The 288,358-nt window shown below is 38.5% G+C and overlaps 4 protein-coding genes, 2 non-coding genes and 2 pseudogenes across 11 annotated transcripts; 3 read left to right on the top strand and 5 right to left on the bottom strand.

Moving 5' to 3' along the window:
* Positions 1-205: 205 nt before the first annotated feature.
* On the bottom strand, positions 206-21,183 carry LOC113187327 (sodium-dependent glucose transporter 1-like). The gene is made up of 4 exons (XM_026395070.1): positions 21,166-21,183; positions 4,180-4,348; positions 2,636-2,752; positions 206-1,200 (listed from the first exon to the last, which is right to left on the bottom strand). The coding sequence occupies exons 2-4, from the start codon at positions 4,226-4,228 to the stop codon at positions 206-208; spliced, it is 1,161 nt and encodes a 386-aa protein (XP_026250855.1). The 5' UTR covers positions 4,229-4,348; positions 21,166-21,183.
* On the top strand, positions 9,399-10,882 carry LOC113187313 (integrator complex subunit 7-like; annotated as a pseudogene).
* Positions 13,774-14,632, top strand: LOC113187314 (la-related protein 1B pseudogene; annotated as a pseudogene).
* A 13,465-nt stretch (positions 21,184-34,648) lies between the features above and the next one.
* Slc16a10 (solute carrier family 16 member 10) lies at positions 34,649-150,551 on the bottom strand. 2 transcript variants are annotated; one of them, XM_026395071.2, is made up of 6 exons: positions 149,999-150,551; positions 78,407-78,551; positions 74,076-74,529; positions 52,897-53,040; positions 45,903-46,131; positions 34,649-44,102 (listed from the first exon to the last, which is right to left on the bottom strand). In XM_026395071.2, exons 1-6 carry the CDS (start codon positions 150,306-150,308, stop codon positions 43,870-43,872), a joined length of 1,515 nt encoding a protein of 504 aa, XP_026250856.2. In that variant the 5' UTR covers positions 150,309-150,551; the 3' UTR covers positions 34,649-43,869. The 2 variants fall into 2 exon arrangements, with proteins under 2 accessions (XP_026250856.2, XP_077658192.1); XM_077802066.1 differs by lacking the exon at positions 149,999-150,551 and adding an exon at positions 97,244-97,310.
* LOC113187342 (small nucleolar RNA SNORA73 family) lies at positions 93,730-93,904 on the top strand. The gene has a single exon (XR_003301408.1). It is a non-coding gene; the product is annotated as a small nucleolar RNA SNORA73 family (small nucleolar RNA).
* A 71,487-nt stretch (positions 150,552-222,038) lies between the features above and the next one.
* On the bottom strand, positions 222,039-251,520 carry Rpf2 (ribosome production factor 2 homolog). 4 transcript variants are annotated; one of them, XM_026389627.2, is made up of 11 exons: positions 251,439-251,515; positions 251,196-251,308; positions 247,302-247,434; positions 244,409-244,446; positions 243,787-243,826; positions 241,569-241,650; positions 240,238-240,314; positions 234,639-234,738; positions 228,236-228,338; positions 223,208-223,352; positions 222,039-222,250 (listed from the first exon to the last, which is right to left on the bottom strand). In XM_026389627.2, exons 3-11 carry the CDS (start codon positions 247,356-247,358, stop codon positions 222,071-222,073), a joined length of 822 nt encoding a protein of 273 aa, XP_026245412.1. In that variant the 5' UTR covers positions 247,359-247,434; positions 251,196-251,308; positions 251,439-251,515; the 3' UTR covers positions 222,039-222,070. The 4 variants fall into 4 exon arrangements, with proteins under 4 accessions (XP_026245412.1, XP_026245413.1, XP_026245410.1 ...); XM_026389628.2 differs by lacking the exon at positions 251,196-251,308 and adding an exon at positions 250,962-250,988 and having other exon boundaries at positions 251,439-251,475; XM_026389625.2 differs by lacking the exon at positions 251,196-251,308 and having other exon boundaries at positions 251,439-251,520.
* Trnaa-ugc (transfer RNA alanine (anticodon UGC)) lies at positions 247,705-247,782 on the bottom strand. Its single transcript has one exon. It is a non-coding gene; the product is annotated as a tRNA-Ala (tRNA).
* An 8,419-nt stretch (positions 251,521-259,939) lies between the features above and the next one.
* On the bottom strand, positions 259,940-267,773 carry Gtf3c6 (general transcription factor IIIC subunit 6). Of its 2 annotated transcripts, none has more exons than XM_026389630.2 (6): positions 267,588-267,773; positions 267,142-267,222; positions 266,521-266,584; positions 266,138-266,182; positions 263,208-263,321; positions 259,940-260,351 (listed from the first exon to the last, which is right to left on the bottom strand). In XM_026389630.2, the coding sequence occupies exons 1-6, from the start codon at positions 267,642-267,644 to the stop codon at positions 260,053-260,055; spliced, it is 660 nt and encodes a 219-aa protein (XP_026245415.1). In that variant the 5' UTR covers positions 267,645-267,773; the 3' UTR covers positions 259,940-260,052. The 2 variants fall into 2 exon arrangements, with proteins under 2 accessions (XP_026245415.1, XP_026245414.1); XM_026389629.2 differs by having other exon boundaries at positions 267,142-267,225.
* Between the last annotated feature and the right edge of the window lie 20,585 nt (positions 267,774-288,358).

Here is a 288,358-nt window from a genome sequence, read left to right on the forward strand (position 1 = left end):
TTCATAGAGGAATCACCAGTATTAATTGCAGAAGATGCAAAGGTTAGCACATCTGAAGAGATTGAAAGAGATTGGAGACTGACTGCGGGCTGTAACAAAATATTTCCACATCTCTTTTAAAGGATGACTCATTGTGTCATTCATTCCAAAACACTTCAAAATCCATTTCATTCCATTTTTATGCATCCCCCTCTTCATTCTATTTTTATAGCCTAGAACTAGAGGGCACAGCTTTCTTGTCCTCACTCTTTCTGTTAGCTTTTCGCTGGCGATCCAGAGGCAAGGTGGCTAATTTATACAGCACAGGAAATATAACAGCAGTGAATATGGCTGACCCTAAACAGGAATACAGAACAATAGGCAAGTCTGGATATTGTCCTTCAACAACTCCAATTATTGCAGGAATAGCCATGTCTCCCAGGGCTGCACCAATTACCAAAAAGGCTGCTGATTTCCCACTTATGGTCGTGTACTGCTCAATCCAGGAAATACCGCTGGGAAACGTGGTTGCCATTGAGGCCCCATACACTGAAGTGGCAATCCAGAGACAGAGTGGATTCTTGTTGAAAAGCACCAGAAATAAAGATGAAGCCAGGCTACCAATGTTGCTCAACACAATCATGGTGCCTGGCTGTAGGCATGTAGCAAAGAATATCGCCAGGCCCCTGCAGGCTGCAAAGGTCCCCCAGAAGATGGAGTTCAACCCAGCTGCTTCACTTTCTTCCATGCCAGCATAGGTGGTGGCAAAGGAGAAAATATAGGAGCCATAAGTTATCTCTGCTCCCACATAAAAAAAGAAGAACACGAAAAGGAGGCAGAGAAGGGTCTTGTGATATTCAGCTCTTCGATATGCCTGAGCAGATACTTTTGCTCTTTCCTGCCTTGAGCTTTTCTTAAAAAACAGAGCAAACAGGAAGAGAGACACTATGAAAATATAAGCACCGATAAAAGCATAAGCCCAGAATAGATTCATGTCATCAGGCAATCCAAACAGAGGGGCTGAGTCAGCTTCAGATGATCCATTGGTGGCTGGAGGCTGAAAGGCAGGCTCTGTGTGGTTTTCAGCAGACACTGAGGTACCCAGTGCCAATTTAGCCAGAAGTGGAGCCAGAAAAGCACCCAAGGCGAAACCAAAGTGTAATGACTGCATGTGTGGGGCTCCTTTGTCCCCCCAAAGAGCCAAAATGAGGATGTTACCACCTGCCAACGAAAGATGGGGAAATGATTTATGTTAAACACAGTAATGCTGAAAAAGGTAATTAAGAAGGCTGAGTCTGTATCATGTGGCTTGCACATTGCAATATTCAGAGTTATCGAACATGACACCTGACCCAGTTCTCTGATTGAGGAATTCTAACCCAGTACCACCAGAGAGCTAAACATATGACATCTCATGCATGCTGGAATTCTATAAGCTGATAAACCACTACCTCCAAGCACAGTAGCCAAAGCTTTTCATAAAACAGTGCTAACACTGTATTGGGAAACAATGCTTATTCACCTATTTGTTTCTAAATAATTAAAATATATATGTATTTACTAGACAAATATGACCATCAGATAGTAGCCAATTACTAAAGCTTTCTTTTTCTTGGAACTGGTAGTCACTTCAAGAACATCATTTACCTATGTATAAACCAGATGCAAAATACACTTTGAAGAACCCGAATACTGTAGGATTCTAGTAAGCCCGTTACAGGGAAAAAGAACACCTTTTAGCATCTGCATTCACCCTGTCTGGACACCTGCAAAGTGAAAGACTGGAAGCATCAATTGTTTGACTTCCTTTTTAAAAGATCAGATATTTTCTGATAAATGTATAATTCTACCCTGTAGTTTAACATCCAAATTAAGCCTGACATATAAAATATTTCCTTGCTGTATCTGATAATATTAGAATGGGAAGGTGGATCTTCAAAGCTGTATTTGGCCCTCAATAAACATCACCTGTGTCACTGGATGACCCATGGATTAACTGGACTGCAGCGGGCGGGAAACTTTGAGAGGGAAAAGAAAGGAAACCAAGGTAGCATACAATATGGGTTTCTCTCAGCTCAAAAACAATTAAATTGAATGGCTGCTTCTCTTCTTTCACCACCAAATAAGGGTTCCAAACTTGTTTTATCCTAGTGAACCATCAATCCCTTATACTACAATAACAAAAATCTACACAAAATGAAAGCTTGCTTCTCTGTACTGGAATTAGCCACAGGAAGGTGTCCTTCCCTGCTTAGATAATATAAATCAACAATCTCCCACAGAACAAAATCCTTTATGTTCACTTTACATTTGGCCGCTCAAAAATTGATACCCTAACTGGCAAGAATAATTGATAGAAGAGTGATTCTGAATGACCCATTCAGAAAGCCCATGTCATTTCAAGAGCATTGCAAGTGACAGTTTTTTTAAATTTATTGGTTCATTATAACTATACATACTAGGTGGATTCTTTATGCCATATACTTTCATGCACATAATATAATTTAATCAATCTCATTCCCCAGTACCTTTACTTTCCTTCCCTTCCTCCCTCCCCCTGATTCACTTGCTGTACTCTACTGATCTCCCTTCTATTAGCAAATGATAGTTTAATACCATCTGCTCTCCCAGAGGTGACACTGAAGAATTCACTTACCTGTATCCAGAATACCTATTGAAGTGCCAAGGACAGACATCATGACTATCAGTAATACTGCTCTCTTGCACAAAGGAATAATGTAAAGACCAACTGTAGTAGCTAACATTGATATCCCTGAGAAGAAAAGGTAAAAAGCAACTATTTAGAAACAGTGTGAAGCCAGGCACTGTGGCACATGCCTATAATCCCTGCAACTCAGGAGGCTGAAGCAGGAAGATCACAAGTTCAAAGTCAATCTCAGCAACTTAGCAAGTCCTGTCTCAAACCACAAAATAAAAAGGGCTGGGGATGTGGCTCAGTGGTAAAGTGCACCTGGGTTCCATATCTGGAACAAAAAAAAAAAAAAGAAAGAAAAGAAAAAGAAAAAAAAGAGTATGCATTATGATCATCACTTCCAGCACAAAATAAGATCAAATTAAAGGTGTGTAATCGTGGGTTGGGGTTGTAGCTCAGTGGTAGAGTGCTTGCCTCACATGTGTGAGGCACTGGGTTCAATCCTTAGCACTACATAAAAATAAAGATATTGTGTCCATCTACAGCTAAAAAAATATTTTTTAAAAAAGTGTGTAATCAGGAATTTACCTATGGGAACCCATGAATCATGGGTTGCAGAAGCTCTTACAAGACATTATTTCATTTAAACCTTATCTAGTTTGTAGACTACAAAATGTAAATTTCTATGACATGAATATAATTCAGCACTAATAGTAACAAGACTATAAATTATACTACAAAGTTTTATAGCAAAAGAGAAAGGCCAAAAATTATTTACTTAAATATTTCACATATAAAAAACTAAAGAATTTTTAAGTAGAAGTTAACAGTTTAATAAGTCAAAATGCAATCAATATAGTAGGAATGTACTAATAATTTTGAGAAATATGGGCAGAAATACATTTTTTCAACCTGCTTTGGAATTAAAAGAGCTTCTTTATGTATGCATCAGCAATAAATGATTCTCCTTGCTTCCAGAGGAATTTTATCACATTAATCTGGATTTTTAAAAAATGTATCAATTCATCCAAAAAGGAGTGTGATAAAAGCTTTGGCATCTATTTACATTTTGGGGCCATCACTGACATGAGGCAGAAGGGACAAAAATGTAGCCTTCCTCAGTTCACTTACCATCCCTTTTCTCTCATTTTCAATCTGGAGTCCATAGAGCCTGGGCAGGTTCCAGGAGCTCTTTCTAATGTCTGTGGCCCTAGGAGATCTGCCCTACACCCTGATGAGCAGAGCCTTTTGGACAACCAGTGAATGATCCTAAATGACAGTGAAGTGGTACCTAAGTTACAGTGAAGATCTAGAAGGCTAAGGATTGCTAACACACACACCTGAGGGCTGATCTGAGTTTCCACAGGGCCCAGCACAGACTCCCCTGAACTGTCAAGGTGAGAGCAGGACCATGGAAACCCAGTTCCATAGAGGACACCAAAATCCCACCCATCTCACTCTGCTCTGCAGGCTACTGTTTTCATATGTAGAGCCATGTTGTAAATGCAATGATAGTAACAAAGAAGCAGAAATCAGCGTTTACTTACCCATGAGTAAAAAATTATTCATACAGTCAAAAAGAACTCCACCAATCATAGAGCCACACAGAAATCCAGAGGCACGGCCCACAAAAATTAGTGAAAGACTGCTGATATTTCTGTTTACATTCCGTGCCAAATCTTGAAAGGTGGGTCCCAGTATAGCGACACCCAGTCCCTAAAATTTAAAAAGACAAAAAAGCTTTTTTTTTTTTTTTTTTCACTTACGATCATTAAAATTATGTCCATCTAAGTGGTGGCTTTTTCCAGTTTAAAAAAAAAAAAAAGTGGGAGGGGGGATGTTACTCAGCTTTTTATAGCTGTGACAAAATACCTGACAGAAATCAATGGAAGAAAAGATTCATTTTGGCTTATAGTTTCAGAGGTTTCTGCCCAGAGTCACTGGTTTCATGCATTTAGGCCTGTGGCCAGACAGAATATTATGCAGAAAGCACATGGTGGAGCAGAGCTGCTCACCTCATGATGGCCCGGAAGCCAAGAGAAAGGAAGGCTCTGCTGACACATCATTCAGAGGCTCCAACTAGGCCCCACCTCCTAAGCTTGCATCCCCTCCCAGTAGCATCACAGGTTGGCAACCAAGCCTTTAGCACGTGGCCTTTGGGGGACACTTCACATCCAAACCATAACAAGGGATTAAAGTATCATGGAAGAGATTATTTTCAGAACCAAAATCAATAAAAATATACAATGACAATACTGTTAGGATTAGAGCTATAGATTCCCATGGTTTTTCTTGTATTGGCAAGTCTCAATTTTTAAAAATGATTGAGCTCTTCTGGCTTTTCTTTTCTTTCTTTTTTAATTTTTTTTGCACTTTCTAATAAAAAAAACATAGAAGACCTCTGTATTAAAAGTTAATTAAACAATAACATTAAAACTTTTCTTGAAATAGACTTGCATGTTTTCAAATATAACTACATGAACATGAGAATTCAGATGTCAGAAATTTAAATTATCAACATATTATTTTCATACTTGATTTTACTAAAACAGCAGTTTTGCTGGTACAATGGGGGTCCACCCTCTGAACTACACATATATGATATTCAGGAGATTAGACTATATAAAATTTTCTAAATCCACATTTTTCTTCAAAGAAATTCCAAAGATACCAGGAGCACAGTCTGTGTAGCTTCCTTAGAAAGAAACATAATACATATATACCAGGTGGTTGGGCAAATGTTGAGATGAAAAAATGTTAAAGTCTGGTTTTGTTTAGATGTTGATGTAGATCTTTACAAATGATATATGTGTGACATTTTCTATTATAATACTTTAATTGCAAATTAAATCATAAAATGCTCCACTTAATTGGCTTTAAGAAAAATAAACTCTAATACAAATGAAGTATTCCTTTGAAAAATAAGAACTAACCCATATTCTTTTCAATTTTATATGACTTGAGTAGTCTTTGATTCCTAAGAATATGGTGGGAATCTTTAGGGTTTTCAGCATTTGATATGATACAGATACACAACTTTTCCAACTTAGGTTTACAAGTAAAATGAGTTACATGATCTCTATAGTACAAAATTTGTCTGCCAAAAAATAACATGATGGTTAGCTATTTGATGTCTCATCTTTACAAGCAATTCAAACATAATTGTTCATAATAAATGAGTTAAAATAGATGTACAAAATACTCTCATGTAAAAGATGTTCTTTCTATCATAATGCTTTGGATTTTTGTTTTGTTTTGTTTTCCTTCAAATCAAGAATGAACAGTTGGGGGCTGGGGATGTAGCTCAGTTCTAGTGCATTTCCCTACCATGGGAGAGGTGCCCCGTTCCCTCCCCAGCACCCTTCCTTCTAGGAAACTCCTCCAACAAAAAACAATAATAGAAAGTTGAGGTGAAAGAAATCCATACAAACAAGAATTTCATTCTCAGGGTGATTTAAAACAAATAAAGCTAAGGGAATTGTGTTAAGTTTTTGCACCCTCTACAGTTTCTTTGACACAAAGACTAAAGATATTGGAACTATTATTAACAGGTTCTGTGCCACCAGGACACATTACACTATGAGACAGCACATGATTCTGGAAGTTACAGTTTATAAACTTGCCATTGTGCAATTGCTGGAGTGGAGTTCACAATGGTATGTGTTATGGTTTGGATGTGCGGTGTCCTCCAAAAGCTCACATGTGAGACAATGCAAGAAGGTTTGGAGGAGAAATGATTGGGTTATAGCTTTAACCTAATCAGCGCATTAATCCCTTATGGAATTAACTGAGTGGTGACTGGAAGCAGAGGTTCGTTGAGAGCACGGCTATGGGTGTATGTGTAATACCTGCAGAGTGGAGTCTCCCTCTCTGCTTCCTGATCATCATGTGAGCTGCTTCCTTCTGCCAATCACTGCGCCATGATGTTCAGCCTCAGCTCAATCCCCAAGGAATGAAGCCTGCTGTCCATGGACTGAGACCTCTGAAAATGTGAGCCCACAACTAAACTTTTCTTCCTCTAAAGTTGTTCTGGTCGGGTCTTTAAGTTACAGCAGCAGAAAAATCTGACTAAAACAGATTGCTTCCAAGTGTTCAGTAGATATGCAGGAATGTAAAGTCCAATTGACATAAGAAACTGAAGTTAATAGAATGAGTAAGAACATTGTAGAAGGTTTGTGGAAGATGAATCGTGTGAAAGAAATTCTACGTGTGTGTGAGCAAGCTAAGATTAGAAAAAAGGAATTATTTCGAAGTTTTTATAAAAATCGAATATTAATATCTAAGTTACAATGCAAAATTAGAATCTGGTCCTTACTATCAAAACAACAAGGTTTTAGCCACGTGCAATGAAACATGCCTATGGCGACTTAGAAGACAGAGGCAGAAGGATCACAAATTCAAGGCCACAAGGCCAGCCACAGCCACTTAGCTGTGTCAATTTTTTTTTTTTTCAAAAAGGGAGTCTGAGACTGTAGTTCAGTGTTAAAGTGACCCTGGGTTCAAACCTTAATATCAAAAATGAAAACAAAACAAAAAAAGTATTGAGTATTGATCAGCAATTTATGTATGTATGTATGTATGTATGTATGTACTGGGGAGTGAGCCCAGGGGTACTTTACCTCTGTGCTACATCTCCAGGCCTTTTTAATATTTTGAGATACGGTCTTGCTAAGTTGCTGAGGTCTCACTAAGTTGCAGAGGCTTCCCTTGAACTTGAAGTCTTCCTGCCTCAAATTAGCATGGTCAACTCTTAATTGAAAATTGTGAAGGACTGTTACTCACATTTAAGGTAATTGGCCTAAAAGGCAAAGAATCCATGTTTCACCAAGATAATCTTGTACATCATGTTATTTTCTTGTGCTTCTTTATTAGGTTTCTGATCATTAAAAAACAGAGTTCTCTTTGTTAAAAGAGCTAAGGTTTTGCAATAACTGTAATTTTCTGCATTTGTCTTTGAAGTGTTAATATCATTTTGGTTAAATGACATACTACTCTTTATGTGATGATCTCTTATCTTATTTTGACCAAGTGTTTTAACCTTTGATTTTTAAAATTTTTTTAATGTTTATTTTTCAGTTGTAGTTGGACACAATACCTTTATTTTATTTATTTTTATGTGGTGCTGAGGACTGAACCCAGGGCCTCACACATGCTGGGCAAGTTCTCTACCACAACCCAGCCCTCCTTAGATATTTTTGAAGAACTTCACAAAATCAAATTTTGAATTAAGTCTTCTTCTTGGCCTGAAATTAAATATTTTGGAATTTTCAGATATGCCCTTGCATATCTCAAAAGGATCTCTCTCTTTATAAAAAGAAATATTAAACTAATTTGGCTTACTCAATATATTGAATTATATAGGAAGCAGTGTCAAATAATAAGTAATGCTAAAATTTCATTGAGTTATGTTTGTATGGATATTTTATTGATATGTGTTTCCAAAACTATATGAAATTCCTAGAAATCTATAGAAATTCTTAGATTTCGTATCTATCTAAAATAGATGCATGGACATTGGGGACACCAGTGTCCCCAATCTTGTATTACATCATCAGTCATAGTTCTTTTTTAAATTTTTTTTAATTATAGGTGGACACAATACTTTTATTTTACTTATTTATATGTTTTGCTGAGGATCGAACCTAGGGCTTCACATGTGCTAGGCGAATGCTCTACCGTTGAGCCACAATCCCAGCCCCATCAGTCATAGTTCTAATTATTATTGTAAATGTTGCATGTAAGAGACTGGCACAGGTATGTGCCCGGAGTCCCAGCCACTCTAAAGGCTGAGGCAGGAGATCACTGGAGCCCAGGAGTTTGGGACGGCATGGGCAACTTAACAAGGACCCATTCTTATTAAACACACACACACACACACATACACATGAGGGAGATGTAGAAGGGCATAGCCAGCCAGGGAAAGGTGGTGAGGGAGGAAGTCAGGGGCAGATCCAGACCAAAGAAGTATGGAGAGTGCCTTCCAATGAGGTCAACTTCCCGGTTGATGGAAATGCTTGTGCACACAAGCAGGGGACCCAATTAGATGAACACTTCCACATTAGTGCCCCTAAGCAGGGGATCCAATAGGAACACTAAAATAGCTGCATGGACATTGGGGACACCAATGAACAACAGTGTGAAGAGTGTGGAGAAGGGAGGAGATAAGAAAAGGAGGAAATTCCAGGGACTAAAAAGAGAACAATCCAAAACTTCCCCACTGGACTTCTGGCTCAGGAGCCCCTTCTCTTTGGAGAAGTCTGTTACTGATAACTTTTGCTCTTTCAATAAATCTGTTACTTGGTTGTTATCTTTGTGTCCTGTTCTTCAATTCTTTACTGAGTGGAGACAACAAACCCGATACCCCTAGATGGTAACACACACACACACACACACACACACACACACACACACACAGAAACTGTTGCATGCAACAGAAATAATCATATTTTCTTGTCAATGGCATCAGTATGGTTAATAAAGTTCTGTATGATTTTCAAACATATCCATTTTAAGTCCAGTTATTCCCAGAGTTAATTGTTCTATCTGCTGCTTTCCTTAGCCACTATCAGTTTGGTGTTCAATGATATTCTTGCATTCTGTCAAGTGCAGATGCATGATAACTTTCAGATGATTCCAGGATGTGTGTGAAACCTGGTTTGACTGGACGCAGAGGGAAAATCTGCAAGAAGGCAGTGGAAGAAGACGGAGGTGCTGGGGCAGAGTTTGCCACTTTACTGACCCAGCTAGTGGAGTCACTATTCAGGTCATGGTGCCAAACTCAACTCAGTCTTCCATGGCAGATGATGCCAGCTATAGCAGACAGGAACTGGACACTAACCCTGCTCTTAATGAAACTGGACAAAGTTCTAACACATGTCAAAAATAGTAGACAGAGTGAAGCAGGACTTGCTTTCTCAGGACTTCTCGGAGTCCTCTATTCTCTATTCTCATCCATTCTGCATTCCTAAATTTATCTGATGTTTTCAGAGTTGGAAGCAATTTCCAGAGGCTCTGTGTTCTTAAAGTTACACAACAAAGCGAGAACCATATGGAGAAGATTCTAAATTAATTTGTGAAGAGAATGTTCTCTGTGATGCGTAGTAATGATCCTGTGGCAAGCGCCATAACACTCCTGTTGTTGGGAAGTCTGGCATCAATAATTCCTGAGGGGAAGAATGCTCAGCCCTGTATTCCTCAGAGTTTGGATTCACATGATAATGTAGACGTTTAAGCTGCTGTTTTCTGCTGCCAACTTCTCTTGCTATAGGAATTTATAACAAAAATCTGGGAAAAGACTCAAGGTTTACACACAGTAGACTTGAAGCTGAAGTTGATCTCCATCCTCCAGCATATGCAGCATGAAACACTTCTGACCTCCAGGGCTCCTTGGCTTTTACTATAGCTGGTCCTGTCCTATCCTTCCACAGAAATGGTGACTGTTCCCTTGCACAATTTTTACTCTGCTTACATCTTCACCCTTGGTTGACACACTTGAGCAAATTCAGATTCTGATGCAGTATTGAAGAATGATCCCAGGAAAGCAATAAAGAGACCTGCTATTTAAAGACTTGAAATTCCTTGCCAATAAAACACTGTATACTTAAAGTAGGGAGAACATCCACTCTGTGATTGTGCCCTCTGGACATATGATGACTTAAAGCTAGGGATATTTCCTGTGCTTTGCTCACTATCAGGGAGCATCACCAGCAGACATTGCTCAGCATAGCTCCAGGAAATGTGGCTTCTTCCTCCAGATTTTCTGACTCAGTCAAATTAGCCCAAGAATGCTATACCCTATAATAACAGGGGCATTGCTGCTCATGGAGTGAGAATCCTAATGGATATGACTGTCCAAGAGAAAGAGCTTTGGGCACTGGAGCAAGATTCTGACTTTGGCCTGGAATCCCTTCTGGTGCTTTGTAGACAGGATGATAGTTCAAATGGTCAACCACTTTAAAGATTGCTCTAAATAGTATGGTGAAGTTGGCCAAGGACAGGCCCCATCCTAGCCAGTCAGTGTTTGAGACCTTGTGACCCAGCTGAACATTGTTCAGGATTCTGCCTGGATCCTGGGATATGCTGTTGCTGGGCAATTGAATGCTTGGGGACCTCATGGAACTCTATAAGGTGATAAGCCGATCAGACACAGAGAAGCAATGGGAGCTTCTAGTAAGTTTGGCTACTGAGTTTTGTAGTCAGCAGAAAGCATTATCTGCTTAAGTAAAGGCTGGGGTTGTGGCTCAGCGGTAGAGCACTCGCCTAGCATGTGTGAGGCCCTGGGTTCAATCCTCAGCACCACATAGAGATAAATAAAATAAAGGTATTGTGTCCAACTACAACTGAAAAATAAATATTAAAAAAATTTTAAAAGATCACTCAGGCACAGTGGCACATACCTATAATCCTAGTGAATTGGGAGGTGGAGGAGGAGGATCACAAGTTCGGGGGCAGCACTTGCAATTTAGTGAGAACCTAAGCAACATAACAAGACCCTGTCTCAAATTTAAAAATTTAAAAATATGGGATATAGCTCCGTAGTAAAACACCCCTGAGTTCAATCCCCAGGACCAAAAGAAAAAGAAGGAAGAAAGAAAATTAGGAAGGAAGGAAAGTGATTCCTTTGGTTATCAGAATTTTAACAAAGAAACTGACCGGCTAATAAACATGAAGCTGATGTTTAACCCAAAATCAAGCCCAATAAGGAAATGTCTTGGTATATTTTTCTGCTAATTCAACCAGTATTAAAATTGTGAAGTTATGCAATTTGAATGAACTCCAATAAGAGTGACACAAGTCTTATTACCCATCATAACCTATTTAATAAACAGTGCTATGCACCTGGACTGTAGAAACAAAATTGGCACTTAAGAGGATATAAATCCATTGCTAAGTGTGTACTCATGAAGCACCTGGATGGCTGTCTTGTCCTTGCTGAGTCTTCACAGCTGCCATGATTAAAATCCCTGTACTCCAAGATTCATCATGGAAGAGATGAAATGATCCAAATTAATACCAAACATCAGTAGGGTAACGATTCTAAAATTGTCCAACTGGCTTATAACCCATTTTGGGTTTATCCAGTTTATAGTTCTGGTAAGAAATAAAAGCCATAAGAAATACATGCTGGAAATGATAGATTTCATTCACTTGTCACCTTCAGTGCACATTTTCTGGTTATATAGAAACTTTCCCATGGAGACAGGCTGATGCTGTAACAGTAGCTACAGTTACGAGAAAATGTGTTTTCTGTACAAGGCATTCCTGGAGCAATCTCCAGTGAGAGAAGAACAGATTGCTCTGCACAAGATGTCAGAGAGCTTTAAAAAAAAATGCTACAGACACAATGACATTAGGCAAAACTTCAATGAATAGACTGGATTGCCAGTTGATGGCAATTGGATTCATTTCTACTAGAAAACATAGACTGACCCCTTGAGAAGCAGATGCTGAGGCCCATCCCACAGTGATAGAACCTCACATACCTCCCACTCCATAAACTCTCACATGACTCCACAGAGCAAGGTCTTAATGCATTATTGTGAAAGCCTGTTTTTCTTCATGTCCCACCACATGATGACAACCAGAACTTCCATGATTAAGAACCTGGAGAGTGAGTGTTCGGAAATGACAACAATATTTTGGAAATGACTGTTAGAAGAAACTATGCCATGCTCCTCTCTGCAACAGAACTTCAAGGCCTTGAGTCTTGAAATCTACATCTCTCAACTCAGTGGCATCCCTCCAGACTCCTGACACTGACACCTGTTGGGGACCTTAAGGTAAAGCTGACCAAGGAGGTTTCTCCCCAGCGGCAGAGGGCATCCTAGATGTGGACAGCTTTCCCAAGATCTAGGATCAAAACTTCTCCACCATCCTGAAAGGCTTATTTTTTTCTTCCCTTTCCCTCTAATTACCTGCTGGACTAATCCCTTCCCTTTGCTTACAGGAAAATACGCCAGACCATAATGTAAATGACTTTAGCAAAGGCTAATGCTCTATCAAAAACTCAGAGCAATTATTGGGTTTGCAGGCTAATGCTCCCAAATCAGGGAACAATTCCATTATTCCAGTGCTGCCCCGTGTTCCCAGTGACTCACCTTGAAACCACAAAGGAAGAGGGGAACCAGTCCTTGATATTCTGGACATCTCTACTCCTTGCTTTCTATAATTGTTTGAAATACTACCCTGATATTTCCAGTTCATGACATATCTCTACCAAAATAGAAAACTTATTGGGGTGATGTCTGCAAAATATGTTTTGTGTACATAACACCTAGGGATTACCTATACAGGCACAAGACATTGCATGTATGATGTCACTGCATTAAATCCAGTAATGTCTCTTTACACTAAATGACATCATGCACACTTACATGGTGGCATAAAGGGAACTCAAAAAATTTCCCACTGGACCTGTTTATAGCTTTGCAGATTTAGCAAGTTAATAAATTTAGCCAGAAGCCATTAGCCGGCCCACTTTTCCAGTCTCTAAGGACTCTGTGGAGAATTTGTCTGCTCTGTTTGGACTCCTCACTGGACTTGGATCTTGCTATTCACCTGGCTCTCTCCTACCTCCTCAAGAGCTTCCCCATACCTCCCATAATCAGAGGCCAAAGCAGTCAACATCCAAAACTATATTTTGGAAATGACTGTTGAAGAAACTATGCCATGCTCCTCTCTACAACAGAACTTCAAGGCCTTGAGTTAATCTCTAAATAAAAGTTGCTAATAGGGTCCTGGATGTTCATTCTTGGCAGTAGTGGGGTATGGATTGTTTGAAATTTGAAGCTACCACGTAAGTTGCTAGAAATTTTGGATCTTGAAGCCAATGAGACCTCACAGGTTGAGAAGGGTTCAAGCCAGTCTTTGCAAGGTGAATGATAACATGTTCAACAAAAAACACTTAGTGGAACAAATCTTAGTTTTAGATCACCTTTCACTGATGTGGGGGGCTTGTTTGTGGTGCTGAACAAAACTAAATGCTGAGCTTAAATTTCCCTTGATTTTAGTTGGCTACAATATAGACATTTAAGAGGTGGCTAAGGGGCTGGGACTGTGGCTCAGCAGTAGAACAGTCGAGTAGCATGTGTGAAGCCCTGGGTTCAATCCTCAACACCACATAAAAAATAAATAAATAAAATATGGCTAAGGTAGCTGGCAAGGTGGCAGCCTCACTTATTTCTCCCCAAATTATAAAAACAGGAAAACTCAACACAAAGAAATCCAACAAGGTCAGTAAGGCCAGTGATTTCAGGGATAAGCAAATTGGCCAACACCAGGAGAATTAGTGAACACTGGACTAATTGTAATTAGTACAAGTGGGTACCACTCCACTTAGATGATGTAAGACCAGACCCTCAAGAAAGACCTGGGTCAAGATGTCAACCCACAGCAAATCAGTCACCTCATAATAATAGGGGAAATGAAACATAATGAACTTTGATTAGTCATATGGTTACTGAGAACATGGTGCAAGGATGGACCAGCCATTTCAAACAGAACTTTACATCAGAATGATGTGTTACAATGACGACGGCACGAGTGTACAGGAGTAGCCTGTGCAAGCAGCATTGCTTAAAAAGCATGTTAAGCATTGAATTGAGTATAGCTTCAGTATAGAAAACTTGGAATGTGATTTCTTTCTTTGGAAATTTTGAACAAGGTTTCTTACCTATTTCCCTCACTGCTGAATTTTACCATGTTCAGACTCTCACCACAAAACCTTAATATGAATTTAGAGGCACTGAAGGACAACACAGAAGTAGAAGTTGTGGATGAGAAAATGAGGAAACAGAACTAGAGAAATGACCAATCCCAGGCCCTCCTCCAAGAAACATGCCACAAGCAGGTTTCTGTCAACTGATCAATTGTCCAGAGTTCGTACCAAGCCACACATTGTGCTCACATACACAATATGCCCCAGATTCTCCAAGAATTGGAAGTCCATGGAGCTCAAAGAAAAGTATTGAAACAAGTAATCTTCAAGCAAGGTTTGCCTAAAGGTTTGTCTATCAGTTTACCTGACATGGACTCAAAGCCTTGGATAGAAGTAAGAGAGAGGCATCACACTGCTTCTGTGTAGCCACATCCTGAGCTGCTTTGCTCAGCCATGGCCTCCTGCCATAATGTTCTGCATCACCTCCACCCCAGAGCTATAGAGTCAGTTGACCATGGACTGAACCTCTGTGATCCTCTAAAGAAGCTCACTGTTTAGTCTCTCAGCATGAAAGTTACCAAGCAATCTCCCATCTTCCAACTAGACAACCTCTCTCTCCAAATATGGCTCCAGGTTCACATGTAAACCACTATGGAAACCCTGGTACTTCAAAACAGAACCCTTCCAGTACTCCACAGCATTTAATTCCAGGCTCAAACTTGAAGAGTGAACCCTGAATTCAAAACATTAAAGCAGGCTACAAATTGAAGCAAAATGATGAAGAACAAGAGCTTCCAATGGATCCCACAGACCATGGAAAGCAATGTATCAGTTCAGTGATGCCCTTTAATTCCTAAAACAAAACAATGGGAAACCTAAAGGCCTATAAAACAAAATCATTTCTACTATGTGATTTTTCACTTCTGTTGTAAAGATCAAGTGTATCAGTTGTAAAGGGAGAGGGTATTTTGTGGTTCTGGGGAGCAAACTCAGGACTTTGTGCACACTAGTCAAGCTACATTGAGAAATATTTAAGAAAAACTTTAATGAAGAAATGTACCCATGTACATATGCAAATTTTTTCATATGATATTATCAAAGCAGACTTTTGGTTATGATATAGTTGAGCCAAAAACAGATTATCTTTGCATTTAAAGCCAACTGATGTATATTTCACATTTTATTCAGGCTAATTTTTTTCCACAAGTAGACAAACAGAAGAAAATGGTATAGGTTTTATGTTGCACATAGCATAGCCACAGTAAGAACAGTTATTCAGCAGGAAATTTTTTATGCACTAATATATTCTTGTTAGCCCAACAGGTGTTTTGTTCTATCACCCCTCAGTTCATGTTCTTCAGGAATTAAGCCTAGAATAGTTACGTAAAAGAGAGGAAACTGGATGTCAAACATTAGGGAACGTGTAGAGAATCACCTCCCTACTCAAGGGCTGATGTGTTTTGGCATGTTAACTTTTAGCTGAGGCCTGATGGAATCTGAGATAAGCTTCAAAGACAATAAAACATATATATGAGTTATTCTTTACTTTAGTTCTTGAAATTATGGAATGAATGATGTATGTTATATTTTTGAACTTTACTTGTTCAAATAATACTAGTACTCTTTATCTATAGTCAGTAATGGCTAAATTTTTTTTTTCAGAACTCAGGTTGGTGAAGATGATTTAAATGGCAGATTCTGAAAAAGAACTAACTCTAAAAGGAATCTGTAATCCATATTTAAAATTTTTTCAATAGTTTAATGATCTTATTTGGATAGACTTTTTCAGAATTACTACATAAGGAATTTTAACAGATTTTCACTAATGCACAGCTAAATAGATTACAGTGAGGTCTGCAGCGGCTTGGATAAAATAGCTTAAAAGTTTGTAATAAAAATGAACCTTGGCGATTACTTAATTTTAGTTAAGAACCCATCAACCTACTGATTCACAATGTGGGGTGGGGCAAGTGAAGAATGGAGACACTTTGGATTGGGCAGAGGGGAGTGAGGAGAGGGGAAGGGATGTGGGGGTGGGAATGGTGGTGGAATGAGATGGACATTATTAACCTATATACATGTAGGATTGCATGAATGATTTGACTCTGCATGGTGTATAACCAGAGAAATGAAGAGTTATGCTCCATTTGTGTACAATGAGTCCAAACGCATGCTGCTGTCATGTGTAACTAATTGGAGCAAATGAAAATAAAAAAGAAACCATCAACCTCATATTTGCTAGATTTACAAAATTGTTTTTTAAATGCATTTTGTCTTCTTTGACATTATTCAGTTGAATGTGGTAGAAAACCCTTATTTCTGATTCAGAACATTTTTAAATATTATCTCTGTCCCCCAAAATAGAAAGCTTTCATTATACTAGATATAAGTTTGTTAACCCTGTTTTTCAAAAGGGCTACCATTAATTGCACATAAACATGAAATATCAGGCTAGGGATGTAGCTCAGTGATAGGGTGCTTGGCTAGTGTGCACAAAGTCCTGATTTTGCTCCCCAGAACCACAAAATACCCTCTCCCTGCAGTGTTTCCTGTCACATGTGAAATACCCTCCCCCTGTACTGTTTTCTGTCAAAATTCAAACTTATCAAAGTAAAAAAAATAAATTGTTCACTGTGGAGTTTAAAAATTTCTTAGCTTTCAGTTTGAAAATATTTATTGACCAGGAAAATATGCAATAATTTGCTAAAATTGTTTTTCTACCATATCAAAGTACATAGTTCATGCCTTTGCTATCTGCAGGCCTATAATGAGTTCATAGAATTTTTAAAAGGGAGTTAAAGGAAAGTTAAGTAGATCCTTTAGGAGATAAACTTGAAAATGTTCCTCTTTAATATTGTAAAATCTTTACAAATGAATATCATAAAATTATCTGTTTCTTTGTCATAAAAATAATTTTTGTTTAAATGGTAACTGTTACTTGCATAGCTAAATTTCTTTGATTGACAACCTAGACATTTTATAAACTAAGAAATCTTAGACAAATTAATAATATTTCTGAGTGTATTAACATTTTAGTTCTATAACATACTATATGGATGTCTTAAAATTCTGACATTCTATAGTTTGTATTAGACATGCTGTTTTTATAATCTTTTACTTATGGGATTTTTAAAGGGTTTATATATATATAGAGAGAGAGAATTTTTTAATATTTATTTATTTATTTATTTTAGTTTTTTCCGGCGGACACAACATCTTTGTTTGTATGTGGTGCTGAGGATTGAACCCGGGCCGCACTCATGCCAGGCGAGTGCACTACCGCTTGAGCCACATCCCCAGCCCCATACTTATGGGGTTTTTAAATGTATTTTGGTCCTGAATTGTTAATTTGATGAAAACTCTGCTTTTAAAATCATCACTTACTAGGTTCTAATAAATAAATAGTTAAGCTTGAAAAAGGAAAAAGAAGGAAAAAAAAAGAGTCATCGCCCACCCTCAGGGAAGTTAAAGAACTAGAGATCAAACCCAGGGCTCACACATGGCAGGCAAGTATTCTACCATTAAGCTACATCCCAACACCTTATCTTTTATTTCTGAACATGATTTTAAAATATCTTAATTTAACTCTTTTATTTTGGACTAATTTAAATTTGAATAATATTTGTTTTCATAAAGCAGAAATATAAATTTTAAAGTTAAAAGAAAAAAGGTGGCTAAGGGCTGTGGCTGTAGCTCAGTGCTTAGAGGTATGTGCTTAGCATATATGAGGCTGGATTCAAACCCCAGCATGGGAAAAAAAAAAAAAAAAACTATGGCCAACGATACTGCTGCTGTTTCTCTAGACACTGCCCACAGGATATTTTAAGGAAACTTCTCAATAGAAAGGAACATATGATGTGACCTTGAAAGCAGCTGTTCGAAGCCATCCTGAATGGTCCTTGGCCAGCCTGGCTGTCCCACGTTTGTCTTTCTGTTTAGAAATATGGATACCTATTTAAGTCAGGCCATTTTGCAATCAACTATGCTCCTTAATTGCCATGATGCTTTGAACAAAGACTGTGACCAGCTGGACACAAACACCTTTGAATTCCCTTTATTATGTGAATTTTGGATTGTTTGATTTTGATCAGTTTGGTCTTTGGTCCTTGGGTACACCTGTTACACCTGTTAAGGAGAGTACTTTGAAATTTCTTCCTATTATCCTCCCGAGAGAGTCATCATCACAGTCACCCTGAGGAGCTGTATGCCCTCAAGAATTACAACTATTTCTATGTTTCCATTCCATGTACATCAAACAGTAAACCAAAACATGAAGAAAACATAAAGAATCATCCAACTAATTTGTCCTTTTTTTTTCTTCCCCATTTTTAAGATCAAGGGTGGGGTTGTGGCTCAGTGGTAGAGTGCTTGCCTAGTATGTTCGAGGCCCTGGGTTCAATCCTCAGCACCACATAAAAATAAATAAATAAAATAAAGGTATTGTATCCAAGTACAACTAAAAAGTTTTTAAAAATAAATAAATCATATAAAAAAAAAGATCAAAACCCAAGGACATTCAACCTCTGAACTACATCCCCAGCCCTTTTTATTTTTTATTTTGAGACAGAATCTGACAAAGTTACCACAGCTGGCTTCTAATTTGCAGTTCTTCTGCCTCAGGCTCACAAGTTTGGGATGACTGGAATGTGCCACCACACCCAGCTGGTAATATGTCCTTTAAAACTGAGAATTCCAATTTAAAACCATTTAGACCAAATTGGTTAATTAGGATGGTAACAGAAAGTGTCTGTATTCAAGGTTTCAGTCAAATCTCTCAAAATTAAGAGGCTGACTGAAAGGGAAGAATTCTAAAATTAAATTTGGCCTAAAGCTGTCTCTGGGTGTAAGGAATGATAACATTCCTCAATATGTCCACACTGGAACTTGAGAGTATATTCTTGGAACAAGTTGCCGAGCAGCAAGCATTCAGCCTGACACATGCTGCAAACTGTTCAGAAATGTGCACCCAGGGCGGTTGAATGAACTGTAACCATTCAAGCTATCTTCATATCATTTCCTTATTGTGTCTGTAGATACTGCCTGCCCACCTTCTTAGGTGGATCTTTTTGAACCTTTACTGATTTAGGTAGTGCCTGCTTCCTGAATCATTCCTTTCTGCAAAGAAACTGCCAAAATGGACTTGTCTAACATTTTCTTTTTAATAGGTTTTCACAAGAACTAAAGATTATAGTTGGCTTTCAGGAGAAATTCCTTAGTGCCTTTAAGAAAAAAACTATATTTCTGATTCATTTACATTTCAAGAATAATTCTCCCTGCAATACTCTGCTGCAAACTCACAGTGTGCCTCCAGCCCAAGCAGGAATAGTCCTCCAATGAGGACCTGGTTGTGTACAGAGGCACCGTGTCCTACCCAAGCAGGACTGAGGATCAGGGTGTGCACAGGCCCAAAGAAAGTAGAATAAATGAAGCCTGACTTTTGGCTGTAATCAAACTACTTCATGTGCACCTGCAGTGATTTCTTTCTCACCCCTCCCTCTCTCGGCTTTAAAACATTTCATAAAACAACTGTGGCTCAGAGTCTTTGTGATGCCAAGTGACCAGAAGTGACTCCTCACAGGACTCCCCTCTCCAGCTCCCCAGTGTCAGTGATCAAGGGATGAAAGTGTCCACAAATAGTGAATTGAGGGGCTGCCCAGGAATTTGACCAAAGGTGCCTCCAGCCTTGCACTTTGCTCCAAGAAAAACTTTTGAGGATCTGAAGGCTTGATTTCTATAGGATTGTGGGCAGAGTAAGACACATGTTCCTGGCTCTACCATTGAACTAGCTGTGTGATCTGGAAAGGACTTTCCTCTGTGGTCTATTTACTTCTCTGCACAATTAAGCAACTGATTAAATTTGGTCAGGCCACCAGGAACAGGAAATCCCAGAATAATTTGGGGTGTGAAGGGCAGTGGCTAAAGACCTGGGCAACCCCTTTTGTCTTCCAGTGCTCTGGGGAGACCCAGCAAGGCTTGCTGCAGTTGGCAAACATGTTAGGTAATCAATTTCGCATTTGAAAGTAACCCTCCACGATTAGAAACGTGCCCGTCTTTTAGATAATTAAACGGAGGCTCGGACAGACTAATAAAAAGTGCCCAAGGTCACACAGTGCGCAGGTGGCAAAGCTGAGACTCCACTGGGAAGGCCACATTCTCTGCAGGGCGCCTGCTCGCGCGGTGCCTGGGAGGGTCGCAGCCCCAGCTCTCACCAGCCCCAGGAAGGTGGCAAACACGATCACGGTGGCGAACCAGCGCAGCACGTTCGCGGCCCGGCTGCTCCGCTCCGGAACCCCCACCATCTTCGGCTCTGTCTTCGCCGGGGCCCCGGCCCCATGGATCTCCAGTTCCATCTCCAGCTTGGCGGCTCCGGAGAAGCGGTCTTGCTGCCGCCGAGCTTTCAGGTGCACCCTGGAGCTCTGAGCTCCAGTCCCTCCAGGCCCCTAGGTCCCTCCGGGTGCACCTCCCTCCGGGGTTCGTCTTGGGTCAGGTCCTGGCAAGTAGGACTTTGGACAGCAAGCCTGGTGTGGGCAGGGAAAGCCAGCGACCCATCCCGTACCGTTCCGGGGCAGGTCACAGAGCTGAAAGGCAGCTTTTTGCAAGCCAGGATCCAGCTTCAAACCCCACATGGCTCTGGTTGCCTAGGAGACCGGAGGACTCAGGCGCAGCATTACACCTAGGTGCCTCCTAGCCTAGAGAGCCCGAGCTCCAGTTTCCCAAAAGGTGAATCAAGAGGAAAGATGTGGCCTCATCCTTTAGAGCAGGTACCTTCCAAAGAATTGCAAGGTGGACCCTCATGTCCTGGGGAACGGAGAGACCCCCCAATGAGCTTTCCCCTTTTTTTTTTTTTCCAAAATCCCTGCCCTTGTGCTTTCTTTACCTGAGGTTGTTCGATCTGTTGTTCATTTTGCACTCCACAAATATTTGTTGAACCTCTCCGAATTTCAGAATTTCACGTTAGCCAGATTTACAGATCGGAGGATTAAGGCACAGAGTAAGTAACAACTTGTTCCTGGCCAGTCAGCGCAACAGTGTCATTTATGGTGGTGTACGAGTTGCTCAAGAAACAAATCCCTGTCCAAAGCTGCAGTTTCAAGCCCACACCTGCCCTAGTTCCTGCAGATAATTCTGGTGTGGTAGGGAAGTGGAACAGGGCATTGATTTGCTGTGATTGCTGGCTGAGTAAAGTTACGCCTGCTGAGAAGGAAAGGCTTTCTCTTTTTTATCCAATACCAGGTTTGTTTTCTTTTACTCTTTAACCAACCTGACCACAACCTCAAAATATGAAGTAAATATTTGCCTTTATCATCTCAAATACCCTACTCTACCTGATTTCTTCTTCTTCCTGCCCCCATCCACTGAAGCTCCCATACTATAAACCCTAGTCTTAGCAACCCAGAACCCAACTCTCCAGCTTCATCCTTTGGGTCATTAAATCCTTCCCAGTTGACCTCAGAAATGTCTTTTCAATCTGCTTTTAATTCTCCCTTTCCACTACCTTAATTCTCAACCTTCTCATTTCTTGCTTGCAAAAAGTTTCTGGTTGATTTCCAAATTGTGCGTCTGGAAATTTTCTGTGGGGGTTCTCTGGAATATCAAGGTGATGATAGATAACAAGAGTTTAAAAAGTAGAGTCAGGCAATCAGGGTAGAGGTAATAGTTGGAGATTTTATTTTAGGTGAAGCAATACTTGTGAAAAAAAATTATTTTTTCAGACTGGGAACCAACTCTGGTTTTCACACATGCTAGGTAAATGGTCTGTGTAAGTTAATTATTGACTACGGGATTTGTGCTAAGACAGAAATGAAAACAATAGGCACAAAGGGCTATGGGAAAATGTGGCAGGGAAGAATTAATTCCACTTGGGAGAGTCGCACAATGTTCCACTTAGAAGTTGACATTTCATCTGGGTCTTTGAAGGGTAAGTAGAAATCGCTACAAAGTATTTTGAGTGATAAGCAACTCTTAGTACAAATGTACAGAGAAATTCAAGGGCATGGAGTGTTTATAAAGCAGACTCTGATAAATGCTTGGAAAATGTGCACACAGAAGAGACAGTTTCTATCTTTATCAATTCATAGACTAGTAGGGTAGACTAGAATTAAACTGTTACACAAAAGTTATGTGGCTTAATAAGTATAGTAATAATATGAAGGAAAATATAGTAGAGGCTGTTATTTAAGATACCTTATTTTAGTTTGGGGTGCTTGGGAAGATGTCTTTGAGCACAGTTTGGTGTCGTTGACAAAAAGTGTGTCTAAAAAAAGAATGGAAGAAAACATGGGACACATAGGTTAGGTCCACACTGTAAAGAACTTTAAATGCCATAACTCACTTGAGCAACTCACTTCTGTTGGCATGATGAGATTGGATACAACCAAAAACGTTTTCTCAGAATATCAAGCTTCATGAAAATTCATCTTTGTCTCCTAAAACTGAGATCGTGTTACCATCGTCCATAAACCTGCCCCACGTCTGTGGTATTCCCTGCAGCCACCACCAGGCACCTGGTCATCTCAGTGAGGAGTCTGAGATCCTGCCTTGATGCTTCCTTCTTTCTGTCTCCTCCATTAATCACCAAGTCTTGCCAATTTTACTCTGGAGATATTTCTAGAATCTAGCCTCCTCTTCATCAAAAAAAAAAAAAAAGCTGAATTACAATGAATTCAGTTTAAAGAATAAAATGGCCTTTATTAGCAACTGTAGAATTAGGATGGTCATTAGCAACTGTAGAATTGGGATGGTCATAGCAGAGCTGGGACGTGGCTCATTTATAGAGTGCCTGCCCAGCAGTCAGTGAGCCCTTAGTTCTATACCCATCACTGGAAAAAGAAAAGTCATTGCAGCATTTATTTTTTAATTAAAAAAAAATCTGAAATAATGCAAATGCTTAAAATAAAAAAATAAGATGGTGATTATTCTACAAACATTGTAAAATACTTAATGCCCCCTTAAAATACTAAATTTTATATTGTGTATATTTTAGCACATAAAAATAAAAATTTTCAAATGAAAGTAAAAATTTAGGTTCAGGGTATATACCTCAATGGCAAAGTGCTTGCCTACTTTCAAAAACCCTGGGTTGGTTTGATTTTTGGCACTGCAAAATAAGTAAATACATAAACAAACAAGTAAATAATTGAGTGATTTTTTAAGGTCTTTTCAGTAAGATTTTTACAGACTAAATATTATCAATAAATAATACAGTGAATTGAAAAAAATACTTGATACTTCTTTAAGTTGCCTATAAACCTATGTTGTCAATGAGTACAGATGTCGTTTCATATTACAGAACAGTGATACATTGAAGCAGATACATTTTTTCCTACAATAATTTTTGAGTTTCAATTACTCTATCCATTGTTAGTATTTTTGAAAATAATTTTTCCTTTATAATTTTTTATTCATTATTAATGTCACAAATTTTTATTTGTTTTATTGTGCAGAATGCTATTATAATGAAATTCACTTGACTACAAATTATTACATGGTGTTATGGGTTGCATAGGAGGTGTCCCCAAAAAGCTCTTGTGTGAGACAATGCAGGAATGTTCCAAGGTGAAATAATTAGATTAGGAGCGTTGTGACCTATTCAGTGGATTAGTCCATTTGGTGGATTAATAATTTGAATGAATTAGTGGGTGGTAACTAAGACAGGTAAGGCATGGCTAGAGGAAGTAGGAAGCAGGTCAGTTGGGGGTAGGTCCCTGGGGATTATATTATCCCTGACTTCTTGCCCTCAAACTCTCTCTGTTTTCTGGATGTTTTGAACAGAGAAACTTTCTGTAGCCAATTCCTTCCACCATGTGTTCTGCCTCATCTCACACCCTAAGTATGGAGTCAATCAGCCATGTGCCAAATCTCTAAAAACATGAGACCAAATAATTTTATCCTCCTCTAAGTTGTTCTTATCAGGTCTCTTGATTATAGTAACAAAAAGTTAACACGTATGGCCAATCGACCAACATCTTTCTTGCCATCTCTGTTCTTCTTAAAACACTAACATTGCTCATTAAAAGGGTAAAAATTATTTCAATTTGATTTCTGTTCATCTTCATACAAATGACCTTTTACACTGGTGGCAAGAGTAATTTTTCTCTAACACTGGATGGCTTACCACGTTTTGCAACTGTTTGTGTTATGCTGAATGAAACAAATCACCTTTCTGATAAGGGAAAAAAAAAGTGTTAAACATTCCAAATGCAGTTTTCAAACTTTTCAGAATGCTATATCTCAGACATATCCTCTATCTCTGCCAGTTTAACACCATGTTTCTTTGTAAAGTGGCCACTTAATCTTGATTGTTTCATTGTTTCATTGCTTCATTAGAGAAAAACAGGTTAACAAAATAGGCATATTGTTAGCTATTAATTTGAGGACAAAGATATAAAATATTGATACTTAATATTGATATATTTTATTTGTAATAGATGAAATATGGACTAAATAGGTGTATTTTTTAGATGGATCAAATCACTATCACTGTGAATGGAACATCATAAATACAAAGTTGTCTCATATGAGTCACTGACTACTCTAACACCATGAGATTGCCTTTGATGATTTTCCAAAATGGGTAACCATTCTTAGTAAAGTTTTAACTAAAAGAAAAGTCAACATTCTCTTGCATTACACTTTTACTTCCTTGGGAGTTTTGGCCTTTATTGAAGCTATGCAAAAATATCTCGTGTTTGTGTATAAAAGAGAGAGAGTCTGGGCTCAGATCATTAAAAACAAACTTTTCTACTCATATGAATATTTGGCAGAGCATTCAGAAGTTGGAGAGCATGTGGGATGATCCCACACATTGTAGCTGCCCAGCATCTCTGGTTCTGCCCACTAAATGCTCATAGCAACCCTCAGTTACCATGGCACCTTCCCATTTTTCTGTGTCTTCTGAGGGCAACAGGACTGATATAACCACTGGTATAAAGCATCTGCTTGAAGCTCTACAAATAGTATTTTCTCAAAAGATGGGTGCCACAAAAGAGCGTGGTATTGCAGTTGTGTGCACTAAGATAAAATTCTTCTAAGTTGCTTCTTGGTAAAAGTTCAGATATAATAGGAAATTCAGAAATACTCTCTTTGTTCTTAAACTCCAGAGCCCATTTTTTTTTAAAGAGAGAGAGAGAGAGAGAGAGAGAGAATTTTTTTTAATATTTATTTTTAGTTTTCGGTGGACACAACATCTTTGTTTGTATGTGGTGCTGAGGATCGAACCTGGGCCGCACGCATGCCAGGCGAGCGCACTATCGCTTGAGCCACATCCCCAGCCCCTCCAAAGCCCTTTTAAATTCATAGACATGGGATGTATAATGGTGACAGATGGCAATTGTTAGGTGTCAGAGCCTCACTTACCAAAAACTGTGTTTGCTCTCCTATCTGAAAACTAGTCTTTGTGTAGAAAACCCTGTGCTAACTAGTATTCAGTCTTCTTTAAATGTTTGGTAGAACTCATCAATTAAACTCTCTGGTCCTGAGATTTTCTTTAATAGGTGTTTCAGTCAACTTTTCCTCTCTGTGACAAAACACCTGGGAGAAAACAATTTAAAGAAGGATAGATTCATTTGGCTCAGAAGTTTTAGTCAGAGGTTTTAGTCCACGGTCACCAGGCTCCATTGCTGTGGGTCAGAGGTGAGGCAGAACATCATGGCAGAAATATGGCAAAGGAAGTCTGCTCATCTCATGGCAGCAGGAAGTAGTGGTGGGGGGTAGAATGGGGATAAGATATGCCTTGGGTGATCCACTTCCTCTAACTAAACCCTACCTTCTGCAGTATTCACCACCTCCCAATAACATCATCAGAATTTGAATCCATCAATGAATTAATTCATTGATGGGATCAGAGCCCTCATGATCCAATCACCTCCCCAAAGTCCCATCTCTGAATATTGTTGCATTGGAGACCAAGTCTTCAACACCTGAGCCTCTGGGGTCGCTTCATATCCAAACCATACTGGGAGGCTTCTTTATTACTGATGCCATCTCACTGGTTGTTATTGATGTTGGGTTTTCTGTTTCTTCATTGTTCAGTCTTGGTAAGGGGTATGTGTCTAGGAATCTGTCCATTTCTTCTAGATTATCAAATTTATTGGCATATAATTGCTCATAATAATTTTTAATGGTCTTCTGTGTTTCTGTGGAGTTGGTTGTAATGTCTTCCTATTCATATTTGATTTTATTAATTAATTTATCTACTTTAATTGATTTATTAATTTATTTAACTTTATTTATTTATTTCTCCTTTTCTTAGTCTAGCTAAGGATTTCTGTATTTTGTTTCTCTTTTCAAAAAACCAGCTCTTTGTTTCATTGATCTTTTGTATTTTTTAAAAATTCTCCATTTATTTCTGCTCTGACCTTCATCATTTCTTTCCTTCCACTAATTTTGGGCTCAGTTTGTTCTTGCTTTTTTTAGTTCCTTGAGATGCAGTAATTGGTTGTTTGAGATATTTCTACCTTTTTGATATGAACATTGATTGCTATATACTTACCTTTTAGTACTGCTTTTGCTATATCTGGCAGGTTGTGGTATGTTTTGTCTACATTTTTATTTGTTTCAGGAAATTTTTATTTTTCATTTCTTTCTTGATTTCTTCCTTGATCTATTGGTTAATCAAAAGTAAGTTATTGATTTCCCATGCATATGTATATTTTCCAGAGTTTTTCTTTCTTTATTTATTTCTTTCTTTAGTTTCTAGCTTTCTTACATTATAGTCAGAAAATATATTCATATGATTTCCATTTTTAAAATTTTGCTGAGACTTGTTATATGGCCTATCCTACAATCTATCCTGAAGAATGTTCTATGTGATGTTGAGAAAAATGTGTATTTGTCGTTGAATGAAAATTTCTGTAGATGTCTGTTCAGTCCATTTGGTCTAGGAAATTTGGTCAGTGCAATTTAACTCTGCTAGATTCTTTGTGGATTTTCTATTTGGATGATCTTCTCATTGCTGAAAGTGGTGTATTAAAGTCCCTGATGCTTATCATATTGGAGTCTATCTCTCCCTTTAGGTCTTCTAGTATTTGCTTTGTACATTTGGGTACTCCCATATTGGATGCATATATATTTATAATTGTTATTTTCTCTTTCTGAATTGCCCACTTTATCATTATATACTGACCTTCCTTGTCTCTTTTTACTGCTTTTGATTTAAAGTCCACTTTATCTTGGTGGGCATAGTGTTATAATCCCAGTGATGTGGGAGGCTGAGACAGAAGGATCACAAGCTCAAGATAAGCCTTTGCAACTTAGGGAGACTCTATCTCAAAATAAAAATAAAAAGGGCTGGGAGTATAGCTTAGTGGTAGAGCACCCCTGAGTTCAATCCCTAATACCACACAACATGTCTATTTTATCTTATATACATATGGCTACTCTTGCTTTCTTTTGGATTCCATTTGCATGAAATACCTATCCATGAAAAAGCTACACTTGAAAAAAAAAACCCATTCAATCAAAAACAAAACAAAAATCACCCTCTAATAACAAGCCTCCCACAATCAAGATAAATTTAATTGTAATTTCTCTGAATTTTTTTTATACCAGTGATTGAACTCAGGGGCACCTTACCACTGAGATACATCCCCGGTCCTTTTCATTTGTTTATTTTATTTTGAGACAGGGTCTCATGAAGATCTTAGGGCCTTGATAAATTGCTGAGCTGGCCTCCAACTTATAAACCTCCTGTCTCAGACTTCTAAACAGTTGGGATTACAAGTGTGCACCACTGCACCCAGCTCCCTGGGATATCTTATTTCATCCTAATACTTTTGGTATATGTGTTTCCATAGTGGTAAAATGAGTCTGTTGTAACCAAGAATACAGGTCTTGTTTTTCTTTAATCCATTTAGTCACTATTTAATTGGAAAATTTAATCCATTTACCCTCAAGTTAATTATTGATAGGTAAGGTATTCCTGTACCATTGTGTAACTTATTTTCTTGTTTGGTTGTTACTTTCTTTCCTTTTCTTCCTCTCTTATAGCCTCTCTTTGTGGTTAAAGGATTACTCTAGTTATGTGTTTTGGTTCCTTGTTTTTTTTTTTTTTTTTTTTTAAAGAGAGGGGAGAGAGACAGAGAGAGAGAATTTTTAATATTTATTTTTTAGTTCTCGGCGGACACAACATCTTTGTTGGTATGTGGTGCTGAGGATCGAACCCGGGCCGCACGCATGCCAGGCGAGCGCGCTACCGCCTGAGCCACATCCCCAGCCCCCTTGTTTTTTTTTTAATATTTATTTTTTAGCTGTAGTTGGACACAATATCTTTATTTTACTTATTTATTTTTATGTGGTGCTGAGGATCGAACCCAGGGCCTTACACATGCTAGGCGAGTGCTCCACCGCTGAGCCACAATCCTAGCCCCTGTTCCCTGCTTTTTATTTTTGGTTCACCCATTATAGGTTTTGTTTTATGTTACTATAAGGCTTACAAAAACATTTTGTGATTATGCCAAGCAATTTTGAAATGACAGCATATCAATATGATTGTAAAGATTAGGAGAGAAAGAACAAGTGAAAATATACTAGGAAAATTCTCCTTTGGCACTCCATTCTTCCCCACATTTTGAATTTTTGATATCCCCTTTGACATATTTCTGTATTACCTATCACTTAACATGTTATTTTAGTTGTTAGTATATATTAAACTGATTTTTTGTCTTCATACTTAAAATATGAATGTAAGCAGACCATGCTTAGAATACTAGAGCATTCTGTATTGTATCTTACCAACAAAATTCAGGTCTTATTATGATTTCTTCTTACTTATTAATGTCTTATTCTTTCCTTTTGCAGAACTTCCTTTAGCATTTCTTTCAGAACAAGTCTGGTGGAGATACTTTCAGCTGTTGTTTGTCTGGGAATGTCTTTACCCCTCCTTCATTTCTAAAAGATACCTTTGCTGGATATGGTATTCTTAGTTGACTTTTTTTTTTTTTCAGTACTGAGAAAATTTCATGCTACTCTCCCTAGGCTTGTTAAGTTTCAGCTGCAAAGTCTGCTGTCAGGTGAATCAGAACACCCTTATATGCTGTTTCTTTTCTTTTGAAGTCTTGGGATCTTTATCTTTCACCTGTGAGTATTGGTCATTAGATGTTTTGGGGTAAACTTGGTGGAGTTCAATTTGACTGGTGACTTTTGACATTCCAGTAGCTGGACATTTGTATCCTTCTCTAGGTTTGGGAAATTTTCTATTATGACTTCTCTGAAAGAGCATTCTACCCCTTTGACATTTTCAAGTCCTTCTTATACCCCAATAACACAAACATTTGCTCTTTTTATACTATCCCAAAGTTCATGTGAGCTTTCTTCATTCCTCTTTATTCTTTTTTTCCCCATACTGTATATTTGAAAATTGCCTGTCTTTGAGCTAATTCTTTCTTCTGTTTGATCCATCCTGCTATTGATGCCTTCCATCACATTGTAAATTTCACTGAGTATATTTTTGTTCTCAAATTTTGTTTTATTTCAAAAAATTGATCCCAAAAACAAAGAAATAAAGTGAATTCCAAATCTTGGTTAAGTTTCTCTGTTGGAGTTTTGAAATGTGTCTCTGTTTTCTTCAAGCTCACTGAGTTTCCTTGAGATAGCTATTTTAAGTTGTCTTTCTAGGAATCCACTCATACTGATTGCTCCCTGGTCAGTTTCTGGCACTTTATTGAGAGTACTAGGTGGGGTCATGGTTTCCTGAAAGCTCTTGATACTTACTGGCATGCATTGTCCTCTGGGCATTGAGAGATTAGGTATTTGTTCAAGTCTTTCTAATCAGGTTTTGCTTGTGCCTATCTTTGAAGAGAGTCTAAACTGGCAGCTTATTTTCTAAGCCTGTAGTCACTTCCACTACTTCAGCACTGGATGGCGCCCAAGTCCAGATATGCCGGGAGTCTGCTATTGGTATGTCATCACTGTTTTGTATTAGAGGATGATCTTGACCGAGGTTTGTCCTAAATAGGCTGTTGGTATAATGTTCAGAAAGAAGAGCATCAGCTGATGGTGATGAAGACTAAAACATGAGTCCATCCCTTTGGGGCACAGGTTATTCCTGATGCCAGGGCAGGTCTAGAGTCCCATCTGTGAACACTGGCCTGGTGATAGCTGTGCTGCCTGAGGTTAGTGGAGATAGTCCCTTGGCCACAACGGTGGCACTAAGCTGGCTCACACCTTAGTCTCACAACCACAGGACCCATATAGCTTTGGGAGAAGGGTAAGTGTGCCCCAGATCCACTCCAAGGCCAGAAATGATGCAGCCAAAGCTTGGGACTGTCCCTCAATGCACAGGTCTCCATCAGACTCCAGAGCCAGTGGAGATGCTCCACCTGGAGGCTCAGGCCTTCTCGTGGGACATTGACTTTCTACTAGATGCTGGGTTTCATTGCAGTAGGCCTGACCCTGGCACTGGGTTCCAACATAAAGCCTTACCCTCATGGAACTTATGTCCAGTGAGGAAGACAAATACAACAGTGACAACTAGTAAGGAAGAAAAAATTAAGTTGGGAAGGAATGTAAGTATCAGGGGGAAGGAATTAAATTGTAGCTGGCCAAGGAAGGCTTCACGGTAAAGGAGACTGAATAAGGACCAGAAGGAGGGGAGGGAGCAGCTGAGTGGCTACCTGGGGGATGAGTCCCCCACACAGGGGGCAGAAGTTGAAAAATCCCAGAGTGAAGCCAGAGAGAGAATAGGAGATAAGGTCAAGGAAGTAGCAGGAGCTGGAATATGTGGAGCTATGCAGGCTATGGCAAGAATTCCAGCTTTTGCAAGAGAGATAGGGAGCCACAGGATGATTTTGAGCAGAGAGCAAGGGCTCATCTGACATGTTTTGACAAGTTCAGGCTGGTTGCAAACAGAAAATAGACTCAGGGGAAGCAGAAAAACAAAAGAAAAATGTGATTGCGTGGATCAGAGTGGTGCAGGTGGGGTAGTGAGAAGTGGAGCCATTAAGGTTTGTTGGCACATCTGAAGTGGGTGTGAGAGAAAGGGTGACGAAGGATGACTCCAAGCGATTTTTAGTGAGGCAATACTGGCAGATACAAGGCTTTGAATTCAAGGGAGAGGTATGGGTTTCACCAGCATCTAGGTAGTAAGTCAAGCTAGAGAGTGAGCATAAAGGCAGAGTTCAGAAACTAAGCCTAATGGTCTCCTAATACTTAGAGGTTAGAAGATGAATAGGGTCCAGCAAAGGAGTGGCTAGACAAATAGGAGAACCAGATAAGTATTGTATTCTGGAAGCCTGATTCGGAGATTAGGACTTGATTCACAATACCAAATGCTCCTCAATTTAGATAAAATAAGGACTGGAAAATGACTATTGGGGCTGGGGATGTAGCTCTAAGAAACCAGCCTCTACCTCAGAGCAAAGCCTGTCCAAGGAAGGGGGCATGACCCTTGTCCTTGGAAAGACCCACAGAGCACTCCTAGGCAGATAACCACCCTTCTGAGTTGTTTATCTACAAATAACAGGAGATATCTGTGGAGTCAGGTGTCCCAGACTCAGTCAGGCTAGGTGAGGACCCATAGCAATCCCCTAGCAACCACCAATCAGCATGAGACAGGGAAAATACCTGGGATGCTAGATGAACCCCCCCCCCCAGTAGTTCATGGTGGTTGATAACATGTTGGGAAACCATGTAGTTCAGTAAGTACTCCCCTCGTGGCTTAAACCAATCAGTTCAAACCAATCCCCCTCTTCTACTAGCCAATCACCCCTACCCAACTTGTTCCCGCCAGTGACTGTGCTAATCATGTTTTAGAGTTGTTTTATGATTTTCCCGTGGTGTGTGATGATTTGCTAAGAGATGCTATGATGTATCTGAAGTCCCTGCCTTCTCCAAAGAGTGTAAAAAACTGCTGCAAACCCTGGACTCGGGGCCTCTCAGCGTCACCAGTTGCTGTGTGTGTTCGGAGGACCGAGCTAGCTCACAATAAACACCTCTTTGCTGCTTACATCGATCTTGGTCTCTGGTGGTCTTTTGGGGGTCCCTAATTTGAGCATAACAGCTTAGTGGTATAGTGCTTGGAGAGAGAGAGAGAGAGAGAGAGAGAGAGAGAGAGAGAGAGAGAGAGAGAGAGAGACTTTGGATTTAGAGATTGTGGAGGTCAGTGGTAACCTAATGATAAAAAGGGTGTGGTAGGATCAAAATCCTGATGGAGTGGGTTCAAAAGAGAATAGGAAGATAAAATTGGAGAGAGTGAATACACATTTTTTCAAGGAAAACAATGTGACTGTCTTTTGTAAATAGAAAGCAATGAGGCAGCACTGCGGGAGATAGCTCAGTAGCAAGGCCATGAAAGAGGCAGGCCCTGAGGACGGAAGTGGAGGAGGGAGGCCAGAGCTCAGGTGGCCTGTGTTGTTTGTATTTTGTTTTGTGGTGCTGGGGATTGAACTCAGGGGTACTGTACCATTCGGCTCCATCTCCAGCTCATTCTCTTTTTTGAGACAGGGTCTCACTAAATTGCTGAGACTAGTCTTGAACTTGCAATACTCTTGCCTCAGCCTCCTGAGTAGCTAGGATTACAGGTGTGAGCCATCATGCCCAGCAGCATGTGGAGTTTTGTTTGTTTTTGTTGCTGTTGTTGTTGTTTTGATTTAGGTCAGGATGAAAGACATAATAGCATGTGCTTGTGATGATGGAAATGATTCAATTGAGGGGGGAAATTGACAATATAATAGAGAAGAAATGGTTGAAGACAGTAGATGTTTTTAACTTGGAAAAGAAAAGATGCAGAGGCACCTACTAAGTGGAACCCTGAGAGAACTGAACTGGCTTTTCAGATCCCAAGTGAAAGGTTAGGGAGGAAACTGACTGAGGAAAGACTAAAGGCGGGGCCAGGTTATATAGCTCAGCCTCAGTGGTAGAGCGCTTGCCTGGCACCTGTGAGGTACTGGGCTCGATCCTCAGCACCATATAAAAATAAATTAATTTAAAAAAATTTTTTAAAGACTGAAGGAGCTATAGACTGGGAATAGAGATGGAGAGAAAATGAGGAAATCCATGGAGGATGAGATCAAAGTAAAAGAGCAGGTACAATGGAAACCAGGAAGAGGAAATTAAGGGCATGCCACCTTGTGATAAGAGGAAGTTTGTTATTTAAGATTTCAAAGATAAAGACATTTCCAGAGATGACAAGGTTTCAAAGTATCCCAGTTAAGTCAGTTCCACATGAATATTGAAACTTGGACCAAAACCTACTGGCTGGAATAACTGATGGATGTCCAGGGATGACCAGGGATGACTGTGACAAGGACAGATAAAGGGTGGTAAAGCTGCATGAATTAAGCATGGGAGGCAGAGGTCCCATTTGTGGAGAGGAGCCCCTGGGGAGGTGCTGAGCTTCTCATCTCTAGAAGGATTCAAGAAGACACTGGTGATTCTAAATTTAGGGCTAAAAAAAAAAAAAAAGAAAGAAAAGAGAATTTGGAATTCTAAGTCTGATAACTATGATAATTGAGTTAGGCCTCTCAAATTACTTTTGTTGCTTGTTTGTTTAAAGTAAAATTCTATTTTTATAATAAAAATTATTTTCTCGGGTGAGAATTTTATGCTGCTTAGGATCAATAACAGTTTGTCATTTCTATTCTCTCCCCCTGCAATTTGCTCAAAGACAAATTGCCTGCATGATTCCAACATTTAAATATTTACTGGATTAAATGACATCACAGATTATAAATTCTTAAATTTAATGTACTAAATCTCTTTAGGATCATTAAACATAAATGATGACTTTCTCTAGGACCTATATACAGAATATATAAAGAACTCCAAAAATTTACACACACATCAATCCAATCGATAAACACTTCTCAAAATACAAATGGCCAACAAATATATGAAAAAAAAATGTTCAACATCCTTAGCAATCAGGGAAATGCAAATCAAAATAGCACAGAGATTTGATTGCATTCTAGCTAGAAAGGCAATCATCACTACAAATAACAAGCCTGACAAATTGGTGCACACTGGTAATCCCAACCACTCAAGAAACTGAGGCAGAAGGATTGCAAATTCAAGGCCAGCCTCAACAAATTAGTGAGGCCCTAAGCAATTTAAGAGAGATCGTCTCAAAAATAAAAGATTAAAAGATCTAGGGATGTGGCTCAGTGGTAAAGCATCTGAGTTCAATCCCAGTACCAATAAATAAATATAATTTTTAAAAGGGATGAAAAGGGGGATCAAACATAAATAGTTTTGGAGCTGGGCATGTGGCTTAGTTGTAGAGCACTTGGCTAGCCTGGGCTACATTTGATCCCTGGCACCACAAAAAGATGAAAAAAGAAAGAAAGAAAGTATCCAGGGCTTTTGGATCATTTCTCTCCATTCCCTTCTCTTGAGAAACAATATTCAACACACTTGGAATACATATATGCAGTTTTAAAAGCACCAATTTATTTCCCTTTTATTCATTACAGGCTGTTTCCTTCATTTCAGTAATCCCCCCACCCAGGGAATTCCATAAATATAAAGTCTTAAAAGAATTTGCTAAATTTTTTATTGCATTTACTGAGAATATCACTTTTTCCACAGTCAAATTATCTTATTCTCCAAATGATTACAAAGCTCTTTTCATTTAAAACATTTTGGTTATGTGTACTAAATAGCATATTATTTAAAATTCAGTTATAAATTATACTCTTTAAAGAGAAACAAATGTTTTTTTTTAAGTCAAGTACTAAAATGCCACATACTGGTCTAATCCAGCATGATCATTTCACATGGCAATCTATATTTCAACAAATACTGTGCCAGAAATGGCACCCTATGTAGGAAGGAAAGCAGCAGAGCCACATTTCAGAGTGCAGCATGCACTTGGAATATTTGGTTTTGATGTCTAACTTCCAAAATATATAAAATATTTTTAAAAAATTTTTGGATAAACATTGAGTCAAAATGAAAAGTGTCAGATTATTCTAAGAGATACTTAAGTCATAGAAGCTCTCACTTAATAATACTGCAGGGTTCAGTTTGCTGTAGCTCTAAGTTTTAGGCTAAAATAAACTGGTGGGAGAACAAACAGATAAGACAAATTTCCCAAGCATTGTGCAATGCCTTTAAAATCTTCTATTTCTCCACCAAAATATATTCATAGTTATGTCAGAAGTTATAATGTTCTAACTTCTTATAATAAACCCCCATTCTACCCTCCACACTTAGCTCATGTCAATAGTTGAAAGGAGCAACCATTAGTTAACAGTGAGCTCAGTACATTCTATTGTGAATGTCTTTCTAATTAGGAAAATGATAATGAGCATTGTTTTCCTAATTGGTTTTATCAAATCCTCATACAATACAGTTAAGGCAAAGACCCTAAGGAGAAAAGAAATATAAGAAAACCTGTGATCCCCAATTTACCTGAACCCTACTTACAGAACATTAGGATTCAGAGATCTACATGTAATTTCAGGTGGAATTTCAGGTACTACACAATTATCCATAGTCATGGTGCTGAGAGCCCTTGATAAGTCAAGGATCTGAGATCTGCTGACACTGACCCAGCTGCAACAGTTACTAGTTTAAATCTCTGTATTATGTCTGAAAGATGAACAATGACACTTCTAGTGAGAAATTAGGACAATATAAAAATAAAACTGAGCAAATAACTAATTCTTTAAGACTGTTAACTCTCCAAACTGATTTTAGCCTGAAAATGTTAGTTTCAAATGTTCAAATATTTACTTATGTAAGCAAAATAGAAAGCCATATGTCTGTCTGTATGTATATCACTTTTTTTCATAGTCCCTCAGAGACATTTTGTGTGTGTGTGTGTGTGTGTGTGTGTGCGCGCGCGCTAGAAACATGAACAAGGGACTGTGTCATTTAAGTTGTTACCTTGGAGGCCATGTTCATGAGAAACTTTTCATTTGGGGAAGATTTTGTGTTTCATAATTTAAATATTTAAATGCTAACAAAAATTATGTAATTGAACTTGGTAATCGCTTTATAGATGAAGTTTTTCTTTCCCTTAGATGTGTACAAATGCAACATATAACAATATTGGCTCTACATAGTTCCAATTGGTATATATATTTAAAAAGAAAAATTAATGTTGAAAGGAATATGAAGTTTAGCACCCATCTTCGCCTCATCTCTCTTTGGTAGGGAAAAAAAGGCACAAATTACATAATCCATTCATAGTGAAGGGTTAAAATATAACACTATAAAAAACAAATCCTCAGTCCCTGAAATAATAATATTTCAGTACGGCCTGAATTATGAAAGAAACTTTGACCCATTAGAGAAGATCAAAGTAGAAAGGTTTATGTATTTACCCACACATAAAATATTTAATAAATTGACTCTTCTAGTATCAGACAGATACTGAACAATGTTATCAAGAATAAGTCATATATCACAGGCTTCAAAATGGAATTGATTTCTAAGTGTTATATTCTTAGTTCCTATCACATACATGCTTAGTAACATTCAACCCCAAAATACTCCAAAATCCCTATGCCCAGGGACTTGAATCCAAGGGTGGTTTTGAGTCAGGGTCTCAGTGAATTGCCTAGGCTGGACTTGAACTTGTGATCCCCAGCCTCAGCCTCCCTGGTCACCGGGATTATAGGTGGGCACCACCACATTGGCATAGCACTCACATTGAAAGGCCAAGAAATATCTTTAATTATATTGATTTTTTTTCCTTTGGTGGTCTAGGGATTGAACCCAAGGCCTTGTGCATGTGAGGCAACACTCACATCAGCTGAGCTATATCCCCAGCCCCTAGATTGGAAATTTGTAGGCTAACTTCTACACTCTCGGTGAACTCAATGAGAGCATTTTGAAAGGCTCCAGTGAGACAAAGCTTCATTGCCGTGGTCCTTGTTCCACTCGGAAAGGAGCACCTCTACTAGGGGTTTAACACGGAAGTTGTAAGGCTCAGGCCTTACAGGATCTATCATCAGTGATCATCTGTCCTCCTGCCAATGAAGACAGACCTTTTCATTTCCAATGTTAATTTGAAAAGCCACTTGTGAAGCAGTTTAGCGAATATTCATTATTATCTTGATTATAAGTTTCTTCAGTTTTTTCCTTTGTCAGATCCACAGGCCACATTCATTGTTATTCCTTGTTTGTATCATTTACACTCAATTATGGGGGAAAAGCACTGAAGAAATCTTACTGACATTTTAACCCCATTAATGGCTTGCTTTCCCTTGCCTTTTAATCCAGAAACACCATTAACTCCATTCTGATGAAGCAGATTGATGCAGCTAGGCTGAAAGCTGAGGTAGTGAACTCATGATCAAGTGAAGGTTGCCATCAAATGCTTAGTTAGAAAGGGTCCATTTCATTCCCGGTATCTTTCCAACTTACTAGTAAAAATACTGAAATCTTCTGCTTTGGAAATGAGGTAGCCTCCTATACTAGTTGATGTTTATCAAGATTTTTTCTGCTCCCAGAAAGCAAGATTGTACATATTTAGTGTGGCACATTGAACTTTACATTCTCAAATGTGAAGAGGTCAAGGTGATTGAAATTTACTATTTAAAATCTGATAAAAGGGACAAGCTCAGTAAACTACTATGTCCTAACTCAGTGTTTCTCTGAGAGATTCCAAGATCTGACAATGAATTTTATCATGGGTCTTTACTTTTGCAAAAGTCATCTGTTAAGTCTACATTGATGGGGGTTCAATAATCATGGTTCTATCATGCATGCAGTTTCACATTTAGCTATGGGCAATTGTACCCTATCATTCTATACACTAAATGGGAAGGAAGCATGGAACAGGGACAAATTCCATATTATTATTATTTGTGGTGCTGGAGATTATTTATAACACAAAGTATTATTCTTTGCCAATAAATAATAAACGTGGCTGTGACTATGAAATTATAATGGGCCAGGAATATCTGTCCACCTTGTTTTTATTTGCCCCTGGAACATTCTCAAACTCAGCTCCAGGTACTCTTTTTATCTCAACAATCAGCAAAAATCAGTGAATATCATAAAGCGAACCAATAAGTCAGTAAAGTAGCAGGTTTTTCCTCAATGGTGTGTGTACTGGGGACTGAACCCACAGGTGCTTTACCACTTAGCTATAACCCCAACCTTTTTTATTTTTATTTTGGGTCTTGCTAAGTGCAGAGGCTGGCCTTGAACTTGTAATTCTCCTGCCTCAGGCTCCTGAGTTGTTGGGATCACAGGTGTGCACCACTGCACCCAGCTCTGTAATGTGTTCTTATCCCATGCTACCACACTACTAGTATGACTGAAAAATTGTTCTTTTGTTTTACAAGTGACAAAAAGTTTGTCTTTTGAAGAGTTAAATTTTTTGAAATGCTTCCCCCCACCCCTATTTGCAAAGGTAGTACTTATTTTTCAAATAAGAAAAGGAAAATAGATGTAAAAACAAAGTAATAACATTTTACTTCCTCCTTTGAAGGCAACACACTGGAAAAGCAACAATCTTTGACCTAATACAAAAATTGTTCCTTAATGTTTTGCCAGGAATGTTTTGCCAGTTTTCAGTATTAGAAATTTCCTGAAGCGTTTTAAGTACTTGTTTACATATTTTAAAATTGAAGCTAATGAGTTCATGCATTTCCATTTGTATCTGTAAAATCTGGGATTTTTCTTTGAGACCAGTCAGCATAAAATGTAATTAATCCGACCTTAGGCAGGTTCCTTAGGCAGGTTCTGGAGGCTCACTACATTCCAAGTCATCCGCCATAGTGTGCTTTCAAGACTAAGATTCAATAAAACCTTAATGGAATATGAAAACCAAATTAAGCAATTATGCTCTCGAAATATTTATGCTAAAAACTAGCAATTTTTTTCTTCAAAGCATTTACCTTCAATGTTTAAAGCTTTAGAAGTTAGCTCAAAAGTTGACAATTACATGAAACAGCAGTACCCTTAAATATTTAAATCGTGTAATTTAAAAAATCATTGTAGACCATTAAAATTATAAGCTCAACACTATGAACAAGCCATTCTTCAATTTATACAAAACTGGGCTGGGATCCATTTTGTGAACTACAGGGCAATAAGTAGTGCAGCTAAGCAACTAAATGAGGACATTTGTAGGCTCCTCAGGAGGTTTTTGAAGGATGGTGGGAAGTAAAGAAAAGAGAAAGAATGATGAGGAAAACAGTAAGAAATAAGGTACAGATGAACAGGTTCACTGGTAGGAACTCCTCAGGGCCACCCATGTTATAGACTGCCTACCCTTAACCTTATATCACACTTTCTATGCAGTTTTATTGACTAAACATTAAACTCCACCTGGACATAAGACAGTATACAATAACACTCTATAAAAGAAAACAAATGCAGTTAAAAGGATAACAGTTATCAAAAGAAAACACACTTACTTTTTATAACAAAGTTGTACATTTACTTTGAAAGTGTGGAAAGTTGAAGCTAATAGCATAAAAAATTTCTGTATACTTGGGCAAGCCATCTGCAATCATGGATATGGATACACTGATGACTTATGGATCATGAAATGTAAATGAAGCCTAATTTTTATTTATAAATAGAATTTGAAGCTTACCACAAGCACTATGCAATTTTCAGTGGAAATCACAGATTTTGTAACAGGGTTATAGAGTAAACATTGAGACAATGATCAAAGAGATCTACAAATTTCAAATGAAGTATCAATAATCTGGGTGATGTATTATTAAACTTCCACTACAGTAAAATTTAACCAAAACCTTTCTGGGAGCTCCTTAAGCATCTGTTACAATAGTCTGACTCAAAATTTCTATAAAGAAAAATGACTGTTCCCTTTCTCATTTTACTCTTGACTTTGAGAATATGCTAAGTGTTATCAGAATGAATTCTGACACTGTACTCTCTTCCTCTCAGAGAAGTATCTGGGAATGAACAAGAAGACCTCACCAGGTCACATGATACAACAGTGACCTTAGGTGGGTTCCTTAGGCAGGTTCTGAAATTAGATTTACTTTGACTAACGAAGTATTTTTTTTTAAATCTAAAACACCAATCTTTATTTTTCATCTTTCTTGGTTTGTATATTTTAGACTTTTAGAAATTTCTTACCAAATAACACATTCCAAAATGTTTATTTAGTGGAATTTAGCATCTTACCCTTTATTCTGACTTCAGGGTATTCTCCATGAAATTCTATTACAAGTGAACCCTTTCAGTGTTACAGATAGTTTGATTCATTTCATTAAACTGAAAACTATTTATATACTATTCTTATATGTATTATCATACACAAACACAATATGCCGAGATCTAAGTTTTTATTTAAATACTTAAGTCACTAACCAAGCAAGACCAAGTCTTCAGATTTCATATTATCTTTTTCCATCTCAAAAATTAGCCAGATTTTGAAAGAAAAAGCAATTTTGAGGTCTTTATAGGTCTTTTCCATTTTAGAATTAAGTCTTTCTGTAAAATGTGTGTGTGTGTGTGTGTGTGTGTGTGTGTGTGTGTGTGTGTGTAGAGGGGTGTTCTTTTGAAATCTCTGCGAAGGAAGGAAGGAAGGAAGGAAGGAAGGAAGGAAGGAAGGAAGGAAGGAAGGAAGGAAGAAAGGAAGGAAAGAAGGAAGGAAGGAAGATTTTTATAATGGCAAATTTGATGACTGGTTTTAATTGTATGTTTTTACTGAACTTTTCAAAAATGTGATAATGTTGTGGAATGAAAGTAATATCTTGGATAACTGGGAGTGAATAAATGAAGGATTTAATATACTATACTATCATGAAACACAAACATGAAAGGGCAGTGTAATCAAAATGTAGTTTTAAAATTCCTGCCACAGAATCTTTTGCAAACAAATTATCAAAGACCACTGAATATGAAACTATTAGAAGTAGTAAGTTGCAGCCGGGCATGGTGGCACATACCTATAATCCCAGCTACTCAGGTATTTTGTTTCAAAATAAAACAAAAAGGGCTAGGAATGTAGCTCAGTGGTAGAGTGTCTTGGGTTCCATTCCTAGTACAGGGGTTGGGGTAGGGGGTAGTAGTAAATTGCAACTATTTGTGTGGGCTGGTAAGTTGCTGAATATCTTCACAATCAAAATTATTTAAGATCCTATTAAAAATAAATTTCATATTTAGCATTTACACTATGAACTTTCAAAGTGGCAAGTGAGAAAGCTTATACTGAAAAGTCAATGGATTTTCCAGCTGTTCAATTAACAGCCTCACATCCTTCAAGCCCCCCTCCCAAGCCAACAACTACAAATCCAAATGCTCTCCAGATAGTTCCATTCTTAGCTGAAGTAAGAGTAGGACTTTGCCTTTTAAAGATAATAGAAGATGAAAAGAAAAATAGTGAGCTAATAAAATTTTCTTACCTTACAGATAATTTAGAAATAGATGAATAAAGATCTAATATTCATCTATACTTAAGATTGAAATATACTTTGCATATTATAGATTTTTAAAAGTCTAAAGTATTGAAGTATAATTTTAAAATATAAGGAAGTGTTCCAGTTTTTATAAGTGGATAATGTGTCACAACATAGCTGGTTTTTTAATTTGGGGTACTCAAAACTAATAGTTTTCTTATAACAATATTTATAAATAAAAAAGTAACAGAAATATTAATGGAGATCATACGAGGATAAACACAGCACCACATTAACAACTTTTTGGTTAATGCTGGGCTATATATATAATGATGGTCCCATAAGATTATATTGCTTAGTAAAATTGTAACTATCTTGGTGTAAGTTCAATCTGTGTTTGCCCAATGAAACTGTCTACAGATGCATTTCTTGAAATTGGGTCTCACTAAGTTGCTGAGTCTGGCTTCAAACTTATGATCCTTTTCCCTCAATCTCACAAGTTGCTGGGATTACAGGCATGTGCCACTACAACCAGCTAATGATGCATTTCTTAAAATTTGTCCCAGGTCATTAAGTTATGTATGACTCATACATGAATGTAAATTTTTACGAGAAAATTTTGGAAATGTAGGAATTCTCTGTTATTAATACTTTAACTTTTTAAGGCCTATTGACCTCTTTTTTTTTAAGAGAGAGAGAATTTTAATATTTATTTGTTTATTTATTTATTTTAGTTTTCAGCGGACACAACATCTTTGTTTGTATGTGGTGCTTTGTTTGTATGTGGTGCATGCTAGGCGAGTGAGCTACTGCTTGAGCCACATCCTCAGCTCCCCCATTGACCTCTTAAGTCCCAAGTTTTCAATTCTGCAAAGAATTTAATGAAATTGACACAGGTACATTAAAGTGGGTTGAGGGGCTGGGGATGTGGCTCAAGCGGTAGTGCGCTCGCCTGGCATGCGTGCGGCCCAGGTTCGATTCCAAGCACCACATACAAACAAAGATGTTGTATCCACTGAAAACTAAAAAAAAAAAATAAATATTAAAATTCTCTCTCTCTCTCTCTCTCTCTCTAAAAAAAAGTGGGTTAAAAATCATAACCTAGAGCTTATATATTATTAATATATTATGTATAACTAATATAATAATATATAATTAACATAACATATCATTTAAATAGGTTATTATTTCCAGCCTATTTTAATACACCTGTGTCAATGTTGTTGAAATAGTCACATAATTAAAAACTTGGGACTTAATGGGTTAATGGATCTTATATGTTATATACTTATACTATAAGTAATACACTATATTTAATTTTTATAAGTGTTCTATTGGGGGCAATGGGATAAAATAGGTTAATTTCATTAAACCTATTTAAGCAATTGTTTCTATCAGAAAGATATTTTCTTCATGAATATAAAGGATTTTGTCCTTCCCTGTTGTGCGGGTAACTCCAACTTGATAACCTGCTCAGTAAGAATTGGTTTAAATACCAGTGCTAAAGAATCCAAAAGTCAGAAAAATCCATAAATCTAAGGTAAAAATATTCTATTTTACTTTATTGTCAAAACAAATCAGAAATCTGGGATGCTTCTGGCTACTTGAATAAAACTCACTGCAAACCCAAAGGGGACAAAGGTAATGAGAAGAAATGCCTTAGTCCTGAACTGCTCTGCCTTCTGAAGCAGATGCTTTTCATCTCACATATCAATACTGAATACATTGTTAGCATCTGCTTCCAGAAGGTCCCTCAATGCAGGAGCAAGTCAGTATGTTCTGATCACACAGCTACCTCTCAGGCAAGCAACTTTAACGTAGACTTGAGGTTTAGGTAGATCTGGTATTATCTAAAAGACAGGCTTAAATTTTGCAAAAAGTTTCCAAAGAGCAGAAGAAATTAAAACAGAGTACCAGAACTGAAGACACCATGTGAGACAACAGACAAAATATTTCCAGACCTAACAAAACCACAACCTTTCAGTATAGCCTGAGGTATTTTAAAATAATTGTACAAGCTAATAGCATTCACAGTTTCCAAAGTTGCTTTGGACTGAGATAACTTCAAAGGTTCACAATATTTAACTTTTAGACATATTTTCCTGCAACTGAGTCTTTCCTCAGACTCCTGGAAATATCAGACAGCTATCCAGTGGCAGAAAATGGTCCTTGTAGTAATACGGTTTCTATTTCCCAATTATTGTGCTATTCTGATGATATGATTAAAAAAATAAGAAATTTGCAATTCATATAAAAGGAAACCTTGCTTAAAATTCAAAAGCAAGTCCAGTCTGGTGGAGGTATATAAGACATTAAATAATAGAGTCAGATTCTTTTTTGAAGATTCCAGATGAGCTTGACAGCAGAGAGTTCTGGTTGTCCAACATCTTCTCCATCTTTTCTCCTCCAGTAGTTTTGCTGATCTCTCTTTGCTTCTTACTATGGATCCATGGGATAAAACAAAGCACAGTACCTCCAATAAGAGGAGGAATTCCAGCCAGGTAGAATGCCACATCATAGGAGTCCAGTTTGTCACGAAGTAACCCTGTGAAGGGAAAAAACTGTCATCAAGAAAGAACAAGTGTGGCTCTTAGTAGTCCTCAGATCACTCAAAATGATGACCTAGCCCCAGCCTCATAACTTCACCTCAGTAGGACTGACTCAAACATCAGATATCAGACATTTTTAAAAAACAGATCTGAGATATAAACCTTTTCTGATATGAAGAAGGAAAGACCTCCTATCTTTAATCTTATCACTGAGTACAGGCTTCTGAATTCTCACACCAAGATATTAATTGGGAGAAATATTTGCAACTAAGCTTCAGCTTTCTGAATGCCCCTTAGAGACCTCTTGAGGTATTCAAACACACGATATAAACACTTAGCTGGGGCTGGGGCTGGGGCTGGTGCTCAGCGGTAAAGACTCGCCTAGCACAAGCAAGGCCCTGGGTTCGATCCTCAGGTATTGTGTCTAACTACAACTTAAAAAAAAAACACTTAGCTGAAGGTGGACAGAGCATCCAGATGAAACTTTACTCAAATATCTATATTTTAAACCAATATTGAGCCTGTTTTTTCCCTTTAATAAATAACATGAAACGCTTTTAAATTATAATCCAAAAGCATGAGAAATTGTAAATCTAAAAGTCAAGATTAAAAAATTAGGTGGTTAAACATACATTGGAAGATACTAAGGCTTGTCGGCTCTTGGGGAGAAAATATAAGAATGTGTATTTGACACTCTAATAGATCTTTGGGCTCTGCTTCTGGAGACTGTTATTTACAGTACTCCTTACTTCTAATTTCCCTAACAAAACCTAGGACTCAGGATTTTAAAAGTTTTCTTAATTTTTTAAAACTTCCATTATATAACCATAGTTATCTAAAATGTTCAGGGAATATATTACACAGAATATTTCTCTGACTTTGTTAAATAAATAGCTGAGGATTTATCTAGTTAGTTACTACCACAGAGAAATGAATGTGTATATTCATTCTGGATATAAATAAAAATATATAATATCTCTAAATACACAACCTCCTTATCCTCTGAATCAGATTTTGCCTTAAGAGTATGATGTCCTCAGAACCTCTAGTTGGTTAAGGACTTTTTGCTTCTAGTTTCAGTGTATAATTATTCTGTTCACTTTGGAAGGTTCCAGTTAGCTCCCTTATTCTTGGTCTGTTAGCAGTCACTTCTGATAGCAAACACCATTCCTACTAAAGCACTACTTGTGATCTGCAGTGGATAAGCTTATATGATATAAAAGAGTGAAAAGTTGCTTAGTGATATTCCATTGTATGGATATGCTGCATTTTTCCCATTTACTGTCGATGAAGAGTTGTTTACACTAAATATTATTTTATGAACTATTCCTCAGGGGTATATGTATAATCAATCCCTTACACAAAGCATGTATATTTAGAAATCTTTCAGAATCTTCATCTTTTAAAAATATCATGTTCCCAATTACTCCAAAGCATACTCTAAGTGAAGTATAGAAATTGTGGAAAATTTTTTTAAACCTTCATTTTATTTGTTTTTATTTTTATGTGGTACTGGGGATCAAACCCAGTGCCTCACACATGCGCTCTACCACCACCGAGCTACAACCCCAGCCCCTAGAAATTGTGGAAATTTAAAGCCTAGAAGCTTACTCTTATACATTCTATTGTTTTAGATGCTAGAAATGATAAGAGAAATTCCCCAGCAAACTTTTTCAGTATAGTTATAAAAGGACCGTAATTGATAAATTACAATGTATTTTACATTAGTGAGGCTTAGGACCTAAAATAGAAAATGCTATTGAATTAATATAATACAGGAGAATCATTATATTTACCTGCAATGGGTGGGCCCACAGTCATGGGTATAGACATGAATCCGAGCAGAAATCCAATTGCTTGGGATACATCCTGTGCACCAACTAACTCAAAGGCAATGGGGGCCATGATAGAAATGAAGCATCCGTCGAAGAGACCCATGACGAGACAGACAGCAATGAGGGCCCCAAAGACGCTGCACAGGGGAATCATCATGGACATCAGACCAATGAAGAAAAAGGAAAGTACCTAGGATAGATGACCGTATGTCAACTCTGTTTTTGGAAAAAGTGACCCTACTTATTTCCCATCCCCTCAATCTTAAATACATATCCAGATCCCTGAGTTCCATTCAAATTTTCTTAAAATATCCATTAGAGACAAGGATAAACTATTTATATATTTACTGCAAACTCTTTGAAGTCAGAATCTATAAGAAATTTATCCTTGGACTAGAGATTATGAGGTTTAAGGATCTTGCACCTAGTCAGTGCTCAATTGGCTCAAATTCATTCATCAAGCACTTGATATTTTTTATTCTTCAAAACTATCATACTTTACTTGAAAAGATTAAAGATATGTTGAATCATCCCAGAGATAAGGTTCAGAATATTTATTTGGAACCACCAAACATCTTCAACCTAGCGTTAGCTAATAGAATCAAACTCCTGATTTTGCCTGCTATTTGGTAGACACTGTGTTATATGCAGACATTTCAATAATGAATAAGAGATGATTTTTACCCTTGGGTTATAAAGCAATGGACATTTAAATAAGTAAGTGCAAATAAATTATTCTAGAGTTCAAAGTATAGTAAGTACAAAAATGGAAGGGAATAGACACTAAATTTTCTAGGCAAAAACTAATTAAAACTGGACAATTTACTAATCAGCAGAAGAAATGCTGTTTTAGAGATACTGGGGATTGAATCTAGGACCTTGCAAATGTTAGGCAAGCACTCTAACACTAAGCAACATCCCCAGCTCTTTTTATAAACAAGTTTATTTTAAGACAGGGCCTCACTAAGTTGCCCAGGCTGGCCTTGAACTTGCAATCCTCCTGGCTCAGCCTCACAAATAGCTGGGATTACAGGTGTGTCCCTAGGAGCCTCCAGTCTCTCTTTATCATCTCCCAAAATAAATATTGGTTCACACTCAAATACTGATCTGTATATACTGGGACACAATTTGAAAGATGAATAAATTTGGCATTAACATTCAATCTTTGTTCTTTCTCTTAAACACAGCAGTTCGGGTTAAATTTAAATAGGGGATTCAGAGGTCCTTAATTCTCTTCTAGGTTTGTACTGCCTTAATAAGAAAAGGACTGTTTAGATGTATATATTGCTTTTGTTTTCTTAAAAGCATCCAAGGAAGCTTTTTTTGTCATAATATCATAGGCTCTAGAAGAATAAGCGCAACTTGAGTTTAATTTATGTACATGAGAGAAAAGTTGTTTTTTTTAATGCTTTCTTATTTATTTATTTATTTTGGGATGGTGATTTAGGGGATTGAACCCAGGGCCTGGTACATGCTTAGGCTAGTGTTCTACCACTGAGCTGCATCCCCAGCCCACCTTCCCCATTTCTATCCAAAGATAGCCATTCTTGGAGTCTTGGAGACATGTCAGTTTAAGATTGGCTCAGGAATCTAAGTATAACTCAAGAGGAAAAATGAGCTACACCTGAATAAGCAGAAGGCATTTGTGCAGACACATGATTGGCGCAGTTAGATTCAAGTGTTGTTTCTAATAGGTTTATTCAATATAAAGTTTCCAGACTTTCATATCCTCTAGCTAGACACCCAGGGCAGAAAAGCAGCTGGCAAAAGTCCTGTTGGTCACTCACAAACTAAAGGGAACTATTCAGGTCACATAGCCAGGTGGCTAACTGTTTTGGAAGCAAACAGTGGCCACCACACTTTCCAAGTGCTTTGCCAGGAGCCCACTCACCTGTGCTCTATAGCACACGAGTGCTACTGTGCATCTGACCCTTCACACCAGTGCCACAGCCTAGATAAGACTATGGAACCTCTGACTTGTATTCTGACTGGGGAATAGTTAAGTGTTTAGATATTATTTAGAATTAGCTTCCATTTGGTAAAGTCTATACTCTCATTCTAAGGTTTAGAAAAATGTAAAATGCTAATGTGGAATAAAAAACAAAATTGGACAACACTGGCCACTCCACTGCATCTTAAGTGGAATAAGAAATTGATACAGGAAGATGGATATAAAATCCACGATCCTTTATAAATTACAAATGTAACTCATGAATATATTCTTTAAACAATTCAAACTTTAGAAAAACGTACACTGTAATATACGAAAGGCTTCCCTCCCTGCTTCTGGACTCAACCCATGTTCTCTCCTCCTCAGGAATAACCTCCTGACAATGATTTGCAACCCTCCCATTCCTATGCACACACACATGGACATGATATCCACATTCAATATGTCCATGTCATACAGAAATGACACAATGGAAGTGCTCCAAATCAAGCCTCTACCATAGAGCTACATCCCTAGTCCTATGAAACAGGGTCCTACTAAGTTTCCCAGGTTGGTTCCAAATTTGTCATCTGCCTTCCTCTGCCTCCCAAGTAGCTGGGATTAGAGGTGTGCTACCACGCCCCGCTCAATCCTTTCATACACAATTATAACCTTCAAACCTTTCATCCTTCCAAAATTACACCTTTAAGACAGATAGATCTGTAGTCATTTAATCATGACTAGAAAGACAGACCTGTGAGGTTAAGAAAAGTGGTAGGAAGAAAGCAGGGTAAACACAGCCTTTCCTCTCCAATGAAGGATATACTCCAGAACTTTGCAAGATTTCCTTTAACTATTATCATTCTATATAATGCAATTCAGTTGTATCCTTCTACCAGGAGCAGTGGACTTTGTTCAGCCTTTAGAATTACTAGGTTAAAAATAGCTGGAACTCGGATCTTGATGAAAGTTCAAATTCAGAACTTTTAAGCAAAAAGTACCAGGTGTATTCCTAAACAAAAGATTGTCTATAAGCAAAGACCTCTAATTCAGGGAAAACACGGTCTCCTTTCTTGAGAACTGTTCCAAATTGGGATCTTCCTTCTGTATTTAATATGATTATTAAAATATGATAAAAGCAAGGATTTTTTCACCATCTACTCTGAGCTAGTACTTTACATAAGCAGTCACCAAGTATCTTCACCACTGTCCTCTGTGGTTCTAAAGACAAATTGCTAGTGAGACACTCACTTCAGAACCTATCCTCCTCTGCTCTGCAGCCTCCCAAACCTGAGATGACTGTGTCCTAAAATGTGGAAGAGCTGTGAAGTGTGTTTATGTCACCCAGTGTTCTAGGACTAGCAGCTACTCAGAAGTGGTTCCAAGGGAAAAAGGAAGAATGAACTGCCACAGCCCCCTGAAGAGACAAAAGTCTGGAGCACGTATGTCTGAGAAAACCCACCACCAACGAAGGAATGAAAAGGAGATAAGCAGAAGGGCATTCCAGCCCAGAAAGACTGGGTCAAAAGGCAGGCAGCCAGGGAAGGAGGGAGGAAGAAAAAGGAATGTATATACCAGCAAAGCTGGACTCTGCTGCAGCCAATAAGAAGCAAAGAATCAAAAATCTTCGGCCAAGAAAAACAGAAGAAAGTATAATCCCAGTGACTCAGGAGGCTGATGTGGGAGGTTGGCAAGTATGAGGTTAACCTAGTCAACCTAGTGAGATTCTGTCTTCTCAAAATAAAAAAATAATAAAGGACTGGGCGTGTAGCTCAGTGGTAGAGCACCCTTGGGCTCTGTGTTGGTGGGCTGTGTTGTCTCTTGGGCTGCTGTGCTTACAAATGAAGCCCATCAGTGGCTCCCAGCAGTCCCAGGACACACCTAAGGACTTTCCAGCTCCTCCACCAGCCTCTTTAAAATCCAGTCATCCCCCCGTGACTCAGCACAAACTACTGGGTGTCCCAAGCACATACTACTGCCCTACATTTGGATGAAAAAAATTTACATAAGGGCTTAAAGAAGCCAGTCTGTGGCTAACTTTTCCATTGAAAATAAAATATCTGATCCACAATATTGACTTTTAACTCACTGCCATCTAACAGACCAAATATGGGAAAGTTAGGAAAGTTCTATTTTCTTTTGTAAATTACTCAAAATACCTAAGTATTAAAATGTCCTCACAAAAGTGTTGCAAATGACCTGCCTGTCCCATGTGTAGGGGGAAAGAACTTTCAGAAATTATTCTGGAGAATGTTTATGTATAAAATATAGCATGACTCCATCCTCTGAGCCTTAGAATGGGCTCCAGAATCCCTCACCTGGACCACTTCTCATTCCTACTTGCTCTTCCTCCCCTCCCGCACTCTTGCTTTGCTTCCTCTAATCCACCCTTTAAACACAGCGCGTGTACAGTAGTTTTAGAATGTAAAACCAGACCAACACTCTCCAACAAGGGCCCACTTTACTTACAGTAAAATGTCCTTGTCTTGGTTTTCAAGGCCTGGATCACTGTCCTTCCCAGCTTTCCAACCTCTTCTGTGAGGCTCCCTGTTTTCTGAATCCCAAACACACCCAGCATTTTCCTGCCTAAGTCCTGCTCCAAGAACTTAGAGACTATGTCTCTCTTTTTTATATCTGGATTGGTGTCTGGGGCACAGAAGGCACTCAGAATTTTTTGAAAAATAAAATGAAGCTCTGTAGTACAATAAATGCCCATTAGAAGGCTCTCTTGACACTTGGGAACTAGTCTGAACATTCAGCTACGTGTTCACTACACAACCATAAGTGAGGATGTCCATAGTAAGGTATTGATAAAGAGGGGCACAATCATTGTTCAATAAATACATTTTTAAAAGTAGTGCATAAATATGCATGAGGGCTTGGGTTTAATTCCCAGCACTGCACACCACCTCTGTCTGTACTTCCTTCTGGACCTACATGCACACAAACACCCATGGTGAGGCAGCCTCTCTGTTCCTCAGTGGATATATCTGTAATAAATGCTTTTATCATTTAATTTCGTATTTCCAAATTTTACTTTTTCTTCAAGGCACTGCTCAAATACTGCCTCTGATCACTAGCATGAGTCAAAATATTTATTCCCCCAAATCATAAATCCCCTCATGGTTCTCCTTTCCCTTCCTTCTGCAGCCAAGTTTTCTGGGTACAGTTGTCTATATTTTCATTTATTCAATTAATCATGTCCAATCTTCTGTATTTGCCACTCTATTGAAACTGTTCTCTATAAGGTCACTAATGGCCTCTCTGTTGCTAAATCAGTGAAGATCTATTAGTCTCTTTCTCACTAGCTACTGACGTAGTGCTGGCCTCCTGCCCTTAGAAACACTCTATTCTTGGATTTTTCTCTCCAAGCTAGCTACTCCCTGTTGGTCTCCTTGCAGGTCCCTAGTCCTCCATTCACTCCATAAGCCCATGAATACCAAAGTCCTGCAGTCTCTTATCCATACTCCTCCAGGAGCTCCAAGCTCAACTTGGCTTCTTCACAGGCACCAGACATTTGACACAGCAAAATTGAATTCATCATCCTCCTTCACTGATAAGAGTGGAAATTCATCTACTCTGCTACCCAGGTCACAAATCTCAAACCCAGTTTAAGTGGCTCCACCAAACACTCACTCTCATATCCCTGATTTACTCCTGGCATCTCTGCCTTGGCTTCTCCTGCTAAAACTACTTCAATAATCTCCAACTAGTTCCCATGCTTCCACTCGTGTGTGTGTGTGTGTGTGTGTGTGTGTGTATAATTTACATATAAAACTCACCCATTTAATGGGTACTATTCACAACATCATAGAACCACCAAAATCATTTAATTTTAGAACATTTTCATCACTCGAAAAGAAATCCCCCACACAGTATCAATTACTCACCAATCCCCCCTTCCCTCCAGCCCCTGACAACCACCCAATATACTTTCTATCTCTATGGATCTTCCAACTATGGACATTTTATATACATAGAATCATATGTGGCCTTTTCTGACTTCCTCAACTCTTGCCCCTCTTCCTCCACTCCATTCTATCCAATTAATCTTTATAAAACACAACTCATGTCACTCCCTTGCTTAAAATCCTTCAATGTGAACAACTCCTGATTGCAGAATTAAGTTCATCCATTCTCATGCACATTAAGTTCCTTCCCAACCTAGCCCAAACATCAACTATTCTCTTTATTCCATTCAAACATTCAGTTTCCCAGACACATCTCCACATCTTTACCCCGTGTTTTCTTTGTTTGGAATACACCTCCCTATCTTCCTTAACTGTGTAACTCAGCCAGCCAGCAAGCCTCCCATCCATATATAACAACCACTCACCTCTGCTATGTGTGTATGGTGCTGGGAATTGAACCAAAGGCCTCATGCATGCTAGGCAAGTGCTCTACCATTGAACTTCACCCCCAGCCCTTTAACTACTACTCATTTCTTAACTAGTGATTCAGATTTTCCCAGGAGACCTACATAACATACTCATTATTCCACTGTACTGTAACACTGTCTTATCTGTCTTCCCATGGGACCTTCAGCTAAGTATCACAGACTTTTCATCTGCAGCATGTAGCACACTTTCTGGCTTGAAGGAGTCACTTAAATATCTGTTGCCTAAGTGTCATGAATGATCCTGAAATTAGCATTTGTTTATGCCCACCCACAACACCCAGCAGGCAAAAAGTCATACACACCCCAAATTTCATAAGATATTGTAAAATGCACTGGATCTGTTCATGATTATGAGAACTGTGCCAAAAATAAAGAATTTTTCTTAGAAGAAGCCATGGGCAAAAACATTTTGGTAGAATTCCCTAACAAAACAAAGAAAATTGTTTGATTGCCAACTTCTCATGTTGTCCAAACTCAATCTTGACTGGTATTGTCCTTGAAAAACTGCCTGTGGAAGTTATGTCTAGAAAGTTTTTTTTTTCTTTTTATAGAATTTTAAAATTTACATTCATTTAATGAGCTACCAGGCAATAGGAATAAATTAGGAGTGAAAGAAAAGAAAGTACCTGTAGATAAACCTTCTTCACACCAGGTACATAATCTGCAATCCTGCCAAAGAGAAGTCGCCCAACTCCAGAAGTGATGCCAATGCACATGAGAACCACCTCTTTGTGTTTTTCATCTTGAAATCTTTCATTCACGTGTTTCAGCTGTAGACCAAGGAGAAAGAAACCACACTAAATATGGTAGAAAAAGTTAACAAGGATTTAGGCTTCATCAAACATGTGCCTTCTCTGTTATGGATTCTCACTCTCTTCCCAATTAAAATATTTATTCTGTCATAAATTTTCATAAAAACAATGAAGAAAATCTAGTATGATTTGGCTTGATTAAAAAAAAATAGAGCTGGGGATGTAGTTCAGTACAAAATGCTTGCCTAATATACACAAAATCCTGGCTTCAATCCCCAGCACCACAACACCTACACAAAAAAGAAATGAGTTCTTGTAAGAATGTTTTTGTTCCTGTTGAGGGTTACCAGCACATACTTTATAAGCTAATATTGAGCCATTCAAAGAAGAGAACAGATCTTTGAATGTACTACATACTCTTGTTTTCTCAAGGTTACCCAAGGACTCAGCATATTATCTGCCCCCTGAAAGAGAGTCAATTCTGGAATTTTATTTTTTGTAGGGGACATGAATCAAACTGATACACCTGAAATTAGTTACAACAGAGCTTCCTGGATGAAAGCATAAGTTCCCCTAGTTGTCTGTTTGTATAGCACTAAAACAGATACAAGAACAGTTTCATAGAGTGGTTAAAACATTTAAGCCTCTGGAAAGTCAGAGTTCAAGTCTGGGTTCAAGTCCTGGTCCCATCCTTCAGAGTGATTTGGGGTAAGTTCTTAACTTTTAGGGTCTCAGTTTCCAGTTTCCTAAGTGTATTAAATGGAGATAGCAATAGTACCTATTTGAAGGGTGTTTATGAGGATTAAATAAAAGAACTTAGAGCACTAGGGGTTTAGTTCAGTGGCAGGGTACTTGCCTAGCATTCATGAAGCCCTGGTTTGAATCCTGGTACTGTAAACAAACAACTTAGAACCTCTCTGGCACATGGTTAATAGTTATCAGATTATTAACTTTAGTCTTTTCTTATTTTGCAGAACTGGGGATTGAACATAGTGCATGCTAGGGTAAGCCTTCTACCACTGAGTTACAACCCCAGCTCTAATTTTAGCCCATTTTTGATAAAAGGATCTTTTGGGGGCCAGGTGGTCTAAAAGTGGAAAAAGGGGGTGAGGGGAAGATATTTTCCCTTAATCACAATCCACTTAGAACAGTATGACTACAGTGATCTCGGTGCCACAGACAGCAAGACTATTTGGAATGTCCTTACATTCACTGTCCCTTACACCAAACACTGGCCTAAGTTTGGGAACTCTGCAAGCAAATATTCCACCCACCTCAATGGCCCAGGTAGCTCCAATGCAGCCTTTCTAGATGATGTCTCTCTCCTTGAGATGCTTCTATTTTGATTTTTATCCCCCTCCCACCCCACTTTGCATGTTTTAAAAGTTCATTTGTGTATTCCCACACCATCTCATTTTTTTTGTCCCCTTTCAAAATTGGTAACGGTTCTCTAACTTCTCAATTTTCACACTGGTCCAGAAAAATCCTTCTAAATACGGGTTTAATCTCGTCAATCCCTTATTCAAAGGCTGCCTGCTGCCTACATTTTATACTTCTTGGTTTGGTATTCAAAGCCCTCTATAATCTGCCACTAATTTATCTTTGTACCTTTATTACCTACTGATACTTGGCCTAGAAGTCCCAGACAAACATAAAGAAGTAAAACAGATTCATTGGAGAGGAAAGGCATATGCTTCAGTGGATTATTACCAGCAATGTTGCCAAGTCTACCTCCCAACCCCCTTTTATTAAAAAGTCAGAAATCTGGATTTTCTGTGGAAATGTTGGCACCTAACTAAAATTTAGAACACTGTGTGATCCAACCCTATAAAAGCCAAACAAAACATGTCTGCAGACTGCATGAGGCCAGCTTTGATCCCAGCACTAATCCCATCAGGCCCAGGACAGGTTTATTCACAATGTCCCTTAAACATGCTAATATGTTCTTAATTCTCTACCCTAGCTCAGTGGTAAAATGCTTACCTAACATGCATGATTCCCTGGGTTTGATTCCCATCACACAACCAATCAGTCACATCATTCGTGAGATTTAAAGAGAGAGAGAGAGAAAAAAAAAAAAGACTTTCTAACATCACTATTGCTTAAAGTTATCATTTGGTACCATAAGTATTCTGTGTTCCTACCCAGCCTTGTAGCTTTTCACTCAATACAACTCTTCCATGTCAAAGTAGACTAACAGACATCCAACAGCTTGTATCAAAGGCACCTGGAGTCATGCTGCTCACTGCCCCCAACCCTGTATTTAACTTGACTATTATTGGCTCCTGTAACCATGGTAGAAACCTGACAACCATCCTTAATTGTTCTCAATTCCTCTGTTAAAGTGAAAAACACATGGAGGAATTAGACATCAGTAGGGGAAAAAATGCATAATCTCAAAAAATTTTAATAATGATTTCCTGTTAAAGTAATGTTTTGGTCATATGGTTAAGTGAAATATGTTATAAACATTAATTTCATGTTTTTTTTTAATGTGGCTACTAGAAAACTTAAAAGTACAATATGACTTGCATTGGTTTTTAAAGAAATCCACTTGTGGCTGAGAAGATAAGAGCTGCTGACTAAGGTGACTTCAAACTTTTAGACAAGTTGAAGGAGATCAGATTTCCACTGAGTTCTGAGGGAAAATGAATGACCTGATCATGCATTATTGTGTATTAATTGGCTTTACTTGGAATTTGAATCCAGACTCTAGTGTATTACTTCAAGTCAGGTAGCGCTAAAATATATTGTAACTTTGCGTGTGTGTGTGTGTGTGTGTGTGTGTATGTGTGTGTGATTGTGGGGATCAAACATAGGACCTTGTACATGCCAAGCAAGTGCTCTACTATGGCACTACATCCCCAGTCCTTTTTATTTCTCCCTAAGTTGTCTCCCTAAGTTGCCCACACTGGCCTTGAACTTGTGATCCTCAAGTGGTTGGGATTATAGGCAGGCACCACTGTGCCTGGCTTTCCTATCTTTAAGTACTTTTCATATTTTTAACTTTTAAAGAGATATCTTTTAGTATTCACAATAGACCAAAATTACCAGTCATCCTTTTGATGAAACTAAGAACTTGTGTTTACCAAATTGCTATTCTTCTTTGTTAGTGATTTTTTTTCCACCCTTACCCTATAGTCTATGTTGTAATCTAAATAAATAAATAAATAAGGTGGAATTTTTGGGATATTTTGAAAAAGGGTAAATGAGGTAAATTCAAATTATGCTTAAGTGGGAATTTAGCTTTTCAACTACAAAGGGCCTTACTTCATTAAACTGTGTTGCTCTTGTCATTGTCATTTAAATCAAGCAAGAACTTCAACTACTTATACTCCCTCCCTACCCCCTATCAAAATCTGTACTAAGTTTCTTTGGTCAATAAGTGAGGCAATCTGGGGGGATGGGGGAGCAAACTCTCCTGGTGCTGGATCTCAGGGTGCTAGAGATCCTTTCTCCCAAGGCAGCTGTACCAAGGCCTGGTGTGTTCGTTCCACTTGGGCCTGGGCTTCCCATGGCTGCTGTTGTCTATTCTAAGAGTTTCTACCTGTCTTTCATCCTCTGGACACTGGCATGCATGATTTTTTTCTTTTTAAGAGAGAGTGAGAGAGAGAGAATTTTTAATATTTATTTTTTGGTTCTCGGTGGACACAACATCTTTGTTGGTATGTGGTGCTGAGGATCGAACCCTGGTCGCACGCATGCCAGGCGAGCGCGCTACCGCTTGAGCCACATCCCCAGCCCGGCATGCATGATGTTTAGCAGAACACATGACTCTAGGCCCAACTGGTATTTCCAACAGTCATGTGGGTAGACATGAAAATATTGGACAGCTTATTTTTATATTTAATCTAACTTTTGGTTGTTTAACCTAACATTTTAAATGAATCCAAACTTACATTAGAGTCTACTTTCTGTACAAGGGATAATATTTTTTAGAGAAGTTGTTTAAAGTTAACTTTGGAGGGTGGGGGTATAATTCAGGGGAGAGGTTATCCTTAGCATCCACTAGGCCCTGGGTTCAACACCAAAAAGTAAACAAAAAAAAGTTAACTTTATTTGAATGTGAGGGTGTCTTCAGGGCAGGAATTAGTCTTTTATTTATGTTCTTAAACATTTGTTTAATCCTGGGTGGCACACCTCTTAAGGGATGAAGAAAGTCTAGCTGACTGACAACCTGCCTGCTCCTGAAACATTCTTCCATCATTCAAGCAACAACAGCTTTTGCTGACCATAGAAACCATTTACAGATTGAATGAAACCCTATTTGGTTTTTGCTATCCAAAGATAACCAAGAACTCATATCGAGAATAAATAATCATCCTATATCCATGCAGGAAAGAAGAAAAGACAAACTAGTTACATATATTTGCATCTCATTTAATATCTTCAACTCAAATAAATGGTGGTACACCTCTCTGTATACATGACGTGTTTCTGACAAGGCAATAAAAGCTAAGTTTCTCTTCCTTCACTATAGCCCTGAGCTAGATCCCATTTTTGAGAGGTCAGAGGCAGCAACCTATGAAAGCAACCATCTCAACTGGAATGGCCTCTGCCCTAGCTTCTCTCTTTTCCACCACTCTCCTATAAAGGAGCCATAGACAAAACAGTTGGAGACATCAGATAGTGTTCTTCCACTGGGAATCCAAGGCGAGATGGTCTGGAACTCAAGACCATGAGAGAGGTTAAAGGAATGTCCATAGTACAACCTATGAAGTAAAACCCAGTGGCAGTACACATTTGTAAAGCAAAGATATCACTGATCCAAAAGGTCCAGTATTATCTGCTGTACTGTTTTCTAAGATTATTTGGCCATACATCATGGTCACTAGCCACATTATTCCTCCAACTCTCACTTAAGGGAATGAGTACTTTTTTGCTGTATCTCTTTTATGTAATACTTACGTGATATATTGCATAAGCAATATGACAAAACTTCAGTATATATAAGTTAGACTACACATCTTGAGGGAAATATAGTTAAAGAAAAAAAGGGAAGAAATCCTGGAGACTCTTACAACAAAAATAACTTGATTTCTGACAGTGGACGTGAAGTGACAGCTGACTGACTTAGTACAAAGGGTTAACAAAGGAAGTGTTAGGTGACCAGGAAATTCCAGCAAAGACAAGTGAAATGGAGCATTACAATAGACTGAGAGAGAGAAATTTTCCCATTCACTGTTGCTGCTGTTAACTATTCTCTTTGAAAGATAAAAAGATTTTAATCACCCATTTGTCCTTTTTGTGATGATTTTAATTCCCTGATTATCTGTCAGCCCTTCCTGTTCAGGTAGATATCCTCACAGTACCGAGGGGTGGAGGATGGGTAGGCATGTGCACTGGCTTTGTGTCTAGGAGAATACACTCTTTTGGAGAAGGAGGAGATTTGTATCTTTTAGGTTTACAAGGTACACCCAAAATGAGTTAGTAAGTGCCATATAATATGCTCTGTGATTAAGGTATTCAAACTGATTTCAACTTCTTACTTTCCAATAGGGACATTAAGTTCACAGCACTTCTACTCATTGTTGTTCACATCAGAGATTATCAACTTCAGCTTGTTACATCTCATTTGCATGTAGCATAGAGTAATTTCTGAGAATACAGTCATCTAACATTTGAAAAGCTATTCTATAACTCTATCTCCAACTCATGGAAATGGTGGTATACCTCTTTTCATAGGTACACTTTTTTAAAAAAGGTAAACTCAAAGAAAAGAGCCTGGCCTCTTTAAAGAGAAAAAAAAGAAAGAAAGATATATGTTTGAAAGGGAGTAGAAAGTCTGCTGGAGTGGTTAATGGATAATCTCAGAATTTGTTACAAATAAAAACTCAACACTACCCTTTGACTTCAAAGTTGGACTAACAGATCTTCCCAATGGAATGAGAAAGCCTGGTTTGCTTTTTCTTTCTTTTTAAAACAACTATTGTTTTCTCTATTTTTGCTTTAAAAAAAAAAAGAAAGAAAAAAAGAAAGTAAATTAAAACCAGTGGGTCATTAATCAGGAAGGGTTTTCTTTTTTGTTATTGTGTTTTTGTTTTTTGTTTTGGTACTGGGGATTGAACTCAGGGATACTGTGTCAACAGAGCCACATCTCTGGCCCTTTTTATTTCTTGAGACTGGATCTTACTAAGATGCTTAAGCCTCACTAAGTTGCTGAGGCTGGCCTCAAACTTGCAATCTTCCTGTCTCAGCCTCCAGAGTTGCTGGGATTACAGGTGTGTGCCACCATGCCCAGCTCCTTAGAAGTTTTGCACAAGCACTATGTATTAGGAAGCCAAGTGAGACAATGAAAACTGACTCCAGAAATTTGGGTACATAAAATTAAACCATTTACACCAAAACACTGAAATGTTTCAGTGACCATTGATAGATAATCATGGATCAGATAAACCTAAAATGTCATTTTAGTTAGTTAAATCTGGTCAACTGTGCTTTGAGACTAAAACATCTCTAAGATGCACTTGAAGGAGAAATTTCTTTGCTTGCCAACATCTGTAAGGACCAACATCTCTAGGCAGCCGAGTGTCTGTTATCACATGACATATTTCTTGTAATTGAAGTTGAGGCAGAGGTGTGCACTACCTTCTCAATGGCCAATGGTGGAGAGCAGAACTTTGGTCTAACAGGACTCTAGGAGGCAGCAGTAGCTGGTTCTGTTTGTTTTTTTAAACAGCCAGACTTTCCATCTCATTAAAATGGGTTTCCACAGTGTTGAAAATGACAATGGTACTGTTAAGACATGAAAAGTTCGGGACTGAGAAATAAAAAGTTTCTGGAATAAAGATTATTTTAACAGCCAAGAAGGAGTAGAGAAAGAAGAGTGTAGAAAAGATGACGGATGATTTGAAAAGCCTTGATAAAATTTTGAAAATATTTTCTAATACTAAAGTCTTTAAAAGCCTTTGTTATTTTTCCCCCTTTCTGGTTTCTTAAAAATAAATTTCCATGGATTAAGATAAATAAGTAAAACATCCTTGACACTGCATCTTTTAGATAAGATCAAATTTAGCAAAATGTTCTAGAGGAATTATCAACCATACTCTACTTGATTCAGATGCCAGTTTCAATAACCCTGACTGTTAAAATTTTAGGGTAGAATTTATCTTAAAATAGAAAATAAATTCCTATCCTACTGTCATGTATAACTAAAAAGAACAAATAAAAAATAAAGAAAAGAAACCTCTAGAATTTTTAGGCAACTTGAAATCACTTAGTGACCCTGTCAATTTCTGTGCACATATTTTTAAAGTTACCAAAAGAATATTGTTTCTTCCTGAGTGATTAAAGGTATTTAACCTGTTAAACGCCTTAAATTCAGCTTAAATTTTATTCATTCCACCGAAATCTGGATTTGATTCTAAAATGTTTTTTCTTGGAATCTCACTCCTGGCACACCAGATCCACCACTCTCAGGTCCCCAGTTCCTAGATAATTTACATGAACACAATGGATTTGAATGAAAACAGAGCCTGTCTGTGAAGAAGTGGGACAGGACTGCTGCTTCAGTGATCCTAAGGATGGCACCAGGGTTCAGCCTTGGTCTGCAGCCTCCCTGCATAAGCAACTAGCATCAAAACATCAGTAGGGCACTTTGAAAATACAAAGTGGTTATAAAGTCTTAGAAGAAATGACTTCTGTTTGTGATTGATGCTCTTTTGAGGCAACAACATGTTTTGCATTTATTTTAAAGGAAAGGAGGAGAGGAGTATGCTCTTTAAACTTACTCTTGACTCCTTTTTTTTTTTTTTTTTTTGGTACTAGGATTGAACCGGGGATGTTTAACACACTGAGCCACATACTCAGCCCTTTTTATTTTTTGAGACAGGGTCTCATTGTTACTGAGGCTGGCCTTAAACTTGTAGTATTCTTGTCTTAGTCTCATAAGCAGCTGGGATTATAGAAGTGCACCAACATGCCCAGTTGATTTTTCTGAAAATCTTTTTGGATAGTGGGTGGGGGTACTGGGGATTGAACTCAGAGGTACTCAATCACTGAGCCACATCCCCAGCCATATTTTGTATTTTATTTAAGGACAGGGTCTCACTGAGTTGCTTAGTGCCTCACTTTTGCTGAGGCTGGCTTGGAACTTGTGATCCTCCTACCTCTGCCTCCCAAACCCCTGGGATTACAGGTGTGCGCCACCATGCCCAGCTGATTTTTTCTGATTTTTGAGGGAAAAACAAAAAAATTAGGGCATTAGTTCTCATTCAGCTTAATTTTGCCCTTTCTTCCAAAGTGTAGAAAAACTGAATCCTTCATGAAAATTCTACCTTTTTTTTAAACTTTCCTAAGATTCAAGGTAGTGTTTTAGCTAGAAAGATACTTTGCCAGTCTCCCTATCTACCTCTCCCCTCCAGTCTTGGTTAGGCACATAGAGTTGATCTTTTCTATTAATCCCAAGAGCCAACCAACTGCTGAATCTCTTCCTAGTGTATTCTCAAATTCAATTTTTTTTTGGCCTGACTGAAGATTAAAAATTGTTAGGATTAGGCCTAGATCAGTTTTCCTTCTACTATTGTCATTTCAACATATCTCTGAGACTATCTATCCTAATTACTCCTTTTCTTATTCTCATTCCAAGTGGGGTAGAACACATGATTTTTAAAAGATCATGTGTACGTAGGTTTTTTTTTTATTATTTAGGATTTTTTTCCCCCCAGAAGAGAAAAGGAAGCGATGGAACATTACAGGGTGGCTATGAAGGTGAAAGCAATGCAGAGCTTAGAAAGCACCTCATTGGAAGGGAAGGGAAGGGCATCAGGTAACTTCTAATCCTGGGCAATTCCAGTCCCAGGATTCTGAGCAGGCTCTGAGGGCTACACAGGGGGACAAGGAGATACCTGGCAGAGAACAACAGTTAAAGCTTAAGGCATCAACAGGAAGCTAAGAACTTTCCTTTGAGGAAAAGCTGGCAAGGACAAGCCTTAAATTGTGAAAAGCCCTGGATGAAGAAGCTACTAAAGAAAACCATGTGTTCATAAACTGAGGTAATGATTAAGTAGGGACAAGGACACTTGATTTATGCTAAGGATATTATAATGAATCATAAAATTTGATTATTAATAAATGGCAGCATTTTAAATTCCACAGATGTGTTCTTGGGTTGAGATGGGCTTGGGCATTTGTCATCCTATTTGCTGGGCTATGGTCACCCTCAGATGCCCAACTCTTCAGGGAGAAGGTGCAATGAATAGGGGGACTATGTCACCTCAGCAAGACTGTGTACCTCTTGCCACCATTTACATATTGTTAAATATACTCCACATTGAAACTAGTCTATATCATCTTAAAGTCTCTTTTATTTCTGATAACTTTTTAAATCTTATCCTATCCTAACTATATTTGCATGACTCCTTTCTCTGTAAATGGAGATAAAAATTTTGTTGCCTTCAGGGTTTTATATGTTGAAGAGCAAAGAAAAAAGTACTTGAAGAACTTAAAAGTACTGTTAAAATGTAAAAGTAGTCACGAGTAGAGCAATTAGTAGACCTTGTACTTTAGCAGCTTAAGCAGCCTAAAAGCCCAATCTGAAATCAGTCAAAACATATGCAGAGCTGGGCATGGTGGCACATATGTTTGTAATCCTAGCAACTTGGGAGGCTGAAGCAGCAACTTGGTGAGACCCTAAGCAACTTAGTGAGACCCTGTCTCAAAATAAAATATAAAAAAGGGCTGGGGATGTGGTTAGTGGCTAAGTACCCCTGGTTCAATCCTCAGTACTAAATAAATAAATAAATTATACATATACATACATACATATATACATTGAGCACCAGGCACGTTTGGTACTGGGTCTGAAATAATGAAGAAGAGATGCTGCCCCTAATCGTGTGGAGGTCCACTCTCCCTTACCTGTTCCTTCTTTAGTATTTCCTGAGGTGTACAGACACTTCCACAAAAAACTCTCCAAAGTATTTTGTAAATAAATCCACAGTTTTCACCAGCCTTTCCCATACTTCCTCTGAATATATTACACAGTATAAAGGGCCTAACAAAAAAACATTACTGCAGTTTCTTGATTTAAGTTAAAATTGGGTATTTAAAAGTTTTTATTGATTTCTTTCTCCTCCACCAATTTTAAATTTTTTAGAGATTGGTGCCTACCTTCTAGGGATAATTTTCATGCCTGAGCAAAACGTGCATCATTTCTAAAAACTGTTGAGTGATCTATAAATACTTGTTTTTGGCTAACTATAATTTGGAACACATGACAAACTTGCTTCCTCACTAAAATCAGCATCTCTGCTTTAATTTATTTGTAAGGGATCGGTTTTCTAGCTTTCTCATTTATCAATTATGTTTTCTCTTCCTGCAATGTTCCTATGCTAGCATATTATTTTTTAAAAATTCTTTTTAAAAAAATAACAGCTTGTTTTGATGAGAGTGTTCTGTAAATATTTAACTTCACCATTAATGAGTCACAAGTGGTCAGAGAAGTAAAAATCCTTATTCATTTCAGTAGGGGAATGCTGGTGAATACTGCCTATGGTGTAAAACTGAAAAATGGGCAAATGTTCACTAACCTGAATAGTCAATTTGCAGCAGATGTTGAGATCTGAAGGGAAATAAATGCAAGGTTAGAAAAGCAAGAAAAGCATAGACACCATTGAAAAAAAATCTGGAAGCGGAGACGAAGTGAAAGAGAGATGTCCAATCATTCACTTAACCACATGAGAACTGAGCAATACCAGTATATTTTTAGAAAAGTTAAGTAGTTAAAGTATATGGGAAAACAAAAAAAACAAACAATGCTTGGGTCCTACAGCAAAGTATGCAAGAATTTTTCATTCTCAACATGCAGATTTTAATATAATAAATCAGATAAAAATAAGTTGGATAAAAAAAGTCAACTGTTGACTGGCCTTAAAGATAGATCAGAGAAATTCTGTTATAAGCTTCCCAAGGACAATAGGAAGCTATCTTTTTTGTCTTCTAAGTACCTAATTAAATTAGCCCTTAGCACACAGAATATGTTTACAGTCACCTCCTCAGAGGCTGTCCCTGACTGCCCAAACTAAAGTTGACTATCATTGTTACCTTCTAACCCATTTTGTTTTCAAAGAAAATATCACTATTTGAAAATGACCTTGTTTACTTACTGATTTCCATGAGAGAAACCACACTTGTCCTCACCAGTGCATCCCCATACCTAGAATGTTCATGGCATACTACAGGTCCTCAGTGAGTATATGTCAAGTGAACAGATCTTGAATCTGCTCAACTAAGTTATAATAGAGGAAGAAACACATAGGCAAGAACATAAAAAGTGACAGAACTGAAAATCTAAATCTACTCTAAGTCTATTCTAATAATACTTCCACTTCCATAGCAAAGTTAAACCTCTTTGGACCTCAAGGTTCTTATCTATTAATGGAAGAACCAGTATTAGCACTGCTTCTCTCATAAAAGGTACGGTGAGAGTTCAATCAGGAAAAGTATGTGTGAAGTAAATAACCCTTATTTCTTTTGGGAAAGTTTATTGGAAAGGTAATGAATGAATGAAATGAAATGTTTCTAGATGAGATGATAAAAAAATTAAAGGAATGTATATAAAGGGTATGAGAGCACACTGTTCATGTGTGTGTGAAATACTTTACACACAGTGAATCACAATGGGTAAATAGTTAGATTAGAAAACTATAAATACTCTTATAAGCCTACTTTTGAATGAAAAATAGAAAATATTAATTAAAAAGCAATGTATTAGCTTTTATTCAGAATACCAAAACATTCTGTAGAGTTAATTGATAATAGAAGAATAAACTAAAACCAAGAATACAAAGAAGGGAAAAATGAAAAGCAAAAAGAAAGGGAGGAGGAGGAGGAAAAAGCAAATGTAAGCTTTACCTCTAGTATTTAGCCACCAGGCCAAAAACAAAATTAAAATTTTAAGTTTAGCTCTTTTAATCTGGTTGCAATGCAGAGAAGACTGGTATGGCAATTCTTCTAATATATAACTCAATTTTCAATCAATAAAAAATGTACCCAAGGGCTGGGGATGTGGCTCAAGCGGTAGTGCGCTCGCCTGGCATGCGTGCAGCCTGGGTTCAATTGTCAGCACCACATACAAATAAAGATGTTGTGTCCGCCGAAAACTAAAAAATAAATATTAAAAAATAATAATAATTTTCTCTCTAAAAAAAAATGTACCCAAACCTCTGCAACCATTGTCCACGAGGCTGAAATGTAACAGACCCCAAAACTTTGCTCTTATCAGAACCTTAGAGTGAAGAGAAATAGTTCCAACCCAATATGCAGTGAACTTTAGTACTACTATAAGGCTTGAATTCTCGGGGAAAGATTGCCACAAAACAACCTTGACCCTGAGCTCCAAATATATCCAAAGAAAGACAATTTGCAGTTGCTATTGGCAATTCTTAAGAAGAACTGGACTCTTGTCGCAACCTCCTGATTACGTGGACCAGGGTTAGATGAGCAAACAATTTTATTCCTCTAATAATTACATTTCTACAATGTACACATTTACAGTTTTGGCCATAATAAGCTTCTATTTATTTTCCTCAAATATTCTTGGATGTTACATCTGGTCCTACCACTTTTATAACTATGTAGCTTTTGGCAAGCAGTTAAATTTTCTACACCTTAGTTTCTTCTCCTGTTTAAAATATATATATATATGGGCTGGGGTTGTAGCTCAGTGGTTGAGCGCTTGCCTCGAATGCCCTGAGGCACTGGGTTCGATCCTCAGCACAACATAAATAAATAAATAAAGATTAAGGGGGAAAAATTATATATAATAATTAAATTAATTAAATGACCTGTATGATCTTTTTCATCTTTTTACTATAACACATTCCTAGCATTTAAATATTTTACTTTAAAATCACTCTCTTAAGAAAACCCCGCTTAAACCCTTGTATCAGCCTTGCAACACTGAGCTAGTCTTACCACCCCTGGTTCCTCTCCTGAGAAAAAAAAGCAATAACGCTGCCTATTTCACAGGGTAGTCCTGAGACTTCAATGAGAAAGACTGTTTGTGGCAGCTTCTTGTGAGCCAAATGTTAATAAAAATGCGGGAACACAATAAACTTCTGTTTAAAATAAACTTGTGGTTTGAAGTAAACCCTTGCTCCATGGCACTGACAATTGGACATGCAGAATCTTAAACTGTGTTCCAAAACCTGGCTGCTGCAGCTGTTCTTGCCATGCTATGCCAAGAATCAGTTCAATCTGGCATGGCTACAAAGACAGCTAGATTGCCTAACTGTCCATGTTTACAATTTTGCACCTCCAAATCATACTTTTTTCCAATGTGTTATGGGGGAATATAGACTTTGTGGTTACAAAAGAGCTGCCAGTGGTTAGAGATGGGTGGGAAGGCAGATGGCACAACAGGGAGGACAAGGGAGAAAGGCATAAGGGAAAATAGACTGCAACATGGGCAGCCAGGGATATGCAACCCTTGCATTTTCTTTGGGTATTTGACTCTTCCCGACAGCACAACTAACTACATGGCAAGACCGGTTTCCCTGATGTCCCATAATCCTCAGAGTGATTATCAGAGCTTCTCCAAAAGATGCCCTGAAATTGGAGATGAGGTTAAACCAGCACAAATGTACTCCTGATGGATCAGACAACTCTATGTCACAGAGCTACCTGGTAAGTCAGGCAAAAGCCAATGTCCAAGTATAGTTTTACAAGGCAAGCTGCTTCAAATTAAGATTTCTATTTCTATTCCTCCATTGCACAATTCATTTTTACTTGATATAAAAATCATAAAAGGACCTCTACTCATTAGTATAATTTAGGTTCCTCAAACTTGAATAAACTTTGACACTACTATAAGGATTTGAGGAATAAGTAAGTATCCATATTACAAATGAAATTAGGTATCATTCAAAAACATGCTATATTTTATCAAACAAAGCCTGAGATACTTAAATACAAAACAAAACCCAGAGACTTCTGCATTAACAAGAGGGAAGAAATAGTTTCCTATGTTCCAACTCCTTAGGGCCCTCTTGGGAGACTAATGATTCATCAGTGGCCTCAGAGTTTCCATGTGACTCTAAAAATTGAAGCAATTTACTTTTTTCCATTTTTCTATCATAGTCTTTATGTTAATCATATACAGTATGTATTCGCTATAAATCTGTATATTTTATTCGACTATGCTCAACATTTATTATAGAAAACATAATTGAACATAAAACTCTATATGGCCTATGTTCCACTTGCCACAGATTATGAAAACTAACTTTCTATGGCCACAATTTTCTTAGGAACAATGCACTAGAGATCAAAAAAGAACATGTGGAGACTGGAAATAAGGTCACATGATATCCTCTTATTCCCATTACAGCAGAACAAGAGCTGGTTTTCCTAGCTGTAAAGTATGCTGAGTGCTGGGACAGCTCAGCATTGCCTCTGTTCTTAGTTTTGAAAGAACTGAAGAGAAATTTGCAAGGCAAATTTGCTAGGGCCACTATGGCTGAAAATAGCAGCATCCCCCTCCATCTCTAAGTTGACTAGATGAAGCAACTGGTTCCAATTAGTTATACAATTAGTCTGCTGAAGCATCAGCAGACTCCTTCATAAAAAGAACATGGGATTTACCATGTGTCTGAAACATGTGAAAATCTAGCTCTGAGCATAAGTCAATGAGTGAACGTGAACAAGCACAGTTTCAGAGAATCACTTCCTTAACTCTGTTATTTATTATACTTATTATATTCATCTTTGTGATGGTTTGTGAGATTTTGTGAAAATGCTTAATACATAATCCATTCTTGGCAAATGTTACCTGAATCTCCCTCTAACAAAGCCATGAAGGGAGGAACATTTGTTTGCTATTCTTATTTGCATGGCTTAGCACCTGAGCATGGGCTGGAGCAGTATTTCTGCTGAGACCACAGAGTGAACACAGGGACTCTGGCTTGGGGAGTTTCTAGGCTACATTTGCAGTGTTGACCACTAACAACATTTGGCATTATGCAAAGCTAAAAAATATCTTTTAAGGTACTACATGCCCCTATTTATTGGTGTGTCTGCCTCAAAAGTTCATTTCTAGTTTAAAATGCAACTTTTCAGTAACAAGTGAACTTGGAGTCCACTTAATTGCCATGGTAGCAAGCAAGTGATTTGCCATTAATCTTACACAGGTAAATAGGATCTCTTTATTTCTTCCCCCACCCTCTCCAGTTTTATTACATAAGGAATATATTACAAAGGGAAATGGATTTTCTCTAAGAGTATTGAACTAATTAAAACAAATTTTTTTTAATTTGTTTTAATGAGTTATATAAGACAGTAGAATGCATTTTGACATATTGTACACAAATGGAGCACAACTTCTCATTCCTCTGGCTGTACATGGTACAGAGTCACACCAGTAGTGTAATCATACATGAATAATAATGTCTGTCTCATTCTACTGTCCTTCCCATCATCACAGCCCCTCTTCTCCCCTCACTCCCTTCTAAAGAATCCAAGTTTCTTCATTCTTCCCTACCCCCGTCCCCACTATGGATCAGCATCTGCTTATCAAAGAAATCATTCAGACTTTGGATTTTGGGGATTGGCTTCTTTCACTTAGCATGATATTCTCTAGTTCCATTCATTTACCTGCAAATGCCATAATTTCATCCTTCTTTAAGGCTGAGTAATATTCCATTGTTTATATGTACCACATTTTCTTTATCCATTCTTCTGTTGAAGGGCATCTAGGTTGGTTCCACAGTTTAGCCATCAAAGTTTCTTTTGAGAACTGTCTGTCACAAAGCCTACCCACTTATATTTTATCAGATATTTTTCCTTTAAAAAACAAGCTAATTCAGCACAATTCACAATAGCTAGACTGTGGAACCAACCCAGATGCCCTTCAATACATGAATGGATAAAAAAAAGTGGCATTTATACACAATGGAATATTACTCAGCACTAAAAAATAACAAAATTATGGCATTTTCAGGGAAATGGATGGCATTAGAGCAGATTATGCTAAGTGAAGCTAGCCAGTCCCTAAAAAACAAATGCAGAATGTCTTCTTTGATATAAGGGGGGTGAATCAAAACAGAGCAGGAAGGAAGAGCATGAGAAGATTACCATTAATCAAGAGGTGTGTGGGAATGGGAGAGAGAAGGGGAATTGCATGGAAGATGGTAGGAGACTCTCATTGTTATGCAAAATTACATATAAGATGGTGTGAGGGGGAAGAAAAAAGAGAGAGAAACGTGTCACAGTAGATTGTGTAGAAAGATTTGATGGGAGGAGTGGGGAGGGGAGGGAGGGGAAGGAAGGGCAGCAGAATACAATAGACACTAGTATGGCCCTATGTATAAACGTGGTTGTATAACCAATGTGGTCCTGCAATCTATACATGTGGAAAAATAAGATTACGTACCCCATTTGAATCAAATGTATGATATGTCAAGATCATTGTAACGTTTTGAGCAACTAATAAAAAATTAAATAAAAAATAACAAAAAACTATATATTTATGAAATAAATATATGTAAAATAAATTAAAAACCCAGTAATAATGTACTTCCTCATGAATAATTTGCATTAAGGTCCTCATTAAAGATAATATGAAGCCATTAAAAAAAACAAGCTAATTAACACTATATCACAGATTTCAACATATGATTCTATGATCTACTTGATAGAGAATTATGCAGGTTTAAAGCTTAACAATTAAAATTCAACCCAATGATATGTTATAGAGTCAAAGAACACAGGTAGTAAATAGCTGATTTTCAAGGTGAGCAGCACTTCAGAGATGTGAAGACAACTAAAACTAAATCATCATTCTCATACGAGGATGGAGCATTTGGTGTCACTGAGAAAAGTCACATCATCATTGTCATTCTTAGGCACTTATCACCATCTGCCTGATGTGACCCTCTGTTCAGTACTTCACCAAGACATGCAGGCCTGAGGTCAGACTGTTGCTTTAAGTCCTGCATCCTGTTCTTCTCATACACACCACCAAAGACACGGTTGCTTCAAAGAAATAGTAACTTCTATTTATATTATAATTTCAGCATTGGCATATAAAGTTGTGGGTCAATGCAAAACACATCAACTGTCCCTTCCCATCAACAGACAGCATTAGTGGTTACTTGATTATTCTGAGGTTTTGCTGATTTGAGCTTAATTGTTAAATGTTGCATGAACATGAATATACTATCATGTCCTGTAAGAAAAAAATGTAAAAAAAATAATTACACCATGAGTTCAAAGATTAAAATGCTGAGATACAGCTGGGCATGGTAGTGCACACCTGTCATCCCAGTGACTTGAAAGCTGAGGCAGGAAGATCACAAGTTTGAGGCCAGCCTCAGCAACTTAACAAAGCCCTAAACAACTTAGCAAGACCATGTCTCAAAAACAAAATTTTAATTAAAATAAAATAAAATGGTGAGAAAATAAATACCACCTATATTTGTTATTTTAGGCTTATTTATAATATATTTAGTCATTGAACAAATATTTGAGCACCTTCTGTGTGCTAGGTCTGTCACTGAACAAAATAGAGCTTCTTCTCCTCATTGTAGATTTTACACACACACACACACACACACACACACGAAGATAGAAATCAATAGTCATTATAAATAAATTATAAATGTTAGAAGTGCTATGAAAGAAAAAAAAGATATGTGAAGGGGTTTGGGAATGATGAGAGGAAGAGAGAAGGAGGAGTTTTAATGAGATGGTCAGGGAGAGCCTAATTAGAAGAGCAGGATGAGGAGCAGGAGCTCAGTGAGCAAGAGAGATCTGGATAAGATAGGAAATCAGAGAGGTAGGAGAAGCCAGATCATGGAGGACCTTGTGGATCACTCTAAGGACATTAGTTTTTACTCTAAAACTGAGGGTTTCCGTCAGGCTGGGGATATAACTCAGTTGGTAAAGTGCTTGCCTTGTTTCCACAGTGCCCTAGGTTTGATCCTCAGAATCACCAAAAAAAAAAAAAAAAGGAAGGAAGGAAGGAAGGAAGGAGAAAAGAAAGAAAGAAAGAAAGAAAGAAAAACCCTGAGGATTTCTTCATTTCCACTGAAGAACTCTGAGCAGAGTGACATGCTTGGAAAGAGTGTCTGTGGCTTCTTTATGGAGAACAGACTGCAGGGGACAGGGAAGGAAAGGGAGCCCAGATAGGACGCTACTAGAGGATCCCCAGGATAGGGGATAGTGGCCTGGACCAAGGCATTGAGAGTTAAAATAGTGAGAGGTGGCCAAATCCTGGATATGGATCTGAAAAGAAGGTCACTAAGACTTTCTGACTGGATCAGGGTTATGGAAGGCAAGAAAGAGGAGCTAAGGATGACTCCAAGGTTTGGGGTCTGGTCAACTAGAAGGATGGAATACCATCTTCTGAGAGGAAGATGGCTGGGGGAGATGAAGTTTCTGATGGTATATTCAGGATTTTAGGGTTGGATATGTTAAGTCTGAAACACCTAGCAATCATCCAAGTGGAGATATTAGGTAAGCCGTTGGATATACAACTCTAGTGAAAAAATCAGGAGAGGTTTAGGCTAGAAATATAAGTCTGGAGTCTCTGATATATATATATTTATATATGATGTTTGAACTCAAGAGACTGGAATAAAGCTACCAGTGGCATAACAAAAAACAAAGAACAAGGAGCAATCCTAAGACGTGCTGATATTCAGTGGGTGGGGGGAAAAGAAGGAGCCAGCAAAGAAACTGAGAAGGAGTGATGGGGAGATAGGAGAAAAACCACGAGACTCTCACGTTCCTGGAAGTGAAGTGAAGGATAAATAGGAGCTATAAGAAGTTAGCCCAGAAGACACAACACTCAAGCAAATGGGCAACTCACAAAAAAAATTGGAAGCAAATGCTAATAGGAATGGTTGTTTAGAAAGTTAGACCTTACCGAAACTGAACCATACCCTTACAATGAGATTATGAGTGGGTAAGCCTAAAAGAGAGGTCATTTGACAGCTTCCAGGAATCAATGAGTCTTTGTTTTTAAAAGTCAACTACAAAAAGACAAAATATGCAACAGTACTTTGAGAACAAGCATGTACAGTCTCTCTCAAATCATCATATACAGCCTAGCAGGTAAAAAATCACAGAATTTATAACAAAGCATGAGAGCACTTCAAAGACCTAAATTGAAAAATTAAGTCCCTAATAGATAAAAGATCCAGTTGTAACATAAGACCTCATGCTCACAGCCCAACTCCAATGCTATGAAGCTTTTCTAACTACTTTTCCAAATGGCAATCATCTTTCTCCTCTGAATCTTCTATACCTTCCTTTAAAACCACAAAATAAAATCATATTGTCATACATTTTAAAAACTCCCATTTTTATGCCAAAACTAGGATAGATATTTCACATATATTTTTTCTAATCCTCATAGCAACTCTGTAAAACTGAGTTTATCTCTATTTTGTAGATGAGGAAATATGCTTAGAGAGGATGCCAAAAAATTATACAACTAGTTAGGGACAAAAACCAAGATTTAAGTCCAGATCTGTCTTACTTCAGAATCTTCACTTTTAGCCTACTCTATAATACTGCCTTTTACCTAAAAGTACCACACTAATAACCATCAGTCACTGTTTCTGTGACGTTGAATATATTTAATCTTTTAGCACCTTAGTCTCCCCATCCATGAAATGAGGATACATACATTGCCTTGCTGTGAAGACTGAAGAAGAGGATGTATGTAAAAGTGTTCTATAAACCATTACAGTTATTGTTATTATATTTACTAGGTTTTATGCTCCTTTGGAACAAGTTCATATATGTTCATGTGTGTCACCTTCAAAGGTCAATAAAGGACTTAATATGAATTGAACATGATCTACTCATTTTTTGGAAGGATTCGAATATCTTTTCCTCATCTAACGAAAAAAACTGTCATCCCATTCCATGAAGCCAGGGTTAAGTACCCATAATCCAAGCCTTCAATTATAACAAAGTAATACACTCAGTGCATCCACCAAAGACAAGATTTAAATAGCCTGAAAGGCATTTATTTAGTAGTCTGGTATTTCTACTATAAAGTGGCTTTCAATGACAAAACAGTGTAACAAAGAGAAAATTCCAAATGACAAATGTCAGTGTTTTTAAGAAATCATGCCGGGAAAGAGAAGAGCAAGGGGAAAAGGCAAAGTTTATTAACAGAGTTAACAACCCTTTGTGTTCCACACACCATCTGATTTACCACCTCCTGATACAAATAGTATCTCTAACATAGTGTAACTCATCATCCACTATGTAGTAGAATACAAGCTAGAAAAGACCCAAGTTCACAAATGTAGTATATACACAGAATAAAAAATTTGAAGCTAGTGTCAATTTGTTTATCATTTATCATCTATGTAGATCTGCAAATACCTTTCAACCACAAACAGTAAGAAAAAAAGAAAGAAACATACTAAGCACTTTCAAGCAAATTTTGCCAAGGGAAAATATTTTCAACACTGCTTATTCTTGTTTTAGTATTAAAAGGCCAAATTTTGCTTTGAAATAAACATGAACATTAATCTGCTTGAGCACTTGAAACTCTAATTTCCAACAAAACTCTAGCTCTCTTCCCTCATTTACAACTTGCTTAATGTTTCAAATACTCCTCTGAATAGAATTCCCATTTTCCAAGTGTCCCACAAGTGAATATAATGCTTATGTCAAATTCATTGGCTTTTTTGCACATTTTCTAATTTCTACACTCTTCTGGTAAAAATAATTTATTAATGTTGGCAAAATCATTACATGAGCTATGTCCTCCATTACGATTAGCAAGCTACCTCTAGAAAAAGTGGTCTATCAAATGTGTTTTATATTGATTATATAATTGCTGTAAAATTTTAGTATTCTTTTTTGTTTTTGTTTGTTTGGGTTTGGAATTTTTTAATACACCAAAGCATACCATGAAACAAACTTGGTTTAATGGTCCAATGGATGAGCTGACCCTGTCTTGAGAGACCCTACTTTCAAGAGTCCCTGAATTAGAACCAGGACAACTTCAACCTGATCTATCTTGCTCTTTTAAGTTTTCCTGTGTGAAATGATAATAGCTGTTAGCAGCAGAGCCAAAGATGTATACTCACCAAGTGAACATAAGGCACAAAATATCCAAAAAGTGCAAGTGGTATTCCAACTGCCCACACTGCATAAGCAGTCACCTTGAAGATTCCAAAATTGAAAAATTTTTTTGGAGGACTGAACTTTCTCCTGGAAAAGAGGGAGAATCTGCTGCTTTCACTCTCTTTATCTTTGGCACTGGAGGCAAGAGGTCGGTAAGTAAAGCCAGCCAGAAAGAGAACAAACATGAAGATGCAGAGGACCCTCAGTGTGTTAGAGAGGCCCACGCTGCCAATCAAAACCCTTAAAAGCAAAGGCAGCAAAACTGTGAAGACACTGCTGCCGGCAGTGACAATGCCATTCACCAGTCCAAGACGCTTCTTGAAATAGTGTCCCAAAATGACCAATGAAGGCTGGTATGCAAAGGAGCAGCCGCAGGCAAATATGATTCCATAGGTAAGGTACAGAGGCTCGATGGAACTGTATAAAGACGAAAAAGATGGAAAGCAGCTTTAATTAATTTTATCATGTGCTTGGTAGAATAAAACCTTATAGTAAAAGTAGGTTTTATTTAACCAACATATTTTCTACAAATAAAAATTGACCAAAAAAAAGGGGAAGGAAAACCTTAATAAATCCAGAATGTAGCTAAAAATATTTTAAGTTAATCTGAATATGTGAAAAATGACTGTTAAGGTCATCAGTAACTTTGGTCCCTTTTCCTTTTCCATGGATTTCTGGAATTGTGTTCCCTACAGCTCAAAAATAAAGGTTGGTGACAGGAAAGGTCTTGTAAAATTGACAGTAATTAAAATTAAAAAAAAAATCTTATCTCAATAAAACTTTTAAATTAGCATTTTTAATTGTGAAAACTCATTATTTCATGGAGTTTCCCAGGTATTTGCTAAGAAATCTAGTAAAAGAAAAGGCTACATTTGATATTGTCTTCCCAAGGTTATGTCAAGAACATTTGCACAGAAGAACAGTTGTGTCTCATTTTTGCTGGCCTAAGGGCTGTAGAACAACCTTCGCCCTGTGTTGCACTGTTCCCAACATTGTGCAAGATAACAAGAAATCATATTCTGATTTCAGGAAGGCTGAATTAAATGTGTCCATTAGTGATCCTGGTTTGTGAGCCTTAAGGCCATGGACATCTCAAAAGAAAAATAAATGATTAAAGAACTTTATAGTTTAACCAAATAATTATACATTTCTTAGAAAGACAAAGGATCATATAATTACATGTTTTGGAACAATTAAGATAAGTAGTAAAAGAAAACTAGGTTGTTTTTTTTGAAAGTCTAATTCAAAAGGCTATCAGTAGTAAAGGCAAACAATTTATTAGAAGCTAAGATAGATAAAGTTGGTTAATAATTAAATTTTGGACAATAATGCTAGTCTACCAATATGCTGAGGTAATCACAAGGAGCTCTAGAATCTAATAAAATTAAGGCCTGTTAGCAATTCTCTCTGAGATGCCCTTCTCCCTCAATTAAACTGCAGCTAAGCACTATCTTCAAACCAGGCTCTGGAGTCACTAATGGCTTTCCTACATTTATCTCTCCTCACTCTCATCACCTTCTACTCAATCTCTATTCTACATTCAACAAATATTACGCAGCTACTAGGTACCAGGCACCTGGTGGAAAAATATATTAAACATTTGGTTCTGCCTTCAAGCTACTCATAGTAGGCTAAGTTAAAAAATAAATAAATAAATAATAAAAAATACATCTACCCTAAGAATACAGAACAAAATATCAAACAATACTTTATTCTGCATCAAATTTTCCACAGAAGCAGTTTTTTAGATCATTGTAACTTCTTAAATTGTCAAATTTTAAAGGCAATTTTTAAGCAAATAACCTAAAACTACTATTAAACATTTTTCTGCTTCCTTCAAAGTATATATTAAAAATAGTATTGCTAGGTGTGGTAGCACATTATAAAAGAAGAGAAGAGAAAAGAAGCGACTCAGGAGACTAAGAGGCAGTAGGGTCACAAGTTGGAGGTCAGTCTCAGAAATTTAGCAAAACCATGTCTCAAATTAAAAAAAAAAAAAAAAAAACCTAAAGGGCTGGGGATGGAACTCAATGGTAAGGCACTCCTAGGTCCAATCCTCAGTACCAAAAAAAGGAAATAGTATCATTATGAACATCAACTATTATGCAGTTATACATATTGTATTGTACATATTGTATTGCAGTTATACAGTATTATAATGCTGTCAGTTATAAAACCAGATAGCCAAGTATATAAATCAGAAACATTCTTTTAAGCATTATTTATTTTATTTATTTTTATTTTTTGCAGTGCTGGGGGTTGAACGCAGGGCCTCATATGTACTAGGCAAGTACTCTACCATGAAGCTGTATCTCCAGCCCTACAACACTAAATACTAAGCACTTGTAAAATTACTCTCATCTCTTTCCTTCAAAATGAAGTATATGAGCCCTTGTGATGACACTTTCACTGATGCTGAGCCTTTTTTTAACTTTATTTCTAGATATTAATCTTAATAATAAATAATTCAAGTTGTTGAAGTTTAACAACTGAGTAAGTACAATATAAATCACATTTATGTGCAAACGGATTCAGAAAAGGGGCCTCTGATGAGATCCAAGATGCTCGAGTCTTTCCTGAGAAGGCAGAACTGAAACCAGAGGAAGAGTGCTTCTACTGTTTGATACTTAGAATTTATACATGTTTCCCTTGTTCCTGTATATTGCTCTAAAATTTGGTAGCCTTTAACCAGCAGGTTAAATAACAAAATTAAATAAAATGTGAGGACATTACATGGGTCAATCTGATTTCAAAATTTTGCTTCTCTTGGACATGGAGGAAAGTAGGAGAAGAGAAGAGATGAACTGGGTGACGACATAAAATATATTTCAGAATTTTTATTTCCCAAACTTAAAAAAAAAAACTTTGAAAAATAATACTTGTTTGTGTTTTGTCTACCAAAATGGGAAAAGTAACAGGTTATACAGGTTTCTACCTCTCAATCCTCTCTCCCCCAAAGCCTGAGTATTGATACACTCAGCAGGTGGTAGATAATGGGAGGTTTCAGATCAAAGAAGTGATCTGATAAGGCCTACTAACACATGTTATATTGTTGTCAAAAAAGAACTAAAAATAAATGATCTCACAGAATTGCCTAAACAATATCTTATTTCAGACAAAACTTTTTTTTTCTTTAAAATGAAGTTTAGGAGAAAGAAATCATAAAAGCAATTTAGAGATACAATATCTGTTTTCTACCCAATATAATTTTTAAAAATCTAAATAAAATTTTAAGTTAGGTAAAAGAAGTATAAAAGAGGCTCATTTTTAAATTTGAGGGACAGGTGTGTGTGTGGTTGAGGATAAAATGAGAATTCAGTTGGCTGAATACGAAATACTTTTAAATAAACATGGCAAGAAATGCAAGTTTGACTTTTTCCCCTTAATGACCACAATCATGTTTTTCAACTAAAGCAGCCTGAAGATAGGTAGGGAAGAGAAAGAGGCAGGAAGTGAAGATAAAAGTAAAGATAAACCACTAAAGTACAGAGAATGGAAATAATCTTAAGAAGTTTTCTTGTTAATCAGTTCCTGTTAGCCAGAGCTACAAATTAAGCCAGAGTTTTTCTGAGGATTATTCTAACTGTGCAAGGGAATTACTAGGACAACTGAAGTTTTGGCTAAACCCATTGGCTCTACTAGCTTAGTATCTTTTCAGTACCCTCCATCTTTTTACTAATAGACATAGGGAAAGTACTTTGACATTAAGGTTCATTCTAAGGTGTACTTAACTACTTCATTTTGTCATGATATTCAAACATTTTAACATATTCTTACAGGCAGGATTCTCTACCCAGGTTGGAATTAATCTTTAAATTTAATTTTTAAAATTTAATCTTTAAAAAATGTGGGGAAAAGTCTTATTCATATTAATAAACATATTTTCCTATCGGGCTGATGAACAACCTCTTTAAAATACCACTTATTGTACCCCTCAGGCCTCAGATGGGGATGACCTTAAACTCGGGCCATTGTTTCAGATAACTAACAACTATAACTTATTTGCTTTAGAATTTCTATGTGAATAGGAAAAAAAAAAAGGAGAAATATTTTTCTTGGCTCCAAAGAACACCTATATCCTGACTGACATAGACATCTTATTTAGGCATCGAAAACAAAAGCATTCAAATTCTCAAGATCTGATTTGCTGATATGAGCAAAATTTCAATTTGTAAGTCCTACTGCTTAATATTTTAAGCAAAGAAAAAGGTATCACTCCTTGTAAAGTTCCTAAAAGAAAACTTCAGGTATTTAACAGTTTTTCAAAAGCAGCATGAAGAAATCAAGTCCTTACCTTACAAAAGAACTGGACATGAGTCCAACAAATCCAACAGCAGCACCCATGACAGCTGTTTTCCGACAGCCAAATATGTCTGTGAAGACACTGGCTATGGGGCAGCAAAAGAAAATCATTCCCATGGAGAGGGAACTTACCCATGCTGTAAAAGATGGAAAGAGAAAGACATTATGACATGGTAAATTATATTTGTACTTATTCCTCAGAATATAATACACATTTAGAAAAATATTCATGCAAAAAGTTATTGTTCACACTGATGAATAGGAGTAAAGATAGAATAAATTAACAACTATAGCTCAAAGCAATATTATAATTAGTCTAGCAATTATGTTTAATTGAATACTTGAAAAGTTTGTACTTGTAAGTAAATTTAAACATTCCCCTAAAATCCAATCTATCTTAATATCTCTCTGTGACTTTAATCTATGGAAAGATATTTATCTAAAGAAAATAAAGTGATATGTTTAGGAATGTGTTCCGAAGTGGTCAAATTGCAAAGAAATGACTACTGAAATCAGGACAGTGGTTAAATTTCATAACTATTTAAAGGATCCACTCATTTGAACCCAGCTATTAAGGGGAGATCATTTGCATAGGGCCTGGGCTTAGTTCCTTTACTAAGGAAACTAACTGATACACTAGTAGATAGCTTTTTATTTGAATAATAGTTACTGGGTATTCACTTCATTTATAAAACTAAGCATATGATTTATCTTCTTTTCTGAAAGTATGTTATCTTTTACAATAAAAAAGAAGAATCCGAAGTCATAGCTTCTGGTTCTGATTTATAAAAATCCAAAACAAGAAAACCAAAAAGGAAGAAAAATAAATATTAAGTACAAATAATTATAATTTGGGGCTGGGGATGTGGCTCAAGCAGTAGCGCGCTCGCCTGGCATGCGTGCAGCCCAGGTTCAATCCTCAGCACCACATACAAACAAAGATGCTGTGTACAACGAAAACTAAAAAAAAAAAAAACAAATATTAAATAATATAATTCTCACTCCAAAAAAAAATAATAATTATAATTTTGTGCCAAAGAAATCAGTGATCTCGCAGAATAATCAGTCCTAAGTCAAATCTCCAACTCCAAAACTATAACATGTCCTTGGGCAAGCCACTTCTTCTCTGTTTTCTTATCTTAAAATGGATCAAATACATACCTCTCCAGAATTATTAAGGTTAAGAAAAAGTATACCTAAACCTCAGTATCTGGCATATGAGCACTTAATATATAGATATATTATTTTCTCCCCTTGAGGTGCTGGGGATTGAACTCAGAAACTTCACACACTGGGCAAGCACACCACCACTTAAATATACCGCCAATCCACATTAGCGCTTAATAATTTAAAATTTTAATAACAACAAATTTCCTATAAAATGAAGTAGATGATCTCTACTGATGTACCCAGTTCTAAAATTTTCCTCATATATTTCTCTATTTTCATAACAGATAAAGAAAGCCCAAACCTATCTAATAAGCTTTATTTTTTATCTTATTTATTTATTTATTTTTGGTGGTGCTGGGGATTGAACCCAGGGTCTTTTGCATGTGAGGCAAGGTTTAAATCCTGGCTTTACCATAGTAATAATTTCATTTGCTTCTTTGCCTTCTTGCATTTTAAATTATTTTTAATTATATAAACAGTATTTTAATCATCTATATTTCTATTTCTTTTATTCCCTTATAAGAAATAAGAGTTCATTCTAAAAATGCAATGAAGAGGCGGGGCAAACAGTGCCATCTTGATTTAGATGTTGGTATTGGGGATTCAACAGAGGGAGGTTAATTGACCAAATAAGTTGGCATAACTCAACCCCACACTTGCAGAGCCTCCCAGTATGGATCTCCTTGAGAAGACGTATTATTTTTTAAGTCTAATCTCTTATATAAAAATTATACTAATCTGAAATAATTTAATCCTATTCAGAAAGTTTAGTAATTTATGTTTAAGAAACAATCTAATATTAAGACTAGGTAGATTTAGGGAAAAAATCCTAACATCTACTTTTAGATATAAGCACTTTTATAAAAAATTATTTTTTAGTTATAGTTGGACACAATACCTTCATTTATTTTTATGTGGTGCTGAGGATCAAACCCAAGGCCTCGCACATGCTAGACGAGCACTGTACCACTGAGCCACAATCCTAGCCCTAGATATAAGCACTTTTTAAAAAAGTCTTTTAACTTATTCTTTTTAGTTGTACATGACAGAAGTACGTATTTTGACATATAGTACATACATGGAATATAACTTCCCATTTATGTGATTGTACATGATGTGGAGTTTCATTGTATTCATGTATGAACATAGGAAAGTAATGTTTGATTCATTCTACGGTCTTTTCCTAATCCCATCATCCTCCCTAAAATTATTCTTGCCAGGGCCTTTGGTCACAACAGTGAAAAAGCTGACTAAAACACAGATCATCTTTTTTTCTGCTCCATTCTCACTGTATGGCTGAGGGAGGATGCAAATCATTCAAAGTAAGATTAGGTTCCCTATTTAAGGAGGTTTTTCTTGCATACTACTAAAACAAAAGGGTTGTAATTATGCAAAAGTAAATGACTACAAGGGCAAAGTGTACAACTAAAAGGGAAGATTTACTGTAGTTAAAGATATATTTATCAATATTCTTTTGGCTTTTTTGATGGTCCCAACTTGCATTTCCACTCAGTCTTGGCCTCTTTTAAGATTCCTTTGCTCTGTAGTAACACAACATCATTCTAACAGCTTTAAATGAAATTAAATGAAAAAATAAATTTTCATAAAATTACTTTAAAAATAATTAAATGAAAAAGTACATAAAGTATTGGGATTACAGGCTTGTTTCACTATGCCTGGCTATTTTTATTAATTTTTAACTTTTTTATCTATTTGATATTATTTTTGTTCCTTTTTTTCTATCAGTGTTGCAGTTGTTATTTTATTTTTACTGTATTTCTATAATTGGTTTGATTTTATGTTATTGTTGTTAATGCCATTTCTTTTTTGCTTTCTAAGCAGCAGTGCTGAGAAAGTTTAGTACCTGGAACATTTTTGGTGGGTTTAACCGCTGAGCTACACCCCCGGGTCCAGTTGAGAGAAATTGTGCCTTATTACAACCATACCCTAGTCCTACTCAAGCCTTGGCAGATAGTTGAATTTAAAAGATAGATAAGGGGGGACTGGGGATGTGGCTCAAGCAGTGGCGCACTCACCTGGCATGTGTGCGGCCCGGGTTCGATCCTCAGCACCACATACAAAACAAACATGTTATGTCTGCCGATAACTAAAACAAAATAAATAATTTAAAAAATTCTCTCTCTCTCTCTCTCTCTCTCTCTCTCTCCAAAAATAAAAAATAAAAAAAATAAAAGATAGATAAGGAAGATAAAAGCCCCTTGATGATGACCTGGGCCCAAAAAGACACAGCTAGGAAGAGCCTGAAGCCCCACTTGGACTCTGACTCCTGTAGCAATAGCAGAGAGAAATAACTCAGTGTGGAATCAGATCTTTAAGGGACCTTAGTGCTGGCCACTTCTACACCCCTTCAGACTGCATATTGCTAACAAGACTAGAGAAGTAACCACAGAGGATGCCTGCTATCTACAACACACCCACCTTCACTACTAAAAGGACCGACTCTTTCAAGACCTACAGAGAAAGATGATACCTCAGGCTCTGAAACAATACACACTGGGTCACAACCCACTAATCACAAGTGAAGAAGCCACAGTGAAACTATACCACAAAGTCCACTTGGAATTAAACTCAATATTATAAAGCAAACTGATATCCCAGGGCCCATCATCAAGAGGGTTCACTCGGAAAGCCCTCACATAAAAATGAAAGAGCTATTCATTCTAAAAGATGTGCAAATCTCAACACAGAAATGCAAGAAGTATGAGAAAACAAGTTAATATGACTTCTCAAAAAGTGGATAACTCTCTAGTAACTGATTTCAAATGAGGGGATGAAATTCCATAGAATTCAAAACAATGATTTTTAAAATAATAAATGAATTCAAAGATTATACAAAAATATATAGCTGAATGAATTAAGGAAGACAATGAAAGATATGGAAAAGCAATTCAATAGGAAAAAAAGAAACAAACAGAAATATTGAAATTGAAAAGCTCAAAAAGTCAAATAAAAAGCTGAGTTGAAAGCCTCATCAAAAGACTAGATCAAGCAAAAAGAAAAATATAAGAACTTGAAGACAAGTCTGATAACTATCACATCAGGCAGAAATAAAAGAAAAAACTGGGAAAGAATGTATAGAACATAAAAGATCTATGGGACACTATCAGAAGACCAAACTTTCAGATAATTGGAATAGAAGAGGGAGAAGAACTACAGGCTAAAGGGACAGAAAACTTATTCAGTGAAACAATAGCAGAAAATTTCCCAAGTCTCAGAAAAGACATGGACATCCAAGTGTAGGAGGAATTTAGAACCCCAAATAGACAAGACCAGAAAAGAACCTCTCTTCAATATGTTAAACTGCCAAAAGTACAGAATAAAGAAAAAAATATTAAAAGCTGCAGGAGACCAAGTGTCAAGTCATACATAAAGGAAAACTCATTAGAAAAAACAACAAAATTTGTAACAAATTCTGAAGAGGGGGGCATGGAATGTTGTATTTCTAAAAGAAAAGATTTTTAAATCTAGATTACTATATCCTTCAGAACAAGACATTCCCAAGGTAAGCATCACCTAAAGGAATTCATCACCATTAAACCAGCATTATGGAAAACACTTAAAGAAATCCGACACCCAAAGAAGAAGCAAGATAAACACAATCATCAGAGCATAGGACAAAATTAACCTCAGGGTAGATCAGCAAGTGAGAATTAGGAAAGAATCATATAGCAAATCATTAAACACCTAAGGGAGAAAAAAATAGATTATTAAAAAAACTGACAGGAACAAGTACATGCATTTCAATAATCACCCTGAACATAAATGGTCTTGATTCTTCAATTAAAAGATGCAGACTGCTGAGGATATAGTACATATCCTCAGCATACTAGTTCTTGCCTAGTATGCATGAAACCCTGTTTCAATCCTCAGTACTGTTAAAATATATATATACATACACACACACACACACACACACACACACACACACACATACAGACTGGCTGACTGGATTAAAAAACAAGACCCAACATATGCCACCTGCAAGAAACTCATTTCACTGGCAAAAAATATACATAGACTGAAAGTAGAAGGATTAAAAACAATATTTCAAGCATATGAAATCCAAAAGTAAATAAGAGAAGCTATATTTATATCCAGCAAAACAGAAAGTCAAAAATCAGTCAGAAGAAACAAAGAAGGTCATTTCATAATGATAAAGGGAATAATCCATCAAAAAGACATAATAACAGCAAATATATGTTCACCAAATATCAGAGTACCTGATTAAACAAACATTACTGCTCACAAAGGGACAGCAATAATTGTGAGTGACTTCAAGTATCACACCTTGCCAATAGATCATCCATATTAAAAAAAAATCAAGAAATATACATCAGAGTTAAATTAAACAATAGATCAAATGCACTTAACAGACATGTAAGAATATTCCATCCAACAGCTGCAGAACACATATTTTTTTCATCAGCACATGGAACGTTTTCCAAAATAGATCATGCAAAGCAAGTCTTAACAAATACAATTCTTGCATCTAATCAGATCATAATAGAGAAAATTAGGATGCAACAGCAATAGAACTTATACACCTGGAGACTGAACAATACACTTTCTAAGTTTTTTATTGGTACATTATAATTATACAAAATAGTGGGATTGATTATGCCACATTCGTACATGTATATAATTTGATCAGTCTCATTTCCCAGTATCTTCCTTTTCCCTCTACTCCTCCTTCCCAAATAATATACTCTTTAACAACAGTGGGTCAATAAGAAATCAGGAGAAATGAAAAAGAAAACACCTACCAAAACCTATGACACAATAAAAGCAGCAGTTAAGAGTGAAGTATATAGATATGAGTACATACATTACAAAAACAGAGATTTCAAGTAACCTAATAATGTATCTCAATGTCTTGGAAAAATTAGAAACAAACCCAAAATCAGTAGAAGGAAAGAAATAATAATGTTTAGAACAGAAATAAATGAAACAGACTTTTTTTAAAAAATAGAAAAGATCAATAAAACAAAAAGCTGATTCTTTAAAAAGATTGAAAAACCCTTAGCCAAACTAACCTAAAGAGAAATAAGACAAAATAAAATAAAATTCGAGGTGAAATGGAGATATTATAGCAGATATTACTGATAACCACAGAAATCAATTAATTAGATGAAAATAAATTCAAAACTGCAGAAACAATGGACAAATTTCTAGACACATAAACTTGCCAAAACTAAATCATGAGAACATTTTTTTAAAATATTTTTTAGTTGTAAGTGGATACAATATCTTTATTTTTATTTGTTTATTTTTATGGGTGTTAGGGAATGAACCCAGGGTCTCACGTGTGTGAGGCAAGCACTCTATCACTGAGCTACAACCCCAGCCCCAAGAGGACATTTTTAAAATTAAGTAGACTAGAAATAAGTAATGAATTGAAACAATAATTAAAAATCTCCCAACAGAGAAAAACCCAAGACTGACCAGATTCACAGCTGAATCTTATCAAACTTAACAAAATTTTAAAAAACACTAATACCAAACTACAAACTACACCATAAAAAAAAAGAAGGAACCCTTCCAAATTCAATCTATAAAGGCATTACCTGCTACCAAAACCTGAGGACACACACACAACAATTGTAGCCCAGTATCCAATATCCTTGAAAAATATGAATGCAACAATTCACAATAAAATACTAGCAAATTGACTGCAACAGCACATTAAAAAGACCATACACATGATCAAATTGGTTTCATCCCAAGGATTTAAGGATGGCTCAACACATGCAAATCAAACCTAATACAATACATAAATACAGTCAAGGATATAAATCACATAATCATCTCAATAGGTGAAGAAAATGCATTTGAAGCAATCCAATATCCCTTCATAATAAAAATCCTGAACACACTAGGTATACAGGATGATCATACCTCAACATAATAAAAGCTGTATATGACAATCCCATAGTCAACATCATACTGCATTCGTTGTGATGAAAACCTGAAAGCATTTCTTCTAAAATAAATGTGACAATGTGGGGCGCCATTCTCACACGTGATCGGGTGCCTCCCGTTGAGGGTCTGAGGCACTTTGGCAAAAGTCGAAGTTTTTCCCGGCCCTCTCCTGATGAGAGAGCCCATCCGTGTGGGGGTGTGCCTGACCACTGACCCCGGGGACCCAATCGCTGACCCTGACCTTGGAGTGCAGCCCCCCCTCAACCTTCATTGGATGGAATTCTCCCCTGAATCTCTGGTTCCCTAATAAAAGGCTACTCCCCGGCGTGCTCGCTCTCTCTCTCCTGCTAGCCCTGAGTAATCCTTGCTGCCCTGCTGGGCGGCTAGAGGAGCGAACCAGAGAGGGGAGCCGTCTCCGACCTAGCAATAGAATTAAGGTAATTGAGTCTTGTGTTTTTATTTCGATCTCGTCTAACTAACTTTATGCCTAGAACCTCATTAATGAAACCACTGCGCAGGCCGCGTGGTAGATGACAAGAGTGCATACTCTCACCACTTTTATTCAATATAATACTTGAAATTTTAGCCAAAGCAATCAGGCATGAGAAAGAAATAAAAGGGATATAAAAGGATAGGAAGAAGTCAAATTATTTCAGTTTGCATATGTTGTTATTTTACACTTAGAAAACCATTAAGAGGGCTGGGGTTTGTGGCTCAGTGGTAGAGTGCTCACCTAGCATGTGTGAGGCACTGGACTTGGTCCTAAAGCACCACATAAAATAAATAAATAAATATCAAGATATTGTGTCCATCTACAACTAAAAAATATTTAAAAATTTTTTTAAAAAAAGAAAACCATAAAGACTCCATCGAAACACTCTTAAAACTGATAAATTCAGGAGAATCACAGCTTCTAGAACAAGAGTTTCCTGTGTTTCTCCTTTGCTAGCAAAGCAATAAAACTTATTTCTTTTTTTTTTTTCTCAAAACCTTGTCTTCATTATTAGATTGGCATGGGGACAAGGATTGAGCTTTTGGTAACAAACTGTTGACCCAGATGGAACCCAAGAACAGCCCCAACTCCAGCTTTCTTGGGCAGGCCTGCAACCCTACTTCCATGCTGAAGAAACAAGGTGGCTGATGAAGTTGTTGAGAGCTGACTGCTGGAGGGTTAGGAGACAGGTGAGTTTGCCTCGGGTAAAGAAGCTACTCCTGTAAGTAAAAAGAAGGATTGAGGGAGCATCCCAGCAGCTGCCAAAGCTTCTTTTGCTTCAGGGAACTCCTGCCTTCTCTCCCTGAAGAGTAGAGTAAGGATTGCTCCATCTTTGTCCACTTTGAGAAAAAGAAAACCGAACACAGTAACACAACACCCTTGGCCATCTGACTGGTGAAACAGGCCTGCTAGATGTTTAAAACCAAAAACTTGGAGACCATCATCAAGGAAGCATTTGGACAAGGAAAAAGCAACCAACATTTTGGCCTTTCCCTCTAAGGTCAGCTAGGACCCAGGGAAAGATGGGACCCCTCTAAAGGCCCTGCAAGTCTGTATGATCCATGCCCTATGTATGCCTTGTCTAGCCAACTGCGAATTGCCACCATGGACTTCTGGACTGCCCTGATGCTCAATACCATTAACTGTCATGTCCCACCTGTTAGAGAATAAGGACTTTGGGTCACTTCCCCCCAATTTCACCCTCTCTTAGCAGGAAGCAGATGTTGTCACCCATTTTTCCATAAAAATGAAATGTAGAAGGGCTGGGGTTGTAGTTCAGTGGTTTAGCACTTGCCTCACATTCGTGGGGCCCTGGGTTTGATCCTCAGCACCACATAAAAAAAAATAAACAAATAAAATAAAGATACTGTGTCCATCTACAACTAAAATTTTTTAAAAAAGAAATGAAATATAGAAATTGACAGTGGGGAAATGTGACAGTGATCCACTTTACGCTTTGAATGTAGCCCTTGCTGCTCTGCTACTGCAACTTACTTTTTTTTCTCTTAATACCTTTATTTTATTCATTTATTTTTATGTGGTGCTAAGGATGAACTCAGCACCTCGCACAGCTAGGCGAGTATTCTACTGCTGAGCCACAACCCCAGCCCCTGCAACTTATTTTTAAAACTAACATGTTTACTTTCTCTTCCTCCCTCCCTCTCCCTCCCTAATCTCAAGGAAATCTTCCCCATCCTAGGTAGAGTTATCTGTCCTTGGGCACCCACCCACCACAGGAAGGAATTCAGACCTCTAGGACAATACCAGAAGTTTTGTTTTTTTATTTTTTTCTTTTCTTTTATTTATTTATTTGGTGTTTTGTTTTGGTACCAGGAGCGCTGAGCCACATCCCTAGCCCCTTTTTTTATGCTTTATTTTGAGGCAGAGTCTCACTAAGTTCCTTAGGGCCTCACAAAGTTGCTGAGGCTGGTTTTGAACTTGCAATCCTCCTGCCTCAGCTTCCCAAGTAGCTGGGATTACAGGCATGTACCTGTACATGTTCCTGTACAAAATCAACATACAAAATCCAGCAGTTTTTCTTCACACCATTAATGAACTTGCTCAAAACAATAGCTTTTTAAAAGCAAAAGGAAAGAAAGAAACAATGAAAATTAAACCTAAGTAATGAGATACAAGGCCTCTACAATAGAAATTATAAAACACAGAAGAAAAAAATTGAAGAAAAACACTAGAAGGTAGAAGGATTTCCCATGTTCAAGGGTTGGGAGAATTAATGTTAAAATAGCTATATTACTGAAGATAATTTATAAATTGAATACAATCCCATCAAAATACCTATGTCATTCTAGAAAAGACCATCTTAAAATTCATATAGAAGCACAAAAGACCCCAAATATCCAAAGCAATCCTGAGCAAAAATAACAATGCTGGAGGCATCACAAATACCAGATTTCAAAATATACTACAGAGCCATGTAACAAAAACAGCATAGTATTAACATAAAAATAGATACATATTCTACCAATAGAATAGAATAGAGGACCCAGAAATAAATCTATGCATTTACAGTTATCTGATTCTTAACAAAGATGCCAAAAACAAACACTGGAGAAAACAAAGCCTTTACAACAAATGGTACTGAGGAAACTGTACAAGATTGACCCTAGATTCCTCTCCGCATGTACAAAAATCAACTCAAATGGATCAAAGACCTTACTGTATGACCTGAATCTATGAAACTACTATAGGAAACACTGCAAGATTAGCCAAGGCTACAAATTTCTTGATAGAACTCAAACAGCTCAGGAAATAAAAATAAGAATTTACAAATGGGATTACATCAAATTAAAAAGGTTCTGTATAACAAAGGAAACAAGACAACCTACAGAATGAAAGAAAATCTTTGCCAGATGTTTATCTGACAGGATTAGTATTCAGAATGTATAAAGAACTCAATAAATTTAACAATAAAAGAACAAATAATCCAATCAACAAATGGGCAAATGATCTGAACAGATACTTCTCAAAAGAAGTACTACAGCTGGGCATGGTGATGCATGCCTATAATCCCAGCAATTTGGGAGGCTGAGGCAGGAGGATCACAAGTTCAAAGCCAGCCTCAACAAAAGTTAGGCACTAAGCAACTCAGTGAGATTCTGTCTCTAAATAAAACACAAAACAGAACTGTGGATGTGGCTCAGTGGTTAAGTACCCCTGGGTTCAAAAACAAAAAGAGAAGTACAAATGGCCAATAAATATATGAAAATATGCTCAACATCTTCATCTTTAGCCATCAGGAAAATAAAATTTAAGAAAAAAAAACTACATTGAGATTCCATATCACCACCCCAGTCAGAAAGGTTATTATCAAAACAACAACAACAAATACTGATGATGATATGGAGAAAAAAAACCCCTTATACACTGATGATAGGAGTATAAATTTAGATTAGTATAGCCAATATGAAAAACAGTATGGAGGTTCCTCAAAAAACAAAAAACAGAACTACCCTATAGCACAGCTATAATACAGCTATACTACTCCTGGGTATGTATATACCAGAAGGAAATAAAGTCAGCAAACAAAAAGAGATACCCACATTCCCATGTTTATTGCAGCACTATTCATAATAGTCAAGATATGGAATCAGCTAGGTGCCTATCAACAAATGAATGAATTTTTATAGCTGAATGGATAAAGAAACTGTGGTATATATATACAATGGAATACTATTCAGCATTAAAAGAAAATAAAACTGTGACATTTGCAGGTAAATGGATGAAGTTAGAGAATCTTATGCTAAGCGAAGCCAATCCCCCCAAAACTAAAGGCCAAATGTTTTCTGTGATTAGTGGATGCTGATCTATGATGGGGGACTGAGACATGCGAAGAATGGAGGATCTTTGGATCAGGGAAAGGGGAGGGTAAGGATGGGTTATGAGGATAGGAAAGATGGTGGAATGAGATGGACATGGTTACCCTAGATACATGTATGATTGCATGAATGGTGTGTCTCTACACCGTGTACAACCAGAGAATTGAAATGTTGCGCTCCATTTATGTATTATGAATTGAAATGCATTTTGCTGTCATGTACAACCAAGTAAAACAAATTTTAAAAATAAATATATTTTAAAAAATAAAGATTATGCATGCATGCATGCATGCATGCATGCACACACACACAGAGGAATATTATTCCCCATAAAGAGGAAAAAATCATGTTATTTACAGGAATAGATGGTACCGGAGTACTTCATGCTAAGCAAAATAAGCCAGATATAGAAAGACACATATCACATGTTTTCATTCACATGTGGAAACTTAAAAAAAAAAAGATCTGAAAGTAGAAGAGGGACTATTACAGAAAGGAAAGAGAGAGGGGAGGTGGAGAACAGGAGAGAAGCAAGAGAGAATAGTAGAAAGGATAGATGTGATCAATGCACAATATATACAGGTATGGAAATGACACATTGAAAACCCATTAATTGTGTCAATAACTAAAATTTTTTAAAAAGAATATCTTCTATAGAATAGGAGTTTTTAATTTTGATTAAAATATTTGACAGACATTTACTAGACTCTAGTAGACACACCAAATCATGAAATAAGGTCTCCACACTACTTTTCTGGCTGGGTCTATGAGTTTTTCAATGTTATTATGGAGAAAGAAACTTTTTCGTAAGACCCTGTTTTAAATTGGGAACTCTGAGAACAGGTGGAAGAAAATTTAAACTATTGGGTAGAGAAAGTAAGAAAAGTGAAAATCAAACAAACAATATATTAACTCCCATCCAAAATGATTCTGAAACTCAAATGTCAAAAACCTGAAGCCAATCTAATATTAAGAAACTCAACCAACAAACTACCAATTAGTAAAAAAAATACAGTCATTAAAGATGAAATTAATTCTGTAGACCGGACTATACTCCAAAATATATATAATATACATATACTCCAAAATGTATATGTTTAGACTTTCAATAAAATAAGGAATAATTTCATTTTAAAAGAACAATAAATTATTAAACAAATGATCAAAAATGAAAGTACATTTAAAAGAATATTAATTAGAAATCTTGGGTATGAGAAAATGTAGGCATTGAAGTATAAAAAATCCAATAAGGTTGGGAATGTAGCTCAGTGGTACAGCATGTGTTCAGCCTTTGCAAGAACCTGAGTTTGATCCCCAGCATCTCAAAAAGCAAACAAACACAAATCTAGTCAGTGGAGAAACTTTTTATTCCAGATTTTAAAAAATAAATATGGGGAAAGATATAAGGACCTTCAAGGAAAATTTAAGGAACTTAAGGGCTCTTTCCTCAGGAGAGAAAAGATATTTCTTCAAGCGCAAACCATGACGGAAAATATGAATCGAATCTGAGCCCTTCAAACCTACAACTTCTATAGACAAGCTAGTAGAAATAAAGTAAAGAAATCAACCACAGAAGAAAAGGTCATTGCAGTGTATAAACAAGAAGTTGTTGTGGTTTGGATATAAAATATCTCCCCAACCCTAAAGACTCATGTGTTGGAGGCTCAGACACCAACACAGCAGTGTTCAGAGGTAAAACTCTGGGGAAGTGATTGGATCATGAGGGCCCTGGCTTCATCAGTGGATTAATCCACTGAGAGCTGAATGGACTACTGGGAGGAAGTGGGAACTATAGAAGGTGAGACCTGGTTGAAGGAAGTATGTAGTGCCCTTGGGAACTATACCTTGTCTTTGGTCCCTTCTTCTCTCTATTCTCTGGCTGCCCTGAGTTGAGATTTCCTCTTCTATGCCCTTCTACCATTATGTTCTGCCTCATCTCAGGCCCAAAGAAAGGGAGCGAACTGACCATGGACTGAAACCATGAGCCACAATAAATTGTTCTCCCTCCAAGTGTTTTTTTCTCAGGTATTTGTCACAGTGATGAAAAGCTAACATACAAATTATTTTCATCTTAAAGTCTATAAATTAATAAGAAAAAAGCTAAGAGAAAAACAGGCAGGAGGGCTTCGATAAAATATTCAGAAGGGAAAACTAATGACTAACATTTATAAAGATGCTCACGAGTAATCAGAAAAATACAAAATAAAAATAATAAATCTCAAATTGGCAAATATTAAAAAGCTTAACCATACTGAGTTTTAGTTAGACAATAGGGAGAAGGAACTCTCTTACACCTTCCAACATAAATTGCAAGAGTAATTTGGCAACATCTAGAAAAGCTGAAGATGTGCATACCCCACATGCTAGCAATTCCATTCTCAGGCATATACTTCAGAGAAGTTTTGCACATGTGCCCAAGTAGATATGAAAAATAATGTTCACTGAACCATCATCTGTAAAAGCAAAAAAGTGGAAAAAAGCCTAAATGCTCAGCAGCAACAGAATAAAGAAAGAACATTGGTATTAACATACAATGGAATATAGATTTATACATGTAATTGCAGTATAAGACATGATAGGAAAAATAAAAACAGATTCAGGATAGTGATTACCTCTGGGAAGTAATGGATGAAGGGGATCAGAATGGAGAGGGGCACACAGAGGACCACAGTTGAGTTGGTAACGTATCTTTTATAAAATAGGAAAAAAATTAGGATTAGAGTAGTCGGTTTTAAGTATAGTCTATATACATTGTTACTCCCTAGATTTTTCTGTTTGCTTGAAACATTAAATTTTTTTTAATGTTAGTTTTCATATCCTCAAAAGGTTACCCTAGACTCCACCAAAACAAAGGATAAAAATAGGAAAAACAATTTCAAACTCCTTTATTATAAAGCTTGCTTTCAAAATGGGAGAATATTGTACAAATCCAAAGTCTTAAAAGTCCATATACTCCACTGACTTGGAACTCCAGAACTACAGCTTCTTTCCATATTATATCATTAATATTTCTTATAAAAACACAATAGAAGGGTTCTCTATTATCACCCACGCCCACCATTTCTGTACACTGACAGCACTTTGTGCTTGCAGATGAGTTAGTCAACTTGGAGATGGAAGCCAGGGCCTCACACATGCTAGGCAAGCTCTGTGCCATTCAGGCACATCCTAAGCCCAAGGAAGTCATATTTTTGGCTACAAGTCCACAGATGCTGGCAAGTAGGATCACAACTCTGACATTTGCTGTGGGACATGGATCATCTTAAAACTACAAGTAGTCTAAGATTATGCTCTATGGTTTTACCAATTCTGACTGCCTAAATAACAAGTATCTATAATTCTTGGAAACTTCATTCTCAGATTAAAAAAAAAGCCAAGTGTTTTAGTCAGCTTTTTCATTCTGAGACCAAAAGACCTGACAAGAACAATTAGAGGAGAAAAGTTTATTTGGGGGCACACAGTTTCAGAGACAACCGGCTCTATTCCTTGGGGCTTGAGGTAAGGCAGAACATCATGGTAGTAGAATGTGGTGGAGAGAAGCAGCTCAAAACATGGCACCAGGAAGCAGAAATAGACTACACTCAACTCACCAAATATATATCCCAAAGACATGCCCCAATGACCCACCTCCTCCATCCACATCCTACCAGCATACACTGACCACTCAGTTAATTCCTGTTAATTCACTGACTGGAGTAAGGCTCTCATAGCCCAATTCATTTTACCTCTAAACCTTCTCACATTGTCTCACACATGAGCTTTTGGGGGACACACTGAAACCATAACACCAAGTTTTATCTCAACAGTATGGTCATAATTTGAAACTTACCGTTGTTGTTGTTGTTGTTAATAAGCTTTTATTCAGCATGGATAACCCCCAAGAGGTCACTCTTCCTTCAAGTGGCATAGGGAAGTATAGGGGCCACATAATATACAGTTCCTTTCCACAACTTTGGAGAAGATGGGCCTCAAGTCTGGGCCTGAAAATTCCTACAACTACTCAAGAGTCTGTGGACAATGACTGAGGAAACAAGCCATGCAGGAAATTGTCCTCTAGGTCACTCCATCTGAATGCAAGTGAATCCTACATGTTTGGGGGGAGGGGGGAATGCTTTAATATCTTTTACAGTATTGATAAGTAAATTTTTAAAAACTATCATTTAATAGTTTAAAATTTATATAAATACTGAGAAAAGTACAGAGAATGACCATACCCAGTTTCTCCTAGTATTAACATTTTATAGTATGGTCCTTTCATCACAATTACTGAACCAATTATTACTACACTGTTTCTAACTTAAGTTCGTTCAAATTTCCTTAGTTTTTACCTAATGTCCTTTTTCTGTTCCAGAATCCCATCCAGGAAACCACATTATATTCAGTCAGCATATCTCCTCAGGTTCCTTTAGACTTTAACAGTTTGCCAATTTGCCTCATTTATGAAGACCTTGACAGAATTGAGGAGCATTTATCAAGATATTTTAAGATGTCCCTCAGTAGGATTTACATGATATTCTCATAATAGCCTAGAGCTATGAGTACTTAGAAAAGAAGACCATAAAAATAAAGTTCCACTTTATATCAAGGGTACATAGTACCAACATGATATATCACTGTCAATGTAAACTTTGATAACCTAGCTGAGGCTGTGTTTATCAAGTTCCTCCACTACAAAGTAGACTTTTCTCTTTTTGTACTACAATCTTAGAAGGAAGTCACTAAGCACAGCCTACTTAAGGAGTAGGAAATTATGATCCATCTCCTTGAGACTGATGTATTTACCTACATACAGGAATTCTTCTGCATGGGAGATTTGTCTATTCTCCCACATTTACTCATTCAATCATTTATTAATATTAGTGTGGACTCATACACAGTTATCATATACTTTAGGTTATATTCAAATACTTTTTTATCTTTTTGGCCACTGAAAGCTCCCTGAGAGCTCTTTCACTTGGCTCCTGTGACTCTTTAGCTCACCTCCATTTATGGTGGAGGGGTGATTTAGGGGATATTTTTGTTTGTTTTTAAGCACTCCCTTGCTTCTGGTATATATTTGCTGCAGGCTCCTTTTTGTATTTTTTCTGCCCCAGTCTTACAATCAACCCTATCTTCAAAGAGCCCTGGTTACTTAAGTGCTAGGTGTGTTTGTTGCTACAAGGCTTTTTTTGTTTCCAAGTAGTCTCAGTTGTCAGGGCTAAGAAATACATGCATATTTGCCATCTCACACAAGTGTATATACCTACAAATATTATCTACACGAACCCATTGGTATCTGGGTTCTACATCAAGCTAAACATGAATTAGTACCGACACCTCCAACTCTAATCCATTATCACATGGGTGATGCTAGTCTTCTCCCTTACTTTTTTTGTATCCTCCCCTTCCAATAGTGAAAAGTACAAAAATAAGTGAATCTATGTTCTGAGAGACACCCACTTCTTCAAATAACCATATTATTCTATTTGCTCATAACACCAAGACTCTATGATTAAAGAACTTTAAAGTTATACTAAATTCACTCATATCTAAAATGACCTACAGCTATTCTTTGCAAAATTTTTCAGATCATGGCTTACACAGAAAATGGCTCTTACACAGCCCACTGACATAAAATGAACAGAGTTAACTCAAGGTGGGAGGCCATGGCTCAGGTATTTGGGAAGGCTGAGGGACCAACATCTCTGTTAACCTGACACCCATTCATATCACCTGGAAAGTGCTGGACTCAAGTAACTAACAACTACAGAAATTTCTGAAATTATAAATAAATTACTACTCCTAGAATGTGAAAAGTAAAATCTGAGGTTTAAAAAAAAAAGAAAAAAACACAAGCCCATATCAACTGCTGAGTCTCCAGGGTTCTCCTTTACATTCATTGGAAATTCACAGCAGTACACAGTCTTAAATTTGGGGATTTTTTTTCCCACTCCTAACCTGGACTCATAGTTGAGACATTTAATGCAAACCTCCTTGACCCTTATTTACTAAGACTCTAAGAATAATGATTATTTTCTAACCTTACCACTGTTCAAAGCAAAAGATAAAACTCCCCAGCCCCTTCCACAAAGCAGTGTGCTAATCATACAGGTAAATGTAATCTTTCTCGATTCCCATTAGAGGATGCCAACCTTACAATCTGCTAGTATGATTTCTAACGGGGATGAATCCAGCGTAATTCAACAACAAAATATCCACAATACAGGTTCTGAATTCCTAGAAAGTTCTTCTCAAAAGTCTTGTTAAGAGGTTTATAATTTGTGTGACTCCTGTGCTATGACTTTTCCCCAAATAGAGAATAAATTTATGTAGTTGATTTCAAAGAAATAATAAGGAAGCCCTATTGAAAACAATGATATTTAAGAATGATAGGAAACTGGTGTAGCACGATCTCAATGTTACCCTTAGATTTTGCCAGACCCAGAATCTGTGAACTCAGATCAGATCATTCTGGCCTCTGGTGGAATGGCTTTCAGAACTGCCTCTTTTTTCACAGCCTCAGCTTTCATTGAGACACACTTTTAGGAAAACTGCCTGATGAAACCTATCGTTAGTTCTACCACAAGGACAAGGCCTGTGTTTATTCATTATTCAGTATTCCCTAAAAGAAGTTTTCTGCTAAGGCAAAAAACACTTCACTTCCTTTGAGAAATAGGTAAATTTTGTTTTCTTTAACCATATCCACCATGCTCCCTTTTTCATTTTTGCTGCCAGGTAGCTTAGAGTAAAACTCATTTTTGCACTATAACAATGTAGCTCTGGTAGTTTATGTATTAGGTATCATTTTTCACCTGATCTTAATATCACATACCATGTCATATTTTCAATTGTTGATTTGTTTTCTATTCCTACCTTACAATTTTACTTGTATAGCATTTTATTCTGAAAACTACCTCAATCCTTGTTAGAATAAGTTAGTGTAGTTAATACACATATAATCCTATTGTTAATATAGTTGTTCAATCTTTGAGGTAATAATACAAATAATGACCTCTAGTAGGAAATAAGTTAACAGAATTTTCTTTACTAGCTTCTTATATACAGCATTGAAACACATTCTCCAAAATAGAGAAGAAACAATAGATGTTCTTTACCTGAATATCATTTCCTCATAAGATTGACATATTTTAATTCTCAACCACCAAGAAATAGTACTTCAATAATTAGATCCCTTTCAAACATCCATTTTCTCTAGACTCATTTCTGTGCACCTTCTTCCCTCATGGTAAACCTTTTACCTCTTTTCTTAACTGCAGGAACCACATAGGTGGTGGTTAGACCAAGAGTAAAAATCATAACCTATAATAATCAGGGACACTAAAAACATACTTGGAGCAAACATCCTGTCTTGGCAAGGCGAAAAGAAAACTAACATTTACTGAACACCTACCACGTGGCAGATAATGTATGGGGCACTTCATATACACCACTTCATTCAATCTTCAAAGCAACCCAGGGTGAAATAACCAAAGCTCAGAGATTAAATGACTTGTCTAAGAATGCTCAGATATTTAAGTGGAAGCCTCTAAATTTACACTGCAGGCAGTCTGGCCCAAAGCCCTGCTCTGTCCATTCCATCACTCCTTATAAATAACCATGCTGTTTTTATAACTTCTTATCAGCATACGTAAGCTGGGGCACCTTGTAAAGTGGGAAAACAATTAAATAACCCTCTCAACTAAGAAGATAAGGCCCCCAAGGAAGCTACTTAAGATGCCTTTCTGTGGAGAAATAATCAAAACTCAGTTGTTCTTCCAAAACTGTTTCATTGCGCTGTCCCTCAATGTTTTCTTCATCTGAACTTCCCCAGCACTTGGTGCATATCTTGTCTCTCCAAATCAAAGTTTATTAAATACCACCATCTCTCTCTTCTATTCTTCACACAGACATACAAAAGTATCAAATGAATGGGAACATTCAATCTTGAAAGGGGGGTTACTACTAGATATATAATATCTAACCTTTCTTTCTCAAAAGACTGAATCCAAGTTTTTCTCTTTTGCCCACAGGAAGAACTCCCTCCCATAGCATATTCTCTGAAAAACCAAAAAAGAAAAGGTCTTACACATAAAACTAAAATTACTTACATAAGCAAGGTATCAACCATTTCTAAACTCTCCCACAATTAAACATCCCTGAGTCAACTGATATTTGTCCTGGAATTTCCCAGTATATCCTTATTCTGCTATAAGAGTCACAGAACCAAATCTTATGCAACATTGAGGATTTGGGGGGCAGTGGGTTGCTGGGGATCCAACCCAGGTCCTCACCCATGCCAGGCAAGCAGTCTACCAACTGAGCCAAATCCCCAGCTCTTGAAAAGTTATTTCTAATAAAAATTTTGAGCAGAATGGAACTAAGGACAAAGAATTAAAAGGTCCTGAAGCTGCAGTTGTGGCTCAGTGGTAGAGCACTTGCCTAGCATGTGTGAGGCACTGGATTTGATCCTCAGTACCACATAAAAATAAACAAATAAAAAAAAAAAGACATGCTGTCCAATTGAAAGGTCTTTATCTTCTAGTTGAAAGAGTTATTAAATTGTTCTCCCACTTTACAAGGTTTCCCAGGTTAGGTGTGCTAATAGAAGTTATAAAAAATAAAAGTATCATTGTTTATAAGGAGTAATGGAATGGATGAGAATGAAAGGTCCATTTATCAGATTTGTATCCCAACACAATATATCTATTAGGTGCTCATAATGTATGTTCCAGCCCTATTTAGGTGTTGAGGACATAACAGTGAATAAAGCAGATGTGAATCTCTGTCCTCATTATGGTGTCATCATATTGAGGGACTAAAGCTAGGAAGAACAGCTTCCTATGTTGGTTGGCAAAATCCTCCATATAAAGAGGAGACTGAAAGCAACAAAATAAAATTTAATACAGAAAAAATACAGCGTTTTACACTTGGAGTTCAGTAAATTAAATGAATGGGGAGGAGATATACAACATTAATCAGACAATATGCAGGTACTGTATACAAATCATAGAGACTGTTAGGCAGTGGGAATCTGAAGTCCCTAATCTCCAGAAGCTCAAATTCATGACAGACAGACAGACAAGGCCAGAGCAGTAAACACAGTGTGATAACTGACCAAAATTTATACCATGTATTATGGGACCCCTTAGTTGGCATACCCAGCCCAGATGCAGGAGGGAAGGGGTAGTCAGATATTCTTTCCTCCTGATAACACCCTTCATCTTGAAGGATGAAAGGCTTTATTCAGGCAAGGAATGAGGTAAGGGGAGACATGCCATATAAAAGGAACAGCACATGCAAAATTAATATGTAAGTGGCTTCCTAAGGGAACAGCCCAAATCATAGGAAAACTATGTTTATCATTCTAAAAATACAAACTTCACACCTTATCTGTTAGGGAGTCACCATAGGTTTTACACAAGAAGTGACATGATCAAATGGTATTTTGGAAACCCCTCTGGCAGCAGTTTGGAGAAAAGACTACTCATAAGGGAAACTGGCTGCTGCAAGTGACAAATGACAACAATCTGAGCTTAGAAGCAGAGGGGCATCCAAGGGAACAGATTTGAGGGATGTAAGTGACAGAATCAACTCACAAATCTAAAAGATGAAGGCCATCACAGTAAGAGATCTGGCAAGGTGACAAAGTAAAGGGAAGAACAAGAATAAAGTAAAGGAACAGTTTTGGGAAACGGGAAAAGGGGAAAATGATGAATTCATTTGAAAATGAATGCAACTTTCTCAATATGCCTGAATATAAAGCAAATTTCTCTTTCCAAATTATTCCTCAGACAAGTCAGTTTATATTAAATTCTCAAAATCATTTCATTTTTTCATATTTTTTCATAAATTTTTCTGAATTTCCATATTTTGAAAAAAATTGTTTGGGAAAGACAAGTAAACCAGAAACTACCTCACACTATTGCTGAGTTTGGGTGCTACTAAAAGTCACCAGGTGGAAGGAATTGGTTTAAAAGGAATAAAGAAATTGAACATAATTTAGAATTTTCCTGAAAACATACTTCATATTTGCAAATTGGATGTTAAAATTTTAAAAATACAGTAAGTAGTTACATTCTGGAAATTACAAATACACATCCCAGAACAAATTTTAAAACAACTCTCTTAATATTGTGCAAGTAGAGACAAGTCATAGGGGACTTCCCTCCTTCTTTGGCCTCTGACCCATTCAAGGACTTCCCAGGGAAAGCCACTCAGGACTTTCTCCACTCCTCAGTGACTGCTTCTAGAGAAGAGGACCCATCTGATTTGTACTTTTGGTAGAAGAAAGTGAACATGCTCAGTCTGCTCCTTCAGGTTTCTCTTGTCTTCAGTAGAGCCTGTACTCAGAAGGTCCAAATTCTCTGATTATCCATGACATAAGCTTACAGGGCAAATCTTGCAGGAGAGATTTACAACTGACCAGCTAATCCCTAACTGCCATACCAGTCTCATTCTTTAAATGTAGAGGAAGGTATTAGATGTCCACAGATCCACAGATGATATAGACATTGATGGTGAAGACAGTTGGAATTTATTTAAATTGTACTGTTCCAGACATTCTAGATGCATTTTATTAAGTATCCTAATTTGTATCGTGCTGCAAAAACAGAATTCCTGAGAGTGGGTAAAGAAAAATAACTTAGTTCTCAGTTCCAGAAAGCTAGGAAGTCATAGATCAAGGGGTTGCATCTTGGGAAGGCCTTCTGACTGTGTCATAACATGGCAGAAGGAATCACATGGGGGGGGGAGGGGGGGGGGAGGATGGGGGGGAAACGAGAGAAGAGAGAAGGGGTCCAAAGTCCTCCTTTTATAAGGAATCCACTTCCTTGATAACAGTATTAATCCACTGAAGGGACATAGTCCTCATGGCCTCATTGCTTCTTAAAGTCCCACTTCTCAACACTGTTGCATTGGAATTAAGTTTCCAGCACCTACACTTAAGGAGACAGACTCAACCATTAATTCTCTTAATAACAACAGCAATTTTACAAGATACCTACTCCATTGAGGAAATTGAGACACTGATTTTAAAACTGCTCAAGATCACACAAATGTAGAGGATGGTAAGGCTGGAATTTGAGCCCAGAGCCCTCCCTCTTAGCCACTATGCTTTTCATTCATTTAACCAGAAATAATGACATAGAAGATGATGAGAAGAGATGGATATAAAAGAATTAAATCTTCATCTGTAGGTAAAAATCTAAGTTTGAAAATTCAAAATATAACCGTAAGTATACTGTTTAGAAATATTGAGATAATCATAGAAATATTTATAAGAGTTGAAAGCAGTTGTCTTTGGAGGAAGGTTGCCAGAAAGAGGGGAATGGGACAGGGGGATGCTACTTTTTATTATAAGTTTTATAAATATTTCATCTATATACATAACTTTGATAATCATAAAAATTGACTTTAGAAAGAAAACTGATACCAACTTTTTTGAAACTAATCAGGTTAATGATCAAGTCTGGTTTCAAAAATCATGATCTCTTTATGATAAAATGACTTAATAAAACTATGCAGCAAATAGACTATACTAAGAATGATACTGCTGAGAATAGGCGTCATGATGTTGGTGTGGCCTGAATCCAAATTTGAGATCTCTGATCAAAATTTCTAGGAAGAGAATGAATTTGTGGATCAAGTACCAAAGATAGACAGGCTCCCGAGGCCAAGTCAGAGCACAGCTTCTCCTGGTTGAAGATAGCAGTGCAAAAACCAGTTTGATGTTCATAAGTAGCTTCACAGTTTAATTTCTAGCTTGTCAGACCCTTGAAAGCCCAAAGACATCATTCCTTTGGCAATGAGAGTATTTGCAATGTGAAAGGAGAAATGGAGGAGTACAGTAGCAGTTACAGAGAAATGAGACATGAAAGGTCCTGATTATAATACTGCTTGTTAAGCAGTATTAATTCTGCCAGGTCAGCATAGAGACATATTTCCAAAAAGTCCTTCATGAGATTTTAGAGAAAAATTATAAAGCTTTATCTTGTTATTACTTAATAGCAGTACACGCTATTTTATAAATTCAAAAGGAATATCATACATCACAGAGCTCAGAGTAATATAGATCATCTAGACAGCTACAACATCCTCCTTTCCTTCAAGAGGGAAGAAAGCACTCTTTACGACATTCAGAGGGGCTTATGTGAGTATAAGACATTTAGGTAGGTCTAGAACAAACTCCCAAGGTACAATTTCCCATTAATCTCAAACCACTGACTGTCCCTTCCATAGATCAACACAGAGTTCGGTACACATTTTCCCTAAAGTCTTATACTAAATAACATTTATTAAGAGCTCACTATGTGCCAGAAACTGTTTCAGTGCTTTATATGCATTACTCAAAACAATCTTGATTCAAGTATTTTTTATTATCCTTGTACAGCTGAGGAAACTAAGGTGGAGCAGAAGATGGGTTAAACTACTTGCCCAAGGCCACAAAGGGTGGAGGCAAGGAGTCAGTATTCTTAACCACTACACACCACCCACAGGGAGCAGCCCAACCTCCACAGAGTCACAGCAAACCTTTGGAGACAGTCTAGGGTATTTCTTCCTAAAACTGTCATGCACAAACAAGTCTTAACCAACTAAGAAAGCATCAGCCCACACAGACAAGTTTCTACTTAACAGATTTCTATCTCAGTGAATCAAATGCCTCCTTGCTCATGACTGTTGGCCTCTCAAATAGATAACACTTCTGTCCTAAGTACCAACTAAACAAAGATGCTCTCATAATAGCATTCCTAGCCACAAGTAACTATCAGGGAGTTACTATTGAATAGCAGGAAACTATTCAAACCACCAAGATAAATCATAAACTGCATAGACAGGCTAAACCTCTCTTGCACATTCTTCCTTGACAGTGGATATGAGCCCAAGATCATCTTTTACATAAAGCAATTAATTTCTTAATTAGATGATGAATGACTGAAGGGGGGAAATAGCTTAAAAAAAAGATACAAAGAATACCAAGACCATTCATCCCTTTCTCTATTCTTCCTATGTTCTAGAAATCTTGATCTTCTTGCCATAGCATGAAAGGAAAGAAAATATTTATATCAGAAATTATCTCTGCCATTCTGTTTAATCTCAAAACTCCATATAAATAACAGGCACCTATACTTTCAGTCCAGCGGTGAACATGCACACTGATGATAAAGTGAGGCCTAAGGACAGGAGTGATGCAGTCAACAGTACTCTCTCGGAGTCCTACAGAGAAACTCTGCAGATCATAACCATACACTGTCATGCAAATCTTATTAAAGAACACATGGGCCAGGTGTGGTGGTACACACCTGTAATCCCAGCCATTCAGGAGGGAAGCAGGAGGATTACAAGTTTAAGATCAACCTCAGCAAATTAGAGACACCCTGTCTCAAAATAAAATAAAAAATGTCTGGGGCTATTACTCACTGGCAGAACATTCTTTTATAAGTAAAATTTTATTAAATAAATTTTATAAAATTTTGGATTCAAAAAAGATGAGGGCAGGTGATAGTGGCACAAGCCTGTAATCCTAGCAGTTTGGGAGGCTGAAGCAGAAGAATCTTAAGTTCAAAGCCAACCTCAGCAACCTAGCAAGGCCTAAGTACCTTAGTGAGACCCTGTTCAAAATAAAAAATAAAAAGAGCTGGGGATGTGGTTCAGTGGTTAAGCATCCCTGAGTTCAATCTCTGGTACCAAAAAAAAAAAGATGAATACATCACATGGATGCTTGGCACTAACACCAAGGGACTCACACCCCTAAGCACTTGCTCTTGGGCCAGTCCCAGACCAGCAAACCTGCACGTTTGTTGTTCTGCATCCACAAAAATTTCAAATAAGGATTTCATTTAGCTGCCATAACATTGTGGCTATGCCACTGACAAACTTTAGAGAATGACACTTTGTCTTTATCACACAGGACTTAAATGAAAGCATTCGGGTCAGGAAAAAAAAATCCTTTTTATGAAATCCTTCCTCTAACAGCATGAATGCAATAGGTTCTTGCATAATGAGGTTTCATTTCCGAATAGTGCTAAGTGTTCATTTCCTTGCTTTCTGCTCAAATTCATGGCTCTGATTACACTAATTTATAGCCACTGCACATGAAGAGAAATATTTTGTGTATAAAACAATTTACATTACTTTTACATACATATATTGGTGGAACAACATGAGTAAGATATGATACTGATTGTTTATATTAGCAATTAATAGACAGTAAATGCTATAAAAGTTTTGATTTTATAAAACTTATTTTAAAAAATTTTACTTAAGGGGCTGAGGTTATGGCTCTGTGGTAGAGCGCTTGCCTAGCACATGCGAGATGCTGGGTTCAATCCTCAGCACAACATAAAAATAAATAAAATAAAGGTATTGTGTCCAAATACAACTAAATATATATATATATATATATATATATATATATCTTACTTAATATAAAAATATTGTTATAAACACTTTTTACTTAAAATTCTTTTTTATTAATTTATTTTAATTAGGTATATATATGACAGCAGAATGTATTTTGGTTCATTATAAAATTCTTGAAATACACATACTCTGTATTTTGGCTTTTAATTTTTTCTCATGTAACTATTTTACTAAGATATCATTCATAAGCCATAAAATTCAACCTTTAAAGTATAAAACTTAGTGAGTGTTAGTATATTCAAAAAGTTGTGGGGCTGGGGATATAGTTCACTATATGGTATGGGTTCTTGCATAATGAATTTTATTTCCAAATAGTGCTGAGTGTTCATTTCCTTGCTTTCTGCTCAAAATCATGGTTCTGATTGTTTATATTACTTATTAATAGATATTAAATGCTATGACATTTTTGATTTTATGAAATTTATTTAATAAAATTTTACTTAATATTAAAAAATATTGTTATAAATACTTTTTACTAAAAAACAGTGCGTGAGGCCCTGGGTTCAGTCCCCAGTACTGACAGAAAGGGAAAAAATGCTGGGCAATCATCATTACCTAGTTCCAGAACATTTTCTCACCTTGACCCCCAAAAATCAGACACCCTGTACCCATTAGCAACCACTCTCATTCTTCCCTCCCTCCCTCCAGCCCCTGGCAACTACGAATCTATTTTCTGTCTTTATGGAATTGCCTATCATGAACATTTCATACAAATGGAATCATAAGATGCGTGGCTTTTGTGTCTAGCCTCTTCTATTTAGTATAATGGAATCAAGGGCCACCTACACTATAGCATATATATTTCATTCATTTCTGTGGCTGAATAACATTCCATTTGTGGACACACCATACTTTTTTTTAAATCAATTCATTCACTGATGATTGTGAATTATTTCCACTTTTCAGCTATTATGAATACTGCAAATATGACCATTTGAGTACAAGTTTTGCTTTTTTGGTTTTGGGTGTTTTTTGTTGTTGTTGTTGTTGTTTTTTGGTACCAAGGATTGAACTCAGGAGCACTCAACCATGGAGCCACATCCCCAGCCTTTTTTTTTTTTTCTTTTGTATTTTATTTAGAGACAGGGTCTCACTGAGTTGCTTAGCACCTCACTTAAGTTGCTGAAACTGGCTTTGAACTCATGATCCTCCTGTCTCAGCTTCTGAAGCCACTGGGATTACAGGCATGTGTCTCCACACCCAGTTTTGAGTATATGATTTAGGTACACATTATTTTTCAGTTCTCTTGAATATCCATCCACCTTAGAGTAGAATTGTTGTGTCATATGTTAATTCTTTGAGGAACTGACAGATGGACCATGGCTGTACAAGAAATTTATCAGGGCTCCAATTTTTCCAAATGCTCACCAACATTTGTTATTGTCTTTTTAAATTTAGCCATTTTTGTGGATATAAAACAGTAGTATCTCATGATTTCTATTTGTATTTCCCTAATGACTAATGAAGTTGAGCACTATTCCATATGCTCATTGCCATTCAAATATCTTCTTTGTGAAAATGCCTATTCAAATCCTTTGCTCATTTTTAAGCTGTATTGTCTTCCTACTGTTAAATTGTGAAAGTTCATTACATATTCTGGATATTAGTCCTTTAATATATATGACTTGTAAAAAAATCCTCTCCATTCTATTGATTTTCTTTTCAGTTTCTTGATGATGCCCTTTAAAACTCATCAATTTTTAATTTTGATGGGGCAACATTTATCTATTTGTTGCTATTGTTGCCTGCACTTTTGATGTCATATGTAAAAATCTGTTGCCTAATCCAAAGTCACCAGTGGATTTATGAGTATGTTTTATTCTAAGAGTTTTAATTAAAGCTCTTACATTGTCTTTAATCCATTTTGAGTTAATTTTTTAAATGGTGTGAGGTAGGGAATTCAACATTATTCCTCTTCATGTAGCTATCCAGTTGTCTCAGCACCATTTGTTGAAAATATTTTCTTTTCCCATTGAATTGTCTTGGCTTATTTTTTAATCTCAATTTTTAATATTCAGAAGAAAAATAATATTTTGAAAGTAAAATTTTTATTTTTTATTGTTTTATATATATAAAACTGTAAGCTGCACACAAAGTGTTCAATGAGAAGTTTTGATATAAGTATGCACCTGTGCAAATATTGCCACAAGATAATGAGCATGTCTATCACCTCAAAAGACTTCTCATGTCTCACTGTAATTCCTCCCTCCTGTCCTTCCCTAGGCAGCTGCTGATCTTTAGTTTGCATTTGTTAGATTTTTATATAAACAGAATCATAAAGCATGTATGTTATTTGTACATTTTCTTTGATTTACATCTTTGATGAAAATTATTCAAATATTAAGCTTCAAATAGTTACTTAAAAAGACTATATTTTTTCAAGGCAGTTTTTAGTTCACAAAATTAAGAAAAAGTACAAAGATTTCCCAAATACCTCCTGCCCCAACACATACATTGCCTCCTCTATTATGAACTTCCCTCCCACCAGAGTGGTGTATTCTTTACAACTGACATCATAATCACCCAAAGATTATAGTTCACATTAAGGTTTACCTTTTGGGGTACGTTCTATGGATGAGGACAAATATATAACATGTGTCTACCGTTATAGTAACAAACAGAGTAGTTTCACTGAAAGTCCTTTGTGCTCTACCTATTCATCTCCCCCTTCCCCTCTCTGAGATGAACACTTATCTTTTTACTGTCTTCAAAGTGTTGCCTTTTCCAGAATGTCATATATTGGAATTAAACACTATATAGCCTTTTTACATTGTCTTCATTAACTTAGGATATGTATTCAAGGTTCCTCTGTGTTCTTTCAGAACTTGATAGCTCATTTCTGTTTTGGTGTTGAATAATATTCTACCAGCTGGATAGACTTCAATTTAGTTATCCATCCACCTACTGAAGAACATCTAGTATGCTTCCAAATTTTGGCAACTATGAATTAAGCTGCTATAAACATCAATGCACATATTTTTGTGCAGATGTAAATTTTCAACTTCTTTTGGTAAATATCAAGGAGCACAACTCTTATATCATAAGAATATATTTAGTTTTGTGAGAAACTACAAAACTGTCTTCCAAAGTAACTGTACCACTTTGCATTCCCACCAGCAATGAATAAGAGAGAGTTCTTTGCTCGACATCCTCACTGGCATTTGGCACTGTGGGTGTTTTGAATTTAGGCCATTCTAATAGGTATGTAGTAGAATCTCATTTTGATATACATTTTTCTAATGACACACACTCAAGTGTTCCAGCACCATTTGTTGAAAGGACTGTCTTTGCTCCTTTGTACTTGCCTTTGTTCCTTTGCCAAAAATCAGTTGAATATATTTACCTGGGTCCTTTTTGGGTGCTCTAATCTGTTCCATTGATCTATTTGTTGTTGCTGTTGTTGTTCTTTCACCAATACCACATGTCTTCATTATTGTAGCTTTATATTAAGTCTTGAAGCAGGGCAGTCTCAGTCTTCTTTGTTCTCTTCCTTCAATACTATTTTGCCTATTCTGGACCTTTTGCCTTGCCACATCAATTTTACAATCAGTTTGTCTATATTGATAAAATAATTTGATGAAATTTGATTGGGATTGCATTGAACCTATAGCTCAAGCTGAGAACTGACATCTTGACAATGTTGAATCTTCCTATCTTCCTATTCATGAACATAGAGTATTTCTCTCTCTCTCTCTCTCTCTCTAAAACTGGTTCTTCTTTGATTTCTTTCTTCAGAGTTTTGTAATTTCCTTCACATAGACCTTATACTTTCTTATAGTTATACTTATTTCATTTGGGAGGTTGCTAATAATTTAAATGGTCTTATGCTTTTAACTTCAAATTTCATTCTTTATGTTGATTACAATTACTTAGATCATTACTATGACTGCATTCTATTATTAGAACACCAAAATGGGGCTAGGGATGTGGCTCAAGCAGTAGCACGCTCGCCTGGCATGCGCACTGCACTGGGTTCGATCCTCAGCACCACATACAAATAAAATAAAGATGTTGTGTCCGCTGAAAACTAAAAAAAAAACAAATATTAAAAAATTCTCTCTAAAAAAAAAAAGAACACCAAAATGCCTCAGTTATAGTAAAATAATGATTTTTCTGAAAGAAAAAATTAAATATTAAAGGGTAATTACATAATAAACTTATGAATAAACCTTTATTACTCATTCAAACATCACAGGCCTATCAAAAGAATAGTAAAGTACATGAAAAAATAATTCTTTGACATTTTACTGGCTTTCAATATTTCAAACAATAATGTTACATATTTTCCAATTTGTTAAGGAAATTTATTTGCAAGGTAGAAAGCATATTTTAACAGTTTTACAGCTTGATTAATAATTTTAAATATTTAGACATAAGGCATGTAAGCCTCTATTGGCAGACCTAGTTTCCACTGATGTCCCTTCATAGACCTAAGGTATGTGAGTACTTTAAAAGTGGATTGAGCTGTCAATGTTCTTTTTCTTAATAAGGGAATTCATAATTATTCTTTCAACTATATGTTTTGTGCTTTTCTTTTTTTTAATTTTTATTGTTGGTTGTTCAAAACATTACATAATTCTTGATATATCATATTTCACATTTTGATTCAAGTGGGTTATGAACTCCCATTTTTACCCCGTATACAGATTGCAGAATCACATTGGTTACAATTACATACAAGAGGAAGTGAGGGGAAAGGGAAAAAAAAAAAACAAGGGGGAGAAATGAATTACAGTAGATGGGATAGAGAGAGAAGAGGGGAGGGGAGGGGAGGGGGAATAGTAGAGGATAGGAAATGCAGCAGAATACAACAGACACTAGTATGGCAATATGTAAATCAGTGGATGTGTAACCAATGTTTTGTGCTTTTCTATATGTAAATTACATTTCAAAGTAAAAAGTGGGGAGAGGGAAAAGCACCTCAGAATGTCATAGTACGTGAGTCTGATGGACACCATAAATCTGAACTTGGTGTAAAGTGGAATCAGTATGCTCACTTTGTTTACATGTGGATTCAGCTTTTGGAGATAAGTGATTCTCCTAGATGCTCTCTCCCCGAGGCAACTAGGGATCTTCTCCAAAATTCCAAAACTGTCAGATAAACTGGAAATGAACCAAGAGAAAAGAACATCTAAAGAGCACCCCAAAGGGCCAGGCACATAGCCAAGTACTTTGCACGCATCATTATATTCTTGCAGAAACCCTGAAAGACAGGGAGCACTAACTCCAATTCACTGGTAGGAAAGCTGAGATTCACAAAGATTAAATAGTTCTCCACGTGGCCACTATTAACAGTGATGGTTAATAGTTAAGCTGGGTCAAGCCCAATTCTCTGAAGATTCATTCATCAAATATATCAAAGTTATTGATTTATCAATGGCAGAGGAATAATCTAGGAATAAGAAAATCAAGCAAACTATCACGATGAGTAAAAAACAACCATGTGAGGGGTTCAAAGAACAGACACTACACTCGGTTCCTCGATATCACAAACCTCCTTGCATGACACTCCTGCCATCACTTCCCCATTTATGTATCCCAGCTCTTACTAAATAATGCAAATGTTCTGCATTCTCCAAGTATTCTACAATGTTAGTTTATTACTTTTATTATTAAAAAGTATTTTAGTTTACCTTTTTTTTGGAGTGGGGGGAGGTAACCGGGGTTTGAACCCAGAAGTGCTTAACAACTAAGCCACATCCCCAGCTCTTTTTTATATTTTATTTAGAGACAGGGTTTCATTGAGTTGCTTAGGGTCTCACTAAGTTGCTGAGGCTGGCTTTGAACTCATGATCCTCCTGCCTCAGCCTCCTGAGCCACTGGGATTATAGGCATGTGCCACTGCAACCCACATATTTGGTTTACTTATACAATGTTTACCATAAGCCAAGCACTATTTTGTTTTACAAAAATAAATTCATTTAATCCTCATAACAACCCTGTGAGGCACTATCAGTATTTCCTTTTTACCTGAGGAAACCAAAACACACAGAGATTAAGTAACTTGCCCTAGATAGCATAACTAGTAAATGACATAGCCAGAATTCAAAGGTAGGCACAATTTGAACCCTGTTAATCATGATTACATTCCTGCCTTTCTATTAAAAACACAATCCTGGTGTGCAAAGGCTACTCAACCATCATAAAAAGACCAATCTGAGCAAAAATGGGCAGGTGGGAGCTTGGATGACAGCTAAATGGAACCCAGGTCTCAGGCCTAGAGTGGAGGTGAATACACCCAAAGACATAGATAGAGGTACCTGGTAATCAGCAGCCAAAGTGAGTGGCCTTTTTGCCTGGTAAGGGCACAGTCTCCCTGAGGGCAGATTTAATACCTACCAGACCACAAGGCAGCTCTACATATGCACAACAGGATGTGTCAGGTGCTGAGAGCACAACAGTGGTCATTCAACTGGAGCTCCCAAAAGGAAGAAAGAGCAGAGGCTATGCAAAAAGGAGAAAAGCTGGGGGGAAATGCCTCTGAGCACTTTTATGTGTAAACCCAAAGGAAATGGCAACATGTCAGTGAACAAGTTCACTGAAGACTGTCTCAACTGTCTTCTAGAGGCCACATAAACAAGTTCCCTCATAGAGAAGAAAGCCTTTATGTGAATTTAACAGGAAGACCTTCTCTCTGCGACTTCTGATCTGTCATATGCTATAGTACTAACATTTGGCTCACATTCTTGTTATGACAAAGGGCGAGGGAATTTTAGAGCATATGAAGTGTTTTAAAGTGAACTACAATGGCCAGACATGGTGGCACACACCTGTAATCCCAGTAATGGGGGAGACTAAGCCAGGAGGATCACAAGTTCAAGGCCAGCCTTAGGAATTTAGCAAGACCCTCAACAACACAGCAAGACCCTATCTCAAAAAACAAAAAGGACTGGGGATATAGCTCAGGGGTACAGCACCTCTGGGTTCAATCCCCAATACCTAAACAAACAAATAAATAAATAAATAAAGAGAGCAAACCACATATTTTGATTTAAGAGTTGTGCCTCAAAATTAAATGTTACAGTTCATAACTCCATTATAGGCTTTCTCATTTTAAAGAAGTGTAACGGCTTTAACTTAATACAAGACTAGATTTTGTATTTCTAGTTATATAAATTATTTTCTCAAGGTTAGTTGTAACCTCAATAACCTCAATGAGATGAAATACAATGTGTCAAATGGAGGAAATTACTTTGGATTGTACTCACATTTTAGAGGAGAAAAGAGGAAATAATTGTCTCTGTTGTCTCAGGTCTTCTCCATAAAGGTTTAACAGGATTTCTATTTTGTCTTATTGCCTTTCACAAGTTATCTCTTGTTACATCCAGAGGCCAAAAAGTAAAAAAACAACATTTTGGACAGGGGAGCTAAGCGTTATGATCCTGAAAAAGGGATTCCGAATGGGTGTGCTGGGAGTTAACATCACTGAAGCCTTCGCACGCCAGATGGCTAGTCTACACTTACACAAATCTTCAGCTTAAAAACCACTTTGAGTTAAACTAAATTTAAATATGGAATAACAGCTTTATCACTAAAAAAGAATTTTTAAGTACTTTGTTCTCCCACTCTGATAAAACTGGTTTTGTAACCAATAAGTAACTATTAAATAAAAGACAACTAAAACTAACAAAATATTGATAATTCTTACAAATTAATGCACTGCCTGTTCACTAAAGCTTTCGCTTCAATTAAAGTACTGTTTCAGGTAGGGACTGTTTTTCCTCTTTTCTAACGCTGACCTCAACCAGCTTGTTAGTTGGGTTCCAAATCACTGTATTTTTCCATTTCCCCCTCTGGCTTTCTGGGAAGCCTGACAGACGGTCTGGAAAGATGAACTTTCCAAGGTCCAAACACACAGCTGCTCCTTCCAAGGCCAGCTCCAAAATTGACATGGGCTGCCTGGTAGGCGTCAATCAATTTTTAATGCCTTGTAATCTTTTCATATTCTAGTCTTTTCCTTTTCACTAGACTTATTTCTTAACTCTAAAATCTGTTATTAACAAAAAGTTAAATGAGAAATTAGTAGATACTCAGATTTGTGCATAAACACAAGCACTGCATGTGAATGTGGCTAAATTTTTTTTTAATTATTAAGGCAAAGATTTTTCTAATTCTTACAATTTTTAATCATCATATTGTTTGGTAATTTTTAAAAAAATCTACCAAAGAGGTAATAATAAAAATATGTTACTGGTAAGTCCCATTCTATAAGAGACAACAAGCCCAGTCCTTTCTTATTTTAATTTTGAGATAGGGTCTCGCTAAATTGCTGAGGTTCTCGCTAAACTACTGAAGCTGGCCTCAAACTTGTAATCCTCCTGCTTCAGCCTCCCCAGTCTCTAAGATTAACAGTAATGCCCTACCACACCTGGCCAACAAACCTCTTTTGAAGAAACATAGAGGTATTAGTAGTCTGCTCAATAAATAGCCTTCTTTAATGCATTTTACTTCAAGTGGTATACAGCTGGAACTCCTCAGAATAGAAAGGCTTATAGTATCGTCATATGGAATTCACTTCTGTATTTTTTCTTTAAACCAACCAATGTGACTTGATCAGCTAGGCTTCATTCTCCACAAGGAAGAGCAACATTCCTTCTTATCAGACCACTAAATAACCAATCAGTAATTATTAAACATGTGACTGTGAAATAGCATTTAATAGCACAGTCTATAATGTAAAGTTAGGTGTGGGTTTGAACCCTGGTATCACTGACTAACCTGCTGTGGGACCTCAAATAGATTATTTAACCTCTCTGTGTCTCCTTTTTATCACTGATAAAATGGGTAGGGTAGCAGTAGAATAATGGGAGTAAAGGAGCTTGAAACTGGCTCTCAGGACTAAAGAAATGTTTGCTCTATAGTACTGATATATATGATTATAATGTTAACTGATCAATTCTAATAGTTGAATTGACAGAATGATCCAAATAAACAAATTTCTAAGAAACCAGAACCCTGTAACTCAAGGAGATAAGAAAAACTATTAACAGTACAGGGCCTCAGAAAAGACGGACAGCACCAGGGTTGTCCTGCCTGGATTCAGTTCAGTGAATCGGGGAGAGACGTGGCTAAGCCCACGCAGGCTCACCACACGCCTTAGTTTCAACAGGGCCCCTCTTTTGCATTTCCCTTCACACACCTACTACTTAATCCCTATTTTCTAGCCAGTGTTCAGAAACAGCCTCCATCATTTCCCCCACTATGGAGGTCACTCATCTCCATGCTCCTTTACACTATTCATGCAAACAAATTCATCCAGAAATAACAAGAACCATAAGTCATTTCAGAAATGACTGTTACAAGAATGCTAGATAAACATCATTCATTATCAGAAGTACACAAGCAAGAACACTGTGCAGTGTTTTAATTGCTGATCTGCCATGAACAAGTTATATGACACAGAGGAGTCTAAATTACAAGAAAGACATGTCTTCTATACCTTTCTTCACAGCACCTGGCCTAGTTAGTATCTGCCCAAAATAGGTCACATCAGTCCCCTGCTCAAAATTTAGAAGAAACCAAGCTCTTCACCCTGGTCTGCAAGCCCTACATCATCCAGTCCTGCCCCTGCACCTCTCCTCACTGCACAACTTTCTATTGATGAACTGATAAAACTGAGATCCCACCTCTCAGCCTCAGGGTTTGTTTCCTCCTGGGAGGTTATTACCCCAGATCTTCATATGGCTGTGTTCACTCAGTTCTCAGTTCTCAAAAGCATTTGTGATATAACTTCCCAAACAACAACACCCTTCTCGAGCATTGTCCCATTTTACTTTCCTCATGGATCTTCCAGATCCATAAATCTTATCAATTCATTTACCATTTCTACCACTAAAGAGTAGTTTCATTAGAGTAAAGGACCCCATCTTGTTCACCACTGAGCTCCTGGTGCCTAGCACAGTGACATAGAAGAGATTCTCAATTTTTGTTCAGTTAAATCAGTGAAATGAGTAATAGCCTCTGAAGATGACAGTATCAATGTAATATGTATTGAGTGCCTACTGTATGACACCCACCAATCTAAACACATTCTACTCATTATCTCATTTAAAATAGCCCAACAATCCTACAACAATTGGAGTTTGTTTTTTTTGTTGTTGTTTTGTTTGTTTGTTTGTTTGTTTTTTTACCAGGAACAGAACTCAGGGGCACTTGACCACTGAGCACATCCCCAGCTCTTTTTTATATTTTATTTAGAGACAGGGTCTTGCTGAGTTGCTTAGGGGGCCTCACTAAGTTGCTGAGGCTGGCTTTGAACTTGCAATCCTCCTGCCTCACCCTCCCAAACTGCTGGAATTACAGGCATGTACCATGGCACCCAGCAAATATTTATTAACTGTGATGCTATACAACCTCCAAGTCAGATTTTTTCACTTATGATAATGACCATGTAGTCTCACTTCAACAGGTTTATTGAGAGTAAATATGTAAAAACAAAATTGGAAATTATAATTTTCTATGCAGCTGTATTGCAACATTTTAAAATAGCCATGATCTGTCTAACATGAATCTAACTAGGTCAAAAAGAAACGCAGTAAGCAATAAAATTATTTAATCTCATGCTTCATCTCTTGCACAGCCTTCAGTAGTAGCATGAATCTGACACTCCTAGATATATTTCAACAGAAGTCAATGCACATTCTACCCACCTATCCTTGAGCTGCAACTGCCAAAGTCTGAAGTATGAGAAGAAGCTAGCCGAAGAATTAACATTCACCAAAAAGAAGACCCATAAATTCCAAGAAACTACTCCTTCAGTTAACTTCACCTGTACAACCAAACACCAGCCCACTTGTTCTTCATTCATCACATAAAAAAAGAACTGAGGTAATACCTAGTTTGGAATGCTATTTTGAACAGCCTTCAAAATGTTAATATCTCTGATTCTAGGACTTCAAGATAATTCCTACTAAAATAGTGAACTAGTAGAAAGTTCTCAATTGTAAATCAAAAAATGAGGCACTAAGTATAATTTTGACATTTATGACAAATATCACATACAATAAACAAAATGTGCCTGCATCTGAGCAAAGCCACTACTGATTCAATGGACTCATTGCTCTGTCTTCTCTATTTATACTGTAAATCAGTATATAACCGTATTCAGCAAAGAGAAGCAAAAAGACCATGTAGAATCCAAAAACCTAGGTTTACATCCTAAACTTTCCGGATAGTCTTGTTTGATCTAGTCAACCTGAGCCTGTTTCCTCATCTGTATAATTATAATAATTATAATATCATTCTACCTGTTAGCCAAATTAAGATTAAAAGCTTTATTTATATAAAAGTAAACCAGCAGGCGTAAAGCAACACAGACTTTACATTTTTTATATAGCAAGTGACAGCAATTCTAAAAGCAAATATTCAGTATAAGTCGAAATTTTTATTGATATTTAAATATAAAGAAAAGTTTTAAGATACACTTATTTAACCAAAGAAATATCCAAGAAGTTATATTCATTCCCTAATTAACTTAACAAGGCAAAGGGAATTTAAGGGCAGTTTGATGAGACATAGCTAGAGTAGCTTTTTGGTGAATTCTCAAATCAGATGTGTTTTTCAATTTGTCCTAATGGTAACATCTTACTATAAATGTATCCTGGCCTTCCAGAAATTTCACAAGAGGTAAGTGCTAATCACTTCACAAAAATACATTTATCAAAACATACTACCATTTCTAAAAAGTTTTTCCACAAACCACTCCCATTAGTCCCGGAGATAAATTGATAAATTATCTACAATTCAATGTTAAAACACTGCTTCTAAAGTTGACAATGCTTGAGTGCTTTTAGTTACAGAAGCAAAAAGATCTCAGGACTAAAGAAGTCTCCTTGCAGATTTCACCTTCTGAGATATCATGAGGAATTTGTAATCTAAAAACTTAGCGTTACAATGAATTTTATTAATAAAATTTAAGATTTTTGGGGGGGGGGTAAAGTACTGGGGATTGAACTGAGGGACACTCAACCACTGAGCCATATCCCCAGCCCTATTTTTTGTATTTTATTTAGAGACAGGGTCTCACTGAGACTCTCTTTATTTAAAATGTGTTCCTATTTGTATTTCACCTTCCCATTATAGTTATGTTAAGGTTGAGGTATGACTATCTTTAATCAACTGTGCCATTTGGCGTAACAGCGAGGAAAATTCCCATACTCTGCAATGAACAGAACTTGAACTCTGACAGATATTAATGGATGTGGGAAGAACAAACAGTTGATAGGCAGAATTTATAAACATTTGTTTTTCCTATAGAAAAATCCTGAAAGAACATTTTCTACTTTGCATTTTTATATCAGACTACAGATTACACTATTTTCTGCTACTCACGGTAAATAAACTAAGCCAGAATAAACTTTTAAGATTCAACAACAAAAAAAGGCACTTTACTGGGTGCTGTAAGTACAAAAGTCCAGTCAACTGTGTGGCATACATCTATAATCCCGGTGGCTAGGGAGGCTAAGGCAGGAGGATCACAAGTTTGAAGTCAGCCTCAGTAACTTAGAGAAGCTGTAAGAAACTTAGCAAGACCCTGTCTCAAAATAAAAAATAGAAAGGGCTACGGATGTTGCTCAGGGGTTAAATGCCCTTGGGTTCAATACCCAGTATCAAAAAAAAAAAAAAGGTACAAAAATCCATTTTTCAGCCACCAACCAAAACCAAATAATGTGGTTCAAATTAAGCCCATGAACAGACCCAATTTAACAAGAGGTAAAAGCATGGGGTCCTCAACATTTCTATGACCAATCAATCCCATCACTTAATGTTTAGTTACTTCTTGCCAACTAAAAAGCCTACTACTAATCAAGAATCTTTTTTTTTTTTTTTTTTTTTTTTTGGTGGTGAGGGGCAGTTACTGGGGACTGAACTCAGGGGCACTCAACCACTGAGCCATATCCCCAACCCTATTTTTTGTATTTTACTTAGAGACAGGGTCTCAGTGAGTTGCTCAGCACCTCGCCATTGCTGAGGCTGGCTTTGAACTTGCAATCTGCTTATGTCAGCCCTCTGAGCCACTGGGATTACAGGCATGTATGTACCACCATGCCCAGAAGAACCTCTTCATCTTATATGAGAATCATCCTGAATCCTGAGCCATTTTTTCTTAGGACTTCAGAGTGCTTGGTTTGCTCTCAATGTAGCCTCTCAAGACCCCCAAATACAGCACCAGAACCCCTATCCCCTTTCCTACCTCTGACCAGCTGGCTTTCCTAGTCCTTCACTCTGGACTTCTTGAAGATTCTTAACAAGAAAAAGGGGGGCAGAGTGATAAAGCTGATGTCTCCCTAATGTTAATATCATCACACAAATTGCTTTCTTTTTTTGATGCATATTCAGCATTTCCTTCAGGAGAATATCTAGATTAAGAAGTTCTCTGCAAGCTGAGAGTCACAGAAGTTAGTTCGTTCAAGTCTAGCACCCTAGGGAAACTATTTCTGCCACAGGGCTCAGATTCAGACCCCTAACATCCCTTCAGCCTACATCAGAATACTAAGAAACAAATGGAACCCAACAGAATTGGACAAAGATTACTATCACCTCCTGGTTCAAAAGTGAACCAAATAACTTAGGTACCAGTCAGAAGGTTCAGTCCTCACTCAATAAATTAAGACTGAGAAAGGAAGCTAATACCAAAGTCTCTTCTCCAGAGGAAGCCACAGTCTCAGAGCTACACTCACACATACTTGAGAATGGACATGAATTACACAAATAAATAATTGATCCAGTAAGCAATGAGAGGTTGAAAGGGAAAGGATTATTTTACACTGTAGTAATCTGAAGAAACATCCTTGCAGGCATTAAAATAGCATCACTGTGGCCTTTATGTTGGGATTATCAGACTCAGTTGCTGAGAAGAAAATCATACTTGATAGGAGAAACAGGGGTATGTAAGGAGAAGAAATAAAACTCCAAAAGCATAGTTAGGACAGAACTAGGCAGAGATAAACCTGACAGGATAATAACAGGTAGGAGGGATGGGCTGGAGTACAAGAAGTGACTGATGATAAAAACATATGTGGGGAGTAATAAGATCCAGACAGCACTAGGCTCCAAGATCATGTTGATCTTTTCAGAAGGAAAGTTAATATGCAACATGTGAATGATAGACAAGCGTAAAAATAATATAGAGTGAACAGGTGAGGCAATGTTTATTCTCCACATGGAATGATTCTCAGTAATGACAAAGAACTGGGAGTAAATAAAATATTAACAGCAGTATCTAGTAACTATGCTCAGCACTTCTCTTTCCCAGCAGATGGATGAGTGTTAGCATTTGAGGGTGAACTCCTACCATGCAGAACAGTCTGAAACAGAACCCAAAAGTTCTCTCTAGGGAAGCAGGAAGTGGGAGCTGTGCTGAGCACAGAACTTGATAAGAACCCGGTAACAAGAGTCCCTACCTAAACCAGCTGCTGATTTCCATGAAAGGGCTGCACCTGAAAGATGTCAATTGTACCCTGAGTTTGAAAGAGGGAAGGGTGGGCAGGGGAAAAAGCTTACTGGGAAAGCTCTTGCCTAGCATGTGTGAGGCCCTGGGACTTAATCCCCAGCACCCCCTCAAAAAATATTTTAAACAAAGAAGAAGAAATTGGACCCACTGACACATATCTGTAATTAATCCCAGCAACTCAGAAGCCTGAGGAAAGAGGACTACAACTTCAAAGTCAGGCTCTGCAACTTACAGAAACCTGGTCTCAAAATAAAAAGGGCTGGGGATGTGGCTCAATGGTAAGAGTACCCATGGGTTCAAACCCCAGTACCAGGTAAAAATTTTTAAAAAGTATGGAGACAGGAATGGTGTGACTCTACTTTGTGTACAATCAGAGATGTGAAAAATTGTGCTCTTAATGTGTAATATGAATTGTAATGCATTCTGCTGTCAAACATAACAAATCAGAATTTTTTTTAAAAGTTCCTATAAGCTACAAAAATAAATAAATAAATAAATAAATGAAATAAAAATAAAGAGCACAGGATTCTTTAAAGACCAGCATTTCTCCTAACCCGCTCCACTGTGGAGAAAGTAGTTCCACCTTTGTCTTTGGATTTTGTGTTTTTGTTTTTGTTTTGCATTGCTGAGGATCAAAACCAAGTTCTACCACTTCCCAGCAGTGCCAGAGGCCTTGTGACCAAGCCTTCAACAAATGGCCTCTGGGGACAATTAAAAATGCAAACTATAATAAGCATTGAATAGTAAAACTTTTCCTGGCACCTTAAGACAAATATTTTCAAATCAATTCTTGAACACACATACAAAGTACTCTGCAGTGATTGAGACAAACCCAGTATCTTGTTTAAATATAATAATCAACATGATGATATGATGTTCAACCTCTTTTGAAAAAACTGCCAAATAATCCATAGTATCTATTAGCTCACGGTATAAGTTAAAGTCACCCAGACCAATGCTTAATGGTTCTTGGATGCATGGCAGTCTGCTAACTATTGCCAGTGCACAAGATAACTAAAGAAACTGAGAGTGGTTAGAAATAGTAATTTGAAAGGGCAATTTTATATCTGATAAATCTAATAATATAAGATCCACATAAAGTCATTTTGTCTACCTTTTTTAAGAGTAATTCTGGACTAGACGTATGTAAACAATAAAAGATTCAACAGGCATTCTGGCACTGTACTGTACTTCAATTTAAACTATAAAATTTAGGGGGATAAGGATATATCTCAGTGGACAGTACATGCTTTGCATGTTTGATGCCCTGGATTCAATCCTGAGCACTCCAAAAAAAATATTTTTAAGTATAAAATTTATGTTTTGAAGAAACTCTTAACTATACAAAAAATATTTTGAAAATTGAACTTCCAGAGCTATCTAAGCTTAAACTTGTCCATGAACTAAAATTCTAAAACAGTGATGTGGGAAAACTGCCATTTATCAACTTTAATACATACCTCTGATTTGAGGGCTCATTTTTTCCTGCTTATATACATTTTAAAATAATACTTATGAGCACTTCAATACGGGATATATGCCTATGATCATAAATATACTCAGAGGAAAATGTCTAATTATTTTTCCAAGAATTTGAGAAAGTATTACACACAGAAAATGAAATGAAAAAAAAAAAAGGTTTTATGAGACCCAAAATAGGGATGTTGGAACAATGTCAACTTATTTCCCTGAGTACCAGTGTGATTATGATAATGAGTGCAAATCACTGTTTATGGAAATGGTACAGGCTCTACAGTCATGACCCGTGTGTGTGTGTGTGTGTGTGTGTGTGTGTGTGTGTGTGTGTGTTTTCTTTTTTTCTTTTTGGTACCAGGGATCAAATCCAGGGGCACTTTAACCACTGAGCCATATCCCCAATCCTTTTTTATATTTCATCTTAAGACAGGGCCTCCCCTAAATTGGTTAAGGCCTCATTAAGTTGCTGAGGCTAGCTTTGAACTCACAATATTGCTAGTATACATATCATGTTAATTTCTGTGACTAACGTCCCATGAGTACTACTAAATAGTTTAAGCAAACTTCCTAATTAAAAACTGAACTTAGTGGGGCATAGTGGCATACACTTGTAATCCCAACAGCTTGGGAGGCTGAGGCAGGAGGATCAAAAGTCCAAGGCCCTAAGCTACTTAGTGAGACCCTGTCTCAAAATAAAAAATAAAAAGGGCTGTGGATGGAGGTCAGTGATAACCCTAGCAACAAAAGAAAAAAAAATGACTGCACTTAATCAATTTTAAAATTCTTTTATCATAAAAATTATGAGTTTGGATACAAAAAAATACCTGGAGAAAGTTATTCAAAATATAAAGACCAGCAATCCTGCTACTACTATGGTTCCCAAAACAGTGATGTTACAGTGCTCTTCTGCACTGTTGTTTAGATTCCAAAATCCCAAGACCCTGTCTCTAAATATAAAAAGGGCTGGGATGTGGCTCAGTGGTTGAGCAACCTTGGTTTCAATACCCAGCACCCCCCAGCAAAAAAAAAAAAAAAAAAGTGTTGATACTGTGCTGAATAAGTTAGCAAGACTTTGTCCCAAAATAAAATTTAAAATGGCTGGTAATATATGTAACTTAATGGTAGAGTGCTCGCCTAGTGTGTGCAAGGTTCTGGGTTCAATCCAACACTCCAAAAAATAAGAAATAAATTAAATAATGTAAAAAAATTAAACAGTACAGAAAAAGAAAAGAATAATACAAACTATCTCAGTAACTTTTTATATAGTTACACCCTTTTGACCACATTCAGCCTTAATTATTTCTTTAGCAGTCCCATCTCCAAACACAACCACTCTGGGAGCTAGAGCTTCAAGATATGAATTTGGAGTCACAAACATTTAGTAAATAACATATAGGTTGCATCAAAAATTTTTTGGCAATGCCTCTATAGAGCAGGGGGTCATCAAACTATTAACCTGCAAGCCAAATATGGCCTACTGCCCATTTTGTACAACCCACAATCTAAAAACAGTTTTATCGTTTCTAAAAGGTTGAAAAAAAAATCAAAGGACAGTGTATTTATCAACTCTTACTACACAGGATTAAAAAGAATGAGGTTTCTCTATATGGTCTGATAGGGCCCAGGTTTTTGTTGCTGTTGTTGTTGTTGTTGTTATTTTAAGACAGGGTCTTACTATGTTTCCTAGATGGCCTTGATCTCACTATCCTTCTGCCTCAGCCTCTCAAGTAGCTGAGATTGAAAATCATTCACCACTACACCCATTGTCACTGGGCCAACTTCCAAAATATATAATTAGGGGCCAGCAGGTATAGTTCAGTGATAGAATGCTTGCCTAGCATGTCTGATGCCCTGGGTTCAAGTCCTAGCACTGCGAAAAATATTTTTTTAATTAAAATACATAATCATCATTAACAAGAACACTGGAGATTTACTATTTTTACCCTACTTACTTCCAAACAGGAGCTGAGCGAGCCTATTTCTGTGTCAGCAATATTATCAGGGTGGGGATATAGCTCAGTGGTAGATGGTAGTGTACTTGCTTCCTATATGTAAGGTCCCATGTTCAATCTCCAGCAAGATGAAAAAGAAAAAGAAATTCTCAGAACTGTTAAGCCCATCAGAAGGTGATGCGGTCTATTCAGAAGATGAGGTACATGGTTTCTGTATTAGTCATTACTATAAAAAAAAAAATCTGAGCTAACCAACTTACAAAGAGAAAAGGTTTGCTTTTGTTCATGCTGTTGGAGTTTTTGTTCATGCTGTTGGAGGTTTCAAGCTATGGTCAATTGGCCCCACTGCTTTTGGGACTGTGCTGAGGTAGCACATGATGATACAAGGATTTGGCAGAGCAAAACCGACACTCATAACAGGGAAGTGACAAAGACAGGAAGAAGATGTGGCCAGGATCCCCTTCCGGGGCATGCCCCCAATGATCTAAAGACCTCTCATGAGGCCACCACCTCCCAGTAGCACCTCCCTGGGGAGCAAGCCTTGACCACATGGGACTGTTGGGACACTTAAGATCCAAACTATAGCAGTTGCCAAAGACAAATAGGCCACTCGGTCCCCTTAATCTTGGCTTCACTGAACTGCATAAGGCTTCATGTAAAAGTCCTATTCTGTCTTCATCAGCAAGACACCCTCCAGCAGCTGTGCATACAAGTTGGATCCTACTCCTGTTTTCATTTTGCTCATTCCTTGGCTTTTTCTTCCTGGGGACCCTGCAGTATATTCTGAACAGGAGTAAAGACATTTCCTTAGACTTTACCCAGCTTCTCTGGTTGGGTAAAGCAAAAAAGGGAAGTAAAATTAGGTTTTTATACTTATTCTCAACACCACCCTTCCTAGTTTCCTTCCCAGTGGTCTATTGTTGCATATATCACCTGAGATCATCCATCTTAAACTTGCTAGGTAAAAGTAGAGTAACTGAATTAAAAAGAGGCTTAAACCTACCACAATGTTCATGAAATTTATTGATCAGGTTTACTTTGTCTTTTACCATTTTTTCTTACCATTTGCATTTTGCATCAATTTTCGAGACTGTCAACAAGAAGCCTTATAAGGCCAATTGTCTGAATAGTAAAGCTCACATGCAATAGTAAAGCTTACAATAACCAATTATTTTATTAATTTTACTCTTTCATGTTTATTAGATTTCTTCTTTGGTGAACTGTTCATGTCTTTTACCTATTCTTGTTTGGTGATAATGGTATTTGAAAAATTCTTCACAACTTAACATGACAATGGCACCAAGTCCAACGCCCTATTCTTCCTGGACTACAAAAAGAGAGAGCGAGAGAAAGAAAGAGAGAGAGACCTTTAAGGTGTCAATAATTTGGTTCAGTTTCCCTTTTTCTTCCTTCTCTTCTTATAATGCAACAGAAAGGGCACTAGATTTGGAGTCCTATGACACAGGTTCACTGATGAGACCCTGGTAGTTATTTACTAACCATAAAGCAAGGAAGCTGGATTAATTGGTCAGCAAGGCCCCAAAGGTCTAAAATTCTTTTGTCTATTTGTCTTTTCCTATTCCCTCCCACTATCAATGATGGGATTGAATCTAGGGCATCAATGATGGGAAGATAGTAACTGTGAGTTAAGTATAAAATTTGTGGGAGGTTAGTAGTCATAAGTCAGTGTTGGAGGACTTCACGTCCTGAAAGGGTTCAGTTTCTATATAAATGACAAAGTTAATTAAGATACTACCATCTCAGGGTCAGAGTTTGGTTCCACTGAGATTTTTTTTTTTTTTAGTTGTAGGTAGACATAATATTCTTGTTTTATTCACCCATTTTATGTGGTGCTGAGGATCAAACCCAGTGCCCCATGCATGCTAGGCAAGCACTCAACCACTAAGGTACAAACCCAGCCCTGTTGAGAATGTTAATGGCATTATTACAAACAAATAACTTCAAAGTAAATAATCAAATATTGACTAAAACAGATACAGTTCAAAAAGTTGGCTTATTTGGTAGTACAAAAGAATAAGCCAGTCATATTTGTTTTGATCCTCCCACTTCTTTTACCAATCCTCTTCAATATTCCAACTTCCATGCAACTGTGCCAGGTTAACTTTTTCTTCTAAAGGACAAAATTTAAAAGTCAATGTGTGTACTGCAAAAAAAGTAATCCTGATTTTAAATGTTTCAGTTTTATCCTAAAAAGGGCCAGTACTTGTCCAGTGTGTTGTCTCACAACTGTAATCACATCTAATCAGGAGGCTAAGGCAGGAGACTAGCAACTTTGAGGACCTCAAAATAAAAAATCTAATAAATCACTGGGAAGCAGCTCAGTGGTAGGGTGCTTGTCTAGCATGTATGAGGCCCTAGGTTCTTTTTCTAACACCACAAAATAAAAAAATAAAAAGTAGGGGAACCCATACTTTTAGTTTTACAGTATCTTCCATTCTACCAATATATGCTTGCTTCTCTTGCCCCATCCTTTTTAGTGTACTTCTTCTTTCCTCCTCAGCCTCCAGAGTAGCTGAGATTATAGGGGTACACCAGTACACTCAACTACCTTTTTTATTTTTTTTTATTTTTTTTTTTTGTACAAGGGATTTATTTACGCAGGAGCACTTATATTTTAAGACAGGGTCTTACTATGTTTCCCAGATGGCCTTGATCTCACTATCCTTCTGCCTCAGCCTCCCAAGTAGCTGAGATTGAAAAGCATCCACCACTACACCCAACCCTTTTTATTTTTATTTATTTATTTTTTTTTTGAGACAGGAGTTTGCTAAATTGCTTAGGCCCTCACTAAATTACTGAAGCTGAACTTGAACTTTCGATCCTCCTGTTGTCATCCTCCCCAGTCCCTGGGATTATAGGCATATGCCACCATACCCAGGCCAACTATCATTTTCTTAAAAAAGAAATTCAAGCTTCTCTTAAAAAGATCTGATTAAAAAAAAAAAACAAACATTGAAATCTGCAAGTACTGGGGAGGGAAGACCTTATACGTGCTAAGCAAGTGCTTTACCAATAAGTTACATCCTCTGCCCCAAACATAACTTTTTTACAAATAGTAGGAAAAGAAATCCATTTAAAATTCCTCCATCCCAATGCAACTATTTTTCATTTTTCCATAGTACCTTTTTGTTCACAAGCATGACCACTTTGAAAGCTTAAATCAAGTAAACCATTCTGCTCTTTCCCCATCAGGCATTTCCATGGTGTTACATAGCAACCATTATAATTTACATAGCAACATAGTCCACAAAGTAGATGATCATCATTTATTTAACCATTTCTGTATCTGGGGGCATTTAAGTTGAATCCAGAGTTTAGATTTTTATAGTAATAATACAGTGAACATCTTCATGCGGTTAAGTTTTTTCTTTCTTACAAGTCATTAGGCAAGATATTAGGGAAAATATTCTGGGTCAAGTGATCTGACAATATTTGGTATTTTAAAATAGCTCTTTCCAAAATAATTTTAATTTGACAACAAGGAATATTAAGCATCTATGTGTGATACTAAAAGTATATTATGTAAATATGAGGAATCGTCCTGTGTCATGGGTGTAGGAGGTAAGAAGTTCCTAAAATAGTATGATAAAACATCATCTTTCAGTCCCTTGATTCCTCATTGCTTGGAGAAATAAACAAACACTCCATATAGCCCTTTGATCTGGAGACAGGAAGACAAAACTGCAAATCTCTTTTTAGATTTCAACAAAGGGGTAAAAAAAAGGGTTTGTCAGCTTCACTACTCTATTTTTTTTTAATATTTATTTTTCAGTTGTAGTTGGATACAATACCTTTATTTTATTTATTTTTATGTGGTGCTGAGGATCGAACTCAGGGCCTCGCACGTGCTAGGCGAACGCTCCACCGCTGAGCCAAAACCCCAGCCCGTTCACAACCCTATTTTTAAAGGGTCTTATCAGATTTCTAGGCATCCCTATGAGTTTTCTTCAACTTATACAATAATGCTTTTTATCAAGGTACTCCATGATCTGACCTTCTCTAGACACCAGAATTCCTGAAAAATAAGGGAGCAATCAGAACATTGACTTAAAAAAACAAAAACAGAAACATTTCTTACTACTTATTAAAAGTGCAGGCAATCCTATTCATTCTATGCCATATTCATCATCAAACTTTTCCCTTGATCAATCATTGCAAAAGTATATACATGATACATCTTTTAATTTACACTTCAAAATGGAGATGTAAAAGCAATCTGTCCATGCTTCCACCAAAAAAAAAAGAAAGAAAGAAAAAAATTCCATTGCTGAGGTATGATGGACATAAGAAAAAGTCTTGAAAAACATAAAATAAAATACCATTAGGAAAAAAATAGAGCCAAGCATGGTAGCACATACCTGTAATCTCGATAACTCGGGAGGCTGAGGCAAGAGGATGACAAATTCCAGGTCAACCATGGCAATTTATCAAGATCCTGCTTCATAATAAAAAGTAAAATGGATACCAGGGATGTAGTTCAGTAGTAAAGTGTCCCCAAGTTCATTCCCAAGTGCCAAAAAAGGAAAAGAACCCACTACATGTAAGTTATGGAAGATTGCCGGGGTTTTTTTGTTTTTGTTTTTGTTTTATAATGAGTATGTCTTTTTTATCTTAACATCACCAAGTTTTTATGGGTGTCTGTGCATTCACAATACTCTATACTTATTGTTCATATACAGGAAAATATAATATATAAGATTTAAAAGTTAATGATACTGCTGAATATCAGTTTAATAGATGGTATAGTTTTCCATTATTCATTAAATTATTGTCCCATCCATTTGGTTTATATTCTTAATCTTTTACAAAAGGAAAATATAAAATCCTAATATATGATTAGAGGTTCTTAGAAATGGGAGCAAGTATTAGGTAACACTTTCAGAGAATTACAGATGTTAAGATCAGCAAAGAGCCTGCAAACTGGAGAGAGAGTTCACTGAAGTTCATTTCAATATTCTTTTTCTTTTCCATATTCTTTTTTAAAATTAATTATTTATTTCTATGTGACAGCAGAATGCATTACAATTCTTATTACATACATCGAGCACAATTTTTCATATCTCTGGTTGTATACATAGTATATTCACACCAATTCTTATCTTCATACATGTAATTGGATAATAATATCCATCACATTCCACCATTTCTAAGCCCATGCCCCCTCCCTTCCTCTCCCACTCCTCTGCCCTATCTAGAGTTCGTCTATTCCTCTCATGTTCCCTCTCCCTACCCCACTATGAATCAACTTCCTTATATCAGAGAAAACATTTGGCATTTGGTTTTTTGGGATTGGTAACTTCACTTAGCATTATCTTTTCTAACTCCATTCATTTATCTGCAAATGCCATGATTTTACTCTCTTTTATTGCTAAGTAATATTCCATTGTATATATATATGCCACATTTTTTTATCCATTCATCTATTGAAGGACATCTAGGTTGGTTCTACAGTTTAGCTACTGTGAATTGTGCTGCTATAAACATTGATGTGGCTGTGTCCCTGTAGTATGTTGTTTTTAAGTTCTTGGGTATAGATCAAGGAGAGAGATAGCTGGGTCAAATTATGGTTCCAATTTTCCAAGAAACCTCCATACTGCTTTCTATATTGGCTGCACCAATTTGCAGTCCCTCCAGCAGTGTATGAGTGTACCTTTTTCCCCACATCCTCGCCAACACTTATTGTTGTTTGTCTTCATAATAGCTGCCATTCTGACTGGAGTAAAATGAAATCTTAAAGTGGTTTTGATTTGCATTTCTCTAATTGCTAGTGATGATGAGCATTTTTTCACATATTTGTTGATTGATTGTATATCATCTTCTGAGAAGTGTCTGTTCAAGTTCTTGACCCATTTATTGACTGGATTATCTGTTTTGTTTTGTTGTTTGGTATTTAGCTTTTTGAGCTCTTTATATACCCTAGAGATTAATGCTCTATCTGATGTGTGAAGGGTAAAGATATGCTCCCAAAATGTAGGCTCTCTATTCACCTTACAGATTGTTTCTTTTGCTGAGAAGAAACTTTTTAATTTGAATCCATCCCATTTATTGATTCTTGATTTTAATTCTTGCACCAAAAGAGTCTTATTAAGGAAGTTGGGGCCTAATCCCACATGATGGAGATTAGGGCCTACTTTTTCTTCTATTAGACACAGGGTCTCTGGTTTTATTCCTAAGTCCTTGATCCATTTTGAGTTGAGTTTTGTGCATGGTGAGAGATAGAGGTTTAATATCATTTTGTTGCATATGGATTTCCAGTTTTCCCAGCATCATTTGTTGAAGAGGCTATCTTTTCTCTAATGCACGTTTTTAGCACATTTGTCTAATAGAAGATAATTGTAATTTTGTAGGTTAGTCTCTGTGTCCTCTATTCTGTACCATTGGTCTACCCACCTGCTTTGCTGTCAATACCATGCTGTTTTTGTTACTATTGCTCTGTAGTTGGAGGTCTGGTACAGTGATGCCACCTGCTTCACTCTTCCTGCTAACGATTGCTTTAGCTATTCTGGGTCTCTTATTTTTCAGATGAATTTCAAGTTCATTCCCAAGTACCAGAAAAAGGAAAAGAATCCAGTACATTTACGTCATGGAAGATTGTCAGGGTTTTTTTTTTATTGGTTTTTGTTGTTTTGTTTTGTTTTTTGTTTTTGGTACTGGGGGTTGAACCCAGGGGCACTTTACCACTGTTACAGCCTAGTCATTTTCACTTTTATTTTGAGACAGGATCTCACAAAGTTTTCAAGACTGACATCAAATTTTTGATCCTCCTGCCTCAGCTTCCTGAGTCACTGTGATTGCAGGTAGGTGCCACAGCACCCAGCTGGAAGCTTGATTTTTATGTACCTCTTAAATATATATACTTTTCATTATAAAATATTTAAGACACAAAAAATTATAGGTACTACCAATCAACTTTGTCAAATTTTAGTTTTTTATAAATATTTGCTTTAGAATTTTTTTAAAACAAAGTATGGAATTGAAGTTTCTTGTGTAGCCCCCTCCTCCATTCCCCTCTTCCCTTTCACAGAGATAATTACATTCTGAATTGGCTCAATATAATTTCTATGCAGATTTCTATACTTTTATTATATAATTATGTCTCAATAAAATATATCCAAACTTCTTTAATTCTAAGATGCATATTTTTTCACATTAAAACATCTCTAAAATGTTGAGGCATCTTACAATCCATAATGAATCACTACATCATAGTTTAATTGGCAGTTTTTCTCCTTTTTTGGTGTGCACAAAATATTAGCATCACATTTTAGAGTCAATGGAATGGGGCAAAACAGTTTAACATGATTTTTTAGAAAATGTAAACAATATCATCAGACATTCTTTCATATTTTCACTCAGAATTGTTTTTGAGATTTACCAAAGCTAAAACATATATGCAACATCTTTAATGTCTTAATTTACCAAAACACACCAAAGCATTAGGAGACATCTAGGTAAGGGCCAAGTTCTATGTTTATTGATGGAAATGGTAACTGTTCACGGGTCAAATGTGTGTGCTTGACTAAAAGAAGAGATGTAACAAACAAAATAGAAGAAAAATAAGGAAGGAGAGAAGAGAAATAGAACAGAGGTTCCCTGTGTGTTTGATTTGATAGTAGCTAGGGTCAAAGATGTTATAGTTTGGATCTGGAATATGTCACAAAGGCCAATGTATAAAAGGCCTGATCCCTAAAGTGGTGTTATTAGGAAATGGTAGGACCTCTAAGAAGTGAGACCTAGTGGGAGGTCTTAGGTACTGGGGTTGTGTTCTAGGAGGGGATTATGGTCTCTTCCTCTCTCTTTCACATCCAGGCCATGAGGAAATGGTTTGCTCTACCACCCACTCCCTGCTATGATGTGCTGCCCCTACAGGGCCAATTGGTCATGGACTAAAACCTCCAAACCTGTAAACCAAAATAAACATGTCTTCTTTCTAAGTTAATTACCATAGGTATTCTTTCATAGTACCAGAAAGCTGACTAACACAGCAGACTTCAGAATAACTAAACTTGATAACTGAGAAATTACAATGACAATAGAGGGAACTGTTTGCTGAAATCTGTGCTATTGCTGCTGGCCAGTAGCTATTGTTACTAAGAGCCCAAATGCCCATGTCAGCCAGGGGAGCACTAAGACCCAGACCCTGCCCTTAACAATGGACTCCTCTAACTCCTCTAACTCACCAGCATCATGATAAGGCAGACCACAAAGTGCAGGTACAAGGAAGAGGCATTTATGCAACCAAGGATGCACCTCATTCGTTGTTCCCTCCAGCTCTGTTCTTTCTTGTCTCTTTCACACACCCCTCTCCCTTTTTTATATTCCTTGGTCTTGATATTACTTTAGTCAAGAAGTCCAATTCAAAGACCCATTGTCTGCCTGGGCTACACACATACCACAAAGTTTTAGTCTATTGAGTGTTTAAAGGGACAAGAAAACGGAACAAGAGATCCTAAAACCTCTTTCATATTTCTATTTGATTTTAAAGCACCTTACTAGAGGCAGATTAAGAGCCTCAGTAAGCTTTTCTACAAATACATAGAGTACTTAGCTTTCAGGATCAGAGGACATATTGTGATAATTCTTAGGGTATTCAATATATTCCTATTTAATTCTTACTGTATATTTTCCCCTTTATCTCCATTTAACCACAAGCCAGTTGAGGGAAAAAAATGGTAATACTTTAATACCCGCTAATAGAAAAATGCCCACATTTATTCACATTTGTCAAGTAAAAGTATTACTAACCTCTTTAATAAAGATAACTAAAGAAATATAGAATTCCTAAAATATTTAATTTAGTAACAGATAAACTCTTTTTTATGAAACTAATATTTCAAATTCTAATATATTTTATTTAATATAGGGAAATACAATCAAATGACCCAAACCATTTTATCGGTTTTTCTTCCTCCAAAATATTACTGGAAGCCACACAATTCACTGTGTTCTGCTGTTTTGCAACTAAAGTTCCTGTTACCTGCTGAAACACCTTTTTGAAGTGTGTTTGAACATAAAATTATTGGAACATTCTTTCAACTCTCAAATTTGATTAACTCACTTTCTGTCCAGTTATCCTAATTAACCTACAGCCTTCAAATTTTGGGGTTATTGCTGCCAATTCTGTACAGCCATTTGTTTAATGCACAGTCTGCTCTAATACCTTCTTAGGAAAAATTACAAATAAAAACCCTTTTTAATTTCTATTAATTAACTAGACATTGGAATGTGCCATACCCTATAATCTGTATTAATGTGTGAATACAAGTTTGCCTGCTTCATAAGATGCATTCAAAAAATACTTGTTACGGGGCTGGGGATGTGGCTCAAGCGGTAGCACGCTCGCCTGGCATGCGTGCGGCCCGGGTTCGATCCTCAGCACCACATACAAATAAAGATGTTGTGTCTGCCGAGAACTAAAAAATAAATATTAAAAAAAAATACTTGTTAGACTGAAATAAATTCTTGCAGGACTTTCATTGGTTTGAAACCATCACTAAAAGTCTACATGTGCCCAGCACTGTGCTGGGAAATACAGACATAACTAAACAAGATCAACACAGCTCCTGCACTTGTAAACCTTCCCTGAATAGGGAAGAAGTCAAACATTAACAAATAATTACCAATAAATAGCTAAAAAACCGATGCCACAATTGGTACCTTGCACAAAGCCTAACAAAGTTAAGCTTAGTACCTACTATTACCAACACCTCTGCTTTAAAAATATAAATACTATACTTAATAAAGAACTTTGTTGAGTTCATAGATCAGGAGTGATACCAAATGTGGAAGAGCGCGACAAAGTCAGGTCAAAAGTTAAAACTGCGAAATAGTGGTGGTGGTGGGTGGACCTCATTGTGAATGTAATTAATGCCACTTAACTGTACACTTAAAATGGTTAAAATGATACATTTCTATGCTATTTTTTCCACAATAAAAAATAAGTTTTTACATGTATAATCAACAAATACTTAAACCAGGAGTACTTCTGAGTCTCCAATGGTAATATACCGGTAGAGAGAAGAAGCGATACAGCACAGAGGTAAAAATGGACAAAAACTGTTTGGCTTTGATTCTAACCTTCCATCAATTGTACAGTCCACATCCTTTGCTCACCTATCAGAGCACAGCTTGGGAGGCTACAATCTTGGAAACTGGTTTCACCACAAATACATAGTTTGTAATCTTGGTTGAATTTTCAACCCTTGTCCTTAATCAGTTCCCAAAACTTTGCCATTCTCTTTAAATTTGGCACTCAATCCCACAGCCACATTTAGAGACCTCTTACCCTTAGCTTTCTGGTTCTCACTAATGCTACTTTTGCTCCCATTCCTCCTTTCTCTCCAGGTCTTCAATAGGTGTTCCCAAAGCAAGCACTCTACTACTGAGCTACATCCCCAGTCTATACAATTTCTTTTAATTAAAACACACTCATAAACCCACATAAATACACACACACACACACACACACACACACTCTCTCTTACTAAATTTATAATGTGGATAAACAATATAGAATAAAATTAAAATAGGGTTTACAAGAGAAATGAAAACATATGTCCAAACACTTCCATACCAATGTTTGTAGCAATACTTTTCAAGATGGGAAAAACCAGAAACAACTCAGTTGTTTATCATCGTGTGAATGCATAAAAAATTGTGGTATAGTGATACAATGGAATATTACTCAGTAATAAAAAGAAACTACCTACATGCAACAACATGGATGAATCTCAAAAGTGTCATGCTGAATACAAACAAGACACAAAATAGAATGCACTGTATGATTCCACTTATACATGTATAAAAATTTATAATTTAAATTATAGTGACAGAAAGCAGATTAATTTTGTCCATGAGCCAGAGTGTAAGGGAAGAAGATCTTCTGCAGAGTGGCCCAAGTGAACATTCTAGAGTGAAAAAAATGTTCTTTATTATGATTGTGATGACAGCTACATGACTTATATAGTTGTCAGGACTCATCAAATTGTACACTTAAAATTGGTGAATTTTATTATATGTAAAATATCCTTCAAAAAAGTTAGCTTTTAAAAATTAATTAAATGCACCTGGTTCTCTTCCACCCCGTACTTTAGGTGGGGCCCATGACTACAGGTCACTTGGAGGAAGCCTGGATGGGTGTGGTTTGCACTCTGCCTCCTGGGCTTAGTGCTTTCTCTTTAGGTGCTGCACATGAAGGTGCTGCACGCCCACGACTGGGATTACCTGCTCAGCAGCTCTGTAACAACGTTGGCACCCCATTCACTGTTTGTGCGCCTTCTCCTCCAGGTTACCTGCAGGGATGCTGGGCCTCGAGCCGACGGGTGTCCCCCCCTGGTTCTATCTACTTGGCCTGGCTCCTGTTCTTCATGTTCTATAATTTGTACATTATTTGTAACACCATCTACACTACCAACATTGGCCTGTTGTTTCTTAGTTTCTGGGAGGTCCAGGAAGCCAGGGGCAAGAGCAATTAGGCCTGACCCAAGCCAGGCTGACCTCATCTGCTTTGCTGTGGCACATGAGCTTGGCCTAAAAGGGCCACATATCTGTCCTAGAAAGCCCTGCATCCTTCACCTCATTCCCTCTGCAACTACATGAAGGAAAATGGACCAAAATGTGCCTCATCTCTGCCCCCAAGGGTTGATTTCTGCCATTGCCTGGGGGGAGGGCTGAGTGCTAAAATTTCTTAAACTAAAAAATAAAAATAATTGGATTGAGCCTTCTAAAATGTATCTTAGTTAAGATTTTTAAATTTACACTTCTTTTCTAAAAACCTAACTTACATTTCAATTCTAAGGTAAGTCAGTACCATATAATACTAGTATTTTATCATACATAAACTTCTTGACTGATTATAAATAATACTTGGCTGAATTCTGTTTCATTTCTTTTTTTTTAAAGAGAGAGTGAGGGGGGGGACAGAGAGAGAGAGAATTTTAATATATATTTATTTTTTCTTAGTTCTCGGCGGACACAACATCTTTGTATGTGGTGCTGAGGATTGAACCCGGGCCACACGCACGCTAGGCGAGCGCGCTACCGCTTGAGCCACATCCCCAGCCCCTGAATTCTGTTTTATTTCTAAAAAACCTTATCAAGGCAACAATTTACAACTTAAGTAGACAGGTAAATTTTGTTATTAAAAAAATGGCTTTGATTATTAAAAATAAATAAATAAATAAACAGTATATCTCTGATGGTCCTACATAGCAATCTCATTTACTCTCAAATGTTAAGATTCTTTGGAAACTTCCACAATGGATATCTCAAACTCCAAAAGTGAATACTCATCTTCTTTGGAGATACTCTACCCAGGTGGAAAATCTAGGGCAAGGAGAGACTTTCTCCTTTTTTCATTCCCTTAGTATTGAAATGTATACTTTTTTTTTTATTCCCACCCCACCCCTAGCATCAAAAAAAAAAAAGCAGTACTTAAATAATACAGACTTCTTCAAAATTTGATGTATAAATTAGCTCAGATTTTAATATATAAATAGAATTGTAGCTACATGAGACTCACTTCCTAAACAATCTGTATTCAAATCAGTTTTATAATATTGCTAACTTGCCTAATTCTGATCAAAGATGCGTACACAGTTTGCAAGCCTCCCCTGTGTTCATCTTTAGCTAGAGGTAAGGCTCTGAATTGTGTCTAAGGCCAACCTGAAAATCTACCACAAGATAGTATATTAATGTATTTTCCCTATTGTTCCATACAGTTTCCAGAGTTATAGAATGACCATGCTACAATGCAGGGAAGAAAAGGTTAATGGAAACTTATTTCCATTCACTTACTATTAGACTTAGAAAAGCTGATCAATTTTGACAGTTCTACTGACTCACTGACTCGCTTCCCAAAAAAACTAGGGATATTTCCAGCTCAATAGAGTAATTATCCAAAGATTAGTGACCAATGATTAACTTATCCTCTTAAGTGACCATGAATTATGGGGATTACATAGCCTTGACATTTTTCCATTATCCATTCTCAGCTGCCACCAGACACCCAAAGTCATCATGACGAATTAGAAGAAGACAGATTAATTGGATTAAGTATTATTTTTACCAGATTTTTTTCCACTAAGAGTCTACCTTTTAAGTGGCTTGATATTTGTTTCCTAATCAAAGATACAAAAAAGTAACTACCACACATATAAAACTAATTTTAAAAGCATTCACGTAACAAATGAACACTAAGATATAAACAACTGTGTTTTGAAGTGAATACCAAAAACTTACATTGCTCTTTTGCAATTCCTGACCTTTGCTGTTATCAAGTTTCTCTATGTCTGGTATGTTGGCATAGGACTTAAAAAATCATAGGGCTTCTGTTTCTCAAATTCTTAAAGAGGAAAAATGGTTTAGATGAACTTTCCTTTTCTTCCTTTGACCATAGTCATTAGAAGTCAAATTTTTTAGTCAGCAAACCAGTACTTCAGTTCCTCCCAGCAAGCAAAACAACAAATACGCATGGTTAAAATATTGCCTTATGCCCTGATGTTAATTTTAATACAGACCTTATAAATGAAGCAATATGGTATTAAAAGACACACAGTTAGGCTGGGGATACAGCTCAGTTGGTACTACGGTGCTTGACTCACAGGCACAAGGTCCTGGGTTCCATCCCCAGAATCTCCAAGACACAGTTACTGGAACGGTAAAGGTATCTTCATGTACAAAAAAAGGAAACAATCGCTTCCCCCCCACACCCTACACCCCACCACCTCCCACCCCACCACCCCTTGCTTTTTACTGGTTTTTCTTCCAGGATCACTGAACTTCCAGCACTACTAGCAGAGCTTCAATCACAAAAGTGCAATTCAGGACCTGAGTCCTGAGAGTTTACAGATCAGCAAGTGAGTCAACATACATGCCCTCTAACAGGCACAGGCCAACATGATTAATAATAATATCATTCAACATATTTGTGGTGCTTCATACATCTAAAAGTACTTTGATATTCTATTTTCCTACTCAAATATCCCTACTCGCTGAGTGACGGAAAACTAAGGCAAAATACACTCCTGACTCCGTTCCTGGTCAATGTGTGATTCATGAGGACACCACCTTCCCTATAAATCTCAGATGTCTAAGATGAGTGTACAAAAACAAATTCTGTTTTTCACAAGACATAAGCTATTCCACCTAGTCCTAGTCCATACAGAACTTAATTTCATTTCTTCTAGTTTTCCTAGACAATTTTTTAAAGAGCAGAACCTAGTCAGGACATAGTGGCAAACGCCTAAAATTCCAATAGGGAGGGAGGAGGATCACAAATTCTAAGCCAGCCAAGGCATCTTGGCAAGACCCTCAGCAACTCTGTAAGACTCTGCCTCAAAATTAAAAAGAACTGGCATATAGCTCAGTGGTAAAGCACCCCTGGGTTCAATTTCCAGCGCGCGCGGGCACGCGCACGCGCGCGCGCGCACACACACACACACACACACACACACAAGAATAGAATCTGTATTTGAAAGAACTGTTTTCATTTTGAACTGAGTCAAATAACTGGCCTAGTTTCTAAATTCTGTGAAAGCTGATCTACAAAATAACATCATCTGCTTGTTGAATGGGTTTTCTACCACTGTCAATAAATTACATTTGTATTTGAAATATAAAAATTAGTTGAAATAATTCTAAGCTATTCTCACAGTTTCTCTGTCTAGGATATCTTGAAAATAAGACTTACAGACTGGCTTAAATACATCATGAGTAAAAGAAAAGTCAGCCTGTCAAAAGTCTTAAGAGGTTGCTAGGCATGGTGATGCACACCTGTAATCCCAGCAGCTCAGGAAGCTTAGGCAGGAGAATCTCAAGTTCAAAACCAGCCTCAGTAACCTAGTGAGGTCTTGTCTCAAAATTTAAAAAAGAAAGAAAAAAGAAAAATGATGATATCAATTGAAACAAACTCAATTACCCAGGAGCACCTGGAGGTCTGCTCAAGACAGAACGTCTGGATTTTTATGATTATGTCATATTCCCCTCAGAGACACATGTTCTTTGCAAAGCTCTACCTCTGACAGCTTCACTCTCGGGCTTCCAGGTTGCATTTCTAGTTATCTGTTTGGCATTACCCCTTGAGGTCCTGCTGCCCTGGAACACTCTGCATGCCTAAAATCTAAGACAGCCTTTCCCTGGCAACTCCTCCTCATGCCCCTGGTCTGGTCAACAGCTCCATTCAGGATTATTGACATCATCTTGGGAGCCCAGTACAAAATAAAAAGGTGGGGCTCTCTGATCAAAACTTACTCAGACACAGGCTCCATATGTAGTCATTCCCTGTTTCAGTGTTCTCCATCAGTGTCCACACCCATCATTAGCCAAAAGCCCTCAGTCTATCCTTTGTAATGCCTCACCGCTATTCCATCATTCCCATTTCCTTGTTGTACCTCAAATCTCATCCAGCTTTCAGTCAGGGACTTAGTAACCTTAGTGTCCATCCTACTTCTTTCTTCTGCAAATCAGTCAACCTTTTAAAGCACTTCATCAGAAACCCTCAATTTCTTCCCGTGGCCTATCTATCAAATAATGTCCAAACTCCTTCAGTTGGCATTCAGATCTTCAGTCCCCAGCTCTACCGTTATTTTCCAGCCTTACCTTCTACAACTTTCCACTACATACCCTGAGTTCTAGCCAAACCAAACTCCTTGATATCCACTTGAATAAGACCTGTACGTAGTTAAGAATAAAGAACCTGGGTCCTGAAGCCAGACTTATGTTCAAATCTAGCCCCGCTATTTATGGGCTTTAGTAGAGCGGAGACATAATAGTTACATACTAGGATTGCTAGGCAGATAAAACAGGGTAACATAAAATATACAGCAAAACACAGAAGAGACATTCAGTGTTAGAACTGCTCCTGAGTCCTTGTCCAGAACTTGCACCTTCACCTGGAATGCCAGGTGAGAGGAAAGTCTACCAATCCTTTAATGTCTAACTCAAAAGCTACTTTTACACTCATGTTTCCCTTCAGATCACACAAATTATTCACCTTTTACAAGAGTTACCTTCATGAAACCTTCCTTAATCAGCTCAGTCTTCTTTTTATCTTCTCTAAAATACTATATCTTGTCTGCACTGCATTTAGCATGTATAGCATATTGCCTAGGTTTATTTATGTACACACCATTTTGCCTCCTCTCAAGAGCATGGAGTAAGTCAAATTCACTTCTGCTTCTTGAATGGCTCTTGATATACAGTTTGTAATCAAAAAATCAAATGATTCCTGCCAGGGGCCTATACCTACCTATTATTCCAGTTACTTAGGAAGCTGAGGCAGGAGGATCTCAAATTCAAAGCCAGTCTGTACAACTTAGCAAGATCCTGTCTCAAAAAAAAAAAAAAAATTTTTTTTTTTAATGGGCTAGGAACATGGGTCAGTGGTAGAGCACCTACCTCACATGTGCAAGGCCCTGGGTTTGAGCCTCACCACCAAAACAAAATAAACAAATAAATAAATGATTTTTTTTAATTTGAAAAAAAAACCGGGAGTGCTGGGGATGTAGCTCAGTGGTACAGTACCCCTGAGTTTGATCCCTAGTACTGCCAAAACAAAACAAATTAAATGATTTCTATGTCCTCTTTTAAAAATAATGGTTAATTTCCCTCCTCAACCTCAACTACAGGAAAGACCTTGACAACACCTGTGCTGAGAAAGCAAAAGAAAGGGAACAAGGGTGTGCCCTACTTGCGGAGGTGTGTCATGTGAGAATCTAAGGCCTAGGATAATCTCAAACCTTCCTAGTATTCCCACCTATAGTAACAAAGTTTGATTATAATATATTCACTGTTTTACATCCTCTTGTATTTCTAGATCTTCTTATAAATAATTGCCAAGCCATTTGTTGCTCCTAAAGGACACAAAGACTGAGAAAGCACATAGTCTATAAGCAGTAAAATATAACCTAAATTGTTTTTTTAAATGCTACCGGAACTTCCCAAATTAGCAAATATTTAAAAATAAATAAATAAAACATAACAATGGTAGGGCTTTCAAGGAGCCAGTACATTGCTGGTGACACTGTAAACTTTCCAGTATTCTAAAGAATAATCTGGCAATGTGTAACAAGTGTTATAAAATTACTCATACCCTTTGAACCAATAATCTCACTTTTGAACGTATATCCCAAGGAAGCAATCCAAGAGGATAAGAAAATAATTTGTCCAAAGATGTATACAGATATGCTACTTCCATTTCATAACACTATCTGCTACTCAAACAGCCAACAAAGGAGGTCTGGCTGAGTAACCTAGGGTAGACCAGTATGGTAAATGTAACACTTAGTGAAACTATTATGCTGGGCCCCCATGGGATAGAGAAAAAACATACCTAAAAAGTGTCACTGAGAAACAGCATACAAAAGTAAATATAGATAAATATACAATTCCTTATTTGCAATTCTGAAAAAAAAAGGTTTTTAAGATGGTATCAACACTTAAAACAAAACTGGACTTGAACTGACATAAGGCTGTTCATGGTCTTTATCCCACTTATACCGAATGCTTACACCTTAAAATGCTACTACTCTCCAGGTGAGTAAAAAAGACAAAAAACTGCAGATAAACCAAATCCCTCTCCAAGTAATTGGTTTACAAGGTATTTTAGACTTGTTTAGAGATGTTAAAAAAATGTGTGTAGGTACAAGACCACTGTTTTACAATTCAAAAAAATCTGAATTTTATATTTATACATATGCTTATATATATATATATATATATAAATAAACACATGCATCAGTTGTAAATTTCAAGTAGGAGTCAGGTTCAGTGTTCCCTCTTTGTTTTAATATATTTCTTTTAGTTGTTGGTAGATTTTTTTTTATTTATTTATATGCGGTACTGAGAATTAAACCCAGTGCCTCACACATGCCAAGCAAGTGCACTACCGCTGAACCACAGCCCAGCCTCAGTGTTCCCTGGTTTTACTGCTTGGAAAGAGGGAGTATATTCTTCCAAGGAGGCTAACCTTAAAATGCTCCAGGTGAGTAAAAAAGACAAAAAACTGCAGATAAACAAAATCCCTCTCTGAGTAATTAGTTTCCAAACCAATAAAATGGTACTTATTCTAATTTCTTTTAAAATTCAAGTAGACTTTTACAGAAGATTTCACAACATTTCTGGGTCAAGTTTAGTTGTCAGTCCTACCCAGCATCATTCATAGACCCAAGTTTATATAAAAAAATGATAAATGCTCATGTTTTATAAAGAATCTTCCAAGTGACTCATAACTAGTCTGATCAAAAATTTCAATTTTAAAATTACTTTAAATCTTTTAGTTTAAATAAACATTTAAAACCTTTTTTTTTTAACATCCAGGCAAAGACCCTTTCAATATTTTCCTGCTTGCCAACAATAAAATACGGGGAAAATAGTTTATTTGCCTTTGCTCCCCATTTAAGTAGCCTATGTAGCAGAAACACATGAAAACTGCCAAATAAATGTTAGATTAGAAATTATTTATCAACACTGGTTGGGCACACGCCTGTAATCCCAGTAATTCAGGAGGCTGAGGCAGGAAGATTGATAGTTCGAGGCCTCAGCAACTTAGTAAGACCCTGTCTCAAAAAAAAAAAAAAAAATTAAAGGACGGAGGAGGGGCTGGAGAAATAGCTCAGTGGTTGAGCACCCCTGGATTCAACCTTGTGGTTGGGGGGTGATGAGAAGGAAAGAGAAAGGAATGAAGTAAATGATTTATCAACATGGGTTTATATTTCCTGCATAATCATGAATAAAAACACAAATATGGGACTATTATCTCTTCTATCTTATCCTTTTCCACCATCACCCTTCCATCAAAAAGGAAATTAAAAAATCAGCAAGAATTTAATGTGTAAGCTGGGCAAGGTAACACATGTCTATAATCCCAGTGGTTCAGGAGGCTAAGACAAGAGGATCACAAATTCAAAGCCATCCTAATCAATTAGTGAGTCCCTAAGCAACTCAGTGAGATCCTGTCTCTAAATAAAATATAAAAAGGGAGTGGGGATGTGGCTCAATGGTTAAGAACTCCTGGGTTCAATTCCTGGTACCAAAAAAAAAAAAAAAAGAATGCAATGTGTAATCTCTGACTGGGTCATGTGTTAGCACCAAAACAATCTACTAGTTTGTTTTTATTATTGTTGTTTTGGTACCAGGGATCGAACCCAGGGACACATCCCCAGCCTTTCTCAAAATAAATCAATTTTTTATTTTGAGACAGGGTCTTGCTAAATTACTTAGGGCCTTGCTAAATTGCTGAGGCTGGCATTGAACTTACAATCCTCCTGTCTCAGTCTCCTGAGCTGCTAGGATTACAGGCATGCAACACCACACCTAATTGCAATCTAGCTCTTAATACCTGTACACCTGATATTAAATCTCTCTTTTGATCCAAAATTAAAACGTGTCCAAATCCTTTGATCTTATTTAAAAATCCTCTTATCAGTTTCAGACAATGAACACTTTCTCCAAATACAAAAAGACAAATTAACAGCTGCAACTAAAACTCCATACAATTAGTATTTACTTATTCATTTCTATAAAACAAGTTTAAAGAGGCAAGTTTACTATTGTCATTAATACAGGGATGGGAATACTGCTATCAAATATCAAATGTTACATCACTGTATATGGACATCTGCACTTTCTGCTTCCATTTGCACTACAACATCAATTAACTTTGTGGAATGTCATTGTTTAAACAACCATTGACAAATGTGAATCCTCTGGGATTCTGTCACTTGAAATTACAACATGAAGTCAAAACTAAAGAAAAGGATAATTTTTAAGCAAGATGAAAATATTTTTACTATTAAAATAATCATAAAGGATCAAGGATATAGCTCAGTAGCAAAGAACATGAAGCCCTGAGTTCAATCCCCAGCACCAAAATATACAAAACAAAACACTTATCACCAGACTAACTTTTTTGACTAGGCATGAACATTTATCTACCCAGAAAATATTATTTCCATTTAGCTGAGCACTATGGTGCACACTTGTAACCAGACAGCTAAGAGGCTGAGGCAGGAGGATGGCAAGTTCAAGGCCAGCCTCAGCAACTTAGACAGACCTTGATTCAAAATAAAAATAAAAAGGACTGGAATGTAGCTCAGTGGTATAGCACACCTGGGTTCAATTCCCATTAATGAAGAAAAAGAAAATTTCTATTTAATAAAATGTTTCTTCTTAGTTTATAAAATGTATCTCAGAATTGGTTTTTGGATCCAATCTTAGTGTGTCACAAAAATAAATTTTGGCTTTCTAAACTTTTGCAGAACACTGTTGAAGCATTTACTCTTCAGCAAAAAATTGGTACTACCTGACGACAGTCCAAGGCATCTTTCCCTAACTATTACCATTATTTAACAGTGAGTTTTCATCATTTAGATTTAACTATCTAAAGCATACCTTTCTTTTGTTTTTTTGTTTGTGTTGTTCTGTTTTTTTGGTTTGGGGGATTTTTTTTTTTCCCCTAGATACTGAGGATTGAACCCAGGGCCTTGAGCATGCTAGACAAGACCTCTACTACTGAACTATATTTTCAGACCTTTGAATTGAATTTTAAACTCTTATATAAATATATATATACACGTTTTTATTCATTGTTGATGAATTTTTAAATTTTATTTACATATTGGTCTGTGGTGCTGATAATCGAACCCAGTGCCTCACACATGCTAGGCAAACACTCTACCACTGAGCCACAACCCCAGCCCAAATTTTAAACTCTTTAATGAGTGATTATCAAGTGAGGGTACTAGAGGAGGAGATAGGCAGCATAATTTCCTAAGAGGAGTACATGAAAGGTCCAGAGAGGCACAATTAGTAATTTATAAGTAAATAAACATATATGTATATAGATATATATATACACATATGTACATATATATATATAAATCGTGTGTATATATATATATACTTTTTTATAATTTTATATTTTTTTTAAAAAGGAGTCCTAATTGTTTCTGTAACACAACTAAAAGTAAACCTGACAAAACTTTGGCTAGGGATTAGAACAGAAGCATGGCTTTATGTTCTTAATATTAGGGATGCTTACTTACAAGAAAAGGTAAACTATCCTTGAAGGTATCAAATTATTCAAATACCATGATATTTTTATGTTTATCATGAGGGAATAAGAAAGTTAGAAACAATGGTTTGATCCAAACACATTTTCAAATCTATATTTCACATTTGTCCTTTAATTAAAAATTAGAGAAATGAAAAATGACTCTGACTTGGGAATAAGCAAGTCATCTTCTCAGCTCTTTATTCTAGTTTCAATTTGAAAGGTATGAAAGTAAGTTTGCCATTAATGAAGACACTTTAGCAAAGAAGGCATGGCACACACATTGAGTCCAGGTACATCTGAGAGCACTGCTTTCCTCCAACACTGCGGACTCTGAGAGTCTATCTTGTGTGATGGGTCTGTGCAGTTGGAGCTGCCCATTCTGAATCTCTGCCAATGAAAACACCCACAGTTCCTAAGTGAGTGGCACCAGGCTAAGAAGGTGGTCAGAACTGTGGAGAGCAGATTATTCCAGTTATGTTTGGGGTTAAGTTTTTTGTTTTGTTCTGTTTTGTTTTATTTTGAGGTTTGTTTGTTTAATTTGAATATGAGGTCAGATTTATGGTAATGACAACCTTAAATAAAATCCCCCCCCACACCAAGGTACTGGAAGTTGAACCCAGGAACACTCTACTACTAAGCTACAACCACAGTCCTTTTTATTTTTATTTTGAGACAGGGTCTTGCTAAATTGCCCAGGCTGGACTCAAATTTGCAATCCTCCTGTTCAGCCTCCAGATTCACTATATTATAGGCACAATCCACTGAGCCCAGCTCTAAATGGAATTCTTTTCCAAAAATGATTTCACAGTTTTCTGATGACTTGTACAGACGACATCATTGAGGTTCGGGAGAATATACAAGTAAACATTCAGGAAATTATTCCAAAGGAAAGAAAAAAAAAAGAAGGGTTCTACTTTCAGGACAATTTTTTATATAAGTACAAATTTCCCCCCAGTTAAAAAGATGTTCTTAAATTCAATTTAATTTTTGTAACCCAACCCTAAACTGTGAAAGTTACAACTTCTTTATCTATAAATGACATCCTAACTGGGCGAAGTGATGCACATGCCTATTGTATCTGTAATCTCAGCCACTCAGAAGACTGATGCAAAATTGTCACAAATTCAAGGCCAACCTGAGCAACTTAGTAAAATGCTGTCTCAAAATAAAAAATAAAAAGGTCTGGGGGTGGCTCAGTGATATAGCACCTCTGGGTTCAATACTCAGCACAAAAGAGAGAAAGAGAGAGGGAGGGAGATATTGATAGGTATTGCAAAATGCTTTCATTCCTGAATAGTATCAAAATCCTACTTCATGCTCGGTAAGGTGGGGCACAGCTGTAATCCCAACAACCTGGAAGGTTGAGGCAGGAGGATTACAAATTTAAGGCCAGCTTCAGCAACTTAGTAAGGCCATAAGCAACTTAGAAACACTACCTCAAAACTTAAAAATTAAAAAAAAAAGTGTTAGGGATGTAGATCATTGATAAAGTAGCCCTGTGTTACCAGTACCACCCCCTCAAAAAAAAAGTTAAATAGTTTTTAAAAGTTGACTATCAAAGACCTGAAAGGGAGGTTCTTTAGCCACTATCATTAATTCAACCCTGTACAGTAATATCACAAAACCTACTGGAACTTGTGATCCTCCTGTCTCAGCCTCCTGAGTCACTGGAATTAGGGACATTCACCACTGATATTTTTTAAAAACTCAAATACACAACTACAACATTTGTTTTCTCTAGGAAGAAAGTAGTATGTAAGTAAATGAGATTAATGCCCTAGCAAGATCCCAGAATGTGTCCCATGACACTGTATCAGGAAGATAAACAGGAACTATATACTTCATCAGTCCACGGATTTTCCAATAACAGAATTAAACAAAGTTCTAATTTCTATGTGAAAACAATGTTCCAGTTAATTGTAGAATTTTTTTTAGTTTTTCAAAAAGTATAGATACCCTTTCACCCTGACAAGAAGCATTCACATGTGAACAAGAAAAAACTGAAGAAACAACTCAAGCTCACCTTACTCCCTTCTGATCTACAACTACTACCAACACAGCAAGATGTGCGAGGCACATCTCAAGAGTTCCATGTTCCCACAGCTATGCCCCGTAATGAGACTGTGTTGCCATGAGTATTTTTCTTTTGTTCTACTGCCCAACTTGGAGTTCAGCTGACTTTCCCTGAATTTCACAGTAAGATTTAGAACCACAGAGAAAGAAGCCATCAGATGCCTTTCCCAGCATACACTACCTACTGAAATATCCACAGAATTTCTGCCTTTTAGAATAAGAGGGAGTCCTTATATTGCAAAAGCCTTTCAAGTATTCTATCACTTCCTGTTACTCATTTGAATCTCTTTCTTTTTTTTAATTTTTAATTGTTTTTTTAAAAATAAATGACAGCGGAATGTTATAATTCTTATTACACATATACAGCACAGTTTTTCATATCTCTGGTTGTATATAAAGTATGTTGACACCAATTCGTGTCTTCATACATGTACGTTGGATAATGATGTCCATCACATTCCACTATCTTTGATAACCTCATTTGTATCTCAACAGATTCTATAAACTCCTTGGGAAGGACATATCTCTCTCAGTCACTATCTCCAATGCCCCCAACACAGAGCCCAAAACAGGGTTACACTGTGGTTAAGCATTTGTAAAATAAGGAGGATAAACAGGAAGATACGTAAAGTCACTTAAACTTTAGTGCATATGAATTTCTTCTGGCCCTTTCCTAAGAAAGTTTGGCTGTATCATCCATTATGTAGGAAGAATTAAGAAAGCCCTGCAGAGAAGCAAGCCTAAGGGAAGCTCCTCTTCATTCTGCCATGAAGGATTGCCCTGGATTGAATTAAAGAAGCATGTTCTCCAAAGAAAGCCCCAGACTCTTGCTTGAAAGCCATATAAAAAGTACAATGTTTTTCTGTGGAAGTCTCACCACACTTCAAAAATCTATTTCAACAAGACATGAATAATTGGCAGTTGTTGCTGAATGTAAGGTAATTTTAAAAGCAGAGAATCGCTGGTAGGGTAGCCACACCTATAAATCCCAGCTACAAGTTGGAGGGCCAGCGTGAGCAATTTAGGGAGACCCTTTCTCAAAAAGTAAAATGGATTAGGAATGCATCACAGTGGTAAAACATCTCTAGGATCAATTCCTAACACAGCAAAAAAAAAAAAAAAAAAAAAGTAGTAGTTACAGAGATCCTAATCTTCTAATCTTTCAGACTTTTTTCTAACCCCTGAATGCCTTCTCCAGTATTCAAGCAATCATTAGTCAACATTTAAAAAAAAAAGTCAAATTTGCAGAATTTTATCAAGCCAGTGCAATATGATCAAAGGTTAAAAATCCAGTTCCTGGAGTCAGATAAACTTGAGGTTAAAATCTGGTTCCACTACTTACTTGAAAACTCTGTGGGCCTGAGTTTTCACATCTGAAAGAATTAACAAGGCCTATCTTATGGAGTTACAGTAATGTTTAAATAGGACCCCATATAAAATGCTTACCATTAGGTAGTACTCAAGAAATGTGGGGCTGAGGATGTGGTAGCGTGCTCGCCTAGCATACGTGAAGCACTGGGTTCGATTCTCAGCACCACATAAAAATCAAATAAAGATAGTGTGTCCACCTAAAGCTAAAAAATAAATATTAAAAGAAAGAAAGAAATGTGTACCATCACTTGGAGACCTAGGTACCCATTCTATCACCACCTCCCTGTGTATCCTCAAGATAATCATTCATTGTAAAGCTAATGAAAACTAGGAGACAGAACTAACTGCCCTCTAAGGCCAGCATTATCAATCATGAATAAGGTAACCGGAAAACACACCAAAACTTCAAACAGGCCGGGCATAGTAGCACACACCTGTAATCCCAGTGGCTCAGGAGGCTGAAGCAGGAGGATCACAAGTTCAAAGCCAGTCTCAGCAACTTAGCAAGGCCCTAAGCAACTTAGGGAGATTCTGTCTCTAAATAAAATATAAAAAAGGGCTGGGGATCTGGCTCAGTGGTTAATCACCCCTGTACCAAAAAAGCACCTCAGTACCAAAGAAAAGCCTTAAACAAATTCCAAATAATTTGTGTTGTACTTGAAGCTTGTTTGCATATGTTTGATTACTGAAGACTCAGCATTAGATAATCAAAATGAAAAAGCCTAACAGCCAAATTTCAAAGCAGCTGGGGGTGTAGCTCAGAGGCCAAGCACTTATCTCCATGAGCAAGGCCCCTATCTATATATAAATAAATAAATAGATAAATTAATATCTGATATTCTCAAATATTCACTGCTGCTATAGATGGTGAACTTTATGAAACTACTGGTGGGGGCTGGGTAGAGAACCTTAACAACATTGGCTTAAATACTATCTTATGGGCTGTAGGTATAGTTCACATCTAGCATGTGCCAGACCCTGGATTCAATCCTCAACACCACACACACACACACACACACCAAAAAAAAAAAAAAAAAAAAAAAAAAAAAAAACCTACAAGAGTTTCAAAGAGTGCAAGAGGCAAACCAGGTTCCTTCCTTTCCCTCGCTGCTTTTGTTTGGATCTAGAATGGCTACCAAAAACCCTGTATTAAGACTTGGTCTCCAACTTGGTACTGCTGGGAGATAGTGAAACCTTTAAGAGAAGCCTAGTGGGAGGTCTAAGATCATGGGGGCACAACCTTGAAGGAGACTGTGGGACCCTGACCACTTCAACACTCTCTTTCAGTTCTGGTCATGAGATAAATGGTTTTGCCCCACAGCACTAGAACCGAAAAGCAACGGGGCCAACCAATCATAGACTGAAATCTCCAAAACTGTGAGCCAAAATAAACTTTTCTTCTTTATAAGTTGATTATCTCAGGTATCTGTTACAGATTAGAAAGCTGCTAATGCACTAACCTTGAGCTACCCAGTACTGGGATATTGTAGCCAACTGGTACTTTGGGAATGCATAGTAGGTAGAAACTTTCACATTGTAAAATTTCAATCCCTAGAAAAGCTATCATCTCAGTCTGTCCATTTGTCAGTCAGTCATGTGATCAGTTGGGGTCACAGTCAGTCTCTCTCTTCCTCCCTCTCTCAAAAAAAAAGGAAGATGAAAACTCAGACACCAATGGCATCTATTCACCAGAGTTGCAAAATCAATGGTAAACAAGACTGCAGTTGTTTTTATTCTATCAAAAATCTATAATCCAAGGCAAGAATATACTAAATGCTGCAGGAACCAGTCTGAAAATGCTAACTCCCTCAATTCTTTCTCCTTTTGAACTTTTCACTCCAAAATACTCATATAGAAAATACAAAATTTTGTTAACTATTAAATACACACATCTATTCTACTGAAATTTACAAAGATTGCTTTTCATAAATAGTAAGGACATATTATTATATTTCAAACACTTCTGTATCTCTTTGACCTGCACAACACAGCTGCTTCAATAGTTATTTAAGAAACAGAAATTTCAAGTTAAGTATTATTCACATGCACAAGAAGACAATGTACAAGAATATTTATTGCAGCTTTGTTTATAATAAGTTTGGGAAGCAATATAAATGTCCATTGAAGACAGGGAGAATGCATAAAGTACAATATACCCATAATGAAAATCACATAAGGTAAAATGGAAAAACTTTTAGCTACCAGCTGAAATTGAGGTTATTATATGGATAAATCCTAAACATGATACAAAACAAAAGAAAATCAGGTTGTGGAGTGATACAAATATTATAATACTATTTATATAAGATTTTTAAATCTTCAACATTATATTTGCCTTAGAATTTGTTACTATAGTCCTGCTTATTCTAGGTATGCACACTAAAGATTACTAATCATATAAACTTCCCCAAATGGCAGAGAGGGATCCTGATTTAGTAATGAAAATTACTTAGCCCTTAAGATTAGGTGACATGCGTTCTCTGCATTCTGCTATTCATCAAGAAACTCTATTTCACTGAGCTTCAGTTTTCCTCACCTAAATGGGTTGATAACTCTTGCCTTGCAAGCTGAGAAAAAAAATTAATGGGGAAATGTTTCACTGAAGATTTTAGACGTTTGTTAGTTTTTTGTTGTTGTTTTGCGGGTTTGGGGGGGTTTTTTGTTGTTGTTGTGGTTGTGGTTGTTGTTTGGCCTAATCAGTGAAGAGGTAAGGTAATAACGAAAAAAGCTGAGTCTGTGCCTTTTACACGTTTAGTATATTGTAGACAATGTCCAAGAACACAGAAGGAAGGGGCAATCCCTCACCTTTCTCTTCCTAGTCCCAGATGCAGATGCCTCCTATGCTTTCTAAATTTAGCACGGGAAAGAGCGCTGTGAGACTGGCTTTCCACAGGCTTTTCCTGACCTTGGGATACATTTTTCATCTCTCCATCTACCAAGCCACCCCGGCCCCAACATACACCCTCCCTCTGCAGCCGAGCAGGCTGAATAACCCAATCGTCCAGTACAAGAAAGAGACTGTAAAAAAATGACAATGAGATGTTGTTGGTGTTGGAAGATTCTGTTTGTTTTCTAACACGAAGAGGAAAAGTAATGTGGACTTTTAGCGCCCACTCTGCGGAGGGGAGAAGTGGAAACCTGGGCTTATTTGCAAGAAGTTCTGCAACTTGTTTCCACACAAAGACTGGCACACCGAGCCGCAGGCTCCATAGGTAACAGGACAGACACAGCGCTCTCCCCTTCTGGCACCTGGGGAACCACGATGATTGACACTGGGGCACGGACATACACCCAGCACATGAAATGCGCTTGGGGACCCCGCGTCCCCCAGGGCTGGTTGCTGCGCCTCACCTGTCTTAAAGACCATCTTGTCACCGTCCTTGGACCCGAAAGTCTTCAGCATGGACACGAAGAGCACCCCACAGGCATTCTGGATGCCGAACACCGACCCATTGCACCACGTAGCCGCCAGCATCACTAGCCAGCCCCAGCCGCCCTCGGGGGGCTCCCGGGGCTCCACCTCCACCTTCTCAGCGGCCGCCTCAGAGCCTTCCGAAGGTCCCGCGTCAGACAGAGGAGCGTCCCCCACAGGTGCGGGGCCGGGCGGCTGCTCCTCGCTCGTCCCCCGCACGGCGGCGGGTTCCTCCTGGGAGGGCACCATGGCCCGGGGCGGAGAGCGCGAAGGCGCGGGTTCCCGGCCCGCTCTCGAAGGAACAGGGAAAGCCGCGCGGGCGGATCAGGAGGCCGAGGCGAGGACGGTAGAGCCCTTGACTGGCAAGCAGGCGGGCGGCCAGCGGCGCAGAGACCGCCGCGAAGACTGCAGCGGCGCGCGAGCGCCTCTGGACTCAGGACTCGCGCCTCACAGTCCACAACCCCGCACTCCCGACGGAGCCCGCGGCCAGCGGCGGGTTCTTAAAGGCGCCCCCCGCCCGGCCGGCAGGGGGCGTGGCCGGCAGCGGGACGTGCCCCCAGAGCCCACAGATGATTGGGCCTCGAAAGGCGGAGGCGGGACGCCCCGTGGCGCAGGGCCCCGGGAGCCCGCTGGTGTCTGTGGCTGTGCGCGCGTCTGCCTTGGGGCCTGCTAACTGGAGGGCGCCGGGGTCACAAAGGTGCAGGTCACCTCTCCTCGGGAGTGTTAACAAGAGGGGCGCGTCTGCTCCTAGGTACAGGTCAGTAGCACTGGGTCTTTACCCCCAACTCAGTGTCAGCGTCACAACCAAACTAACATCTCTTGGGTTTTTTTGTTTATTTTTTGGCGTTCACTTCTTCATGCTAATTATAAAATACATTATGCCACCTGCCTACTTAGGAAATCAGAAGAAAAAGAGGCCTTATTTACTTCATTCCTTCTGCATTCGTGTACAGTTTCCTTTGAATACTTGGCACATTGAAGATGCTCATTTTGGAAGACAGACTAAAATTCTAAAAACTTCAACCAACAAAGTATTTTTGAGACAGCTAGAAAACATTAATTTTCAAATATGTACAGTTGTTTTTACTTTAAACAATTACTAAAATCTTTATTCAACTCTGTCTTCCTGAGCATGAAGTGTCAATGTGCATGCCTAAAAAGTAGCTAACTTGGTGTGCAATATTGAGGACGATTTTTAATTTCTCATTTACTCAGATTCTTCACTTCAACCAAAGTCAAAATATGCCAACCACTTATGTGCTTATGTGCCCACCATTGTGGAGGAGTATACAGATGACTGCAATTAGTCACATATCTGCCTCTTGAAGCTAAAGTAGTAGGAAGAAAATAGAGTCCTGGGATAGAACAGGAGTCTCAAAGATGTGAGCCATTAAATTCTATGATAATGAAACTATTAAATTATCTTCAGAACTCTAAAGAAGAGCTTCGGCAAGTAGTCTTTGAGCTTAACCCTGAGTGGTACACAGGACTTCAGTAGACCAAGATAAGCAAAGAGCATTTCTGCTAGAGAAAACAGTATAAACCAAGGAAAGCAGGGTATGCCTTAGAAACAGAGAACATAGCTCAAGTACGATTGGATTTAGAGATAAAGTTAAAATAGAACCATAGGTTGAATCTGGAATGGCCCCCAAAGGCCCATGTATTAAAGGATTGGTCCCCTAGCCTTCAGCACTATTAGGAAGTGGTGAAACCTTTAAGAGGTGGTGCCTACTAGAGATTCTTAGGTCATAAGATTCATGACTTCAGGTGGGGACATAACTCCGTTGATAGAGTGCTTGGCTCCCATGCACAAGACCCTGGGTTCAATCCCCAGCACCACCAAAAAAAAAAAAAAAAAATCATGACCTCAAAGAAGATTGGAGGATCCTGGTCTCTTCTTTCAGGTCCATAAGCAATGAGTCCACCATGGACTGAAACCTCCAAAACTATGAGTCAAAGTAGGCCTTCCTCTTCATAACTCACCTCAGATATTTGCTGCAGTTAGGGAAAGCTAACTAACATAAATAGTAAACTAAGAAGTAGTCTCACAAGTGCACAAATGAGTAAAGCTGTTATCCCAGCCTTGTCAGAAATAAGGCAAAGTCAAAAGCAAAAATGTAAAATCAGTAGAGATTTAATCAAATATAAACTATATAAACTCTAAAATTTTTTATATTAACCTCTATTTATTGACTTTGAAAGTTGTTCACAACATATTGTGCAAAAAAGCCCATATATATAGATAGATAGATATAGATATAGATATAGATATAGATATAGATATAGATATATTTCATAACCCAAATAAATACCCATGAGTCAATTTATTTATTAAATAAATAAATGGGGAGGGGAGCTGAGGTTGTAGCTCAATGATAGAGCACTTGCCTAGCACATGTAAGGCATTTGGTTCTATCCTCAGCACCACATAAAAATGAGTAAATAAAATAAAGATATGTGTACATCTATAACTAAAAACTTTTTTAAAAAAGTTTTTTAAACATAAAGGTATTGTGTCCATCTACAACTAAAAAAATTAATAATAATAAAATAAATGGGTGAAGGAAGGCAGACATATCTTTCCTGCGGAAGAATTCCCAAAAATGTATGACAGCTGGGCTTGGTGGTGTATACCTATAATCCCAGGAATTTGGGAGGCTGTGGCAACAGGGTCTCAAGTTCAAGGCCAGCCTCAGCAATTGAGCACAAATCTTAGCAACTTAGCAAAACCCTTGTCTCAAATAAAAAATTAAAAGGACTGAGGATGTAGCTCAGTGGTAAAGCACCCAGGGTTCAATCCCCAGTACCAAAAAAAATGGATGGGGGTATGCTTCATGACTTCCTTTTAAAGAGTGCAGTATGAAGAGGGGGGAATCGGAACCTTTAGACTGTGGAAACTGACAGACACTACTACCTCAACCAGGTGATAAAGTATGGATCTGTGTGTGATCTGTGATACAATGTGAAGATGGAACTTTACTTTTTTTTTATTTTTTCTTTCTTTTTTTGGCTTTCCCCTATGGTTTCATAGGTTTGATTTAACCTAATTTAACAACAAATTCCAACTGAGTGACATTCTACAAAACACCTGATAAATACTCTTCAAAACTGCCAAAGTCATCAAAAACAACTAAAAGTAGTCTAAGGAGACATAACATATCCTGGATCAGAAAAATCCTGGAACAAAAAAAATAATAATATGCAAAAACTAAGGAAATCTGAATTAAATATGGACTTCAGTTAACAATGTATCAATACTGGTTCACTAATTATAATAAATGTAGCATTTTAATGTAAGATATTAATAAGAGGAACTGAATGAGGGAATATTAATACTTACTCTGCAATATTTCTATAAATATAAAACTGTTCTGAAAAGTAAAGTCAGCTTTTTGTTTATTTGGGGGTTTTTTTTGTTGTTTTACAATACTGGGGATTGAACCTGGGTGGGGTAGGGAGGGAATGGTGTTCTACCACTGAGCTATATTCCCAGCCCTTTTTATTTTGAGATATGGTTTCACTACATTGCCCAGGGTAGCCTTGAACTTGAGATCCTCCTGCCTCAACCACCTGAATAGCTAGACTGTATTACAGGCATACCTGGCTAAAAAGTAAAGCTTATTTTAAAAGAGTATACAGAGCACAGTTCTATTATTGTAAACATGTTTATTTATGTGTACATAACAATGTATGAAATATGATATGGTTTATTTTGAAAGTTTCACCTTATATAAAATTGTTATATATAGTATTTATACACTGAGACTATGAAAATAGTTTTTATTTATAGCTTATTCTCAAAATTTGTTTCTATTTATTTGTCAACATTATTTCTAAGCATTATGCAGTGTACACTATTTTCAGATTAAAGTTTGGCACTTCTCAGAGGGATTGATCTATGAGCAGCTCTGACTTAAAGGATAAAAAAGTTAATGCCCACAATCACTTAGCACAGACTCAGGCATAGCAAGTTCTTGGGAAATGTTAACTATTACTATTATTATTGTTATTGATTACAAATAATGTAACTCATTGTTCCTGCTGACTCCCCATCACCACTATCTTATTGGAATCAAAGCAATTCAAATGGACTCACCTGTAATCCCCATCAACTTGTTTGGCTGTCGCAGGAGGATCACAAGTTAAAAGCCAACCTCAGTAACTTAGCAAGGACCTAAGCAACTTAGGGAAATCCTGTCTCAAAATAAAAAAATAAAAAGGGTTGGGGGTGGGCTGGGGTTGTGGCTCAGAGGTAGAGCGCTTGCCTAGCATGGGTGAGGCACTAGGTTCAATCCTCAGCACCATATATAAATAAATAAAGGTTCATTGGGAAAAGGGGGAGGGCTGGAGATGAGGTTCAGTCATAAGCATCCCTGGACTCAATCCCTAGTACCAAAAAAAAAAAAAAAGGTATTTTAAATGGATTACTTTGCAGTGTTGGGGATCAAACTCAGGACCCCTCAAACATACTAGGCAAGTGCTTTACCATATTAAAATATAAAACATTTAAATCTAGGAATTTAAACATATTTATCCTTAGCTATTACGTTATCTATACCTTAAGAGAATTTTTTTATTTTCCATCAATCACTACCCAACTCACAAATCACCATTTATCAAAACCTGGTTCAAAGTCTCTCATTGCTAATTATATCTATTTGGATAGGTTGAATCCAAGGCAAAGTATTCTCCCAGACCCCAGTCTGAGTGAAGGGTATGTGCTGAAGTATGCTAGTTATTCTAGGAATTGGCTTTACTTTTGTCTCCACTGCTTTCCATTGTTTCTCTCAAATTTCTAATGTAGTAAAAGAAAAGGTACCAGACATAGTGATGCACACCCATAATCCCAGCAATTGGAGGCAGAGGAAGGAGGATTGCAACTTTGAGGCCAACCTCTGCAATTTAGCAAGATGCTGTCTTAAAAAAAAAAAAAAAAAAAACGTTCTTCCATCTTTTGCCATGGGAAGAAGGTCCTCACTAGATGCTGGCCCTGCAGTCTTGGACTTCCCAACCTCAGAACTACAAGAAATAAATCTCTGTTTCTTATAAATTACCTCATCTCAGGTAATCTTCTATAACAGCACAAAACAAATTAAAATACCTCCTTTCTCTTTTTCAGAATAGTGAAATCTTAATCTTCAAGGCTTAACTTTAAAATGGAACCCGCCTCTCTGAAGTCTTTATTGATCCTTTTTTCTAAACTGCCATATTTTATTCATAGCAATTTTTATAGTAGTTTTCAGTCTCCTGAAAGGGTAGGAATTTTAAGATAGGTCAGATCATATATCCCAAATCTTTTTTTCTTTTTAGTACCGGGGATTGAACCTACTGAGCTACATCCCTAACCCTTTTATTTTTTATGTTGCAACAAGGCCTCGCAAAGTTGCTGAGGCTGACTTTGAACTTGTGATCCTCCTCCTTTAGTCTCCCAAATTGCTGGAATTACAAGGATACCCTGTCACACCCATCTTCTCCCTAATCTTTGAACTATAGCATCACTGTGCACAATAGAGGTGCACAATAAATATCTGTTGAACCAAAATGAATAGAATTCAAGAATACCCTAAAGAACCACAAAACATTGTTTTCTGGTTTTAAGAGTAATACATTCTTGGGGGGGGGGCATTGTTTTTCCTGATAGTGGGAATCAAATCCAGGGGCATTTAAGCACTGAGCTACATTTCCATCCCTTTTTATTTTTTTATTCTGAGATAGGTTTTACTAAGATGCTCAGTGGTAGAGTGCTTACCTAGCATAGGTGAGGTCCTGGGTTCAATTCTCAGCACCATATATAAATAAATAAAGGTTCATTGGGAAAAGGGGGAGGGCTGGGGATGAGGTTCAGTCATTAAGCATCCCTGGACTTGATCCCTAGTACCAAAAAAAAAACTCAAGCATCAATTTCCTGCCTCGGCCTCCCAAGTCACTAGCAGTACAGGTATGTAGCCCTGGGCCAGGCAATACATTTATTATAGCAAATATCATAAAAAGCAATAAAGGTAAACTTATTTATTATAGAACCCCTCAAATATCCCAACTTAACCTGTATTATTTTTTAAAATATTTTTAGTTGTACATGGACATAATACCTTTATTTTATTTATTTATTTTTATGTGATGCTGAGGATCAAACCCAGTGCCTCACATGTGCTAGGCAGGTGCTCTACCACTGAGCTACAACTCCAGCCCCTACTATTTTTATCAATTACATATTTGTATAATAAATTATTTATTATTTATGTATTTGTAAATAACTTTTTTGTATACTTCCTTTATGAAATTTAATGTTATGACCAAAAAATTGCCTCTCTTTTAATTCTAAATTAAAACTGCTTTATCTAAAAATAATGAGTGAGTGGGACATGGTGGGATATGGCTATAATCCTAGCAACTTGGGAGGATGAAACAGAAAGATTGCAAGTTGGAGGCCAGTCTCAGCAATTTATCAAGACCCTTAGCAACTTAGGAAGACCCTGTCTCAAAATGAAAAATAAGAAAAGAACTGGGATGTAACTCACAGATAAAGTGTCCCAGGTTAAATCCTCAGTACTAAAAAAGTTAATTTTTTTAAAGAGAGAGAGAGAGAGAGAGAGAGAATTTTTTTAATATTTATTTTTTAGTTTTCAGCAGACACAACATCCTTGTTTGTATGTGGTGCTGAGGATGGAACCCGGGCCGCACACATGCCAGGCGAACGCGCTACCTTGAGCCACATCCCCAGCCCCCAAAAAAGTTAAATTTAAAAAAAAAATTAAAATGAGAGAGAAACATAAAGGACATTAATAAGACAAGGATACCCAGAGAACAGCTAGAATCACTTACTAAATAGGATCTCTGTCACAGGCCATCTTCAAAGGTCCCTGTTGCTCAAATCTCTAATCAATAAACATACCTACCAATTACCACATAGTATGGTCCTTTGGGGAAAAGCCACAAAGCCACAAGTCTATTGTATTTCCTTCTAATCATTTTTTTTTGTTCCTGTGAATTTTAAAACAAAATCAGAATTATGATTTCATGGACTTAATTGTGAGCTCCCCTTGCCCCCCAAATTCATATACTGAAGGTGTAATCCCCAGTACCTTAAAATGTGACAGTATTTGAGGATGGGGCCTTCAAAGAGATAATTAAGTTAAAATGAGGCTAAGAGGGTCAAACCCAATGCAGCTGATGTCCATATAAGAAGAGACATACCAGTGATACCAGGAAAAGACCATATAAGGATACAGAAGAAAGAAGTCATCTGCTAGCCAAGAAGAGAAGCCTCAGGAGAAACCAGATTTGATGCCAACATCTTTGTCCTGGACCTTTAGCCTCCAGAACTGTAAGAAAATTAACTTCTGGGGCTGGGGATGTGGCTCAAGCGGTAGCGCGCTCACCTGGCATGCATGCGGCCCAGGTTCGATCCTCAGAACCACATACAAATAAAGATGTTATGTCCGCCAAAAACTAAAAAATAAAATTAAAAAAAAAAAGAAAATTAACTTCTGTTGTTCAGGCCACTCAGTCTGTGGTATTTTGTTAGGGCAGTCTTACCAAACTAATGCATATTTTTACTACTAATAATAAAGCACAATTTTATATTCTGCATTTTTTATCTAAATTCATCATATCAGAGTTTCCCATTTTATTAAATATTCTTGGAAAACACCATGTGAGCCAGTCATGGTGGCACACATCTGTAATTTCAGCATCTGTTATTTCAACATCAGAGGCTAAGGCAGAAGGGATCACAAGTCCAATGCCAGTGTCTACAATTTAGCAAGACCCTGTCTCAAAATAAAAAATAAGATAGGCTGGGAATGTAGCTCAGTGGTAGTGCAAACCTGGGTTCAATTCCCAATATCAAAATAATAACTGAAAGAATTCTGCTGTAGAGGTAGACCACAATTTATTCAATCATTTCCTACCATTGCACATAAAATTTATTCTGGGTTTTTCTTTATTATGAATAATATTGCAATAAATCCTTACACAAAAATCTTTGTATCTCAAATAATCTTTTGGGATAGAGTTCTAAACATGAGATTATTGATAAAAAGAAAAAGAATATATTAAGGACCTAATAATTGCTAAATCTATCAACTCACACTCTGTACTGTATGAGACTGTTCATATTAGCATATCCTTAGAAGTATAGAATGATGTGATTATTTAAAACTCTATTTTCCAATCTTTGGTTATCAGTAAGAAATGTCATATTTACTTATCATATGCAGTTCCTTATTTACAAATTATCTTCTTGCTGGGTGTGGTGGTATGAACCTGTAATCCTAGTGACTCCAGAGTCTGAAGCAGGAGGATGGTAAGTTCTAGGCCAGCCTTAGCAATTCAGCAAGACTCTGTTTCAAAATAAAAAATAAAAAGATCTGGGCACGTAAAGTGCCCTAGGTTCAATCCCCAGTCCCAAAAACAAACCAATAATAAAAATGATCTTCTTGATGGTGATTTTCCACTTTTTCCCAGCCGAGAAACTGATACTATTTTAGTGATATTTATGGATACCTCTCCTTGTAGGGCCCATGATATCTTGTTGGGATTATTCTCAGGCATTTCATTTTCATGTTGTTTATATCACATGTTGTCTTCTTGGGGGAATGGATTTTTGTCCATGATAACTTCTAACTGGTTACTGCTAATACAGTATAAAGCAATTAAGTTTTTATAGGGTTATCTGATCTACCATCATAGTGTTATATGTTTTTGATCAATCTAGAGAACTTTAACTACAGTGCTTCAGTTATATTTAAGTGTCTTTTTAAAAAAATTTGCTTTTACTTTTTGTTTTTATTGGCATTGACAGTGAAGCCTGATCTACTAGATTAAGATAATTAACACAAGCCTTAAAAATGTTTATTATTTTTACAGTTTAGATTAGATCCAAAAACATTCTATATTTTTTAAGATTCTATTTATTAAATAGACACATCTTAACTGTGTATGTACCTTTCCCCATCTTACATTTCTGATTGAAAATAACTCCAACACTTCATTTTTTCCCAATGCAACAACGTGTGTGTGTGTGTGTGTGTGTGTGTGTGTGTGTGTTACTCTGTTATTGGGATTGAACCCAGGGGCACTTTATCACTGAGCTACCTCCCCAGGCCTTTTTTTTTCTTTTTTCTTTTCTTTTTTCTTTTCTTTGAGACAGAGTCTTACTAAATTACTGAGGCTGGCCTCAAACTTGAACAAACTTGAAATCCTCCTGTCTCAGTCTCCCAAGTCCCTGGTATTCTAGGCATGCACACTCCCAGCTTCAGTGCTAACAACTTCTCATGCAATTACTTCAGTCCTCAACTACTTTGGTTATTTATCTAAAATGTAAAAGCAAAATATTGTATATCAGGTTCTATGCTCTTGATTGTCCTAACAGGTTTCTTGAGCCCTATGCTATGATGTTTCTGAAGAATAGGGCAGACATGGCCCCAGGCCCTCTGGACACTCCACAAGTTGCTGTTTGAACACCTCCAACCTGATGGGTGTGACATGGGCCCAGAGTTTGGTCTTCAGCTGTTTATGTTCCAGAATCCAATTATTTCCTTTCACCAGGGCCATCTGGCCTCTAAGGAGCGATTCAGCCAAAGCAAATTCATAATAAAACTAATTGAGAACTTGCACTACAGTTTTTGAATGTAATTTCATGTAATGTCAGGCCAACTTGAATTTTCTGATAGGTTGCTCGGTGCCTTATTTTCCCAAGGGAAAAGTCTGTGACAGAACCTATTACTATGGAAAGGCTCTTAGGGGATCTGAAACCAGGTTTAAATTGAATAATAATCTTCAGAGAAAATATCTCCAAATTATGCTACTCTGATGCTCTCTACCTCCCCCCCACCCCCAATTCCATCTACAGAAGATAGGCTATCAAGCAGCCGAGATAGCTCAGTTGGGAGAGTGTTAGACTGAAGACACAGGCTATAGTGACAAAAGCACTTGGAATCAGAAAAAGAACTTTTGCCAGTTCACATCTGTGTAACCATGGCCCAGTCACTTGTTTTCAAGAGATGGCACACATCTGTAATCCTAGCAACTCAAGAGGCTGAAGCAGGAGGATCACAAGTATGAGGCCAGTCTCAGCAACTTAGCAAGATCCTCTCTCAAAATAAAAATAAAAAGGACTAGGGATGTAGTTCAGTGCTAAAGAGCCCCTGGGTTTCATTCCTGATACAAAAGAAGAAGAAAGGGAAGGAAAAACAGAAGGAAGAGGAGGAGGAGGAGGAAGAGGAGGAGAAGGAGGAGGAGGAGGAGGAAGAGGAGGAAGAGGAGGAAGAGGAGGAAGAGGAGGAGGAGGAGGAAAAACAAGGAGAAAAAGGAGAAGTAGAAGGAGAAAAGAACTTATATCTGGTCAGTGTTGGTGGCACAAAACAATTCCACAGTTCCTTATTTCAGTTGTGCTATGGTTTATCTCACATATATTTTAGTACCATTAATGAAGTTTGGAGGAACACTTCTTTAGTCAGCATTATCTTTGTAAATCTTCTGGAACAACAACTGTGGGTTACATAATTAAATGCATTCACATATAGTAACACTGTCCAACCCTATCTCGAGTTTTAGGAGTATGTCCTCCATTTGTTTGTTTGTTTGTTTTGTGGTGCTGGGGATCAAACCCAGGGTCTTGTGTATGTTAGACAAATGCTCTGCCTCTGAGCTGTACCCCAGCCCAAGGAGTATATCCTATTGGTGGTCTGTGGTCCCCGATGCCTTGTCCATCTATGCCAAGTGTCCCCAAACTATGACTACTCTACAAAGATCTGTCCAGTACAGGGCCCCCATTTCATCATAGGCCTTCTCAGGTAACCTTTGTTGAAGTAGGCTGAACAGAATTAAAACTACTGTTATGAGAAGAAAAACTTATTTGATTACTTACATTTGATGATGATAATCCCTTTCCATGTGCTATGGGTTTGTGGGGGAAAAGATTTGAACTCAGGTCCAGTCTCAACTCCTCACAATCTGCTAGCTTGGGCCCCAGGACCACTGAGGGGACGGAATAGGATAATGACTGGAAGCCCTCTATGACTCACACCTCATTATGGACATGCTAATGTCATTGCTGTTACTGGAAGTTTCTTTAATTATAAATGGTTTTTGTATTAATAAAATCACACAATTAAAGAAGGGATCTTATAAATTTGTCCAACCTCCTGCTTAACACAAAGCATCCTAGTGCAACCCAAGGGCCTATAACCTGGAGAAACTGTGCATGCCTGTGAAACTCCCAAGTGTCAAAAAGTCAGTGTTATTTAACAACAGGGCTCACAGTTACCCCTCAGCCTCTCCTCAGCTCACCCTGTGAGGGGCTCTGCATGTCACAGGCTCAGTAAAAACACAGGCTGTCTGCTTGGGAGGAGGGTGTGGGAGGCGTCATGGAAACGTGTTCTCCCAAATCAAAGAGTTGAATCCCTGAGGGGAGCTTCTGCAGACACAAAGAAATCTAAAATACCAGTTAGAAAGATCCTCAGGAATTATGGATTCCTATGTTTTAAAAAACATGTTTTAGCCAGGCACAATATCACATGCCTGTAATCCCAGAGGCTCAGGTAGCTGAGGCAGGAGGATTGCAAGTTCAAAGTCAGCTTCAGCAATTTAGCAAGGGCCTGAGAAACTTAGTGAGACCTCAGTGGGAAAGCACCCCAGTTTAATCCCCAGCACCAAACAGTACATAAATAAAAATAAATTTTTAAAAAACATGTTTTACTGTGAACCATAGTTAGAAATACATTTGAGGTCAGAATCCAGTGTCTACAGATACACAACATGGATAAACAGTCTAACAGAAAAATTCTTATATCACTAAGTACACGACAGCACATTCTAATCTATTTAATTTGGTTTGGTTTGGTTTTAATGTGCTCATAAAAACTCAATTCAGATTTCATAGTCTGCTAATGGACTGAAGGGAAGGGAGAGAGGATGGGAATAGGAAAGACAGTAGAATGAATCAGGCGTAACTCTCCCATGTTCACATATGAATACACGACCAGTGAAACTCCCTATCAGGTACAACCATAAGAATGGGATCTAAATAGAATAAATATACTCCATATAGGTATGATATGTCAAAATACAGTCTACTGTCATGTATATCTAAAAAGAACAAATAAAGTAAATTTTTAAAAAAGAAGATTGCTGATCCGGTCCAATTCTCCCATTTTACAAATGAGAAAACTGAGGCTGGAAATAAATAAAATGACTGTCTATTGACTGACTATTCCCTGAACACACTATCTATGCATGATAGTGGCAAGATCCCAGTTTAGCTGATCCTCAGCATGACCTTCCTCAGTATCTCCTATAATTTTGTCTATCTTCTTATATAGGAAACTAATATTTCCTATTTCTATTTTTTTAAATTGTTGGTTGTTCAAAACATTACATAGTTCTTGATATATCATATTTCACATTTTGATTCAAGTGGGTTATGAACTCCCATTTTACCCCATATACAGCTTGCAGAATCCTATTTCTATTTTAAGAACAAGATACCTGTCCTCTATCAGACAAGGGTTAGATGAGCTTGCCTCTCTGCCTTGACCTCCTACCATCACTGTGACTACACAGTTAAGATCCTTGGGTGCTATTCTCCTCTAAGTCCCAACATACTTGTAACTCCAGGAATATAGTGGGAATACAAGAACCGTGTTTCTCCTCTAGTTTTACATTTGTTGGATTTTTTTCTTCCAATTAGTTATCCAACTCTTGAGAAGGGTCATCCGGAACCCAGCCTCAGGAAGACAAGATAGGGGATCATTCCTTTGTATCAGGTGGGATGGGACATGGGGAAAGTCCTGCAAAAAATTGGTCTGTGACTAATTCTGCTAAGACGTTCCCATCCTTTCCTTACTCTCTTTTCCCTGGCCTGGATGAAGATTAAAGGGAATGTATTTTTCAATCAATAAGCTCCTCATGAGATTGGCACTCCCTCCCTTCTATACAGAATAAATTGGAAATCATACGTGCCTAGTCGTGGTAATTTAAAGAAGTCAAGAAAACATGAAAACAAAATTAAGTCTCTTTTTGTTGTTTGTGTTCCCACAGACCATATGTGAAGTAGAAAGAAAAATACGAAGGAGGAAACAGCTAGAGAAGATAGGCAAATTGATCAACTAGCCATAAAACAAAACAAAAACCTTATGATTGGGAGGGTTTTATTTCTTAGTGCAAAAAGATTGTGCTGTCATTCTATTCTAAAGGAGTTTGACTTATTTTTTCTTTGAGTGCTTCCCATCCCACCCCCACTTACCATCAAACAATAAGTCCTAAGACCAAGATACTGAACTTGAGATACGAAATTAAGGATAGGAATCAAAATTCCTCAACTGGGGGGCTGAGGTTGTAGTTGAGTGACAGAGTGTTTGCCTAACATGTGTGAGACACTGTGTGAGGCACTCCACAAAAAAAATAAACAAATAAAATAAAGGAATGCTGTCCATCTACAACTGCAAAAAAAAAAATGTTTTAACCCCAACTGGTAGATTAGAGCAAGATACCAGTTAATGCTGGAAAGGGTATATTCTGTCTTACTTTTCTATTTCTGCTCAGAATCCAGCACAGTTCCTGCAGGGCACTTGGCAAGTATTCCATATGTGCTTGTAGAATGAATAAGTGACATTTATAGTGTGGGAACAAGTAGAAGACCTTTAGAAAATCAGTTCAGACAGACCCCTGGTTTCTAGACTCCAGAAGTAGGAGACCTAAAAGAACAATCAGGAGAGAGGAGCAAGCTAGATTGAGAATCCAGAGATGGCCACAAGTCAGAATCAAGAATGGCAGGAAGCCAGACTCAATGGAGCATGCCTGCAATCTTAGTGACTATGGAGGCCATACCCTCTTAGTGACTATGGAAGCCAAGGCAGGCAGATCTCAAGTTTGAGGCCAGCCTTGGCAACTTAGTGAGACCCTGTCTCAAAGTAAAATTAAAAGGACTGGGGGAGAAGATCAGAAGTAGTGCCACACTGGGTTCAATTCCCAGTACCAAAAACAAACAAACAAACAAACAAAGAACAGAAAGACTACAAGATTTTAAAATTGTTTTCTTCGGGGGTTTCTTAGGGAGGAGGTGTTAAAAACAGAAGCTTGTAACAAGTCCCCCACCCTATCCCACTCAACTTCTTTACTTGCTTTTTTTTTTTTTTTTTTTTTTTTGTACCAGGGATTGAACTCAGGGGCAGTCAATCACAGAGCCACATCCCCAGCCCTATTGTGTATTTTATTTAGAGGCAGGATCTCACTAAGTTACTTAGCGCTTCACCATTGCTGAAGTTGGCTTTGAACTTGCTAGCTTCCTGGGATTATAGGCATGCACCACCACGCCTAGTCGACTTGCTTCTTTTTTAAAAAAAAGAAAGAAGGAGGGGGAAAAATACCAAAGAATGGCAGAAAACACATTTCTCCTGGTTAACACAAATGTACTTCTTCCCTTGTGTGCTAGGTATACTTATGTGACATCTAGCAGTGGATTGGCTGAACATCAGTAAAGAATTAAGGATGGGTGTGGTGGCACTTGCCTGTAATCCCAGATGCTCAGGAGGCTGAGGCAGGAAGATTCAGAGTTCAAAGCCAGCCTCAGTAACTTAGTGAGGTCCTAAGCAACTCAGCGAAACCCTATCTATTTTATATCTAAAATATAAAAAAGGGCTGGGGGCTGGGGTTGTGGCTCACTGGTAGAGCACCTGCTTCGCACATGTGAGGCACTGGGTTCCATCCTCAGCACCACATAAAAATAAATAAATAAAATTAAAATATTGTGTTCATCTATAACAAAAGAAATATTGTTAAAAAATCTTTTTAAAAAGGGGGAGCAGGAGAGCTGGACTTGTAGCTCAGTGGTAGAGTACTCTCCTTGCATGTGGAAGGCACTGGGTTCGGTCCTCAGCACCACATAAAAATAAAATAAAGGCATGTTTTCATCGACAACTAAAAAATAATTTTTTTTAAAGAGGGGGGATGCTGGGGATGTGGCTCAGGGGTCAAGTGCCCCTGAGTTCAATCCCCAGTACCAAGAAATAATTTTTTTAAAAAAAAGATAAAAAAAAATAAGAATGTTCAGAGATAGCAACTAAAATGAACTTATGACTACTCCAAAACAATGCAAAATTAAACTATGCTATTAAAAATATAACATCTAGAATTGCACTGTACAATGTGATAACCACTAGCCACATGCAGCTATTTAAGTGTAAATTAAAGTTAAATACAATTTAAAATTTGGCTCCTCTTTCTTAGTAGTCACCATTACAAGTGCTCAATAACCAGAGGTGACTAGTGACTACCACATTGCATAGGAGAGACATAGAACATTTCCACTCTCACAGAAAGCTTTATCGGACAGCACTGGCCTCGTGGGCAAGGTCACAGTAACTCTGCTCTGGTGTAATCATGAGTTCTTACCATTAGTCTTTGTTTGTTTGTTCGTTTGTTTTTGCAGTTCTGGGGATTGAACCCAAGACTTGCACATACTTGGTTAGCACTCTAACACAGAGCCTCACCCCCATCCTTTTCATTTTTAGTTTTGAGACAAGGGGTCGCTAAATTGCCCAGACTGTCTCAAATTTGCCATCCTCTTGACTCAGCCTCCTGAGTCACTGGGATTACAGGCAGGTACCATCACACTGATATCACATTAGTCTTTAAATGAAGCCTAAACAAACAAACAAAAAATTCAGAAGAGAATAACCACAAAACTAACAGACATCTTTTGAGGAATAATTAAAAGCACCAAAGCTATTTAGCCCAGAGAAGAATAATACTTGGTAGGGATGTGAAGGTTATCTTTAAATATTGAAGGGCTGTCAGATGGATAAGGAATTTGTATTGTTACATGTGAGTTAAGGATAGAATTAAACTCATGGGTCAGAGTTAGAAGGGAAAATATTTCTAGCTCAGCAAAGGAAAAAATTTCTTCTTCATCAGAGCTGTCCAAAGGCAGAATGTACTGCATCATAAAGGAAGGAGCTCTCTATCCTGGGGGAGCATTCACTGAAAACCTACTGTGTGCATGCAGGGCACTATGCCAAGCTGATTCCCAGCAAGCTTGGTTCTTGAGTATAATAAAAACTGCTATAGATTAAGTGGGACACCTGCTATAGATTAAGTATAATAAAGACTGCTATAGATTAAGTGGGACACCTGAACATTATCAGTCAGCAAACAACTCAAAAACTGCTTATGAAGATTAGACATAGGAATTAAGAAAATCAGATTCTCTGACCTCAATATCATACAAATATAATTTAAGGTGACATTTGAAACATGTATTTTCTCCCAAAGTTTTTGTTCTCTCTTGTTTTTGTAACATAAAATGAGTGTAAGCTTCCACCTTCACTTCTTTTGAAGTATTACATCTTCTAGTACAGGAATTAGAGAACAGAATTTTTGATCTTAGGTTCTGCTTTCCCTATTATAAGCAATATAATACCTCCACTTTTTTTCCCTGTGCTAGGACTGAACCCAGGCCTTATATGTGCTAGGCAAGTGATCTACCACTGAGCTACATCCCCACCCTACCCAACTTTTTTTAAATTTTGCGAAATTAAAAAATTTAAATTATGGGCTAGGATAGAGCTCAGCTGGTAGAGTGCTTGCCCCGCATGCACAAGTCGCTGTGTTCCATCTCCAGCATCACACACACACACACACACACACACACACACACACACAAAATCACTGGGAGGAAAAAAAAGCATGTGTGATTGGGATAGAATTTGAAGTATTCCCCCCCCCTTTTTTGTGTGTGTGTGTGTGGTACCAGGGATTGAACCCTTGTGCATGCAAGGCAAGCACTCTACCAACTGAGCTATATCCCCAGCCCTATCTTCATTTTCTAATTTTTCCTTTTTTTGGTAGCAAGGATTAAACCCAGGGGCACTTAACCACTGAGCCATATCCCCAGTCCTTTTTTGGTTTATTTTGAGACAGGGTCTCAGTAAATTCCGTAGGGCTTTGCTAAGTTGTTGAAGCTGGCTTTGAACTTGCAATTAATCCTCCTGTCTCAGCCTCCTGGGTCACTGGGATTGTAGGCATGTACCACAGCACCCAGCATTTTCTAATTTTTCAATAAAGAATATTTATTTTATCATATATATAAAAATATTTTATGTAGAATAATACATCCTTATCACTTATGATAAATTTACCCTCAAAGTAATCTACTGGAAAACTACTCAATTTCTACAGCAATAGTTATGTCTATACCACCCGATTGCTTTGAGCAATAAGTATAGTCATAAATCGGTGGGCTGGGGATGTGGCTCAAGCGGTAGCGCGCTCGCCTGGCATGCGTGCAGCCCGGCTTCGATCCTCAGCACCACATACCAACAAAGATGTTGTGTCCGCCGAGAACTAAAAAATAAAAAAATAAAAAATAAATCAGTTATGAGCTTTTTTTTTTTAATTTTTAATTTTTAGTTGTAGTTGGACACAATACCATTTTATTTATTTATTTTCATGTGGTGCTGAGGACTGAACCCAGGGCCTCACATGTGCTAGGCGAGCACTGTATGGCTGAGCCACAAACCCAGCCCCCAGTTATGAGCTCTTAAGGTTAAGTTTGACTTCTCTCCAGTTCTTTCTGGAAGTAGGGGAGGATTGTTAAACCTCTCTGCACTGTGGTTTCTGGCTACTTTTCAGTCTGGGATTTCTTCCCTGACTTGGCACAAATTAAGAGTGATATGGGCTTTGATAACCAAATAGCCTTTGAAAATGTTCTATTATGTACATATTCATTAATGGTCACCTTTTATGATATAAAAATGTGAGGGAGTTAACCTGGAACATTTTTAAAAAGTAACTAGCAAGTCTCAAAATTTGATAAGCTAATTAATTTCCAAACTGAATACTCAATCTTACGTCACTGTAGCTTCCCGAAGGTCAACAGGAGAAGACAGCCACTCACGTAAGCACCACCGTAGAGTTATAGTTTAACTAGTGATTCCCATCGGAGATGACCACATTCCTGCACAGAAAAAAAAAAAAAAAAGAAAGAAAGAAAGAAAGAAAATGTTTGTTCAACCATTTTATCTGGTCTCTTTGAGATTTGAAAAAATTTACAATTAAGCAATAATGAATTATTCTAATCCAACTACCCTATTAAACTACAGAATGGAAACCAATTCACAGATAAGAGTATAGCAAAGGCAGTGGACTAACTACATGGTTGTAGTCCTTTACTAAATCACAGAAAGATGAAGTCAGTAAAGGTCTTGTGTTTGCAAGAAGATCAAGGTTTAGAACATGAAGTTCTCAGGTTCTGGAATAATCAAGGAATTCTGTTTGTGTTTTACTGAATCACACTGATTCCTCTTTCAGTTTTCAGCCCTGCTGGTCTCCAGTTCTCACGTATTATGGCTTGCTGCTCTAGGGCTTATCACTCTCTGCTCCTTATTCATTCATTCATTGGTCAGTTTTGAGCATCTGTTCCATGCCAGCCACCATATTAAGTGTTGAAAGAATAACAAACACATTGTACCATTGTGTCATTTGCAAGTCACTTTCACAAACACCGTCTCTTTTGGCCATGTAATTTGAGCTGTTCAAAGTCAAGAATCGAGACTCATTCATCCTTGACTTAGTTCAGTGCCTACTCAATGCACATTTGTGAATGGATGAATATATGCAGGAGAGAAACCAACGAGTGAATACACAAAGCTTCACATCCCTAATTCTGTTTTGAGTTTTCATAAGATTGTCAAATATCTACCTTTCTCTTTAACTCCCTTTTTTTTAAAAAAAAAAAAAAAAACCATGGAAAGTTTTTTGGTTCCTACTTATTGCTTTCCCCTTTCCAAAAAACAACACCTTCTAAAGACACCCAGAAGCAACACTCCTCCTCCCCAGAAATCCCAGATGCCTGCCTCTGTTCCTTTGCTGAGTGTTTTGGCTGCTGCCACAGGATCCCTGGGTGAGGGGATGCACTGAGCGTCTCAGTTTCACTCTGCCCTCTTGGGAAACCAGCCAACTCTTTAGGAAGAGTTCAGTAATGGGACCATAACACAAATTTTATCATTCCTGTTACTACTGTTGTAGACTAATTTAAAATATGATAAAGGGCTGTGTAATTAGGCTTTCCTTGATGCATTAGAAACCATGAAGGGCAACAAGCCAGAAAGCCTAGGAAACAGCTGTGGAAACCACAAGCTAAGCTGATGTGCGTTTGGTGCTCAGGGTGAGATTAACAGGCAGAATCAGGAAACGAATAGCATTCAAAGATTACAAAAAAAAAATATTTTAAGCAGTTTTCTACTAGACCTACAAACAGAAATATCTTTTGGTGGTGCAGGTGGGTACTGTGGTTCTGGAAAATAACCCAGGGCCTCACGCATACTAAGCATGCACCCTGCCTCATCTCCAACCCCCAGAAATGCTTCCTTAACCCCTCTTTCTTTTTTAAAAAACATTATCAAAACCTTCCAAATCACCCCCCAAATTTAAGACGTTTTAGAGAATCACCTTGAAAACAGCCCTGAAAAACAAAATTCCTCATAAAAGCACAAACCCCTTCTTTCCTGCCTGAACACTTCAATGGTTGGTTTTCTACTTCCCTTTTAATAAAGATTATTTCAGATTTTAATTATCACATTACATTTTCAAAAAAAAAAAAAAAACAAACTTTTGTTTCCCTAAATCCAGGACCTTACACATGTAGACAAGGACTCCCACACTGACCTACATCCCAGCTACCAAAACTTTCCTTCCAAAGGTTGTAAAAGCCATCTGCCAGTCTTTAGACAACAGACTTCCTGGGTCTCATTTCCTATCCCAGTACAGAATTGTGCCTCCTTCACACAACATTCTGGTAATGCATGCAACAGGAAGAGAGGCAAGATGAGGATCCGTGCCAGCTGCTTCTGCAACATCTTTCACCACCATGGCAAATAATTGTGCTTGTAGATTTTGATCAAGAGTAAAAGCATATACATCTTCACTCAACACATTTTTATGAGTACTAGGAGATATGAACATAGTAGAACATAGCTCCAACACCTGCCTTACTCAAGCTAGATAAGATCTGGAAAGAGCTTGAATCTGCCGCCTCCTCACTCCTTTTAAATCACTCCTCCACTTGCACCACCTCCAGTATTTAGCGACAGCTGGTGAGCAACCTGCATAGGGAGAGGGAGAATGGTGACGGGGGGATGTTTACACCTGGTAAATATACCCCAGAACCACTATGCATGAGAGCAAGTGAAAATAAAGATCCAGGTTGACCGTGCTGGAGGAAGAAATGACAGGTGTCATGATTTGCATTTGGAATGTCCCCCCAACAAAGTGGATTAATATACTCCCCAATGTAGCAAGGGCCAGAGGTGAGGCTCTTGGGAAGCGATTGGATCATGAGGGCTCTGACATCATCAGTGGATTAATCCTTTGCGAGCTGAACGGACTACTGGGAGATGGTGGAAACTAGGCAGGTAGAACATGATTGAAAGAAGTAGGTCACTAAGTAAGTCCTTGGGGACTGTGCCTTTTGTCTCTGGCCCCTCCCTCTCTCTCTCTGCTTTCTGGCTATCATACCCTTCTGCCATGTTTTTGCCTTGGAGCCAGCTGACTATGGAATGAAACCATGAGCCAAAATATATCTTTCGTCCTCTAAGTTGTTCTTGTCAGGTATTTTGGTGACAGCTTCGGAAAGTTAACACACTAGAGTAGTGGTTGTCTATGGACCTTGGCATCATCCAGGCTGAGTTTGGGAAGTGTTCTGCCATTTGCTAGCAGTGTGACTCTACGCAAATTATTTAATCTCCTTAAGTTTTTGTTTCTCATTTGTAAAACAGGTAAATTGCACCTACCTGACCTAGTTGTTGGAAGAACCTGATGGAGTGATAGGCAAAGAACCCAGCTTTCGTTGGTGCCGTTCAGGTCCTTAGAACCTGTCACATTGCAATTTTTTGAATGACAAAGGAGACTTGGATGTGGAAGCAAGGAGTCCCCCAACATTATGAATTGAAGGTGTAGGAGAGAGTATGGCTTTCAAAGAATGGTCCCATAAAACCATACATGAAGTAAGTCCACAGATTCATGTGCTATCTCTCTTTTTCTTTTTCCTTTTTTTTTTTTTTTTTATGGCACCTGGGATTGAACCCAGGGGCACTTAACCACTGAGCCATATCCCCATCCCTTTTTTACATTCTATTTAGAGACAGAGTCTCTCTGAGTTGCTTAGAGCCTGACTAAATTGTTGAGGCTGGGTTTGAACTTGTGATCCTCCTGCCTCAGCCTCGCAAGCTGCTGAGCGGCTGAGATTACAAGCTTGTGCCATCGCACCCCGTTTATGTGCTATCTTGTACCTGTGCAAGCCTCAGCTCAGAGGAACGCAAGGAGACTATTGGTACACTGGAATAGCTGCCCTCTCAGCCCTCTGTCCTACTTTGCCTGCCCAAATTGCCACCAGTAGCCACTCACTCAAAGCAGAGGTGGCATCAGCAACAGCCACAGGGAGGAGGAGATCCTGGGAGACTGGGATCTGTTTACTTGTTCTGTTAAAGTGCTGTACCTCTAGTCCCTGTGGCCCACTTCATGCATCCAGCTGCACCAAGGAAAACTGACACCTCAGCTGGGCCTGGTGGAAGGCAACGTGTCCCCGCTCAGGCTGATTTGTACAGTCTTTACACATGCACAGATATTGATAGAATGTCTATGCTGTGCCAGGTCGGAAACCCTGCCATTACCCTGCTCCAAATCTCGCATAGGAGGCACAATTACTCCAAACGGGACAGGTACCTTAAGGGGACAAACGGGCCATTGGGATTGAGGACAGAGAAGGAGGGAGGAGTAACTGCATCCCATTGAGGAACCTGGGGGTGCTGAATAATTGGGAAGAGAGGGTATATAGACCACAGAGACTATTTTTCAATCAGTTTAGCTAACAAAAAGAGAGAAAAGGCATTGGCTTGGATTGGAGGAAACAGAATCAGAGGAGAGCTTGTTTTAAGACAGGAGTGGCTTAAACATGCATGTAGAATGAGGGGGAAAACAGAGATGGCTGGAGGGGTCACAAGGGGCTGGGCTGACCTACAAAGAGGCTCCGGCTCACCCTGTGTCTTGGGAGAGAGGCGGTAAGGTTAGTTGTAAATGTAGGTAAGAAGGGAGGGGGAGCAGGTTGTTCAAGTTCTTGGTACTCCATGGTTCAACTTTCTCAATGAAATAGGGAATGATTCCTAAGACTAAGGAGGGCATGTTGATGGGCAGGACCTGGGGAGAGCATTGAACCTTCAGTTTTACACCGAAGACCTCTGATTGGCAGGGGGAGCCCAGCTGTAGTTGGAAACAGGTTTTGTTATGGTCTAATCCTATGCTTTCCTTTATTTATTTGTTTGTTTGTTTGTTTGTTTGTTTGTTTTACCAGGGATTGAACGGAGGGGCACTTAACCACTGAGCCATATTCCCAGGCCTTTTTTATATTTACAGACAGGATCTCACTAAATTGCTTAGGGTCTCACTAATCTGCCTAGGCTGGCTTCCAACTTGAGATGCTACTGCTTCAGCCTCCCAAGCCACTGGGAATACAGGAGCATGCCACTGTGCCCCTCTATGTTTTCCTTCAAGCCTGTGTGTCCACATGGAGGGAGAGGGGCTGTAGAAGGAACAAGAGGAAGTTAAAGCAAGCCAGGCATGGTGGCACATGCCTGAAATCCCAGCACTGGGAGGCTGAAATAAGATCGTAATTTCAAAGCCAGCCTCAGCAACTTAGCAAGGCCTTATCTCTAAATAAAATATAAAAAAGGGCTGGGGAGGAGCTAGGGCTGGGGCTCAGCGATAGAGCACTCATCTCGCATGTGTGAGGCCCTGGGTTCGATCCTCAGCACCACATAAATAAAATAAAAAGGTACTGTGTCCATCTACAACTAAAAAAATATTTTTAAAAAAGCGGGGTGGGCTCAGTGGTTAAGTATCTCTGGGTTCAATCCTTGGTACCAAAAAAAAAAAAAAAAGAAGAAGAAGAAGAAGATGAAGAAGTTAGGGCAAGAGAAAGTAAAGATCAGGTCAGAAGTGGACAGAGAACAAAGTAGGGGAGCAGTGAGAAGGGAGATCCTAGGAGGGGGAAAAGAGAAAGCATGAGAGCAGTGACAACATCATAGTTGGGAAGACACCATACTGGTTTGAATAATGTCCCTAAAAGTTCGTGTCCAGACAGAAGCTCAGAATGTGACCTTATTTGGACACAGGACCGCTACAGATGTAAAAAGTTAAGATGAGGTCCTACTGGATTAGGTATGGATGAGGGTAGGCCCTAAATCCAATGCCTGGTGTCGTGAGAACAGAGATACACAGGGAACACCATGTAAAGATAGATACCAAAGCATCACATGGTATCCATAAATATCTGGGGTTTTTTTATATTTTAATTTAAAAATTAAAATATATATATATATTGCTAAAAAGAAGAAGAAGAAGAAGAAGAAGAAGAAGAAGAAGGCGGCAAAGACTCTAGTGATATGTCTATAAACCAAGGAACACTGAGGATTGCCCGTGACCTCTTGAAACGAAGAGGGAGGCATGGAACAAAATTCTCCCTCGGGGTCTCCAGATGGAGTCAACCCTGTTGACACCTTGCTTTGGGACTTTCAGGTTCCAAAATTTGTGAGAGAATAAATTTCAATTCCCTCTGTGTGTGGCACTTTGTTACAGTGGCCCTAGGAAAGAAACAAACACCGAAAGGAGATGGCAGTTGGAGAGTTGGAGTTGAGGATCTGCTGTGGCCTCTCTTCCACTGGTGTCCTGTGTCCTGGCAGTCAGCATGAGGATGTTGGTCTATGCTGGGGGGGTGGGGGGAGATACAACTAAGGTGCTGCACTGATAGAGAGGGGTGTACACCTAAAAAGTAAAACCAGCCCCAATTCTTCACAGCCCTGAAGGAGGGACCAGCTGCTTCCTAGACTCCTGGTTTTTAGAGGGTACTATTATTTTCCCCCAAGAAGAGGATTCAGGCAGAGAGAAGTCACAGTCTTGGTGGTTAGAAGTGATGACTTTGGAAGTTTAGAAGTGAGAGGAGGTTAGTCTTTGCTGGGCTAAAAGGAATTGTGTTCTTTGGTTGTCAGTATAGTTTTGCAGCTAAAAGGACTATCCTGGGCTCAAAAATATTACCCTTACTTTTTCCTATTTCATTTCAATTATATTAAGTCAAACCACAACTCTACATAATAATCCTGGCAATTACAACCTTTTACCTGAGTCTGCAGCAAACAGTGAAACAGAATTGGAAGGAGGCTCAAAGGAAAGTACACATGCCTGTGACCCTGGCATGGGAGTAGGGTTATAGAGAGATGAGAGTACTTATGCTATGATTAAGGCATGAGGTCCCTCCAAAGCTCATGTGTAAGGCAAAGCAAGAAAGTTGAGAGGTGAAATGATTGGGTATGAGAGTCTTAACCTAATCAGTGAATTAATCCACTTCAGTGGATTAACTGGGTTGTAACTGTAGACAGGTAGTATGTGACTGGGGGAAGTAGGTCATTGGGGGCATGCCTTGGGGTATATATTTTGTCCCTGGAAAGTGGGCAAAAGCAGCACTCACCCCTTCTTCCTGGTGCTACATCCTGAGCTGCTTTCCTCCATCATACTCTCTGCCATGATATCCTGCCTCACCATGGATACAGAGCAGTGGAGTTGGCCATATATGGACTGAGACTTCTGAAGCTGTGTGCCAAATAAACTTTTCCTCCTCTAAATTTGTTCTTTTCAGGTCTTTTGGTCATAGTAGTGAAAAAGCTTAGAAACTGAGGATTGCAAGTTCCCAGCTTAGAAACTGGGAGGTTGAGGCATGAGGATTACAACTTAGCGAGGCCCTAAGCAACTTAGTAAGACCCTGTCTAAAATTTAAAAAAAAAAAATTTTTAAACATCTCAGGATGTAGTTTGGTAGTAAAGTGCCACTGGATTCAATTCCCAGTAACAAAAAGAAAAAAAGAAAGAAACTGGGCATCCTGGGGATCTTGGGACTGGAGGTGCAGCTCAGTGCCACAGCATATGCTTAGCATGCCCGAGGCTAGATTTGATCCCCAGCACCCAAATGAAAAAGAAACAGCATTTCATCCAACAGTGCCCTTTGCTTCACTCAGTTGTTGATTTCTTAGTGGTGGCTCCCATCCCCTCTTGTCCCCACTCTATCCACATGGTGATAATCCACTGGAGGTGGGAACAGGAAGTCCTGGGCAAGGTCTCTCTGGTCAGCAGGGACTGCTGCTCCAGGGAAGCTGGCTAACCACACTTGGGGACAGGGAGAGAGTACCTCTTCTTCCATCTAGACCCCAGTCATGGCTGCTCCTACTCCCTACCTGTCTCCTAGTGCTGGGTAGTCTGATGCCGAAAGCAATCCATTGTTGTTATTATTCCTTTTCCTCAGTATGACCCCTTGACCTACATTTCCTGGCACAGAAACAACAAGCTGGTTAAAGCTAATACCTTGTTCTAATGGAGCCCCGAAGATCAAAGCCAGAGGATCAGAGCAGGCAACTCTCTTCCAAGGGCCTGAAAGGCATTTTCCTTCTCACACAATTTGAAGTTCCCCCTCCCTGTTTGTTCAGATGATTCTTAGCTGTAATATAATCCTCTTGTTTCAAATGCAGACCAATGCCAAGAGAGAATTCATGCTTATTTATTAAAACTTTACAAAAACCAGGATGAAAATTAAGAACAGAATAAAATCAAAGGCTTGAGTGCTTTATCATGCATACCATCATCCACATAGCCCAGGTGTGCTGACTGAGGGGGGAGGGGGGATGCTGGACCAGAGAACCAAATGGGTAAAAGGGAAGGTTTCTTTGAAAAAGGTGTTTCTGGTCTCTACCTACTGTGCAAAGATATATCCTAGGGATATAACGAAGAATAAGAGCCAGGTGCAGTGGCACACATCTGTAATACCAGCGGCTCAGGAGGCTAAGGCAGAATCACAAATTCAGAATAATCACAAATTCAAAGCTAGCCTCAGCAATTTAGCAAGACCCTGTCTCAAAATAAAAAATAAAAAGGGGGCTGGGTATGTGGCTTAGTGGTAGAGCACTTGCCTAGCACATGTGAGGTACTGGGTTGGATATTCAGCACCACAAATAAATAAATAAAATAAAGGTATTGTGTCCATCTATAACAAAATAAATAAATAAATAGGGCTGGAGATGCGGCTCAGTGGTTAAGCCTCTGGTATGAAAAGAGGGCTGTGGAGAGGGAGGAGGAGGAGGAGGAGGAGGAGGAGGAGGAGGCAAAGAAGAAGAAGAAGAAAAGAAAGATGAAGGAAGAAAGAAGAAGAGGGAAGAAGGAGAAAGAAGGAAAGAGGACGAGAGGAAGAGGAAAAGGAGGAGGAGGAGGAGGAGGAGGAGGAGGAGGAGGAAAGGAGGAAGAGAAGAAGATCCAGATCCTACTCTTGAGTATTGGCAAAGATTAATAGTTAGGGAGGTTGGGAAGGCTTCAGGAAAGAGCTAATGATTCAAGAAACCCTGGAAAGATGAGTGGGAGATTACTAGGGATGAAAAATAGCATGCACAAAAGCACAGAGTTATAGAGAACATATTTTGATCAAGGAACATTAAGTAACTGAAGGCTGGTGCAAGTTAGGCAGTGGTGGAGGATGCAGCCAAAGAGGCAGGCCGGAGGAGATTACAAAGAATCTTTTCTATCAAACAAGAAATCTGGATTTTTTTTCTATTTTATATTTTAGTTATAATTGGACATCATACCTTTATTTTATTTATCTATTTTTATGTGGTGCTGAGGATCAAACTCAGGGCCTCACACATGCTAGGTGAGTGCTCTACCACTGCGCCACAACCCCAGCCCCAAGAAATCTGGAAAACTGGATTTTTATCCTGTGAATCCAGCTCTGCTGGAAGTCATTTTTTTTCTTTTTTTTTTTTTTCTTTTTGGTACTAGAGATTGAACCCAGGGGTGCTTAACCACTGAGCCACATCCTCAGCCCTTTTTTATATTTTATTTAGAGACAGAGTCTCTAAGTTGCTTAGGGCCTCACTAAATTGCTGAGGCTGGCTTTGAATTCATGATCTTCCTGCCTCAGCCTCCAGAGCTACCACACATGGCCTTAATCAGTTTTTAATTGTGATAAATTGAACTAAAGTTGGGATACTGAAGGATGAAGGATGATAGGCAGAGTATATGGAGAAAAGAGGAGAGTTCCCAGGACAAGGAGAGAGGAAATAGGGCAGGAGCAGGTGAAGATAAACTCTGAGATCCCAGGTGGGTGGTAATGCTATTAACAGAGCTGGGGAGTACAAGAACAGTGGGCTTGGCAGGGGAACTGTGTGTTCACTTCATTCTGTTTGCTGTACCTGGGTGCTCTCCAGCAGACAGAGACTTTATATAAAAGTAGGGTTTGTTTGTATGGGGTGCTGGGGATCAAACCCAGGGCCCCACACATGCTAGACAAGTGCTCTACTACTGAGCTCTGCCCCAGGCAGAAAGACACAGAGCAGGAGGTGGAGGTTAGAGACATTTTAGCACCACTTGGGGAAGCAGCCAGAGGTAGAGAGTCAAAATGGACAACAGACAGTATAGGAGATGCGTGAAATCACAAGCTACTAACTAGACAGAAGAGAAGGTGATCACATGAGGTGAGCCCACCACAGGCAGAGAAAGCTTTAAGGAATAGGTCCTTCTACTCAGAAATACCCAACTCTCCCACGGTGGACAAACACCCATTGTGAAGGTGAAAAACACCCTTCAGGTGGAAGGCAACTGAAATCCTGTCTTGTCCGGTGTTGGATTCTGTTCACTGCTCACAGCTTCATTTCTGGTCAAAATCAAATTCTTCTTGACATATGTGGAGTCGAGACCATGTGGGTGGGTTAGTCTTTGTTTGGACAATGTAGTTAGTACCACCTGGGAAGGAAAGCAATTCTCCCTCCATACTTTTTTTAAAATTTTTGTTTATTTTTCATCATTATAAAATAAAATAATTAAACAAATTTTGGAAAATAATGAAAAAAAGGAAGAGCTAAAGAAACTAACTATAGTCTCAGAAACCACCATTAATATTATGATATGTGTGCTTACAGTCGTGTGTGTGTCTGTGTGTGTGTGTGTGTGTGTGTGTGTGTGTATTACTGGGAATGGAACCCAGAGGCACTATACCATTGAGCCACACCCCCAGCCCTTTTTAATATTTTGTTTTGAGATAGAGTCTAAGTTGCTCAGGATCGTCTTGAACTTGCCATCTTCCTGTCTCAACCTGCCAAGTAGCTGGGGTTACAGATATTGTCATTGGACCCAGTTGTTCTATACATAGATATATTGGTTTACTTAAAATGAAAGTATAAGCTATGTTACTATATATGATTCATAAATATCACCTTTAGGCACTATGTAAATTGCCTTTTTAGAGATAATTTGAATGGGTTAGAACATATAAAGATAAACATACTTAAAGGCAAAAAAAAAAACCCATGAAAAATGTCTCAGTCAAACATGGTGGGGCGGGGCTGGGGATGTGGCTCAAGCGGTAGCGCGCTCGCCTGGCATGCGTGCGTCCCGGGTTCGATCCTCAGCACCACATACAAACAAAGATGTTGTGTCCGCCAAAAACTAAGAAATAAATATTAAAATTCTCTCTCTCTCTCTCTCTCTCTCTCTCTCTCTCTCTCTCTCTCTCTCTCTCTCTCTCTCTCCCCCCCCCTCCCTCCCTCTCTCTCTTTGGAAAAAAAAAAAAACATGGTGGGGCACAACTCAGGAGGCTGAGGCAGAAGGATCGCTTGAGCCCATGAATTTGAGACCAGCCTGGGCAACATAGCAAGACTGTCTTAAAAGAAAAAAATAAAGAAAATGTCTCCCCTTTTCCCTATCACCCAGCCAGCCAGTTCTTAAACATAATACTGTATGAGTTCCAATCTGTTATGTGTTCTTGCAGAGATATTTTGTGTATGTGCAAATATGCATTTATGAATAAATATCCTTCCTTTTTCTGCCCTTAATGATAGCAGATGATACATGCTATTTACACCTTGTTTTTGTTTTTTTTTTTCATATGACAGTGTACCTTGGAGCCTGCCAGATTGCCTAATTAAAGCTGCTGCATTCTTTTTAAGAAAAGTGAGTTCTCATCATGCAACAAATGGTGACCGTCCCAGCGTCAGCTGGACCCTCCCCTAAACCAAAGTGACAGGAAGCAAGTGGCCTGCCTACCAGAGCTGCCCCTGCAAACCAGGAGATTTCCACCTCCCACCCATAGTGTGAGGACACTCAGAAGTGCAGGAGGCAGAATCTCTTATTAATAAATGGAGGCAGCATGCCCAGAGAACACAAGACTGGAAGAGTGAACTTTGCTCCAGAAATAAAGTTATTTTCAGTCTCTTGTTTATTGGCTCTTTCTAGTCTACCTACTCTGGGAAACCTTGCAGATCTGCCCAGGCCTCAAGTCTCTACAATTCTTCTAATGCAGATCCAAGGATAGTGTGACAAAGACCAAAGGGCCTGCCTTACCAATAAACTCTCCCTGCTCCACTGCCCACCCCATCACGTGGCCCTTTTCTCCTAGTTTTCTTGAAATTTCATAGAAAAAGTAACTCTGCCCTAGTTCAATTCTGCTAGCAACTTAGGGGACACTGACCTTACCAGATCAAGAAGACCATTCATTGAAAACTCACAGCACCAAGATCTAAGATTTGTGGGGTTTGGTTTTTTTGTTTTGTTTTGTTTTTTCATGGTGCTAGATATTGAACCCAGGCATGCTAAGCAAGCACTCTGCCTCTGAGCTACATTCCCAGCCCTTAAGATTTGATTTAATAATAACATTAAGAGTTCAAATAACATCCGGGCATGTTACAATCCCAGTGGCTTTCCAGGCTAAGACAGGAGGGTTTTGAGGGTTGTGAGTGCGGGGTCAGGCTCAGCAGCTTAGTGAGACCCTGTCTCAAAATAAAAAACTTTTAAAAAGGGCTGGATGTGGCTTAGTGGCAAACCACTCCTGAGTTAGATCCCCAGAACAGGAAAAAAATAATTAATGCAAGATCTCTCACTGGATAATACAGAATGAGTGCCAACAAAATAATATAAATTGAGGTTTCAAACTATAGGCCTTAGACCAGGGATGTAGTTCAGTGGTGGAGTGCTTGCCTACTATGTGCAAGGCCCTGGATTTAATCCCCAGCACCACAGATTAAACAAACAAAAACTATGGATCTTGACTCATTAAGTGCATAATGAAAGGAACTTTATTTGTTTTTTTGAGATAGACTCAGATACATTGCTCAGGTTGGCCTTGAACTCCTGGGCTTAAGTGATCCTCCCACCTCAGTTTCCCAAATGCTGAGACTATGGTCATATACCACCACACTGACTTGAAAGCAATTTTAGTGGATAGCAGAAGTAACCAGAATCTAATTTCTAAAAGTATTTTATTTATTTGTTTTTTTGTTTGTTTATTTGTTGCAAATGGACCCACGTCTTTATTTTATTTATTTATTTTTTATGTGGTGCTGAGAATCAAACCCAGTGCCTCACACGTGGTAGGCAAGCCCTCTACCACTGAACTACACTTCTGGTCCATAATCTTTTTTTTTCTTTTTAACGGAGTATAATAGGATGGAAAATATTACAGCATGCCGCTTGAAAATAATGACATCACAAGGAGCAATCACTACAAATTTGGGTAACCAGAAGAAAACCTCTTAAAAGGCTTAAATCAGTGATTTAAACAGGACTTAGCACAGAGTAGGTGTTCTAAAATGTTTATGGAGACTGTAGGACCAGGGATTGAATTCAGAGGTGTTCAACCACTGACCCACATTCCCAGCCTTTTTGTTCTTTTTTTTTTTTTTTTTTTTTTTTTTTTTAATTTGAGACAAAGTTTCACTAAGTTGCTTAGGACCTTGCTAAATTTCTGAGGCTAGCTTTGAACTTGAAATCTCCTGCCTCAGCCTCCTGGGATTAGAGGCTTGTTCCTCCATACTGGGCAGGAGTAGAGGACTATAAGAGAAGGCCTTTTGGGGTTGGTGATATAGTGAATGGCAGAATGCTTGCCTACTATGTGCAGGGCCCTGAGCTACATCCTCAACACAAAAAATAAAAGAGAGAGAGAGAGAGAGAGATCTTTTAAAACAAGGCAGACTCAGTGAATAAGTGAGGGGGAAATCCTTGGTATCTGTGTGGCGGCTGCTCAGGCAAGGTATCTTATATCTGGAATCCATCCACTTTGCTCCAAGTCCCCTGCCAGCACCCTGATCCAGGTCCTTGTCATCTCTGGTCTGGACCAATGCAAAGGCCTCTGAACTAGTATTCCTTCTTCCATTCCAACCCTCTGTATCAGTCAAGAATATATTCAACTGTAATAGGAATCCATTCCTCAGTGATTTAAACAAGTAAGGGATTTATTTTTCACACATAACAAAAAGTCTAGCCAGGTACAGTGGTGCATGCCTATAAATTCCAGCTACCTGGGAGGCTGAGGCAGGAGGATTGCAAGTTTGAAACAGACCTGGTTAACTTAATGAGAACTTATCTCAAAACAAAAATAAAAAATAAAAAGGGCTGGAGTGTATCCCAGAGGTAGAGCACCCCTGGGTAGTCTGGGTGTGAGCAGACCAGAGCTTATAAGATGCTCAGGATGTCATCTGAAAACCAAGCTTCTACCTGCCTGCATTCCTGTGGTTGTTTTGCCTGCTCTATATTGTTGGCATGAAACTTCCATCCTCTTGGCTGCAAGATGGCTACTGCACCTCCTAGCATTGTATCCTTTTCCCCGGTAGGAAAAAGGGGAAAGAATTTAGGGCAAAGGCACATACAGTAATGCAATAGCAGTAAAACAATAGCCTTCTCTGAAATGGTTCAGTGGCAGAGTGTTTGCCTAGCATGTGTGAGGCACTGGGTTCGATTCTCAACACCTCACATAAATGAATAAAACAAAGGTCTATTGACAATTTTAAAAGATTTTTTTAATTTAAAAAATTTTAAATTTGAAATACTTTAAGCCATTATTAGGAACTGAATTATGTCCACCCAAAATTTATACGTTGAAGCTTTAGCTCCTAGAACCTCAGAATGTGACTGGATTTGGAAAATAAGCCCTTTAAAGAAATAATTAAAATTTTAAAATAGTCTTTTTTTTTTTTTTGAGACAGGATCTTGCTAAATTGCTGAGACTGTCCTTGAACTTGCAATCCTCCTGCCTCAGCCTTTCATGATGCTGGGTGGGATTTCAGGCATACGCCACCATGCCCAGCTCAAAGAGGGCCTGTGTGAGCCCTAATCCTATGTGACTGGTGTACTTGTCAGAAGAGGAAATTAGGGTCTACAGAGAGACCTTAAGGATGTTCAGGCATGGGAAAATTTCACATGAAAATGCTGAGAGAAGCCACTCTCTACAAGCCAAGGAGATTAAGCCTCGGGAGACCAATGCTGCTGACCCCTTGATCTTGGACTTCCAGTCTCCAGAACTGGATAATATACATTTCTGTTGTTGAAGCTACCTAGTCTGGTATTTTGCTGTGGTATCCCTAGCAGCTAACACAGTTGCATAAAAAAGTTGAGTGCCATTTGGGTCCACATTAATTTTGGCCTTCCTCTGAGACCACCCTCCCTTACTCATTGCCCTCCAGCCACAATGGCCTTCTCTGGTTTCCAGGCTCTTGGCTTTTGCATGCCCCATTCCTTCTCCCCAGAGCTCTGGTCCTCCTACTTTTTAAGTGACTGGTTCCTTGCCCCACAGGTCTCAGCTCAGGTATCATTTCTTCAGAGATGAAGAACTACCCCACATAACAGAAGTACCCCCCTAATATTCTTTATGCCTAGCCATGGTGTACTTCTTTCCTAAATTTTATTATGATTTGCAATAATTTCATTTTTTTTACTTTTATGTCTTGTCTTTCCCAGTAGACAAGACACAAAGGCAGGAACATGTCTGTCTTATTTATTGTTGCATCCAATGCCCTAGCAAAATCTAGACCTTTAATAAATAATTTCTGAGAATGAATGGAATGTGTGTCCTCTGGTATTTTCTGTTGGTTAAATTTATATTTAGTTATGTGTTGAATGTGAGAAGGAGAAAGAAGCAGAGGAGGAGGAGGAGCAAGCCTAGCTTCTCTGGATGGGAAAATGGCAGCTGGTTATAATCAACACCTACCAACAAACCCCTGGGACTCAGGAGTGACATTCTCTGGCTTCCCCTAAGACACTCAATGCCTTCCACCCACCACCCACGCCAGCTGCTGCATGAAATAAAGATGATCTCCTAAGTAGTTTGCCAATTAGGACTGGGGATATAGCTTATTTGGGAGAGTGCTTGCCTTGAATGCACAAGGCCTGGGTTCAATCCCCAGCACCACACACACACACACACACACACAAAGATGATGATGATGATAATAATAGTAGTAGTAGTAATAATAATAATAATAATAATAATAATAATTAGTTTCCTGGTTAATGGTAATAGCTGCAGCTTGGTATGGGAGGTTTTTGGAAATAGTCTGTGACTTAACATGGGTAAATGAAGAAACCCAATACTTACGTGTTCCCTTTGTAATATTTCAACAGGAAAAAAATCCCACATAAACCAAGCTATTGAAAGGGAAGTTGATTACAACCACCATCTATCACAAAGGAGGAGCCACTCAAAAAAGGATTTCCAAATGGAAATGGAACCTGCTTCAAGTTTCCAATGTTCAGCCAAGACTGAAAAGAGCCTCCCGAAGTCTCTACATACATGTAATGTGAAACTGCTGCCAGGATGGCTCAAGATGCCACCAGCTACACCAGAAATATTTGCAGTCACCTGGTAGGAAAATAGATTTCATTCAAAGGCAGCTTTGAAAGAAGATGGAAGAAATTTTGTTGTTTCAAAAGTTCCATCTCAGGCTGGGGCTGGGGCTCAACGGTAGTGCACTTGCCTGGCATGTGTGAGGCCCTGGGTTCGATTCTCAGCACCACATATAAATAAATAATAAAAATAATTAATAAATGAAGGCCTATTGTTAGACCAGGATGCAAGAAAAGACCACTGACTCCAATTAAAATCAAATTAAAGCAAGCTTATTATTTTGACCGTGCGGGCTGCCTCTCCCACCCAAAACCGAGGGAACAAGACAGCAGCCGCAGCTTTCCTGCAGCCCCGCTTTATAGCCCAGAAAGTTACACAAAGGGGGGTTACAGATAACAGAACTCTGAGGAGCATAACACAAATGGTAGTTTACATTTTTTGCTGGTCCCAACATCAGAATTTATGAGGATCATTAGAGCCTCAGAGAGGGTTGTTATCTGGCCAGGGAAGGCCAATATTTATGAGGTGTCACTAAAGTTTCAGAGAAGGCTGCTATCTGGTCAGAGAGCCAGGCATGGGTGAGTTCAAGGCACGGGCGGGCATTCCAAGCAGGTTCAGAATTTGCAGTAATTTATAGTAAAGCCAAAATTAGCTTTTCATGGCTTTGTGGCGAGATGGCTCCCAATTTTGAGAGAAAATCAGGTTGGGTCTATCACTATCAACAACTTAAAAATATATATTAAAATAAAAAGTTCCATCTCACCCCAATTAGTATGTATCACAACTATAAAGCTCTTAAAAAAAATAAAATAAACTTAGAAACAAACAACCAAAAAAAATTCCATCTTGGAAGTTCCTGAAGGTAAGCAGAACTTTTAAAGGCAAGGAAATGAAACACAAGCCAGGTGACATGATCTACAGCTGTGTATTTAGTTGGCCAGCCTGCATGCAGGCCTGAGGCAGTGGGCAATCTTTCTCCTAGCTTTTTTGGCAGCTGTGAGAGTGGGTGTTCCCATCCCTTTAGCATCCTCCTAGGGTATTTCACAGATTTTTTACTCCTTCTGAGTTTTTGGAGATTTCCTTATTATGTCAAAAGGAGCTAGGACTTCTTAGGGCTTCATCTGTATTTTCCTAATTTCCTAGGAGGGCTGGTTGTCCCCATATTTGGTCTGTTTCAAAACCTGGATATTCAAAGCAGTAATTGCTCTTCTCATCTGGCCAGAAATATTTCCTTGTCTGAAAAAGCTGTGCCTGCCAGATGGTTGTTACAATGCAGTATTATTTCAGAACATCTAGGTGTAGGCAAAGGCAGAGAGATTAATCAAAATAAAGACTTAGGGCTGGGAATGTAAACTCAGCATTAGAGTGCTTGCTTTACATGCTTGAGGCCCTGGGTTCAGGCCCCAGTATGACAAAAACAAGCAAAAAAACAACCAAAGGTATTAGCTCTATTAATAAAATCTACTTTAAAAGTTATTTGTGGGAGTCTAATACTCTCATGCCTCAGGCATGTAATGAAGTTCTGTGTTTTTATCCATGTATTGTCCATTTCTTTCACAGACTAAAATTATTGAATCTTCAGAGGGAAATGAGTAAATATAAACTATCCTACAGTTTTGGCAACCCAAATAGAAAAATGGCTGGGGATTCTGGATCCTGACAAAGTTGGCAAAAATTTAAGAAAACAATATTGTGGGGCTATTGCTAGCTCATTGCAGTTTAGGAAAGATGCAATTAGCAACAATAATTATGATACCAAGGTTTAACCTGGAATTTCGTATCTTCAGATCTGACCAGAATAAGGAAGTGAGGATTGATTTTAGGAAGACAAATTGAGCTCTGGGAGAAACTGGCATCAGCCTCATCCATTCAGAAAATGGGACCTGAAACTCCCCTTACCTGGAAGATGTAAGAGCCAGAGACCTGGCTTGGAAATCTTGGATGGCTTGACCTAGGCAGCCAGTCCCTTTGGAGCCTGAGGAGATAGCACCTCTGTTTGGGGACCACTCAGTTGTTGTTTTTCCTCTGCTGCTAATGACCCCTCCCTCCCCTGGGCGGGGTACACAACAGAACCTTTCTCTGACAGGCCTTTAGGACATGCAGCTGCCAGCATCCCAGAACAACAGAAGGCAAAAAAGCAGAGAACAGGGATGAGAACTCGCGTCTCCTTCTTTTTTGAAAAGTATATCTGCAGGGATAACAGAATTCAAAACTACCAGTTTGGGCTGACACTTTTGGCCTCCTTGTGGTTGGGCCCCAGGGAAAGATGTTATAAGCAGCAATTAGAATTTGGGGGTTGGGGATGTGCTAAGTGGTAGAGTCCTTGCTTAACACACACAAGGCCCTGTGTTCAATCTCCAGTACAAAAAAAAAAAAAAAAAAAAAACTAAATAGAAGAACTTGTGTGAAAAAATATCAGCTTTCTTTAAAGTCCAAAAACTAAAATAAATAAATAAATCTCCTAAAGAAAAATTCTGTGGAAATCCAATTCCCCTGCAGAAAGGTGGCCAAAAGAAACAAAATATCCTCACTGGATCACCTCCAACTATTAAAGACCATTAATGATTAGAGGGCTGGTTTGGACTCCAACCATGTGGTGCAGGCTAGATATATGTCAGCGAATCCTCTAAACGTCCTCAGCTGTTAATAAGTTAAAGCTTAAAACTGTCTGCCACACAGCTGGCTAAGTGCTCTGAGCATGAGGGTGGAGTGGGGACAAGGGTTCTGGGGGTCAATAAGTAGCTTTAGAAAAAATAAAAAAGTGTCAGGGCCTCTGGACATGTTTCAAGAACAAAATATTATGTTTCATGTTTCTGGTAAGTGAATTAAATAAGGACCAAACTGATCAGTTGTTCTAAGAATCTTGCCTCTAATAAAAGAAATCCAGGGGCTGAGGCACAGTGGTAAAGTGTTTTCCTCACATGGGTGAGGTACTGGGTTCCATCCTCATGGATGAAGTTGAAGAATATTATACTAAGTGAATCAAGCCAATCCCAAAAAACCAGCCGAATGTTTTCTTTGATATGAGGAGCTTGACTTACAATGGTGATTGGCAGGGGAGCATGGGAAGAATGGAGGAACTTTAGATAGGACAAAGGGGAGGGAGGGGAAAGGAGGGGGTAAAGGGGTAGAAATGATGGTGGAATGAGTTAGATATCTTTACCCTAAGTACATGTATAAGACATGAATGGTGTGAAAATACTTTGGGTACAATCAGTGTCTTGAAAAATTGTGCTCTATATGTGTAATATGAAATGAACTGCATTCTGCCATCATGTATAACATATTAGAATAATTTTTTTAAAAAATCATATGTTCCTGAGAAGTTTTGGAAATGAAATCGTTTAACCTCTAAAGAGGCCAACAATTTTAGGGATCCTTACACTGAATTTTGTTTGCAATATTAGCAAATGTTTGTAATGTAAATATTCACTAATTCTTCTATCTTTGTAAAAATCAGATTTTAGAGGCTCAGATTTGTTTGTCTTGTGGATCCTGAAAGTTCATCACTGTTCAAATAGGAAGTAGCTGACACAACTCAAAGGGCATGATACAAAACACTGAAGGAAATTCAACCAGTGGCTGGAAATGTTTTTGTGCTGATTGAGAAGTAAATAATGTGGCCTCAGCCCTGCAAAACTAAAAAAGAAGAAGAGGAGGAGGAGGAAATAATAATGAGGGAAGGGCCATGAATTCAGTGAATTATGGTCCTTTTTCTTTTTAGCGTCCTCATTTCTATCCCTGCCCCTCCCCCTCCTCCTCTTTTTAAGGGTGGCTCTGGGTAAATTGTCCTGGTTCAAGTCATCCTCCCCACCCTTGCCTGAGCCTCCCCACATGCTGGGATTAGCAGGTGTGCTACCTCATGGGCTTCATTCCCTTGTGCCTCCTCTTCTCACCACTTCACTAGGTCCCCAAATGTCAAACCAGTCAGTCTGCTGTACAGCACCCTTCCTGACCCTCCTAGCCCTTCCTCAAACAGGGTTCCCCTTCTTCTTCCCTCTTTCCATTTCCACCAGGCAGCAGTTACCACACTGGGTTTTTAAAAATATCTGAGCAATTAATTCACTCTCACGTGGCAAACACTGTGGCAATTTTCCACCACTGGTGGCAATTTTCTGCTGGGAGCACTTCATGCTTAAAAAGAACTCCTAGAGGAAACAATGTTTTAACTAAAAAAGAAACAATTCCTTAGAGAATAGATTCTAAAGGACTTCAGTTTTACATGCATTTCTATGCTTTAGAGAATAAAGAAAGCATAAAGCCAAAGGGACAAAGAGAAAAAGAAAACAATATAAACCCAAAGCAATCAGGAAGAAATCAGAATTAGAACAGAAAATAAATTGGGGAGAGAAAAACAATAGAGAAAAATTAATAAAACAAAAAGTTGATTCTTGGGCTGGGTCTGTAGCTCAGTGGCTGAGTGCTTGCCTAGCATGTGTCGAGGCACAGGGTTCGAGGCTTAGCACCTCACTGTATTGCTGAGGCTGGCTTTGAACTTGAGATCCTCCAGGCTCAACCACTGTGCAGCATGAAGCCACCTGTCTTCATCAGAGTTTTGTTGTTTTTTTTTTTCCTAAGATTTTATAGTTATGCCAGGCATGGTGGCACACCTATAATCCCAGTGGCTTGGGAGGCTGAGGTAGGAGGATCACAAATTCAAAGCCAGCCTCCTCAGCAACCTTAGTCAGGCCCTAAGCAATTGAGGAAGACCTTGTCTCAAATAAAAAATAAAAAGTGCTGGGGATGTGGCTCTGTGGTTAAGTGCCCCTGGGTTCAACCCCAGTAACACATACACACACACACACACACACACACACACACACACACAAAGTCATGGAATGATGAAAGAATGTTTCTTTCAACATTGTGAAGGAGGTGCAAGCCTGGGCCAGAATTCTTCAAAGAACACACAGGAATAAGTCTTTATAACCTTGTAAAGAGACAATAATTTCTTAGATATGACACCAAAAGAACAAGCAACAAGAGAAAAAAATGGCACTTCCAGGCCTGGGTGCTTCAGACATGATGCAGAAGTGTCCAGTCCAAGAACCACACCAGGAATGGCATGAGGAAACCCTGATCACAAACAGATAATCCTCATAAGAGGTCAAACTCCAAGTGCCTGAGGAACACGTGTTTTACCAAGAAGCACAATATGAAGGGCTTGTAGAAGACACAGCAAAGAATGCCAAAGCCGTAAATGTACAAGATGAAGTTCTCAAGGAACTTACAAAGCCCAAGGATGTTAAGCCAGAGATCCCAAAGGGTTTCAGCTACACATTCACCTGACTTACTTATATTGCTCACCCCAAGCTCAGGGAGCCAAGGGTCAAAGCTCTGCCAGCCAAAAACCAAAGCTGAGGCTCAAACCAAGTACATGACACAACTGCAGCTCCAGCTTTAGCTCTGGCTCTCCAGACCCCACAAAATCTTCATAGGAAAGGCCTCTCTCTGTCTGCCAATGTGAGAATAAAAGGAACTTGGGCTGGGACTGCATGGGGCTGGTGTCCATCTGTGTAGTTTATACAAATAAACCTGAGGCAGAAAAAGAGAAATAAATGGATAAATTTAATTTCGATAAAATAGAACTTTGGCCTGAGGGTGTAGCTTAGTGGTAGAGCGTGCTTAGTTGTGCCATGCCTTAAGTTCTATCCACAGCCCCAAAAAGAAAATATAAACTTCAAAGGACATCATCAAGAAAGTGAAAAGGTAATCCATAGAATAAGAGAAAATATTTGCAAGTCATGTATATGATAAGGGATTTGTATCTAGAATAAATGAAGAACTTGTATAACTCAATGATAAAAAGACAAAGGACTTTTAAAAAACAAGGAAGTATCTAATTAGATATTTCCCTAAGGAGTATATACAAATGGCCAATAAGCACAAGAATAAGATAATATCATTAGTCAACAGTCAACTGTAAATCAAACTGATACCACCAGTCCAGGAGGAGACTTAGATTCCCCAAATGCTGAAGTATAACACCAGAGAAGGACACCAAGGCCAAGTGTAGAGTGGAAAGTAAAATGCTTCATTAAAGGATAGCAGAGAAGCCTGCCCCACACCCCAGGAAGAAGGGGACGGGAAAGGTGGGGAGGTCTTACCCCTTTTGTATCTAAGGTCATCTTTTGTTCTCTTACATTAGTATCCTTTATCTTGCTTATCTCCCTCTATCCTGCAAGTGTTGGGGGATACAGATGGGAAGGCCAAAAGGTGAAAAACAGATGGGTCGATGGGGGTTGGGGGGGTGGTCCAGGCAGGAAGAGCCTAGGGTGATTTGATTAGCACCTCCCTATTTGCTGGGAGCTGCTTCATTAGCAGTTTTTTAGAATGGGCCTGGGCCTTGGGGACATTAACATTTTAATCTCCCTGGTGTAGTTCTGATTTTCCAGGCTCAGACTCCATTTTCTTTAAGGACTCCATTTTCTTCTTTAGATTCCATATCAGGCCCGATTTACCTAACTGCACTAACTACCTATCTTTAAATCTGGCTTCAAAACCACAACAAAATGCCATTTTGGATCATTTAGAATGGCTATAATAAAATAGAAAATAGCAAGTGAGAGACACCACACCACACTACGAATGGAAGACACCACACGACACAAATCACCAGAGAGGTTCCACTTTATTACAAAAGGCTATGGGCTTATATAGCTCTAAGGAGAGGTGGCAGGGCTTAGGTAAATGACGGGTCGCCCGTTTATTGGTAAGTTCTTCCAGATGTCAGCTCCGGAGCCCAAGAAGTTAGTTCTTATTGGGGCTAAGGTTTCCAGCCAGTTGGATTTGAATATTGGCGCCGGTGGGAGAATTGGCGCCTGTGGGAAAGGGAGAGGCAGGAAGAGAAGCCCTTCAGGCGCCATGTTGGGGTTTTTGGGGTGTGGCTGCCGTTATATGTTTTCCCAACATTCCTCCCTTTTCGTTTTCTTAGGAATTGGGGCATCATTCGTCAGATCTGGCTGCTTCCTGCTGTGTGGGGGCTGCGTGGGGCCTAGAAAGGGAAGTAGAGGAATGTTGGGGGGGCAGGTCCAGGGATATCATGGCAGCCAGAAATAAAACCCAGTGGCTATAGACAGCTACTTCCGTAGGGGTGAAGTCTAGGAAAGTTCCCTGAAGCCACAAGTCATCGATGGCATCAAACCAGTCCTGGATGGAAGAGATTGTTGGTATCAGCCATTGGTCCTGTAACAGAGACTCCAGGAAATACTGGAAGCGTTGCCTTGACATGGCGTCACCAGCACCTGAAGAAGATCAGAGTGAACAAAAGCAGGATGAAGATGAAAATTAAAGCAAAGGTCAGTTTTTGGCAGAAGTTCCATGTTGGGGGACTGACAGAGAAGAGGCCAAGGGCTATGAGGAGGCTTAAAAGGACATAAAGGCTCAAGAATCCATGATGGCAGATTAAGAGGTTCTCCGGGATCATTGTCTCCCGCTGTCCGATGTCTGTTGCATTCCATCGTGCCTGATATTGAGCTTCAGCACTGAGTGAGCTATTCTCTTGAAGATGTTGGGGGTTCATCGGTCATCAGAGGCTGATAGTGCCTAAGCAGAAGCTGGTTGAAAGTTTGGTTAGAGATCTTCCGTAATTGGCCCTGTAGGAAGCGAAGCAGACAGGGCAGGAACAGACACATCAGAAAAAGGAGACATATGGGCCCTAAAAGAGGCAACAGCCATGATTGGAAGTTGGATAAAAGGAAGGTGGCAAATGGGTTTTGGTTTGGTGGATTTTTCAAAGAGGTAGCCAGGTCAGTGAGCTTGACTACATTAGTTTCCACAAGGCCTGATTCATTGATGTAGTAACAGCATTCTTCCCTCAAGAAGAGGCAGGTTACACCTTTTTCGGCCATGAGTGAGTCTATAGCTCGTCGGTTTTGAAGAGTAACTTAAGCCAAGGATGTGACCTGCCTTTGTAAAGATGCTAGAGATTCTGCCATAGAAGTGAGTGCTTATTCAAGTTTAGAATTTAAGTCCTGTACAGCCCATAAGGAGTGTCCTAGAGCTCCACCAGAAATTCCTGCTCCCACCGCAGATGCAGCCAGTGAGAGACCCACCATTACTGGAAGGAAAGCATCCTGCCTACTTCGCACAGGGGGAGACAAGAGGGCCTGCACTTCAGCAGGTGTATAGAGGGTCAATTGCGGGACAAGCGTCACCAGTATACATGGGGTAGAGGTGTTGGTGAATAAGATAGTGGTGAGAGAACCATTACACCAGAAGAATGAGCCAAGTGGTGCATAGAAGGTGAAGTTAAAGGTGATGTTAGAGTGGCAAAACTCTGATTGGGAGACACCCAAGCCCAGGAGGCAGCGTCGAGAAATCACGGTATGGTTAGACTCCTCAGGCTCCCATAATGGAGCGTCAGGTGAAAGGGTCCAGAGAGAACGGCGGACAGATAGAGTGGAGAAATTTGAGAGGTCAGAAGCCGAGAAGTTTAAGGGAACCACTGCAAGCAAAGGTCGAGTCAGAGAGGCGCATAGGTAGCAATGACTTGGTGCAATGGTGGGAAGGGTTTGATTTAAGAAGGTTACAGTTTTGGCAAGTAGTCGTAGCCATGAATATATTGTGGTGAACTCCCGGTATTAGGCTCATATGGATCCTGTATGGAGCCTAACAACTGCTGTTCGGAATGCTTTATGTCAGTAGAGATTATAGCTACTGAGGGCTGGGAGGGTTGAAGCTCCTGGGAGATGGAGATGGAGCCACAGGGGGTGGAAGAGGATATGTCACAGTAGAAGGAAGCATTTACCCTAGAGGTCCAGCACGAATGGTTGGGGTCAGTGATAGCCAATTGATAGCCCCCTGAGATCGATCTGAAATTTCCAACGCAGGAATCCCTGATGCATGCATGTGGGTTATGAGTGTTGCATGACCAATAGGGGCACCCCCCATAGGTTTTGGGCCACCATTTGCAGTAATCCTGTGTCTGATCATATAAGAAGCAAAGGTAAGGCCTAGTGGCTGTTTTTAAAAGTTCAGAATTCTGGGAGGAGAGAGGAAGGAAGATAGATGCATTACATCTTGTAGGGGCGCAATCAACCAAAGAAGCTAGGCAAGTGTAACGAGTGCTGCCTTGGACATATGTCTCTCTAACTTTGAATCTCCAAGTATAAGAGGAGGACGATGATGTCCCCGGGAGAAGGGTGATGACAGTGAAAATACCAATTAGAAGAGTGAGAGTCATGGTGGAGTATGGGTGGTTACACGGGACAGGCGAAGCTTTAGAGGGTAGTTGGGATGTGGAGAGCAGGAGTAAAGTGGAGGTCTAGGAGGTGACTCTTGAAGTTCCTCTGGAGTTGTCTTGTCGTCAGTAGGTGGGGCGGCCTCCTGGTGATATGGCTTCAACAGGATTCCTCAGTTTGATCTGCTGTGAAGCATAGCATTGCTGAACATAAGTGGGATGAGGTGGCCCAGTTGAATCCAGTAACATTAAGGGCCCAATTACAGCCAGTGAAAGGGCAATCGCCTTGGCCCATAAACTGAGAGCGGGTGGTGCCATCCTGTTGCCATGTCGCTTGGATGTAGAAGCGCCATCTGTGGGTTGGGATAGAAGCTTGAGAGAGATTAATAATTAGTAACAGGAGAGGGTTGGCGAGAAACTTTGAGTTTGGTGGGCCCCAGCATGGTGGAAATATGACTGTATGGGGTCCTGTTCAGCGAAGTTTCAACGACTGAGAATGTAGCTCTCAAAGTAAGACTGCATCACCCGGTTGAAGAGGGTCCAATTTAATTCCTGGTTGTGCTGGAACAGAAGTAACAGATGGTGCAGGAAGACACCGCTCTGCGTGTTCTCTTAGGAGTCTGTATAGAAGCATGAGATAGGGCAGGTGGGACACAAGGGGAGGAGGAGTGATGGGAAAGTTTTAGTTGATTAAGAAAGGCACACATAGAACAGCTCAAAGGGGCTAAGGCCTGAGGGGGCTTTAGAGGTTGTCCGAATTTGGGTGAGGGCCAATGGCAAAAGATTGGGCCAGGACAGTCTGAGTTCAATAGCAAGTTTAGTGAGATGATCCTTGAGAATGCCATTAGGCCTCTCAACCTTACCCAAGGATTGGGGTCAGTGGGGGATGTGGAGGCTCCAAGTGCTGTTAAGGCCTTTGGAAACTAGTTAAACAATCTGAGAAGTGAAGGCTGGACCGTTGTCTGACTGGATGGAGGCAGGAAGTTTGAACCTAGGAATGATCTGCTCAAAGAGGATGGAGGAGACAGTGTCAGCAGTTTTCCTGGAGGTAGGGAAGGCTTCTATCCAACTGTAAGAGAGTGCTATCCCCAAATTACAAACAGTTAAATCCTGTGTCAAGGCCTGACCAAAATGGTAGGGACTGTCCCTGAAGCCTTGGGGTAGGTCTGTCCATGACAGCTGTTGAAACCTAAAGAATGTAAGGTCTTCCCATGTGAAGGCAAAGAAGTCAGGATGGAGATGTCTCAGACCTAGGGATCAACTAGATCAGGGGGCAGTGGCACAGTAGGTACTGTCAGGTCATTAGAGAGGGTAAGAGTTAAAGGCCGAAGGAGATGGGTGGTAATATTCTTGGGGTGTAATTGGAGGGTGGCTCCTAATAATTGGAGAACATCTCTGCCTAGGAGAGAAACTGGACAGGATGGAATGACCAGAATAGTGAGTGACTGGGTGTCTCTCCAGGGCACAGGCCAGCTTTACAGTTCTGTTTGGGGAAAAGGGTTTGTCATCAATCCCCATAACTGAGACCTGGGAAGGAAACAGAGGCCTAGAATGGGCAGGCAAGACAGAATAGGTAGCCCCCGTGTCCACAAGGAATGGACTTACCCGCTGCCTGGAGCACTACCCTGGGCTCGAAGAGGGCTGAGGGGGTCTTTGAATCTGGGCTTCTTCAGTCTTCTGCAAATCCCAAAAGTTCAGGAGAAGGGACTGCCTGACTGGTCATACCCCTGCGTAAAGGCGCCGAGGAAGGGCCAGCCATGGGGCAGTCAATCTTCCAATGTCCTGTCTGCTTACAGGTGGGCCATGGCCTGGAAGGAGGCCATGGGTTTGGGCATTGGTGAGCCCAGTGACCTTTGCATCCATATTTGAGGCAAGCCTCTGGTGGAAAGGAATGCTGGTTCCCCTCTGAAACTTTTGCTGGAGATGTAGGCCTCAGGGCTGCTGCCAAGGCGGGTTTGGGGTGTTACCTTTTTTTTCTGCAATGGAGCCTGCTTTAAAGGCCATTTTTACCAGATCTCAGATAGGAAGGGGTCTGAGGGTCCTCCTTAGCTCATTTGAGTTTTTTTTTTTTTCTGATATCATAGGCCAATTGAGTAATGAAATGGGTTGCTAACACTGTAGCCCTGATGGGAGACTCAAGATCTAGCTTAGTTATTTGGTTAGGGCCTCTGTAAGGCGGTTGAGAAATAAGGATGGATTTTCATCAGGATTCTGGGTAATGTCCTTCAGTTTATCAAAGTTAACTACCTTATTAGAAACTGCTTGTATGCCTGCTATAAGATATTGGGCCATTCGAGCACAGTGACGGTGACCTTGTTGGCCATCTTGATAGTCCCAGTTAGGTTCAGTTATGGGATGTGCACTCGGACTATCCCTCAGCACCAGCTACTTCCCTGAGAGGACAAAGGAACTGTAAGTTATCTGATAAGAGGGATCAGTGGGACCAGGTGTGGGCACTGACAGGAGAAGAGAGGCGTAAGTAGGGGGAGGGAAAGGGCTTATCAGTAGAAGAGGTTAACAGAGTGGGGGGGGAGGCTCGGAGGGATCCGGAGATCCCACCCATTGCAGCCAGGTGGGACCCATCCTGCCTGCCCATTAGAACCAGGCGGCAAAAGGGAGTCGGGGGCTCGCACGAAAGCTGCCGTGGCGCAATAAAGGTGAAGGAAGACGGCTCGCCCACCAGCTGAGGTGGAATCCCAAGGCCTCTCCAGGCCGCCGAGGGAGCACTACTGGCCCATTTTGCCCGCCGCACCGGGAAGGTGGAGCACCAGCAACACGTGTCTGGTGGCCAGGCAGACTGGAAGCACACAGACAGGGCCACGGGCGGCGGCGGCGGTGGACAGGAAGAAGAGGGGGGGAGGGGGATGTCTCCGCGGAGGAAGAGGAGGGGAAGCGCACAAACAGGGCCTCAGTTGGTGGCTGCAGCAGGGAGAGGAAGGGGACGAGGACATGGTACCGCTGGGAGGGAGAGCAGACATGAAGAGCAGAGGAAAGGGCACAGAGGGAAGGTTGGGAACATAGAGCAGAGGTCAGGACAGGAAGACTTGGGAACCTCCTTCTACCCTTTCAGGCACTGGCAATAGTTAAAAAGGTCCCAGAGGAGATCTGGATCTAATGAGCCTTCTGGAGGCCAATGATTGCCATTATCCAGTGGATATGTAGGCCAATCTTAGGTACAGAATTTGATCAGAAGTTTGGGCTTAATGTCTGGTGTGAGGGAGAGTGTGGCCAGATTTTTTATTAGACATTTGAGAGGTGAGGCTTCAGGTACAGACGAAGAGGTACCCATAGTCACAGGGAGAGAGAGAGAATAAGAGTAAAAGAGAGACAAAGGAAAAACCCGGGCCGGAATAGCTTCCTGGAAGCTCAGGGCAAAGGGGGGTCATGTGGGTGTCCCAAAAATGACCAACCATTGTGAGGAAATACAGAGGGCACTACCCAGTCGTCACCAGTGAAGTGTGATCTGTGAGGCCAATAGGGCCGGGGCCGCGGGCAACCTGACGTCAGGAAAGTTTTTCGGCTGCAGCGAAAGAGTCAGGAATGAAAGAAATGGGGCTCCATCTCCAGCAGAACGCAGCTCCGGCGGTATACAGCTCCCGTGGAGGAGGAAGAAACTAGGGAGCCTCTTGTGTAAACCCAGAAGCCTCAAGCCCCAAAGGGAAGCGGATCACCAGAGGGTCCACTGCGGCCAGTGAAGGTCTTAGTAGGGTGGGTTCCCTCCTCCCTACCGGGCGTCAGGAGCATGCCGGCGATCACGGTAACGGTTCCTGTTGTCAGCCCAAAGGGAGTTGGCGAGCCGGGAAGGGGGAACTTACCTAAACCAGATCAGTGGTGAGTGAAGGGAGCCAGCGCCCAAAAAGATAGACGAGGGCAAAATGTGTCGGTGGTGACGGCAGTGGTGGAGACGGGGCTCGGTTTGTTGAGCACACAGTCTCCTGGGTTTCAGCACCACTGAAAGACACCGCACCACACTACGAATGGAAGACACCACATGACACAAATCACCAGAGAGGTTCCACTATATTACAAAAGGCTATGGGCTTATATAGATCTAAGGAGAGGTGGCAGGGCTTAGGTAAATGATGGGTCGCTCATTTATTGTAAGTTCTACCAGATGTCAGCTCCAGAGCCCAAGAAGTTAGTTCTTATTGGGGCTAAGGTTTCCTGCCAGCAGGATTTGAATATCGGTGCCAGCGGGAGAATTGGTGCTGGTGGGAAAGGGAGAGGCAGGAAGAGAAACCCCTCAGGCACCATGTTGGGATTTTTGGGGTGTGGCTGCCATTATATGTTTTCCCAACAGCAAGTGTCGTATTGGATGTGGACAAATGAGAACCCTACATTGTTGGTGGGGATCTAAAATGATACAGTCACTGGAAAATGGCAGTTCCTGAAAATGTTAAATACAAGGTAGGAGTGTTGACAAACACCTATAATCCCAGCTACTCAGAAGGGTTGCATGTTTGAGGGCCAACCTGGGAAATTTAGCTACTCCCTGTCTCAAAATTAAACAAAAAACAAAAAAGGGCCGAGTACGGAGGCACATGCCTGTGATCCCAGCGTTTTGGGAGGCTGAGACAGGAGAATTGCAAGTTCAAAGCCAGCCTTAGCAACTTAGCAAGGTGATAAGCAACTCAGTGAGACCCTGTCTCTAAATACAAAATATGGCTGAGGATGTGGCTCAGTGGTTCAGTGCCCCTGAGCTCAATCCCTGGCGTAAAGCAGAAAGGGGCGTGGCAAGATCAGGAACCATGGAACAAGAATGAGGCACCAAAAGAAGATTTATTGGGGGGCACTCCCAGGCGAGGTTCACCCATCCACGAAAGGGTGAAGGCTGGGGAAGTCGTGGGTGGGTAAGGCAAGAACAGTGCTAATAAGGGAAGCTGGAGGTAGGAAAGCCTAGGCCATCTAAATTGCAGCTACTGGCAGCAGGTTGGCCAAGCTGGGTTTAGAAGCATCATGTCTGTCCCGAATTGGTCAGGAATGAAATGAGTTGACAGGGCAATTGCTTCAGCCTATGGAACCATAGTGGTTGGGCTATGTTGCTGTTACCGCTGTTTATGGGTGAAGAGTTCTTGCTTCCCTGAATGCTGAAGTATAACACCAGAGAAGCACACTGAGGCAAGTGTGTTGAGAGCCACAGCCGAAGGGGCCCCAGCAAACTTCCAGCTGCCAGCTGATGATTGGCTCACAGCGGCCCCAGCAAACTTCTAGCTGCCAACTGATTGGCTCCTCTGTGGTGATGCTCATTGGGCTGTTTCCCTGCCCTTTCAGACCAAGGATCTGCTCATTGGGGGACTTTTTTGGCTCCGCCCACACAACCCAGCCAATTGGCCTCAAGAGCAGGAGGAGTGTGGGAGGTAGAGAGGCTTGTGGGAAGCCAGTGGTGGCAGTTGGGCTCTGAAGGTTTTTCCTGAGGAGCTGTGTGGTTTGGTGTGTGTGTTCTAAAAATAAAGTTCGTTTCTTTTGACAAGTGGCTCCAGCCAGACTACGACTGAGGGTAAGTGATAAGGTAAACTGCTCGCCCCTGAGGGCAGGGTGAGAGGATGGATAGCCATTTTAAGATTCTTCTTTTGCTTTGTTTCACTTTTGTTTTAAGTTGCCTGTCCCCGGAGATGAGTGATACAGAAGAAAAACCGCTCACATCTGAGGAAAAACTATTTGCGTCTGAGGAACAGATAGGGAGAAAGGATGGATGGACATTTCAGGAGGATAGAAAGGCTGATATAATGATTTTGTGTGGTTCCATTTTTATTTCATTTTGTCTCTGTTTTGTTTGGCGTCATCTTGTTGGGTTGTATTATAGTAGAAATATGGGATCAGAAATTAGTAAAAAACAAACCAAAAGAGTGTTAAGTAAATTGTTAGAGGAAGGAAGCATCCCAGTAAAATTAAGAGCAGTCAGGGCATACGTTGATACAATACAAAAATGTAGCCCATGGCTTTTTGAGGAGGAGTTGTTGAATATATCACAATGGAACCATCGTGGTGAAGATTTTAAAAGAGTAGAAAAGAAAAGCCCAGGGACTCTGCCAGTTGGCACATTGACATTGTGGGCGTTGGTATCTTGTTTGCTTAGTCCAAAGCCTTCAGTTCAGACAAAGGTAGAGGAAGGAGAAGACATATTGATTCAAGTAAAAGAGAAGATCTCTCAAGTTAGTCAGAAAGAGGAAAAGATTCAAGTAAAAGAGAAGGTCTTTCAAGCTAGTCAGACAGAGGAAGAAAGTTTAGAGCAGAAAAAGCCATCAGGGGAAAAGTTACAACAGGAGACTGCTACTAACACCTTTCTATCACCAGAGGGCGTAAGTGTCCAACCAACAGCACCACCTCTAAGGAGACTGCTACTAACACCTTTCTATCACCAGAGGGCACCACCTCCATATGCTAGGAGGCCCCCAACCCCCGCAGTTGATAGTTAGGAACCTGAGACAGGATCTCAAATATTAACATGCCCTGTATTTGAGGCAGGAGGGCAGCAAATTCACAATGCTTTAAATTTCAAAACAGTGAAGCAGCTAAAAGAGGCTAAAACAACCTATGGTCCTCAAGCACCCTTCACTGTAAGCATGGTCGAATCCATTAACAACTTGAACATGACACCAGCAGATTGGGCTAATATGTGTAAAGCTGTGCTAAATGGAGATCAATACCTGTTATGGAAGGTTGCCAATGAGGAATTTTGCAAGGAGATGGCAAGGCAAAATGCAGCAGCTGGTTATCCTCAGAGAAATCTAGATATGTTGTTAGGAAAGGGACCTTATGAGGATCAGCACCAACAAATTGCATATGATCCTGGCATATACACACAAATTGCTGCAGATGCGGTTAAGGCATGGAAGACTTTACAAGGACATGGAGGTTTACAAGGTCAATTATCTAAGGTAATACAAGGAGCTAATGAACCTTATGCTGAATTTGTAGATAGGCTTATTCAAACAGTTACCAGAGTTTTTGGGAATACAGAACAAGCAATGCCATTAATAAAACAACTGGCTTATGAGCAAGCGAATCATTGGTGCAGAGAAGTCATTGGACCATGGAAACATGAAGATTTAAACACATATATTAAATTATGTAGAGACATTAATGAACAAGAGCAAGTCATGGCAGCTGCAGTAAAACAGGCTTTAGATGCCAGGCCAAGAACATGCTACAATTGTGAACAAACAGGAATTGCCCCATAGGAGGAGGGTTTAACAAAACTAGGTATCAAAGGAGTAGAATACCGGGTATTTGCCCACGATGCCATAGAGGGAGACATTGGGCTAATGAATGCCATTCTCAAACCACCATAGAGGGTACTCCATTATCAAAAAATGAACAAGGACCAGGTATTTATCCACGATATTGTGGAGAAAGGCATCGGGCTCCATTGCCAAAAAATGGACATGGGGGCCCAATGCTCCGGGGCCCAAGACCACAAATATACGGAGCACTGGAGGAACCCAGCAACCCCATCAGGGTAGTGCCCAGGACACATTGTCCATTAGATCCCTCATCAGACAAACCAGAAGGAGCACAGGGTTGGACATCTGCGCCTCCGCCAGATCAGTACTAACTCCAGAGATGGGATTTCAAATCATTCCCACAGGGGTAAAAGGACCTCTTCCCAAAGGAACAGTAAGCTTATTATTGGGATGCAGCTCTTCTACTCTAAAAGGACTTATGATAAGTCCTGGGGTAATTGATCCCAATTATGAAGGTGAAGTAAAAATTATAGCCAGTTCTCCAAAGGGTATATCAGTAATTTCACCAGGAGATAGAATAGCACAGTTACTAATAATACCCAGCCTACATGATAAATTTTCCAGTCGTACTGTAGAAAGAGGTTCCAAGGAATTGGGCTCCACAGATGTAGATTGGGCTATGCTTTCTTTAAATTTAGATTCTTGCCCCATGCTAAAACTAAATATTCAAGGACATGAATTTAATGGGCTACTGGATACAGGTGCAGACCTTAGCATCATCTCTCGTCAAGAATGGCCAAAACATTGGCCATTACAACAAGCCACTCAAACGCTTCAAGGCCTAGGAGTGGCGACTAATCCCCATAGAAGTGCAATGGTATTAGATTGGAAGGATCCTGAAGGATGTGAAGGAACTATACAGCCATATGTATTGGATCATCTTCCCGTAAATTTATGGGGACGAGATGTCCTAGATCAATTAGGTTTGACATTAACAAATAACATCAACAAAAATGCACCCACTATTATGACTAGACAAGCTTTTAGGAAAGGAAAAAGATTTAAAAAAAAGATTTAAAAAAACAAGAACAAGGTATAGCAGCACCAATACAAATAGCTCAAGGAATGGACAGACATGGGTTGGATTTTCAGAAAGGGCCACTGAGACAATAAAAATTACTTGGAAATCAGAAAGACCAGTATGGGTTCCTCAGTGGCCCCTGACTAAAGAAAAGATACAAGCAGCCCATGACCTGGTCAAACAACAATTAGCAGAAGGACATATACAACCTTCTGTATCTCCCCATAATACTCCCATTTTTGTCATCAAAAAGAAATCTGGTAAATGGAGATTATTGCAAGATTTAAGAGCCATTAATAATGAGATGGTTATTATGGGAACTGCTCAATTGGGGACTCCTCAATTGTCTCCTTTGCCAAAAACTTGGTATGTTTTAGTTATAGATATTAAAGACTGGTTTTTTTCAATTCCAATTCATCCTGAGGATAGTCCACATTTTGCATTTACTATCCCTGCACTGAATCATGAAGATCCTGATCAGAGATATGAATGGAAAATACTCCCTCAAGGGATGGCTAACAGCCCAACTATGCGTCAAATTTATGTTAACAAAGTAATCCAGCCACTTAGAAATCAAAATCCTGAAATACAAATATTTCACTATATGGATGATGTATTATTAGCACACAAAGATAAAAATACATTGCTAGAATGTTATGCCGCACTTACAAACTTATTTAAAAATTATAATCTAGAGATAGCGATAGATAAAGTACAATTAAATTTTCCAATTAATTATTTAGGAGTTCTATTATCCTCAACCATGGTCCATCCACCAAAAATTCAAATACGAGTAGATCGACTCAAAACACTTAATGACTTTCAAAAGTTATTAGGAGACATAAATTGGATAAGGCCTTATCTAGGTATACCAACAGGAGAGTTGGGACTTTTATTTGATATCCTAAAAGGTCCATCAGATCCAAATTCACCCCAAATGTTAACGCCTGAAGCAAGAAAGGCATTAAAAATCATTGAAACATATATGGAAAATATGCATTTGGATAGAATTGATATAAGTTTGCCTTTATTATTTATTATACTACCAACAAAAAAATTCCTACAGGAGTATTTTGTCAAGAAGGTCCATTATTATGGATACATTTATCTTATTCTCCTAAGACTATTCTTACTAGGTATCCTGAGGCTATAGGACAATTAATACTCAAAGGAATAAAAGCAGCAAAGGGAGTGTTTGGAATTTCTCCCAATAAAATTATTATTCCATATACTATGAATCAAATTGATGAGTTAGCTAATGAGTTAAATACTTGGGCAATAATCATGTGCAAATCTAATGTTTCATTTGATAACCACTTACCATCTAATCCTTTATTGTCTTTTTGGTCATCGCATCCTGTAATTTTTCCAAAAATGACAAGAAAAACACCTATCATGAATGCTCCAAATATATTCACTGATGGGTCAAATAATGGTACAGCAGCAATAGTTACACCTGATCAAACTTTTACATTCTTAGTACCCAAACAATCAGCTCAAAAGGTAGAGCTTAATGCAGTATTACAAGCTTTTGTGATGTTTAAAGATTCTGTATTTAATTTATTTTCTGATAGTCAGTATATAATTAATGCTATAATATCCCTTGAAGATGCTGGTAGGATTTCCCCTTCCTCTACTGTTTTCTCTTTGCTTTCCACTATACAAAGTCTAATCTGGGACAGAAAAGATGCGTTCTTTATAGGACATATCAGGGCACATACAGGATTGCCTGGAGCCCTTAGTTTGGGCAATGATTTAGCAGATAAAACTACACATGACATATTTTCTCTACACTAGAAGAAGCTACAAATTTTCATAAAAAGTTCCATGTCAATGCTAATACTTTACAAAAGCATTTTAAAATAACTAAGGAACAAGCTAGACAAATAACAAAACAATGTCAAAATTGTGTGACCTTTTTACCACAAGTTAATCTTGGAGTCAATCCTAGAGGATTGATACCTAACCATATGTGGCAGATGGACGTCACACACCAGCCAGAATTTGGAAAATTAAAATATTTGCATGTTACAGTTGATACTTCTTCTGGATTTTTGATGGGCTCCCTTCATGCCGGAGAAAAAACTAAAGATATTATAACTCATTGCTTACAAAATTTTGCTACTGTGGGCATTCCAAAACAGTTAAAAACAGATAATGCCCCTGGTTATACTTCTACCTCTTTTAAACAATTTTGCTCAACATTTGGCATTACTCATATAACAGGAATCCCATACAATCCACAGGGTCAAGGCATAGTTGAAAGAGCTCATCAAACTATTAAAATGTACTTATTAAAGCAAAAAGAGGGAACTGGGAAGGGGTATATATTCCCCAAAGATAAACTTAAAATAACCCTTTTTACTCTAAACTTTTTAAATTTGGATTCATCAGGACTTAGTGCTGCGGAAAGGCATATGTGTCCAAAAAATGTACATAAGCCCAAGGTACTTTGGAAGGATATTCTAACAGGACAATGGAAAGGTCCTGACCCAGTAATTGTCTGGAGTCGGGGGTCTGTTTGTGTGTTTCCACAGGGAGAACAGCAGCAGATTTGGATTCCAGAGAGATTAACTAAGGTCCTGACCTAGTGATTGTCTGGAGTTGGGGGTCTGTTTGTGTGTTTCCACAGGGAGAACAGCAGCAGATTTGGATTCCAGAGAGATTAACTAAGGTCCTGACCTAGTGATTGTCTGGAGTTGGGGTCTGTTTGTGTGTTTCCACAGGGAGAACAGCAGCCAATTTGGATTCCAGAGAGATTAACTAAAGCGATTTCAACAGACCAAAAAGAAGATGATTTGGCTCAAATCCATAACAGCTGATATCCAGAACTCCAGTTTGGCTACCCTTACATCTGCAACAGAACCAGGATGCTTTTTTCAATATCTATTTTATTATTGCCCTTTCCCACATCATGAAGTTCTATTTTGTTTTTTGAGCTCATACAGACCTAGGTTAATGTTTTGCTGATCAGTTCTATTTTTTGACTATAGAGTTTTTAAACATTACAATGGAGATTTCACCTGTAAAAAGTTATAAGGCCTTTACTATTATGTTATGTGTTGTATGTATTATATTATGTGTGCACACTTGTGTTTTGTGTTATATGTTTGTATGTACGTATGTCCATATATCATATATGATAAGCGCTCATGAAAAAATGGATCCAAATATTTTTTTTTCACGTGATTTAAATGGTTTAATTTAAATTGGGTACACAGCTGTTGAGGATTGTTTTAATATGTGAACAAAAAAGGAGGTTAACAGATCTGTTTGTTTACTTTCACCTTTCCATTTCATTATATTTAATAATTCTGTTCAAGATAATATAAATTGTTAAGAAAATTGTTTTCTTTTAGTGCCTTCTGGAATGTTATATAATTTTTTCTTTAGCCATTATTGCCAGAATTCCTATCTTCATCCCAGTGCCGGTGAAGACAAAGATAAAACCAATCTACAGCTTCTGCAATAGCCATCACTGAACTGCTTGCAGAACTTGCCTGGACTATGTATCACTTGTATGCATTGTGAACTCACTTGTATGCATTGTGAACTATCTGTTGGTGCAGCAACTTGTGGTAGTGTTGGGGTATTTTTGCTGATGGTGTCATCAGTGGTACAATTTTTCCAAAAGGAGCCATCACTGAACTGCTTGCAGAACTTGCCTGGACTATGAATCACTTGTATGCATTGTGAACTCACCTGTATGCATTGTGAACTATCTGTTGGTGCAGCGACTTGTGGTAGTGTTGGGGTATTTTTGCTGATGGTGTCATCGGTGGTACAATTTTTCCAAAAGGAGCCATCAATTGGCTCAGTGTATCTTCCTCCCTTCTGCTTGTCATGGTCGTTCAGGTAAAATTTGGGGGCCAACAGAGGTGAGGCAAAGAATCTCACCCCCGCCCTGCTGGTACAAAGACCTATCCACAGGTGTGGCTGTATACTGGACCAGTAGTCAGTGACAGGTAAGATCCAATTGCAATGGTATCAACCTAAGACAGGAGGCTGACGCCTTGAGGTCAGCTCATCCGATAACGGGTAAGGACCATATGTACTATTGGACAACCTAAGGCAGGCACGGTCCCTAAGCCACATGCTTGTTGTTTAAACAGAGAGGGGGAGATGTTGAGAGCCATAGCCGAAGGGGCCCCAGCAAACTTCCAGCTGCCAGCAAACTTCCAGCTGCCAGCTGATGATTGGCTCACAGCGGCCCCAGCAAACTTCTAGCTGCCAACTGATTGGCTCCTCTGCGGTGATGCTCATTGGGCTGTTTCCTCACCCTTTCAGACCAAGGAGCTGATCATTGGGGGACTTTTTTTGGCTCCGCCCATGCAACCCAGCCAATCGGCCTCAAGAGCGGGAGGAGTGTGGGAGGTAGAGAGGCTTGTGGGAAGCCAGTGGTGGCAGTTGGGCTCTGAAGGTTTTTCCTGATGAGCTGTGTGGTTTGGTGTGTGTGTTCTAAAAATAAAGTTCTTTTGACAAGTGGCTCCTGAATTGTGCCCAGCCAGACTGCGGCACAAGTGGAAAGTGGAAAGTAGAAGGTTTATTAAAGGACAGCAGAAAAGACTTCTCACTGGAGGAAGAAGGGGACCCAAGAGGTGGAATCCATGGAAGGGGGAGGTCTTCCCTCTTTTACAGCTAAGGTCTTCTTTCAGCTTTCCCACATTCCTGTCCTTTGTTTTCTGTTATCTTTCAGTGATGGAATGCAGGTGGGAAGGACCAAAAGTTGGGGGATAGGTGGGATGCAGGAGTAATCTGGGCAGGAAGGGCCTGGGGCAGCTTTGATTAGCACCTCCTTGTTTACTGGGAGCTGCTTCATTAACATTTCCTTAGGATGGGCTCTTGGCCTTGGGGACATTAACATTTCAATTTCCCCAAGTGCAGCTCTGGTTTCCTGGATTCCATTCTCAATAATGGCCTCCATTTTATTTATCTTACTCAATATTTGACCCAATTTACCTAACTACATTAACTACCTATCTGTAAATTGGCTTCAGTGCCATGTCAGCTTCTGATTGGCTGTTGAGAGCCACAGCCAAAGGGGCCCCAGCAAACTTCCAGCTGCCAGCAAACTTCCAGCTGCCGGCTGATGATTGGCTCACAGTGGCCCCAGCAACATCTAGCTGATTGGCTCCTCTGCGGTCATGTTCATTGGGCTGTTTCCCTGCCCTTCAGACTGCCAGCTGATGATTGGCTCACAGCGGCCCCAGCAACATCTAGCTGATTGGCTCCTCTGCGGTGATGTTCATTGGGCTGTTTCCCTGCCCTTTAGACTACGGAACTGCTCATTGGGGGACTTCTCTTACTTGAATCAATATGTCTTCTCCTTCCTCTACCTTTGTCTGATCTGAAGGCTTTGAACTAAGCAAACTAGATACGTTCGTCCACAATGGCAATGTGCCAACTGGCAGAGTCCCTGGGTTGTTCTTTTCTTTTTAAATCCTCACCATGATGGTTCCATTGTGATATATCTAACAACTCCTCCTTAAAAAGCCATGGGCTATATTTTTGTATTATATCAACGTATGCCCTGACTGCTCTTGATTTTATTGGGAGGCCTCCTTGCTCTAACAATTTACTTAACACTCTTTCGGTTTTTACTCTTTTCGGTTTTTTTTACTAATTGCTGATCCCGTATTTCTACTATAATACAACCCAGCAAGATAACACCAAACCAAACCGAGACAGAATGAAATAAAGTTGGAACAACACAAAATCATTATAGCCTTTCTATCCTCCTGACATGTCCATCCGTCCTTTCTCCCTATCTGTTCCTCAGATGTGAGCGGTTTTCCTTCCGTCTCACTCATCTCCAGGGACAAGCAACTTAAAACAAAAATGAAGCAAAACAAAAGAGGAAACTTAGAATGGCTACCCATCCTCTCGCCCTGCCCTCAGGGGCGAGCAGTTTACTTACCCTCAGTCGCTCCCTGTGCGAGCCACCAAATGCCGCAGTCTGGCTGGGCACAATTCAGGAGCCACTTGTCAAAAGAAACTAACTTTATTTTTAAAACTACAAACGCCAAGCAAAACAGCTCCTCAGGAAAAACCCTCAGAGCCCAACTGCCACCACCGGCTTCCACAAGCCTCTCACCCCCACACCAATCACCACCTCCCACAATCCTCCTGCTCTTGAGGCCGATTGGCTAGGTCGCGTGGGCGGAGCCAAAGAAGTCCCCCAATGAGCAGTTCCGTAGTCTGAAGGGCAGGGAAACAGCCCAATGAACATCACCGCAGAGGAGCCAATCAGCTAGATGTTGCTGGGGCCGCTGTGAGCCAATCATCAGCTGGCAGTCTGAAGGGCAGGGAAACAGCCCAATGAACATGACCGCAGAGGAGCCAATCAGCTAGATGTTGCTGGGGCCACTGTGAGCCAATCATCAGCCGGCAGCTGGAAGTTTGCTGGCAGCTGGAAGTTTGCTGGGGCCCCTTTGGCTGTGGCTCTCAACAATTGGCCTGCAGACCCAACATCACGGATCAAACCCAGTGCTCCACACATGCCAGGAAAGTGCTCTACCATTGAGTTAAAACCCCAGCCCATTCTTTTTATTTTTTATTTTGTGACAGAGTCTCACTAAGTTGCTGAGGTTGGCCTTGAATTCACAATCCTCTGCCTCAATCTCCCAGTGATACTGCTGGTCATCCTTGATGAGTCCTGTTTCCCCACATGTTGAAGTTTGAACATTAGAGAAGCACGCCAAGGCAAGGATATGAAGCAGAGTTTATTTTAAAAGACTTCTCCCGGGAGGGAAAAGGGGGCCATGGTTGGTATCCTGGTATCCCAAGAGGGGGAGGTGTTCTGCCCTTCTTATATGTCCTAGGATTCCTTTGTTCTTCTGCCTTTCCTTCTTTTATCTTTCTCCCTCCTGCATATGTAACAAGGCCCAGGAATGCTCAGAGGGGTAGCCAAAAGGTCGGAAACTGGTGGGCTGAAGAGGGAAGGGCAGGATGGAATAGCCAAGGACACATTAACAACCTTATAGCTCCCTGTAAGGAGGAGAAAGGTTACCTTGGCAACAGGTTGGAGTGGGGGCAGGTTCTTGATAAAATCCCTCAGGGGACAGTCTCCAACTTCCCAGACTCATTCAAAATTGGCCTCCAGATCCAACATGACTCAATTTACCTATCTACACTGCCTGCTAATTCTGGCTTAACCAGATCATTGGAATTATGGTTGTGCACCACCTTGCCCAGCTTGAACTCTACATTTTAAATGGGTGAATTGTATGGCATAGGAGTTGTATCTCAATAAAGCTATTTTATTTTATTTTATTTTTGAGGGAATTTTAATATTTATTTTTTAGTTTTCGGCGGACACAACATCTTTGTTTGTATGTGGTGCTGAGGATCGAACCCAGGCCGCACGCATGCCAGGCGAGCGCGCTACCGCTTGAGCCACATCCCCAGCCCAATAAAGCTATTTTAAAGATTAGTCTTAGACTCTCTGGAAGCACCACAATCATTCCTAGTACTGAAAACAAAGTATTAGTTTTCTCCTGCAGATATTTATAAAAAGGATTCCATAAAATATGGTAAATTACAATCCTAATGATATGCTTCAGTAAATGCAGCAAAAACTTTGCCAAAGTATTATGGAGTAGAACTGTCAGTACATAAGGGCAAGAAGCTAAATTCTACCACAGATAGTGCTCCACAAATATTCTGAGCCAAATAGGTAAAAAAAAAAAAAAAAAAAAAAAAAAAAAAAAAAAAAAAAAAAAAAAGCCTCACTTTTTAAAAGCAGATTTGAAGCAGGATAGAGGAAATTTTTGGCTTTAAATCACCATCTTTTTTTTTTTTTTCCATTTAGCGCTGGGTATTGAGCCCATGCTAGACAGATGCTCTACCACTGAGCTAAATCTCCAGCCCTTAAGTTGCCATCTTCAAAAAGCTCAAGGTTGAGGAAAGCTTTTACAAGAGGGGGAAAAAAAAAGTAGAGTGGGACAAAAGGCAGAAAACATACGTATGTAGATTTAGTGAGGCTGAGTTGGACAGAGAACGTGCCTGATAACCCTGGCCAATGCGGGGGGTAGTTTCTATTTTCTGCCCTTGAGTAGTTTAGAAGTTAAAACAATTTGGAGCTTTGATACTCTGTATGAGGAAGTTGCCCTTGACTTCAGAGGGATTATATTTCAAGAGATGTTTCTAGAATATTGGGAATACCTCTTAATACAGTTTAGGGTACCAAGTTAATGCCATTTGAGGCCCTCTGTCTCAATCCAAGAGTGTTTTCTGAACAAAAAATGGACACTTCACAATCCTTTGTAATGCCAGATTTGTGGGACCCCAATAGGCCTCCAGGAGCCGAATCCAATGCAAGCACACAAGAGTCTTTATTGCAAGCTGGAGCCTAGACTCACAACCATTTCCGACGCAGTGGTCCCGAGGAGTGAGTCCTGGTCCTTTGTTCAGTGAGATTTTATAGGTTTTTGGGGATACTCTATGAGTCACAACATCACACAACAAATCATTTCATACCACAGGAAAATCAAACAACAACTCTTAACATTGATTAGTACATTTACTGGTGGGAACAAGTTGGGTAAAAGTGATTGGTGAGATCAACAGGTGGATACTTTTGAACTGATTGGTTTAAGTCGTGAGGGGTATACATGCTAAACTACACGGTTTCCTAACTTGTTATCAATCACCAAAACTATTGGGAGGGTCATCTGGCATTTCAGGTATTTTCCCTGTCTCACTGTGATTGTGGTTGCTAGGGTGTTGCTATGGGTCCTCACCTAGGGTAACTGAGTCAGGGACACCTGCCACTGCAGATCTGTCCAGTTATTTACAGACAAACAACTCAGTAGTGTGAGAACCCTAGCCAATCACCCCTACCCAACTTTTCCCGACATGTGCTAATCATGTTTTAGAGTTGTTTGATTTTCCTGCGGTCTGTGATGATTTGCTAAGAGATGCTATGATGTATGTGGGGTCCCTGCCTTCCCCAAAGAATGTATAAAACTGCTGCAAACCCTGGACTCAGGGCCTCTCAGCGTCACCAGTTGCTGTGTGCGCTCGGAGGACCGAGCTAGCTTGCAATAAACACCTCTTTGCTGCTTACATCAATCTTGGTCTCTGGTGGTATTTTGGGGGTCCCAAATTCGAGCACAACACCAGTCCTATAAGGCTTAATTTAGGGACATTTCTGAGAAATGCATTGTAAGACAATTTCGTTGTATGAACACCATACTTATACAAACAGATGACTAAGATGTCCCTAGGTGATACAATCTCATCATTCATGAATAGTCTGTCATTGACCTGTAAGAGTAGAAGAAATTGAAATTAAAGTGTAAAAGACCTGGCATTGTAAAGTTTCTAAGCTGCAAAGTCTGAGTTAAAAAGTAAAGGACTAGGTATTGTAAAGTTTCTGAACTGCACACAGAACCTGAAATTCCTGAGGTAGTTAAGACAATGCCCGGTACTGACCATTTAGTTGTTTAATAACCTAGGACCCTGTGTAGCTTGGCACGTAGGCATTCAGGGCCCAAACCAATCAGTTTGAATGTGTACCCCGCTTAGGAATGACCAATCACCCCCCGCCCGACCTGTTCCCGCCAATGAATGTGCTAATCATGTATGAGAGTTGTTGTTCAGAAGATGCGCCAGGCGCCCAGCCAGACCGAAGGAGGAAGTCCGTCCCCGCCCCAAGTGCTAGTCCAGAGGAAGCCCATCAACCCTTAAAACCCATCAAAGGGGGTGTGGCTACCAGCATGGTTCTGCGGCTGATCCAGGTACCCGGTTTCCAACTCCCCTACCCTTAGCTGCGATAACTCAAAATATTTCCCACAAGCTTTTGGGGGTTGTAGCTATCAACGCAAAACAACAACTGTACAGGCACCTGGTTTCTACCTCAGAGACTAGAGTAGGGAAGATACAGGTGGAAGCTCATTTCCTTTCACACTGGCTATACCCACCACCCTGAATACAGAAGCTCAAGCTAGCAATAGACAACGCCACCTACTGGAAGCAAGGAAAACAGTGTTCTGAGAGAATTCTTTTTTTCTCTTTCTCTTTTCCTCTCTCTTCCACAACTTCAGCATATGTGAAACCAAGAACTGTGCATGAACAACCAAATTACCAAAGTAATATAATATGGAGGAATTGCATATACCCCACCTCCCCCCATTTTTTTTCTTTATTTCTATCTTACTTCCCTTTTCCTTCGCTTATTTCTCTTTTCTTCCTTGTTATTTTTTCTTTTTTTTTAAATTCGTATTCTCTCTATCCCACTTTCAATCTCCTAACTTTTGCTATGTATTCATAGGGTAACTATCTAAACAGATAGGAGGTTGAGTCTATACATTCTTCCATAAATTACCAGTCTAGTGGTTAGAGTTCTCCAAAGGTGCTAAGTTAGTTTAACCTCATACCCTCACTCCTTTCCCTCTAAGTATAACATCCTTCGTCTGAAATTAAGTTTTCTATATGCCACCAGATATGGTACGCCTTTTATGAAACTAATGAATATATTTTAAGTAATAATTAAAACGAATATCTATAGTCTTAGAATCTAACTATAAAGGTATTAATAATGAGAACTTGTGCTTAGATAATGTACTGTTGATATTGGGATCTGTTAACATTGTCTTTCTCCGCAAAAGAGGGATTTTGGATCTATACAAAAACAATATAAATATATAAGGGGAAAAACATTACCACAACAGTTTCACAAAGCTAGAAAGAATCATGAGCAGTATGAAAAGACAAGGAAAGAAAGGACCACAAACAATACAGGTAAATTCAACATTAGATGAGGTAATATCTGCAGCTGATGGAATGTCAGACAAAGAGTTCAGGATACACATGCTTCAGATGATCTGGAGTCTCAAGGAAGACATTATACATCAAATTCAGACAATGAAAAATCACTTTGACAATGAATTACATAAACAAATCCAAGAAGCAAAAGATCAACTCTATAGGGAGATAGAGGATATAAAAAACAAACAAACAGAAATCCTGGAAATGCAGGAAACAATAAACCAAATTAAAAACTCAAATGAAAGTATTACCAGCAGAGTAGAACACTTAGAAGATAGAACTTCAGACAATGAATACAAAGTTTTTCAACTTGAAAAGAACATAGACAGCTCAGCGAGAATGTTAAGAAATCATGAGCAGAACATCCAAGAATTATGAGATAACATCAAGAAACCAAACCTAAGAGTTATTGGGATACAAGAGGGTACAGAGGTCCAAACCAAGGGAATGAGCAATCTATTCAATGAAATAATACTAGAAAACTTCCCAGACTTAAAGAATGAAAAAGAAATCCAAATACTAGAAGCCTACAGGACACCGAATGTACAAAACCATAAGAGATCCACACCAACACACATAATAATGAAGATGCCCAACATACAGAATAAGGAGAGAATCTTAAAAGCCACAAGAGAGAGGAAGCAGATTACATTTAGGGGTAAACCAATCAGGATAACTGCTGATCTTTCAACACAGACTCTGAAAGCTAGAAGATCCTGGAACAACATATTTCAAACGCTGAAAGAAAAAGGGTTCCAACCAAGAATTATGTATCCAGCGAAATTAAGCTTCAGGATTGAAGATGAAATAAAAATCTTCCACGATAAACAAAAGTTAAAAGAATTTGCAGCTAGAAAACCAGCTCTTCAAAACATCCTTGGCAAAACATTACAGGAAGAGGAAATGAAAAATAACAATAAAAACCAACAGTGGGAGGTAGTACAGTAAAGGAAAAACTAAGCATAGAGGAAAAACAAATCATGTTAAGTATCATACATAACCAACTATGGCTGGAAATACAAACCATATCTCAATAGTAACCCTAAATGTTAATGCCTTAAATGCACCAATCAAAAGACATGGGCTAGTAGAATGGATTTAAAAAAAAAGATCCAACAATATGCTGCCTACAGGAGACTCATCTGATAGGAAAAGACATACACAGACCGAAGGTGAAAGGTTGGGAAAAATCATATCACTCATACGGACCCCGGAAGCAAGCAGAGGTGTCCATACTTGTATCAAATAAAATAGACTTCAAGCCAAAGTTAATCAAAAGGCATAAACAAGGACATTACATACTGCTCAAGGGAAACATACACCAACAAGACTTGACAATCATAAATATATATGCCCCAAACAATGGTGCAGCTACGTTCATCAAACAAACTCTTCTCAAGTTCAAGAGTCTAATAGACCACAACACAATAATCATGGGAGATTTTAACACACCTCTCTCACCAATGGACAGATCTTCCAAACAAAAGTTAAATAAAGAAACCATAGAGCTCAATAATACAATTAATAATTTAGACTTAATTGATATATACAGAATATACCATCCAACATCAAGCGGATACACTTTCTTCTCAGCAGCACATGGGTCCTTCTCAAAAATAGATCATATATTATGTCACAGGGCAAATCTTAGCAATTACAAAGGAGTTGAGATACTACCATGCATTTTATCTCATCATAATGGAATGAAATTGGAAATCAATAATAAAATGAGAAAGGAAAAATCCTACATCACATGGAGATTAAACAATATGCTACTGAATGAACAAAGGGTTACAGAAGACATCAAAGAGGAAATTAAAAAATTCTTAGAGGTAAACGAAAACTCAGACACAACATATCGAAATCTCTGGGACACTATGAAAGCAGTACTAAGAGGAAAATTCATTTCGTGGAGTTCATTCCTTAAAAGAAAGAAAAGCCAACAAATAAATGACCTCACACTACACCTCGAAGCCTTAGAAAAAGAAGAACAAATCAGCAGCAAATACAGTAGAAGGCAAGAAATAATTAAAATTAGAGCTGAAATCAATGAAATTGAAACAAAAGAAACAATCGAAAAAATTGACAAAACTAAAAGTTGGTTCTTTGAAAAAATAAATAAGATTGATAGACCACTAGCCACGCTAACAAAGAGAAGAAGAGAGAGAATCCAAATTACTAGCTTACGGGATGAAAAAGGCAACATCATAACAGACAATTCAGAAACACAGAAGATAATTAGAAATTATTTTGAAACCCTATACTCTAATAAAATAGAAGATAGTGAAGGCATCGATAAATTCCTTAAGACATATGAACTACCCAGATTGAGTCAGGAAGATATAAACAACCTAAACAGACCAATATCAAGTGAGGAAATAGAAGAAGCCATCAAAAGACTACCAACCAAGAAAAGCCCAGGACTGGATGGTTATACAGCAGAGTTTTACAAGAACTTTAAAGAAGAACTAATACCAATACTCCACAACCTATTTCAGGAGATAGAAAAAGAGGGAGAACTTCCAAATTCATTCTATGAGGCCAATATCACCCTGATTCCCAAACCAGATAAAGACACCTCAAAGAAAGAAAACTGCAGGCCAATATCCCTAATGAATTTAGATGCAAAAATCCTCAATAAAATTCTGGCAAATCGTATACAAAAACATATCAAAAAGATCGTGCACCATGATCAAGTAGGATTCATCCCTGGGATGCAAGGCTGGTTCAATATACGGAAATCAATAAACGTTATTCACCACATCAATAGACTTAAAAATAAGAACCATATTATCATCTCGATAGACGCAGAAAAAGCATTCGACAAAGTACAGCATCGCTTTATGTTCAAAACTCTAGAAAAACTAGGGATAACAGGAACTTACCACAACATTGTAAAAGCTATATATGCTAAGCCTCAGGCTAGCATCATTCTAAATGGAAAAAAAAACTGAAGGCATTCCCTCTAAAATCTGGAACAAGACAGGGATGCCCTCTCTCACCACTTCTATTCAATATAGTTCTTGAAATACTGGCCAGAGCAATTAGACAGACAAAAGAAATTAAAGGCATTAAGATAGGAAAAGAAGAACTTAAATTATCACTATTTGCGGATGATATGATTTTATACCCAGAAGACCCAAAAGGGTCTACAAAGAAACTACTAGAGCTAATAAATGAATTCAGCAAAGTGGCAGGATATAAAGTCAACAAGCATAAATCAAAGGCATTCCTGTATATCAGCGACAAATCTTCTGAACTGGAAATGAGGAAAACCACCCCATTCACAATATCCTCAAAAAAAATAAAATACTTGGGAATCAACCTAACAAAAGAGGTGAAAGATTTATACAATGAAAACTACAGAACCCTAAAGAGAGAAATAGAAGAAGATCTTAGAAGATGGAAAAATATACCCTGTTCATGGATAGGCAGAACTAACATCATCAAAATGGCGATATTACCAAAAGTTCTCTATAGGTTCAATGCAATGCCAATCAAAATCCCAACGGCATTTCTTGTAGAAATAGATAAAGCAATCATGAAATTCATATGGAAAAATAAAAGACCCAGAATAGCAAAAGCAATTCTAAGCAGGAAGTGTGAATCAGGAGGTGTAGCGATACCAGATTTCAAACTGTACTACAGAGCAAAAACAGCATGGTACTGGTACCAAAACAGGCGGGTGGACCAATGGTATAGAATAGAGGACACAGAGACCAATCCACAAAATTACAACTATCTTATATTCGATAAAGGGGCTAAAAGCATGCAATGGAGGAAGGATAGCATCTTCAACAAATGGTGCTGGGAAAACTGGAAATCCATATGCAACAAAATGAAACTGAATCCCTTTCTCTCGCCATGTACAAAAGTTAACTCAAAATGGATCAAGGACCTTGATATCAAATCAGAGACTATGCGTCTGATAGAAGAAAAGGTTGGCTCCGATCTACATATTGTGGGGTCAGGCTCCAAATTCCTTAATAGGACACCCATAGCACAAGAGTTAATAACGAGAATAAACAAATGGGACTTACTTAAACTAAAATGTTTTTCCTCAGCAAGAGAAACAATAAGAGAGGTAAACAGGGAGCCTACATCATTGGATCAAATGTTTACTCCTCACACTTCAGATAGAGCCCTAATATCCAGAGTATACAAAGAACTCAAAAAATTAAGCAGTAAGAAAACAAATAACCCAATCAACAAATGGGCGAAGGACTTTGAACAGACACTTCTCAGAGGAGGACATACAATCAATCAACAAGTACATGAAAAAATGCTCACCATCTCTAGCAGTCAGAGAAATGAAAATCAAAACCACCCTAAGATACCATCTCACTCCAGTAAGATTGCCAGCCATTATGAAGTCAAACAACAAGTGCTGGCGAGGATGTGGGGAAAAGGGTACTCTTGTACATTGCTGGTGGGACTGCAAATTGGTGCGGCCAATTTGAAAAGCAGTATGGAGGTTCCTGGGAAAGCTGGGAATGGAACCACCATTTGACCCAGCTATTGCCCTTCTCGGACTATTCCCTGAAGACCTTGAAAGATCGTACTACAGGGATACTGCCACATCGATGTTCATAGCAGCACAATTCACAATAGCTAGACTGTGGAACCAACCCCGATGCCCCTCAATAGATGGATAAAAAAAATGTGGCATTTATACACAATGGAGTACTACACAGCACTAAAAAATGACAAAATCATGGGATTTGCAGGGAAATGGATGGCATTAGAGCAGATTATGCTAAGTGAAGCTAGCCAATCCCTAAAAAACAAATGCCAAATGTCTTCTTTGATATAATGAGAGCAACCAAGAACAGAGCAGGGAAGAAGAGCAGGTGGAAAAGATTAACATTAAATAGTCATGAGGTGGGAGGGAAAGGGAGAGAAAAGGGAAATTGCATGGAAATGGAAGGAGACCCTCATTGTTATACAAAATTACATATAAGAGGTTGTGAGGGGAATGGGAAAAAATGAGAGAAATGAATTACAGTAGATGGGGTAGAGAGAGAAGATGGGAGGGGATGGGGGGATAATAGAGGATAGGAAAGGTAGCAGAATACAACAGTTACTATTACGGCATTATGTAAAAATGTGGATGTGCAACCGATGTGATTCTGCAATCTTTGTAATGTTTTGAATAACCTATAAAAAATTAAATAAATGAGAGTTGTTGTTCAATTTTCCCTCGCCTCATGATGATTTGTTCTGATGTATGCAAAGCCCCTGCCCTCCCCAAAAAGTGTACTTAAGCACTACTTAACCTCTACTCTGGGCTCTGGGCTGCTCTCCCTTCTTGAGTGAGCACGGAGCCTCAGCATGCTGGATTGGATCCTCAATAAATCCCCTTTTGCTGATTGCATGAGCCAGTCTCTTGGTGGTCTCTTCCTCCGACGTTCGCGGGACCCTTACAGACCAAAATGTCATTATGCAGCACAAGCCTGTACTATCACAAAGCCAAGCCTCACTTACTTGTCCTCTCCTTTTTTTTTTTAAAGCAGTTTATTTATTTTTGGTGCTGGGGATGAAACCCAGGACATTATGCATGCTAGGCAAGTGCTCTACCACTGAATTATATCAAAGCTATTAACTTTGACACTGCTCTCAGAGAACCAGGCCACTAATTGGTATTGCTCATGGTTTTGTCCGCTATATCTTTTTTAAAAAAAGTATTTTTAGTTGTAGATGGACACAATACCTTCATTTACTTTTATGTGATGCCAAGGATCAAATCCAATGCCTCACATGTGCCAGGCAAGTGCTCTACCACTGAGCTAAAACACCAGCCCGTTCCCCTGTATCATTAATTGCCTTTATCCTTTTAAACCTCAGCTAAGCTCTCAACATCAAGTGTGTAGTTTTCTTTAAATATTTTTAAGATGTTGATGAACCTTTGTTTTTATTTATATGCAGTGCTGGTAATTGAACATGGTGCCTTACATGTGCTAGGCAAGCGCTCTACCACTGAGCCACACCACCAGTCCAGGTGTGTAGTTTTCTTCTAATGCAAATTCTTGCCCCCCACCCTTTGCCACTCCCACTTTTCCCCAAGACTCCATTGTGATTCTTCAGCCCTAAATCGCCAGAGGATTTCCCTTACCTTTGCAGCATTTACTTACTGAGTCTTCTAGATTCTGATCCTTCCCCAAGGATCCCTAAATGAAAGAAGGTACTGAGGGTACAACTCAGGACATATTTGTGGCATAGGCTAAATGACAAGAAATGGCTGGAAAAGGGGCCTAAGTGCCAACAAAAAATTCTCATGCACTTTCCCTCAGTGTCTTAATACCTAGGGCTCCCTCTGAAAGGACAAGCTAGATGTACTGCTATAAGCTGTGTCATCTGAAGTGATGTCCATATTCAGTCAAGTGAAGTCACTGTGCCATTTCCTTCCACAAGAGAGTAGGAAAATAAACTGCTCAGGATTTTTCTCTTTTCAGTGCTGAGGATCAAACCCAGGGCCTCATGCATGCTGGTTAGGCTCTACCACTGACCCACCTATTGAGCCCAATGGTTGCACTTATGTATGTTGTGCTCTACCTTCCAAGAACCTCTTCCTGTCTTTACCTGTAGTGTTTGAAGGACAGAAGAATCCTTAAACCTGAGCATAAACCTCAACTTTGGCTTAGCTCCAACTCTGGTCACAAGTCCCTTCTACTTGATCTGCATCCAGAGGTATGAGTGTGCAGCTCAGGGTCCCAGTTAGGTGGGAGGGCATGACTCCAGGGCAAATATCTAGCATGTGTGAGGCATTGGGTTCGATCCTTAGCACCACATAAAAATAAACAAATAAAGGCATTCTGTCCATCTACGACTACAAAAAAAAATTTTTTTTCTAAAAGAATGCATTACTATGATGGGCCAGGCCTAGTGTCACCAGTCCTTGTAATTTCAGAAACTTGGGAGGTGGAGGAAAGAGAGATTGGGAAGTTAGAGGTAAGTCTCTGCAATTTAGGGAGACTATCTCAAAATTTTAAAAAATAAAAGAATAAAAATAAAAAAGGGTGGGACATGGCTCTGTGGAAGAGTACCTCTGGGTTCAATCCTGCTAAAAAGAACATCATGTGAAGATTGTATTTTTACAATATCTCTTAATTTTATGGTGGAAAAAGTACCAATTTCTGAAAGAAAAAAAAATGCTCCTTTGTTGGTCAAATTTGAGTAGTGGTTTTAACTTCATTGTCTTAAAGCTTTTTTGAATCATTCTGTCCCTACCCTCTCATGAGTGGGGGTAATGAGGGCCCTGAAATAACTAAAAATATAAAGAATGGAGAAATTAGAAGCTGCTAGATTATCAGATTATTTAACATTAATATTTTTCCTTCTCCTTTTTTTTGCAGTAATGTTGTTGACATCAGGTCTCATACAGCTAGTGCTGTACCCCCAGACCTTTTTATTTAGAGACAGGGTCTTGGTAAATTGCCCAGGCTAGCTTCAAACTTGAGATCCTCCTGCTCCAGCCTCCCTAGTAGTTGGGATTGAGCGGGTTGTGCCACCACATACATCTTAAATTTGGTAATCAGTGTTCTACTTTGGATTTTCCATAGGGGGAAAAAATCTATCTCATCTACCAAAATCTAAAGAAAACTTGTAGTCAGGTCATTTACCTCCTCTGGGATGAATAGTCTCCCATTTATATAAGCTGTGTTGTGAAGTTCAAGGACAACTAGAAATTAGAATCTTGACCCTGCATCCAAAAGTCATATAAATGGTGAAACAAGGGTTCCAGATGTTTCAACAACTACAAGATAGGTTTCAGTAATATTATATAATACTTCTAATGAGGACACATTGTCTAGGGAGGCTGAAGCAGAATAACAAGTTCAAGGTCAGCCTTGGCAATTTAGTGAGATGTTGCCTCACAGTAAAAATTTTAAAAGGGAGGGCTCTGGGTATGTAGCTCAGCTATAGAGTATTTTTGCATAGTAAGGGCAAGTCCCTGGGTTCAATCCCCAGTACCTGCCCCACCCCCACAATTTACATAGTAATGGAGGGATGTATTACCAATCTAAAATGAAGAAAGATTACTGATGAAAACATCCACATTTATTTTGATAGGGGATTGAACCCAAGGTCCTTTCACAATTGAGCTACTTCCCCAATTTCTCCTTAAAATTTCAAGACAGGGGTTCTCACTGAGATTCCAAAAAGTTGGCCTTCAACTTGCAATCCAGTCACTGGGATAAGTGATATGCACCACCATACTTTTTCCCCCCACTTTCAGGGTACTGGGGACTGAACTCAGGGGCACTTACCATTGAGCTAAATTCCTAGTCCTCTTTTATTTCTTAATGTGAATTTTTAGACAGGGTGTCACTAAGTCATAGCAATAAATGAACAATAATAGCTAGGAAGAAGGGTATCAGAAACTGAATGCATTTCTCTGACTTCTGACCCCTCGTTCATCAGGTCAGGCAATACCAATGGAGATAGTGATTAAGGAGGTAAACAATGGGCTTCACCAGCTGTATAAGGGACCCTGCCATGCCTTAACCCTTCTCCATCAGCAAGACCTACCATACAATTTACTATATAGTAACTTCAATTATAATCCACATAAGACTGGTTTTCTGTAATAGGATCTTGTCTTATAAGTGTTTGTAGCCAGGTGTGGTGTATATACCTGTAATGCCAGTGATTTAGGAAGCTGAGACAGGAGGATTCCAAGTTCAAAGCCAGTCTCAGCAAAATCGAGGTGCTAAATAAAAATACAAAATAGGGCAGTACCACCTCCCCAACAAAAAAATGTCCTTTGTCTCAGAGAAGTGGTGGAATTCCACATAATTGCAGCATATCTTTTAGAGTCAGGCAATTGTCAGACTACACTGTGAGAAGCAAAACTATATACCAGACTAAGCATTGTCATTCATCAAGAGAATTTCCTGTGTTTAGGCCAAGAAATTATGACTACTGCAGTGATGCATGCCCATAATCTAAGAGATTTGGGAGGCTGAAGCAGGAGGGTTACAAGTTCAAAGCCAGCCTCAGCAACCGAGCAAGACTCTGCTTCAAAATAAAACAAAAAAGTTAGGGATGTAGCTCAGTGATTGAGTAAATCTGTGTTCAATTCCCAGTACACACACACACACACACACACACACACAGTGACTATAATTTTTTTTTCCCCCAAAATGAGAATTTAGGGCTGGGGACATAGTTCAGTTGGTAGAGTGCTTGCCTTGCATGCACAAGGCCCTGGGTTCAATCTCCAGCACCAAAAAAAAAAAAAAAAAAGACAGAATTGAACACAGCACTTCATGCATGCATGCTATAAGCACCCTATCACTAAGCTACATTCCCAGTCCTCTACTTTTTTTTTTCTTTAAGTCAAAAACATTAATTTTGGGGTGTTGGGAATCAAACATGTTACGTAAGTGCTGTACTACTGAGCCACACTCCCAGCCCCACACTCATGTCAAATAATTAATTACATAGTAATATGTCAATGATCAGGTAAAAGACATCTCTGTCTCAAGGACCTGTGTTTTAAAATTGCAAATGAATCTTAGCAGGTAGAATTTCAGACAAAATAACAAAAAAGTAAAAAATAAAAATCATGTTGTAGATATACATAGGAGATGGGGGTTGACATTACAGATAGTTCATATTGAGAATGTACATGTATATATACCTCCTTTGATTCACTTCTGCTTCCCATTGCTTTCTCCCTTTATCCAAGACCCAACCTAGAAACTTAAATAACACCAATGGTTGTGGAGATCCCTTCTCCTTCATTCACCCAGTGAGAAGTTGTGAGAGGCAGGGGATATCACATCAGAGAGAAGACAGTACACCAGGATTTAACTGTATAAGTAACAGGCTTACTTTGTATTATTGTTCATAATAATATATAGTTATCATGATAAAAATATATGATAAAATTGTGTGTGTGTGTGTGTGTGTGTGTGTGTGTGTGTGTGCATGTGCACGCGTGCTGCTGAGGACTAAACATCCTGCAAGCTAGGCAAGTACTCTACCACTGAGCTGCATCCCCAGCCCTATGATAAAATGTTGTAAGAAACTGAATGTACTGAAGCTTGACAACTCTTTTAAGAGACCAGAATAAAACTGCACTGGCTGTCTAAATTCACTAATGTTTTTTCATTCTCTTTGATTTTTTCTCCTGATCGTCTGTTATCCTTTCTGCAGGTCGTTTTTTCAACCCCTTCATTTTCCTAGTTTGTAGTTTGCTTAGGTCTTGTTTTTGCATATGAATCCTTCCATAAGTTGTACCAAAAGTATCATGGGAGATATTTTTCTTCTTCTTTGGCTACAAAACAAAGGGGAAAACGTGTGAGTGTATGCATCTTTTTTTTTTTCCTTTTTAAATGGCATTTTACTTTTATGAATTGCTAAAAAAAACAAGAGCTCAACAACTATCTTAGTAACAATTTTCATCAAAGAGTGTCCCCTCAATGGTACATTGTATAGCATTATATATCTTTCTTCTCAAACATAACATCCATACTTATCACTTGGGAATCCTGTTAAAATGCAGATTCTAATTCAGTAGGTTTAAGGTACAGCCCAATATTGTGTGTCCCAATATTGTGTGACAATTCCCAGGAGAATTGTCAGACCACACTGTGAGAAAACATTAACTGCTGTCATACATCAAGAGAATCTCCATGTTGAGTTTAAGAAATTGTGATTATCATTTTTCCATCTCTAATATCATTCCAGAGGTAACATGTCTACTTTCTAAAACCACGTAAAAATCAAAACATATTTTATGTACATATGGTTTATACATCCTTGCTCTAAATCCCCAGTCTTCACAATGCCTTTAATGATTCTTTTTTGCTAAAAATGTCAGTCCTGGCTACCAGAAAACTCTAAGCTAAACTTGATGCCTGTTTTTGTTTGTTGAACTGATGATTGAACCCAGGGGCGCGCTCTACTTTTGAGCTACATTCCCAAACCTTTTTATTTTATTTTTGAGACAAAGTCTAAGTTACCAAGCTGGCCTCAAATTTGCTATCCTCCTGACTCAGCCTCCCAAGGAGCTGGGATTATAGGTGTGTGCCATACATTGGTGCTTGGTTTCTGTAACTCTTTTTATTATTCTTTATGGTTATCTTTTTGGCTCTTTCTCCCTTTCCTGGCTCTGTAACTCTAGCTTTATTTATTTATCTTTTTATGTATGTCCTTTAATACATTGCAAATCCTTTTGGAAAGAAGGGTGGAATATAAGAATAAATATGGCACCAAGTTATAGGTTACATACCTTGAGAGCTTTTGGCATTTTCATGGATAATTTATAAAGGTCATCTGACGCCAGGTGTGTCCTCCTCACAACCAGATCCAGTGAAGGTCCCATCTCTTCCAATTCAATCCGTGGTGTTCTACAACCAGATTTCTTCAACAGCAACCTTAATGAAATAGGAAAAAGAAATACTGCTTTAATTTTTATAAAACTCCCCCCAAAATACTCCTATTCAAGGGATTTATACTTACATATAGTGACATATTTAGAAAGGCCAAGCTTCTGGGTTTTTTGTTTTGTTTTGATACCAGAGATTGAACCTAAGGTCACCAAACCACTGAACCATACCCCTAGCACTTTATTTATTTTTTAGGTGTAGATGGACACAACACAATGCCTTTATTTTTATGTGGTGCTGAGGATGGAACCCAGGTTCCACCCGTGCTCAGCTCTACTGCTGAGCCACAATCCCAGCCCAAGCCAGCACTTTTTTAATATTTTATTTTGAGATAGTCTTACTAAATTGCATGCACCACCACACCCAGCCTGGCCAAGCTCCTTAAAAACTTTAGAAATTAGACCAAGTATATCCTTTAGTTTATTTTTAAAAGTCAGAAGTCAGAAATATACTTGGGAGACTGAGGCAGGACAATCACAAGTTCAATGGCAGCCTAGACAACTTAGCAAGACCCTGTCTCATAAAATTAGAAAAAGGACTGGGGATGTAGTGTTTGCCTAGCAGGTGGTGAGAGGCCCTGGATTTACCCAGTACCACAAAATATAAAACAAAAACAAAGCTCAAAATATATATTTTTTTTGTTGTATGTGTGGGGATACTAAGGATTGAAGTCAGAGGTGCTTTATCACTGAGCTACATCCCTAGTCCTTCAGTCTTACTATTTTTTAAAAATCCTCTGACAGGGCCTAATTTTCTGGGCTGGGCCTAGAACTTAAAATCAATCCCCCTGCCTCAGCCTCCTGAGTCACTGGGATTAGAGGTGTGTGCTACCACGCCTGGCACAAAACCCAAACCCAAATTGAACCACTTCCTTCACCTTATCCCATCACATATACTGTACTATTTTTCTTAAGAGAAATGCTTCAGGGCTGGGGATACAGTTCAGTTGGTAGAGTATTTGCCTCACATACCAAGCCTTCATACTTTCAGCCAAATATCTACTGACCAGAACTTTATACCACATGGCTAATACTCATAATTGAATCTGGTTTTTGTTTTGCTTTTCTTATATAAGCTCTAAATCAAAAGTAATAACATTAGTTCTACAAGATGGTATGGTACAAAATTCAAAGACAAAACCCTGTTACTTCTCTTTCAGATGGGCTCAAGTTATAGACATGCTAATTGCAATCCCTATGTTTAAATATCTGCCCATTTCTTGAGAAGACTGATATTACTACCCTTGATCCTCCTGCATCAGCCTCCCAAGTCACTGGGAAGACAGGTTACCACTTCCCATTTGGCCTATTTAACTCTATAAAACCTAATCAATGCCATGGCAAAGGCATATGTGGTATATACTAAAGATTTTGTTTCATATTAATGATTTTGAACCTATAGTGAATAAAATTTTCCAAGGAATGCAAATGATACACACAAATGAGCAATTAATTAATCATAAGATGTACAGGAGGAACTGGGAGCGGTGGTGCATGCCTGTAATCCCAGCAATTTGGGAGGCTGAGGCAGGAGGATCAGGAATTCAAAGCCAGCCTCAGCAGATTAGTGAGGTACTTGGCAACTCAGCAAGACCGTTTCTAAGTTTTTACATAAAAAAGAGCTGGGGATGTGGCTTAGTGGTTAAGTGCCCTGGGTTCAATCCCCAATACAAAAAAAAAAAAAAAAATGTACAGCAGGAGGTCAATAATACTATGATTATTCAACCAAAATGACATGTTGAAGGTTATATCAATTTCACATTCAAAGTTCCTTTCATTCAAGAAGCTCAAAATCATTTTATAAGCCTTATTAATTTTCACAATGTCTGTGAATATTAGCTTACCTTTTACAAGCTGCTAATGGGCTAATATGCAGTAAGAGAGAGGGCAAGGACACAGTAGTACAGTTCATGAGAATGGCTGAGGTGCTGAGTTAAGTGAGAAAGACTTCTCTAGCATATTCCTACCTACATCTGTACCCTTTTCCCTCTTATAAAGGAAAATGATTGATTCCAGAATTTGCTGATATCATTCAGAAATACCTAAATGCTATTACTACACTTTTTAAAGGAAGAAATATGGCCCTGAGAAATGACCTAGGGCCAGGTCACCAGGCTCAGAGATGACTCCCATACCTGGAAACATCCCTTCTTCAATTTTCCACACCTCCCAAGCAGGGCCTAACCTTGCTAAGCTGTCATACATTTAGTGATTCTTTCCAGTAGTTCCCTCTTCATCACACTGCCCATTCTCTATTTCAAGCCAATGGCTAGCAGGTATTAGAGGTCAAATATGGAAAAACTGTGATTTAATTTCCTATTAGGGTCTCTGGTTTTATTTTACTCCCCCCCCCCAATGGTACTGAGGATTGAACCAGGGGCACTTTACAAATGAACCACATCTCCAGCCTTTTTATTTTCAGACAGGTCTTGCCAAGTTGCTAAGGCTCCTTTCTCAATCTCCTGAGTTGCTGGGATTACAGGTGTGTGACATGGAGCCTGATCCATAACACTTTTTATTTTTTGCACTGCTGGGGATTGAACTCAGGGCTTCACACATGCTAGACAAGCACCACTGAGCCACATCCTTAGCCCTATAATACATTTTGTTTTTTTAAAGAGAGAGAGAGAGAGAGAGAGAGAGAGAATTTTAATATTTATTTTTTAGTTTTCGGCGGACACAACATCTTTGTTTGTATGTGGTGCTGAGGATCAAACCCAGCGCGCACGCATGCCAGGCAAGCGCGCTACCACTTAAGCCACATCCCTAGCCCCCCTATAATACATTCTTGAAAGCCCCCAAATCAAGTGAGGAAATGTAAACAACAGACTTTAAAAAAAAAAAAAAAAACTTCAATTTTAACTAGCTAAAAAATAATGGCAAAGCTCCATCAGGTTCAGTGGCACATGCCTGTAATCCCAGCAGTTCAGAAGGCTGAGGCAGGAGACTTGCGAGTTCAAAGCCAACCTCAGCAACTCAACAAGGCCCTATGCAACTTAGCAAGATCCTGTCTTAAAATGAAAACTATAAAAGGTCAGGGATGTGGCTCAATGGTTAAGTGCCCTGAGTTCAATCCCCAGTATACCCCCCCCCCAAAAAAAAACTCTTAATTATATCTTGCAATTAATAGATATTTTATTGTATTTTGCCTTATTATTATTATTTTGTGTGTATGTAGTGGTAGGGATTGGGACAAGAGCTTCACGCATGTTAGGATAGTGCTGTAACACTTGACTACATCCCCAGTCCCTATTATTTTACTTTCAATGAAAGGAAAAAGCATAAGTGGTACTATTAGTCATATGGTGGGAAAAATTAAGTAAGCACTTCTGACTCGGTTCAGTTGAGACCATGATGAAAATTATTAAACAAGAGGTGAATATTTATTTTCATTTGGATATGTCATTAGACATAGTTAGTCAGCTACCTCTTTTGTTAAGAATAAAAATAAAAATCATCTTAGCCAGGAGTGGCAGTGAATGCTTTTAAGTCTCAACACTTGGAAGACTGAGATAGGAGGATCACTAGAGGCCAGGAGTCTGAGGCTAGCTGAGCTATCACAGCAAGATTCTATCTCCCTGGGGCTGGGGCTGTAGTGGCAGAGCGCTTGCCTAGCATGCTTCAGGCACTGGGTTCGATCCTCAACACCACATAAAAATAAACAAATAAAATAAAGGCATTCTGTCCATCTACAACTACCACTACCAAAAAACAAAAAAGACTCCATCTCCCAAAAAATTGGACCAAAACAAACCAAAACTCTCTGTTTGAAATTCTGGACATAAATGATTGTACAATAGTACTGCTGAACAGAAGATACCGTCAACACTCAGCCACTAGCTTACAGGCTGTATTACCAGGCCACTGCTCAAAATGTCCAGAAACAAAATTCATTGTACAAAGAAAGGCAGTTTGGAGAGTCAGTCCAATTTCTAGGAAAGTGAGGCTCTATCAGCCAGTGCCAATGTTTCATTTTTTACAAAGAAGAAAAAAGGCATGCTTACCTCAAAAGATAATTTCAGCACATCATTAAGCTCTTTAATAAAAACAGAATCTGCTTATTAGGATTTATATTTATAGCTGGACTATAGTTTTTAAAAAGATTTAGGATTTAGGGCCTATCTCCTTCTAGATTATCCCTTATCCCTTGCATTCTCCCTTGAGTATGTATTCCTTGCTCTACCCCAAAGGCATCTCATCTTTTGAGACTGATAGCCACCCCATTCTCTCTTGAGTATGTATCTACTTTCCTATTTAAACCTCTGTCGATGCCTTTGGGTGGGTGGGGGGGTTACAATTTTGAAATTTGTTTTGGCTGGCCTGATTTGTGGCTATGTTTTCTAAGTCCAGTTAAGAACAATAAAGAAGTTGAGCACCTTGGTGCACATACATAATCCCAGGGGCCCTGGAGGCAAAGGCTAGAGAATAGTAAATTCAAGGTCAGCCTCCTCAATTTAATTAGGCCCTAAGCAACTTAGTGAGACTCTATCTCAAAACAAAAAAAATTAAAAAGGCATGAGTAGCTCAGTGGTAAAGTACCACTGGGTTCACTTCCCAGTACCATCAAACAAACAGAACAAAACCCATAAAGAGATAAAGCTAAAGAAGATCATTCTTGAGTTAGTGTTCCAGACTCAGACAGCATGCAGTATTAGATGGACCAGGACCCTGGAAAACTAGAGTTTCAGAGGCAAAGATTAGCAGGATCTAATCTCATCCTGTTGGAGTGTCAGCACAAAGCTGCTGCCATTACTATTCTGCAGACTCTCCAAACTCTTGAGCAGATGCCAATTTTGCTTGAGCCCTATAAAACAGTCACACTAACATGCTAACCTTGAGAATTAAGAAAAACATGCTAAGAAACGTACTTACTTATAGCTTCGAAAGTAAATCTTCCCATTCAGTGCAGTGAAGTGCAGAACATATTCTAATCCAGCCAGGCGAATATTTGATACTGTGGGACCTCTGAAAAAGTCTAAAAGCACATGTTAAGTTATTTTTTAAAAATACATGCCAGGTATGGTAGCAAACACCCTGTAATCCCAGCAACTTGAGGCTGAGGCAGGAGGATCACATGTTCAAGGCCAGCCTCAGCAATTTAGTGAGACCTTAAGCAACATAGTGAGACCCTGACTCAAAATAAAAAATAAAAAGGGCTGGGGATGTGGCCCAGTGGTTAAGCATCCCTGGTTCAATCCCCAGTACCAAAAAAACTCAACACACTTTTAAAATCCAGTTTCAAAGAGCTGCATTCTAAATGCCCCATTTTGCTCTAATACTTACTAAAAAGATAGGTAGCACAAAAATGATTCCTGAAAAATGTGTGAAAGTTTCTCCTCTCAATTATTTAATCTCATGTCTTTTCCACTGAAATATGTAATTTTTCAGTTTTGAAGTTCTTCTTTTAAAGCCAATGTTTTTTATTGGAGTATCATATTTACCATGGATATTAACTTTTTAAAAAATGTTAGTCAAGCCAGGCACAATGGAGCAAGCCTGTAATCCCAGCAGCTCGGGAGGTTGGGACAGGAAGATCACAAGTTCAAAGCCAGCCTCAGCAACAGCGAGGTGCTAAGCAACTTGGTGTGAGACTCTTTCTCTAAATAAAATACAAAATAGGTCAGGGATGTGGTTCAGTGGTTGAGTGTCTCTGAATTCACTCTCCAGTACCAATGTTAGTAAAGGCATAAATTTCTAACCTACAAGACAAACAGCTGAAGATTCCAGGACCTGATCAAGGAAAGTACAGATGAGTCTAAAACAAAGAGGTAATAGATTAAAATGTGTCTCAACAGAATGCTGACAAAAAGCTGGCATGGAATGAGAGATAAAGAAGAAAGAAAGATATTATGAGGATACAGATAGAGGTAAATTGCAGTTAAAAAGAAATAAGGGAGTCAGCCAGGGATATAGCTCAGTTAGTAGAGTGCTCGCCTTGCATGCACAAGGCCCTGGGTTCAATCTCCAGCACCACAAAAAATAAAAGAAGTAAGGGGGCTGAAAATAAATGAGTTTTAGTCAGAGATGGAAAGCTTCAGTTTGATATTTTGCAATGGATTAATTCTAGGCAAAAATAAGACTTTAAGTGTGTCTGTGTCTATAAGTAAATACAGTGGAAGCTGGGCAAGATGGTGCATGCCCGTAATCCGAGCGGCTGGGGAGGCTGAGGCAGGAGGATTGCAAGTTCAAAGCCAGCCTCAGCAACTTAATGAGGCCCTAAGCAAATCAGCAAGACCCTGTCTCTAAATAAAATACAAAAAAGGGCTGGGGATGTGGTCAGTGGTTAAATGCCCCTTAGTTCAATCCCTGATATCAATAAATGAATGAATGAATGAATGAAATGCAAAGGAAACAGTAGGCTGACCAGCATATTTACAGCAAAGCCATGGGATCTGTAGTCCAGGAATACAATCAGATCCTGATTATATTGTATTACTTCTCTTCAAGCTGGGCAATCAAGCTAACTGGTCTCAATTTCCTTATCCATAACATGGGAGCAATATTACTGTTATGTACTGAATGCATCTATTCTCTCAATATTTATGCTTTGAAGCTCTAGTCACCAAATAAATAAAATACTATTTTTATTTATTTATTTATTCTCCTTAGAGAAGAGGCCACTAAGGATATACTGAAGTTTAAAGGAGGTCAAAAAAGGTAGGACCCTAATCCAATACAATTTATGTTCCAGTAAGAAAACACCAAGCTAGGCACGGTGGCAAACACTGTAATCCCAGGAGCTCGGGAGGCTGAGACAGGAGCATTTCGAGTCTGTCTCTAAAGAAAAAGAAAAAACACCAGCAAGCCTATTCGGAAGCAACTTTGATCTTCGACTTTTAAGCTTTTGGAACTATGTGGGTTAAGCCCACCAAGTCAATGATATCATGCTATGGCAACCTGAGAAGACCAATACAACTACCTCTGTGAGGCTGTAGAAAAGATTAGTAAATTACCTGACCAAACCTTTAGCAGTTATTTTCATTATTGCATGTTTTTGTTTTTTTGGAATTGAACCCAGGGGTGCTTTACCACTGACCCACATCCCCAGTCCTTTTCATTTTTATGTTGAGACAGGGTTTTATAAGTTTCTACAGCCTCACTAAATGCTGAGGATGGTCTCAAGCTTGAGATCCTCTTTCTTCAGCCTCCTGAGTTGCTGGGATTACAAACATGCGCTACTACACCCAGCTCACTGCACATTTTTCAAATGGATTAAAAACTTAGGAAATAGGTTAAAATAAATTAAGACAATGTAGCTCTATGACCACTGTTATCCTTAAAGGAACACTTCATGAAATTAACCCATTTCTTGATTTACTATCAGTTTAATGTTCAATGAACAGTCACATAAAAACAGTAACAATAAAAATTAGGATAGACTAAATCTAAAAAGATTATTTACTGGTTGATAAATATTCTATCAAGGATGCAGTTCCAACCAGGCATAGTGGTACATGCCTTTAATCCCAGCCAGTTTGGGAGGCTGAGACAGGAGGATCACAATTTCTTTTCTTTTATTTTTCTTAATATAAATTTTTTTTAGTTGCAGTTGGACACAATATCTTTATTTTATTTATCTATGTGGTGCTGAGGATCAAACCCAGGGCCCCGCACATGCTAGGCGAGCTCTACTGCTTAGCCACAGTCCCAGCCCCAGCCCCAGGAGGATCACAATTTCAAAGCTAGTCTCAGCAACTTAGCAAGACCTTATTTTAAAATAAAAAATAATAATTTTTAAAAAGAGGGCTGGGATGTAGCTCAGTGGTTAAGCAACCCTAGGTTTAATCTCTGGTACCAAAAAAAAAAAAAAAAAAAACAGTTCCAGAGCTGAAGATGTAACTTAGTGAAAAGCACATTCCTAGCATTCATGAGGTCCTAGATTTCCACCACCAGCATTACAATTAAAAAAAGGAAAAAAAGAGCAATTTCCATTAGATTTATAAAACTTTTTTTTTTACAAAAAAATTATATAATATTTAAGTACCCAAAAAAGAAACTTCCTATAAGAAAGCCCTTCATTAATTTCCTTTCCTTTTTGATCTACCATAAAGTCATGTGCTACATAGGGAGATTTCAATGACAGACCACATATATGACAACGGTTCGATAAAAATGCATCACTTAAGCCAGCCAGGAAGACATACACCTGTAATCCTAGTGACTCAGAAGGCTAAGATAGTAGGAGTGCAGGTTCCAGGCCAGCCTAGGCAACTTAGCAAGGTTTCACATATAGTGAGACCCCGCCTCAAAATAAAAAATAAAACAGGCTTGGGATATGGCTCAGTGGTTAAACACCCCGGAGTTTAATCTCCGGTATGCCCCCTCAACCTTAGGGGAAAAAAAAAAAAAAGAATATATCACCTAGTGATGACATAGCCATTTTAGTTTGGGTAGATACACTTTGATGCTTATACATTGATGAAATCACCTAACACATTTTTAAGGCCACATGCACATTGTTTTTTTTAAGAATTTTTAATATTTATTTTTTAGTTTTCAGCGGACACTACATCTTTTTTTTTATTTTTAAATTTTTTTTGAGAGAGAGAGAGAGAGAGAGTTTTTTTAATATTTATTTTTTAGTTTTTGGCGGACACAACATCTTTTTGTATGTGGTGCTGAGGATTGAACCAGGGCCGCAAGCATGCCAGGCGAGCGCGCAACTGCTTGAGCCACATCCCCAGCCCCACATGCACATTGTTATATGACACATCATTATATTTCATTTGAACACATAACTAAAGGACAGTTATTTTACTTCATATCTACATTGAAAACCCACTTCCCTTTGTGTCCTATAATTTTATTCCATTCCTCTTCTAACTGTCCCCAGATTCCATTAGGTTTTTCACTTGTTTCGCTCATTATTACATTATGTGGTCATTAATGCCATCTAGTGGAAACACAAAATAATGAGAAGTTTAGGGCTTTAAAAAGCCACTAAAATAAAGGCAAGCAAAAGCCCTCTCTCTGCTATAACAAATCATAAGTACCTACCTCACCTAACATAATCATATGGGGACATAGTGGGAAAAGGTGGGAAATCTGAGCCAATGGAGTATAAGTAATAGAAATATTACCTGGAAATCTGGCTGAAATATTGGCTAAAAAAATAATCTTGCTGGGCACAGGGCACATGCCTGTAATCCGAGCAACTCAGGAGGCTGAGGCAGGAGGATCAAATTTGGGGCTAGCCTCAACAATTTTATAAGATCTTAAAGACAGACCCTGTCTCAAAATAAAAATTAAAAAGGACTGGATATGTAACTCAGTAGTAAATAGTAGTAGTAGCTTAATCCTTAGTACCAAATAAACAAAAACTCTTGATATTTTGGGTTTAATATTAAAAGTAGAAAATATTAATCACTGTCACTCATGTATGAATTTAATTCATGGACAATATAGGTAAGAACCTATAAAAAAGATTCTGCCAAGAGAAAATGGACAACAGAGGCAGAAAAGCTCAGGTATTGAGTTTCAATTCTGCTTCACCTATTTAATACCCCTTATTTAATCTCCATGAACTTCTGTTTCCCATTTCTGAAATGAATGTCACCAAATTCAAGAAATTTTGTAAAGATTAAAACAGATAATACTAATGCTCAGCCAGGTGTATAGCTCTGTGGTAAAGTACTTGTCTAGCATTCAGGAGGCTCTGAGTTCAATCCTCACCCCATCCCCAAAACCAAAAACAACATATCCCCAGACTTATTAAGAGAAATGAGAAGCTCTGAAAATTATAATCTCGACAATAACACTGTTAATAGTACCAACAATAAAAAATAAAAGCAATGTGTCTTCAACGAATCTACCTCAAACTTTTTTGATATTTTGGTGGGCTCAGATTTGTAAAGTCTAAGAATATGATCTAATACACAAGCCACCAACTTTGCAGCAATAATCTAGGGCAAAGTATATAAAAAATTTTTAAAAGGCAATTTAGGATAACAAGCCCAAATTTATAAAAGGGATGCAAAAAACCTCAAATGAAATACAGTATAAATTACTGAAAATTGAGAAAATATTGCTGCACATCAATAAGGAACGGGCTGTCAAAGCAGAGGTGAAGAGGGAACATAAAAAGAGTGCTGCAGAGTTCACCAAAAAGTTAACCAGACCCTTTAAATTAGTGCAAATCTCTTGGACAAATTATTTTCCAGTGTTATAATCAAACAAACAACAATTTAAAAAAAAAAAACTGGCAACTGTGATTAGTAACATTTTAAAAATCACAGAGGGCTAAGAATATAGCTCAGTTGGTAGAGTGCTTGTCTAACATGTGAAAGGCCCTAGGTTCAATCCCTAACATCACAAAAATTTAAAAAAAAACAAGTATCTGCGCATGGTGGTGCACGCTTAGAAACCCAGCTACTCCAGAGGTTGAGGCAGGATGGTCCTAAATTCAAAGTTAGCTTGGGCAATTTAACAAGACCTTGGCTTAAAATGAAAAGGACTGAGGATATAGCTCAGTAGTAGATCAACTGCCTACTATGAATAAGATCCTTGGTTTTATGCCTAGGACTCAAAAACAAAAGACCTTGAAAAACAGTAAAGCCAACTTATCACAAAAGGAGAAATGTGAATTAAAGAATGGTTAATTGGCCACTTGTGGGCAACAGGGTGGTGGTGGACTAAGTTGTCTATAAAATGAGCCTGTAAGTTTCTTGTGAAAATCAAGCAATCAATGTAAAGTACATAATAATGGTTTGGCACTGAGGGTTTCCTGGAAACAAACCCTGATATGAAACTTCAAAGAATTTTAGAAATTGAATAAATAAAAATGAAATCAGAAAACATAAGAGGTATGTTCATAATACATTTCAACAAACCACTTTTTCAAAGAAAAAGAAGAAAATTGAAGATCAATAAGGTAAGTTATACTGGGGTTACATTATGAAAGTCCTTACATATCAAACTAACAGGTCTTAAATAAATGCAAAGTGAAATCTGAGCTTAACAATTTAAGTTTAAACTAATGACAGTAATAACAGGAGATAGGTGTGAGCATTTTGTAAAGTATAAAACACTTTATATAAATAGGATAATATTTTAATTACAATATCAAAAAATAATAATAATCCATAAAATGTAATATTCCCTTTAACTGTATTTGAGATAATTAAGTACTTTCCTGCTATTGGTGGAAGAAAAATAAAAATAAGAAAAAGGAAAAAAGAAAGGAAAAAATTGTACACCCAGAGCAAAGTGCCATCAAGGACAGTCTTAAATTGCCTACCTCAGTTACCCTACAAATAAAATGTATTAAAATATTTACCAATGAGAAGACTTTTTAGTCTTCTATAGTCTTCAGTTGCATCAAAAGCATCACCAGCAAATATTAACATGGGTTTTGTTCCCTCAGGACATTTACTATTCTGTGAAATGGAAAAAAAAAAAAAAAGAAAAATTATATAACCGTCAAAGTCTACACTGTTTATATGCTGATTTTAAGGAAGTCAATACAGTAATTTGTTTTCAGATTATATTAACAATTCTAAAACTATGTCTGAAAATACTTATTTTGTACTTAAAAAAAAAAAAAAAAGAACACACAGGTGGAATTTTTAGGCTTACAGATTTTTAGACTGAAAAATAATTGATCCAGGTACAGTGGCATGCCTTTAGTCCCAGCTACTCAGGAGGCTGACCAATGCAGGGAGGATCCCTTGAGCCCAGGATTTCCAAGACAAGCCTAAGTAACACAGCAAGACCACATCTCAAAATAGTAATAATAAAAAATAAAAAATAAAATTCTTTATTCTACTTTATTCATTATCATATAATAAGAGATCAAAGAATGATGTAAACTACTTTTTTAACATTAGTTTATATACAGAATAAAATTAAAAGCTACACTTGAGAAAGACAAAACCCAACCAACCAAAAAAACTAAAAATTGGCCTCTTATAACCAGCATTTCAGAATCAAAATAAATTGAATTGCAATTTCTTTGGCTTAAAATGAAAAGGACTGAGCTTTTCCTATTGCATCATATTAAAAGTGTTTTTAGGAGCAAGGTATGGTGATGCATACCTATAATCCCAGTTACTGGGGAGGCTAAGGCAGAAGGATTTTAAGTTCAAGGCCAGCCTGGGCAACTAAGTGAGATCTGGTCTCAAAATATAAAATAAAAGGGCTGGGGATATGGCTCAGTGGTTAAGAACTCTTGCATAACACAAGTGAAGTTCTGGGCTCAATACATATAAGGTTAAAAAAAAATCACTATATTTAAAATTTAAACCACTAACCAAACATTCACATGGGAAATAATATTATTCTACACAAGCTATAGAAAATATGGGCCAATTCTCACTTCATATGCTTGATGCACTTGCTATAAAAAAGTATTTTGTCAGGGCTAGTGTTGCAACTCAGTGGTAGAGTACTTGCCTCACATATGTGAGGGCACTGGGTTCGATTCTCAGCACCACATATAAATAAATAAATAAAATAAAGGTCCATTGACATCTAAAAAAAAATATATTAAAAAAAAAAAGAATTTGTCTTAACTCCAGATTTTCTATATTAAAAAGAATGAGTGACAACAAGAGGATTTAGAAGCTACCAAGAAAAAAAAAAAATCTTTAAGTATTAACTGTTGAAGGTTGTTGGTCTGAGTTTCCCATTAATTCTAATACCTCCACTCTGACAGTAATCAGAGATTATCCAAATACAGCAGAAAAACAAACATGACAAAAAACAAACATCTTTTGCCCTAGGACTAGAGGTCACTTGTTGTTTCCCTGCTCACCATGACCACTCTTGTTGACATTCTCTGCTTCCAAACCCTGAAAATCAACTATATGTATTTAGAGGATGAAGATATGCTGAAGGTCTGCCTAATTGAAAGCTTGAATGGACCTTCCAGCCCCAATAACTCTTATGTGCTCCGTTTGTACCTGACTCCAGGACTATGGGGAATATTTAGGTATATAGTAGGTATGACAAGGTGGAGCCCCACAGTTCTGGCTTCACCACAATGCATAGTAATTAAAAAATACTTTTTTATTTTTTTGGTACCAGGGATTGAACTCAGGGGCACTTGGCCACTGAGCCACATCCCCAGCCCCATTTTTGTATATTATTTAGAGACAGGGTCTCACTTCGTTGCTTAGTATCTCGTTTTTGCTAAGGCTGGATTTGAACTCCTGCCTCAGACTCCCGAGCCACTGGGATTAAAGGCATGCACCACCCCACCTGGCTAAAATTACATTTTAAGTCATGACCCAGTATACACATCATAAAAAGAAAACAAATGTTATATGAAATAATATTTAACATGTAAAGAACTCTATTCCATTAAAAACAAATTGAATTCTGAAAGGAACTAAAAATTCAAAATCCTAAAAATATTATAAATAAAGTATACTAAAAATACTATAATTATATGGAGCCCCTGAGCCATCCTTTTCAGTTCTGTTTGTTTATTTTTTTTTTTTTGGCAGGGGGTGGGGGATATTGGGAATTGATTGAACCGAGGGGCACTTAACTACTGAGCTAACTTCCCTGACCTTTTTATTTTTTGAGAAAGGGTCTCCTAAGCCAGACTTCAAACTTGATATCCTCCTGCTGTAGCCTCTTGAGTAGCTGGGATTATAGTGAGATTATGGGTGTATACCACTAGGCCCAGATTGAGTTTTTTATTTATTTATTTATTTTTATATTTATTTTTCAGTTTTCGGTGGACACAACATCTTTGTTTGTATGTGGTGCTAAGGATCGAACCCCGGGCCGTACGCATGCCAGGCGAGCGCGCTACCGCTTGAGCCACATCCCCAGCCCTGAGTTTTTTAAATAGAGAAAAAACAGGGAAATAATTCTTATGTATTACACAACATTCCAAAAATTTCTCAAATAAAATTTCTCAGGCAGTTGCAATATGGCTACCTAATCTAAAATAAAATCAACTTGCCTCAAAATTTAATCTGTTTATTAAGGCTTACTTGGTCATCTTAGAAAACAGGATCCTAGAATACTTGCTGAATTCCTGGTAAAGTCTAATCACCTGTTAATTTATTCTTATTGTGCCTGTATAAAAATTCATTAATAGAGAGAAGAGGCTTGGTAAACACAAGAGGCATTAAAAAAGAAATATCAGTGAAATGTCTTAAAAATGAGATGGTAAAAAAGGAAATTAATTAAAGGAAACGTATAAAAAAATATACAAATTTAAAACAAACTAAAAATACATGCTTGTATTGAAAAGAGAAGAACTATATAATAAATCTCAGTGTTTGCCGGAATTGTTGGTGTAAGCACACTTCTTATCAATTAATGAAATCTGTAGTTTTTGTATGAACACACACACACAAACTCACTTATCCCACAAATGAAAAGGGTTTTGTTTTGTTTTGTTTTTCGTATGTGTGTCTGTGGTACTGGGTTTGAACTCAAGGCCTCATGCATACTAGAATCACATGTCACATCACTGCATTCAAAGAAAGGGTCTCACTAACTTGCCCAGGCTGGCCTCAAATTTTCAATCCTCCAGCCTCTGCCTCTTCCCAGTAGCTGGGATTACAGATATGCACCACATAAGACTTGTGTTCCAGTTTAGAAGCAACACAGTGAATGGAGGATTCCATTGCTTTGGAAACAGAAAGAATAGAGGGATTGATAACCACTCATCCATCAGTCAATGCTCACACCCACCAATCTAGTAACCAAGTAAGCAGTAATTGTAAAGGTAAAAATGGGGATATGCTGCTCATCTCCAGGGATTTGTGCATAGCCCCAAAGAAACTAATAATATGATGGCTTCCACAATAATCAAGTCATTAGTTTATATACTTTATAAAACACCTCCCAATATATTATGTTCACTGATGAACATTTTCACAGACATTATCTCATTTGATGTTCCTATACTTATCTCATACGTGGTTGCAATTGAGGGTCAAGAAGTCATTAATTTGGGCTGGGGATGGGGCTCAAGCGGTAGTGTGCTCGCCAGGGTTCGATCCTCAGCACCACATACAAACAAAGATGTTGTGTCTGCTGAAAACTAAAAAATAAATATTAAAATTCTCTCTCTCGGGCTGGGGATGTGGCTCAAGAGGTAGTGCGCTCGCCTGGCATGCGTGCGGCCCGGGTTCAATCCTCAGCACCACATACAAAGCTGTTGTGTCCGCCAATAACTAAAAAAAATAAATATTAAAAATTCTCTCTCTCTTAATAAAAAAAAAATTCTCTCTCTTAAAAAAAAAGTTATTAATTTGTCACATGACAAATGTCATTATAATCGAAAGAAAGGCCTCAAAATCTTGTGTTCTGCCTCTAAATTCAATTTCAGGCCACTGTTCTGTCTTATACCTGAAGAAGCTAGAATGACTGACCAAATGGTGATGTCATAAGACCTTCTTTCCAATCTGCAGGATCAGGGGATATTTAATTTAGGAATTCTTTTAAACTAAATGGTGCATTCCCTCTTTAAAGAAGGGCTGACAGAAGGTATCGATATATGTATATATATATATACATTATAATTCTTCCAACTATAGCATAAATCTCAAAAAACTATTAACTAAGAATAGTTACATAACTTTCCACTATAAATGACAATACCCTTTCTCTCAAAGATCTTGAGAACCAGGCGTGCTCTCAAAAAAAGGGCTGGAAAGAAAATGGATAGAACTAGAAACCATCACATTAAGTGAAATAAATCAAATAAAAGAAGATTAAGGATCGTATGCTTTCTCTCATATGCAGAAAATAGAGAGGAAAAAGAAAAACAAAGTTGGGGGTGGTTCTTCTAAAAATTAAAGAGTGGCACACGCCTATAATCCTCTGTGGCTCAGGAGGCTGAGGCGGGAGCATGGAGAGTTCTAAACCAGCCTCAGCAAAAGTGAGGTGCTAAGCAACTCAGTGAGACTCTATCTCTAAATAAAATACCAAATATTTGGGATGCAGCTAAGTGGTTAAGTATCCCTGAGTTCATCCCAGGTGCCACCACCCACCAAAAAAAAAAAAGAGAGACAGAGATCACTACAGGAAAAGGACCAAGGGGTGGAAGGTGGGGAGGGAGAGGGGAAGTGTTGGGGAATGACACTGATCTAATCATATTGCGTGCACATATGAATATTTAACAACAAATGCCATCAATATATACAACTATAATGGACCAATAAAAGGGGGTGGAGCCTGGGATATAATCAGTGGTAAAGAGCCTCTGGGTTAAATCCCACTATCAAAAGAAAGAAAACTTCTTGAGAACTAATCTTGGTTCCACTTATTATATGTATGACTCCAGATCACCAATGAAACCCCTCTGGGTCTCAATTGTAAAATCTATATATAATAGGGAAAATTATTTTGGCCATGCACAAAAGGGAAATAATACATTTGATGGGATAAAATCAAGAAGCAGAGTTCTGAGAAAGTAAGAGCCCAATTTGTATCCAGGAGCTGAGATGGAACATTCTTCCTAATTGCTCTCTATTTCATAATCCCATTCAAACAAAGGAGATACAAAGATGCCAAGTCCTAAAGGGGAATTAAGCTAGAAATTTCATGGCCAAAATACGACATCATCAGCCAGAGCTTCCTGGATTTAGAATAGGCCTCTATTTCTGAGGTTCTATAAAATACGTGTCATAATCATTCAGAGGGAGAGGACAGCATTTAAACCACGGGCCTAGACAAGAATTAGTAACCACAATATGAAGTCTATCTGCCACAAGACCCACATGTGTTATATGCTCTAAATTATATTTCTTACTTTTAAAGTAAAGGTAAAATATAGTATTTGTTGTGCATGCCAGAATAAAAACATGAAATTCTCTACAAAATTCTAAATTAGTACTCTTCACCTATGGTCACTACTGGCCAAGAGCAACATTACAAAATGCTTTTTATTTTTATAATAAGTATCTTACCTTAATATCTTTGAGCGACACAAACTTCTCAATACCTAATTCAATCATATCCAGCACATGGTAGTCATACATTCGACCTAGAAGAAAATACATTTTAAGCATTGTTTTTCCAAACAGCAACCTAAATCCAATTGTGATTAAATTCTGAGATGGAAAATATACAAATATATGTTTCATATTATAAAAATATCTTCAACTTAAAATAGGGTAATCCCCACCACCAGTGGGGTCCCCAATTCCAATGGACCTATATTGTGTGACAGCTCAGAGATGCCCATTGCAAGTAGAAGGTAATGGTGTTGCATCTATAACTGAGTAAGTGGAGATGCTGAGAAACCTAAGAAGCCATACTTCCTATTTAAACCCAAAACTTATTTCCCATGGAGGCAGAAGCAATGGCATTCTGAGAAGAATTAATAAATAAGAAACTCTTTCATATTCTTCCTCATTTATATAACTTCCATGTATTGGCAGCATAATATTTATATGCCCAGGCTCAGGATTACAACATAGTGGCAGAGCACTTGCATATACAACACCTTGGCTCAATTCTAGCACCACAAAAAAAAAAAAAAAAAAAAAAATATATATATATATATATATATATATATATATATATATATAGTGTTGTGTGTACACAAAAATATATATGACCTGTTCTTTACCTAAAGACTGTTTACTTCTTTTCTTCTACTGCGCTGGGGATAGAACCCAGGGCCTCACACATGTTAAGCAAGTGCTCTACTACTGAGCGATGACATTAAATAATTGTATTTAATGTCTTAAGGTAAAAAACAAAACAAAAAATTATTTCAGAGCCTAATGGTTACTCCTAAATTCCGAACACAGCTTATATGAATCACAGAGCTGACTCTATAAATAAAAACATTAAGAGGCTGAGCGCAGAATTACAGGTGCATGCCTGTAATTCCAGCAGCCCAGGAGGCTGAGACAGGAGAATCATGAGTTCCAAGCCAGCCTCAGCAACAGCAAGGTGCTAAACAACTCCGTGATTCCCTGACTCTAAATAAAATACAAAACAGGATTAGGGATGTGGCTCAGTGGTCGAGTGCCCTTAATCCCCAGTACCATCTCCCTAAAAAAAAAAAAAATTAAAAATAAACCAGGGTTTGATGGTGCATGCCTGCAATCCTAGCCATTCAGGAGTTAATTTCTGGTTAGCCTGAACATCTTAGTAAACTCTTGTCTCAAAATAAAAAATAACAAGGCTTTTGAGGTGCAGTTCAGTGGTAAAGCACCCCTGGATTCAATCTCTGGTTCCACACACAAAAAAAAATTAATTAAAAAAAAAAAAAGTAAACCATACTTACCTATTACTAGATTATTTGGCCGCTTCTTGTTATGGGAGCCAAACATAAATAAAGAACAATCTGACTTCTTTGAAAAGAATTCCTATAAAAGCAAATAAAAAATAAGAACCTTGAGAATCTTACCTCTGAACTATATATCTATTTTAGTTTTGAGACAAGGTCTCGCTAAGTTGCCAAGGCTGGTCCTGAACTGGCAATCCTCCTTCCTTGGTCTCTTAAACTGCTGGGATTACAAGTGTGCACCACAATACCAGGCACAAATTAACCTTTTTGAGAATTTTATCATCAAAGATAATGAAACCTCTTGTAAAAACATGCAAGGGCTTTACGAGATGTCATATGTGAGTAAACTATGCACAATGTCTGATACAAGAAGGTATTTAAAAAATATTTTTTAAACCAATGGAAATGGTTTTCTTAAAATGTTTTCAAAAATATTCTTATAGCCAGGCATGGTGGCACCCACCTGAAATCCCAGTGGCTTGGCAGGCTCAGCAACTCAGTGAGACCCTAAGCAACTTATGGAGACCCTGTCTCAAAAGAAAATAAAAGGATTGGGCATGTGGCTCAGTAGTTAAGCACCCCTGGCTTCAACCCCTAGCCCAAAAATATACAAAATTAAAACAATTTTATGGCCAGGCATGGTGGCACACACGTGTAATCCCAGCCACTTGGGAAACTGAGGCAGGACAACTGCAAATTCAGAGCCAGCCTCAACAACTGAGCAAGACCTTGTCTCAGGATAAAAAAATTAAAGGACTAGGGGCTGGGGCTGTAGCTCAGTGGCAGACTGCTTGCCTTCCACATGGGAGGCACTGGGTTCAATCCTGAGCACTGCATAAAAAAAATACACAAATACAATAAAGGCATACTGTCCATCTACAACCACAAAAAAAAAAAAAAAGGAAATAAAATAAATAAATAAAGCCTGGGAATATAGTTCAGTGGTAGAACAACTCCAGTACTGCAAAAAAAAAACACAAAACTATAATTTGGTAACCACAAAGCAGAGCCTATGGGCTGGGATCATGGCTCGGTGGTAGAGCACTCACCTAGCACGTGCAAGGCCCTGGGTTCGATCCTCAGCACCACATAAAAATAAATAAAATAAAGATATTGTGTCCAACTACAACTAAATAAATAAATAAATAAATAAATAAAAAAGCAGAGCCTATAATACCTAAAAAATAAAAAGGCAACAAATCAAAACATACTGCTAGAGAAAGTCTCTTAACCACACAGGGGGAAAAAGAAAAGATCTAGCCAGGTGCAATGGCACACACCTGAAATCCAATTCTAACTCAGGAAGCTGAGACAGGAGGTCCTGAGTTCAAAACCCAGCTTCAGCAATTCAGTGAGGCCCTGAGCAACTTAGCAAGATCCTATAGATCTCAAAAAAAAACCAAACAGGGGTTGGAGGTGGGAGTGGGAAGGGAGGTGCAGGGCTGAGATATGGCTCAGTGGTTAAGTGTCTCTGGTACAAAAAAAAAAAAAAAGAGAAAGAGAGAGAGAGAGAGAGAGAGAGGATCTGAAACAAGCTTTCATTTGACAATTACATGCTTAAAACGTAATTCAACCTATAAAAATTTCTATCAATATACTTGTAAGCAATGAATAATACATTTACTAGCAAAAGCGAAATAAAACATCTTAGGAGACTGAAGCAAAATAGCTTGAAGTCAAGAGTTGAAAGCGAGTCTGAGCAACATAGAGAGACCCACCCATAAAATAATAAATAAATATAGTAAGATCTGTAGAGATGGAAATTATAGACACACACGTGTACATGATATACACATACACACACACACACACACACACACACACACACACACACACACAATCAGCATTCCTATTATTGGGATTGTTGGGATTGGAGCTGGTTTCAAACTTGCAATACTCCTGCTGTAGCCTCTTCGGTAGCTGAGATTACAGGTGTATACCACTGTGCTCAGCTATAGTTATATTTTTAAAACAATAAAGGTCTTACCCCTCCCATATCAAAATTATCTTCCTTTTTTTTTTTTTTTGTGGTGGTGCTGGGGATGGAACCCAGGACCTTGTGCATACAAAGCAGACACTCTACCAACTGAGGTATATCCCCAGCCCAGGATGACTTAATTTTTAATTAGGGTTATAATATCAAATTAGGGTTATAATATCAGTCTTGAATAATCACTTACATGTTCTCTTAAATCAGAAAGATTCTTGTACTTACCAGTGACGTCTGATCCTCAAATGGTCTTGTAATATTTTTCCTAAGAATATTAAAAAAGTAACCCCAAATTTAATAATCTTGATAAGTAAATTCAATTAATATATAAAAGATAATTTTTATTAAGATGATTCAAAAAACAGAAATCTGGGCATGGTGGCACACCAGCAATCAGGAGGCTGAGGCAGGAGGACCACAAATTCAAAGCCAGCCTCGGAAACTTAGCAAGGCCTTAAATAACTTAGTGAGACCCTATCTCAAAATAAAAAATAAAAAGGGCTGAGGAGGTGGCTCAGTGGTTAAGTGCCCTTGGGTTCAAACCCTAATACCAAAAATAAATAAATAATAAAAAACAGATATCCATTCAAATATTTATTTAGTGTCTATTATACGATAGCCAGTGTTCCAGGATTTAGGGATGCTATAATACTACATCAAATAAAGTACTTTCTTTCATGGAGCTATTCTAGTAGAAAAATAAATACATTCAAAAAGTAATAATTATTATAACAAAAATAAAATATGATATTGTGTTACCATAAAGAGTATAACATGACAATAAAGTGGTTATTTTTATAATAAAACAAAATAATTTACAATAAAATTTTTTAAAATCATGACTTACTTTTTATATAGAACGCCATATGGTTTTTTCAGTGCATACTGTAAAACATAATTTATAGCTTTTAAAACAAAACATTCTGAAAAGCAGAAATAACAATAAAGCATTACATGCATTCTACGAGACTGCTCTAGTCACTGAATCCTGTTCTGATATCTTTTGTTTGGCTCCCTTTTGATCACATACAATAATTTGTAACATAAGCTTAATATTCTTAGACTAGATTTTCCTATTTCAAAGTATCCATGCCCTTTCAATAGTCTATCCAACTTAAAATAATTCCCTTCATTTCTTTAAACTCTACCTAGTCCATTCTCTCTAAGCAAATAACCTAGATTAGAAAGAAGAGCAAAAGATAACAGAAAACTAAATCCTATCTGAAAGCACTTACAATCGAAATGACTTTGGAGATACAAGAACTCAGCAAAAGTCATCACAATGATGACAATTAGAATACTAGCCAGAGTTTATTTCATTTATTTTGCAGTGCTGAGAATTAAACTTTGGCACTTATGCACACTAGGCAAGTGCTCTACCACTAGGCTACATCATTGGCCCTACGCTGGGTTTAAACACAGCCCTTAAAAAAATTGCTGCTGCCAAGTGCTGTGATACACACCTGTAATCCCAACAACTCAGGAGACTGACATAAATTACAAGTTCGAAGCCAGCCTAAGCAACTCAGTGAAACCCTGTTTTAAAATAAAAAATAAAAAAGGCCTGGGGATATCGCTCAGTGGTTAAGCACCCCCTGGGTTCAATCCCCAGTACCAAAAAACAAAACAAAACAAAACAAAAAATTGCTGTTACCCAACCCTCTTCTTTGTTTTCCCACTTCTTTCCACTGATTCATTAATAATCACTTATTATCTGTATGACCACCAGTACTGCTCTACCAAAAAGAATAGCAAATATGTAAAGCATTGCCTTGTATCAGAAAAAGGAGTCAGTGAGAGAAAACAATGAAATAAAAGGAAATGATCATTCATCAACTATAAGAGCTAGTAAATAGAGAAACTCTTGTGGGTTGGGATATAGCTCAGTGGTAGGGCACTTGCCTGGCATGAAAAAACTCACCAGTGAAATATACCTTCTCAAATACCAAAACTCTGGAAGATTCTTCTTATCCAATGTTTCCCTGTCTCAGAGTAATGAACATTACTACCTTTTTTTCACAACACAGTCATCGTTATGAATGTTAACTACTGTAATAATGTGTGATACAGTTTATAGCTATTAGAGCTTGTTTAAATATGTAGGGATCATTCGGTTGACAGAATAGTGTCCTAACAAAACAATGAAATTTAGAAACATTTCAAAAAAGGATGAGTACAAATTAGGTATTTAGATATCTGAATTGACTATATTTAATAAGCATAAAGAATTTAGTCAATTTCAAAAACTATTTTACTTGATTTAACTCAAAGAATCTATCAGCTATACTCAGGATTCGATACTCAACTATCTACAAGTATCTCCACACATTATGCCCCATTCATTGATTAAATACTCACTGAGCACCCAATATGCCTAGACTCTGGACTAGGCACCAGGTATAGAAGTAGGAAAAAGTTTTATATCTTCACTATGTAAATTAGGTCCCAAACTCGGACCTAACTTAAATAGTGAACCTGCCCCACCTTTTACAGTCTCTAATCGCCATTACTGCCCAGCAGGCCCACAGGCCAAAAAGCTGGGAAGTTGTACTTCTCACTAATGCCCAAACTATTCTGCCCTCAACATCTATTCTCTGATCAATCCTCATTTTCATTTTACCATCACCAGACTCCAGGTTCTCTTTACCAGGCTAACAGCAACAACGTGGTTGCCCATATTTGCTCTCTGGCCTTTCTAATCAAGTCAAGAAAATGAACTGATCAACTCTTTCACTTAAAATCTGCCAATGACTCCACAGGACTTTTGGAATAAAATTCAAATTCCATATTAACATGTGACTTCTGACTCTTCTGGCTTCACATAGTACATCTCCTTTAGCCAGCCCAATTATTTGCAGTGCTCCAAATGCTCCTTCACGTGCACTTTTGCCCAAGATTCTTCCTCAGCTTGAAAGCCCTTCTCTTTCTATCCTCTTGCTCCAAATACTCCTTCAAAATGAAGCTTACATGTTATTTCCAGGAAGCCCATTTTTGGGGGGTCCCCTAAGTGATGTGAACTATTTCCCTTTCTACCCTCTGCATACCTCCAGCACAGCATTTAATTCTTAATACTTTAAGCTCACTAAAAGGAGATGCTATGTTTTTCTATTATTCCCAGTACTAAAGGACAGTAAATGGCATTGTTAAATGAATATATACATAATGATATTCAGTTACTTCACTTTGCAAATTAAATGTGTTCCTAAAAGGGCTGGAGATGTAGCTCAGTGATAGAGTGCTCTTTGTCTACCATGTATAAGATCCCAGGTTCCATTTCTAAGGCAGTGGGGTGGAGAGAAAAAAAAAAAGTAGAGCTGAGATACATTCCTAAAATAAATTCTGTAATTAAAACTAGTTTAATTTACTAAGGGAACTACCTGCTTTAAGGAAAACCAGTAGTCAGTGAGGTGGGAAGAAAAATAACCTCTAATTTCAGATCTTCTCGAAGGCTAGTAAATCTTTTTATTTTATTTATTTATTTAAATGTTTATTTATTTGTTTGTTTTTAGTTGAAGGTGGACAAGAGACCTTTATTTTACTTTTTTTTTTAATGTGGTATTGAGGATCGAACCCAGTGCCTCACACATGCTAGGCAAGTGCTCTACCTCTGAACCACATCCCCAGCCCAAGGCTAGTAGATCTTAAGGTAACTTTACCATTTCTCCAGCAGCCCAAACCAGTATGCTGAAAGCTTCTAAAATGACTTCAGTAGTACTTAAACATTAAGTATATATACATACCATATCTTTAAGTACTTGTGTCACTATTGCATTTGCATTTCCCCCTTTAATCATCATGGCATTTTTAATATTTTCACTGAGCTTTGGTTCTCTCTTCTCAAGGAATCTCTTGGCCCTTTTCGTTTTGGGTTTTCTGTTAAGAAAAGCATAATTCATAACAATGCAAACATTTTCCTCACATTGCAAAATCAAGACTTTAACAAGGAGAAAATTCTAAAAAATCAAGGAGACATTACATTCACATATTTATCAGTTAGGATTCCAACATTAATATCTCACATTTTATTAGAAAAAGACACTCTATCACTATTAAACAAGCATTTTGTTAGCTTTTGGTTTTCTTAAAAAAACTTTCATTTTAATATTCCTAATATTCTTCTTCTTCTTCTTTTTTTTTTTTTTTTTTTGAGGTGCTGGGGATTGAACCCAGGGCCTTGTGCATGCAAAGCAAGCACTCTACCAACTGAGCTATATCCCCAAATTGCAGCATTCCTTTATTATTGTTGTTTTCTAAATCTTTATTTTTTTTAATTGTAGAAGGACACACAATATCTTTGTTTATTAATTTATTTTTTATTGGTGCTGAGGATTCAATCGGTGCCTCACACATTGCTAGGCAAGCGCTCTGCCACTGAGCTACAGCCTCAGCCCAGTCTTTTTATTTTTATTTTATTATTTTTGGCACTGGGAATTGAACCCAGGGGCACTTAACCACTGAGTAATATCCCCAGCCCTTTTTATTTTGAGTAGGGTCTTGCTAAGTTGCTTAGGGCCTAAGTTGCTAAAGCTACCTTTGAATTTACGATCCTCCTGCCTCAGCTTCCTGAGCTGCTGGGATTACAGGTGTGTGCCACTAGGCCCAGCTTCCTTTTTTCTTTTTAATTAAAAAAAATAAAGAACCAGACAGGTGTGATGGTGTACACCTATAATCATAGGCAGGAGGATTGCTATTTGAGGCCAGCCTGGACAACACAGAAATATCCCAACTCAATTAAAAATAAATAAGCATAGCAGAATACAACAGTTACTAATATGGCATTATGTAAAAATGTGGATGTGTAACCGATGTGATTCTGCAATCTGTATTTGGGGTAAAAATGGGAGTTCATACCCACTTGAATCTAATGTATGAAATATGATATGTAAAGAGCTGTGTAATGTTTTGAACAACCAATAAAAAATAAATAAAAATAAAAATTAAAATTAATTGAATCTTAAATAAATAAATAAGCAAATAAAGGGCTCAAGTGGACATTATTTTTATTCCCCCCCCAAATTTAAAGTAGACAAACTGTACCCTGCACACTAACACAAAGAATTGTATATCAACTGCTGATCAACCTGTGGATATTTATTAAATATAGGATATTTACTAAATATAGATATTATTTACTAATATAGGTATTGCTTATCTTTTCTTCCAGATTTAAGACCAAGTACCTACCAGGAAGTATATATTATCTCACTCCAACATCACTGCTGAGAAAGTCTAATAACTACCAAAGAGTAATCTTGGATATTAAGAATTAATTTTGGGCTGGGGATGTGGCTCAAGCGGTAGCGCGCTCGCCTGGCATGCGTGCAGCCCAGGTTCGATCCTCAGCACCACATACAAACAAAAATGTTGTGTCCGCCAAAAGCTAAAAAAAATAAATATTAAAATTCTCTCTCTCTCTCTCTCTCAAAAAAAAAAAAAAAGACTTAATTTTCACCACAACCCTAAGAGACAGTACACTTATGATCTTCACTTTATAGATAAAGCAAAGACTTGATAAGTAATCTTCCTAAGGTCATGCAGCTAGTAATAAGGCTCAACTTCACAATGGGCTAGATTTAAAAACTCATCTAAGACAATTACCTAAGAAACAAAGAAGGGAAAATAAATTATTATTCTGACTTTATGGTGTGAAAATAGAACTACATGTTTTGTTTTGTAGTTTTTTTTGTTTGTTTGTTTTTTGTGGTATGAAGGACTAAACCTAGAGCCTAGTTCATGCCAGGTACTTTACAACTAAACTATAATCCCAGCCTAGGAGTACCATGTTTTTATACATTTCTTTTCAAAAAAGCGTGTCACCTTTACCTCCTCTAATGGTGAACATTATAGGCAAGCATCTTGCTTTTCAAACAGTTCTAAGCCATCTATTGAAAGAATTCATCCTCTCTTAAATAACCATGACCCTTCTTCTTCTGGTCCTATGAATACTTCAGGAAGGAAAAGAAACACAGAATATACACAACTTTAAATTCCCATGTAGAACTAAAAAGGCTAAATCAGGAGGATCGCTAAAGCCCAGGAATTAGAGACCAACCTGGGCAACATAGTGAGACCAGGCTTACAAACAAAAAGTTCAATACAAGATTAGAAAAGGTTTGCTTTTTGTTGTTGTTGTTTAAAGCTATGTGAAGGCTTATTCCTTCATATATTACTCTTCATCTCTAAACAATTCTCAGGAGACTAAGAGAATAAAATTTCCAGGAGCTGTATGATGAATGAATCCTTTTTTATATTTGGTAATGAGAACTGAACCCAGAAGCAGTTTACTACTGAGCCACAGTCCTTTTTGTTTTGGAAAAAAAAAAAAAAAAAAAAAGCTGCTGAGGTTCTTGCTAAATAGCTGTGGCTGGACCTCAAATTTATAATCCTTCTCTCTCAATCTCCAGAATTGCTGGATCACAGTCCTTGAACTCTTACAAAGTTGCATTGGAGGGGCTGGGGATGCAGCTCAGTGGAGAGTAGCTTATCTAGTCTACCATACACTGGTCCTGGGTTTAGTCCCTCCCCACCCCTGGATTTAAAAAAAAAGTTTAGAATTTCCTCTCCAGATAAATGTCACATATAAAGTTTTTAATCATTTACTGGTTAATAAAGATACAAATTATTTACTAAATCAAATCAAGAAATATGTAGTGTGAGCCAGGCACGGTGACATATGCCTTTAATCCCAGTGATTAAGGAGGCTTGCTAGTTCAAGGCTAGCCTCAAGCAATTAGCAAGACCCTGAGCAACTTAGCAAGTCCCTGTCTCAAAACAAAAAAGGCTGGGGATGTGGCTCACTGTTTAAGCTTCCTTGGGTTCAACCCTCAGTACAAAAACCAAAGAGAAAAAATATGCAATGACTTTATGGCAACAAATGGTATGCGCTCTATAGTCTATGTGGTTTATTACTTCTCACGAATCAGCAACGAACACCAAAAAACACTTTTACATGTTTTATTAACTGTTTGTCCCTCTATTACACTGAAAATTAGTCATACTCATCTTTGTAGTCCCAACACCTAACGATATAGTAGGTTGCAAAATCTCTGAATTAATGACTAAAAAGAAACAATCACTTAGATTACACATTAACCTCGGGAAGGCCCAAGAAAACCATTGCCAATCAGAGCAGAAATATTTAGGAGCTCAATACATATTTTTTGTACGAATTTAAAATAAACATCACTCCAGGATAACTCCAAGATAACAAGCGTGCAAAGCTGGAAGAAAAGAAAACGCCAATGAACATTTTCCAAATGCTGTAGAAAAAGCTGTTAGGTACATTCGCCAAACTCACAGCGCTATGAAGCACGAATTATGATCACTATTTTAGAGTGAACTGAGATCTACAAGGTTTAATGGCAAGTTTCAAAGCCTTGTGCACGCGCCCGGGTAGTCACCTAGACTGTCAGGTTCCGAGGCCTGGACTTTTTTTTTTTTTTTTTTGAGAAGAGAGAGAGAGAGAGAGAGAATTTTATTTATTTTTTAGTTTTTTCGGCGGACACAACATCTTTGTATGTGGTGCTGAGGATCGAACCCGGGCCGCACGCATGCCAGGCGAGCGCACTACCGCTAGAGCCGTATCTCCAGCCCAGGCCTGGGCTCTTAACCCCTTCCTCTACCATCTCACTCACACTCCAGAAGTCAAGACATTTTTGAGACTGGAATAAAAGCGGCAACGTCTCCGTCCCTCCTCTCACGCTGCCGCTCCCAGTTGGAGGCTTCCCGCTCTCAGTCTCCCGGCAGGCTGTACCAGCGGAGAAGACCAGCGTTAACCGGAGCGGTCACCAAAAGAGAGATGGCAGCACAGGCAATATCGCTCTCCTCCCAGGGCACCCTCTTCCCAACATTCCCCAGGCAGGATCCCATGCACTTACATAACTCGATCCAAGGCGTCCATGACTACCACAGCCCCAGACTCGAGAAAGGGAGAAGTCGCACGGTTACACCAAGCGGGCTCGTGCAACCTAGCAAGCGGAACCGGAAACCGTAGTGACGATACTTCCGGAGACTGCCCCGCCCCTGGCCGCCATCTTGAGTCAGATCGCTTTTTGTTGCCTTGGTTACCATGCTTTGGTTCTTTCCCAGAAATTGAAATAATACTTAAAATGACTTAGCCCCTCAGCTTGATGTACACGCTCGTGTGTACCTGGAGTCAGGTATTTAGGGAACACTGGATATCAAAAAGGTTGAAAGCATGATGGGTACTCATGTAGTAACTAAAAAACAAAATGTGAAACACCATTGATAGAACTTTAAGCTCCGATAAGGCAGTTTTCTGTTTTTTGTGTGTATGTGGGGGGGGGGGGGGGTCGGGGGTCGGGCCGGGCATCGTCTCACTAACTTAGGGAGCCTGGCATGGAACTTTCCGTCCTCCTGCCTCAGCCTCCCTTGTCAATTATATTACTGGCATGTGACACTTGCTCTCCAAGACAGTTTATGACAACCGTAGTTGCTTAGTATATAAAAGGCATGCCAAAAGACCGCTGATCGTGAATTTTTCCTAAATATTTTAAATTTTTGTGGTTGTAGATGAACACTATGCCATTATTTTATTTGTTTACTTATATGTGGTGCTGAGGATTGAACCCAATGCCTCACATGTGCTAGGCAAGAGCTCTTTACTACTGAGCCACAACCCTAGCCCCCAAATTACCATAAAATTCTCGCCTTTATGTGTACTATTCAATGGGTTTTGTTACATTCACAAAGAGATGCAACCATCAACAGTAATTTCAGAATATGTTATCGCCTCAAAAAGAACCCCACCTCGGCTGGGCACGGAAACACACGCTTGTAATCCCAGCGGCTCCGGAAGCTGAGGGAGGAGCATCGCAGGTTCAAAGACAACCTCAGCAAAAGGTGAGGTACTAAGCAACTCAGTGAGACCCTGTCTCTAAATTAAAAAAAAAAAAAAAAAAAAAGGGCTGGGGATGTGGCTCAGTGATCCAGTGCCATTGAGTTCAATCCCCAGTACCAAAAAAAAGAAAAAAAAAAAAAAACTCACCCCACCCAGTAGTATTACAACTCATTTTCCCCTTCAACCAATCCCTGAGAACCACTGAATCCACTTTATGTTCCATGGATTAGCCTGTTCTGAATATAAATATGTGCATGCGCATAAGTACTCATATGATGTGCCTTTGTGAGCCTGCAATCTCAGGGACTTGGGAGGATGAGGCAGGAGGACTCCAAATTTGAGGCCAGCATCAGACAGTCTCAAAATAAAAAAGACTTGTGTGGATAGCAGCAGCCTGTGCTTTGCTCTGAGTTCCTACATGACCTATGGAACAGCAGTTTTCAGGTTGTACCTAAACCTGTTAGACCATTTTGTAAAGTAGTAGTTTGCCATTGAGGTGGAATGACTATAGTTTGTCTACACAAGTAAACATACTATCTGCTTGGCACAGTCTGCTAAGTTAATTGTGCTAATAAGAATGATCACCTGGAGCTGGGGTTGTGGCTCAATAGCAGAGCACCAGAGCATGCACCAAGCTTGTGTGAGGCATTGAATTCAATCCTCAGCACCACATAAAAATAAACAAAAGATTTAAGATTAAGATTACGTATGGCATTTGAATCAAATGTATGATATGTCAAGATCATTGTAATGTTTTGAGCAATAAAAAAATTTTTAAAAAAATAAAAAGAATGATCATCTGTGAGCTTAATGAATTAATCAGAAATACATGGATGCATGGGATATAAAACTCATATTGGAAAAAGGAGGCCTATGAGCTTATTGAACACACCAGACCACCAAATAATGCAACCCCCTTAACTTGAGGACCATAGAAGAAGCACCCCCAGATTGGACACAGTGATAGTGGCACCCTGACCCCATCACCTGGTTATTCATGAGTCTTGCCCAGGAAAATCACCCATGACTAAACCTCTGAATCTCTCCTTGGGTTTTAGCAGAGTGGTTTCTCCTCCCATGACAAGCATGCAAGTTCCACTCTACATAATACTGTGAAACTGTCCTAGGCCTAGAATAACTTCTTGTGCTTTGACAGCTCTGCACCCTGAGCAAGGTCTTTGGCTGGTTCATAATCTTATCTGACCATCTACATAGATCATTTACATTCATATCTGCTCTCTGCCATTGCTCTCATGAAGTTCAGACTCCTGAACTCCTGTGGTTGCCTTAACCCTTAATTCTTAATTTCTTATATCTATAACACTTAGGCCAAGCATCCCACTAGGTGGGATAGATATTAGAAATTAAGATTGGAATAAAAAAAATTTGTGATTGCCTGGCTTATAACTACCAGGTGACCCACAAGTATTCAGTGAAGTGCCACTGAGGAAAGTGAGGTAGCCTGTGGATTTGTTTTACAATTCTGAGATCATGGAAAGATACAAAGTGTTGATCTATGTTAACGATGTAGTACACTCAACAACTGGGATGTAGCTCAATTGCAAAGCGCACCAATCCTCAGTATCAAACCAAACATAAAAGCAGGATAAAATCTTGGTGTCTGGTTCCGTTTTGCATCTCTTTTGTTGAGTCATTCTCTACGGCAGTCACCAGAAACAATAAGTCTGCTACAAGATATTCAAACAAAATATGACAGAATTCAGTGGAGAGCCTAAGGAATCTGGGATAGTTCTGGATTGGTGACTATTTCTGACATAGTTAAAAGTAGGACTTTACTTGAGTTTGGATGTCATAAGGTGAGAAGAACTTAGATGGGTATAATGTATTTGGTTTCAGTCATTTCTTGGCACTCAGCCCCCCAAATTCTTGTAATCTCTGAAGTAATTTTTCTTTTGGTATGCTGAGATACTGTGATGGTTGGGGGAATCCTGGATAGCCTCAAGATAGGAAATGGTTTCCAAGGGAATAATCACATGATTAAAAGTTTGAAACTTTGGGGCTGGGGTTGTCACTCAGCAGTAGCGCTTGCCTCACACATGCAAGGCACTGGGTTCGATCCTCAGCACCATATAAAAATAAGTAAATAAAATAAAACTATATAAAAATATATATTAAAAAAATTTTTGGAACTTTCAGGACTGAGAATGTAGCTCAGTTGTAGAGTGCTTGCCACATGTAAGTCCTATGGCTCAATGCCCACCACAGCAAAACAAAAACTAAAAAAAAGACAGCTGAGGGGCTGGAGATGTGGCTCAGCGGTAGCGCGCTCGCCTGGCATGCGTGTGGCCCGGGTTCGATCCTCAGCACCACATACCAACAAAGATGTTGTGTCTGCCAAGAACTAAAAAATAAATATTAAAGAAATTCTCTCTCTCTCTCTCTCTCTCTCCTCTCTCACTCTCTCTTTAAGAAAAAAAAAAAAAAAAAAAGACAGCTGAGCATGGCATGACTGTAATCCCAGCAACTCAGTAGGATGAGTTCAAGACCAGCCTGGGCAACATAGCAAGATCCCAAGGCCCCACCTCAAGAACAGACAGCAAGAATGTTGGAATTTTCAGTCCCACCCTCTGACCTCCAGGGACTGAAAACTGACTTAATTGCCAATATTCAACAATTTAGTCTGTCATGCCTACTAATGAAGCCTCCACAAAGTTCCCAAATGACAAGGTTTGGTGAGTAAGAAATGATGGGAGAGTGGTCTGGAGAGGAAATGATGTTCCACATCCCTTCTTGTTATACAGCTGTTCTATCTGGATGTTTTTGAGTTATGTCCTTCTATAATAAACCTCATAAACTTTTCCGAGTCATTTTTCCAAGTTCTGTGAGCTGTTTAAGCAAAAGATTGAAATTGAGGAGGGGGCTATGGGAATATTCAATTGGTATCCAAGTCAGAAGTTGTAGGTAACCTGTAGGTCTATCACTTGGATTAATATCTAAAAATGAGGAGGCAGCAGGCAATCTTATAGGTTTCATCTCTTACCTATGGAATGTGACACTAATTCCAAGTTGATAGTGTCAAAATTGAGTTAAATTTCACATTTGTAATCCCAGCACTTGGAAGGCTGAGGCAGGAGAATAGCAAGTTTGAGGCTAACAACTTGGCAAGACCCTGTCCCAAAATAAAAACTGAAAATGACTGGGGATGTGGCTCAGTGGTAAGGTTCGATCCCCAGTATGAAAAATAAACTCCCCTTTCCTTAAGTCCCTCCTTTGAAATCTTAAAATTTAACCGTGGTCATTTTCTCTGATCTTCAATGAAACAAGCAAGCCAGGTCATCTTTTTGGCAATAACTATTTTCCTGGTTTTCAGCAGAGCAGCCTAGGAAATGAATCCTAGAAAAACAAAAACTGAAAAACTACTGATCTTAGTTCATTGGTCAAACTGGCCCAATCATGTACTTTTCCTCAATTATACCACCATCACCACCACGCTTACCATATACATATTTTCATATGTATTCAACTTCTTTTCTTCCTAATCAACTTCCAACTTACTTCCTTAATCACAAAGCCACTTGAAAGAATTACATTCTTATAAAAAGTCAACAAATATTTTTTTTACCTCCTAAGTCCCAGGCACTGTAGAAATACAAATATTGATCCCAACCTTGAGTTTTCAGATCTGGATCAATTTTGAATTATTGATTTTTCTTCTCATTATTGGTTTTATCTATTTCTTTCTATTATTGGTATTTATTGAATGTTAAGACATTTTGAATTTAATTGGGTAGTAGAGATGTTAAAAAACATTCTCAAGTGTTCTGAGATGCCGGGTTGGATTCTCAGCACCACATAAAAATAAAAGGCATTGTGTTTAAAAAAAAAAAAAAAAAAAGAGTACACTAGGAGAGCCCTAATCCAACAACAAAAGGACTTTATATAAGAGAAGAAACTGGGCACTGTGGTACATGCCTATAATCCCAGTAACTGGGGAACACTGAGGCAGGAGGACTCCAAGTTCCAGGCCAGCCTTATCAACTTAGCAAGATCTCAAAATAAAAAAATTAAAAGGGCTGGGCTATAGCTCTGTGGTAAAGTACCCCTGGGTCCAATCACCAGTATCCCCCTACCACCACCAAAAAAAGAAAAGAAAAAATGTGAAAACAGAAGCTGAGGTCATTGAGGTCATAGTGAGAGACTGAACATACATTGCTAGCTTTAAATATGGAGGAAGGGACAAAACAAGAAAGGCAGTCAGCTGGAGCTGGGTGTGGTAGTTCATGTCTGTAATCCCAGCAAATGGAGGCTGAGGCAGAAGGATCACAATTTTGCGGTCAACCTCAACAACTTAGTGAGGCCCTAAGCAACTTACAAGACCCTATCTCAAAATGAAAAATAAAAAGGGCTGGGATATAGCTCAGTGGTAAAGTGCCCCCCAGTTTCAATACCCAGTACCCAAAAAAAGAAACGCAGACACTTTTCCAAGCCAGCAATGACAGCCTCTCCTGAAACCTCAGGTATTTTCATATAGCAACAGAAAATGGACTGAGGCACTCACCAGTAATAACAGAAACAGACCATAAGTGTAGCTTTGAGATCTCTGCAATATAAACACCACAATTAAGGAATCCCAAAGTCCATGCTTTACAATGGGCATTTACAGCACTTGTCAGTATTCCTTATCCCAATATAGTTTACCAATGAGCAGTCTTTTTGTTTTCTTTTGGAGTGCTATGGGTCAAATACAGGGCCTTCTGCACACTTGGCACTCTATCACTTAGTTAAATCCCTAGCCAAGGAGTCATATTTAATTATAAATAATATTACCAAGTATTACAGATGACATTCCATTATTATTTTGCCTTGTATCCAAAGAGTGCTGACAAGTAAACTCATCAAGTGCAGTGCCACAGTTATCAGAATACAATTTCTATTTTTTTTTTTTTTTGTACTGGGGATTGAACCCAGGGGCACTTTGCCACTGAGCTACATCCCTAATACTTTTTTATTTTTTGAGACAGAGGCTGTCCAAGTTGTTTAGGGCCATGCTAAGTTGCTGAGACTGGCCTCAAATCCAACGATCCTTCTGCCTCAACTTCCCAAGTCCCTGAAATTATAGGTGTGCACTATCAAGCCCCATCCCAGTTTCTATCTTGTTTCTTTGCCCATAATGGCTTCTATTTCCAAGGTTACCTTAAAACCCAAGAACTCTGCTGGGGCTCATGCCCCCATACCCATATTTCAGCAAGAAGAAAAAGATAAACCTACACACTTTCCTTTACGCCTTTCAGTTGTAGCATCACTGAACACTTCCATGTCCAAGTCAGTGGCCATAACTTTAATCATATGACTACATGTATCTGCAAAGGAAGCCAGGGCTTTGTTAACCTGAATAAATTCTGGGATTCTGTTACAAAGTAAAAAAGGGAGCCTGTAATCCCAGTTACTCCAGAGGCTAGTCTGGGTAATTTAGCAAGACCGTGTTTCCAAACAAAATAAAAAAGAGTCACTTGGAATGGAACCATGATTTGACCCAGCTATCCCACTCCTCGGTTTATATCCAAAGGACATAAACCAAAGGCAGAATGTTTTCTCTAATATGCAGATGCTAACTGACAATGGGGGGGGGCACTAAAGAAGAATAGTTACCTTAGATTAGGTAGAGGGAAGTAATGGGAGGGTATGGGAGGGGATGTAGGTATAGAAAGGATAGTTATGAATGAAACAGACATTATATATGTGACTGCATGACCAATGTGATTCTACAACATCTACACTCAGAAAAATGAGAAATTATAGATTCCATCTATGTATGATATACCATAGTGCATAAATGCACTCTACTGTCATGTATAACTAATTTTTTAAAAAAAAGGCGGGAGGGGGGGCTGGGGTTGTGGCTCAGTGGTAGAGCGCTCACCTAGTACGTGCAAGTTGCTGGGTTCAATCCTCATCACCACATAAAAAACAATAATAAAAAAATAATAAAGGTATTTTGTCCAACTATAACTTTAAAAAAAAGGAAGTGGTGGTAAATACAGCAAGTGATAGTCCACTTGCCTAGCATGTACAAAGCCCTGGGCTCAATCTCAGCAACACACACACAAAGGGGGTGGAGAGATAATGGCTCAGGCAATTAGCAGTCTCCATGTTATATTTCTATCAATTGTAACACGTAATTAATATGAAGTGTGTTTTAACTTATTTTTTTTTTTTTAGAGAGAGAGTGATGGAGAAAGAGAGAGAGAGAGAATTTTTTTAATATTTATTTTTTAGTTATTGGCGGACACAACATCGTTGTTTGTATGTGGTGCTGAGGATCGAACCTGGGCCACACGCACGCCAGACGAGCGCGCTACTGCTTGAGCCACATCCCCAGCCCAATGTTTTAACTTATTAGTAGTAGTATACATGCATCAAATTTCTGGGTTCATAGTCAGAAACAATCAAATATTGGCAATTCCATACAGCCAATTTATAACAAAGTATCAAAGTTTGTGAATAATTTACTTGAAATGGGAGGGCTGGTGGTATAGATCAGTGGTAGAGTATGCCCAAGATTCTAATTTTGCTTCCCGCACTAAATATTTACATTAAAAAAAAAATTATAGAGCGGAACAAATCTAGGTTACTATTATAATAAAGATGACTATTATGGTTGTATTCCAAAAACTTTCTCAAGTGGAAAAGGAGTGAAATTATAGTTGTAATATTAGGAATTATCCCCTTATCCTTAAGCACTTAAAATTTTTTTTCAGTTCTTAGATAAAATATTATAGTAAACTGAAAATGAATCCCAAAGATTACAATATCCTAATGGTTCTATTCCTATGTATATTAAATTACATGGCAAAAAGGGACTTCAATGTAATTTATTTTTTTGGTAGTAGGGATTGAACCCTGGCACTTTACCACTGAACTAGATCCCCAATCCTTGTATGTTTTGAGATAGGTGCTTGCTAAATTGCTTAGGATTTCATTAAGTTACTGAGGCTGGCCTTGAATTTACAATCCTCCTGCCTCAGCATCCTAATTTGCTGGGATTAGACATAAACCACCACACCCAGATGTAGATGTAATTCAGACAAATTAAAGAGGGAAATTATCCAGGTGGGCCCACTGTAATTAAATAGTACTTTAAAAGTGGAAGTAAAAGCCAGGTGCGGTGGCACACACCAACTCTGAAGACAAGGGGACCATGAGCCAAGGAACATGGTGGTCTCTAGAAATGGCCTTTATCTGACAAATAGCAAGGAAATGGGACCTTAATACTTTATCTACAAAAAACTGAATTGTACCAACAAATGAACGAGCGAATAGATTCATCCTCATCCCAGCCTCCAGAAAGGAACACACAGACCTGCCAACATTTAGATTTTAGCTAGGCTGAGACAAGTGTCAAACTTCTGAATTATAAAACTACAAGACAGTACATTTGTGTTTTAAGTCACTAAGTTTATAGTAATTTGTGATAGCTGCTATAGAAAATTTTTTCTTACCTTGGTAAACTCCCAGTTAATGTACTCATCAAAATAAAAGAGAAACGCCCTACAATCATTTAAACCATACTTAAAAAATTTAATTTATGTCTGGTCCTGAATGATTATGGTATATTAAAATTGTGCTATAACTGGAAATGTATGGCCAACAAAAACAATATGAAAATCATTTCATCTAGGAGTGATTTCCAAGGGAGCACCTTGAGTTTCCATAAAAACAGAACCTTCCATCTCAGAAGAAGGGATATCAACAAGAGGACTTGACTCCTCTGTTTCCAAATGCAGTGATTTCTCCTGTTCATAGATCAGGTTTGAACTGTCTTTCATTTGAATCTCCCGCTCTTCCAATTCCAAAGGTTTATCTGAGGCTGCAGCTACAACTTCATCTTCATTTTCATGTAGGAAGCTACAAATCATGTTAGGTCTGTAGGAGAAATCATTATCCTTCATTTGTAGCCATTCTACTCCACCTAATTAGGCAGGGATAGGGGACAGGCCAAGAAAGAAACATGAAAAAGAAATTTTAGTTGTCCGTTTTTCTTTAAATTTTCAACCAATGAATATGTCAAAGCAAAACCCCAAAATAAACCAAATATAAATATCAATAAAATAATTATGTAATTTTCATTTTCCACGGAGGCCTTGGAATGGAGTATGTATCATCACAATCACTATAAGCAATTAACTTCAATTACTGTTCCATGCCTCTTTTCCAGTTAAATTCTTTTTTTTTTAAAGAGTTTCTTTTTTCTTCCTTTATTTATTTTTTAGTTGTAGGTGGACACAATATCTTTATTTCATTTTTATGTGGTGCTGATATAAAGATATTGTGGACACAATATCTTTATTTCATTTTATGTGCCTCACATGTGTTAGGAGAGCACTACCACTGAGCCGTAACCCCAGCCACTCCAGTTAAATTCTTGACTCATTCTGAGAAACTAAGTTCTCACTGGCTTCTCATGCCTTAAAGAAAACGGTTACTTCCCTCCAATTTTAATATATGATATTACTATATTACCTTCCAAGTCAGGACTTTCATATAATTTTGTCTTTCCTTTCCCCTCCCTCTTTCTTGCTTTCTTTGTAGTGGTGGAGTTGGGTGCTAGGGATTGAACCAATGGCCTTGCATATGATAAACACATGCTCTATCAGTGAGCTATACTCCCAACCCCTCTCATTCTCATTTCTTATTTCTTAATTTGTTCTAATTAGTTATACATGACAGTAGAATGCACCATTCTCATAATTTTATGAGTTGGAACATTCAATTGTGAATGAAATAAGAAAGGTCTCAAACAAAAAAATCACCTTGAAACCAATTTTGCTCCTTTCCACACTCATATGCAAAGCCCTCACCTCTCAATTAAGCCCCCACAATCAAAGTCTGTTCCAATAATGCCGGTCATTTTCTTTCCCCCTCTTGTCCTTTAAGAATCCACTGAATTCCATTAGATATCTGCAAAAATCACAGGAAGTCCCTAAATCAGAACCACCTACCTCTATTCTTCCTAAATTCCTGATTACTGAATGTAAGATACTAGTTTTGTTGCTTTAAGCCATCAAATTTAGGAGTATTTGTTGTGCAGCAATTGAGAGTACAGACTTGCAGATGGTTGTTAATTTATTTAACTGAACATAACATCCATATCTTCCCAAAGAACTAGATTAATAATCTAATAGTGAATACCATGAGAAGAAATTCTGAATTTCCTTTAATAAGAAAATATAAATAATAGCTAAGCTTATGTTATGTCTTTCCCTTTCAAGTTCATTCTTGAACCTAGCACTTTCTTCCTATTATTTTTAACAGGACACATGAAAAAGGAATAGTTTGGGGACATACACAATAAGAACAAAGGTTTCTGTGTAATTGTGTATAGGGTGGTGCACTTACTTTCTATATGATCGATATATCTTCAAATATTTATTTCTTGCCTAAAACAATAAATCTAATAAGCCATGTGAGTAGCATCTAATTGACTAGAATATCAAATATGTTGTTAAACAATGAAGTTTTAAACCATGAAGTGATTATGTGTTAAGCTCCACAAACATGTGCCTGTGTGGGGCAAGACACTCTGCTCTACAGTCTCTAGACTGTGATGTCAACAACTAGAGAAGACTAAATGGATGCTAAGAACTAGACTCAGGATGAACAATTATTGTCCTACAGTTTCGCTTGCATATAAAGCCAACTTCCTCCAACTGTGAGCTTGTTGGGGAAGGTTGCTTCTTCTGCCAAGTTCCCAGGGGATGCCCTGCATTTATACCTTGGAAATGCCAAACACTAGCATAACTACTCCATTTTCAAGCTGACTTTTTGTGAAGAGATGGAAAGAAACAGAGACACAGAAAGAAGACACAGACAAAGAGAGAAACACTGCTGAATTCCCTAAGGCCTGGAAATCGTATAACATTTCTTGGCAAACTTCTTAGTTTCTTTCCTCACCTATATTCAAGTTCGGCTGAATTTTAAATCTGTTTGGTACTTTTCATGCAGCATTCTCAATTTTACTCATTAACTTATTTCTTGTGATGCTAGAGATTGAATGCAGGGCCAATCTATTTTTATTTATTTTTATTTTTTGGTGCTGGGGATTGAACCCAGGGCCTTGTGCTTGCAAGACAAGCACTTTGCCAACTGAGCTATATCCCCAGCCTGCAGGGCCTATCTATACATATGCTAGGCAAGCATTCTACTATTGAGATACACCCCTAACCCAAATGAAAGTCTATTAATTTTTAGGTTTCACTGATATTGGCTTGTAAACAGGCTCATTACAGTGGGGCTCTGAAGCACATGGCTGAAATCTTAGTGACTTAAGAGGCTGAGGCAGGAGGATTGCCAAGTTTGATGCCAGCCTCAGCAACTTAGCAAAACCCTGTCTCAAAATAAAAAGGAAAAAGGAATGGGGATATGGCTCAGTGGTAAAAATGCCCCTAAGCTCAAACCCCAGGACTAAAAAATAAATAAGATAAAATTGAATATAATACATACAGTTATTACTACATTGTACAGGGAATATCCTGGCAGCAACATGTTTTGTTTTTGTTTTTGTAGTCCTGGAAATTGAACCCAGGGTCTCATGCACGCTAGGCAAGTACTCTGCTTCCATCTTTTCACAGTTATATTCCCAGCGTCTTTCCTCTTTATTTTGAGACAGGGTCTCACTAGTTTGCTGAGACTGGCTTCAATTTGCAATCCTCCTGCCTCAGCTTTCAAAGTCAGAGATTCAGGTGTCTGCCATCCCATTCAGCTAGCAATGTGTCATTATAGGATACAATACTACAGCACCTCTGTTCAGAGAATTAAGTGAACTAACCTATGTTTTCTTCTCCTTCCTTCTTCTCTGTCAGAAGAGTTCTTGTCATGCTGAGTTTCTTCATTGTATGGCATTTGTATTTTAGCAGTGTTTTATTATTGCCTTCTGCATCCACTGTAACATAAAATGAATTCAATTATCACACTGCTTGATACCAGCAAATAATGATGCTAAGCCATAGTAATTCCAGTTTATGGAGTTTGACTAAACTACTTCCTATTATCATGGTACAGTAAGTTCAAAGTACAATTTATCTCTCCTGTTCCAAGCACAGAGAAATGATAGGTAAAACACTACCACTTGACTAGATTCAAAAACAACACACACCTACAAGGGAGAGAAATGCAAAGCTATGAGTGAGATTAGAGTCATAGACCTCATAGGCTCAAATCCTAAAGGGGGAAATTGAGGTCAGGAATTTGGCCATAGAGTAATGGGATCTATAATTCTAGCACTTAAAATATTTAGTGCTAGACCAAAGTCTTATTACTTGATTCCAGAGGTTGGAGAGAGGACATTTCTTTTTTTTTTTTAATACATTTTTTAAAATTTATTTTTATGTGGTGCTGAGGATTGAACCCAGGGCCTTGCACATGCGAGGCGAGTGCTCTATCTCTGAGCCACAACCCCAACACCCCCACACACTTCCATTTATAAAAGAAGGCTCAGAAAGAAAAAAAAAAATTGCTGACAATCACTGCTAGAATCATGTGGATCTAGGCAGAAAGAGGAGGCTCTGAGCCAGAGATGTAAAGTAATGAAAAACTTATATATTGCTCTTTGAGTGTAAACTGGTATTAGAGATATTTAACAATTTGAAAATGAAATTATTGATATGTGGTCAAATCAGTAATTACACTTGATTCAACTAAAATTGAAGACAACACACTCATCAATCTTCTTTCTTCCTTTCTTTTTTTTATTTTTGGGGAAGAGGGTACTGGGGATTGAACCCAGACATGCTCAACCACTGAGCTACATCCCCAACCCTTTTTGGTTTTGAGATAGGGTCTTGCTAAGGTGCTGAGGCTGGCCTCAAACTTCCAATCCTCCTGCCTCAGCCTCCTGAGCAACTGGGGGATATTTGGAACTACAGGTGTGTGCCATCTCACCAAGCTAGGAGCATTTTTATAGTGAGAAAATAAAACATCACCATGTTATCTAAAGTGTATTATCAAACTAGGCAAGGTGGTAAATATCTATAATCCCAGCAACCTGAGGCAAGAGGATTCCAAATTTGAGGCTAATTCAGCAACTAAGCAAGGCCCTAAGCAACTTTGCAAGACTCTGTCTCAAAAGGGCTGAGGATGTAGCTCAAAGGTAAAACATCCCTGGGTTCAATCCCCAATACCAGAAACAACAACAAAAAGGATAATATCAGTTTCCATTTATAATGGCAGTAAAATGGAAAAGAAATAAAGGACTAAACTGTGATACAGTCACAAAATACTAAGCAGCAAGAAAGAGATAAATTAGCACTATGTATATATTAACAAGTAGAATCCTAAAACATATCTCAATCCTAAAATGAGAGAAGAAAGTTACAGAATTATTTGTATAGCACGTCATTGTTTATTTATTTATTTAACTGGCACCAGAGATTGAACCCAGCTGCGCTTAATCACTAAGTCACATCTCCAGCCCTTTTTCTTTTGGGATAGGGTATCTTTAAGTAGGTTAGGATCTTGCTAAGTTGCTGAAGCCTGCCTCAAACTTGGGATCCTCCTACCTCAGTCTCTAGAGTTGCTGGGATTATAGGTGTATACCACACCTGGTCCTAGCATGTTATAGAAATTTTTTGTTTTTTGCTCTTCAGTGCCAGGGAAATCAAACTAAGGGCCTTGCACCTGCTAGGCAATGCTTTCCCACTGAGTTATACCCCAGGTCAAGTTTGAAAATATATAGAACAGTGATATTTATTGTATGTAGACGTATACATATGTAACATAGAACTAAATATAGGAAAGATAAACAGCAAATTCAGGACATTACCTCTGAAGACAAGAGAAAAGAATAAGTTTGGGAGGCTGGGGTTGTAGCTCAGTGGCAGAGTGCTTGCCTAACATGTGTGAGGCACGGGGTTTGATTCTCAGCACTGCATATAAATAAATAAAATACAGGTCCATCAGTAACTAAAAAATAATTTAAAAAAGAAAAAAAGAATAAGTTTGGAAAGGGGTATACAAGAATGTTTTTTAACTATAATCTGAGTCAGCTTGGCAAATGGTAGAATATGATGTAGCTAGAAAATTAGGCATATGAGATGTTTAATTTTAAAACTTACTATATATGGTATGTTACAAATTATTTGTTTATTTTATTTTGGTTCCAAGGATTGAATCCAGAGGCACTTAACCACTGAGCCACATCCCCAGCTCATTTTATTTTTTATTTTGAGACATGGTCTCGCTAAGTTGCTCAGGGTCTCCCTAAATTGCTAAGGCTGGCTTTGAACTTGAGATCATCCTGCCTCAGCCTCTAAGCTGCTGAGATTACAGGAATGCACCACCAAACCCAAGCTTGTTACAAACAATGTAGATGAAACAAACAAACAATTTAAATAGGGGTTAAATTACAGGAACCAGGGCTATAAACTGAGTAACTTGGGAGGCTGAGGCAGGAGGATCACATTAGAGGTCTCAGTAACTTAGGGAGACCCTGTAGTCTCAAAATAAAAAATAAAAAGGACTGGGGGGCTGGTTGTGCTTAGCAGTATAGAACGCTTGCCTAGCACATGTGAGGCCCTGGGTTCGATCCTCAGCACCACATAAAAATAAATGAATGAGGGTACTGTGTCTAACTACAACTAAAAAATAAATATAAAAAAAAGAATTGGGGATGTAGCTCAGTGATAAAAATGCCCTGGCTGGTTTCAATCCCCAGAGGCAAAAAAAAAAAGAATCATTTTCACTTGCATAGTAATTACTTACCATGTTCAGGATTTTCTTCAAATATAACACATGTTCCAAGAGTATCTGCAGAAAAAACCAAAGACAAATTGTTAAGGAATAACAGAGAGGGCTGGGGTTTTGGCTCAGTGGTTGAGCACTTGCCTGGGATATGTAAGGCACTGGGTTCCATTCTCAGCACCAGATATATATAAAAAAATTAACAACTAATAAAAATGTTTTTTAAAAAAGCTACTTTCTCTGGAAGATATATATAAAAAGGAATTTAAAAAATCATGACATAGTACTTTTATTTTATTCATTTTTATGTGGTGCTGAGACTCCAACCTATCTCCTCTCAGGAGCCTCTAACAGAGCCATAACCCCAGCCCCATAAAAAGGAATTTGATCTGACATCTTCTTACCTTCATATTCCCCAGCAAAGACATAGCTATCCAATTGCATAATGGGCCTTTCAGTGTCAATTCCCTACAACAGAATAAAGGATCATAAATCTCATCGAAAGAACAAGCCTTCAATGTGTGACCTCGCTACCAAGGAAAATGATTTTCCAAACTGGGAAACTAAAGAGCAACTTGCTCTAGCAAGTGCAAGATAAGCACTGCTCTCATCCCAGGAGCTCCAACCTGAAGACTACTTAATTAATACCCAAGTAGCAAGGTATATTTCGATCAACGATAAGAACACAAAGTTTTGGGAGAAGTACTCCAGGGATTTTAAGGTAAAGGGATAAGAGCGCATGATATAGCTTGGTGGAAGAGGTGTGCTTAGCATGTTCAAGGCTCTCGGTTCCATCCCCAGAACTGCATGGAGGAAAAAAAAAAAAGCAGGTAATAATTTAAGATATCATAGTTCAAATCTACAACATGTGATGTCTTAGAAGTCCTTTGTTTCAAATTACCCAGGCTGACCTGAAACTTGCAATTTTCCTGCCTCAGCCTCCAGAGTAGCTGGATTGCAGACATTCACCAGTAATTTTTGTTTTAAGAAAATCTGTAACAATCCCCCAATTCTAGAAGACTCACCAAAATCTTGCATTTATTTTCACATTTTGAGAGAAAGTCTGAATCGATGATTCCCGATAATTCAACCAGAACAAACTGCTCCTGCTGGAAGAAAGAAGAGTTAGCTAATTAGCATGTGAGCGAGCAGGAAGAGGCAATAAACATAAAAAGCCAAAAATTCCCATTGTAATGAGTCCGTCCACCTTTGTGGAAACTGGGTCCGGTTTCCAATGAGAGGATGCAAGCGACGTTACCTAAGGTACCTTCCCAGCACTTCTGCATTCTTACTGTGGTGGGGCAATCAAGACTGAGACCACACGCTCCCCAGCTCTGCGCGCCCGGGACCGGGAAGCGGCCCAGGCGCCAGGGGGCTTCCCTCCCGCCGACGGCATCCCTGAGCCCTTCCCACCCCCAGCCCGCACACCCATCACTGCGACTGCGGTGCAGGCTTCCGACAGAGTGCTTACTGCCTCCTCCTCTTCCTCCTCTCTGTCCTCCCGGGTCGGCTGCTCGGCCGCTGCCATGAGCCTTACACCTCCGCGCCTGGGTCATAAGACAAGCTCTCCCGACGCCGCCATCTTGAGTACGGGCAGCAGCTCCCGTGGACCTGGCAGGCCAGAACGCGAGATGGAGGCCTCCGCCGGAAGGCCGGCTGCCGGCGCTCAGAGCGCGCAAACCCACGTGCACAGCGCAGGCCCCGCCTCGCCGCGTCTCTCACAGCAGCTGTACCGGGTCCTGGCGTCCACCGCGGAGCTCTCTGGGCTGTGCAGGGACCCCTGGGACTGGGAACCCTCGGGCTCCTGACCCAGCTGGCGAGGCAGAGGGGAGAAAGAAGATGAAGCAAGGAAACCAGGGTGTGCGTGGAAGTGCACAAAGCCTCATGTTCACTCACCTGTACGTTTCTTGGAAAGAAATTCTGAATGTTGTGTGATCGCTAATACTTAATACAGGGTCCCCCCGGACCCAAGTTAAAGGCACATTCAATTTAACAGGTATTAAGTTCGTGCTGCGTGAAAAGCACCGACTTAGACGCTATGAAAAATAGGAGTTGGATTTCAAGCCTGCAAAAGCATAGGATCTACAAGAGTTACATAAGTGGGTCCATCAAGTGCATCAAATTGTTAAGAGCATATAAAGAGAACCTCCCCCCCACCATTGAACCCGGGACAATGGTACATGCCCAGGAAGTGCTCTATTAACTGAACTAATCCCCAGGGTCCCGGCTCTCCCCCCAACTCTTAATTTAAGAGGGCCCCACTAAGTGGCCCAAGCTGATCCTCCTGCTCCCTCCTGAGTAGTTGGGATTACATGCATGTGCCACCAAGCTTGGTTTAGTAGTACGCTTTAAAAAAAAAAATGTTAAAATATATTTCTTTCTAGCCTTTTTTTTTTTTCCTAATCATTGATGGACCTTTATTTTTTATTTATTTATATGTGGTGCTGAGAATCATACCCAGTGCCTCACACAAGCTAGGCAAGCGCTCTACCACTGAGCCACAATCCCAGCCCCTATACTTATGTCTTCCTATACACAAGTCTAAATGGTACAAATTTCAAACCAGGACCATCAGCATGCTGGGCAAGCACTGTACCACTGAACTACATCTCCAGGCCTACAACTTTTTAACTTGCTTTTGTCACTATACATCATGGTGGTTTTTCTCTTTCCTCTGATTATTATTTATCTACATAATTTTAGTAACTGGATAGTTTGTTGTGACTGTGTCATAACTTAATCCTTTTTTTTTAACATTTAGGCTATTTTACAATTTGTAGGTGTAAAGAACACTTTAGGAAACAACCTTATAAATATATTTTCACCCATTGCCCAATTAAATGAATGAAGAGGTTATTTTAGCTTTTTGTTTTTCAATTTTGAGATAAGGCCTGGCTAAGTTGCTGAAACTGGCCTAGAACTTGTAACTCTCCTGCTTCAGTCTCCCCAACTGCTGTGCCTGGCTAAGTGAGTAAGATTTCATAGTTTAAAAAAATGGAGAACTGCTGGGACATGATGGTACATGCCTATAATCCCAGCTGCTCGGGTACTAAGCAACTTAAACCCTGTCTCAAAATAAAAAAATTTAAAAAAGGGATAGGGATGTAACTCAGTGGTAAAGTTTCCCTGGGTTTAATTCTCAGTACCAAAAAAAAAAAAAAAAAAAAAAGATGGTTGAGCCCTATTCTTTCTCTTCCCATCCCCCTGCTTATATCTTTGTCTACCTGCCTACTCTAACATTCTGAGTCCCTCAAGGATTCAGAATTCTGAAACCCTTAAGATTTGGGGCAACAGATCATCTGTTTGACTGCTTCCTGCTAGTCAGGGGCAACCATTTTTTCAGAGTCTGGTTCCTTGCTACCAAGTGGTCAGGATGGGAAATTCGGGGGAGGAGCTGGGGATGTGGCTCAAGTGGTAGTGCGCTCGCCTGGCGTGTGTGCGGTCCAGGTTCGATCCTCAGCACTTCATACAAAGATATTGTGTCTGCCAAAACTAAAAAATAAATATTAAAAATATTCTCTCTATCTATCTATCTTTAAAATAAAATACATTTTTTTAAAAAAAGAAATTTGGGGGCTTTTGCTTTAGCTTAAGAGGAGACATTTGATGGCAGGTGAGCACTACCGGAATCTTCATCTCACATGATCTAATTCAGCTGATGATAGCAGCAGGACCTCAGACACAACACATTGATAATCCCCAGCAAGCCTTTGGAAGGTCTGGAGGTTGATGCCCTTTAGATAGGAAGAGATGAAATTAATGAGGAGGGTTAATAGGGGATGAACAAGAGAATCAAAGAAGATTGAAGCTAATAGATCTATAGAAGGGAAAAACCAAGAGAACTGTGCCCAAGTCTCCTTCCAAGAGAACTAGCCCTGGGCTGCTTTCTCCCTAAACTTGTGATGCCTGGGTGATTAGTTTATGAATCCGTCCTGATTTGTTTGTTTGTTTGTTTGTTTTTGGCTGTGAACCCAGGGCCTTGTGCATGCAAGGCAAGCACTCTACCAACTGAACTATATCCCCAGCCCCCTGACCTGTTTTGTTGACACAAAGACAGCACTCCTCTTGGAGGATTATTCAGACTCCTGTTTTGTAGGACTACGGCTATCAAGGAATGGACCATGTTATAAGTCAATGAGAGCTCAGCCATGGCATCCAGGCCATGAGCAGTCACTAGAAGAAATCAGTGTATAGGAACATTGTGCCAGGTAATATTTAAAGAACTGTGCTGGCGGGCTGGGGATGTGGCTCAAGCGGTAGCGTGCTCGCCTGGCATGCGTGCGGCCCGGGTTCGATCCTCAGCACCACATACCAACAAAGATGTTGTGTCCGCCGAGAACTAAAAAATAAACATTAAAAAAAAGGATCGAACCCGGGCCGCACGCATGCCAGGCGAGCGTGCTACCGCTTGAGCCACAGCCCCAGCCCCTAAAAAAAAAAAAAAAAAAAAAAAAAAAAAAAAAAAAAACTGTGCTGGAGACAAGCCTTTACAGTGATTAAATCTGAGAAGAGCGAAAGGGCTATATCATGGAATTGTTGTAATTTGGAAGTTACCAATTTTACTTGGAGATTAAGAAGTATAGTAGTCAAAGGTCATGATTGTGTTAACAGCCAGGTGAGGTTAGGCAAGTAATTTTTAATAGTTTCTCATGTCTATACATCTTAAGATCTGGACTTTTTTTTTTTTTTTTTAAAAAAAAAGCAGACTCAAATTAGTTCAGGATAAATGTGAGTTTGGCAGAGGCTCTTGATAGTTATTGTCAAACATGTATAAGATCCTATTTTACTTTGGATAGGGCTAATGTAAGTATATATTCTCAAGTTACATTTAAAAGGACTAACGTCTTTCCCTTTTAAATGTTCATGCATGACTGTACTTTGACTTTTACTTTACCCTCACATTAGTACATGTATCTTTGGTTATATGATCTTGCCGGGTATTTGAGACCAAGGAGGTGACCAAAAAGTAACCTCTTTCCTTCCCACTGTTAAAGTGAGCTAAGATTCCTCAGGGTTACTTTTTAAGAACTATGAAACACCTCTTCACTCCTTCAGTCTTTTCCTCTACCAGTTGTGCCATCTGCCAGGATGAGTCAGAGTCTTGCTGACTGATGACCACATATGGCTTCCCTTGGAAACATTGGAGACATTTCCCTCTCAAGTGACCCTCCTCTGTGCAGAATGATACTGGTTAGCTTCCTTTTCTCTAGGGCCTTCACAATCTCCCCAATTGGGAGGTTGGGTGACTCACTGGAGTTATAGGTCCAATTTTCTCTGGGTCCTGGCTGACCTTTGAAGGCAAGGGCCAAAGCATAGTTTTTATTTGTTTGTTTTTCCTTACACCTCTATTTTCTTTGACTTTGGTCTCCAATTCTTGGTTGTTGAACACAGGTCATGTCCACCAGTCTTTTTTTTTTTTTTTTTTTTGAGATAGGGTCTCACTAAGTAGCTTGGGGCCTTGAATTTGCTATCCTCTTGCCTCATCCTCATATTTGTTGGGATTATAGGTATACACCACCATGCCCCACTAGGTCCACCAACCTTGAAGTGGGAGTAGTTTTTGTGTGTGTGTGTGTGTGTGTGTGTGTGTGTGTGTGTGTGGTGTGGTTCTGGGGATTGAATCCAGGGCCTTGTGCATATGAAGCAAACACTCTACCAACTGAGCTATATCCCCAGCCCTGGGAATAGTTTGTTTTAATTGTAACTTTTGGAATTTTACAATTACTCATTCCATTTAGTTGGGATCAATATTAGTACTGGGAGTCAGTTTCATATTGTCGTGAGGGGCCAAAACTTGCGACATACACAGTCTAGGGGAGAAATAAAGATTGTCCACGCGCTTTTGCCCCTTTCAATGCTTTTTTCACTCAAATTACTCGATACAATTTCATTCTATAGGTTCTTTTTTTTTTTTAGAGAGAGAGAGAGAGAGAGAGAGAGAGAATTTTTAATATTTTATTTTTTTTTAAATATCGGCGGACACAACATCTTTGTTTGTATGTGGTGCTGAGGATCGAACCCGGGCCGCACGCATGCCAGGCGAGCGCGCTACCGCTTGAGCCACATCCCCAGCCCTCTATAGGTTCTTAATTAAAAAAAAAGACAATCCTAATGCTAGGCACTGCAATAGACATAATCAATTCACAGCAAACAATTCTAGATTAATTCTAGGCACTGCAAAACATACTTAATCATGACAGGCTAGTGACAGTCATTCCCTCTGCATGCTAAGTTCAAAAGTCTCAAGCCTTAGGCTTTATGTCCAGCAGATGCACACTCACTCAGACCACGGTGATCAGGTCCAGAACCAAGGCAGGCTTTTCCTGGCGTGGAGTGGACGACTGCTTGAGAGAATCCTAGGGAGAAGTTGCAGTTCTCACCAGGGTCCAGACAAGGCAGTAGAGTCTGAGAGCGGTGAGGATCACGCCAAGGATCAGGAAAAGATGACAAGTGATGAGATGTCAGGTCCTCATCAGGCTCTCCAGTGCATCCTTGTTTGGGCTGGCTGAATCCCTGTTCATCAGCTCTATTATTTATACTAATTTGGGGGGCTTTTGACCCCTTTCAATCCTGATCAGCTACCACCAGATTTCTCTATGACATCATTGACCCTGGGGTCAGAAACATCTGGTCTGGTGGTCTCCACCCTGATCTTCCCTTCTTATCTGGCAAAGACAGCCTGCTGGGGGCTTCACTTTGTTTATCAAGGTGAGGGGAAGTAAGTTGTTTGAGGCCTTACTGCAGGGCTCTGTGGATGTGCCTGGTGAGACTGCAGGTTTCAAACTGGAGTTTTTTAAATGGAGTTGCTTAGGCTCAGGCCTAAGGCCATCCTCACACAGATCCCATCTGTCCTGTAGGTGATGGCTTACTCTCTCTAGTTAACACAGGTTATTTTGTTGGAAGGGGTACTTCTGCAAAATACAGACAGTGGTTATAGGTTTACAAGGTGAATTCAAAACAAAATTCACAAGAGTCATTAAAATTGATATTTTAGTATTAATTTAATTCAAATTATTTATTTATTTATTGTCACTGGGAGTTGAGCTCAGGGGTACTCTACCACTGAGCTATATGCACAATCCTTTTGTTATTTTTTACTCTGAAACAAGGTCTCACTGAAGCTGGTGGCCTCAAACTCATGCCTCAGCCTCCCCAATTGCTGGGATTTCTGGCATTTGCTGCAACCACTGTGCACAGTGATGTTTTAGTATTTAACTTACAAATGATTCAGATGTTCTCTCCATCAAATATATTTATAAATGTTTATCCTACTTACAGCAAACCTAACTTACCCATTTTTAACAGCTATTTTAAGATTTTACCCATGAATACCAAGATTTCAGACTAGTTAACATTTTAAGCCATTTTTTCCTGCTAAAGAAAAATCCTAAAAGCAATAAATTATTGTACTTTTTTTTTTTTTTTTGTACTGGGGTAGTGGGGTTTGAACCCACCAGGGTTTGAACCACTGAGTTATATCCCAGCCCTTTAAATTATTTTATTTTTGAAACTGGATCTTGCTAAGTTGCTTAGAGCCTTGCTGAGTTGCTGAGGCTGGCCTCAAAACTTGCAATTCTGCCTCAGCCTCCAGAGTTGCTAAGATCATAGGTGTGTGCCACCATGCCCAGATGGATGGACATTGTACTTTAAACATTTTAATCGAAACGAATACAGTTCTGACTGGTTAGTAACCTAGGCAAAAAAAAAAAAAAAAAAAAAAAGTGTGTGTTAATAATTTATCCTCCTGCCAAATTCAAATTAACCTATTTGTCAAAGATTTATTTAAGTCATGTGAACTAAAGCCATTTGGATTTATGTCTTTTTAAATTCATGTTTTTGGTTTTGGTACTGGGGATTGAACCCAGGGATGTCTTTTCTAAGCCACATTCCCTTTTCATTTTTTTATTTTGAGACATAGTCTCTAAATTACTGAGGCTGAATCCAAAAAACAAAACAAAACAAAACAAAATGTTCTCTTTGATATGCAGATGCTGACTCACAATAGTGGGGTGAGGAGGTTCACCAGATTGGACAGGGGGAAGTGGGGGTAAGGGAGAGGAAATGGGAATAGGAAAGATAGTAGAATAGATTAGACTTAACTTTCCTATATTCATATATGAATACACAACCAGTGTAACTCCATATTGTGTACAACCACAAAAATGGGAAGTTATACTCCAAGTATGTATATGTCAAAATGCATTCTACTATCATGTATAACTAAAAAGAACAAATTAAAAAAAAAATTTTTAATGCTGTGGTTGGCCTCTAACTTGCAATCCTCATGTCTGAGCCTTCTGAGCCTCTGGGATTATAGTCATGCATGACTCATCTGGCTGTCTTTTTATAAACCAATTTGATACTATGTAGATACAATATTCACTATACACATGTACACAAAAAATATAGACAGAAGAAAAAAATTTTATAATTTTCATTTAGATTTCCTACTTGCCATTTTTCAAAATAGCTAGACGGTTGATGTGATTATCATATCTGTAAGCAATCCTTAATCTTTTTTTTAGTAGTGAGGATTGAACCCAGGGGTGCTTAACCACTGAGCCACATCCCCAGCCCTTTTTATTTTTTATTTTGAGATAGGGTTTCACTAAGTGAATTGCTTAGGGCCTCAGGATGTTGCTGGGATCACAGGTGTGCTCCACTACACCCAGCACCATTCAAATTATTAATCCATTAAATGGATCAATCCACTGATTAGGTTAAGGCTCTCTTTTTTTTAATTTTTAATTTTATTTAGTTGTCAATGGACCTTTATTTTATTTATTTATATGTGGTGCTGAGAATCCAAGCCAGTGCTTCACACATGCTGGGCAAACACTCTACCACTGAGCCACAATCCCAGCCCCAGGTTATAGCTCTCTTAATCTAATCACTTCCTCTTTTGCATTAACACAGAATTTTGGGGATGCCTCATATCCAAATCATAACAGTTAAGAAGTTATGGGTAACAAAATGAGAAAATTTAAAAATCAGATTAAAAAGAACCCTGTTAGAGACAAACTTAATAGTTTTTGTGGGCACTGTTGGAGCTAGTAAAGAAAAATATGTAATTTTGGGGAGGTAATTAATTTTAATTGTAATCAATAGAGGAATCATGAAAAAAAAACAGAATATAATTGCTGAAAAATGCAAATAGGGTGTTGGGTGCAATATTTAAAATGCTACCACTAGGAGGAGACAAATGAATTAAAAATTGTAAAATCTGCTCATATTCCTTTGGAACATGTTATCTAAATGAAGAAAAGCCTATATGAAAAAATATCTTTAGTAGCAGAATTCTAGTAAGAGAGCCGTTAGTATTAATATTTGCTTTTTTTTTTTTTTTTAAAGAACATTTTGGGGCTAAGTTTGTGGCTCAGTGGTAGAGCATTTGCCTAGCATGTGTGAGGCACTGGGTTCGATTCTCAGCACCACATATAAATAAAAAAAATAAAATATCCATTGACAACTAAAAAATATTTTAAAAAATGAAAATGAACATTTGCCGGTCACAGTGGTGCCCACCTGTAATCCCAGTGACTCAGGAGGCTGGGACAGGATGATCACAAGTTCATAGCCAGCCTTAGCAATTTAGTGAGGCGCTAAGCAACTTAACAAGACCCTGTCTCAAAATAAAAAATAAAAAGGGCTTGGGCTGGGATCGTGGCTCAGTGGTAGAGCACTCACCTAGCATAGGCCAGACCTGGGTTGGATCCTCAGCACCACATAAAAATAAAGGCATTGTGTCCATCTACACCAAAAAAAATAAATATTAAAAAAATTATTTAAAAAAAAGGCCAAGGATGTGGCTCAGTGCTTAAATAGATTGCTACCAGGTATAATGATACCTGCCTATGATTACAGGAAACTCCTGAAGCAGGAGATCACAAGTTTGAGGCCAGCTTCAGGAATTTAGTGAGACCCTGTCCCCCAAAAAAAATTCCTTTTAAAGGGTTGGAGATGTAACCCAGAGGTGAAGCACCCCTGGGTTCTATACCTAGTACCCACCCCACCCCATCCCCCAAACAAGAAGAAGTTGAAAATGCAGAATGCTCAAGTCCCATACCCAGAGTTTGTGGTACAGCATGTCTGCTATAGGACTGGACAAGAAAAAAAAATTATCTATTTTTTTCACTGAGCTGCATCCCCAACATTTTTATTTATTTTATTTTGAGACAGGATCTTGCTAGGTTGCTTAGGATTTAGCTAAGTTGCTGAGGCTGGCTTCAAACTTTTGATCCCCTTGCCTCAGCCTACCAAGCCACTGGGATTAGAGGTTTACACCACTGCAACCAGTGAAAATGTACATTTCTAACAATTTCTGAGGTGATACTGATGTTCTCATCTGGGAAATACACTTTGAAATCCACTGTGCTAGATGACAATAGAAGTAAACATTTGCCAACAACCAGATTCAATTAAGTACTGAGAACATGCTAAGCAAAGTATCCAGTTTGCTAGAAAGTAACAGTATTAGAAATAAGACTAAAATAATCTTTTTTTTTTTTTGAGGGCCTTGAATTAACAAGAAAGTGTTTCATACTGTATTCCATAGCATGCATTATCACTGGAAACTTCTGGAGCTGTGGTGAGGCAGTGGTGAAGTAATAGCATTTAGAGAGACTGAGGGTGAGGGGACCAAGATGCAGTCTATGAGAGTCTTCAGCTAGAGCACAGGAACCTTATATGAAGCTCCTGATAAACAAAAAGTGTTCCCAAACCATCAATTTGGTTCACTGACCCATAACAAAAAGCATTCTTTTTATGTTAAAACAAAAATAGATGGAGGAGGGCTGAGGATGTAGTCAGTGACAGAGTGTTTGCTTAGCATGCATGAGGCCCTGGGTTAGATCCCCAACATCACACCAAAAAAAAAAAAAAAAAAAAGAGGAGAAAAAAAAAGGTGAAGGAAATTGCAAAATTTACATAACTGTTTAAGATGCCAGAGTCTACTAAGAAATTTCTCTAAAGTGGAAAAAAGATGTAAAAGTTATTTAGAGCTTTATCTGTGATGGTACCCTCCTTCCCATTCTTTTAATTTTTTTTCCCCTGCAGTTACAGCTACGTTTGTGAAAAAACTTGGGAAATTCTTGTCAAAAGTAAATGAAGTTTGGAACATCACAGTGACACCTGTAGCTGGAAAAGTGCCAAATGTCAGTAGTCCCTGTGATATGTTGTAGAATCTATAGAATTTGGCTTTTCTTTTTTTCAGTATTGGAAATTAAACTCAGGGGTGCTCTACCACTGAGCTATATCCCAGCCCTTTTCATTTCTTATTTTGACAAAGGGTGTCATCAAATTGCCCAGACTGGCCTCAAATTTGTAATTCTTTTTCCTTAGCCTCCAGAGTTGCAGGGATCACAGGCATAGCCCACAGACAATAGGACTGGCTTCTAATTAGATGGAGTAGGATGAGTGAAAAGAGAGAAGAAGAGGAATAGATGAGGAGGGGCGTGGATCCAAATTACTATGATTAGCCACCTGGATGGCTGGTTAAGTAGTTTTTATTTGTGTTTTGTAAGGAGCAACAACAAAACAACATAAAGCCAGGAATGGGCACATGCCTGTAAATCCACCTGCTGGGTAGGCTAACCCAGAAGGATTACAAGTGTGAGGCCAGTCTTGGCAGCTTAATGAGACACTGTCTCAAAACTAAAAAGAACTGGGAATATAGATTAGAAGTAAAGCATTCCAGGTTCTATCCCCATTACTTTCGGTGGGGGGTGGGTAAAAAAAAAGAGAGAAAAAAAGAAAAGAAATAAGAAAAACATGCATGAGGCTCTGGGTTCAATCCCCAGCATAGAATTTTTAGAAAAGAGAGTAATAAAAAGCAAAAGAGGGGGACTGGGGATATAGGTCAGTTGGTACAGTGCCTGCCTTACATTCACAAGTCCCTGGGTTCAATCCCCAGCTCTGCCAAAAATAAAAAATTTTAAAAAAAGAAAGATGAAAAGAAACTGGTATGAGAGGATAAATGTTGAGCTTGGCTTTGGACATTGAATGTGATTTTGTGGGAGGACTCAGATGGAGCTAGTTGCTAGTAGTTGACTACTACATGGAACCAAAGAGAATTCCAGAGTTCCAGAGTCATTTTTTTTTTTTTAAGTCAGAGGCACTTAACCACTGAACCACATCCCCAGACCATTTTTACTTATTTATTTTTTTAAAGTTTGAGACAGGGTCTCACTAAATTGTTGAGGCTGGCTTTGAATTTGCAATTCTCCTGCCTCAGCCTCCCAAGCCACTGGAATTACAGGTGTGGGCCACTGTTCTGGGACTGTGGCTCCCAGAGTCATCATTACAAAAAAGGTTGACGCTTTATTTCAAAAAACTAGTCCTAAGAGGTTTTAGTTAGGGCTGGGGATGTGGCTCAAGCGGTAGCACGCTCACCTGGCATGTGTGCGGCCCGGGTTCGATCCTCAGCACCACATACCAACAAAGATGTTGTGTCTGCCGAGAACTAAAAAATAAATATTAAAAATTCTCTCTTTCTTCTCTCTCCTCTCTCTCTCTCCTCTCTCTCTCTCTCTCCTCTCTCACTCTTAAAAAAAAAAAGAGGTTTTAGTTAGGTGGGTTTCTCAAAGCAAAGGGTAGGAGGCCTTGGTAGGAAGGAAATATCAATGTGGAAAAACAATATTTAAATGACATGGACTTGAAGCCAAAATGTTTAGAAGTGTCCCAGAGTTTAGTTTAATCTGATAACCAAAGAAAATAAATGGTAATTCTTTAGGGAAACCATAAGGCATTTAGGGCTGTCTGTAGGGGAAAAAGATATTTTGGTAGCTATGTAAACATGTGGTGACACAGAACAAAAAAATTTTCTATAGATCTTCAGGTATGGGGACACAAAACCCTGGATAAGGCAGTAATTGAGGAAAAGAAAAGGAGAGGTCAGAACCATTCCAGTGGAAAAAGTAATAGGACTTGGGTGATTGCCCAAAGAGGCCAGTAAGAGAAGGAAACTGGGGGGAAAAAAATCTAATTATGAGCCTGAGAGTCAGTTCAGAAGTATGGTATTGGCAACATGAAGTAGCTTGCCCCAGGTGCTCTGTCCAAACAGATAAAAGAATGATTAACCAGGCCATTGGTTCTCAAGTGTGGTTCCCAGGCCACTGGAGTCAGCAGTATCTGAAATTCTGTTAAAAATGCAAATTCTCAGGTCTTACCCAAGACTACAGAATCAGAAACCCTAGGAAGAGCCTGACAAATCATGCCTTAAGCTCTCCAGGTGGTTCTGATTGATGCACATATAAATTTGAAAAGGCCAGTCCAATTTTTTTTTTCCTTTCAAGAATTTGCCCTGGGATATACAGAGAGAATCAGTCTGTTGATTGAGGTGAGAGAAGCTGAAAGTTGGTTACAAAGAGATTATGAGTAAGCTGGAATAATGAATAAGCTGGAGTAAGCAGAGGCTATGACTAAATGAGGTTTTTGGCTATTAGTCACAGAGTCAGAGGAATGGGGACACACACCCTTGTGGTTGGGGAGTACTGCATGCCTGCTGCAGCCCCAGGTGACATATCAACCTGGTTCCTAAGTGTGAACAGAACCTGTTAACTTCCATGTTCATTTTTGTTCCCAACTAAAATCCAACCATGTTGCTATTCTTAGGATTCTATGATCCTCTTATCTCCTTTATTCTCATGTAGACCCTTAAAATAGACTTCCCAGTACTTGAGGTGGCCTGAGTGAATCTGAGTTTCCAAAGCATTAAAAGCTGATATAGCTCCAAAGTAGACTGAACAAAAGTTTAAATGAATGAAAGAATTATTTATAAAAAAAACTACGGACATTTTAAAAATTATTTTTTAATGCCAGGCATGGTGGTGCACACCTGCAATCCCAGAGGTTAAGGAGGTTGAGGAAAGAGGATCAAAAGTTCAAAGCCAGCTCAGCAATTTAGTAAGGCCCTAAGCAACTTAACAAGACCCTGTCTCAAAATAAAAAATAAAAAGGGCTGGGGAGGTGGCTCAGTGATTAAGTGCCCCTGGGTTCTATCCCTGATACAAAAAAATTAAAAAATAAATAAATTAAAATAAATTTAATGTCTTAGTTTTTGTCTTGATTTTGTTTTATACTGAAGATTGATGGCAGAGTGCTTTACCACTGAACTACACCTCCAGCCCTTTTTATTTATTTTTTTATTTATTAATATTATTTTTGGTACCAGGGACTGAACCCAGGGGCACTTAACCACTGAACCACATCCCAAGCCCACTTTTTATTTTTTATTTAGAGACAGGTTGCTTAGAGCCTCACTTAATTGATGAGGCTGGCTTTGAACTTTTGATCCTCCTGCCTCATCCTCCCAAGCCTCTGGGATTACAGTTGTGTGCCAGCACGCCCAGAGGCCCTTTTTATTGTTTATTCTGAGGCAGGGAAATTGCACAGGCTGGTCTCAAACTTGCAATCCTCCTACCTCAGCCTTTGGAGTAGCTGGAATTACAGGTGTGTACCACCACAGTAGGCAGCACTATTACTTTTGTGACTGAAATGTCTCTTGATCTCTCATTGTCCTCGGCCACTGACTTAATCCACATTTAAACTTCCCACCCTGAATTTCATTATCTTCTGTATAGAATGTCTTTATTTATTATGTTTCATATTAATTTAAACTAATAACAATCATACAGTTCAAATAGAGTTGTAAGCATAAATAGTTTCCATCAACTGTTAATAAATGAGGTAGCAAGCAGCCTTGCTAGTTTGTCCTGTCAATTACTTTAGCCAGGAGTCTTAAGAGTTCATCTGGTAAAAGGATTGAATTAGAAGAGGCATCTCTATATTCCTTTCCATCTTGACATTGCCTATGCCATTTTGTTTTATCATCTTAATTGCATTACCCTTATTCTATTTTAAAAATATTTCTTATTTAAATAGCTTGGTGTTGTCAAATTAAGGTTTTATTATTATACATTGCAAGAAAGAAAGTAAAAGTCCTGAGAACAAAACTTCCAAGGCTGGGGGTGGTGTAGAACAAATGTTTTATTTTTTTATGACAGTTTTACTTGTATCATAACCTACCATACCTTATCAAACCTCACACCCTTCCTTTTCACCCACCAACTAACCCTTTTGTCCAACCAAGTTGATCTGTTGAAACTCTACATCCTGCCTTCTTTTTTTTCCACATTTTTTATTGGTGCATTATTATTGTACATAACTGCCTTATTTTCTTTTTGTCTTCTTAGTCCTTGCCTATTATTTCTCTTGCTCCAAAAAACATATTGAAAATTCACTCATGAAACCCACCACTTAAAATCATATTGTTACATTCTGCTTTATATTTGTTAGTTCGTGTATGTATGTTTTTTTTACTTAATTTTAAGTGCCTTGAGTTAACTTTTTTTTTTTTTTTTTTTTGGTGTGGCTTCTGTGTAAAGTGTTGTGTGTTCATTAAGAATATTGAATGAGGGATTGGGGGTATAGCTCAATTGGTAGAGTGCTTGCTTTGCATGCAAAAGGCCATGGGTTCAATCCTCAGCACCACATTAAAAAAAAAAAAAGAATATTGAATGAAGGGCTAGATGAGTTAATTAAATAATCTTAAACTAGTTTAACTCAGAGAAATATGAGGGAAGTGCTTAACTATAATTTAAAATATGGTGGCACATGGCCATAATCCCAGTGACTCCAGAGGCTGAGGCAGGAAGATCACATGCTCTGCTACTGAATTATACTTCCAGCCTTGAATCCCTTTTAGTCTACACACAAAGATCTTAGAATTAATACAGTTGTGCTGGGCATGGAGGCACATGCCTATAACCCTAGTTACTTGGGAGGATGAGGCAGGAGGATTGCAAGTTCTAGGCCAGCTTTGGCAATTTAGGAAAACTGTCTCAAAATAAAAGTAAAAAGGGGATAAGAATGTTGCTCCACGGTAAAACACACCTGGGTTCAGTCCCCAGTAGCACACCCACACATAAAAAGAATTAATTCAATTGTGAGTTTATAGCTGGTACTTAATCAATGCTTCTTGAGTAGATGAATAAATGGCAAGAAACATGTTTTTCCATAAGTCAATATTTATCAGTGTAGTATTAAATCCTTTATAATAAATAAAAACACTTGAAATCCTCATTAAAATATAGATTGGGGGCTGGAGTTGTGGCTCAGTGGTAGAGTACTTGGCTAGCATGTGTGAGGCACTGGGTTCAATTCTCAACAACACATATAAATAAATAAATAAAATAAAGGTCCATCAACATCAAAAAAAATAAAAATAAATAGATAGGAGGGCTGGGATTGTAGCTCAGTGATAGAATGCTTGCCTAGCATGTGTGAGGCATTGGGTTTGATCCTCAGCACCACATAAAAATAAATAAAATAAAGGTATAAAAATATACATATATATTGGAGCTGAGAATGGTGGCACACACCTGTAATCCCAACAACTAGGGAGACTAAAGCAGGATTGCAAGTTTGAGGCCAGCCTAGGCAACTTAGCAAGAACTTGTTTCAAAATAAATAAAAATATCTGAGTGGTACAGTAGTTCAGTAGTAGAGCACACCTGGGTTTAGTCCCCAGTGTATAAATATAGATAGATATTGATATTGATATGTAGATAGATTGAATTAGGAGTATAGCTCAGTGGTACAGTTCCTGGGTTTGACTCCCAGTACCTTAAAAAAATATACATAATAAAAACATAAATTTTTCAGTCGTACTACAAATCTAGAATCAGATTGGGGAATAGGGTGCACAGACCAGAAATATACATTTTTTTTCTACTGGGGATTGAACCCATGGGGAGTTTACCACTGAGCTACATCCCCAGTCCCTTTTATTTATTTATTTATTTATTTATTTTTGAGACAGGATCTTGCTAAGTTGCTGAGGGTCTGCTAAGATGCTGAGACTGTCTTCAAACTTGGGATCCTACCTCAACCTCTCTGGTAGCTGGCATTATAGGCAAATGCCACCGATTCTAAGAAATACACACTTTAAATAAGTGTCTTACGTGATTCTGATGCTTTCTTGTTTGATCACTGCTGCCCTATGTATAAAGTAGGACTAACAAATAAGTGTCATGAAGGTAACTGCTCAGCAGTTAAAACTAATGGATGCTTGCACCCAAGTTCTTGAGTTCATCACACCTCAATACTTACTAAATGTATATTGTTTAACTTCCAGTGCCTCAGTTTCCCCATCTACAAAATGAGAAGAATAGAATAATTATCTCATAAGTGGTTGGGAGCATTAAACAATTCCATGTATGTAAGGTGCTTGGAACAGAGCCTGACACATTATAAACACTACGTGTATGTTTCTGTTAACAGAATTTTAGGTGTCCAGGGCTGGGGATGTAGCTCAGTGGTAGTGTGCTTGCCTAGCAGGCATGAGGCCCTGGGCTCAATCCCCTGTACCACATAATAATACTAATAACAATAAATGTTAAGGAAATAAAAACAAATAACTACTTTCTAACAAAGTAGTTCTTTCTGCCAGGTGTGGTGGCATATTCCTGTAATCCAGGGGCTCTGGAGGCTGAGGCAAGAGGATCTTAAGTTCAAAGCCAGCCTCCCCAACTTATCAAGGTCCTAAGCAACTTGGTGAGACTCTTTCTGAAAATAAAATAAATAAATAAAAAGGTCTGGGGATGTGACTCAGTAGTTAAGCACCCTTGGGTCACATCCCTGGCACACACATACAAAAAAAGTTTATTTCTGTATAAAACTGATATATTATAGAAAACTCAACCCATAGAGTTGTCCTTTCTTCTTTTCTGTTTTAGAGAAGTAGACACTTCAAACAAAGCTATTGCCTTATTACAGGGTAAAAAGCACAAGGAAAACTAAGATCATTGCCACATGCTGATGAGCCAGAGGATCAGTACTCAAATCTTTTGTATAGCTTCCCCATAATTAAAAATCACATAAAAAGGGCAGGGATTCAAATGAGTTCACCGTGTTTTCTCACTTACCAGAAAGTGTTTGGTAGCTACGAAGAATAACAAAACACAAAGTCTACTGTAGCAACAATCCTTTGGCCAAGTCATCTCCTGTCCCATGTCTGTGGAGACTGTGTTAATTCCAGGGCCTCTTCTTCCTTCCTCCTCTTGTGTCCAGGAGGTGTGCTAGCCTCTGATAGATGGAAAACAGCCCCAAGACCAAACCAGAGAGTTTATAACCCCCTGACCCTACCTTTCATAGAGTGAGGTGAGTGTTGGCAACTGATCACTCAAGGATGGGACCTTGAGAGCAGATGTGCCTAGGAAGATCAGGAGAGTTTTTCTACGATGCATTCCTTGTCAGTGTGTGAATCTAGACTGGATGTGATTACTTGACTCTTAAAATTAGGCTTTCTTCTTGCCATGTGATTTCTGGAATGTTACTTGCGATTAGAATTTCTATTACCCTGTTTGCAAAAGGAACTTAAAATAGAAAGTTAGTGTTAGAAGAAACTTTAGGACAATTTAATGTAACTGCTTAAGTTCTGTAAAGAGGATGACTCCAGAGAAGTTGAGGAACTTATTCAAGGTCAATGAGCTTGAAAAGCGGTTGGTCCAGAAATAAACCTTGAAGAGCTAAGTTAATTTTGCTATTAACTAGGGTCTAAAATAGGGAACTTACTGAAATTTTTGCTTAAAGTTTAAACATTTAAATGGTATTTTACTTTCTGGCTATCTAGCTGGTAGATAAAAAACACAAAGTATTATTTTCTCCCATTTTATCTAATGAGAGTATGATAGAGGCTTTTATAAACATAAAAGAAAAAGGAACACTTTGACACTCTTGGTGGGATTGTAAATTAGCACAACCACTATGGGAATCGTTGTGGAGCTTCCTCAAAAGACTAGGAATAGGGGCTGGGGTTGAAGCTCAGTGGTAGAGCACTTGCCTGGTATATGTGAGGCACTAGGTTCAATCCTCAGCACCACATAAAAATAAATAAATAAAGGTATTGTGTCCATTTACAACTAAAAATATTTTAAAAAGAGAGAGAGATAGTAAAAATGGGCTGGTCATGGTGGCATAGGCCTGTAATCCCAGCAGCTTGAGAGGCTGAAGTATGAGGATCATAAATTTAAAGCCAGCTTCATCAATTTAGGGAGACCCTAAGACACTAAGACCCTGTCTCAATAAAACGAGCTGGGATGTGGCTCAGTGATTAAGCACCCCTGGATTCAATACATAGTAGCAAAAAAAAAAAAAAAAAAAAAAAGACTGGGAATGGAACCACAATGTGATGAAACTGTACACTTCTCGGTATTTATTCTAAAGCACAACTTAGGATAGCCAAACTATAGTACCAACTTAGGTGTTCATCAACAGATGAATGGATAAAGAAAATGTGATGTATGTACACAATGGAGTTTTTATTTCACCATAAAGAAAAATGAAATTATGTAATTTGCAGGAAAATGGATGGAACTTGAGAACATTGTTAAGTGAAATAAGTCAAACTCAGAAGGTCAAGGGTCACATGTGTGGAAGCTACAGAGGAAAGAGAAAAAGAAAGGTGGGTGGGGTGGATCTTATGAAAATTGGAGGGGCATAGTTCAGAAATCAGACCAGGGGAAAGGAGGAGAGAGGAAAGGGTAAATACTGGGGAATGATACTGGCCAAATTATATAGTTATATGTGTATATGTCTGAATGTATTACAACAAATCCCACCGTAATCCCAGTGGCTTTGTGTACGACTATAATGCACCAAAAAAAAAAAAGGTGGGAAAAAATATAAAAAAATCTATACACTTAAGTGCTCATGAATACATATTTTCATAATTTCAGATCATATCATTTTAGTTGGTGTTTTAATTAATCTTGACTCTTTTTTAAAATAATAACTCCATTATAGTATATGAATTATATCTCAACTAAAATGATTCTAACTTTCACTCACCAAAAGTATATTTTATTTGCATGAATTTTAAATATACTTAAAGATTTTTAAACTTAATTTAGATAAACAGAAAAGTATCACAGGGCTGCCAGCACCCTACCAGGGCAGTTTCATGCTCAGAAGGTGAGGAACCACCTGAGAAAAAATAAAGTCTGAAATAGCTAGTGAAGATATAAGAGACAGAGCCAAGAGTTAGATAAAGAGGAAGCAGGGCTGGGGATGTGGCTCAAGCGGTAGCGTGCTCGCCTGGCATGCATGCAGCCCGGCTTCGATCCTCAGCACCACATACCAACAAAGATGTTGTGTCTGCTGATAACTAAAAAAATAAATAAATATTTTTTTAAAAAAAGAGGAAGCAGAGCACCTGATAGGTCCAGTTCACATGGAGCTGGAACTGAACAACTAGAAAATGGCTCTGGTTCTTTATTTAAGGGAGAGTTTATCAAAGGCAGGGATAAGGTTTCAGCGAGAGGAGTCTTGCTTCTGGTGTGGCAGGGAACTTGCAGCAAATAGGTTGATTGGCAGGGACTTGCAGCAAATAGGTTGATTGGCATCTTGGCAAGCCATGAGTGTCTATGTGGCTCCAGTGGGTCATCCCAACTCCAGTGCAGCACTGAACCTGTCAGAGCTAGGTAGGAATTCACAAGTACTGAGTGATCTCACCAGCATAAGTGTTGCTCTGAGTTCCCAGATACCAGACTTTTCCATCTAATGGCTTCCATGGCAATTTTAGTTCATGCACAGTTCACAGGTGGCTTCTGACAGAAAATTTGCAAAATAGTTCAAAGGTTCTCCAAGTAATCTTCACATTACAAATATATGTATACGTATGATATATATACCTATTTATAGCATATGTATGTATAAATAATATATACCTATACAAATGTATATGTACATTTATTTATTTATATTTATATACTTTTTTCTGAACCATTTGAGAATAAGTTTCAGACATAATGCCCTTCTAACCTCATTATTATTATTATTATTATTATTTTGGTACTGGGCTAACTTTAATTCTTTTTTTTTTTTAGATATACACGAGGGTTTATTTGTCAGAACTGACAAATAAGGCCATCTCTCCATAGAACGAGACAGGCAAGGGCTAACTTTAATTCTTAACTGGAAAAATATATTGTACCCAGTAACCCAAATAACTATAGAGTAATCTAGTATCGGTCTTTTCAGCAACACCCACTCAGACAGATAATAATCATTGTTGATAACATCATTTTCAAATTGTAGCATCTTCTGACTTGAACAATGGCAGATAAAAATCTAGCCATAAGAACAATTAGTATAGTCTTTTAGCTCAATAGATATTTTGCTGAAGAGTACACTGGTGCTCCAGTGGATGGGAAAAAAAAAAAAACAACCTGTTCACATTTTGTTCATTTGAGAGTTGCCAAACTCAACAAAGATCTTTTTTCTTCCTTATTTTCTCCTTATACACTGAAGCATTTTCTTTCATAGTGAGAATTCAATGGAAATTGTATTTTCTTATAGATGAAGGAACGAAAGATCAATTCAAAGTTTTAAAATGATGATTTCTGGGCTGGGATTGTGGTTCAGCGGTAGAACACTCACCTAGCACTCACCTAGCCCTGGGTTCGATCCTCAGCACCACATAAAAAAATAAATAAAATAAAGATATTTTTAAAAATAGAATAAAATGATGACTTCTAAACTAAGAATTCAGTTTTGTCAGAGGTTGTGGTTCAGCAGTAGAGCGCTTGCCTCACACGTGCGAGACACTGAGTTCGAGTCTCAGCACCACATAAAAATAAATAAGTGAAATAAAGATATTGTGTCCAACTACAAGATAAATATTTTTAAAAAAAGAATTCAGTTTTGTCTTCTGTAGTTTCACTATTGTGGTACCTTGTTAGTTGCTTTTTGTTTTGTTGAAGCTGTAGTAAGATTGGAGAGTGTCAAATAAGCATTGAACTAAGTAGAAGTTTTTCTTCCAGTTGCCTGTCTGGTGCATTGTCTTCCAATGCTGTTTGCAAAAAGTTCTAGGCAGATGTCCACATGAATCCTGAGTCCCCTGACATCAACAGCCATAAGCCTTGTGAGATTATATTAAGGACACAGTGGACATTTAACACAGATGCTCTTATATTAACACTGCCATAGGAACTCTGAGTAGCAACTGAGGAAAGATAATTAATTATAATTCTTGGCACTTATTAAGCACACTGGATTTCTAGTACTATCCTGTGTGAACATTGCACCCTTGTGTAGGAAGTTAGTTCTCATCACTCTATAGATCATCGTAATATAATCAGATGCAAAATGTCCTGCTGTAAGCCAAACTCGTTTCTATGAGCAAGAGTTTTATGGCAACAATTTAATAGCAACAATTAAACTCTTATTCCTGTTTCTAAGCAT

This window comes from Urocitellus parryii, chromosome 8 (genome assembly GCF_045843805.1).
Source record: "Urocitellus parryii isolate mUroPar1 chromosome 8, mUroPar1.hap1, whole genome shotgun sequence".
Taxonomy (NCBI): Eukaryota; Metazoa; Chordata; class Mammalia; order Rodentia; family Sciuridae; genus Urocitellus; species Urocitellus parryii.

What these genes read in the sequence shown, in the direction of transcription:
- Gtf3c6 (XM_026389629.2), bottom strand. Translation starts at nt 267,644, where the DNA reads ATGGCAGCGGCCGAGCAGCCGACCCGGGAGGACAGAGAGGAGGAAGAG. An exon ending in AAAATAAATGCAAGATTTTG is followed by an intron (nt 266,585 to 267,141) that starts GTGAGTCTTCTA and finishes ATTCTGTTGTAG; the next exon opens with GGAATTGACACTGAAAGGCC. An exon ending in TGAAGAAAATCCTGAACATG is followed by an intron (nt 263,322 to 266,137) that starts GTAAGTAATTAC and finishes TTTATGTTACAG; the next exon opens with TGGATGCAGAAGGCAATAAT.
- Slc16a10 (XM_026395071.2), bottom strand. Translation starts at nt 150,308, where the DNA reads ATGGTGCCCTCCCAGGAGGAACCCGCCGCCGTGCGGGGGACGAGCGAG. An exon ending in CAAGATGGTCTTTAAGACAG is followed by an intron (nt 78,552 to 149,998) that starts GTGAGGCGCAGC and finishes CATCTTTTACAG; the next exon opens with CATGGGTAAGTTCCCTCTCC. An exon ending in ATGTCCAGTTCTTTTGTAAG is followed by an intron (nt 74,530 to 78,406) that starts GTAAGGACTTGA and finishes GTCTTTATACAG; the next exon opens with TTCCATCGAGCCTCTGTACC.
- LOC113187327 (XM_026395070.1), bottom strand. Translation starts at nt 4,228, where the DNA reads ATGATTGGTGGAGTTCTTTTTGACTGTATGAATAATTTTTTACTCATG. An exon ending in GAATAATTTTTTACTCATGG is followed by an intron (nt 2,753 to 4,179) that starts GTAAGTAAACGC and finishes TTTTCTTCTCAG; the next exon opens with GGATATCAATGTTAGCTACT. An exon ending in AATAGGTATTCTGGATACAG is followed by an intron (nt 1,201 to 2,635) that starts GTAAGTGAATTC and finishes TTTCGTTGGCAG; the next exon opens with GTGGTAACATCCTCATTTTG.
- Rpf2 (XM_026389625.2), bottom strand. Translation starts at nt 251,461, where the DNA reads ATGGACGCCTTGGATCGAGTTAT. An exon ending in GCCAAATAATCTAGTAATAG is followed by an intron (nt 240,315 to 241,568) that starts GTAAGTATGGTT and finishes ATTTTCTTCTAG; the next exon opens with GTCGAATGTATGACTACCAT. An exon ending in ACTAAAAAGTCTTCTCATTG is followed by an intron (nt 228,339 to 234,638) that starts GTAAATATTTTA and finishes ATGTGCTTTTAG; the next exon opens with ACTTTTTCAGAGGTCCCACA.